Source organism: Pongo abelii, chromosome 4, assembly GCF_028885655.2.
Source record: "Pongo abelii isolate AG06213 chromosome 4, NHGRI_mPonAbe1-v2.0_pri, whole genome shotgun sequence".
Taxonomy (NCBI): domain Eukaryota; kingdom Metazoa; phylum Chordata; class Mammalia; order Primates; family Hominidae; genus Pongo; species Pongo abelii.
The window spans coordinates 139,133,357-139,387,462 of record NC_071989.2 but is presented as its reverse complement, the minus strand read 5'-3'; the positions used below and the strand labels follow the sequence as shown (position 1 = coordinate 139,387,462).

Sequence of the window (254,106 nt, the reverse complement as noted above, 5' to 3'; positions counted from 1 at the left end):
AAACAAGCAAGGAGAAAACTAATAAATAAAAACTCTACACTTTAACTTTGTCCTGCAGCTTTTTAACTTTTTGTTATTTCTATTCATATCTTATTATACTGTCCATGTATTGAAAAGTTAAAGTTGTTATAGTTATTATTTTGATCAGTTTATCTGTTAGTCTTTCTATTCAAGATATTAATAGTTTATACACTGCAATTATAGTGTTATAACATTGGTGTTTTTCTGTGTACTTCCTACTACCAGTGACTTTTCTATCTTTTGATCATTTCTTATTGCCATTAATGTCCTTTTCTTTCAGATTGAAGAACTCTCTTTAAGATTTCTTTTTTTTCTTTTTTCTTTTTTTTGAGATGGGGTCTCGCTCTGTCGCCCAGGCTGGAGTGCAGTGGCGCGATCTGGGCTCACTGCAAGCTCCACCTCCTTGGTTCATGCCATTCTCCTGCCTCAGCCTCCTGAGTAGCTGGGACTACAGGCACCTGCCACCACGCCCGGCCCCCCTTTAAGAATTCTTGTGGGACAGGTCTGATGATTAAATCCTTAAGCTTTTGTTTGTCAGGGAGAGTCTTTATTTCTCCTTCATGTTTGAAGGAAGGATATTTTCACTGGATATACTATTCTAGGATAAAAGTGTTTTCCTTCAGCACTTTAAATGTCATTCCACTCACCTTGTCTTGGCCTGTAAAGGTTCCACCGAAAAGTCGGCTGCCAGATGTATTGGGGCTCCACTGTTGTTTCTTTTCTCTTGCTGCTTTTAGCATTCTTTCTTTATCCTTGACTTTTGAGAGTTTGATTATATGATGCCTTGAGGTAGTCTTATTTAGGTTGACTCTGCTTGATGTTCTATAACCTCCTTGTACTTGAATATTAATATCTTTCTCTAGGTTTGGGAAGTCTTGTTGTTAACCCTTTGAATCAGCTTTCTACCCCTATCTCTTTCTCTACCTTCTTTTTAAGGCCGATAACTCTTATCTTTGCCGTTTTTGAGGCTATTTGCCAGATCTTATAGGTGTGCTTCATTGTTTTTTTATTCTTTTGTCTCCTCTGACTGCATTTTCAAATAGTCTGTCTTCAAGCTCACTAGTTCTGCTTGATCAATTCTGTTGTTAAGAGACTCTGATGCATTCTTCAGTATGTCAATTGTACTTTTCAATTATGAAATTTCTGCTTGATTATTTTAATTTATTCCAATCTCTTTGTTAAATTTATCTGATAGGATTGTGAATTTCTTCTTTGTGTTATCTTGAATTTCACTGAGGTTTCTCAAAACAGCTATTTTGAATTCTTTGTCTGAAAGGCACATATCTCTGTCTTTCCATGATTGATCCCTGGTACCTTATGTTGGCTGAGGTCATGTTTTCCTGGATGGCCTTCATGCTTATGAATATTCATCAGTTTCTGGGTATTGAAAATTAGGTATTTACTGTAGTCTTCACAGTCCAGTCTGGCCTTGTTTGCACCTGTCATTCTTTGGAAGGCTTTCCAGGTATTTGAAGGGACTTGGGTGTTGTGATCTAAGTTTTTGGTCACTACAGCCATATCTGCATTAGGGGCACCCCAAGCCCAGTAATGCTGTAGCTCTTGCAGACTTTTAGAGGAAGAACCTTGGTGGTCTTGGATAAGATCTGGATGAATTCTCTGATTTACCAGGCAGAGACTCTTCTCTTCCCTTACTTTCTCCTAAACAAACCGAATCTCTTTCCTGTGCTAAGCTGTCTGGAGCTGGAGTAGGGATGACACAAGCACAACTGTAGCCACCACAATGGGGACTGAACTGGGTCAGATGTGAAACCAGCAAAGCAGTGGGTCTTGCCCAGTGCCCATGGTATCCACTGCCTGGCTACTGCCTATGTTTGCTAAAAGCCCTAAAACTTTACAACCAGTAGGTGGCAAATCTGGCCAGCCTTGAGTGCTTCCATTCAGGACAGCGAGCTCCCCCTATCTCTGGGCAGGTCCAGTGATGACATCTGTGACAAGGACCTGGAGTTGGAAACCTTAAGAATCTACCTGGTGCTCTCTTCTACCGAAGCTGTGCTGGCACCCATGCTGCAAGACAAAGTTCTTCTCACTCTTCCCTCCCCTTTCCATAACCAGAGGAATCTCTCTCCATGGCCATTACCACCCCAGTCCTGTGGTGAGTACTCCCTGGCTATTGCTGATGGTTCACTCAAGGCCCAAGGGTTCTTCTGTCAGCTTGTGGTCAATGCTGCCAGGCCTGTGTCTCTCCCTTCAAGGGGAGTGTGCTCCCCTCTGTCCCAGGGCAGGTCCAGAAATCTCATCTAAGAGTCACAGCTTAGAATTGGGAGCCCCAAGAGGCTGCTTGTTGTTCTGCCTCACTGTGGCCCAGCTGGTACCTAAGCTCAAGACAAAGTTTGCTTCACTCTTACTGTTTGTTTCCTAAAGCAAAAAGAGTCTTTCCCCCTAGCTACCACAGCTGGGAATGTGCTGGGTCACAAGCCAGCACATCTTTGAGTCTCACTCCAGCCCATGATGATTACTGCCTACCATTGCTGATTATTCAGTGACCAAGGGCTCTTCTTTAGAACTTTCAAGTTTTGGGCATATAGGTGGTTTTTAGTTATATGGATAAGTTCTTTAGTGGTGATTTCTGAGATTTTGGTGTACACCAAACAGTGTACACTGTAGCCAATATGTTGTTTTTTTATGCCTCACCAATCCCAATCCTTCTCCCTGAGTCCCTAAAGTCCATTATATCATTCTTATGCCTTTGCATTCTCATAGCTTAGCTTCCACTTATAAGTTAGAACATACGATATTTGGTTTTCCATTCCTGAGTTACTTCAGTTAGAAAATGGCCTCCAGCTCCATCCAAGTTGCTGCAAAGGCTATTATTTCATTCAGTTTTATGGCTGAGTAGTATCCCAAGGTATATATGTACCACATTTTCTTTATCCACTCGTTGGTTGATGGGCATTTAGGTTGGTTGCATATTTTTATAAGTGTGAATTGTGCTGCTATAAACATATATGTGCAGTGTCTTTTTCATGTAATCACTTTTCCTCTGGGTACTCAGCAGTGGGATTGCTGGATGATTGGTAGTAGCTCTATTTTTAGTTCTTTATCGCCATAGTTTCCATAGTGGTTGTACTAATTTACATTCCCACTAGTAGTGTAAAGTGTTTCCTTTTTACCACATCCACACCAACATCTATTATTTTTTGATTTTTAAATTATGACCATTCTTGCAGGAATACGGTGATATTGCATTGTGGTTTTAATTTGCATTTCCCTTATAATTAGTGATGTTGAGCATTTTTCCCGTATGTTTTTTGGCTGTTGGTGTATTTTCTTTTGGGAATTGTCTATTTATGTCCTTTGCCCACTTTTTGATGAGATTATTTGTTTATTTCTTGCTCATTTGTTTGAGTTATGTGTAGATTCTGGATATTAGTCCTTTGTCAGATGCATAGTTTGTGAATATTTTCTCCCACTCTGTGGGTTGTCTGTTTACTCTGCTGATTATTTCTTTTGCTGTGCAGAAACTTTTTAGTTTAATTAGGTTCCATTTATTTATTTTTGGTTTTGTTGCATTTGCTTTGACTAAGGGCTCTTTAGTCAGCAGGTAATGAAACCTGCAAAGACTAGATCCTTCCCTTGAAGGCAGTGGGTTCCCTTCTGGCCCAGGATGTGTCTAGAAATGTCTGGGAGCTAGGCCTAGAATGGGGGCCTTGGGACTCTGCCTGGTGCCCTATCCTACTGAGGCTGCACAGGTACCCAAGTTGCAGGACAAAGTCCTCTTTACTCTTCCCTCTCCTGTTCTCAAGTGCAAGGAAGGATCTCTTCCTGGAGCTGTGAGGTGTGCTGGCTAGGGTTGGGGGAGAGGTGGTGCAAGCACTTCCTTGGCTACTCTGGCTGGTGGCCCACTAGGTCACGTGCCCCTAAGTTTAACTGCTGCAAGCCCAGCATAACATTAGCACTTGCCCAGGAATGGAACACAGGTTTCAACCTCTGGGATGGGTAATTCCCCTCTGGCATGGGCTGGTCTAAATGTCCCCTCTGTAAGCGCCAACTGAGTTCTGCACGGTGTTGCTTTCCACAGTGATAGGGCAGTGCTGAGTTCCAATGCAAAGTCACACAATCACTGCACTCTGTCTCCCCCAAGCACACAGATTCTCTCTTATACAAGGAGGCAACTCCTGAGGGATGCGAGAGGGGTGGCACTGGTGATTCAAGACTGTCTTTCCTACCCTCGTCAATGCCTCTTTCAGTAATGTGAAGTTAGAACCAGATACTGTGATTGCTCACCTGATTTTGCTTCTCATGAAGATGCTTTTTTTGTGTGTGGATAGTTGTTCAATTTGGTGTTCCTGTGGGGAGGACAATTGGTGGGAGCTTCTGTTCAGCCATCTTCCTCCCCTATGAAAAATTAAATTAAAAAAAGTCTTCCATATTTTCCTTGAGTCTTTTTAAATTTCATAATTTAATATTTAAATATTTAATTTGTCTAGAATTTATTGAGTCGTAGGTCTAGCTTTGCTTTTTTTTCTTAACAGCTAGCTGTTTGACACAACCATTTAAAGAACAAACCTAATTTAATTAGCTTGATTTAACCATTCTACAATGTATAAATATATCAAAACATTATGTATATCATAAATACATAAATTTTTGTCAATTAAAAACATTAAAAAGAAAAAAGAAAAAGAAAATACTGTCCATTTCCTCCATTAGCTTGAAATGCCATCTTGGTGTTACATACTAAATTTCCATATATACTTACATCTTTTATTTTGGCACAACACATTCCCAATTTTGTAAAGAAAATTTATTTCCTTTTGCATAGAAAAGACAGAGGAAAAATACATTGTCATGTTTATCTCAAATAAATGAAGTAGAGCCTTGATAGTGAGCCTAACTGGGCTGGCCTATGATGTTTTCCCAGTGTTTTAACCTATTATTTCTGTGGCAGATTCTGAAACCAATAGAAAATTAATATCAGATGATGCTTTAGTCCTTAGGGCTCTTGGTTGAAAGTAAAACAGAAATGTCTTAAATTTAATGGTAAAAATTTTGTAAATTCTCTGCATACTGTCACTTCTGACAGGTCAGTATGTAGTGAAATACTTCAGTGTGATGAAACCAGTGTAACAGTCAAGTTAGTTGGAATACACTCACTTTCCTTAGTTAAATCTCACATTATTTGAAAATGTTAGTTTATTACTAAAAAATCCATGCTAGCCTACAAGGCAAATAATAGCCTACTAAATATAACAGACCCCAAACATCCCTGTAATTCTACAAATTAAGGGTTTCATGCATAGAGAACCCCTACCATGGTCAAGGAATCCAAATTAGTTATTTTTGCATGCCTTTCTAAAACTGAGTCCTTGAGGAGGCAACAGAAATTAGTGATGTTGAGCGCTAATAGTACTAATCCCACTAACAACCCTCCAATTTTAAAAATAATTGGGTACTTCTTCAGTTTTCTGTGTGGCACTCAAAGTTCACAGCTCCTTAAATACTTATCTAACACCATTCTTGGGCGGATCTTTAAGAGTTACCCTTCCTACTCCCCAAACACCAGAACTAAGCCACAAAAGAAACAGTAACAGAAGTAAGATCCTATGGTTTTACAGAGTGGCTTCTTTAGAATTGATGTTAGGTAATATTCTAATTCATTTTTTTTTGCTGAGCAATGATAGTTGTTGAGGTAACTCAAAATTCCCATCCACTTAACGAACTCTTTTCACCAGCAAATACAACAAGACCAAAATCAGATCATCAGCCCAGTGGTTTCCCTGTAAACTCCTTGGCTAGAAGATGAGATAATTAACTGGATCTCTTTTCATATAAAAAACAGCTTCTATTTTGGAGAGGTGAATTTGTTCAGCAGATCTTGTTTGCTTTTTGTACTAGGTTTGATGGAGCCAAACTCCAATTACCTATCAATATTTCTCAGTTGGAGATCTGATGGTTCCTTATGATTTCGTTGAAGGAAGCATCTTCAATTACCTTATTATCATAAATATTAAGAGGAATGTACATGTTGACTTTTTGCCCATCTAATTCATTTGGGTGTCCTGTTGGGCCAACTGATAACTTGTCAGTAGGCTATCTTTCAAATTCTTTAAATGTTGAATGGAGAAATGTCATGCCTTATTTAAATCTTTCCAAATATGTTCCCTCGAACTATATCTTTCATGGTTGTTGGTAAAGAATAATTAGATGGGATTGAAAGTTGTATATACTCTTCCAAAGATAGGCTATATACAGTGTTTCAGTTATCTACTGCTATATAACAAACTAGCAAAAAGTGTGGTGAATCAAAACAGTTAATTACTGTTTCACAGTTCTGTACCTTGATTGTGCTTATCTCAGCAATTTTCACCTTCTTTCATGCAGTTGCAGGCAGGTAGTGGCGCTGGAGTCATCTGAAGTTCAACTGGGCTGGACATTCAAGATGGCTTCTTCCCTTGCATGCCTGGAGCCTCATTGTGGATGGCTGGAACAGTTGGCCACTGGCCAGGTGAATCTCTGACTGGTCAAATTTATGAAATAGGAGACATGGTTAAATCCATCTTTAGGAAACTTATTCTTATCTGTCTGTGATTTCAAGCCCCCCTCCAAGTTTTATGCACTTAAAAACCAACACTTTGTAAGGTCTGAGAAGCCTTTTAAGCAGATTGGAAGACAGGCACTCTGTAATAATGTGCAATGTCTTTTCTTGTTGCTTAGAAGGGTATGCACAAATTTTTACTAATACTGCAAACTCAAGCCTTTGGCACAATGTTCTTCAGTGTTTAGATATTTGTATTTGTTTCATTAAAAATTAAGAAAATTTTCCTATGAATCCCAGATGAGCTTACCCTTTAAAACATTTCTAAAAATAAGAAGCATGTCTTAATTGTTCCTTTGATATACTGTTGGAAATTAGATTGTAGCTGTATAGAATTTAATTTTTTCATATTCAGTTATTTTTCTTAATTGTCTCAATTTTTGCTTGCAAGGAACCATATGTATGCAAATTACTTATTTTCTCTAGATCTTGAAATCTAGGTTATTTGTACCGTTTTAAACCCATTAATTTTTTTTTATGTGTTACTGAAGAGTATCCTGTGGTTTTCACTGTAATTTTTCTCCAGGACACAAGTTAATTGATGCCTGGAGGAATTAAAAAAATAGATATAAATATGCTACATTATAATTCAGTATAAGTTTAGTATCCAATCTCTGCCTGACTGCTGGAGTTGAGACATAAATCTTCTGCTTCAGTGCTCCTCCAGACTCAGACTGGAATGTACAGTATTAGCTCTCGTTCTCAGGCCTTTGAACTACACCGCTGGCTTTCCTGGGTCTCCAGCTTGCAGTGGGACTTCACGGGATTTCCCAGACTCCATAATCAATTCAGTAACACTGAATCTAAACCAGATAAGGCAATTTCAGCTCTTAAGTCAGACCCCAGGATTGGCATGCCAGGTTCAAAACTGAGATGCTCTTCTGAAATTGTCTTTGTTAAGAAGTTGAGATGCCTGTGGAAGCTCAAGCCAACAGGAGATACCTAGCAAGTGTGCTGCTATTTGAACCTTAAGCCTTTATGGGAATTGTGTTGGAGGTTTACATTTGAATGAACGTAGACTTTAGGGAGCAGAGTTGAAACACTGTTGAATGAATGTAGCCTTTAGGGAGCAGAGTTGAAACACTGTTGGATGAAAACACAAGAAAGATTGAGGAGAGCAACAGGAAGCCAGCATTTCAGAGATATTTGGAAGTTGAGAAGCCTTCAATGTTCACTGAGGAGGACTTGTCAGAAATGAAAAATTGGGATAGTAGGGTGTCTCTGGAGCCAGGAGAACAGAACAATGGTTTTTACACTGTGCTCCCCAAAGTCCCACTAGGGGTTACCACATTTTGTAATAGCAGAGAGGAGTAAATAGATGTGACTCTATGCCTCTCACTAAAATCAGAGCTGTGAGTACACTAAAAAATCACTCCAGTGACTTTCATCTTTGATTACAAGTATAAAAGATGAAGAAAATTTTATTCACTCAACCTTATCTTAGGAGAAAACTGCCTGATTGCAGGAAGACAGACAAATCTCAAAAGCATGCTCCAACAAAATAAGATGCTAACTGAACTACTAAGCAGGAGAAAAAGAGAGAAATTGTTTTGTTTCTGAAAAGAAAGAAGAAAAGAAAGAATGAACAAAGAATTAAGGGAGAAAAATGGGTAGCAAAAGAGAAGGCAGATCTTATGGTGTGATTCTATGACTCAGATATCATCAATAATGTTTCTACACATACATATCTTTTTCTTTAAATAATGGATAAAGGTTCTGAATTTTATGTTGTGCTAATATAGAGCAAAATAGAGAGATTTGGGCTAATATAGAGCACAAATTTTATGTTGTGTATAGAGCAGATATTTGGAGAAAGTCCCATGATTATGTAATATTTGGGAATTCAAAGAGATCGTGAAGAGGCTTTGAATTTTCACAGGCCAAGTGTATTTGAAATAGGACTTTTTATAGTAGCTCTGACCAGCAGAACTCTAATATGAGCCACAAAACACAAGCCACATATGTAATCTTAAATGTTTTGTAGTTGTCACATACAGTTTACATGCCCCAACATTATAATCTTCACACCTGAATAATTTTTTTTCTAATATGTTTCACCTTAGTGGATGACCACCACTATTCTTAAAATTAAGTAAATTATATACCTGGGAGAATTTACTGTCTCCCTCACTCATCCCACACCATCTTCATAAATTAACGAATCCTCCCAAATACTTTTTAAATTTACCCCCTGTGGTAGACACAATAATGGCTCACCAAAGATGTCCACATCTTAATCCCTCAAGCCTGCGAATATATTTCCTTAGATGGCAAGAGAAGATTTTGCAGGTGTGATTAAGTTGAAACTCTTGAGATAAGGAGGTTATTTTGGATTATCTGGATGAGCCAAACCCAATGTAATCACAAGGGTCTTTGTAAGAGGGAAGTGGAAGTATCACAGACAGAGAAGGTGATGTAACAACAGAGAAAGAAGGCAGAGGGACTCAAGGAAGAGGCCTTGAGCCGAGGAATGCAGGAAAACTGGAAAAAACATTGAAATAGATTTACTTCCCTAAGATAAAAAGAAACACAGCTCTGCTGACATTTGGGTTTCAGCCTCATAGATCCATTTCCGACTTCTGACTTCCAGAACTAGGACACCTAGGTGTGATAAGGTGGGGAGGAGGCAGAGATTGTTCTTTTGCATGCCTAATGTTTGCTTCCATGTAAGAGCTACACTAAAGAAATACTCCTGGCCTCCTTCTAGAACAGCAGTGTCTTAATCTTATTGGCACACCTGGATGATACCAAATTATTCTTTTAAGGAAATCAATGTATCACTAAAAATGCATAGAAAAACATCTGGCAATAACATTTCAGGGCTGTGGAGCTACAGTATAAGTACATATGCGTTGGTGTGCACACACCTGACTTTTATGTTTGGAACTGAAGCCAGCCATCTTCCCTAGGACAAATCTTTAATCTGCTAAAGAAACACAAGAACAGGATTTACTTTCAGCTAGTCATTTATAATGATTCAGTTTTCTTCACTTGATCAAAGGAATATAATCTAATACTTGAAAAATGGGGTCAAAACAGCATTGTGAGGAAAATATTTACAGCAAATATTTATAATTGTATAAGAATCATTCTTTTTTAAATTCAAATTGTGTTTTAGCTTTAGAAGTCTTTACTAGAGCTTTTAAAATCACAATTAAATATTTGAGACCCTATGTAACCCCCCAAATTAAAAATAGTATATTAGTTGTTTTAAACAATATTCATCACTTTTACTTTTTGTTATAATAAATTTATGTATGTAAAAATTTAAATGTACAGCACATGTAGTTTGTGTGTGTGTGTGTGTGTAGCATTATAAAAATATGAGGAAAAATTTTACTTAGTATAAAAACATGTATATATAAATAAGTGTACAGGAGAGTTTTTGAATTAAAATCTGCTTTACATAATACCATTTTGAATGAAAATTATGGATATCGATTCCCTGATTAAAGGACCTCTGTCTTCTCAAAAAAAAAAAGTTTCATGTCATGGCTGGTTTTGAATCACCTGGAAGAAAGGACTTTTTTTGTAAGAATTAAACTGCATGTTTTACATTTGTGCTGATCATGCCACCTTTGCTGCCATCTGGTTTGATGTGATATCCAGCCTATCTAATTCCAGCACCTGGAAGTTTAAAGTGCTTTCTTTCTAAAGAAAAATAATGCTCCATCTACATCTATAGGCTTTGTCAGATAGGGGAGCACATGTTATAAGAAACATTTACCAAAGAAAGATTGAAAAATTCCAAGGATTTATTCCTAAATTAGGTTCTAATGATCACTCTCCCTTTCCAGTTCATCTCTGAGATTTTTCCCAGATTTGAGCACTTTGGTTAAAAATTAAAAAAAAAAAAAGCCCAGCTAAACAACTATGTTGTTCCAAACACTTGCTAGCTATTCTGTTCTGTGGCCAATATTTCCTTGGTCACCACATCAGTGCAAGCATGATTTAACTGACAGTTAAAATAGTGATATTTATAAAGACTCTATGTTTAGAGGATAAGACATTGATAGTACACCAATGATTTTGAACATAGGCTCTGGAGAGAGCTAGATGCTAATTTTGACTCCTTAACTTAACCATCTGACCTTGAACTAGTTACTTAGTCTCTAGACCTCGATTTCTTCATCTGCAGAATGTGAATAATGAGTGTTCTTGTGCAAATTAAATGAGATATGTATTTATACTAGACATTGTCATTTTTTCCTTCAGATCCACTGTCCACCTGCTACTCCTTGGTCTCCCTTCCAAGGAAGCTGACCTGCATGGACCACTAGAGGCTCCCTTGTCCTTTGCTTTTTTTTTGGTTTAGCCAGTAGGGTGCCCAGACAGATCAGAGGGAGGGCTGAGAGCGAGGTTGGGGATTTATCCTGAATGCTTGCCCTGCAGCATTGCCTTAGGCTGTCACTATTCCTCCCCAGAAGCTTTCTAGGAGACTCTCTCCTTCTGTGTTCTGGAAAGCTACTCCCTACCCTCTTCCCTTCAGGCTTAAGGACAGGTAACAGCCCTGCCATTACTAGCTCCAGGGCACAGCATCATCTCTACAACCTGCCACATCTTTGCAAATAATCCCTTTATTAAACTTTCCTAAGAAAACCCCAATTTAACCATGTCTCCTTGTTTTTTTTTTTTTTTTTTCTGGGATGTTGATTGGTACAATATGTGTTTATCATACTGCCTTGCACATAATAATGTCCGACACAGTGATATTTATCATTAAGAAGACTGAAAACATGTCATCATTCTTACAATATCTATACAACTGGTATGCTGAACAAGTGTGGTGCTTGGATTGTGACAACAACACAGCTTAAATAAAAATAATCTTACCACTGTGTGTTTAAACTTCATTTGGTGATGATAACTTCCTCTCCCTGGGGGAAAACTCTAGAAGTCCCATGATTTCTCTACTCATTCTTTTTTTTTTTTTTTGGATGAGCACTGGGACTTTATTACACAGCACGGCACTCGTGACAACGGGAGGGGTGGACAGAAATACAGGTCGGAACATGCCACAGTCCAGGGACGGCTGGTCATTCAGAAAGTACGTGTTTCCAGAACACTCAGTAGTAAGACCGTCTGGAGTTGTTCCGGGGGGTTGGGCCGGAAGCGGTAAGCCGGCATCATCCTCTTGAGGAAGGCCTAGTTCTCGTCGTCTTCCTTGGAGAGAGCGGCTGGCCGGTCAATACCGAAACCGGCGCCAGCCACTGCGGTGGTGCCCTTGTTGACCGGGTTCTTGATGCCCTGGCTCGCCGAGGCCCTCACCCTCATCAGCATCTAGTAGCCGATGTTCTCCTCGGTCAGCTTGAATTTCTTGTACACCGAGTAGTCAGGCTCGCGACCCTCCTTCAAGGCCTTGAAGGTCTCCATAAACTTCTCCAGCCTGTCTGGAGGCAGGAAGTCTCCGATGAAGTGCTTGTCTCGGCTCATCTTCGTCAGCTGCTCGGCCCATTCCCTCGTCTTGTTCATCTCCATGCGCTGCAGCTGGTGCTCCCAGGTGCGCAGCTCGCTGTTCACCTCCTCGTCGCTGTGGTAGCCGTGCTGGTGCTGCTGCACCGCCTTCTCCCACAGCAGCTGCATATCCTGCATGGCCCGCTTGTGCTGCATGATCATGTCGTACATCTGATGCATCTCCTGCTGGTCCTTCAGCTGCTGATTCTGGGAGCACGATAGCTCCGTGAGGCCCGCTAGACCCACGGACTTCCCGTTCTCATAGCCGAGCCCCTTGAGGTCCTGAACTGACAGAGGTGAGGGAGAGGCATCCACGTCCCTCTGCACCAGCTCAGCAGGTAAGAGCTCTATTTTGTTCTCTTCAGGCCTCCACCGGCTCTTCGGCTTCCTCTTGACGGTGGCTGCGGAGGCTGGCTCTCCGGGGGCGCCTGAAGCGGGGATGACGGGGGTGGGCACAGGCGAGGACGAGGCGGGGCAGGTGGTTGTCGGGGGCGAGGGCCCTGACAGGGCCTCAGGAGGGGACCTGCGCTTCAGGCCGGGGTCTGGTGCCATGAGGGTGCCTGTGGAGCCGGCATTGGCTTTCCGGAACTCCTCCAGTTTCTGTCAGTAGCAGTTGGACGCTTGGCTGTTGGGCTGGCTAGTACAGAAAGCTGAAGGCCTGGTTTTCGCGGTTGTTCTGGAGGGCGATGGTTTCCACCTCGGGATCCCCGCCCGCTATGAACCCGGCCAGCTTTTCTGCAAGGTTCTTGACCTCTTCGTCCTCTGGGGGTGAAACTTTCTGAGAGGCTGCCTGCGACTTCTGCCCTTCCTTTCTTATCTCAGCCACCTCCTTTCTGTAGTAGAGGAATTGCCTGCTATTCTTACCGTGCAAAAATGGAAACGCCAGGTTATCCTTGTAGTCCTCCATAGTCACTTTTTCTAACTCGGGGCCTGCTTCTGCCACAAAGGGGCCAATTTCTCTATCACTTTCCGAGTCTCGACTCCCTCTGGGGGTGAAACTTTGATCTCCAGCCACTGCTTCTAGTCCTCCTCCTCACCCTCGTCGTGGGACTGGAAGACACTCGGGCGGTGAGCCACAGGCAGCTGCTTGGCATGCGAGTAGCTCTTCACCGGCCTGGCGGGTTGGCCAGCCCTAGGCCTGTCCGCCTGCTGATGAGGAGGGATCTCTTCCCGGCGCAGGAGGTAGGCGTGCTGGGAGGGGCACTGGGCGCCCTGGCATTGGGGGTGGGGGGCATCTGTGCTGGTCTGTGCCGTCTGCAACTTCAGAAACTGCTGCAAGAAGCTACCGTCGTTGGCAAACTTGTTTGAAACGCAGGAAGAGTTGTGTGCATTTGTGATTTCGCCGGGATGTGGGGACTGTGGGCTGGCCACCTCATTCTGCTTGGCTTTCTGTTCCATTTTGGATCCAATTTCCCCTTTCTTCTGAGCGATGAGCTAGCTGTTCCTGGTGAAGGATGTTCATGTTCATTTTTCCAGATTTAGGGGGAGAAACCCCAAACCACTGGTTAGTCTTTCCTGCAACATCCCGGTTGTCCATCTTGAGACTCATCCAGTCCCACAGTCTCTCTGCTCAGTCTCATGTGACAATCCTATAGTCACTTTAGGACATGAACACACTCACAATTCAGTAATTAGAATGTCCTGACCATGGGATAACAAAGATCTGACCTTGGTCCCCTCTTCTCCTGTTTCCCAGGTTTTACCTGCTCCAGGCTGCTGCCTGCTGGAGGGACAGGGTGAGTTCCTGGCTCTCTCTCATCTCACCTCCTTCCTATCTTGCAAACTGCTGTTTTGGAACTGCCAGTGTTAAGGGTAGGAGAGAGCAGAGGTGTAGGGGAGGGCACTGCTTGGCTAGGAAGCTTCAGCTTCTCTGGACATATGGATGGTTAAAGCTGATGCTCCAGGGTGGATCTGAAGATGATGAAGCCGATGCTTCTCTCTTGGGTTCTTCTTGAGCTCTTCAGAGGTTTCTTACTGGGCCCTCTCTTACGCAGCTCCCTGGACTCAGATGGATTGCTTCCTGGGCATCCACCACACACCTCAGCCTCTTTCTGCTCTTCCTTCCTGTAAATAGTCCTGTTGACTGAGAAGGAGGATAACCTCTCCCTGACACTCTGTCCCTCCTGACACACACCTGAGGTGAAACACAAAGCATCATTTGGCTCAGTCCTGATGCCGTAGTGATCTCTTGGCTTCTCCATCCAAGCAGTTAATGAGCTTCCAGACTTCCTAGTCCCCAGACCACTTGAGCTTCATCAGGCTAAGTCAGGCACCAGTCTTTCATGTCTCCAATAGCAGGGAGCACATTTCCAAGCTGTTGCAGGGGTTCCCTGAGACTCCCCAACTAGGTTTGGGGATAGAAGGCAGCATACCTCAACCCATCCTCTAAAGTATTAGAAATGAGGAGAGGAGAGCCCTCTCCAAAGAGATCTTGTCACCATATCCTCAACCTACCAGTGTCTCCAATCTCTTTTATGTCCTTGACTGGACTGAGGGATCCAAGAGTCAGAAACAAGTTCTGGTAGGGCTCTTACTTGGTATATAGCTGCATAAGATATTTGGTGTGTGATGTCTGTCGTATCAGCCTCATTGCAGAAACACATATTTGACAATATTAGCCAAAATTGTTTAGTGTTTTTTATTTTTTAGAACAAAACCTTAATAATTGGGACATGGCTAGAAGAAGAGAGTTTTTTGATTAGTTTGACAATGGTATTTACATTATTTTTCTTCTGCCTGCATTTGTCTTTTTTCTATAAATTCGAACATAGGATAGAGAGCTAGAACAAGGGCGAAAGTGGGGAGTGATAATACTACAAGCATCTAGAATGACTGATATTGACATCTGGTGCTAGATGCTATAGGGGAGGCATAGACACAGGGAGGGGGCATCCTGCACTCTGGGATTTATTATGCAAAGGGAGAATCTCTTATAATGTAAAGGGAGATACTTACAAAGTAGAAGGGAATCGGTGACTTGATTGTGGTGATGGTTGCACAACTCTGTGAACATATTAGGAACCATTGGATTAGTCATTTTAAATGGGTACATTGTATGATATATAAATTACATCGCAATAAAGCTGTTAAAAAAGAAAAGTAAGACAAAGTGGGAACTAAGAGAAAAGAAAGGGTTCATTCAATCTGGAGAGTCTGGGGCCAGAGCACACTATTGTTATATGAGTCTCTAGGTCACAGAAGATCAAAAGAAGAGGTTGATGTAAAACCTGGCTCTTTTTGTGGGATCAGTGTGTAGCTCAGCTGATAAAAGAGACTTCCCTGAAACCCCTTTAAGCCTGCAAGCACCATCTCTGCATTTTTTTCTCTAGTGGCTAAACAATGATGGAGAAGGGCCTGCCTTTTCTTACAGCTGGATGTGGCAAGCAGCCATTTCACCTTATAGACTGGTAAAAAGTTGAACTGAGACCACAGACACAATGATTGTGGAGTCTGTTTGCCATCCCAGGCTGTCAGTAGAAGAAGCAGGGTGTTAGAGAGAATGAGGGGATAAGACACAGAGAGAGCAGTTCAGAGCTCTTAGCATTCTTTGAAGGTGATGTTAAATGTTCCAGGAAACTGAATGCTTTTAGAGAGAGATGGAAGGCTGCATCTGTTGAGAATTAAAGTGAAGAGGTCTGACTCATCTGTGTCTCACAAGAAATTTAAAAACTTTTTCCTTTATTGTGTAAATTTTTAAACACACACAAAATAGGGAGAATAGAATAATAACTTCCCATATAGCCATTGCTCTGAGAGGAGGGCTCCATAACAGTTGAAATAACTACACTTTGCCTTATCCTTTTACTCTGCAAAAATAATTTTCAAAAAAAATAATGACACTGAAACAGAAACGTACTATTTAGTATTCTGGCATAGGTGTCCATTTTAATTTCAGATTATGATAAAATAACTTGTGCAATTTTTTTTTGTTATTCAGTTCGAAGGCATAATATCTTTGATAAATCTAATTGAATGGGTAACTTTATTCTTCCGTTTATATTTTTAAAAATTTTGGCTGGGCGTGGTGGCTCATGCCTGTAATCCCAGCACTTTGGGAGGCCGAGGTGGGCAGATCACAAGGTCAGGAGTTTGAGACCACCTTGGCCAACATAGTGAAACCACGTCTCTAGGAAAAAATACAAAAATTAGCCGGCCTTGGTGGTGCGTGCCTGTAATCTCAGCTATTCAGGAGACTGAGGCAGGAGAATTGCTTGAACCCAGGAGGCAGATGTTCCAGTGAGCTGAGATTGTGCCACTGCATTCCAGCCTGGGTGGACAGAGCAAGACTCCATCTCAAAAAAAAAAAAAAAAAAAAAAAAAAAGGTTTTAAGCACATGGAATTAAATGTATCATTCTCAAATCTTACAACACTTGATTTGGCATGATACCACAAGTTTAATTGCATCAAAGGGCAAACAAGTGATATGCTCAGACTTCCCATTTTGTCAGCATGTAATATCTTTTCTAAATTATTCAGCAGTTGATTACCCAGATTACTTCATTCGTTTTTCCTTTTGCTTCCCTGTGAACTTTTAACTTCAGTCATTCATTCATCAAAGAAGAACTTTGTCAAGAAGGAGAATTAAAGCAAAACAATCTATTTAGCCACTCTGCCACTCTTTTTTTTTTTGGTTTGTTTGTTTTTTGTTTTTGAGACAGTTTCCTGCTGTACTGCCCAGGCTGTAGAGCAGTGGTGTGATCATGGCTCACTGCAGCCTTGAATTCCTGGGCTCAAGTGATCTTCCCACCTCAGCCTCCCAAAGGAGGCTGATAGTGCAGGCATGAGCCACCTTGCTCAGCTATTTTGACTCTTTATCATCTTCAGGAAAATATCTGGAAAAACTAGTAATTAAATCTCCAAAAGGCACTAATCTATAGCAATTTTGCCTCTTGCCTCAAATGGGAGTTTGGAGTTGTCCATGAGAATTAATCCCTGTTAGGGAGGATGATCAACAGGTCAGTGTTAGGGAGCAACATCAGGAGTCTGGAGGGCGAAGACAATGGGATTCCCAGGGTTTACCCCCTTGCAACAGGACCCAGTGGAAAGATGGAGAATGAGAACCTAGGGAGCACTCCCCTTTGCCCATCCTCTCATCACCCCCAGGTAAGGAACTGAAGGTTCTAGTAGGGAAGTTGAGGCTGAACTCTGGTTACATAGTCTGAGTCAATACAGCAGATGCAAGACCATGATAGTGGACTCAGGCCTCAAATCGGAAACCAGGTCTACATTGGCAGATTATTTCTAAATGTCATGAGTCAGTGGGATGAGGCTTTCTCTGATTCCTTAGAAGGTTGGCAAGGCTGAGCATGATTTTCTGTGCCCAGCAAATAAAGTCTAAGGAAGGCTGAGCTTTCTGGTTCTCTTTTTTTTTTCACCAAAAACTTTTTATTGGCCTTTTGGATAGAAACGGGTTCATTTGTCAGGAAGGATGATCCCATCATACTTATGCTGGAAGCAACGCATGATTTCCTCTTTGCTGAGTCTGTGTTTGGCCCCAGTGCAGCCTGTCCTGTGCTTCTTGTCTGTGATGCTGAAACCTGGCCTACCCAGCACCACAGAGAAGTCCAGGCCGTAGATACCAATGCTTGGGTCATATATGATACACAAATCGATGTGTTCCTGGATCCCAAAACCAAAGTTTCTAGTATCTGAGAAGTTATTTTTTCTTAACTCATACTTCTGCACCTTTAGATCCTTCTCCAGGATTTCTTCTGCCTTGGACCCTTGAACTGTGCAGTGGACAGCAATCTTTTCATTTCTCTGCATGCCAGAGGATCTGATTTTATCTAGCTCTGGAAAACACAGGACTCTGCCCTGTGAGCTGCTCCAACGCCTTGGCTGCTCAGGTTAGTCTGTCTCCATTCTCCTCAACACAGATGTTGAGGCAGAGCTTGCAGATGTGAAGTTTCTGCATGGGGTTCTCCTTTTCACCTTGATCCGCCATGATAGAGAACAAGAAGAGCTCAGGTTCTCTTAAAAGAACTTTAGGAAACATCAAATGGGATATATTTTGGGCAGCTTCAGAAGCTCTACATCAGTCTCTGATCAGGCAAGAAATATCTGTATATGAAAAACCTTTAAATAAAATTTGCAGTTCATTCAACTTATGCAGCAAATTATATCCTTGATATTTGGAAAATCCTACAGATGTCTGAAAAGCAGTCTATTGTGGGATAGCCATTAAATTCTAGAATCTTTTAGTAATAAGATTGTATTGGATGGGGCTACCTGTAGGGTAATGACATAATCCTCATTGTGAAATATAAACAACTGCAGAGGCAAGAGCTGCCATCAAGAATTATATGCTCCTAAGAGTGCCAAGTTGCTTTAAATTGTTTCTTCCTTTTACAGTGATACAGAAAGAGAGAAATCCCTTTTAATATCTCCATAAAATATTAAAATGTTGTCAGGGTCTTCTAAAAGCCCCCAAAAATCTGTGCTTTCAGAAGTATGTTAGTCATAGTACTCAGAATCACATAGCTACCACCATGGTGTTCCCATAGACTGGCCACATATCCTTTAAGTAGAGAGAGAATGTGGCCAGAAGTGTTCCTTCTTTTGGTTGCTGGAAATGAAAATGAGAACAATCTTACAATTTCAGCATTAGTCAGCAGGAGCCCCCTTTTTTCCTAAGCATTTCTTTATTTGTGGATTTTCAGAATGGTACAATTTAGAGATTCAAATATGAAGCCTTGCTTTCTCTACCAGAGAAAGGAAAAGATATGGCCCTATCCTGCGGTATATAATCTCCTTCAGAGGAGATTTCAGCTTTATAGATAAGTTAGAATCTCCTTCTCCTTTCCAGAGTTTGATTTCTACAATACACAATATTTTTAGGGCCTGAAAAAAATGACAATGTCCTCTCTTTCCCGAAAAACTTTTTGTAGTGGAAGACCTTTTCTTTACTGTAATATTTTATAAGTGTGGTCTTAGGAGAGAGAAAAATAAGGCAGAGAAAAAAATCATATAAGTAATTGTTCAGAATGTGTCATCTATCATTATTTTCAAATACAAGTCCTGTCCTTGGAGCTGTTCTCTTGTTTCACTGATTTCCTAGAAAAATATGAAAAAGAAGGCAAGCCTGCTTATATAGTTTAAAGTTTCTTATTTCACTTTTCATATCCTGCTGCAGATCACACCCAGCATTTCTGGGACTCCGGGGTGGTGTTTGAACAGATATCCTCTGTTCAATATGTGCTCTATTGTCATTGTTGAGAAGACAATAGTTCCCATGTCTTCTGCATCCAGGTGACACAGGACAGATTGAATGCATCACCAAACAATGCACATCTCCTTTTCTGTGATCATTTATTGTTGGAGAAGGAAGATACTTATTTTTATATTTGAGGGAACTCATGTCCAGAGATGAAAAGTGATACGTTTAGAGGTCAATGGCTAGTTAGCAGTACAGTCAGAATGGCTGCAATGACTGCCCAGATATCTTGACCCTTTGTTTAGTGCTAATTTCCCCATTTTGTATCCATAAGCCTCTTTGGTGGCACACTTTTGTTTGCTCTATCTACCTGAGACTCTGGGTTTCTCATATTGAGGACCTGCTTCCTGCCTTGGCAGAAAGCCTGCCCTGACCTGCTCTTCTGTCAAAGCCTCCTGGCAATCTCCTCGCCTCTGGCTACATGCAGTAGCTTCCTTAAACATCTTGGTGGCTTCCCAATCAACCTCTAGTTCTGGTGCTATTTGTTACCCCTCTTCAATCTGCCTAATTCCCAAATTACTGCTTTGCTTTGTTGCCCAGGCTGGAGTGCATTGGCCCGATCTCGGCTCACTGCAACCTCCGCCTCCCAGGTTCAAGCGATTATCCTGCCTCAGCCTCCCAAGTAGCTGAGATTAGAGGCATGTGCCACCATGCCCTGCTAATTTTTGTGTTTTTAGCAGAGATGGGGTTTTACCATGTTGACCAGGCTGGTCTCGAACTCCTGACCTCAGGTGATCTGCCCTCCTCGGCCTCCCAAAGTGCTGGGATTACAGGTGTGAGCCACTGCGCCTGGCCTTTGTTTTAGCTTTGACCTGGGGAGGGGAAGGAGGGGACACTCATCCTCTTCCTTGTGCAACTAGGAATCTTCTCCTCAAGCTTTCTTTCCCTAGGAGTGGAGAGTGTTTGAGTCTCTTCTGCTCCTCTCTACCTTAGTGCTCAATTCTCCCCAGGGAGGAGAAGGGGTGGAGCTAATTGATCAGGCAATTTTACTAGTGAGTGTGATCAATATGCCTTTTGCTGGGGAAACTGGCTCTGTCCTGCCTCTCTTTGACCTGAGGCGCTGTACCTGCCTCTCTTTGACCTGAGGTGCCGTGGGCCTGCTCACATCTCTGGCCTCTTTTTTTTTTTTTTTTTTTTTTAGATGGAATCTCCTCTGTCACTTGCCCAGGCTGGAGTGCAGTGGTGTGATCTCGGCTCACTGCAAGCTCCACCTCCTGGGTGCGTGCTATTCTCCTGCCTCAGCATCCCGAGTAGCTGGGACTACAGGCGCCCGCCACCACACCTGGCTAAGTTTTTTGTATTTTTCGGAGAGACGGGGTTTCACCGTGTTAGCCAGGATGGTCTTGATCTCCTGACCTTGTGATCTGCCCACCTCAGCCTCCCAAAGTGCTGGGATTACAGTTATGAGCCACCGTGCCTGGCCATCTCTGGCCTCTTAGTTCAGCTCTCTAGCTGCAATGTTCTCCAGGTGATCACCCATGCGGCAGGATGCTGTCTTCCTTGAAGTTGGCTGAGTAAGTGGATTTGGTGTGCTCTAAAGACTGCATTCCCCATAGTTTGGACCAAGATTTGGGAAGAGTCAGGACCATTATTTTGTCCCAAGGCTTAAGATTTATTCTTCCTCACAGTTGACAATTGGGCCCTGTGTGTTGGAAGTTATTAGGTGCTGGCCCAGCCATTAATACAGCAGACACTGTGATTCCTGTTTGGCCATCCATTCTTTGTAGGACTTCTCCATTAGTTAGAACTTTTGTGGGAAGAAAAGTAAGCTTTAGACTCCCAAGTGTCAAAGATCTGCAATGTTGGGTCTTTTCTTCTGGTTACCCGGTTGTCAGGATGAATTGCCTGTCTCCTAAACAATTTTTGGTCTGTCATTAACTCCAGTTTCACTACTCAATTCACATTAATCAAAAAACATTTTGAAAAAATTGATTTAACAAGGAAAATAAATGATGTTTGCTTAATACTTTTATACACTCTTTATCATACTAGCTATTGCATTCAGATTGTCTAGTTTATTACCTGTAACAACATAGTGATGGGATATTAATATACCCATTTTATAGATAACAAAACTTAGGCCCAGAGGGGGGAACTCTCAAAAGGTCATGCAGAGACACTCAAGATATCCCCATTTGTCCAGTACCTATTATGTGCCAGGCATAGACCTAAATGTTTTACAGAGAGTATTTTGTTTATTATTTACCACAGTCCTGCCAGGGAGATATTATAGTCTCTGAGAAATTAACAACTTGCCAAGGAACATATATCAAAGGAAGGATGGAGACAGAACTGGAATTCACATCTTTCTGGCTCTAAAACTGCAAGTTCTTCCTAACATTTCAGGGTGCTTTCCCTTTACAAGTGCTCATTTTTCAACTAGATTTTTGAACTGTTAGGGAGACAAGTTTATTGTTTCAGGCCTGCACAGAATTGATAGTAGCAGTGAGAGTTCAGTTTCTCTCTCTGCCTTCCCATCAACTTCTCTCCCATTTCTGGGAATGGAGACAGAGAATTTAGAAAATTTATAGGTACACCATGTAAGTTTGTTTGGAAAACCCTTCAGATGATTCAAATCTCTTAAAAAAACCTGTACCCTCACCTCTCAGATTTCTGCCCAACGACAAGATCTATGGCTGTCTGTGTGCTCTTAGAGTAAGTGCTGGCTCTCGTATTCCTGGCACATGGCCCTGGTTTGGTACTTCCTGGTGTCTTGTCCCAATCATGGGCTCCTTTGCCACTTACAACCCTCTGGTAAAAGACCAGGTCACTTCCCAGGAAGCAAATTATTTGATTAAGCAAGTATTTATGTAAAATTTGTAATATACACATTTAGAAAAATATCAAATTACTAGCTGCACAAGTTTTGCCTTTTGTTTTTGCATTTTGTAATGTGTTTGATTGTCAAACTTGGAGGAGATTTTTATGGACAGTAGCAACGTTTCCATTGGACGAAAGATTTCTGAAGAGCTTATAAGGAGGTCAATTTGAGTGGTAGGATGTTTCTTACATTTATTTAACAGTAGGCAACACATTTAAAGGTGCAGCAGGTTAACATGTACTAGGGAGAGCAAAGGTAAGAGATTGAAGGGTTCAGGTTGTCTCTGAAGATAAAAATGGGAAGCTTGAAGATGAATTTGAAGTCCCAAGAGAGGGGGAGGAAAAAGTGAGGTGTGAGAAACATGATTCGAACTACACTAGATTTGACTTCTAAAAGTAAAAATGAAGATAATGCCAACATAGCTAGGTTAGGGGCAGTTTATTTGCTTATTTATTATATTCTATCACAAGCTGGTTGCCAGTGGGATAAATACTAAAGAGGAGTTGTACTACATGGCAATTCATTGGATAATCATACTAATAATCTATTTTTCCTAGAATAAATAAATTTATATTTAGACTTATAAAACTGGTTTATTGAACAGTCTGAACTGAGTGTGCATGAGGGACTAGAGTAGTTTTAATTTTTCTTTCCTTATTCCTGCCTTGATGCATCTTCTTTCTAGTCTCATTATTTTGACCCTTTACAACATCTTGGGAAGATTCACAGCATTCTGATTGCTTTGAGTGTTTCAAAAATCTAGTACATGCCAGTTTAATCCACATGAAAACTTTGAACTCATCCTGTGTGACACTCTGCCATGGTCCAAGATTTCAGGACAGTATGGCGGTTCCTCAAAAAACTAAAAATAGAACTACCATATGATCCAGCAATCCTAGTTCTGGGCATTTACCCAAAGGAAAGGAAATCAGTATATCAAACAGACATCTGCACTCCATGTTTATTATAGCACTATGCAGAATAGCCAAGATATGAAATCAACCTAGGTGTCCAACAGCAGATGAACGAATGCATACACACACAATGGAACACTATTCAACCATAAAAAGAGTGAAATTTTGTCATTCATGGCAACATGGTTGGAAATAAAGGACATTATGTTAGGTGAAATAGGCTAGTAACAAAGTTAAATACTGCATGTCTTCACTCAGTATGGAAGCTAAAAAAATTTTGATCTCATAGAAGTAAAAGGTCAAACAGAAAATACTAGAGGCTGGGAAAGGCATGGAGAAGGAGGAAATAGAGACTCCTGTTAAAGGATATAAACTATAGCTAGATAGGAGGAATAAGTTCTAGTGTTGTATAGATGTAGGATGACAATAGTTAACAATAATATATTATATAGTTTCAAATAGCTAGGAGGATATTGAATGTTGCCAACACAAAGAAATGATAAATTTTGGAGATGATGGATATGCTAATTACCCTGATTTGATCACTATACATTACATGTGTCACAACATCACTATGTACTGCTGTGCATACTGGCTCACATCCGTAATCCCATTACTTTGGGAGGCCGAGGCGACAGGATTGCTTTAGGCCAGGAATTTGAGACCAGCCTGGGCAACATGGTGAGACCCACTCTGTGAAAAAATAAAAATAAAAATAAATTATCCAGGCATGGTGGCACGTGCCTGTTGTTCCAGTTACTTAGGAGGCTGAAGCGTGAGGATAGCTTGAGTCCAGGAGTTTGAGGCTACAGTGAGCTATGATTGTAACACTGCACTCTAGCCTGGGCAACAGAGCAAGACCTCATCTCAAAAAACAAAACTAAATAAAACTATATACCCCCTAAATATATACAATTATTGTGTATCAATTAAAAACATGAAAAAAAGGACAATATCCAGTTTGGTGCAAAGAACAAGCTATCTGGATAATAATGTCTAATAGAATATAAGGAATCTGGAGAATAGGAACAGGTCTTCATAAGTGGTTTTATAGTTTGTTTAAAAACAGTTGCATTGGATTGATACCAAGTGAATTCAGTTTATTGTTTAAATGTCTGAAAAATCTGATATAATTAAACTATTTCAATGACATTAATATTTTCAGTATGAAATCATAACTTTAATAAGAAAACAGTTTAAAAATGATATATATGTATAATGCTATTATTGATTGTTTTAATATTCTAAAAGAAGTATAAGAGGGTCTTATGGTCTTATTATAGAAATATGAATTAAACACAAAAATATGGAAAAGGATAAAAAGTTAATTTTTAATAAATAAGAAACAGTGGATGTAGACCATTTTTATTCCATTCATCTATGGATCCACTAATCAATCATTTAAACAACGATTTATTGGGAGGCCACCACATTTTAGATTACAACTAAGTAAAGTCTGATAATCCACAAATCCTGATAATAAAATATGCCCAAGAAGGCCAATTTGTTTTTTCCATTACATCTCTTTTCTGAACTTACTTCAGATTTCTCTTTATAGTCTGTCTATTGCTTGGCCCAAGTGTTGTACCTTGCTCCAGTCTGCTGTGGCCAGTACTTTTGCCTTCAATGCTTTTGGCAAATGTTACCCAGAAAGCCACTCCTCCTTGAGAACACTCTGAGGTGGCTAAACAAAGGCGAGCCACTTTACCAGTTCCTTAGGGGGCCACTACACAGGACAAAATAGGCAATCGTATTTCTTTAAGAACAACTTCTGAGTTGCTCCACCTGGTACTAGCAGTCTGTGCCAGGAGTGTGGGCTGCTATATGAATGGCTACTGCCAGCGTGAGATGTGAGGGATGGCAAGTGGGCAATTTAACATGCTAGGACACTCTCTTACCACAAAGCAGCAGCTTATTTTTTCACCCAGTCTTTAGCTGGTTGTTGAAAGTTTTTGGTTGATTCCAGAATTCTGTAAAGTTATTTCAGTTTTTGCCAGCTCACGAATTGCTTTTGTGGAGGGAAAAAGCCCTGGTGTTCCTACTCCACTGTTTTTGGTGATATCACTTTCATGGGTTTTCCTTAGGAATATGACACTGCAAAGGAAGTTAAAGGTCAGGCCTTCCTGTCTTTTGTCTTTTACTTAGAAGATAGCAATACATGAACTATTCACATTTGTAGAAAGAAAGTCTCATTTAATTAACATTTCTGACCCACACCTTCACCAATTCCTCTTTCTTTTTACAAGGAGAAACACTCTGTCTAATTGGCACCATGGGTAGAAGGCTCCTGTCTGCCTGCTCTAGGCGCCGTTTAAATTTCCCCTTTTATTTTTAGTTGACAAATGATATGCTTTGGCTGTGTCCCACCCAAATCTCATCTTGAATTGTAGTTCCCATAATCCCTACATGTTGTGAGAGGGACCCAGTGGAAAGTGATTGGATCATGGGGGCAGTTTCCTCCATGCTGTTCTCATGATAGTGAGTGAGTTCTCATGAGATCTGATGGTTTTATAAGGGGCTCTTCCCCCTTTGCTTGGCACTCCCTACCTCCTGCCAACTTGTGAAGAAGGTTCCTGCTTCACCTTCCACCATGATTGTAAGTTTCCTGAGGCCTCCCTAGCCATGCAGAACTGTGAATCAATTAAACCTCTTTTCTTTATAAATTACCCAGTCTTGGGCAGTTCTTTATAGCAGCATAAGAACAGACTAATACAGTAAATTGGTACCAAGGTAGTGGACTGCTGCTATCAGGATACCTGAAAATGTGGAAGTGACTTTGGAACTGGGTAACAGGCAGAGGTTGTGATGTAGGATTTTTCTCAGTCATTTTGCCAGCCAGGGACCTCTGGCTGGTGACGCCCCTCACTGGGACTCACTCAGACACGCTACCTGCTGCAGGAGGCACCCTGCCCACTTGCCCGACCTGGGCTGAGTTTGGCTTGCGCACTAGCTGAGCCTGTAGCTGGGCTGGGCATGCCCCAGCCTGCCTCTGTTATAGCTTGGACCTGTGTTCAGTGGTTCCTGAGCTCTTGTCCTGCATCCAAGAAGAATGAGAATACACTGTCAATTGAAGGGTGATGAGAGTGGAGAAGAATTTTATTGAGTGATGGAACAGCTCTCAGTGGAGAGTGGACATGGGGGTGGTCCCTCACCCCCACAGTCAGGTGGTTTTTCTTCCAGTGTGGCTGAGTCCAGGGCTTTTGTGGGCTTAGACTATGGGAGTGTGTGCTGACTGGTTTGTGAGTATGCAAGGCTAAAGCAAAAGACTAAAGCAAAGGCACAACTCAAATATGGTCATGGCAGTGTGGAAAACCAATTAGGAAAGGGTAGGTATATGTAAAATAGGTGAAGGGTGGGGATCAGTCAGAGGAGTGTGTCAAACGGGAAGACAGGTTCTCAATCCAGTCTGTGGATTTGACTTGTAGCTAGGGTTTCAGGCTTTAAACTGTCTTTGGCTTATAGGTGGATTTTCACTGGGGATCTGTCCGTATCTGCCTAGGCATTTGTCTGCCTCCTGCCACTATTGCTTTGAACAGTTTGGAGGACTCAAAAGAAGACAGAAAAATATGAGAAAGTCTGGAACTTCCTGGAGACTTTGAGGGCTCAGAAGACAGGAAGATGTGGGAAAGTTTGAAACTTCCTAGAGACTTGTTGAATGTCCTTGACCAAAATTCTGATAGTGATATGGACAATGAAGTACAGGCTGAGGTGCTCTCAGATGGAAATGAGGAACTTGTTGGGAACTGGAGTAAATGCCACTCTTGCTGTGCTTTAGCAAAGAGACTGGTGGCATTTTACCCCTGCCCTAGAGATCTGTGGAACTTTGAACTTGAGGGAGATGATTTAGGATATCTGGTAAAAGAAATTTCTAAATGGCAAAGCATTCAAGAGGAAGCAGAGCATAAAGGTTTGGAAAATTTGCAGCCTGATGATGTAGTAGAAAAGAAAAACCCATTTTCTGGGGAGGAATTCAAGCTGGCTGCAGAAATTTGCATAAGTAGTTGGGAACTGAATGTTAATCACCAAGACAATGGGGAAAATGTCTCTAAGCCATGTCAGAAACCTTTACAGCAGCCCCTTTCATCACATGCCCAGAGGAGAAAATGGTTTTATAGACCAGACCCCGGCACCTCCTGCTCTGTGTAGCCTTGAGACATGGTGCCCTGCATCCCAGCTCCTTCAGGTCCAGTTGTGGCTAAAAGGGGCCAAGGTACAGCTTGGGCCATTGCTTCAGATGGTGCAAACCCAGACATGTGGTGGCTTCCATGTAGTGTTGAGCCTGTGAATGCACAGAGGTCAAGAATTGAGTGTTGGGAACCTCCGCCTCGATTTCAGAGGATGTATAGAAATGCCTGGATGTTCAGGCAGAAGCTTGCTGCAGGGGCAGAGTCCTCATGGAAAACCTCTGCTAGGGCAGTGTGGAAGAGAAATGTGGGAGTGGAACCCCCACACAGAGTCCTCATTGGGGCACTGCCTAGTGTAGCTAGGGTAGTGAGAAAAGGGCCACCATCCTCTAGACCCCAGAATGGTAGATCCATTGACAGCTTGCACTGTGTGCCTGGAAAACTCACACTCTACACCTGTCCATGAAAGCAGCCGGGATGGAGGCTGAACCCTGCAAAACCACAGGGGCAGAGCTGTCCAAGGCTGTGGGAGCCTACCGCTTGCATCAGTGTGACATGGATATGAGACATGGAGTCAAAAGAGATCATTTTGGAACTTTAAGGTTTAATGACTGCCCTATTGGATTTTGGATTTGCATGGGACCTGTAGCCCCTTTGTTTTGGTCAACTTCTCCCATTTGGAACGGGTATATTTACCCAATGCCTGTACCCCCATTCATTGTATCTAGGAAGTAACTAACTTGTGTTTGATTTTACTGGTTCATAAGCAGAAGGTACTTGCCTTGTCTCAGATAAGAGTTTGGAATTGGATGTTTGAGTTAATGCTGGGTTGAGTTAAGACTTTGGGGGACTGTTGGGAAGGCATGATTGTGCTTTGAAATGTAAGGTCATGAGAATTGGGAGTGGCCAGGGACAGAATGATATGGTTTGGTGTATCCCCACCCAAATCTCATCTTGAATTGTAGTTCACAGAATCCCTATGTGTCATAGGAGGGACCTGGTGGAAAATGATTGGATCATGGGGGCGGTTCCCCCCATGCTGTTCTCATGAGAGTCAGTGAGTTCTCATGAGATCTGATGGTTTTATAAGGGGCTTTTCCCACTTTGCTCAGCACTTCTCTCTCCTGCCACCATGTGAAGAAGGATGTGTTTGCTTCCCCTTCTGCCATGACTGTAAGTTTCCTGAGGCCTCCCTAGCCTTGCTGAACTGTGAGTCAATTAAACCTCTTTGCTTTATAAATTACCCAATCTCAGGTAGTTTTTATAGCAGCGTGAGGACTAATTCAGCAATAATTGTACATATTCATGGGATACAGAATGATGTTTTTATATGTGTCTACTATGTACAATGATCAAATCAAGATAATTAGCATATCCATCACAGACATTTGTGTTGTGAACATTCAAAATTTGATGAGATTAATTCTTAAATCAGTTAAAGAATACTAATAACTGGTTGGTACTTAACCACTATTATGGCTGAAGGAAGTTGGGCATGAAGGAATGGCAAATTCTTAATGTTGGCTAGACAAGGTCATGTGATTATATGTGTATATACAATTGGAAGGGAATGCTTGTGGTTGGGATAGCCATGAGGACAACAGAAGTCTATTATTCTTAAGGGAGCTGCAACTAAAATGAAAGAGAGTTTGCAAAAATCAATCATACAACAAAAGATGAAAATACTGTGATATGTCTGACCTAAAATAATTCAGCTTTTAAAAAATATGTTTTAAATTAGAATTTTAAATAACTTGCATTTATCTCCTTCATGGGAATGTCTTTTAAGTGGACACAAAATTTTAATCATTGCTTAATAAAACTATATACATATTTCTTTGCTAGAATGAACTTTCTCTCTCTGGAATGCCTCTGTCACCATTAGAATTAGTCAGATATTACGCCTCTACCATCATTTCAGGCAGTGGCAGACAGGTTTGTGCACCCTGATTGCTGTGTGCTCCTCTGCATTTCAACCCCAGGCACCTGTATGTGAGTCACAGGATTTATTCTCACCAATGGGAAAGTGGGAAGAAATGATGTGCCATTTCTGATTGAAAGCAGTTAGAGTATTATAAACCTTCCCTTTGCTCCTCCAGGCAGCTGAAAAAGAAAAACTGTAAGATAGCATATTGCAAAATGGAAACATAACTTGTCCCTGGGTCACTGTTAAAGGAGAGCAGTACTTATTACAGTGTCTGTGATATGAGTGAGAAGGAAACTTTTATTACATGGAGTTGCTGAGATTTCAGGATTTATTTGTTATTGTAGCGTAATTTGTTATTTGAGTAATATACAGGGACACCATTACATTACTAGGAGTAACATGGAATTACCTATTTGAAAGTAAGTTGTCATTTGATACCTGATTCTTTATATATTCCTTCTTTTCTGAACTTGAAAATTTGCTGTATTCCAAGAAAATATATATAGTGATGAATTTACTACTTTCATGCATCAAAACTGTATTTACTGTATAATTCTAATTTTGCTGGAAAACACTCCATCACAAATCTAGGCCCATATTTACATTTGCAACTATACATTACAGAAGTTGGGAAGAAATACACAAAATTATTCATTTTGTTTTGTCACTGGCTGGGACAGAAGATGGCAATAGAAATGACAGAATTTTTTTTTGTATTGAAAAATGTTCTATATTTTAAACATCCCCTTTAAAATCATTAGTTTTATAATTAGGGGCTGTATTCAGTGGCTCATGCCTGTAATCCTAGCACTTTGGAAGGCCGCAGTGGAAGGATTGCTTGAGCCCAAGAGTTCAAGACCAGCCTGGGCAGTATGGTGAGACCTCATCTCTATAACAGCAGCAACAACAACAAGCTGGTGCAGTGGCATGTTCCTGTAGTACCAGCTACTTGGGAGGCTGAGGCAGGAGAATCCCTTGAACCAGGAGGTTGAGGCTGCAGTGAGCCATGATTGCACTACTGCATTCCAGCCTGGGTGACAGAGAGAGATCCTGTCTCAAAAAACAAACAAAATTAGTTTTATAATTAGGAAAGAAAATAATAAAAGTCATAAAAGAAAAATTTAAAAAATAAAAATATGCTCCAAGGAGGGTATCCATGTGGTGAACAAGCACATGCAAAGATGTTCAACATCACTAAACATTAGGGAAATGCAAATTAAAACCATGATACAGTACCACTACACAGCTGTTAAAATGGCTAAAATTAAATGTATACTGACAGTACTAAGTGCTGACTTAACAGAACAACTGGAAATCTCATACATTGCTGGTGGGAATGTACAGTGCTACAACCAATCTGGAAAACAGTTGGGCAGTTTCTTATAAAGTTAAACAGTAACTTACCATATGACCTGGCAGTCCCACTTCTAGGTATTTATCCAGAGACATGAAAACAATACACAACAATACATAGTATATATAACAAAATAGTATTTTACATAATAATAAATGCTAGTTCCATTCTTGCTAAAGAAAATAACATGCCTGCCCGAGGGAGGTAAACAACAATGCAAGCCAAGTGCCTAGTCCATACAAAACCTGCATACAAATGTTTGTGGATACTCTACCTATAATAGCCAAAACCTGAAAATGACCTAAAGGACTTCATTGGGTGAGTAGATAGCCAAACTGTGGTATGTCCGTAGAATTGTGGTATGTCCATAGAAGGTATAGAATGCAATACGTCTCAGCAGTAGAATGGGATGATATGCTGGTACCTGCAATAAGACAGATGAATCAAAGGCATTACACTATGAAATAGAAGCCAGTCTCAAAAGGTTACATGCTGTATGATTTCATTTATATGGTAACCTTGAAAAGCTGTAGTGATAGAAAACATATCAGTGATTTCCAGGAGTTAGAGAAGCAGGAATGTGGATGTTTTGAGGTGATGGAACTATTCAGTGTCCTGACTGTGGTGATGTTTATACAAATCTATACCTGAGTTAAAATTCATAGAACTGTACACTGAAAAAAGTTAAATTTCATGGCATGTTGATTAAAAAATAAAATAAAAATAAAACAAAATCAGAAACAAAACAAATAATGCCTACCCTTCAAGCTCTGGTCTTTCCCACAACTACTTTTCTAGTCCATTCCAGGCCACATTGAGTTTCTCTTTTCTTCCTCTGAAAGGATATTACTAAGTAGACCATTTATCATTTGGTTCTTATCAACAATAGAATGTACTTCCTAGATCAATAATTGTACTTAGAATAACATATTTGCTGACTACATCATTTATCACTGGACACTTATCAATAATTGCTTTGCACTGTTGCACACCTCTCCCAGGTGGGCATGCTTTGTTTCTCTAGAAAGCATGGAGCTAGCACTCATGTTTATGTACACTACTATTTCTGCTCTGTCTACTACATATTGATATGTGTAATACTTCTTTTGTGTATGATGTGTGCAATACTATTGCTGCTGTGTATAATTCCATTTTATTTTTTATTCAAAACAAACTAGTGAGACAGTATTAATATTTCCATGTTTTTTGAAGAGGAAACTAAGATTTGTAAAATTATAGGAAGTGCCCAGAGTCACATAAAAAGCAAGAGGCAAAGCTGTGGAGTAAGACTAGTTCTGGCTGACTCTAAAGCCCATGATCTTTTCTCTGTACTACTGTGCTGTTGCACAACCAGTTGGCATGCTACCCAAGGAAGAGACTGTCTTCGTTTCAGAATCCCAGTCAGTCCTCAAGGACTTCTTCACATTTGAAGAAAAACAAAAAACATTTAGTTCTGTTCTGTAGGATAGCTTTAAGGTGCTTGAATACTCTAGTTTGGCTGTATGCTTATCCCTCAGAGTGACTCTGACTTTACAAGGCCAGGTGTGGGGAGGTGGAGCTGGTGTGAGTAACTGGGGGAAATGATGTGTGGGCTGCAGGAGCCAAGGCTAAGCTTGTTTCTTGGTGATTGTCCTGGAAATTAGGAATCATGCAGAAGAACAAATAATAGAAAAAAGACATGAGAACCTTGAGAATGTAGCTCTAATGTCCAACAGCAGTCATTGTATGTAATGAATTAATTTCTCTCTTATGCTTTTGGAATGTTATTAGTTAGTACTCTCCTTGGGAGAACTGAGAAAAGAATCATTCAAATTATTTTTGTTTTCTGTAGGTCAGATGAGGATCTACAGTTGAGAAAGACTGGAGGTTGGGAGTGTGGGGTAGTAGGAGAGAGGTTCCTGCTTTTCTATACAGGGAAAGGGAGTTTCGGATAGATAGAAGGGGAAAACTCTGTGAGTGACAGGGTAGGCCAGTAAGTACCCCGCTTAGACCCAGGTATTGGCATGTGAAGGTGAATAGAGATTTTGTCTTGCTTTTCCCACTGGGTTGTCTGTCATTATGAGGAAAGGAAAGCCCCACTCAGGTCAGGAAGGTACTGGGGTTCACACAGCAAGGCTTGATTTTTGTTTTCCCTGTGGGCAAAGTGCCTAGTCTCAAAGGTGTTTGCTTTCTTTGTTGGATGTTCTCTAAGATAAGAATAAAACAAAACTAAACCACTCAGAAAGCTGTGCTTCTGTAAATAAACCTTCACTGAAGTGTAGGGTCAGAGCTTTCTCTGAAATTTTCCCTCTACATTATATTGCTGCTGCTGCTGCTTAAATATTATAAAGTCCAAAATAATGGTACGTTCTGATTTGGTGCTTTATCGACACTGCAATGTCATTGTTAGAGGCTTTTATTTTTGTTACTTTGGTTCTAGTTCATTCACATTGCAAATGGCTGCTTTAAGACCACTTTTCTCTTTCCCCTCCCATTATCTGCATCTTGGTTCTAAGGTTTTCTTTTATAAAGGGTCGTTATGTTTCGTATGATGTGGTAGCTTGTTTGTACTCATCCGAAAGCCCATTTTCTTTTTTCTGCCCATGTTTTTAACTTTGAACCTCTATATTCTTTCCTCATGCCACTGATGCCACATCTTAATTTTGTATCATTGGCACATGGTAATTAATTTGCTGCTTACATTTTTGGTTTCATTAACAAAGACATTAAACAAATGTACCATATGTTACAACTTATTCTGTGGCTTTCAATTTTTATTCTTGTTAACTCTTCTTGACATTTTCTGTAATTTAAATGTGCACTCTTAAAGACTCTCAACTTTCACATTAGCTATGAGTATGTGGCTGGTCTTACATGGGCGATAGATTCCTCTCTGTGTTTTTAAATGGAATATGGGGAGAAATCACTGGCTGGAAAATAGCTATTTCTTTAGTGTTACCTTTACTTTTAAAAAGTTGCCTGGAATTCTATCAACTGGGGGTGCTGTGAATATGTAGGAAATATACTTTATATATATAAAGTACTCTTGGGAGCATTAATAACCTGGATGATTAAGCAAGTTGGGCAATAACTTGAAGTTTCAAGAAGACTCAAGGAGAAGTAGAACTTTGATGACAGAAAGTGACAGTTACTCCTGGAACATCAGTAGGGTCCTGCTGTGAGGGGGAGGACCCATGTGCTTAGAGAGAAGAGAGAGCGGAAGGGAGGATGAGTAAGAAAAGAAGATGCCAGGAGATGGAAAAAATGGAAATAAGACAGTACCAAAGATGAATATTTTGATAATTTTTTTCTACAAGCATAGCCAGAGATAGAGGAGGATAAAGGTTGTACTTTCCTTGGCTCAGAGATCAAAAGGGTTCTGCCTCAGGATAAAAGATAAAAATATAGTGAGGGGAGCTTCTATTTCCAGCAATGTTGTAGACTAGATAGTTCATAAATACCCCAAAGCTTTATAAATGCACCACTCTCATACACACACATACATAGTTTTAGGTGCATAGCTGGGTTGGCAAGGATGAAAAGGAAATTCTGAGTTCAAAATGATAAGTATAAATCCTCACGTTTGGTCAGCACTGAAGCCAGCAGCTGCCCTGGGCTAATCTGCAGATTTCTAGTGGCCTGGAGGCTTTAGTTTTAATAGGTCAAGGATAGGAACACAGAGAGATCAGTGGATTTATCAGAGACTGGAGGAGAAATCAGGATTTCCGAAAAGTGACATCTTTAGTGAAATAGAGAACCAGAAAAAAAATTCCACAAAGGGTGATAGTAAGGAATCTTGCTTGTCTTGGCCATGGCCCAAATAGAAGCAAAACTTCTTTCATGAGAATTTGTAACTGTAAGCTGATCCTCACACTTATTGGGGACCAGAATTCACTTTAGCTATGTGGCCCAGGAAAACCCCAAGCCAAGTGTTTGGTTTAACCTGGTTATATAAACACAAATCCTGTTTTAGAGGATCACACCTTCAATTGAGGCTTCAACGATATCTAACAAGATAACTCTCAATAAGAATGAACTCTTTCTCCCTCTGTCTCTTAGACACACACATAGACAAACACACGTGTGCACACACACCTACACACACAAACACACACACACACTGACTACCAAACATGTGGAGGAACAAGCAAGTATAAATAAGAGTTACCCAGAAACAACCAATTTCAGAATTAGAACCTTGAAGACCTCAGATACTGGAATTACTGAAAATAGAATATAAAATAAGTATAATAAGTGTAAAGGAAAAAGATGTTAATGACAATCTCATCAGGTATAATCCCTGACCAAGCAAATGTGAAAAAGAATAAAACTAGTGGAAATGAAAAATACAATAAGTAAAACGCAAAACCCAAGGGTTTAGTTAAATGGCTTCTACTTGTTATTGAATGTGAAGAGAATGCATCATGGGTAGATAAATTAGTAATTTGTAATTTAAATATAGAAGGAAAAATAACAAACAGCAGGAGTTTTTATAGGAGAGGCTCCAGAAGCCAAATTATAACTAGAACTTTGTTTTCCAGTCTTGCTTTATCAAAAGGATCACCGTAGCCATTGTTTAAAATATAGATTCTTGGGCTTCACCACAGACTTCTTAATCAGAATTTCAGTTTTAGAAACACATGCTACAGCAGTGATTATCAAAGCATGGTTCCTTAACTAGCAGTATTACTAGTATTACCATACTTGGCTAATTTTTGTATTTCTTGTAGAGACAGGATTTTGCCATGTTGCCCAGGCTGATCTCAAACTCCTGGGCTCAAGCAACCCACCCACCTCAGCCTCCCAAAGTGTTGGAATTATAGGTGAGCCACTGTGCCCAGCCAGGGAATTGTTACAAATGCAACTTATCAGACCCTACTTAAATCTACAGGATCATAAACTCCAGGAATCTGTGGTCTAAGAAGAAATACAAGCGGCTCTGATGCACATAAAATTTGAGAACTGTGTTAGATCACTCCCTGACCCTAGCATGAAGGAAAAGCTAGTTTTGGTGGTCTACACAGGGCAAATAGAAGAACTAAAATTAAGAAAAAAATGGGAAGAAATTGACATAACTTTCTTGATCTCTGCACACACCAACTAGTCTGTTAATCCTCTGAAATCCCACGGAAGTTTTCCTATCCGTTTTACACCTTCTGTCTCGGCTCTTCACCTCCTCTTTCCCTGTTAACTCCTCTATCCCCTTCAAGTTGCAGTGTACATTGGTGGTTCTCAAATTTTAATGTAGGAATCACATTTTGAGAATCACTGGTTAAATGTGACATCTTACATGATATTTTCTCTAGTCCATAGTCTAGGCTGGGTCCTCTATTGCATCTCATGCCGGCTTCATACTATTATCTCTAATAGGATTATGGCAAATGTAGACAAAATAATTATTTATAATGTTTTTTTCATTATCTTTCATCCTTCCTGAACTATGAACTCCAGACCAAAGCAGAGAGCAGAGACTTTCCAGACAAGGGTGCAGACCATATCCCTTTTGTTCACACTGGTAGTCCTAAAGTCAAGCACAGTGTCTGTCATAAATAAGATAGTTGTTGAATAAATATTTGTTGAATGAGTGAACGGATGTCTTTATTTGCTTGTCCTTTGTTTACCACCGGAAGTTTGGGATCAGCCTTTCTCACTCCTGTATCTATTTCCACTAAAAACATCTCTCCAATCTCCTTAGTGGTAAAGAAAGAAATGGTTCGAGATAGACACTGCTTTTGTGGTCATGTCTAGTTACTTTTGGACAATAAAGCATTTTTTTCCATTTATTCTCCTGTGTGTATTTAGATTGTACCCTTGGAGATTCTTTTACCTGTTTTATCTGATTTCCTTTGGGAATATTATTTATCTCTTGATATAGTTTAGATATTTGTTCACTCCAAATCTCATGTTGAAATGTGATCCCCAATGTTGGAAGTGGGGCCTAACAGGAGATGTTTGGGTTATGGGAGTGAATCCCTCATGAATGGCTTGGTGTCCGCCCTGTGGTAATAAGTGAGTTCTTGCTGTATTAGTTCATGTGGGAGCTGGTTGTTTAAATAACATGGCACCTCTCCCACTCTCTCTTGTTCACTCTGTCACCATGTGACACAACTGCTCCTCGCTTGCCTTCTGCCATGACTGTAAGTTTTCTGAGGCCTCACCAGAATCAGATACTGTCGCCATGCTTCTTGTATAGCTTGCAGAACCATGAACAAAATAAACCTCTTTTCTTTCTTTCTTTCTCTTTCTTTTCTTTTCTTTTTCCTTCCTTCTGCCCTGCCCTGCCCTGCCCTGCCCTGCCCTGCCCTTTTGTTTCTTAGATGGAGTGAAGCCTTGCCTTGCCTTGCCTTGCCTTGCCTTGCCTCTTTTCTCTTCTCTTCTCTTCTCTTCTCTTTTTGTTTCTTAGATGGAGTTTCACTCTCATTGCCCAGGCTGGAGTGCAGTGGCGTGATCTCGGCTCACTGCAACCTCCACCTCCCAGGTTCAAGTGGTTCTCTTGCCTCAGCCTCCTGAGTAGGTGGGGTTACAGGTGCCTGCCACCACGCCTGGCTAATTTTTTGTATTTTTGATAGAGACGGGGTTTCACCGTGTTGGCCAGGCTGGTCTCGAACTCCTCACCTCAGGTGATCTACCCGCCTCGGCCTCCCAAAGTGCTGGGATTACAGGTGTGAGCCACCATGCCCAGCCTAAACCTCTTTTCTTTATAAATTACCCAGCTTCAAGTATTCTTTGACAGCAATGCAAAATAGACTAATAGATCTCTGTATTAGTTTATTGTTTCATTATTTAAATGCCACGAACAGGAGACAGTATGGTAGAAAGTATGTGTTCTAAGCAAGGGAGACTTTTAATAGTTTATCCTCCTAAAGTCTCTTTAGTGATTTTTTTTTTTTTTTTTTTTTTTGAGATTGAGTTTTGCTTTTGTTGCCCAGGCTGGAGTGCAGTGGTGTGATCTCGGCTCACTGCAACCTCTGCCTCCCAGGTTCAAGTGATTCTCCTGCCTCAGCATCCCAAGTAGTGGGGATAACAGACATGCACCACAACACATGGCTAATTTTGTATTTTTAGTAGAGACAGGGTTTCTCCACGTTGGTCAGGCTGGTCTCGAACTCCTGACCTCAGATGATCCGCCCACCTCGGCCTCCCAACAGGTATAAGCCACCGCGCCTGGCGTTTTTTGTATTCTTGATTAGATTTTCTACTCTGTAAACATTTGATTTTAAGGTCCCTAAAGCCAGCTAATCATGGGTAAATGGTAAAACCCCTTTGAAGGCCATTTGTCAATCAATAGTAAGTTCCATGAAAATATATGAAATGCCTTGTGTACATCATGAAACACATACATTTATCCCTGTTACCACCCCACAACCCACTAAAATGATAGAAAAGAGATTTAAAAAGTAAGTTTCCAAGGACGAACAGGGAGATAAGAACAAACAACAGGTAACTAACTTAGCACATCGGAAGGTTGAAACATCAGCCTGCAAGGTATTTTGGAAAAGGTAGAAGCCAAGAAACAAGTCCTGGAAAAACTGAGGAATTGGAGGTTCTAGGAAATTTCAAAGATGGGAATGTCAGTGAGGCTGAAAAATGTTAATGGACAGACATTAAAAGGAGCTGTTAGCCTCTTGAGATTTCCCTCCACCTATTGTAAACCTTGGAGGGGATGTCTGCCAAAATCATTTTAGACTCTCTGTACAGTGTGGGGAAACTTACAGTCTCTATGCCTTCAAGTTTGGGGCTGATTCCTGAAATGAGGGGAAACCAGGTGGTACTTAAGTTCCCTTGCTAGATACGTACTTGAAAGGGTCTATGCCAAAAATGTTCTTAATAGTAATCTATGGAGAGTTGGGAAGAACAAATAGTTTTAATTTCCCATTCTACCCATACTTTCTGTATTTTCTAAAGGGAAAAAAAGTGAGCTATATTTCTGCTACCTTAAAGCATCTACTTTCATTTTTCTGATCCTTACCAGTCTTCATGTACATTTGAGTATTATTAGATAATATGTGTTTGACTGCAATTGCCTGAAAACCTAACTAATGGTGGATTAACCACATTTATTATTTGCTTAAAAGTGCAGAGATTGCCCTTCTCGGTGTGGTGCAGAGGTTCAATAATATAATCAAGGACCCACACTCTTTTTTACTTCTGTTCCATCACCTTTAGCATGTTGTCTTTTGGTTCCTGTGTTTGTTGCTTCATTTTACGATGGTTCCCACAGTTCCGAACCTCACACCATAGCACTTGAATTCCAATTAGGGATCAAAAGACATGGGTAACAGAAGGAATTTTTGTTTTATCAGGGAGGAAAACACTTTCTCAGAAGGATTTCCTGTCTTTAGAAAACTTCCCTTTATATATCACTTCCCACTGACTAGAACTGGGTCACATAGATGGGGAAATAATAGTAGCAAAGGATAAATGGCTCAGTGACAGCTGCTCTGGACCAATCATGCTTCATCCTAAGCAGCTGGACACAGTGTTTCCCTTAACCAAACTCATATCCTGTTAGATAGGAAATTGGAGGGGTGGGCTCCCATAGAATGTGTTGAAAATATTTGTTAATCTAGAATCTTAGTCTGTTTGTGGTGCTGTAACAAAACACCCAAGACTGGATAATTGATAAATAATGGAAATTTATTTCTTACAATTTTAGAGGTTGGGGAGCCCAGATTAAAACATCAACAGGTTTGGTGTCTGGTGAGGGCCCTGGTCTCTGCTTTTAAGATGGTGCCTTAAATGCTGTGTCCTCACATGGCAGAAGCGATGGCAGGGTGAAAGGGAAGGGGGGTTAACTCCTTTGCACCTCTTTTATAGCAGTGTTAAACCCAGTCCTGAGGGCTCCACCATCATGACTCAATCACCTCCTAAAGGTCCCACCTCTAATATTATCACATTGACAATTAAATTTCAGCATATAAATTTTGCGGTACATATTCAGACCATAGTCTCTAGTATATAAAATGTTTTGTTTTCTACAATGTAACATTAGCATTATTTTGTATACATTTGGCACAAAACTTCATTCTTTATTATCTTTTTAATTAACTGTGTCAACTCGTTATAATCTGCTAAGCCTGTCACCTACTGTTGGTCATTTATACATTAATTTTTTTATCCTCTGAGTTCATGTCCTTTGCAGGGACATGGATGAAGCTGGAAACAATCATTCTCAACAAACTAACACAAGAACAGAAAACCAAATACTGCATGTTCTCACTCATAAGTGGGAGTTGAACAATGAGAACACATGGACACAGGGAGGGGAACATCACACACCAGGACCTGTTGAGGGATGGGGAGCTAGGGGAGGGATAGCATTAGAAGAAATACCTAATATAGATGACGGGTTGATGGGTGCAGCAAATCACCATGGCACATGTATACCTATGTAACAAACCTGCACGTTCTGCACATGTACCCCAGAACTTAAAGTATAATAAAATTTTTTTTTATCCTCTAGGTCAAAAATATTACAACATTACACATTTTGGTGTGTATATACATACATTTTTCTTTCTTTTATTATATTGGGCTAAATTCCCATATGTGAGATTAAATCCAAGGAGATGCTTTCTGAAAAGTATCAGTTTTAATGTTCCTGAAAATGTATGTGTGTCAATAAATCTTTGCTGTCACTCATTAAAAATAGTTTTTGAACCTAGCATTTATTTAGCACCCACTTGAAGGGTATGTAATACTAAACATTTGCTAATATAATTAGAATAATTTTCTGTACCATTTAAGCATTCAACTACTAAAAAAGAAAAATACTTTTTATAAAAGTAACAATGGAGAAGTCAATATACTGGATAGAGAGTTTTTTTCTCCTCTTCCAGGTGAAACCTCATTGTGGTAGGAAATAAAATAATATTGTTGCTTGACTTCTATTTAGAAAATATTATTTTGTTTGTTTTAGTAGTTGAACTCACAAATTAAGAAGCAGATTTAAAGTCATGGCTTTTAGATTAGAACCCAGTGGGCAAAACTGGCAGAATGACTACTTTCTTCCTTACTTACTCTTTTATTTGCCTCTTGGTTAAAAGAACCCCACCCCACTCTGACAGCTGTTTCCCTTTTTTTATTTAGAGAAAATTATTGCTCAATAGATTGGAGCTCAGTGAGAAACTGTTCGTACCTAGCTATTTCCTGAATAGGATATGGAAACATATTTTCTAGCATAATGCTATGTCATTGAGAATATAAATTCTTTTACTTCAAAATCCTAGCTTTTTTGGCTTCATAACTGCAGCTGAGACACCAATGAGGAAGTGCTGTTCTGTACTTCTCCATAGGCCCACATTAAATTAATGAGAACTGTAGCAAAGAGGATTATGCTGTACCTTCTCATCTTGTACTTAAAAGGACAAATACAATTTGGCTGAGACTTCAGAACTGAAAAATTGCTGACCTCTATTGTTTCTAAAGGAAAGGCCAGCTGATAATTCACCACCTTCAATAACATCACAGAATCTGTAGATGTTACACACAGACATATCAATTTGTTTGTTGGATTACATAGACATTTGGTAGAAGAGCTCAGAATTTTATACAATTTCCTATTATCGGAGTAGTCTAGCCTAGCTCAAGGAAAGGATAAAAACTGAAAACATTTGGGTGGATGAATTTGGTCTTAATTTTCCTTAAGTCATTGAGTGAGAATTACATTGTTTAATCTTTTTCAAGAAGGCCCATAAATAAGGTAGAAAAATATGTTGAAATAAAAGTGACCAACTGTGACTGTTTTTATATAATTAGAAATGTTAAATTGGGTTCCTCTCTATCGCTTCTTAAAAAATGAGATGTAGTTTGTATTTAGGTGAATTCGAACAAATGTGTCCCTACTTTGTGAAAATAATTATAAAAAGTTCCAGAGATGTATGAAACATTTTTTCTTCACTTAAGGAGTTTAAAATTTGGTAGAAATTTAGATAGATAGATAAAAGGTATTTAAGGCAGAAACAGATGCAGATTTTAATGAGTAAAACTTAGTGCTTTCTTTAAATAAGACTTTTATGAATGATCAGAAAAAAGATAGCATTCAAATTGTCCATTTCTCCAAGTTCCAGTTTTGCATGTCCACACTTGCATATCCAGCTTCCTATTTCATATCTCCACTCAAATCTCTCATGTACTTTTTAATTTTAACATGTCTACAAATGAAGTCTTTATTCCCCACCACTCCTAAACTGTCCTCTCTAAATCTTCCCAGTTTCAGTAAATGCCTCAATGAGTCTCCCAGCTGCATCTTTAATTTCTCTCATTCCCATATAACTTATGTCTCATCAAGTCTTGTAGGTTCCATCTCCAGAATTTATTCTCACTTCTCACTCCTTTCATCATACTTTAGCCCAAGCCACCACCATCTCATTCGTTGGCTAATTCATAGCCTCCACGTGGCTTTATGCTTTCATTTCCCCTCTACAGTTTGCTTTTCACTCTGCAGCCAGAGTGATCTCTTAAAAATGCAAACCATTAGCTGGGTGTGGTGGTGCCCACCAGTATTCCTGGCTACTCTGGAGGTGGAGGCAGGAGTATTGCTTGAGCTTAGGAGCTCAAGGCTGCAGTGAGGTATGATTGTGCTACTGTGCTCAAGCCTGGGTGACAGAGTAAGACCCTGTCTCTTAAAAAAAAATCATATCACATCACTCACTGCTCAAAACACACTTTAATGGTTTTTCTCATTGAACTAAGACTAAAATCTAAACTACTTACTGTAGTCTTCAAGGCCTCACCTGCACTGCCCTGCCCACCTCTCTACTTCATCTTGAGCATTCCCTCTTTTCTTTGCTCATCATGCTCCTGCCACTTCAGCTTCTGTTTGTTCCTAGAAAATTCCAAGCCATTTACATTCCGAGCCTTTCCACTTATTCTGCATTGGCCATATTCTGGTCTGTTTTCTTCCAGCCTCAGGCATAGGTGAATCTTACCATTGAGGCTTTTGTCTGTAGCTGGAGAAGATAAAAGAGGATGTATTATTTTTCTATTGCTGCCAGACAAATTGACACATACTTTACTGGCTTGAAACAACTCACATTTATTATTTCACAGTACTGAAGGTCAGAAGTCCAAGATGGGTTTTACAGGTGAAAATCAAACAGAGCTGTGTTGCTTTCTGGAAACTCTAAGGAAGAAACTGCCTCCTTTCTATTTCCAGCTTCTAGAAGACCATCTGCATTCCTTGGTTCCTGGCTCATTCCTTCATCTCCAAGTGCATCACATCCACCTCTGCTTCCATTGTCACACTTGTCTCTTCTTTTCACCTCTGCTCCCCTCTTGTAAGGACCCTTGTGATTATCTGTGCCCACCAGATAATACAGAATAATCTCCCAATCTCAAGATTTTTTAACTTAGTCATACACAAAGACCGTTTTGCCATGTAAGGTAACATTCATAGATTTTTAGGCCTTAGGATATAAATATTTTTATGGGGCCATTATTACCATACCACAGAGGGTTTGCTGAGTTGTCTTCCCTCCCACGTGGCTCTGCACACTATCAGAGAAATGGGCTTTGGTTCCAAAGAGTGAAGATGCAGTCTGAATTACTCACACTCTGACACACTAAGCCTGATTAAGTCCGATTAAAATTTAGTGAGCTGGATGAGAAATCCAGTCCCCATCACGCAACAAATATTTACTGAGTAGCTGCTATATATGTGTACTGTCCCTATGTAGAACTTCTCTTTAGATATATTGCACCCCTACTTCTTGACCCATGGTGAAATTCAGTTTCATTCAGATGGTTTTTCATCCTGTCTTATCTTCAAAGGAGTTATCAGGAATGCTGGCCCATTATTTTGTTTATCATTTGGCTTTGGCATATGCTTTTAAATATATTAGGGCCTATGCTATTCATTCTTTTCGTATGAGTGTTGCATTGTGAGTGATCACCTGAACAGGCAAAAGTGAAGAAACAAATAATCAAATCATAGGAACAAATCAAATCTACTGGGCCTGACATCTGTGGTGCACAAGATGGTGGTAGTTTCTTTTTCAGTTTATGTCCAGGACAAAAATACAGCTCAACCAGAAAAATGATGAGAAGACTGGGCATTTTTCTGGGAAGTAATTTCTGGATTTCAAAATCCAGGTGCTGCATTTCCTCCAGTCTTTAAAGCCCATTACTTATGTGATGGTTTACCAGCTTGTCATAGCCAGTGGGGATGAAACTCTGCAGAGACACGAAGTCTATTATCTTTATTAGAGGAGTCCTCCTGCCAAATATTACACCACATTTTTCCTCATCTTGCCTCCATTCTTCAGTATTTAGTGAAGAACGTAAATACTGGAAAACAGAACTCATTCAGGTTATCTACCTATTCCTTCCTGAACTTTCCTCATCTTTTTGTCAGAAATATAAAGTCACAAGAGTTGAAAATGTCATTGAAGCATACTTTCACTTCTCCCTCTCATTTAATTTTTTTAAAAAATATCTCCCCTTTACTGTTACCCTCTTTACCTTTTCTTTGGAATAATTTCTTGGTACAAAACTATTAAGCAGAAATAATGCCCACACTTCAAAAGTGATTCATATTTTAGTGCATTCCTAGAAAGAGGCACTTAATTTTTTTCTCACTCTTCTGTCCAATCCCTGCTAATTTACACTGGATTCGTCATCTTTATGGTAGCTAGGGCAAACCTGAGACTATGGTAAGACATTTTTATGCTTAGGGGAGTAAGAGAGAGAAAAAGATAATACAAGGTGCACATATAAGAATATTTATTTGCCACTTTTATTTGTTGCTATTTCTTAGTATAGCCAACGCAGCTTCATACAATATGGCCTAAGCTTGCTAGCATTAATTTCTTGTCCATGATATTTTTGTTAGATATTGAATATATTCTGGAGTATTTCTCTTTGTATTCCATCTTCTTGAAGTATCCAACCATTTCATTTAAATAAACACACTTTGCTTTTTTATGTCTTGCTGCTTATGAACTTGCTATTCCCTGTGTTTGAAATGGTCTTCTCCATAACCGTTCAGCAAATTCCTGTGCATTCTTCAAGACTTAGCATAGATATCATTAGAATCTACATCTCTCTTCTCCATGCAAGCAATTAGTAATTCTTTCATCTGCTTTTATTTTTCTGCATTTGTTCATGCTTCTTTTACTTCATTATCATCCTGCAAAGGTGATTGCCCATCTCTCTTCCCTTTGGACTGCCAGGATATTCTTGAGGGAAAGTTTCTGTCATATTCATAGCAGGTTCTTGATCAGAAAGAGTCAGGTTCAATAAATGGTGAAGAAGGGAGATTGGTAAGTAACTCCCTTTTCTGTAATACTTGGAGCCAGAACCTTTGGAAAAATATAAGCCTCATAAAAATCAAATAAAAGCAATTAGAAAACAATTAGACATTTTTAGAAAAGACTGCCAGTCATAGGAGTTAGGCAACAGAATGATTTCCTGTGTAATTACAAGTTAACTAAACTGTAAAATAAATCAGATGGGTTATAGTGCTTGCTTTGCCATTAACTAGCTATGTGATTTTGACAAAATAAACATTAGAGAGCCAAATTAAGCCCTCTCATCTGATAATCCTGTGGAGGACCTTTAGACTACTTATGTAAAATGGCAAGTTCATGAAATCAATGTATTCCTTTTTTTCTCCCAGAAGAAACTGTTGTGTAATGACAATGGAAAATAAGTTAACTTACTGTGGATAAAAACCAAAAGCCAGCAGGAATAAATTTAATAACAATTGAGACCACAGTTGCAGCCATGAAAAGACATCTTACCAAAAATTTATTGACATTTCCATGCCTTGTGGAAGCAAATGGTGCCAATGAATCTGGAAAGAGGCTTGGGATTGGAGATAAGAATTTTCTTGAAGCCTGGGGATTATAAAAGAATGAGACAAAGAAAGGATATTTCTCAAACTGATCAGTCACTTTACAGATGGAAAGTTCTGACTTTCTAATTGTGAAAAGCTTGTGTGTAAGAAATCAAGAGGGTCAGGCTATAGAAAAGGGTAGGAGATAGCAAATGCAAAAGAACTAAAATCATGCCAAACACACTGTCGACCACAGTGCAATAAAAATAGAAGTCAAGACTAAGAAAATAGCTCAAAATCAGGCAATTGCATGGAGATTAAACAACATCCTCCTGAATGACTTGTGTTCAAATAATGAAATTAAGGTACAAATCAAGAAGTTCTTTGAAACTAATGAGAACATAGATACAACATACCAGTATCTCTGGGACACAGCTAAGGCAGTGTTAAGAGGGAAATTCATAGCAGTAAATGCCCCCATCAAAAAGTTAGAAAGATTTCAAATTAATAACCTAACATCATTACTAAAAGAACTAGAGAAGCCAGAATAAATCAGCCTCAAAACTAGCAGAAGACAAGAAATAACCAAAATCATAGCTGAACTGAGAGAAATTGAGACACAAAGTCTATTCAAAAGATCAATGAATCCAGGAGTTGGTTTTTTGAAAGAAATAATAAGAGAAATGCAAATCAAAACCACAAGGAGATACCATCTCACACCAGTTAGAATGGTGATCATTAAAAAGTCAGGAAACAACAGGTGCTGGAGAGGATGTGGAGAAATAGGAATACTTTTGCATTGTTGGTGGGAGTGTAAACTAGTTCAACCATTGTGGAAGTCAGTGTGGCGATTCCTCAGGGATCTAGAACTAGAAATACCATTTGACCCAGCCATCCCATTACTGGGTATATACCTAAAGGATTATAAATCATGCTGCTATAAAGACACATGCACACATATGTTTATTGTGGCACTATTCACAATAGCAAAGACTTGGAACCAACCCAAATGTCCAACAATGATAGACTGGATTAAGAAAATGTGGCACATATGCACCATGGAATATTATACAGCCATAAAAAATGATGAGTTCATGTCCTTTGTAGGGACATGGATGAAGCTGGAAACCATCATTCTCAGCAAACTATCGCAAGGACAAAAAACCAAACACTGCGTGTTCTCACTCATAGGTGGGAATTGAACAATGAGAACACGTGGACACAGGAAGGGGAACATCACACTCTGGGGACTGTTGTGGGGTGAGGGGAGGGGAGAGGGATAGCATTAGGAGATATACCTAATGCTAAATGATGAGTTAATGGGTGCAGCACACCAGCATGGCACATGTATACATATGTAACAAACCTGCACGTTGTGCACATGTCCCTAAAACTTAAAGTATAATAATAATAAAAAAAGAAATAATAAGATAGGCCACTAACTAGACGAATAAAGGAGAAAAAAGAGAAGATCCAAATAGATACAATTAGAAATGATGAAAAGAATGTTGATGAAAAGAATGTTACCACTGACCTCACAGAAATAAAAAACAACCATCAGAAACTACTACAAGTACCTCAATGCATACAAATTAGAAAACCTGGAAGAGATGGATAAACTCCCGGACAAGTACACCCTCACAAGTCTGAATCAGGAAAAAATTGGTTTCCTGAACAGACCAATAATGAGCTCCAAAATTGAATCAGTAATAAATAGCCTACCAACCAAAAAAAAAAAAAACAAAAAACAAAAAACAAAACAACAACAACAAAAAACAAAAACAAAACCCCACAAAACCCAGGACCTGATGTATTCACAGCTGAATTCTACCAATTGGTACCATCCCTACAGAAACGATTGGAAAATATTGAGGAGGAGGTACTCCTCCCCAACTCATTCTATGAGGCCAGCATCATCCTGATACCAAAGTCTGGCAGAGAAACAACAACAAAAAGAAAACCTCGGGCCATATCTTTGATGAACATCAATGCAAAAATCTTCAACAAAACACTTGCAAACCAAATCCAGCAGCACATCAAAAAGCTAACCCACCATTATCAAGTAGGCTTCCTCTATGAGGTGCAATGTTGATTCACCATATGCAAATCAATAAGTATGATTCATCAAATAAAACTAAAGACAAAAACCACATGATTATCTCAGTTATTATCTCAATAGATGCAGAAAAGGCTTTTGATAAAATTCAACACAATTTCATGTTAAAAACTCTCAACAAACTAGGTATTGAAGGAGAATACCTCTAATAAGAGCCATCCATGAAAACCTCACAGCCAACATTATACTGAATGAGCAAAAGCTGAAAGAATTCCTTTTGAAAACCAGTACAAGACAAGGATGCCCTCTGTCACCATTCCTATTCAATATAGTATTGGAAGTCCTAGCCAGGACAATGAGGCAAGAAAAAGAAATAAGGGGTATCCAAACAGGAAGAGAGAAGGTAAAACTATCTCTGTTTGCAGACATGATTCTATAGGTAGAAAACCCAATAGTCTTGGCCCAAAAGCTCCTTAAGCTGATAAACAACTTCAGCAAAGTTTCAGGGTACAAAAATCAATAGAAAAATCACTAGTATTCCTATACACCAACAGCCAAGCTGAGAGCCAAATCAGAAAGGCAATCTCATTTACAATTGCTACAAAAGTGTAAAATACCTAGGAGGTGAAAAATCTCCCAAAGAAATGAGAGAAGGCACAAATGAATGGAAAAACATTTCATGCTCATGGATAGGAAGAATCAATATTATTAAAATGGCCATACTGCCCAAAGCAATTTACAGATTCAGTGCTATTCCTATCAAACTAACAATGACATTCTTCATAGAACTAGAAAAGGCTATTTAAAAATTCATATGGAACCAAAACAAAGCTCAAATAACCAAGGCAATCCCAAGCAAAAAGAACAAAGCTGGAGGCATCACATTACCTGACTTTAAACTATATTATGGGGTTGCAGTAACCAAAACAGTATGATACTGGTACATAAACAGACACATAGACTGTATTACTCCATTGTCACACTGCTATAAGGAAACTAATTGAGACTGGGTAATTTATAAAGAAAAGAGGTTTAATTGACTCACAGTTCTGCATGGCTGGGAAGGCCTCAGGAAACTTACAATCATGGCAGAAGGTGGAAGGTAAGCAAGGCATGTCTTACATGGCAGCAGGAGAGTAAGAGAAAGCAGGGGAAATGCCACACACTTATCAAACAACCAGAACGTGTGAGAACTCCCTCACTATCATGAGAACAGCATGGGGGAAACTGCCCCCATGATCTAGTCCCTCCCACCGGGTTCCTCCCTCGACATGTGGGAATTACAATTCAAGATGAGATTTGGGTGGGAACACAGAGCTAAACCATATCATTCTACTCCTGGCCCCTCCAAAATCTTATGTTATATTCACATTTCAAAACCAATCGTGCCTTCCCAATAGTCCCCCAAAGTCTTAACTCATTCCAACATTAACCCAAAAGTCCAAGTTCAAAGTCTCATCTGAGACAAGGCAAGTCCCTTCTGCCTATGAGCCTGTAAAATAAAGAAAACAGGTTAGTTACTTCCAAGATACAATGGGGGTACAGGTTTTGGGTAAATGTTCCCATTCCAAATAAAAGAAACTGGCCAAAAACAAAGGGACCACAGGCCCCATGCAAATTCTTAAGCTGGCTGAGCAGTCATTAAATCGTTTGTTTTTCTTTTTTTTTTTTTTTGAGATGGAGTTTTGCTCTTGTTGCCCAGGCTGGAGTGCAACAGTGCAATGTTGGCTCACTGCAACCTCTGCCTCCTGGGTTCAAGCGATTCTCCTGCCTCAGCCTCCCAAGTAGCTGAGATTACAGGCATGCACCACCACGCCTGGCTAAATTGTTATATTTTTAGTAGAGATGGGGTTTTACCATGTTGGTCAGGCTGGTCTTGAACTTTTGACCTCAGGTGATCCACCCGTCTCGGCCTCCCAAAGTGCTGGGATTATAGGTGTGAGCCACCGCAGCCAGCCCAGTCATTAAATCTTGAAGCTCCAAAATTTCCTTTGACTCTGTGTCTCACATCTAGCACACCCATGGCCTTGGGTAGCTCTGCCCCTGTGTCTCTGCAGCGTGTAGCCCCTGTGGCTGCTTTCATGGGCTGGCATTGAGTGCCTGAGGCTTTTCCACATGCCTGGTGCAAGCTGTTGGTGGATCTATCTTTCTGGGGTCTGGAGGATACTGGCCCTCTTCCCACAACTCCACTATGCAGTTCCCCAATGGGGACTCTTTTTGGGTGCTCCAACCCCATATTTCCTTTCTGCACTGCCCTAGCAGAGGTTCTCCAAGAGGGTTCCACCCCTGCAGCAGATTTCTGTCTGGACACCCAGGCTTTTCCATAAATCCTCTGAAATCCAAGCGGAAGTTCCCAAACCTCAACTCTTGTCTTCTGCACACATGCAGGCCCAACACCACGTGGAAGCTGCCAAGGCTTGGGGCTTGCGCCTTCTGCAGCAATGGCCTGAGCTGTACCTTGGCCCTTTTTAGCCACAGCTGGAGCTGGAGTGGCTGGGACTCAGGGCATCAAGTCCCAAAGCTGCACAGAGCAGCAGAGCCCTGGGCCCGGCCCATGAAGCCACTTTTTCCTCCTAGACCTATGAGTCTGTGATGTGAGGGGCTGCTGTGAAGTTCTCTGATGTGTCCTAGAGACATTTTCCCCATTGTCTTGGCTATTACCATTCAGCTCCTTGTTACTTATGTAAATTTCTGCAGCCAGCTTGAATTACTCCTGAGAAAATGGGTTTTTCTTTTCTACCACATAGTCAGGTTGCAAATTTTCCAATCCCTTATGCTCTGCTTCCCTTTTAAACGTAAGTTCCAATTTCATACCATCTCTTTGTGAATACATGTAAGTGGATGTTTTCAGAATAAGCCAGGTCACCTCCTGAATACTTTGCTGCTTAGACATTTCTTCCCCTGGATACCCTAAATCATTTATCTCAAGTTCAAAGTTACACATATCTCTAAGGCAGGGACAAAATGCTGTCAGTCTCTTTGCTAAAGTATAACAAGAGTGACACTTGCTCCAGTTCCTCATAAGTTCCTCATCTCCATCTGAGACCACCTCGGCCTGGACTTCATTGTCCATATCGCTACCAGCATTTTGGTCAAAACCATTCAAGAAGTCTCCAGGAAGTTCCAAACTTTCCCACATCTTCCTGTCTTCTTCTGAATCCTCCAAACTGTTCCAACCTTTGCCCATTACTCAGTTCCAAAGTCACTTCCACATATTCAAGTTATCTTTATAGCAGTACCCCACTATCTCAGTACCAATTCTCTGTATTAGTCCATTTTCACACTGCTATAAAGAAACTACTTGAGACTGGGTAATTTACAAAGAAAAGAGGTTTAATTGACTCACAGTTCTGCATGGCTGGGGAGGCCTCAGGAAACTTACAAACATGACAGAAGGCAAAGAGTAAGCAAGGTGTGTCTTACATGACAGCAGGAGAGAGAGAGAGCAGGGGAAATGCCAGACACTTGTCAAACAACCAGATCTTGTGAGAACCTCCTCAGTATCATGAGAACAGCATGGAGGAGACCATCCCCATGATCTAATTGCCTCCCATCTCATCCCTCCCTTGACACTTGGGGATTACAATTTGATATAAGATTTGGGTGGGGACACACAGCCAAACCATATCATAGGCCAATGGAACAGAATAGAGAGCTCAGAAATAAAGCCACACATGTATGACCATCTGATCTTTGATAAAGCTGAGAAAAACAAGCAATGGGGAAAAGACTCCCTATTTCAACCAATGGTGCTGGGATAACTGACTAGCCATATGCAGACTGGAGCTGGACCGCTTTCTTACACCCTATATAAAAAGCAACCCAACGTGGATTAAAGACTTAAATGTAAAACCCCAAATTATAAAAACCCTGGAAGACAACCTAGGCAATACCATCCTGGACATAGGAATGGGCAAATATTTCTTGACAAAGACACCAAAAGGAATAACAAGAAAAACAAAAATTGACAAATGAGATCTAATTAAACGTAAGAACTTCTGCACAGCAAAAGAAACTATCAACAGAGTAAACAGACAACTTACAGAGTGGGAGAAAATATTTGCAAATTATGCATCTAACAAAGGTCTAATATCCAGCATCTATAAGGAACTTAAATTTACAAGAGAAAAACAACCCCATAAAAAAGTGGGCAAAAGACGTAAACGGACACTTTTCAAAAGAAGACATACATAGGGCCAAGAATCATATGAAAAAAAAGCTGAATCACTGATCATTAGAGAAATGCAAATCAAAATCACAATGAGATGCTATCTCACACCAGTCAGAAATGCTATTAAAAGTCAAAAAATAACAGATGCTAGCAAGGTTGGGGAGAAAACAGTTGTATACTGTTGGTAGGAGTGTAAATTAATTCAACCATTGTGGAAAGTAGTATGGTGATTCCTCAAAGAGCTAAAAGCAGAACTACCATTTGATCCAGCAATCCCATTACTGGGTATATACCTAAAGGAATATAAATCGTTCTACCAAAAAAGACACATGCATGTGAATGTTCATTGCAGCATTATTCACAATAGCAAAGAAATGGAATCAACCTAAATGTCCATCAGTGGCAGATTGGATAAAGAAAATATGGTACATACACACCATGAAATAGTATGCAGCCATAAAAAAGAGTGAGATCATATCTTTTGCAGGAATTTGGATGGAGCTGGAGGCCATTGTCTTTAGCAAACTAATGCAGGAACAGAAAACCAAATATCACATGTTCTCACTTATAAGTGGGAGCTAAATGATGAGAACTTATGAACACAAAGAATGAAACAACAGACACTGGGGCCTACTTGAGGGTGGAGGGTGGGAGGAGGGAGAGAAGCTAAAAAGAAAACTTGGGTACTGGGCTTAATACCTGGGTGATGTAATAATCTGTACAACACACCCCCATGACATGAGTTTACCTATGTAAGAAACTTTCACGTTTCTAAAATAAAAAACCTAAAATAAAAGTTAAAACAAAAAAGAAGAAAAGAAAAGGGCAGAAGAGCATACATTGTTGGAGTTTCTTGAGGTTTCTGGTCACAAATATTACAGGGTAAGAAGCAACTTGGAGAAGAGGCTGACACCTCTAGTGGTGTTAGAGTCTAACACCACTAAAGGATGCAAATAAAGGTTTTCATGACTTTTAGTCTGTCAGCAATAAATATAGTACCATCTCTTCTGATAAATGACTGTGCTCCAGTGATAGACTTTCTTGTTTGAAAATCTTTTGCCCAAGACAGAAAAGTGGAGTTCAGGTACACACATACCACTAATAATGAACTGATAATATGAATGCTTCTAGACCACAGAAAATTACACTTCTAGAGGTCTTGGGACAAATAGAGTACTTCAAGCGGTAGTTTGATAAGATAAGAAATATGTATGTGGTTTCTGCCCTGTTTCCTGGCACACAACTGTTAAAACCCTTGGAATCTCTGAAGTGACATGTCATTTTGTATGCTAATGTGACTAATGGCTGGGGTCTCCTGGATTGCCTTAGGGATGGGGGCTGGTTGCCAAGGGAGCCAACCTTGTAGTTGGAGGATTGGAATTTTCAGCCCTTCCCTCCATCTCCTGATGAGGGAAGAGGGCCTGGAGGCTGGGCAAATCACCAGTGGCCAATAATTTAATAAATCGTGCCTATGTAATGAAGCTTCCATAAATATCTATCCAGTATGGGGTTGGAGAGCTTCTCGGTTGGTGAACACATGGAGGTGCTGGGAGGATAGTGCACTTGGAGAGGACATGGAAGCTCTGCAGCCTTTCCCCATACCTTCCCCTATGCATCTTTTTTATCACCTGTTCTTGAGTTGTATCATTTTATAATGTACCAGTGATTTAGTAAGTAAACTGTTTCCCAAGTTCTGTGAGCCATTCTAGCAAATTATCAAGCTTGAGGAGGTGGGAACCTCTGATTTATAGCTAGTTGGTCAGAAGCACAAGTGACAACCTGAACTTGCAATTAGCATCTGAAATGAGAGGCCAGACAGTCTTCTGGAACTGAGCTGTCTAGCCTTTGGGATCTGAGGCTAACTCCAGGTAAATAGTGTCACAGTTGAATTGGTATGGGAAAAGCCACCACTCATTTGGTGGTCAAAAGTATTGGTGTGAATATAGAGGAAAAGAGTTTGCTTTTCCTATACAGATAGAGAAGCAGTAGTCTAAGAATGATTGGTATGCAAGTAGTTTAAGAAAATCAGTAGAGGTAAGAAACACAGGGAAGATTACAGATAACAGTGAAGTAAGTGACAATAAGGGCCCACATTTGCTGTAGACAAACATGGTAACTATAAAGGTTAATCTAGCAGGTTAGAATTTAGATGTTCCCCAGTAGTACCCTGCACAGCCTTGTATACCTTCCATCATTCATTCAAATCAGGATGAAGTATTTGTAGTACTGAACTTCATTTTAACATTCAGTCATTTTTCAAGTTTTACTCGTTTGCTGACTAAACTTCCTTTGACAAGGCACAAAGCCTTAATTGCAGCATCATTTCAGAAAAGGCTATGTACCTCACCACTTAGGAAAAACTTCTTCAACAGAATATTTTTTCCTAAGATGGTTTGTTTATGTGTGTACAGTTAAAGTTGGCATTTTTCTTGATCATCTCCCTAATTTATCAGCCATATTGCTACTGAAATTTCTTTGTTTGGTCAACATATGTATTTCAGAGCTTAGGAATTTATAGGAATCACTCTTGTTAAGGCAATCAGAGAAGTAAATTGGCCTCTGGATCCTTATTTTGTGTGATATATGTGTGTTTATTCATTCTTTCCAATTATAATTTACTATGTTGCTATTAAATATGGTAATTCAAGGTTGCCAAGTTATGTGACATGGCGTGGAATGAAAGTCTTTAAATGTTATTATTAGCAGTTGTTAATTTAGCATGATTTGTTAAGTGGGCATTTAGATATCTCTTCACTGAGATCCCAAATCTACTGTTCCATGAGCTCCAGTTCCCAATGTGATGCAAAGAGGGCAAGGTGTCACTTACATGTAAAGTGGGTTGTGTTACAAAGAGGAACCCTGATCTTAGGAAGTCCAAGTTTTAAAAAATAATGGCCAGTGAGCCTGCCCTTTGCTTTGGAGAAAGATACTATCTCTATTAGTTTTACAGCTAGGCTGTTCATTTTACAAACATGTTTGAAAAGATAGTCTACCAGAAACCTCTGCTAGCAAGCTTTGCAGAAATATGAGAGATTCATGGAGAATCCCACTATGATTGTCTTAAATATTTCTATTAACTCTAATTATAATTCAAGGTTATAATGTGCTTATTCAGTAAGGAAACAATTATTTCATCTCAAGCAATTGAAGATATCTTCTCATCTAAGTTTGGATGACAACCTGAGATTTAAATTCAGACTCCACTGAGTTCTTGTTGGCCAACCAAGACTGCCACAATGGCAAGATCATTGACCCTTACGTGGAGTGATCTCACAGCTCACGTCTACTTGTCAGAGGCATTTGAACCAGAGCAACTTCATCTTGAGTGCGGGCTAGGAAAATGAGGCTGGGACTTGCTGGGCTGCTTTCCCAGAGAGGTAGGTATTCCTAGCTTCTAGATCTTTATGTTAAGGGGACAGATTGATAATTTTACTAAACAGACCTAGACTTGGGAATATCCTGATATCTTGAGAACAGAAGCATTCCTAATTTTGATTTAAATATAATAATATTGGTTCTTGCAAATATAGTAATTAAGAAAATTAATTATTTATCACAAACCCTTGTAGCAGAGCACATCTCTCCATGATCTTTTTTTATCCTATATAGAAACAAGTATTTTACCTTGGGTGGACACTTTCCTTCTCTTACTTTCGGGAACTCCCTGCTCTATCTATGGACTATCTGTACTTCCACCACTTTCTTTTTTTTTTTTTTTTTTGAGATTGAGTCTCTCTCTGTCACCCAGGCTGGAGTGCAGTGGCATGATCTTGGCTCACTGCAACCTCTGCCTCCTGAGTTCTAGCGATTCTCCTGCCTCAGCCTCCTGGGTAGCTGGGACTACAGGCATGCGCCACCATGCCCGGCAAATTTTGTATTTTTAGTAGAGATTGGGTTTCACCATATTGGCCAGGCTGGTCTCGAACTCCTAACCTCAGGTGATCCGCCTGCCTCGGCCTTCCAAAGTGCTGGGATTACAGGTGTGAGCCACTGCGCCCAGCCTGCTTCCTTAATAAACTTGCTTCTGCTTTGCACTGTGGACTCACCTTGAATTCTTTCTTGTGTGAGATCCAAGAACCCTCTTTTGGGGTCTGGATCTGGACCCCTTTCTTGTAACATACTGAGTTCCAATCACATGGATTTGGAATTTATAGCAATTGAATCTAATTAAGGTACTATGCATCTCCCACCCAGGTGTCTATATCATTGAATTGGACTTTGTATTCTTTTACTTATAAGAAATATAAATAGTTTCCTGTCTACATCTAAAATATCTTTGAACCTGATGGACTCTTACATTTTCTCCCTCATATATATTCTGTTTGGTTGAGTCACATAATTCTGGATAATAAATAATATCTGAAATTTGAAGTTTCATCATAATCATGTTTCACCTACTGTCATATCTTCTAAGGCTATTTGACTGGCACTAATAAGATAAAGTTGTTTCAGATGCCCTAGAATGACAAATTTCAGGAATTAATTTATTTTTTAGGCTGAAGTAGCTTAGTAAAATGTACATAAAATAATATTCATTGATTTTATTTTCTTTATACGAGTGACAGATTTTCTCTCCCATCTTTCATGAAAATATAAAACTAAAGTGTAGTTAATAACTTCATTGAATGCCGAGTTTTTATTTCTCTTTCATCTTTTACTGCTTTTTGGCAGATAGGTTGTAAGATTTGTTTAATGTGGTTTCCCAAACTCTTTGGTTTTATTGATAGGTGTCTCTAAATCACTTACTGCTACCTGTAGTTATAATAAATCTAACAGGAGCATCTTTAAAAAATTCAACTTTTTTTTTCAGTAGCAGAGCTGCCATGTTTGCTATAAAACATAGTTTCAGGTTGATAGCACTTATTATCTTACACAGAGTACAACATTTAAACAAAAGGGATATAGCGAGAAGTAACTTTCCCTCCTCCAAAGGGTCCTATGGTTTCTTTTTTATCAGCAACAATTTAGGCAAAAATTAATTCTAGAGAGTGATTTCAGAAAGTCTTTAGGAATTTACCTCAACATAATATAAGCTGTATATGATAGGCCCACAGCTAGTATCATAGTGAAGTGGGGAAAACTTGGAAACTTTTCCTCTAAGATCTGGAACAGACAAGAAAGCCCACAGTTACCACTGTTACTCAATAGGATGCTGGAAGTCCTAGCTAGAGCAATCAGGCAAGAGAAAGAAATAAAAGACATGCAATTTGCAAAGGAAGAAGTGAAATTATCCTTGTTTGCAGGTGACATGATCTTATATATGGAAAAACCTAAAGACTCTACCAAAAATGATTACAAGTGATAAACAAATTTAGTAAAGTTGCAGGACACGAAATCAACATACAAAGATTAGTAGCATTTCTATATGCTGACAGTGAACAATCTGAAGAGAAATAAGTAATTTTTTTACAATAGCCAGAAATAAAACTATGTATCTAGGGAAGAACTTAACCAAAGAAGTGAAAGATTTCTACATGAAAACTATAAAACACTGATGAAAGAAATTAAAGAGGAGACAAAAACAAGGAGAGATATTCTATGTTCATGGATTGGGAGAATCAATATTGTTAAAATGTGCATAGTGCCCAAAGCAACCTACAGATTCAATGCAATTTCTATCAAAATACAAATGACATTCCTCACAGAAATAGAAATAAACAATCCTAAAATTCATATGGAACCACAAAAGACCCACAATAGGCAATGCTATACTAAGCAAAAAGAATAAAACTGGAGAAATCACATTACCCAACTTCAAATTATACTACACAGCTATAGTAACCAAAGCAGCAAGAAACTGGCATAAAACACACATACACACATAGACAATTGAAACAGGACAGAGTACCCAGGAACAAATTCACCCACCTATGGTGAACTCATTTTCAACAAAGATACCAAGAACATACCCTGGAGGAAAGACAGTCTCTTCAATAAATGGTGCTTGGAAACCTGGATATCTAAATGCAGAAGAATGAAACCACTCTTATTTGCATTTGCTTTTGGGATCTTAGTCATGAATTCTTTGCTTATGCCAGTGTCCAGAAGAGTTTTTCCAATGTTATATTCTAGAATTTTTATGGCTTCAGGACTTAAATGTAAGTCTTTGATCCATCCTGAGTTGATTTTTATATAAGGTAACAGATGGGTATTCAGTTTTTTTTTTTTTTTTAGACAGAGCCTTGCTCTGTCACCAGGTTGGAGTGCAGCGGTGTGATCTTGGCTCACTGCAACCTTTGCATCTGGGTTCAAGTGATTCTCCTGCCTCAGCTTCCAGAGTAGCTGGGAGTACAGGCGCGTGCCCCCATGCCCAGGTAGTTTTTGTATTTTCAGTAAAGACAGGGTTTCACAATGTTGGCCAGGATGGTCTCGATCTCTTGACCTTGTGATCTACCCGCCTCAGCCTCCCAAAGTGCTGCAATTACAGGCATGAGCCACCGAACCTGGCCGGGGATTCAGTTTTATTCTTCTACGTGTGGCTTTCCAGTTTTCCTAGCACCGTTTATTGAATAGGGTGTCCTTTGCCAAATTTATGTTTTTGTATGCTTTGTTGAAGACCAGTTTGCTGTATCTGGCTTTATTTCTTGGTTCTCTATTCTGTTCTATTGGTCTATGTGCTTATTTTTATACCATGCTGCTTTGGTAACTTTAGCCTTACAGTATAATTTGAAGTTGGGTAATGTGATGCCTCCAGTTTTGTTTTTTTTGCTTAGTATTGCTTTGGCTATGCAGGTTCTTTATCAGTTCCATATGAATTTTAGGATTGTTTTATCTAGTTCTGTGAAGAATGATAATGGTTTTTTTTGATGGGAATTACAATGAATTTGTAGATTGCTTTTGGCTGTATAGTCATTTTCACAATGTTGATTCTTCCCATCCATGAGCATAGGATGTGTTTCCATTTGTTTGTGTCATCTGTGATTTCTTTCAGCATTGTTTTGTAGTGTTCCTTGTAGAGATCTTTCACCTCCTTGGTTAAGTATATTCCTAAGTATTTGATTTTTTTTTCAGTGGTTGTAAAAGGGATTGAATTATTGATTTGATTCTCAGCTTGGTCATTGTTGGTGTATAGCAATGCTAGTGATTTGTGTACATTGATTTTGTATCCTGAGACTTTACTGAATTTACTTATCTCTATATAAATTTTAGAATAGTTTTTTTCTAATTCTGTGTTAAATGGCATTGGTAGTTTGATAGGAATAGTGTTGAATCTGTAGATTACTTTAGACAATATAGCCATTTAAAAAATATTGATCCTTCCTATCCATGAGCATGGAATGTTTTTCCTTTCCATTTGTTTGTGTCATCTATGATTTCTTTAAGTAGTGTTTTGTAGTTTTCCTCATAGAGACCTGTCACCTCTTTGGTTAGATGTATTCCTAGATATTTCATTCTTTATGTGGCTATTGTAAATGGAATTACATTCTTGATTTGCCTCTCAGCTTGGACGTTATTGGTATATAGAAATGCTACTGATTTTTGTACATTGATTTTGTATCCTGAAACTTTACTGAAGTAAAGTTCCAGGATCCTTTTGATGGAGTCTTTAGGGTTCTCTAGGTATAGAATCATATCATCAGCAAAGAGCAGTAGTTTGAATTCTTTTCCTATTTGGATGCCTTTTATTTCTTTCTCTTGCCTGATTACTCTGGCTAGAACTTCCAGTACTATGTTGAATAGGAATGGTGAGAGTGGGCATCCTTGTATTGTGTTGTTCTAGTTCTTAAGGGGAATGCTTCTAGCTTTGCCCATTCAGTACGATGTTGGCTGTGGATTTGTCATAGATGGTTTATATTATTTTGAGGTATATTCCTTTGACGCCTCATTTGTTGAGGTTTTTTATCATGAAAGGATACTGGATTTTATTGAAAGCCTTTTTCATGTCTATCAAGATAATCATGTGGTTTTTGTTTTTAATTTTGTTTATATGGTGAATCACATTTATTGATTTCATGTGTTGAACCAACTTGGCATCCCAGGAATGAAACCCACTTGATCATGGTGAATTAATTTTTTGATTTGCTGCAGGATTTGGTTTGATAGTATTTTTTTGAGGATTTTTGCATCTATGTTCATTAGGGATATTGGCCTATAGTTTTCTTTTTTTGTTGTGTCTTTGCCAGGTTTTGGAATCAGGGTGATGCTCGTTGCATAGAGAGTTAGGGAGAAGTCCTTCCTCCTTGATTTTTTTGGAATAACTTCAGTAGAATTGTTACTAGCTCTTCTTTGTATGCCTGGTAGAATTCAGCTGTTAATTCAGCCTGTCCAGGGCTTTTTGGTAGGTTTTTCATTATTGATTCAATTTGTGAACTTGGTATTGGTCTGTTCAGGGATTCAATTTCTTCCTGATTCAAACTTCGGAGGTTGGATGTTTCCAGGAATTTATCCATTTCCTTTAAATTTTATAGTTTGTGTGCTTAGAGGTGTTCATTGTAGTCTCTGAAGATCTTTTGTACTTCTGTGCATCAGTTGTAATGTCACAATTGTCATTTCTGATTGTGATTTTGGATATTCTCTCTTTTTTTCTTTGTTAATCTAGCTAGCAGTCTATTGATCTTGTTTATCCTTTTAGAAAAGTAACTTTTGGTTTTGTTGATTCTATGTGTCAATTTTGGGGTCGGAATTTCATTCAGTTCTGCTTTGATTTCAGTTATTTATTTTCTTCTGCTAGATTTGGGGTTAGTTTTTTCCCGGGTTAGTTTTTTTCCTGTTTTTCTAGTTCCTCTAGGTCATCCTGCTTTTCTTTTCTTTTCATTTTTGTTTGTTTTTGAGATGAAGTCTTGCTTTGTCACACAGGCTGGAGTGCAGTGGCATGATCTCAGCTCACTGCAACCTCTGCCTCCCAAGTTCAAGTCTTGTGCCTCAGCCTCCCAAGTAGCTGGGAATACAGGTGTGTGCCACTGTGCCCGGCTAATTTTTGTATTTTAGTAGAGATTGGGTTTCACCATGTTGGCCAGGCTGGTCTTCAAATCCTGGCCTCAGGTGATCCACCTGTCTCAGCTTTCCAAAGTGCTGGGATTACAGGTGTGAGCCACCACCCCCAGCACCATACTACTTTTCTTAGTGACTATATTAGTTTACATTTCCACCAACAGTGCTTGCTAACACTTATTTTCTGTTTTTCTTCACAGTAGTTATCCTAATGGGTATGAAGTTGTATCTTATTATAGTTGTTATTTTCATTTTTCTAGTGATTTTCTAGTGATTAATGATGTTAAACATTTTTTCATATAAATGTTGACTGTTTATATACCTTCTTCAGTGAACTGTCTATTCAAGATCTTCGCCCATTTTTAAATTGGGTTTTTATTTTGTGGCTTATGTTGTTGAGTTGTAGGAGCTCTTTATGTATTCTGGATATTAATCTCTTATCAGCTACATGATTTGTAAATATGTTTTCCCATTCTGTAGGTTGTCTTTTCACTCTGTTGATTGTGTTCATTGGTGCATAGAAGCTTTTAAGTTTATTGTCATACCATTTGTCTATTTTTGCTTTTGTCATTGTCATTGTCATTTTGTCATTGTCAAATCTAATGTCATAAAGACTTTCTTTAAAAATAATTTTTAGAGGGTTTTAGGCCATCTTTTTAGGTTTTTAATTCATTTTGAGTTAATTTTTCTGTAGTATAATGTTTTTCCAACATGATTTGTTCAAGAGACTGTCCTTTCCCCATTGAGTGGTCTTGGCACTGCTATTGAAGATCATTTGACCATATATGTGAGATTTCATTTCAGGGATATCTCTTAAATTCCATTGGCATATATGTCTGTCTTTATGACAGTATCATACTGTTTTGATTACTGTTGCTTTATAATAGGTTTTGAAATCAGAAAGTATGAGACCTCCAACTTTGTTTTTCTTTTCTCTCTCTCTCTATATTTTTGGCTATTTCAAGTATTTTGTTTTTAACTGGCTTTTCTATTTGTAGGGCAGAGTAAGTAGAAGCTGCTTTTTAAGAAAAGTAGATGGGTTAAGTCAGAGGAAGAGATGTAACTCATGGGTGCCTGTGATGCAATGCAATATGAAGGTGCAGAAATACATTGGGAGGGCTGGGCATGGTGGCTCATTCCTGTAATCCCAGCACTTTGGGAGGCCAAGGCAGGCAGATTGCTTGAGCTCAGGAGCTCAAGATCAGCTTGGGTGACGTAGTGAAACCTCATCTCTTAAAAAAATCCATTGGGAGAAAAAGAGAAAAACCACCACCACCACCTCAATAAAAATCTACTTCCGGCCGGGCGCGGTGGCTCATGCCTGTAATCCCAGCACTTTGGGAGGCCGAGGTGGGTGGATCACAAGGTCGGGAGATCGAGACCATCCTGGCTAACATGGTGAAACCCTGTCTCTACTAAAAATACAAAATATTAGCCAGGCGTGGTGGGCGCTTGTAGTCCCAGCTACTCGGAGGCTGAGGCAGGAGAATGGCTTGAACTCAGGAGGCAGAGCTTGCAGTGCGCCAAGGTCACGCCACTGCACTCCAGCCTGGGTGACAGAGAGACTCTTGTCTCAAAAAAAAAAAAAAAAAAAAAAAAAATAGACTTCCAGCACAAGCCTTGGAACCTATGTGCAGGAACTTTTCCTTAAATTTGTAACCATGTCGGTCAGTGTGTTTTTCTTTCTTTTATAATTTGGGGATGTTGGAGACACCTTACTGGAATTGTAGGTTGAACCAAAACTGACTGAACTTTGAACTTTGAGGATTTTAATAAGTATTTTGCTCCTTCACTCATGAAATGCATCCCTGACACTATAATATGCTCTGGACTTGCAGTGGTGCCTACAGTGATGGGCAAAGCAGACCTGATCCTTGCCCTCAAAGAAATTGACTTAGCAGCTTCTTGTGAATGTGGACAGAGCTGAGCATGTGCATTGATGTGAGAGACAACTCCAGGTTTGCCTCTTCAGCTACAGAATGTAGTCCTCTGTTTTTTCATGGGCTTGTTCTTTGATGAGTTTTTAAGATGAAGGGACATTTTGCTAGTTTCCTATATGGGAAATTCAAGTACTCCCTGGCTATGAACTGGAGACAAAACACATGCCATTCTATAACTTTAACAAGAAATTTAATTTAATTTAAATATATTTGAGATTTAAGTACATGATTTATTTCCTCCTCAAAAGTCATGAAAGAACCTCTCATGCTGTATGGAGTAGTGAGAGCCAAGATATTTGGCAAGAGGGATTTGGAAAATAATTGATGTTATGATCTGCTGCATGGAGGGAGGGGCCAAATTGTACCAAAGCAGGTTTTAAGGAATTATTGACAGGAAAATGTGCTTTCTGGGAACTCTCTGCCTTGGGGTTGAAAACTAACGCATGAAAATATTAGATTTTATCTGGAGGATATTCATCACCTAGATACATTTTCCTTCAGAGGGGTTAAAAATATTAAGCAGCTACTTAAGGCCCTGTTGTCCTGGCACATAGCCCACATTATATAAGTATTAAACAGCAAATTTAAAATGTACCAAAGTTTATGTAGTTTCTTTGATTTTATTTGAAAATCTTTGAGGTTTATAGCAAAAACGGAGGAAATTAATGGAATTGGGAGAATGTATATGTAACACAGAAACTTATTTTGCTAGGAACTTTTATAATATGACACAGCAACATTATAAAGTTATACAGCCCCTTTTATTGTTCAAATGTAATGTTTAGCTCTTGAAATTAATTTGTGTGTTTTGAAGCCTTTTTGCTGGTTTTGGGTGGTTTGGGATAATGCTATACTGAAATGATGAATCTCCATATGTTCATGAGCTTCTGAGGAATTAGAATTAGGTTAACAATTTTGTCATGAGGTGCTCAGTGTTCTAGAAGTCATCTTTGTCTTTGGTTTGGTTCACATTCTGCAAAATCTCCAGACATTGCCATAAACATATTTAGAGAAAGAAAGAGAGCATTCAGAACTTAATCTATGATTGTTCTCTATACCAAAGGATGAAGACAGGGCCCTGACAATGCAAATTACTTTTAAAAAATGGAATGTGCCATTTGTTTGCTAAATTATTTAATTTTCTTTTCTATGTATGTGAAATTTTAGCTGTAAAATGTATAGTTTGTTAGAACTTCTTAATTAGACCTGTGAAAATATCTTTAAAATATTTGCATTCCAAAAATATGTTCAATTATCTATAAAATGCTTCAGTCGGGGTATTGTAGCTTATGGAAACACTGACATGTTATATTGTATTAGCATAACAAGAAAGGATCTATGAAATGCCCTGATAAAAGATTAGTATGCCAAGGTTTTGTTAGTGTTAATATGAAAAAGATGACATTGGCAAAAAGTAAAACTTTAGACTTTGGGAAATGCTTCCAATACTGAAGCTGCTATGTCTTTGATTTTATTTTCTAGGTCATTGTTTCCCAAACTAGATGCTGAATCCCGGTGAGACTGTGAAGATATTGTGAGCGTTCTTGGAGATCAGAGCAGAAAACATCCATCGGAGGTAGGTAGCAGTGAGGGACTACAGGCAATTATATAAATGAACCAGATGCCCTCTTTCCTCTGGTACCTCTCATGATAGCTCCAAATCCATGTGCTTTCTTTTAGCCTTTTCAGATTTTTGATTCTCTGAAACAGGCTACTGGTAACCTTCTTTGAATTTTTCTTTTCCTTAATAATAGCTACTGCTTATCGATCAATTATTTTTTACCATCAAGACTTGCACTAGGTGAATTAGATAGTTTCATTTAAACCTCAGTATACTTCTGTGAGATAGGTACTAGGTTTTTTCTCCAGTTTATAAGTGGAGCAGCTGAGGCTTAGGGAGTTTTAGTGATTTCTGTAAGGTCATCCAGCTAAAAAGAGATGCTACTGATTTTGAACACAGGCAGCCTGAATGTAGGACACACAGTCTTTCCCCGCTTCTTCTGTTGTTTTTGTCATTGGATTTTATCAGATGAAATGGTCTGAGAACCATTCCTCTATCATGATCAACTAGGCTAAGGAGGGGGAGTAAGCTATCTTAGTGGGGCATCTTGGATAGAATATTCTGAGCTTTTTCAAGTGGCAAAAATGCTTTCTACAAAGATTAAGACAGGCCATATAGCACCCTCAAGCTCTGCTTGAGAAATACTTTATCTAACAAAAGAGAAATAACTATTTAAAAAATGTAGTAGATATGAAGGTGGCATAGAAAGTGACAAAAGTTTAAGAGCCTTGTTATTAATTCTTGGACTTACACTGTTTTGACACAGTTGCATATTTTTTATGTAAAGGATGTTATTATGTAAGAATACTTCAGTCTCTCTTTTAGAGAAAGTTTCTGAAGTGTCTCCCTCTTACCTGCTCTTTGCTTCTTTCTGCTGTCCTCTACCTCTCGTGAAGATACTTGTGTAGTACTGGGGTCATTGTTGAGAATTGAGAGACACATTTAACAGCTGCATTCTCCCAAATGAATTCTAAACTCAAATAAAAATGGGACTTCCAGTAATGGTGGCTTGAGAAGCTGGGGCAACGGCTTCCACAAACAGTTTAAAAAATCTGGACAATACTATGAAAGACAGCTTAACTGAAAGCACTGGAACATGCCCGAAGACAGACAGAAATTGAGAAAAATACACCCTTGAAGGACTACTGCATTGGGTAAGAACTACAAGTTTGTGCCTTTCTGGCCTAGGGCTGCTCCCCAAACCCAACTGTGACACAGGAAAATCTCAGCCTTAATGGTGTTAAAAGGCAGATATCAAAGGTCAGAGCTGCAGAGATACTAGTAAGTTATAGGAGGATTTTGGCAGTGAGAAAGCCATACTTATCTGACAAGTTGTTTCATTTATACCATCAAATAGGATATTGATATATGTCTTCTTGCTGACAGAACATTCTCTCAGTGTTCTGAGATAGTCTCCAATCTCATATTTTGTGTTATATTATCTCTTTTTTAAAATTGGAATTTGCTTTAACAACACTGGCTATATCAGGATATTTAGGGAAGAGCAGACATATTAGGCCTTTATCTTTTAACTTTGATGATGGGATTAAACCTTCCTTTGGGAACTGAAGGCTGTAAGAGTATGGAGAGAAACAGATGCATTCTCTACAAGGAAAACTTGCCTTCAGCCATTATTACTGTGCTTTTGGTTCCCAGCAATATATACAATGGTGTCCACTGGGTACCCAAGTGTTATGTCCCATTAATTTGGATAACCCCAGGAATAAACTGAGGTGGCATATGTACTCAGAATAGATCAATGGCTTGAAAGACTAAAATGTTTGTTGGAATCACATCAGTTTGGGGCTTTCTCAAGATTTAGATAAGAGGAATAAGAAGAAAACAAAGATCTAGCCTTGTCTGGGTTCTTCAGTCACTCTCTGTACTCCACAGCCATCAAGTTGACTTGATCTACACGAATATCACTCTTCTAGAGACCAGTTCAATCTCCCTGGGTGACTATTAGGGTTCTCCAGAGAAACAGAATCATATGGAGGCTGAGAAGTCCTGAGATCTGCAGCTGGCTAGCTGGAGATCCAGGAGAGCCAATGGAATAGTTTCAGTCCAAGTCCAAAGATCTGATAGCCAGGAGAGCCAATGTTGTGAGTTGTAGTCTGAGTCTGAAGGCAGGAGAAGACCAGTGTCACAACTCAAAGACAGTCTGGCAGACAAAAGAGAATTCTATCTTATTCAGCCCTTTTATTCTATTCAGGCTTTCAATGGATTGAATGAAGCCTATCCACACTGGGGAGGGCAATCTACTTTACTTAGTCTATCAATTCAAATGTTAATCTCATGCAGAAACATCCTCACAGACACATCCAAAATAATATTTAATCAACTATCTGGGTATTCCATGGCCTAGTTAAGTTGACACATAAAATTAACCATCACGGTGTTGCAAAGTAAACTAGGTCTATTTGGTCACTCTATGACCAAAGAGCTGACCTTGGCTAGAAAAATGCATGCTAAAACTTTATATGCTTCTGATGGGGCATATGTTGGGCTGGGCCAAATTCTTGTTACCTGAAGTTTCAACAACTCTACCACAGTGAGGATATTACAAAGCCTCAGGCAAAACTAGAAAGTGATTAAGTGGTTAATATTTGGCCAAAAGAAATATGTCTTAGTGTTAATTGTCCTTGAGCTAATTAAAACTTAGTTGGAGAACTACAAAGCTAACTATAACATGGGACAACTCTGATGAGGGCCATATTAGAGAAAGTGAACACTATGAGAGTACAGGGTGAGTGACTGAGGGAGGGCATTTTAGTTGTCTTTTGTCATCATTTATTTTGGCCTTTCTTTGTTTTGGGCAGCTTTTGTTTTTATTGAGGTATAATTCACATACCATAAAATTCACTGTTTAAAAAGTACAGTTCGTTGATTTTCAGTATATTTATAAGGTTGTGCAACTACCACTACTAATTCCAGAATATTTTTATTGCCCTCAGGGCAACTTTTTGCAGCAGATAATATTTTCTCACATTCATGATTATATACAAATCTTATAAATGCTATGGCATTAATTTATTGGTGAAATATGTTGATTCACCAACTTTGACAGAGAAGCAGTTTTATTTATTTATTTAATTTATTTATTTGAGATGGAGTCTCGCTGCATTGCCCAGGCTGGAGTGCAGTGGCCCTATCTTGGCTTGCTGCAACCTCCAGCTCCCGGGTTCAAGCGATTCTTATGCCTCAGCCTCCTGAGTAGATGAGACCACAGGCGTGAGCCTCCAAGCCTGGCTAATTTTTATATTTTTGGTAGAGATGGAGTTTCACCATGTTGGCCAGGCTGGTCTCGAATTCCTGGCCTCAAGTGATCTGCTAGCCTCGGCCTCCCAATGTCCTGGGATTACCGGTGTGAGCCACTGAGCCCAACCGAGAAGCAGTTTTTTAAAAATTTATTACTCAAAACCTCTTGAGAATCATGTTGTATGTCATTAATATGTTGTTGACTTGTACTGTTTCTCATACTCATTTTGCCCTAATACTATGCTATAATTTTACATGCTAGTCTTAATATGTTCTCATCAACTGTGTAACTTTTCCTTTGCTAGGAAATAAATTCTATTACTAAATAGTTTGCTTCCTGGGCCTTTTTACTGAAAGCTTTACTCTGTTCTAGGATTCCCATTGCCATTTAAAATGATCAGATGGATACCCCATTTCCCATGGTGATTATTACTCATTGCATGCCTGTATCAAAGTATCTCATGCACTCTATAAATATATACACCTACTGTGTACCCACAAAAATTAAAAATAAAAAAGATCAGAATCTCTACTTGTTAAATAGCTGTCACTTATGGTTCAGTGTTTATTTCAATTTTGCTGGAGCTGTCACTGCCGTTTTAAGTTCTTTGCCTCAAACCACCCACGATGGAATAGCAACTTGGATTACCACCAGGCCATGTAAAACTAATTAATAAGCAGCTTTTGTTGTAAAGATTGATTTTTTTAAAAAAATCAGTGTCTCTTATTGCACTAGAACAGCAAAATACTTGGAAAATTATAATCATTTATCACTGTCTTTATCAGAATTGTCCATAGATCTAGGCCTAGAAACCTCCTTTTCCATCTCAGACCTTGTCTTCAAAATTTGTCACATTGGACTCTCAGGCATGTCTACAAAACACAAACACTAAATAAAGCAGAAGGACATAGTAGATACCCAAACAGGAAAATCTCAAAAAATACAACTTCATAGTACAATTTACTTCTAGCTGACCCAATTGACACTTTGCAGTGTTCCTAATAGCAAAGTGTCAGGGAGAGAGTTGAAATACATTATGTAAAAATTCCCTTGGATTTTCTGTTATACCAGTGGAAGCTGTTGGCATGGGGTAAAGGGAGGCTGGGGGAGGTAATAGGAGGGGAGGCCAATGTCATCAGTCTATTGTCCTCCTTTCTGTGTAATACCATTTATCATTAGCTGTCTTTTTCTTGTATCACTGCCTGAAAATAGGCCCAAGCAAGAGTTCCATCTTACCAATTTCTATTACTGATATAATGTATATATTTAATATTCAGTGCTGATGTTCTTGAGCCAGTATCAGTAGGAGATACATTTTGAGTTTTTGTTTGTTTGTTTGTTTGTTGGTGCTAATAAGTCTCATCTGAGTTGCTGAGTTGCCTTGTACCCCATGTGGTCAGTGGTATATGACCTAGATGGAGTCTTTGGGTCTCTGTGGCAAGGGTCAGATGAATAACAACCTCATTACAACCTGGCACTAACCTTCTCTTGGCACTTACCAACTCTAATTGTCTGTTTCTTGTCTGCTTTCCCCACTGGAGTGGATGTAAATAGTTTATTTATTTACTTCACTTCCCAAGTATGTTGCATAACACCTTGCAAAAAACAAATGTTCTATAAAAGTTTATGTAATGAGTAAATGCCAAGCTCCCTAAAACATCTTGTGTCCTCCAGCTTCACACTCATTGCACAGACAACTGCTACTCTGACAAAATGTTCAGCGTAGTCTTATTTTAAGAGCAGCAGCCCCAGCAGGCACTGAATAAGAGCCTAACTCTTAAAAACCCATTAAAGTTCCAGCCACTCTACTGATGGCAAAATGAATGCAATTTTTCCTGGTCCAACAGAAGCAATTCAAGTAACACTCAGCATTCCCCCCTCCCCTGCCCCCATTACTCTGGCCTGTGGGCTACAAACAAATGAAAAGTAATTTTATCTCAGCTAAACAATCACCTTTGGGGAATCCCTGAGTCTGTGATATCTTGGACTGCTGAAAATATGTTAACTCTGTTGTCTCCTTAAAACATACATCTGTAGATCATGCTCTGCCAATGGAGATTATTTAGTTCTTTGCAGTGATACTCCCTATGAAGGGCACAGAAGGTAATGTCCTTCTCTTGAGGCAGACTCTGGGGATATCTGCAGGAAATTAGATACTTTCTTCTGAAAAAATTCATTGGTTCTAGTTATTTGTTTCCCAGTTCAAAGCATTCCTTTGCCCCCGCCATGGGATATTATGGAAATTCCCAGGACATTTTTTTAAAAATCAGAGCTACCACCTGTTGTCTTTTACCCTCAAGAACAAGTCACGCTATGGGGATGACAGTGAAGAGCTAGGTGAACTCTTCCTTATCCTTACAGTACCCTCTTCAACTGAGGGTGACATGCTGCAAATTATTATAGCTTTATTTAATGTAATTTAGCTCATTTGTTTTCCTTAGTGTCTCTGATAGCTTACAGATTAGAAAATTAATAAAGTCATTATTGCTTTCTTGTAAGTCTCTGCTGTCATTTCTTTGCCTGCGTTTCTTGTTTGCCTGTCTTGTGTTGATATCTTTGAGGCTCACTATTCCTGTTCTGATATAATATTCCCTTTTCTAGGTCTCTTGTTTTTTCTTTCCTGCTTTTTGGATTTCCCCTTTTCATGATTCATATATTGCATAAACTCTCAGGTTAGGTTGACCCACTTCTCACCTGAGCTTTTGTTTAAGATACACTTGTTTGAGAAACTCTTCCTGGACCACATTGCACCTAGATTATGTGAATGTTTAAAGCTCAGAAAATATAAAAAATATTTTCTGAGCGTTAAACATTTTTTTTTCTTTTATTATTATTATTATTATTATTATTATTATTATACTTTAGGTTTTATGGTACATGTGTGCAATGTGCAGGTAAGTTACATATGTATACATGTGCCATGCTGGTGCGCTGCACCCACCAACTCGTCATCTAGCATTAGGTATATCTCCCAATGCTATCCCTCCCCCCTCCCCCCACCCCACAACAGTCCCCGAAGTGTGATGTTCCCCTTCCTGTGTCCATGTGTTCTCATTGTTCAATTCCCACCTATGAGTGAGAATATGCGGTGTTTGGTTTTTTGTTCTTGCGATAGTTTACTGAGAATGATGATTTCCAATTTCATCCATGTCCCTACAAAGGACATGAACTCATCATTTTTTATGGCTGCATAGTATTCCATGGTGTATATGTGCCACATTTTCTTAATCCAGTCTATCATTGTTGGACATTTGGGTTGGTTCCAAGTCTTTGCTATTGTGAATAATGCCGCAGTAAACATACGTGTGCATGTGTCTTTATAGCAGCATGATTTATAGTCCTTTGGGTATATACCCAGTAATGGGATGGCTGGGTCAAATGGAATTTCTAGTTCTAGATCCCTGAGGAATCGCCACACTGACTTCCACAAGGGTTGAACTAGTTTACAGTCCCACCAACAGTGTAAAAGTGTTCCTATTTCTCCACATCCTCTCCAGCACCTGTTGTTTCCTGACTTTTTAATGATTGCCATTCTAACTGGTGTGAGATGGTATCTCATTGTGGTTTTGATTTGCATTTCTCTGATGGACAGAAAACAAAAAAGTTTGCTGTATTTCTGTTCCCTGAAGCTGCTCAGCATTTGCCAAGCCATTTTCTTAACTCTGTGTGATCTTGGCCTCGCTCAGAGTGATGTGCAGGATGAGAGAGAAGGAATAACTTATCTTTCTCTTACATAAAAAATGATTTATCTGTCAATTTAAGAAAATGAAGTGAATGATCCACAAGCAACTGTATGACATAACTATTATAAATAACACCATTTTACAGCTGTGATAACCAAGTCCTAGAATGATTAAGTAACTTACCCAGCAAACATAGCTAAAAATAGGAGTCAGAATTCCAAACCAGGCAATAGGATTTCCCATGCTCTTCCCATTAAATGTGGTCTCGTCTCTAAAGTAGATTTAAAATGAATACATTTTTCAAGTATATGCTTTTAGAAATAATTGGAAAAGGAGGTAGGGGAAAGAATTAATTCACACAATTATATATGAATTGTTAAATACGGATTGAGCCCTATTAAGGACCAGCACTCTTATAGATGCGGGGGATGGGTCAGTGGACCTGCAGACCAGCTTGCTGTGTTGTAGTTTACATTCTACAGAAGCAGTCCCCAACCTTTTTGGCACAAGGGACCGGTTTTGGGGAAGAAAATTTTTCCTCAGATGAAGAGGGGATGGTTTCAGGATGAAGCTGTTCCACGTGAGATCATCAGGCATCAGTTAACTTTTCATGAGGAGCACGCAACCTAGATCCCTCAGATGCACAGTTCCCAATAGGGTTCGCACTCTCATTAAATCTAATACCTACTGCTGATCTGACAGGAGGCAGAGCTCAGGCGGTAATGCTCACCCGCTGCTCACCTCCTGTCATGTAGCCTGGTTCCTAACAGGCCACGGACTTGTACTGGTCTGTGGCCTGGGGGTTGGGGACCCCTGTATTAGAGGAAGGAGGCACATGTTGACGAGATAATAAAACAAGGAATAAACAAGAAAGTGTCAGACAATGGTCAGTGCTATGAGGCAAATAAAGCAAGGTGACTTGATTGTATCTGTTGAGTGATACTACCTTAGATATCCATCTAAGGCCAGGGAAGGCCTTTCAGAGGAGGTGACACTGGAGCTGGGAAGTGAATAGTAGATATTTTATTCATTGTTATAAAGAATTTGAATTAAATGTTTTCAACTCTGTGAAAAAGTTTGGAAACCAAATAAATTCTCTTAAAGCCAAAATAAAACAAAACAAAAATAAAACCTAAGTGAGGCATCCTCTTATTTCACCAGACGAATGTGGAAAAACAACTTTCACATCTTTTTCTCTCTGAAGTTTCACTCTCATCTCTGAATAAAGATGCAAAGGCATATATAATATTCTATTTTAATACAACAAATCCTCTTAGTAGACATGTACTTTTTCATTTTACTTTTATCAAGTTACAGATATACAAAGTTTAAAAGGTCAAATAGTTCTAAAGAGGTAAAAGGAAGGGCAACTCTCTTTTGTTGCACTTATTCCCACCTGCAGTTTCTGTTTTTTAGAGACAACCACTTTTAATCTTTTAGTTATTTTTTTAACCTCTAGTACTTAAAAAATAATAGATTTATACACTATGTCTTGATTTTTTACTTTTACACATTGTGTTTTGATTTCTTCTATTGAAAATGATATTTTAGCCCTCTTATAATCTCCTCTCTCCCACTATCTTTTTTTTTTTTCAGATAGGGTCTTGCTCTGTTGCCCAGGCTGGAGTGCAGTGGTGTGATCACTGCTTACTGCAGCCTCATCCACCCAGGTTTAAGCAATTCCCTTGCCTCAGCCTCCCCAGTAGCTGGGACTAAAGGTGCATGCCACCATACCCATCAAATTTTTGTATTTTTTTTTAAGAGACAGGGTCTCCCTATGTTGCCCAGGTTGGTCTTGAACTCCTGGGCTCTAGTGATCAACCCATCTTGGCTTTCCAAAGTGCTGGGATTGCAGGCATGAACCACCATGCCCAGTCCACTCCCACTATCTTTAAAAATAGTTACATCATTAGTTTTAATTAGTTCATGGTTCAGAGTTTGTTATGATAACTATATAAATATTATTTTCATCTGAACCATGTAGTTTGTTATGATTGCATTTCCTTTCTTGTATATCCTTTTGTCTTCTCAAGTATTAATGATTTACTTGTTTTAAAATTTCATTTGTTTTTTACCTATCATTTTTTCATACCCAAATTCTTCTTTAGAACTGTAAATCTCGTTTCAAACTCTCAAACACATTAAGCAGTCTATTAATTCCAACTTTTTCATGAAAACATTTCTCCTTGTGCTCTCCATTCTCTTACTCTAATAGGAACTGGTTGATTTTTCGTTACAGCATCATTCTGAGATCCCACCCTCCTTTTTTTTTTTCTTTTTTAAATTGGGAGCTCTGTTTCTTGGGCTAAGTGAACTTCTTTTTTTTCTTGGGTATAGTAGGCAGAATAATGGCCCTGCAAAAGATGTTCATGTCCTAATCCCCAAAATCTGTATATACGCACCTTACATAGCAAAAGGGACTTTGAAGATATGATTAAAGATGTTTTCTTAACTGAATTTATTTTTTCTTAGTTGTAAAAATCTATATAAAAGAAGAAAATTCAAAATGAAATCAAAAGATAATAGCTGTAATAAGATTAACCTACAGCAGCTGCAGCACCAATAACAACACTAAAAGAATTATTTCTTCTCCAAAATGACTAAGAAATATGTATATGAGCCTCTTAAGCAACTTAATTTTAATAATGTCTAAATTAAATGGAATTGTAATATCTTCAAATGGATCTCAATGATTGCACCCCAATTAGTGTCCATAATGGGACAGGTTATACTAATTACATATTATAATCTGGAGAGAAATGTATAAATCAAATCAAAAGACATGATTTCTAGTCTGTGCTTCACCGCTTACTTTTTTTTCAAAATTATTTTATTTTAAGTTCCAGGATACATGTGCAGAATGTGCAGGTTTGTTACATAGGTATACGTGTGCCACAGTGGTTTGCTGCACCTATTGACCCATCCTCTAAGATCCCTCCCCTCATCCCCCACCCCCAAACAGGGCCTAGTATGTGTTGTTCCCCTCCCTGTGTCCATGTGTTCTCATTGTTCAACTCCCACTTATGAGTGAGAATATGCAGTGTTTGGTTTTCTGTTCCTGTGTCAGTTTACTGAGGATGATGGCTTCCAGCTTCATCCATGTCCCTGCAAAGGACATGATCTCATTCCTGTTTATGCCTGCGTAATATTCCACGGTGTATATGTACCACATTTTCATTATCCAATCTGTCATTGATGGGCATTTGGGTTGGTTCCATGACTTTGCTATTGTAAATAGTATTGCAATAAACATATGTGTGCATGTGTCTTTATAGTAGAATAATTTCTATTCCTTTGGGTATATATCCAGTAATGAGATTGCTGAGTCTAATGGTATTTCTGGTTCTAGATCCTTGAGGAATTGCCATACTGTCTTCCATAATGGTTGAACAAATTTACATTCCCACCAACAATGTAAAAGCATTTCTATTTCTCTACAGCCTCACCAGCATCTATTGTTTTTTGGCTTTTTAATAGTCACCATTCTGACTGGTGTGACATGGGATTTCATTGTGGTTTTAATTTCTGTAACAACCAGTGATATTGGGCTGTTTTTCATATATTTGTTGGCTGTGTAAACATCTTCTTTTGAGAAGTGTCTGTTCATATTCTTTGCCCACTTTTTGATGGGGTTGTGTGTTTTTTTTTCTTGTAAATTTGTTTAAGTTCCTTGTAAATTCTGGATATTTTGTTAAATGTTTTCGAAAATTTTCTCCCATTCTGTAGGTTGCCTGTTAACTCTGATGATAGTTTATTTTTCTGTGCAGAAGCTCTTTAGTTTAATTACATCCCATTCATCAATTTTGGCTTTTGTTGCAATTGCTTTTGGCATTTTTGTCATGAAGTGTTTGCCCATGCCTATGTCATGAATGGTATTGCCTAGGCCTTCTTCTAGGATTTTTATGGTTTTGGGTTTTACATTTAAGTCTTTATTCCATCTTGAGTTAATTTTTGCATAAGGTGTAAGGAGGGGGTCCAGTTTTAGTTTTCTGCATATGGCTAGCCCATTTTCCCAGCGCCATTTTTTGAATAGGAAATCCTTTCTCCATTGCCTGTTTTTGTCAGGTTTGTTGAAGATCAGATGGTTGTAAATGTGTGGTGTTATTTCTGAGGTGTCTGTTCTGTTACATTTGTCTATATGTCTGTTTTGGTACCAGTACCATGCTCTTTTGGTTACTGTAGCTTTGTAATATAGTTTGAAGTCAGGTAGCATGATGCCTCCAGCTTTGTTCTTTTTGCTTAGGATTGTGTTGGCTATACAAGATCTTCTTTGATTCCATATGAAATTTAAATTAGTTTTTTTCTAATTCTGTGAAGAATGTCAATGGCAGTTTGATGGGAATAGCATTGAATCTGTAAATTACTTTGGGCAGTATGGCCATTTTCATGATATTGATTCTTCCTATCCACGAGGATGGAATGTTTTTCCATTTGTTTGTGTCCTCTTTTATTTCCTTGAGCAGTGGTTTGTAGTTCTCCTTGAAGAGGTCTTTCACATCCCTTGTTAGCTGTATCCCTACATATTTTATTTTCTTTGTAGTTATTGTGAATGGGAGTTCATTCATGATTTGGCTTTCTGGTTGTCTGTTGTTGGTGTATAGAAATGCTTGTGATTTTTGCACATTGATTTTGTATCCTGAGACTTTGCTGAAGTTGCTTATCAGTTTAAGGAGCTTTTGGGCTGAGATGATGGGGTTTTGTAAATAAAAAATCGTGTTATCTGCAAACAGAGACAATTTGATTTCCTCTCTTCCTATTTGAATACCCTTTATTTCTTTCTCTTGCCTGATTTTCCTGGCCAGAACTTCCAATACTATATTGAATAGGAGTGGTGAGAGAGGGCATCCTTGTCTTGTGCCAGTTTTCAAAGGGAATGCTTCCGTCTTTTCCCCATTCAATATGATATTGGCTGTCGGTTTGTCATAAATAGCTCTTATTATTTTGAGATATGTTCCATCAATACCTAGTTTATTGAGTTTTTATCATGAAGGGATGTTGAGTTATGCCAAAGGCCTTTACTGCATCTATTGAGATAAACATGTGTTTTTTTGTCTTTGGTTCTGTTTATGTGATGGATTACATTTACTGATTTGCATATGTTGAACCAGCCTTGCTTCTCAGGGATGAAACTGACTTAATCATGGTGGATAAGCTTTTTTACGTGCTGATGGATTCGGTTTGCTAGTATTTTATTGAGGATTTTCATATCTATGTTCATTAGGGATATTGGTGAAGTTTTCTTTTTTTGTTGTGTCTCTTCCCATTTTAGGTATCAGGATGATGCTGGCTTCATAAAATCAGTTAGGGTGGAGTCCTTCCTTTTTAGTTGTTTGGAATAGTTTCAGAAGGAATGGTACCAGCTCCTCTTTGTACCTCTGGCAGAATTTGGCTGTGTATCTATCTGTCCCTGGGCTTTTTTGGTTGGTAGGCTATTAATTACTGGCTCAAATTCAGAACTTGTTATTGTTCTATTCAGGGATTCGACTTCTTCCTGGTTTAGTCTTGGGAGGGTGTATGTTTCCAGGAACTTATCATTTTCTTCTAGATTTTCTAGTTTATTTGCATAGAGGTGTTTATTGTATTTTCTGATGGTAGTTTGTATGTCTTTGGGATCAGTGGTGATATAACCTTTATCATTTTTTATTGTGTCTATTTGATTCTTCTCTCTTTTCTTCTTTATTAGTTTAGTTAGCAGTTTATCTATTTTGTTAATGTTTTCAAAAAACCAGCTCCTGGATTCATTGATTTGTTGAAGGGATTTTCATGTCTCTATCTCCTTCAATTCTGCTCTGATCTTAGTTATTTCTTGTCTTCTGCTAGCTTTTGGAACAGTTTCCTCTTGCCTCTCTTGCTTTTTCAATTGTGATGTTAGGGTGTTGATTTGAGATCTTTCTAGCTTGCTGATGTGGGTATTTAGTGCTATAAATTTCCATCTTAACATTGCTTTAGCTGTGTCCCAGAGTTTCTGATACGTTGTCTCTTTGTTCTCATTGATTTCAAAGAACTTCTTGATTTCTGCCTTAATTTCTTTATTTACCCAGGAGTTATTCAGGAGCAGGTTGTTCAATTTCCACCTAGTTGTGTGGTTTTGAGTGAGTTTCTTAATCTTGAGTTCTAAATTGATTGCACTATGGTTTGATAGATTGTTATGATTTCAGTTGTTTTGCATTTACTGAGGAGTGTTTTACTTCCAATTGTGTGGTTGGTTTTAGAATAAGTGCCATGTGGCATTGAGAGGAATGTATATTCTGTTGATTTGGAGTGGAGAGTTCTGTAGTTGTCTATTAGGTCCACTTGATCTAGAGCTGAGTTCAAGTCTTGAATATCCTTGTTAATTTAGGATTAACTGTCTGATTGTCAGTTAATCCAGCCTCGTTGACCTGTCTAATATTGACAGAGGGTTGTTAAAGTCTCCCACTATTATTGTGTGGGAGTCTAAGTCTCTTGGTAGGTCTCTAAGAATTTGTTTAATGAATCTGGGTGCTCCTGTATTGGGTTCATATGCATTTAGAATAGTTAGCTCCTCTTGTTGAATTTTTCCCTTTACCATTATGTATTGCCTTTCTTTGTCTTTTTTGATCTTTGTTGGTTTAAAATCTGTTTTGTCAGAGACTAGGATTGCAACCCATGCCTTTTTTTGCTTTCCATTTCCTTGGCAAATTTTTCTCCATCCCTTTATTTTGAGCCTATGTGTGTCTTTGAACCTGAGATGGGTCTGCTGAATATAGCACACTGATGGGTCTTGACTCTTTATCCAATTTGCCAGTCTGTGTCTTTTAATTGGGGCATTAGCCCATTTACATTTAAGGTTAATATTGTTTTGTTTGAATTTGATCCTGTCCTCATGATGCCATCTGGTTATTTTGCACAGTAGTTGATGCAGTTTCTACAGAGTGTCACTGGTCTTTATATTTTGATATGTTTTTGCAGTGGCTGGTACTGATTTTTCCTTTCCATATTTAGTGCTTCTTTCAGGGGCTCTTGCAAGGCAGGCCTGGTGGTAATGAAATCCCTCAGAATTTGCTTGTCTGGAAAGGAGTTTATTTCTTCTTCACTTATGAGGTACAGTTTGGCTGAATATGAAATTCTGGGTTGAAAATTCTTTTCTTTAAGAATGTTGAATATTGGTCCCCCAATCTCTTCTGACTTGTAGAGTTTCTGCTGAGAGGTCTGCTGTTAGTGTGATGGGCTTCCCTTTGCAGGTAACCTAGCCTTTCTCTCTGGCTGCCCTTAACATTTTTTTCTTCATTTTGACCTTGGAGAATCTGATGATTATGTGTCTTGTGGTGGATTTTCTCATGGAGTATCTTAGTGGTGTTCTCTGTATTTCCTGAATTTGCATGTTGGCCTGTCTTTCTAGGTTGGGGATAATATCCTGAAGTGTATTTTCCAGCTTGTTTCCATTCTCCCCATCTCCTTCAGGTACTCCAATCAATTGTAAGTTTGGTCTTTTTGTGAAGTCCCATATTTCTTGAATGCTTTGTTCATTCCTTTTCATTCTTTTTTTCTCTAATCTTGTCTGGATGCCTTATTTTAGCAAGGTGGTCTTCAAACTCTGATATCCTTTCTTCTGCTTGGTCGATTTAGCTCTTGATACTTGTGTATGCTTCATGAGGTTCTTGTGCTGTGTTTTTCAGCTCCTCAGGTAATTTATGTTCCTCTCTAAACTAGTTATTCTAGTTAGTAGTGCCTCTAACCTTTTATCAAGGTTCTTAGCTTCTTTGCATTGGGTTAGAACATGCTCCTTTAGCTCAGTGTAGTTTTTTTATTACCCATTTTCTGAATCCTACTTCTGTCAATTCATCCATCTCATTCTCCGTTCAGTTCTGTGCCCTTGATGGAGAGACGTTGCGATCATTTTGGGGAGAAAAAGCACTCTGGCCTTTTGGGTTTTCAGTATTTGCTTCGTTGATTCTTTCTCATCTTTGTGGGTTTGTCTAGTTTCGATCTTTGAGGCTGCTGACCCTTGGATGTTTTGTGTGGGCTTTTTTTTGTTCTTGTTGTTTCTGCTTTCTGTTTTTCTTTCAAAGGTTCGGTCCCTCTTCTGTAGGGCTGCTGTGGTTTTCTGGAGGGTCACTTCAGGCCCTGTTCATCTGGTTCACTCCTGCACCTGAAGATGCCGTTCAAGGAAGCTGGAGAACAGCAAAGATGGGTCCCTGCTCCTTCTTCTGGGATTTCTGACCTCAATGAGCACAAACGTGATACCAGTAGGATCACTCCTGTATAGGGTGTCTGACAACTCCTGTTGGAGGGTCTCACCTAGTTGGGTGGCACAGGGAACAGGACTCTTTTTTTTTTTATTATTATACTTTAAGTTCTAGGGTACATGTGCACAACGTGCAGGTTTGTTACATAGGAATACATGTACCATGTTGGTTTGCTGCACCCATTAACTGTCATTTACATTAGATATTTCTCCTAATGCTATCCCTCCCCCTACCCCCCACCCCCTGACAGGCCCTGGTGTGTAATGTTCCCTGCCCTGTGTCCATGTGTTCTCACTGTTCAGTTCCCACCTATGAGTGAGAACATGTGGTGTTTGGTTTTCTGTCCTTGTGATAGTTTGCTCAGAACGATGGTTTCCAGCTTCATCCATGTCCCTGCAAAGGACATGAACTCATCCTTTTTTATGGCTGCATAGTACTCAATGGTGTATATGTACCACATTTTCTTAATCCAGTCTATCATTGATGGACATTTGAGTTGGTTCCAAGTCTTTGCTATTGTGAATAGTGCCACAATAAACATATGTGTGCAAGTGTCTTTATAGTAGCACCATTTATAATCCTTTGGGTATATACCCAGTAATGGGATCACTGGGTTAAATGTTATTTCTAGTTCTAGATCCTTGAGGAATCACCACACTGTCTTCCACGATGGTTGAACTAGTTTACAGTCACACCAACAGTATAAAAGTGTTCCTATTTCTCCACATCTTCTATAGCATCTTTTGTTTCTTGACTTTTTAATGATTGTCATTCTAACTGGTGAAAGATGGTATCTCATTGTGGTTTTGATTTGCATTTCTCTGATGACCAGTGATGATGAGCATTTTTTCATATGTCTGTTGGCTGCATAAATGTCATCTTTTGAGAAGTGTCTGTTCATATCCTTTGCCCACTTTTTGATGGGGTTGTTTTTTTCTTGTAAATTTGTCTAAGTTCTTTGTAGATTCTGGATATTAGCCCTTTGTTAGATGGGTAGATTGCAAAAATTTTCTCCCATTCTTTAGGGTCACTGTTCACTCTGATATAGTTTGTTTTGCTGTGCAGAAGCTCTTCAGTTTAATTAAATCCCATTTGTCTATTTTGGTTTTTGTTGCTATTGCTTTTGGTGTTTTATTCATGAAGTCCTTGCCCATGCCTATGTCCTGAATGGTATTGTCTAGGTTTTCTTCTAGGTTTTTTTTTATGGTTTTAGGTCTAACATTTAAGTCTTTAATCCATCTTGAATTACTTTTTGTATAAGGTGTAAGAAAGGGATCCAGTTTCAGCTTTCTACATATGGCTAGCCAGTTTTCCCAGCACCATTTATTAAATAGGTGCTTTTGTCAGGTTTGTCAAAGATTTCTTTGCTTTTGTCAGGTTTGTCAAAGATCTTATGGTTGTAGACGTGTGGTGTTATTTCTGAGGCCCCTGTGCTGTTCCATTGGTCTACCTCTCTGTTTTGGTACCAGTACCATGCTGTTTTGGTTACTGTAGCCTTGTAGTATAGTTTGAAGTCAGGTAGCGTGATGCCTCCAGCTTTGTTCTTTTTGCTTAGGATTGTCTTGGCAATGTGGGCTCTTTTTTGGTTCCATATGACCTTTAAAGTAGTTTTTTCCAATTCTGTGAAGAAAGTCATTGGTAGCTTGATGGGGACGGCATTGAATCTATAAATTGTCTGGGGCAATATGGCCATTTTCACGATATTGATTCTTCCTATCCATGAGCATGGAATGTTCTTCCATTTGTTTGTGTCCTACTTTATTTTATTGAGCAGTGGTTTGTTGTTCTCCTTGAAGAAGTCCTTCACATCTCTTGTAAGTTGGATTCCTAGGTATTTTATTCTCTTTGTAGCAAGTGTGAATGGGAGTTCACTCATGATTTGGCTCTCTGTTTGTCTGTTCTTGGTGTATAGGAATGCTTGTGATTTTTGCACATTGATTTTGTATCCTGAGACTTTGCTGAACTTGCTTATCAGCTTAAGGAGATTTTGGGCTGAGACGATGCGGTTTTCTAAATATACAATCATGTCATCTGCAAATAGGGACAATATGACTTCCTCTTTTCCGAATTGAATACCCTTTATTTCTTTCTCTTGCCTGATTGCCCTGGCCAGAACTTCCAACACTATGTTGAATAGGAGTGGTGAGAGAGGGCATCCCTGTCTTGTGCCCGTTTCAAAGGGAATGCTTCCAGTTTTTGCCCATTCAATATGATATTGGCTGTGGGTTTGTCATAGATAGCTCTTATTATTTTGAGATACGTTTCATCAATACCTAGTTTATTGAGAGTTTCTAGCGTGAAGGGCTGTTGAAATTTGTCGAAGGCCTTTTCTGCATCTATTGAGATAATCTCGTGGTTTTTGACATTGGTTCTGTTTATATGATGGATTGCTTTTATTGATTTGCATATGTTGAACCAGCCTTGCATCCCAGGGATGAAGCCCACTTGATCATGGTGGATAAGCTTTTTGATGTGCTGCTGGATTCGGTTTGCCAGTATTTTATTGAGGATTTTTGCATCAATGTTCATCAGGGATATTGGTCTAAAATTCTCTTTTTTTGTTGTGTCTCTGCCAGGCTTTGGTATCAGGATGATGCTGGCCTCAGAAAATGAGTTAGGGAGGATTCCTTCTTTTTCTATTGATTGGAATAGTTTCAGAAGGAATGGTACCAACTCCTCTTTGTACCTCTGGTAGAATTCGGCTGTGAATCCATCTGGTCCTGGACTTTTTTTGGTTGGTAGGCTACTGATTATTGCTTCAATTTCAGAGCCTGTTATTGGTCTGTTCAGAGATTCAACTTCTTCCTGGTTTAGTCTTGGGAGGGTGTATGTGTCCAGGAATTTATCCATTTCTTCTAGATTTTCTAGTTTATTTGCGTAGAGGTGTTTATAGTATTCTCTGATGGTAGTTTGTATTTCTGTGGGTTTGGTGGTGAGATCCCCTTTATCGTTTTTTATTGCGTCTATTTGATTCTTCTCTCTTTTCTTCTTTATTAGTCTTGCTAGTGGTCTATCCATTTTGTTGATCATTTCAAAAAACCAGCTCTTGGATTCATTGATTTTTTGAAGGGTTTTTTGTGTCTCCATCTCCTTCAGTTCTGCTCTGATCTTGGTTTTCTTGCCTTGTGGTAGCTTTTGAATTTGTTTGCTCTTGCTTCTCTAGTTCTTTTAATTGTGATGTTAGGGTGTCAATTTTAGATCTTTCTTGCTTTCTCTTGTGGGCATTTAGTGCTATACATTTCCCTCTACACACTGCTTTAAATGTGTCTCAGAGATTCTTGTATGTTGTGTCTTTGTTCTCATTGTTTTCAAAGAACATCTTTATTTCTGCCTTCATTTCATTATTTACCCAGTAGTCATTCAGGAGCAGGTTGTTCAGTTTCTATGTAGTTGTGTGGTTTTGAATGATTTCCTTAATCCTGAGTTCTAATTTGATTGCACTGTGGTCTGACAGTTTATTGTGATTTGTGTTCTTTTACATTTGCTGAGGAGTGCTTTAGTTCCAAGTATGTGGTCAATTTTGGAATAAGTGTGATGTGTTGCTGAGAAGAATGTATATTCTGTTGATTTGGGGTGGAGATTTCTGTGGATATCTATTAGGGCAGCTTGGTGCAGAGCTGAGTTCAAGTCCTGGATATCCTTGTTAACCTTCTGTCTTGTGGATTGGTCTAATATTGAGAATGGGGTGTTAAAGTCTCCCATTAATATTGTGTGGGAGTCTAGGTCTCTTTGTATGTCTCTAAGGACTTGTTTTATGAATCTGGGTGCTCCTGTATTGGGTGCATATATATTTAGGATAGTTAGCTCTTGTTGAATTGATCCCTTTACCATTATGTAATGGCCTTCTTTGTCTTTTTTGATCTTTGTTGGTTTAAAGTCTGTTTTATCAGAGACTAGGATTGCAACCCCTGCTTTTTTTTGCTTTCCATTTTCTTGGGAGATCTTCCTCCATCCCTTTATTTTGAGCCTATGTGTGTCTCTGCACGTGAGATGGTTCTCCTGAATATAGCACAGTGATGAGTCTTGACTCTTTATCCAATTTGCCAGTCTGTGTCTTTTGATTGGAGCATTTAGCCCATTTACGTTTAAGGTTAATATTGTTATTTGTGAATTTGATCCTGACATTATGATGTTAGCTAGTTATTTTGCCCGTTAGTTGATGCAGTTTCTTCCTAGCATCGATAGTCTTTACAATCTGGCATGGTTTTGTAGTGGCTATGCAAAACATGCAGTGGCATGTTTTTGCGGTGGTACCGGTTGTTCCTTTCCATTTTTAATGCTTCCTTCAGGAGCTCTTATAAGGCAGGCCTGGTTGTGACAAAATCTCTCGGCATTTGCTTGTCTGTAAAGGTGTTCTCGGTATTTCCTGAGTTAGAATGTTGGCCTGCCTTGCTAGGTTCAGGAAGTTCTCCTGGATAATATCCTGAAAAGTGTTTTCCAACTTGGTTCCATTCTCCTTGTCACTTTTAGGTACACCAATCAAAGGTAGGTTTGGTCTTTTCACATAGTGCCATATTTCTTGGAGTCTTTGTTCATTTCTTTTTACTCTTTTTTCTCTAAACTTCTCTTTTCGCTTTATTTTATTGATTTAGTTTTCAATCACTGATACCCTTTCTTCCACTTTATTGAATTGGCTATTGAAACTTGTGCATGCATTGCGTAGTTCATCTCATGCCATGGTTTTCAGCTCCATCAGGTCATTTAAGGTCTTCTCTACACTGTTTATTCTAGTTAGCCATTCGTCTAATCTTTTTTCAAGGTTTTTAGCTTCCTTGCGATGGGTTTGAACATCCTCCGTTAGCTTGGAGAAGTTTGTTATTACCGACCTTCTGAAACCTACTTCTGTCAACTCGTCAAAGTCATTCTCTGTCCAGCTTTGTTCCATTGCTGGCGAGGAGCTGCGATCTTTGAAGGAGAAGAGGTGCTCTGGCTTTTAGAATTTTCAGCTTTTCTGCTCTGGTTTCTCCCCATCTTTGTGGTTTTGTCTACCTTTGGTCTTTGATGTTGGTGACCTACAGTTGGGGTTTTGGTGTGGATGTCCTTTTTGTTGATGTTGATGCTATTTTTTTCTTTTTGTTAGTTTTCCTTCTAACAGTCAGGTTCCTCAGCCGCAGGTCTGTTGGAGTTTGCCGGAGGTCCACTCCAGATCCTGTTTTCCTGGGTATTACCAGTGGAGGCTCAGTTGGAAATTCAGTAATCACCTGTCTTCTGAGTCAGTCACACTGGGAACTGCAGACTCGAGCTGTTCCTATTTGGCCATCTTGGAACAGGCCCCCGTTTTTTTTTTTTAGACGGAGTCTTGCTCTCTCGCCCAGGCTGAAGTGCAGTGGCACCATCTCAGCTCACTGCAAGCTCTGCCTCTTGTGTTCGTGCCATTCTCCTGCCTCAGCCTCCTGAGTAGCTGGGACTAAGGGTGCTTGCCACCATGCCTGGCTAATTTTTTTATTTTTGTATTTTTAGTAGAGACAGGGTTTCACCATGTTAGCCAGGATGGTCTTGATCTCCTGACCTGGTGATCCGCCCACCCCGGCCTCCCAAAGTGTTGGGATTACAGGCATGAGCTACTGTGCCCGGCTGGGAACTGGACTCTTTTAACAAAGTACTTTAACTGTCCCTTGGTGGAGGAGGTGAGCGTCACTTGGGGTAACCTGCTCATCTGGGCTGCCTGGATTCCTCAGAACTACGAGGAGGAAAGGCTAAGTCTGCTGGTCCACAGAGACTGTGGCCACCCCTTCCCCAGGGACTCAGGGCCAGTGAGATCTGGGTTCTGTCCCTGAACATCTGGTTGGAGTTATTGGAGTTCCTGCAGGGAGGCCCAACCCAGTGAGGAAGGATGAGTCAGGATGAGGCCTGAAGAGGCACTCTGAGTGCAGTCTGCCACAGCTGGTATATTGGGCTGTGGAGGACATGTCTTGGGACCAAGCCATCCAGACTCCCTGGCTCCAGCAGAGGAAAAGTGTGGCCTGGACCTATAGAGATGGATGCCGCCTTTCTCCTGCCCAGGGAGGTTAGTTAGGGTGTTAGGCAGTTGTGAGTCCCAGTGCTGGCTGCTGCCCCTCCCCCAGTGAGCTGAAATGGCTTAGACAGCAGGCCGCCACAGCTGTAGTACTGGTTGCCCCTTTCCCCAGGAGCTCAGTGGGCTTAAGCAGATTCTAGCTGAGAGGCTGTTGAGAATTGTGCAGCCCTGGGGTTGGGAAACTAGGCCCTGGTGGCATAGGTTTGGGAGTGGGATCTTTCGATCTGGGTTACACAGTTCTGTGGAAAAAGCATTTTTTCCCTGGCTGGGTAGCACGCTCACTCACTGCCTCCCTTGGTTGGGAGGTGGGGGCTCCTCTGCTCTGTGTGGCTCTCAGGTGGGCTGCCACACTACACTGCTCTTCCTTCCTCTCCGTGGATTACGCCAGCCACCTAGTCAGTTCTGATGAGAGAACCTGGATACCTTGATTGCCAGTGAAGGATTCACATGTTTATTTTGTTTTTTTTTCGTTGGGAGCCTCTGATCGATGCCGTCCACTGATTAATGATCTTGAGGATATTATTCTGGATTATCTGTGTGGGGCCAATGTAATTACATGAGTCCTTATAAGTGAAAGAGTGAGGCAGGAGAGTCAGTATCAGAGTCAGAGATATTCAAAGATGTTATGCTGTTGGCTTTGAAGACAGATGAAAGGGCCATGGACCTAGGAGTGAGAGCAGCCTCTAGAAGCTGGAAATGGCAAGAAAAAAGATTTTCTGTAGATCCTCTAGCAGGAATGCAAGGTTGCTGGCTGCTAACACATTGATTTTAGGACTTCTGACTTGCAGAACTGTAAAATAATAAATGTAAGTTGTTTTATACCACTAAGTTTGTGGTAACTTGTTATAGCAGCAATAGAACACTAATATAGTGGGTTAGTCTCTAATTTTGATAAGTATCTCCTTCAGGATCTTGAAAAAGAACACATGGAAAATAGACTTTTGATGACTTATATATCTAAAAGTATCTTTATTTTTATCTTAGAGTTCTTTGAGGATGGAAGTAATTTTCCCTCAGGATATTGAAGTTATTTCTCTATTGTATACTTTATTCCATTGAGAAGTTTAATGCCATTCTGATGCCTTATCCTTTCTTTGTTGCCTGCTTTATCTCTCTGAAAGTTTCTAGTGTTTGTATTTTTATCTCTTATGTGGAGAAATTTCATGATGATATACTTTTGTTTCAGTATGAGTCTTTTTCTGTCTATTGTGTTAAGCACTCCCAATTTGGAAATTTAACTTTATCAATTCTGAAACATTTTGTGCATTATTTATTTGATAATTTCCTTTATTTCCTTTCCTCTCCTTTATTTCCTGTCTCTCTTTCTGGAACTCTTGTTACTTGGGTGGTAGACATCCTGGACTCATTGTTAAATTTTCTTTTTTTCTCCTTCCCATTTTCTATTTTTTTATTTGCTCTACTTTCTGGAGATTTCTTTAACCATGTCTTCTAATTCTTCTTGACATTTCTTCTATCTTATTTTTAATTCCCAAGAGTTTTTTCTTGATCTTTGAGTGTTTCTTTAAAATTTGCCATTCTTTTTTTTAGTATATATAGTATTTTTTTCTTCATCTTTGAAGACAATAAGTAAAATATCAGGCTCCCTTTAAGACATCTGTTTCTGACTTTCCAGTTCATTTTGGCCTTTGTTTCATGTAAGAGGCTTTCCTAAGATATCTGATGTTGCTTGTCTACCTGTTCACATTGAAGAGTGAGGCACTAGAAAGCTGTTTGGAAGTGTTGTGTGTCAATTTAAGTGTGTATATGTTTGTGGCAGAGATGTAGGTTGCTGATTGGTGGTCCTCACCGAAGGGTTATTTGGCTTGGGTCTTTCAGGAATGGAATTTCAATTGTTATTGTAGTTTTATTTTTCCCTAACTTGTGCTGGTCAGTTAATTCAGAGATGATTCTTTTAACTTCTTATCTAAGATATTTAAAGTCTGCTAGTGTTCTTGGAGACAAATAGGAGAGAAGACCCATGCATCTTATTGTTCAGTATATAGACATTCACTTAATCCTTCTGTTTTTCAACTTGCCTGGGTTTTATATAGATACAGTCTCCCTGATTTAATCTCTCTAAGTTATCTGTGGGAGTGGAGGAGGGAATCTGTGTTTTCAATAGCATCTTATACAAATTCTTTAACAGTCCTTCTGTATCAAATTCAATTGCATGCTATGATGACTCCAATTTCTGAGAATCTCTTGGATTCTAAGGTCCAAAAAAAGCTAGCTTCCAGTTTCTTTGATTTGGGACTTTTCTTGTTCTCTAATCCTCTTCCTAGCTTCCAAAATTTAGTCTGTGTTATTGCTTCTTGGACTTACTTTATTCTTACGAGCTTTAAATCTTTTCACCATCATTTTAATGAATTTCAAGAGAGACAGTAGAAACAAAGTATGTTCAATTCTTCATATTTAACTGGAAGTTCAAGGATTTATCTATATTTAAAAATCATATATTGATTTTTAATAAACATTTATGAGCTCCAGTGCTCAGCCTCTCAGTCTGGAAGTTACCTTCTTTACTAAGGCACATGACAAAGTAACTGATGAGTCTATAAAATTATATAGTCCTTCTACCAATTTTCTGGCTATGTTGGCAATTGGTGATTTAAGTGTTCATGGCAGCACTGAGGGAACATTGTGCTTTGTCATTGCCATGCCCATATGTCATATAACAATTGTTTGAAAATTAATGATGGTTCAAAAAGTTTTGAACTTTTCCTAAAGGTGTACTGTGCTCAGACACTATAAAAGAAAATTTGTTATCATGGTGTTGAAAGAGCCATTCCACTCTTCTCCCCCTATTTTAATAGAATTTTGTTTTTTATCATTATTTCTGAGAATTCTTTCTGAAACTCCAAACCAGCAGAGTATTCTTTGGTTTGTTAATTTTTTATTCCACATCCTTTTGAGTTCATATTTTGTGATTAAATGAGGAGACACTTTCATATTCTTCCCCCCATGTAAAGTATTTATTGTAAAATTATTATTGTTATTATTATTTTGAGACAGAGTCTCACTATGACTCACGCTGCTGGAGGGCAGTTGTGCAGTCACAGCTCACTACCACTTCGACCTCCTGGGCTTAAGCAATTCTCTTATCTCAGCTTCTTTAGTAGCCAGGACTACAGTGATGCCACCATGCATGGCTAATTTTTTTCTGAGATAGGGTCTCACTGTGTTGCCCAGGCTGGTCTTGAACTCCTGGGCTCAAACCATCTTCCTGCCTTGGCCTTCCAAATTGTTGGGATTACAGGCATAAGCCACCAGGCCCAGGCTACTTTTTAAGTTTTAAGAGAGTGCTTGTTCTAATACTCTGGAATACATTGAAGAGATAATACCTGATCCATGTTTTGGGGGATATTTATCTCCATTGCTCTACAGTCTTAATATTTTCATAAGAGAGAAACTTAGTTATTTTAGTTTGTGTTTAAATGGATATCTTTTATCATTTTAATTTTGTGTCTTTGGACCTTCTCCAGCCTCATTATGTTTGTTTTGAGGTTCATTAACCAGAAAGTCACATGGTATTTCTGGTGTGACTTATCTATGAGTTTTTAATAAGGATAGAATTTTGTTCTGTGTTTGGCTCAGTATATTTCCTGATGATACCCAGAGCTTTTCTTGTTGTAGACTGCATTCCAAAATCTATAGAGATTGACTTCCAGGACAAACTGTGATCTTTAGTTTTGTGGGGTATCCTGTGTCCCATACTCTTCTTTAATTCCCTAATATTACTTCCATTATTTCAGTCATCCCCAATTCCTTACCCATTGCCTGTCTACACTCTTTTCAATTTCCTCTTACTTCCACCTACTATTCTCACACCTTTCCTTAGTCCTGCCTCTTTTATCATGTGTGCCCTTAAGCCTTTCTGAGAACAAGAGAACTATGAGAGCTTTGGTCTCCCTGGTTTCCATTTTTGTCACGCTACGCCTGTACTCCCCACAGCAGCTTGAGCGTTCTTTAGAAATATATGAATTAAATCATGCTGCTCCTTAGCTTAATAGCCTCCAGAAGCTTCACATTGTGCTCAGAAGTAAATCCAAGTTTGACAGTGCCCTACATTATCTGACCTCTGCCTACCTCCTTGATCCTATCCCGTTAGATCACAGTGCTGCCAGACACAATGGCCTTCTTGCTGTTCTGATAACACTTCAAGCTCATTCCTGCCTTGTCTCTATGCACTCAAGTTCCTTTTCCTTTTCCATACTGTGCTCAGATCTTTGCATAACTGGCTCCTTCATATCATTCAGAAATAACCTTAGATGCTACCTCTGGAGAAGTGTCTTACAATTCAATCCAAAGGAGCATACCCCAAGTTTCAGTCACTTTCCATCACATATCACCATTTTATTGTCTACACATTACTTGTTATAATCTAAAATCATCATTTACACTATTTGTATATTTTAAGATTGTCTTGCTCTCTATTTTTTGATCAATTTTTGCATAGTATATCTTTTTTCCATTCTTTTACTTTTAAAAAAAATTTTACATTTTAAAAATTGAGGTAAAATACACCTACACATTTATGATCTTTGCCATTCTTTTTTTTTGTCTTTAGTTCTGTTTATGTGATGAATTACATTTATTGATTTGCATATGTTGAACCAGCCTTGCTTGCATCCTGGGGATGAAGCTGACTTGATCATGTTGGATAAGTTTTTTGATAGGCTTCTGGATTTGGTTTGCCAGTATGTTATTGAGAATTTTTTTTATTATACTTTAAGTTCTGGGGTACATGTGCAGAACATGCAGGTTTGTTACATAGGTATACACATGCATGGTGGTTTGCTGTACCCACCAACCCGTCATCTGCATTAGGTATTTCTCCTAATGCTATCCCTCCCCCAGCCCCTCACCCACCAACAGGCTTCAGTGTGTGATGCCCCCACCCCCATGTCCATGTGTTCTCATTGTTCAACTCCCACTTATGAGTGAGAACATGTGGAGTTTGGTTTTTGTTCTTGTGTTAGTTTGCTGAGAATGATGGTTTCCAGCTTCATCTGTGTCCCTGCAAAGGACATGAACTCATCCTTTTTTATGGCTGCATAGTATTCCATGATGTATATGTGCCACATTTTCTTTGTCCAGTCTATCATTGATGGGCATTTGGGTTGGTTCCAAGTCTTTGCTATTGTGAACGGTGCCACAATAAACACACATGTGCATGTGTCTTTATAGTAGAATGCTTATTCTTAAATGTATGGTTTAATGGTAATAAATACATTTATATATATTTTCCCCCTTCATCCCTCCCTTCCCTCTACCATTCCCAGCCTCTGGTAATCACCAATCTATTCTATCTTCATGAGATCCACTTTCTTAGCTCCCACATATATCAGTGAGAACATGCAACATTTGTCTCTTTTTGCTTGGCTTATTTCACATAATGACCTTCAGTTCTATCCATGTTGTTGCAAATAACAGGATTTCATCCTTTTTAATGACTGAATAATACTCCATTGTTTGTATATACTGCATTTTCTTTATTCATTCATCTGTTGATAGGCACTTAGATTGATTCCGTGTCTTGGCTATTGTGAATAGTGTTGCAATAAATAAGGGAGTGCAGATATCCCTTCAATATATTGATTTCCTTTCTTTTGGATATATACCTGGTAGTGGTTAGTTTTTTAAGGAATCTCCATACTCTTCTCCATAGTTGCTGTACTAATTTACATTCCCACCAACAGCCTATGAGGGTTTCCCTTTCTCTACATCCTTGCCAGCATCTGTTATTGTCTGTCTTTTGGATAAAAGCCATTTTAACTGGGGTGAGATTTTACCTCATTATGGTTTTGATTTGCATTTCTCTGATGATTAATAACATTGAGCATTTTTTCATACAGTTGTTAGCCATTTGTGTGTCTTCTTTGGAGAAATATCTAATCTGTTTGCCCAATATTTAATTAGATTAATCACTTTTTTCCTATTGAGTTGTTTGAGCTCTTTATATATCCTGGTTATTAATTTCTTGTTAGATGAATAGTTTACAAATATTTTCTCCCATTCTGCATGTTGTCTCTTCACTATGTTGATCGTTTCCTGTGCAATCAGAAGCTTTTTAGCTTGATGTAATCCCATTTGTCTACTTTTGCTTTGGTTTCCCATGCTTTTGAGGTCTTACTTGAAACATGTTTGCCCAGATCAATATCCTGGAGCATTTCCCCAGTGTTTTTCTTCTAGTAGGTTCATAGTTTCAGGACTTAGATTGAAGTCTTTAATCCATTTTAATTGGATTTTTGTGTATGGAGAGATAGGAGTCTAGTTTCATTCTTGTGCCTGTAGTTATTCCATTTTCCCATCACTGCTTATTGAAAAGATTGTCCTTTCCCCATTGTGTGTTCTTGGTGCCTTTGTCAAAGATGAGTTGGCTCTAAATGCATGGATTAATAAATGAGCTCTCTATTCTGTTCTATTGGCTTATATATCTATTTTTATGCCAGTATCATGCTGTTTTGGTTGCTACACTTTTGTAGTAAATTTTGAAGTCAGGTAGTATGATGCCTCCAGCATTTTTCTTTTTGAGCAGGATTGCTTTGGCTATTTGGGGTCTTTTGTGATTCCATATAAATTTTAGACTTTTTTTCTATTTTTGTGAAGAATGTCATTGGTATTTTGATAGGGATTGCATTGAATCTGTTGATTGCTTTGGGTCGTATGAACATGTTAACAATGTTAATTCTTCCACTCCATGGGCATGAAATATCTTTTCATTTTTTTGTGTCCTTTTCAATTTATTTCATCAGAGTTTTATAGTTTTTCTTGTATAGATCTTTATTTAGATTGATTTCTACATATTTTATATTTTTTGTAGCTATTGTAAATGGGATTACTTTCTTAATTTCTTTTTTCAGATAGTTACTCTTGGTGCATATATTTAATAAATGCTACTAATTTTTGTATGTTGATTTTGTATCCTGCAACTTTACTGAGTTCATTGATCAGTTCTAAGATTTGTCTGGTGGAGTCTTTAGGATTTTCTAGATATAAACTCCTATCATCTGTAGAGAGGGACAATTTGACTTCCTCTTTTCCAGTTTGGATGCCCTTTAATTCTTTCTCTTGCCTAATTGCTCTGGTTGGAACTTTTAAGACTATGATGCATTAGAGTGGTGATAGTGGGCATCCTTATCTTATTCCATTTCTTAAAGGAAAAGACTTTCAGCTTTTGTCCATTTGGCATGATGTTAGCTGTGGGTTTGTCATATATGGCACTTATTATGTAAAGTATGTTCCTTCCATGCCTAATTTGTTGAGGATTTTTATCATGAAAGAATGTTGAATTTTATGAAATTGTCCCTTTTCTGCATCAATTGAAATTATCATATAGGTTTTGTCCTTTATTCTATTGATGGGATATATCACATTTAGTGATTTGCATATGTCGAACCATCCTTGCATCTGTGGGATAAATCTCACTTGATCATGGTGTATTATCTTCTTGATGTGTTGTTGGATTAAGTTTTGTAGCATTTTGTTGAGAATTTTTGCACATATGTTTACCAAGGATATTGACCTGTAGTTTTCTTTTTTTGTTTTTTCCTTATCAGGTTTGTTATACGATAATGCTGGTCTTCTATAATGAGTTTGGAAGTATTCCTTACTCTTTATTATTTTTTTTTGGAGTTTTAAGTAGGATTGGTATTAGTTCTCTAAATATTTGGTAAAATTTGGCAGTGAAGCTGTCAGTTCCTGAGCTTTTCTTTGATGAGAGACTTTTTATTATGGCTTTGATCTTGTTATTCATTATTTGTTTGTTGAGGCTTTCTATTTCTTCATGGTTCAGTCTTGGTAGGTTGTATGTGTCCAGTAATTTATCTATTTCTTTTTGGTTTCCAATTTGTTGGCATATAGTTGTTCATAATGGTCTATAATAATTCTGTGTATTTTGTGGTATCAGTTGTTACGTCTCCTTTTTCATTTCTGATTTTATTTATTTGAGTCATCTTTTTTCCTTAGACTAGCTAAAGATTGTCATTTTAAAATTTTTTTCAAAAATCAACATTTCATGTCATTTATCTTTTGTATTTTTAAAAAAAGTTCAGCTATTGTGGAAGACAGTGTGGCAATTCCTCAAAAACCTAAAGACAGAAATATCATTTGACCCAGCGAACCCATTGCTGGGTATATACCGAAAGGAATATAAATTATTCTATCCTAAAGACACATGCACACGTATGTTCATTGCAGCACTATTCACAATAACAAAGACATGGGATGAGCCTAAATGCCCATCAGTGATAGACTGAATAAAGCAAACGTGGCACATATACACCATGGAATACTATGCAGCCATAAAACAGAATGAAATAGAGATAGGTGGAGCCAAGATGGCCGAATAGGAACAGCTTCGGTCTACAGCTCCCAACGTGAGCGACGCAGAAGACGGGTGATTTCTGCATTTCCATCTGAGGTACTGGGTTCATCTCACTAGGGAGTGCCAGACAGTGGGCGCAGGTCGGTGGGTGCGCGCACCGTGCGCAAGCTGAGGAAGGGCTAGGCATTGCCTCACTTGGGAAGCGCAAGGGGTCAGGGAGTTCCCTTTCCTAGTCAAAGAAAGGGGTGACAGACGGCACCTGGAAAATCGGGTCACTCCCACCTGGAAAATCGGGTCACTCACACCCGAATACTGTGCTTTTCCAACGGGCTTAAAAAACGGCGCACCAGGAGATTAATATCCCGCACCGGGCTCAGAGGGTCCTACGCCCACGGAGTCTCGCTGTTTGCTAGCACAGCAGTCTGAGATCAAACTGCAAGGCGGCAGCGAGGCTGGGGGAGGGGCGCCCGCCATTGCCCAGGCTTGCTTAGGTAAACAAAGCAGCTGGGAAGCTCGAACTGGGTGGAGCCCACCACAGCTCAAGAAGGCCTGCCTGCCTCTGTAGGCTCCACCTCTGGGGGCAGGGCACAGACAAACAAAAAGACAGCAGTAACCTCTGCAGACTTAAATGTCCCTGTCTGACAGCTTTGAAGAGAGCAGTGGTTCTCCCAGCACACAGCTGGAGATCTGAGAACGGGCAGACTGCCTCCTCAAGTGGGTCCCTGACCCCTGACCCCCGAGCAGCCTAACTGGGAGGCACCTCCCAGCAGGGGCAGACTGACACCTCACACGGCCGGCTGGGTATTCCAACAGACCTGCAGCTGAGGGTCCTGTCTGTTAGAAGGAAAACTAACAAACAGAAAGGACATCCACACCAAAAACCCATCTGTACATCACCATCATCAAAGACCAAAAGTAGATAAAACCACAAAGATGGGGAAAAAACAGAGCAGAAAAACTGGAAACTCTAAAAATCAGAGCACCTCTCCTCCTCCAAAGGCACGCAGTTCCTCATCAGCAACGGATCAAAGCTGGATGGAGAATGACTTTGACGAGCTGAGAGAAGAAGGCTTCAGACGATCAAATTACTCCGAGCTACGGGAGGATATTCAAACCAAAGGCAAAGAAGTTGAAAACTTTGAAAAAAATTTCGAAGAATGTATAACTAGAATAACCAATACAGAGAAGTGCTTAAAGGAGCTGATGGAGCTGAAAACCAAGGCTCGAGAACTACGTGAAGAATGCAGAAGCCTCAGGAGCCGATGCGATCAAATGGAAGAAAGGGTATCAGCGATGGAAGATGAAATGAATGAAATGAAGCGAGAAGGGAAGTTTAGAGAAAAAAGAATAAAAAGAAACAAGCAAAAAGCAAAGCCTCTAAGAAATATGGGACTCTGTGAAAAGACCGAATCTACGTCTGATTGGTGTACCTGAAAGTGACGGGGAGAATGGAACCAAGTTGGAAAACACTCTGCAGGATATTATCCAGGAGAACTTCCCCAATCTAGCCAGGCAGGCCAACATTCACATTCAGGAAATACAGAGAACACCACAAAGATACTCCTCGAGAAGAGCAACTCCAAGACACATAATTATCAGATTCACGAAAGTTGAAATGAAGGAAAAAATGTTAAGTGCAGCCAGAGAGAAAGGTCGGGTTACCCTCAAAGGGAAGCCCATCAGACTAACAGCGGATCTCTCAGCAGAAACTCTACAAGCCAGAAGAGAGTGGGGGCCAATATTCAACATTCTTAAAGAAAAGAATTTTCAACCCAGAATTTCATATCCAGCCAAACTAAGCTTCATAAGTGAAGGAGAAATAAAATCATTTACAGACAAGCAAATGCTGAGAGATTTTGTCACCACCAGGCCTGCCCTAAAAGAGCTCCTGAAGGAAGTGCTAAACATGGAAAGGAACAACCGCTACCAGCCACTGCAAAATCATGCCAAAATGTAAAGACCATTGAGACTAGGAAGAGACTGCATCAACTAACGAGCAAAATAACCAGCTAACATCATAATGACAGGATCAAATTCACACACAACAATATTAACTTTAAATGTAAATGGACTAAATGCTCCAATTAAAAGACACAGACTGGCAAATTGGATAAAGAGTCAAGACCCATCAGTGTGCTGTATTCAGGAAACCCATCTCACGTGCAGAGACACACATAGGCTCAAAATAAAAGGATGGAGGAAGATCTACCAAGCAAATGGAAAGCAAAAAAAGGCAGGGGTTGCAATCCTAGTCTCTGATAAAACAGACTTTAAACCAACAGATATCAAAAGAGACAAACAAGGCCATTACATAATGGTAAAGGGATCAATTCAACAAGAAGAGCTAACTATCCTAAATATATATGCACCCAATACAAGAGCACCCAGATTCATAAAGCAAGTCCTGAGTGACCTACAAAGAGACAGACTCCCACACATTAATAATGGGAGATTTTAACACCCCACTGTCAACATTAGACAGATCAACAAGACAGAAAGTCAACAAGGATACCCAGGAATTGAACTCAGCTCTGTACCAAGTGGACCTAATAGACATCTACAGAACTCTCCACCCCAAATCAACAGAACATACATTTTTTTCAGCACCACACCACACCTATTCCAAAATTGACCACATACTTGGAAGTAAAGCTCTCCTCAGTAAATGTAAAAGAACAGAAATTATAACAAACTATCTCTCAGATCACAGTGCAATCAAGCTAGAACTCAGGAATAAGAATCTCACTCAAAACTGCTCAACTACATGGAAACTGAACAACCTGCTCCTGAATGACTACTGGGTACATAACGAAATGAAGGCAGAAATAAAGATGTTCTTTGAAACCAACGAGAACCAAGACACAACATACCAGAATCTCTGGGATGCACTCAAAGCAATGTGTAGAGGGAAATTTATAGCACTAAATGCCCACAAGAGAAAGCAGGAAAGATCCAAAATTGACACCCTAACATCGCAATTAAAAGAACTAGAAAAGCAAGAGCAAACACATTCAAAAGCTAGCAGAAGGCAAGAAATAACTAAAATCAGAGCAGAACTGAAGGAAATAGAGACACAAAAAACCCTTCAAAAAATTAATGAATCCAGGAACTGGTTTTTTGAAAGGATCAACAAAATTGATAGACCACTAGCAAGATTAATAAAGAAGAAAAGAGAGAAGAATCAAATAGATGCAATAAAAAATGATAAAGTAGATATCATCACCAATCCCACAGAAATACAAACTACCATCAGAGAATACTACAAACACCTCTATGCAAATAAACTAGAAAATCTTCTCTTTGAAGCAATTGTGAATGGGAGTTCACTCATGATTTGGCTGTCTGTTTGTCTGTTATTGGTGTATAAGCATACTTGTGATTTTTGTACATTGATTTTGTATCCTGAGACTTTGCTGAAGTTGCTTATCAGCTTAAGGAGATTTTGGGCTGAGACAATGGGGTTTAGAATGGCAATCATTAAAAAGTCAGGAAACAACAGGTGCTGGAGAGGATCTGGAGAAATAGGAACACTTTTACACTGTTGGTGGGACTGTAAACTAGTTCAACCATTGTGGAAGTCAGTGTGGTGATTCCTCAGGGATCTAGAACTAGAAATACCATTTGACCCAGCCATCTCATTACTGGGTATATATCCAAAGGGCTATCAATCATGCTGCTATAAAGACACATGCACACATATGTTTATTGCGGCACTATTCACAATAGCAAAGACTTGGAACCAACCCATATGTCCAACAGTGATAGACTGGATTAAGAAAATGTGGCACATATACACCATGGAATACTATGCAGCCATAAAAGATGATGAGTTCATGTCCTTTGTAGGGACATGGATGAAATTGGAAATCATCATTCTCAGTAAACTATCGCAAGGACAAAAAACCAAACACTGCATGTTCTCACTCATAGGTGGGAATTGGACAATGAGAACACATGGACACAGGAAGGGGAACATCACACTCTGGGGACTGTTGTGGGGTGGGGGCAGGGGGGAGGGATAGCATTAGGAGATATATCTAATGCTAGATGACAAGTTAGTGGGTGCAGTGCACCAGCATGGCACATGTATACATATGTAACTAACCTGCACATTGTGCACATGTACCCTAAAACCTAAAGTATAATAATAATAAATTAAAAAAAAAAAGAATGAAATTACATCTTTTACAGGGACATGGATGGAGCTGGAGGCCATTATCCTTAGCAAACTAATGCAGGAACAGAAAACCAAATACTGCATGTTCTCACTTATAAATGGGAGCTAAATGATGAGAACACATGGACACCTAGAGAAGAGCAACACACTGGGGCCTTTTGTTGGGCATAAAAACATAAATAATGGGTAGTAGGTTTAATACCTGGATGATGAAATAATCTGTGTAACAAACCTCCATGATACAAGTTTACCTATGTAACAAACCTATACTTGTACCCCCGAACTTAAAATAAAAGTTTTTAAAAAATCTCGATTTAATATATTTCTGTTCTAATCTTTATCATTGCTTTCTTTCTACTAATTTTGGGTTTGGTTTGGTCTTGCTTTTCTTAGTTCCTTGATTTTCATCATTAGGTTACTTATTTGAAGTCTTTCTACTTTTTTGATACAGATGTTTATTGTTATAAACTTCTCTCTTAGTGTTGCTTTTGCATATCTCATACATTTTGATGTGTTAGATTTCTATTTTTGTTTGCTTCAAGACACTTTAAAACTTCCTTTATTACTTTATTAACTCATTGATTATTCAGAAGCATATTAATTTCTATTTGTTTGTGTAGTTTCCAAAGTTTTTCTTATTGATTTCTAGTTTTATCACATTTTTGTGAGAAGAGAGACTTGATATAATTTCTATTTTTTGAATTTGTTTAGATTTGTTTTGTGGCCTAACATATGGCCCATTCTGGAGAATGTTTCATGTGCTGAGGAAAGAATGTGTATTCTTCAGCAGTTGGGTGGAATGCTCTGTAAATGTCAGTTAGGCCTATTAGATCTAGTGTGTAGTTTAACTCCGCTGTTTATTTGTTGATTTAGTATCTAGATGATCTGTTCCTGTCAGTGGGGTGTTAAAGTCTCCAACTAGGATAGTATAATGTACTGTAATATATTGCAATTATTTTTATTGTAGTATATCTCTCCTTTTAGATTTATTAGTGTTTGCTTTATATATTTGGAAACTGGTGCATATATATTTACATTTGTTATATCCTCTTGCTGAATTGACCCCTTTATCATTATATAATGACTTTGTCTCTTTTTACAACCTTACATTGGCAATCTATTTTATCTGGTGTAAATATTGACACTGCTCTTCTTTTTAGTTTGCAGGTACATGTGGAATATCTTTTTCCACCTCTTCACTTCCAGTCTATGTGTGTCTTTATAAGTGAAGTGGGTTTCTTGAAGGCAGCATGTAGTTGCATTTTGTTTCTTTATCCATTCAGCCACTCTGCCTTTTAATTGGAGAACTGAGACAATTTATATTCATTGTCATTATTAATAAGTAACGAGTTATTACTGCCATTTATTGCTTATTTTCTGCTTGTTTTGAGACTCTTTCCTTTTTTCTTGCTTTATGGTTAAGTGATTTTCTCTGGTAGTATGTTTTAATTTGTTGCTTTTTATTTTTAGTGATTCCACTATAGATTTTTGCCCTATGGTTACCATACAGAAATGCTTACAGAAAACACTTATAACAAGTTATTTTAAAGAGATGACAACTTATCTTAGATCAAAAATATAAAGATAGACGTAAACAAAGGTAAAAGACAAAATATTCTACACTTTAACTCCATCCCCCTACATTTTGACTTTTAGTTGTCTCAATTTTTACATTCTCTACTCTTAGCCAGTTGCTTCAGCTATTGTTGTGTTTGATAGGTTTGTCTTTTGGGCCTCATACTAGAGTTATATGCGGATTGCATACCATCATTACAGTTATAGAGTATTCTGGGTTTGTCTGTGTATTTAATTTTACCAATGGGTTTTATACCTTGAAAAATTTTATTTTTGCATATTACTGGTTGTTTTCTTTTAGATTGAAAAACTGCCTTTAGCATTTCTTTTAAGATGGGTCTGGTGAATTTCTCTCATCTTTTGTTTGTCTGGGAAAGACTTTATATCTCATAGTTGAAGGAGAATTTTGCTGGACACAATATTACTGGATGGCAGCGTTTTTTCTTTAAATATTTTGAATATATCATTTTATTCCTTCCTGGCTTGTATGGTTTTTGATTAGAAGTCTGTTGCCGGATGTACTGGAGCTTCATTATATGTTATTAGGATCCTTTCTTTGTCCTTGGCCTCTGTGAGTTTGACTATTATATTTCTTAGGGTAGTCTTATTTGGGCTGAATCTGGTGTCCTCAGGCCTTTCTATACCTAGATATTTATATATTTCCCAAGGTGTGGAAGGTTTTCTCTTATTGTCTCTTTGAATAAGCTTTCTACCTCTTGGTCTTGCTGAGTTCCCTCTTGGACATCAATATTTCTTGGATTTGGTCTTTTGAGGTACTTTTCTATATCTTGTAGGCAGTCTTTGTTCCTTTTCATTTTTTTTCCTTCTCTGACTGAGTATTTTCTAATAGCTGATCTTCAAGCTCACTGATTCTTTCCTCTGCTTGTTCTATTTTGCTGTTCAGCGCCTGTAATGAGTTAAGCATCTGTCTTTTTCAGTTCCAAGATTTCTGTTTGACTTTTTCTATTATTGCAATCTCTTTTAAATTTTTCTGATACATTTCTGAATTGCTTTTCTCTGTTATCTTGGAGATCACTGAGTTTCCTTGAAATTTCTATTTTGAATTCTTTGTCAGAGAGTTCACAAGTTGCCATCTTGTTAGAGTCAGTCACTTGATTTTTGCTGTATCCTTTTGGTGAAGTCATAGTTCCCTGTTTTCTGTTGTTTCTTGTGTGTATATACCTATGTCTTTGCATTGAAGGATTATTATTGCAGTCTTCTCTGTTTTGTTTTGGTTTTATTGGATAAATTTGCTTAGGAAATGTTTACTGCTAGGTTGCTGCCTCCTTTTTGGCTCTAGGTGGCACCTTAAGTCCAGGTTCATCTTGGCTTTATTAAATAATTGGAATGCTGCCTGTCTTGAATTGGGAAGGTCCCAAAGGCATTATCCCACTAGTGTATCAAAGCTGGCTAGATGTTTGTGCCCAGGGTATCTGTGTAATGTATCTCCTACAGTATGGGGCTGCTGAATGGCTATTCTGATTTGGCATCTCCTTAGGCCAACTGATAGAGCAGTTTCCAGGGCCAGGGATGATAGCCCTGTATTCCCACTTTGTCTCATCCTGTCCTTAGGGATATTTCTCCCATCAGCCAGTCACAATGCTTCCTATGTGTTAAGGCAAAAAAGGTCTTCTGTCATGGCACCCAAGATGGTAGGGATGCTGATTGACCACCTCGGTCTCACCTTTTCCAGCATAAAAACCATGAGTTGGGGGAAGATTTTCTATGTGCTTGGTGCTGGGCAGAATGGGGGATATGCGTTGTGGATATGGAAGTCTGATTCTCTTACCATCTTCTCAGTTTTTTCACTTTTCTGTGGCCTTGAGAACTCTCTCATTTCTCATATTTGTGTTCTGGGATGTTGCTGGTGAAAATCTTGGTGCTGTATATTTGTTTTTGATTTTCTTTACGGGAGAGTGAAGCCAGTTTGTTTCTACACTGCCATTTTGCAACCGGAAGTCTTTTACTTCCAACTTACCTATGTTGTTGAATTGGAAGTATGTTTCTTGTAAATAGCATGTAGTTGGGTTGTGTTTTCTTATCCAGTCTGCCAATCTCTGCCTTTTAATTGGCGTATTTAGAATATTCATATAGTTGAGTTTTTAGAAATGACTTGGAGTGGATTTCTTTGGGTTTATCCTACTTGAGATTCACTTAGCTTTTTGAATTTGTGTTTATGTCTTTCACCGCATTTGGGTCTTTCACCGCATTTGGAGAGTTTTCAGCCATTATTTCTCTGAATACTCTTTCAATTCTATTCTCTTTCTCCTCTTTTTCTGGAATTCAAAGAATGTGAATATTGGATCTTTTGATAGTCTTGTAGGTTCTTGGGACTCATTTCTTTTTCAGTCTATTTTTTCTTTGTTCTTATTGGATAAATTCTATTGATTTGTTCTTAAGTTTATTGGCCCTATCCTCTGTTACCCCTACTCTACTATTGAGCCCATCCGGTAAGTTTTTAAAAAAACCTCTATTAGGTAGGTGGATCACGAGGTCAGGAGATTGAGACCATCCTGGCTAACATGGTGAAACCACGTCTCTACTAAAAATACAAAAAATTAGCTGGGCGTGGTTGCGGGCGCCTGTAGTCCCAGCTACTTGGGAGGCTGAGGCAGGGCGGAGCTTGCAGTGAGCCGAGATTGCGCCACTGTACTCCAGACTGGGAGAGAGAGCGAGACTCTGTCTCAAAACAAAAAACAAAAAACAAAACCTCTATTATTGTATTTTCCAGTTTCGTAATTTTTATTTGGTTCTTTAAATAATAATTTTCATTTTTTACTGTTATTTTAATTTTTCATTTATTTTAAGATAATTTGTAATTCCTTATTCAGTCATTTCTATGATGGTTGCTATAAAATCTTTTTCAGACACTGATTCATCTCAGTGTTGGTATCAGTAGTTTGTCTTTTCTCATACAAATTGGGATTTTCTTGCTTTTTATATGACGTGTGATTCTTAAATTGTTTCCTTGACATTTTGTTTGTCATTTTAGGAGACAATGAGTTTTACTTTAATTTTTTATTTTAGCAGGCAGCGAGTCTGTTTAGATTTAGTACAAAGGTCCTCGATTACTTTTTTGGGTTGTGATTCAGTGACATAGGTCTTGTGGTGATATTTTTGTCTGCTTGATTTATCTCATGCTGCTGGATCTCCCACTAGTCCTTAATGGTGCTCCTTGATGGGGTGAAAGGAGTTTCCTCCAGCCACGTTTCCAGGTGCCTCTGTATGCAGGAAGAGAGTTTCTAGCCCATGGGGACCAAGAGCTAGACCAAGAACAAATATCCTGGGTTGGATATTTGTTGTAGAATCCCCTCTGCTTATGGGGAGTGAAGTGGCTTTCCACTTTTGTAAGTTCCTTGAAAGCTAGCGTATTTCTTTTCTTTTCTAGCTGAATGTTTAGAATAGTGTTTAGTGCATACTGGCTTATCAATATGTATCTTTCAGTTAATGAATTAATACTTTATGACCTGCCCTCTCAAGTTATGAGGTGAAAAACATGATCCATGTCAGATAATTAATAATTTTCTGTAGCCAGATGTGTTGGCTCATGCCTGTCATCTCAGCACTTTGGGAGGCTGAGGCGAGCAGATCACCTGAGGTCAGGAGTTTGAGACCAGCCTGGCCAACATAGTGAAACCCCGTCTCTACTAAAAATACAAAAATTAGCTGGGCGTGCTGGCACGCACCTGTAATCCCAGGTACTTGGGAGGCTGAGGCAGGAGAATCGCTTGAACCCAGGAGGCAGAGGTTGCAGTGAACAGAGATTGCGCCACTGCACTCTAGACCGGGTGACAGAGTGAGACTCCACCTAAAAAAAAAAAATTTTTTTTTTCACTTGAAAAGTTGGAATTAAGAGCATCAGGTCTGTATATGAAAGTGGTTGCAACTTGCAAAGTATATACTAAAGAGGTGTGAAGCAGCTATAATCTGCCATGTGTAATGAGTTTCAGAAAAGCCATCTGCAGAACGAGACAAAAGAATGAAACAGGTTTACTGAGATAAGTAGGACCTGGTGTTGGAGAGAAAGCCATGGTGGCTCTCCAATTCACCACGGGACTCAGCTATATTCACATGTCTTGGGGTTGCACAAAACATCCCTATATCCTTGTAATAAATTTTCTTTCTATGCTTTCGAAAGCCTAAGTTTGTTTATATTATGCACAACTGAAGTATCTTAGCTAATGTCATGTGTTTATGTAAAATAATGAACTATTTGAATGTTTATTTTATGTTGAAAATAATTATATGAGCTTTTCCTTGCATCTGAAACACCATTTATACTATTGTTTCTATGGGAAAATCTGTGTCCAAATAATGTAGATGATTGTTTACAACAAAATCTATGGAGATTGCTGCATGTTAGTTTTTACCTATTACACTTTTAAAAGCACATATTTATATCTTTATCTCCCCTTTATGTACTTTTTGGAGGTGAGGTGAGGGTGGAAAGATACCATACTATGGTCCTAGGAAGATATTATTAGCTGTTGTTGAATATTAAAAGAATTTTTCCTTGCCCATCAGTGTATCCCAAACCTATTGACTTTTTCAGTCAGAGTTTTTGGAGGTAAAATTCAACGTCAGTTAAAAATTTGTTATGCAAATGTGAGGAAGCACAGGGCAATGCTGAAGGAGAAAAGATTTTTGCAGCATTTGTTTCTCTTAAAAGATGAAATCCATTAACCCTATGATCTTTTTACCACAAAAGCTTAAAAATGTAAAGTGAGAGAAAGAGAAGATAAAGATAAATGGCCTTTAAATCAAATTGGTTTGATAAATAATCTTTGAATGTTCAGCCATACTTTTAGGTAGCTGAGTTTTGTGTGTGTGTGTGTGTGTGCACGTGCGCCTGTGGGTGTGTGTGTGTCTATAGATGGCTTTGAAATGCAAGTAAAGCATTTTAAGTCAAATAAGCAAGAAAAAAGATATGTAAACATGGTCTGTTAATTGCTGAGGCAATATCCAGTGAACATCAATTAAAACAGAAGGCTTTGAAATCAGGGAAAAATAATTTTAAAAAAATCATTGTTTTTCTTAATTACAGAGTAAGAATGAGGCTAATTCACTGCCCTCTTCCTCAACCCTCCTCAATCATAGATAAAGAAATCTCCGTGGCATGTTATTCAGTACAAGAACTTTACCATCAGTTTTATTCATCAGCAAAACCAAAGGAACAATTGCAGGATGTTCTCTATTATTTAACACGGAATGCCTTTATTACTTTATGTTCTTGCCTGACATTCTTTCTTGTTTGTTGCCATTAAATGCTTGGATTTTAGTGACACAGTGCAGTGCCAAATAAGTCAGTGCCTGGGACTTTATGTTATACTACTTAGAAAGTTATGGCAATATCACCTCTTGCTTAAAACATTTGGTCAACACTGCCTACCAGGTTGAATATAGTGGAATACATACAATATAAGGCCGTGTTGATTACCATGAGAAGCAAAATAAATAATTAACTGTAAAAATAATATTAAGAATGAATTGCTTGGCAGACTATTTGATCCCATTAATGATTTCACTTTTATAAGATTAAATAAGATCCTATTATATTCTGTGGTGTTGATACTAAAAGTTCTATCCCCTCCCTCATTTTTAGTTCCCTGTCCAAAAGTGAAGGCAAGTGCTTTTTTGGCATACTTTTCTTTCTTGTATTAATTAGTTGACTTTTCTGTACCTAGAGAGAGCAACTAGCAGGCAACGTAATCATCCTGCTGTCATTTTCTAAATTATTCTAATGTAATTTTCAGAGCATGGCTTCCACAGATCATTTATTCATTTAGTTGCAATGCTTTTGGAAGTATAGAAGTATATTTTCTTATGTGGTGTTACAACTTATAAGGACAATTTGGAAATAATAAGTTTGGATGCTTCACTAAGACATTTTGGCTATCTTTCCCTAACCATATGAGGAGCTTCATTTCAGGCATCTTTCAAATCCCTCCTCTAAATCTTTTACTTTGGGGATGGTTTCTGGATACAGTAAGAACAGTTTGCTTTTGAAGGTGGTAATTGTGGACTGCATGCTGTTTGGCAGCTGCTAATTCTCTTTCTTTTTCTGTGGGCTCTAAGTGGAATGTCCTTGAAATAATAATGTGGCATTACTCTCTTTTCTACCATGTCCAGAATATTCCTGGTGATCTTAAATTGTATCATTTTTGATGCTCATACCAGAGACACCTATGTTAATTAGTTCTGTATATACTTCTTAAGTTCTCATCTCTAAAATTAAAAGAGCCAAATTATAGACATAGTGAACTTTGACTCTGAATGTGGTTGGGTTTAAATAAGTTCCTCCAAATAATTCTTTGACTTTAATATATTTTCATTTGCAATCCTGTGTCACATTTTATGCCTCATGATTGGTTTCCATTTTTTAGTAATAAATAATCAACTGCAGGTTTCTTTGCAGTGTTGATATTTCTGTTTATATTACTTTATGTATTTAAATATTTACATAAGGCTACATCTGGGTATTTCTTACCTTGAATGATTACTTCTGCAGTTTCTGATGTCAAAATTCCTTTTTTATTTAAGAGTTAATTACAATTAAATACAGTTTTGGTCCCACCTAATATTATTTTTTTGAGGTTCTCTTTTTAGAGCTAAAGCTGCATCTTACTGCTAGATAGGAATTAGTTTCCAGAGGCTTGTACCATTATTGAGTCACTAAATATTTCTTAAATCCATCTATACTATATTTCCCTAGTCTCTTCACTCTCCCACACTCCTAGATAATAATTTCATATAAAACCTCCTCCCCCAGCACCACTCCCAGCTTTTTATTTCCCTGAGAAAATAGAAGCAATCAGAAGAGAATTTGGACAAGCTACCCACAACATCTACTCACTTCTTTATATCTGTCCTCATATACTCTGCTTTCTTTCCTATTTGCTCTAATGAACCATTCACGTTCCCAGCAAATGCCAACATCTCCATTCTGCTGAGGTCCCTTCTTTTCTTGTGTAGCTGAAGAAATGCCTCTAGCAATTCTTTGCTCTCCTCCCTCACTAATAAGTTTTCCCTCTCAAGTGGACTTTTCTTATTGGCCTGCAAACATGTAGATACAACTTTATCTTTAAAAAAACTCTCTTTTTGACTCCACATCCTCCTCTAGCTACCATCTTGTTTCTAGCCTTTTTCAAAAACACATTTATATTCATATATTTCAAAACTAATCCTGTCAATCTGTTGTCCAGAGTTATTGTATCATTTTGCATTCCCATTAGCAGTATATGAAATTTTGAGTTGCTCTACTTTCTTGCTAATACTTGGTATTGTCAGTTTCTCTTCCTCTTATTTTTTCTTTCTTCTTTTTCTCCTCCCCTTCTCTAACCCTTCCATCTTTTAAATTTTAAACATTCTGTTAGGTTTATAGTGATATTTCATTGAGATTTTAATTCGTATTTCATTAATGACTAATAATGTTGAGCATCTTTCCATGTAGTTATTTGCTATCAATCTATCTTCCTTGGTGAGGTGTTTGTTAAAATCTTTTGCCCATTTTATGTTGTGTTTGTTTTTCTTTGGCTAAGATTTGAGAGATTTTAATATATTTTATATAGAAGTCCCTTGTTGAATGTTATTTGTGAATATTTTCTCCTAACTTTCAGCTCGTCTTTTCATTCTCTTAAATTTTTTTTTTGCAGAGAGAAAAGTTTTAAAATTTGATAAAGCCCAATTTGTCTTTAAAAAAAGTCATGCTTTGATGTCGAATCTAAGAACTGTTTTTTAACCCAAGGTCAAGAAAATTTTCTTCTGTATAAAGTTTTATATTTTACATTTGGGCCTATGATCTACTTTGGGTTAATTGTTGAACAAGGTGTGAGGTATGGGTTGAGGTTTAATTCTGCTTTTCCATACAGCTGTTCAGTTGTCCCAGGACCATTTGCTGAAAGGACTATACTGTCTCCACTGAATTCTTTTGCATATTTATCAAAAGCCTATTGTGTTCATATTTGTGTAGATCTATTTTTGAATTCTCTATTCTGTTCTTTGAATCTATGTGTCTGTTATTTATCCAATACCACATTGTGTTGTCTACTAGTCTGAATCCTCAAAGTTTTTTTTTTTTAAATTATTTGGGCTTTTCTAGTTTCCTTGTCTTTACATATAAATTTTATAATCAGCCTTCTCTCTCCCTGTTTTTTTTTTTGTTCTTAAGTCTACATGGCTACATCCAGTCACTTTCTTTCTTTTTTTTATTATACTTTAAGTTCTAGGGTACCTGTGCACAACATGCAGGTTTGTTACATAGGTATACATGTGCCATGTTGGTTTGCTGCACCCATCAACTCGTCATTTACATTAGGTATTTCTCCTGGTGCTATCCTTACCCCAGTCCCCCACCCCCTGACAGGCCCCTGGTATGTGATGTTCCCTGCCCTGTGTCCATGTGTTCTCATTGTTTAATTCCCACCTATGAGTGAAAACATGTGGTGGTTGGTTTTCGGTCCTTGTGATGGTTTGCTGGGAATGATGGTTTCCAGCTTCATCCATGTCCCTGCAAAGGACATGAACTCATCCTTTTTTATGGCTGCATATTATTACATGGTGTATATGTGCCACATTTTCTTAATCCAGTCTATCATTGATAGACATTTTAGTTGGTTCCAAGTCTTTGCTATTGTGAATAGTGCTGCAATAAACTTATGTGTGCATGTGTCTTTATAGTAGCATGATTTATAATCCTTTGGGTATATACCCAGTAACGGGATGGCTGGGTCAAATGGTATTTCTAGTTCTAGATCCTTGAGGAATCGCCACACTGTCTTCCACAATGGTTGAACTAGTGTACACTCCCCCAACAGTGTAAAAGTGTTCCTATTTCTCCACATCCTCTCCGGCATTTGTTGTTTCCTGACATTTTAATGATCACCATTCTAACTGGCGTGAGATGGTATCTCATTGTGGTTTTGATTTGCATTTCTCTGATGACCAGTGATGATGAGCATTTTTTCATGTGTCTGATGGCTGCATAAATGTCATCTTTTGAGAAGTGTCTGTTCATATCCTTTTCCCCCTTTTTGATGGGGTCGTTTTATTCTTGCAAATTTGTTTAAGTTCTTTGTAGATTCTGGATATTAGCCCTTTGTCAGATGGGTAAATTACAAAAATTTTCTCCCGTTCTGTAGATTGCCTGTTCACTCTGATGATGGTTTATTTTGCTGCGCAGAAGCTCTTTAGTTTAATTAGATCCCATTTGTCTGTTTTGGCTTTTGTTGCCATTGCTTTTGATGTTTTATTCATGAAGTCTTTGCCCATGCCTGTTTCCTGAATGGTATTGCCTAGGTTTTCTTCTAGGGTTTTTATGGTGTTAGGTCTTACATTTAAGTCTTTAATCAATCTTGAGTTAATTTTTGTATACGGTGTAGGAAGGAATCCAGTTTCAGCTTTCTGCATGTGGCTAGCCAGTTTTCCCAGCACCATTTATTAAATAGGGAATCCTCTCCCCATTCCTTGTTTTTGTCAGGTTTGTCAAATATGCTAACTTTCTTTGGTTATTATTTGCATGATATCTCTTTTCCCATCCTTTTACTTTTTTGTTTCCTCTGTTATTTCTATTCTTCGATTGGCTCATTCACTGAATTTTTCATTTTTAGTTGTTGTGTTTTATTTTTCTTTCATTTCCAGGGTATTCGCTTTTATTTCACCTTTTTGTGGATTTAATTGAAAATTTTATGTGATTCAGTTTTCTCTCCTCTATTAGCATATCAGATATATATGCTATATATATATGCTATATATATATATTTCATATATATGTATATATGTATATATATGTATATATATGTATGTATATATATGTGTATATATATGTATATTTTCTTAAATGGTTGCGCTGGAGTTTGCAATATGCATTTCCAACTAATCCAAGTCTACTTTCAAATAGCACTGTACTGCTTTAGGGGTAGTGTGAGTACTTAACAATAACAAAATAATCTTAATCCCTCTCTTGTATCATTGCTATTATTCATTTTACTTACACATAAACGTACATAATCACACACACATACATAGTCAAATACATCATCGCTATTGTTATTTTGAACAAATAGTTATCCTTTAGATCAATCAAGAATAAGAAAAATAAAAGTGTTTTACCTCTACTTATTCTTCTCCTATGCTCTTGTTTGCTTTATGTAAATCTAAGTTTCTTGTCTTTATCAGTTTTCATCTCTCTAAAGAATTTCTTTTGACATTTATTGCAAGGCAGGTCTACTGGCAACAAACTCCGTATTTTGTTATCTGAAAAAGTATTTATTTTTCCTTCTTTTTTTTCTGGAACTTAGTGGAATTTTTTTTTATTATTATAGTTTAAGTTCTAGGGTACGTGTGCACAACGTGCAGGTTTGTTACATAGGTATACATGTGCCATGTTGGTTCGCTGAACCCATTAACTTGTCATTTACATTAGGTATTTCTCCTAATGCTATCCCTCCCCCGGCCCCCACCCCATGGCAGGCCCTGGTGTGTGGTGTTCCCCGCCCTGTGTCCATGTGTTCTTATTGTTCAATTCCCACCTATGAGTGAGAACATGCGGCATTTGGTTTTCTGTCCTTGTGATAGTTTGCTGAGAATGATGGTTTCCAGCTGCATTCATGTCCCTACAAAGGACATGAACTCATCCTTTTTTATGGCTGCATAGTATTCCATGGTGTATATGTGCCACATTTTCTTAATCCAGTCTATCACTGATGGACATTTGGGTTGGTTCCAAGTCTTTGCGATTGTGAATAGTGCCACAATAAACATACGTGTGCATGTGTCTTTATAGTAGCATGATTTATAATCCTTTGGGTATATACCCAGTAATGGGATGGCTGGGTCAAATGGTATTTCTAGTTCTAGATCCTTGAGGAGTCGCCACACTGTCTTCCACAATGGTTGAACTAGTTTACACTCCCACCAACAGTGTAAAAGCATTCCCACCAACAGTGTAAAAGGATCTCCACATCCTCTCCAGCATCTGTTGTTTCTTGACTTTTTAATGATCGCCATTCTAATTTTACCATTATGTAATGGCCTTCTTTGTCTCTTTGTCTCTTTTGATCTTTGTTGGTTTAAAGTCTGTTTTATCATAGACTAGGATTGCAACCCCTGCTTTTTTTTGCTTTTCATTTGCTTGGTAGATCTTCCTCCATCCCTTTATTTTGAGCCTGTGTGTGTCTCTGCATGTGAGATGGGTCTCCTGAATACAGCACACTGATGGGTCTTGACTCTATCCAATTTGCCAATCTGTGTCTTTTAATTGGAGCATTTAGCCCATTTACATTTAAGGTTAATAGTGTCATTTGTGAATTTGATCCTGTCATTATGATATTAGCTGGTTATTTTGCCTGTTAGTTGATGCAGTTTCTTCCTAGCATTGATGATCTTGACAATTTGGCATGTTTTTGCAGTGGCTGGTACCGGTTGTTCCTTTCCGTGTTTAGTGCTTCCTTCAGGAGCTCTTGTAAGGCAGGCCTGGTGGTGACAAAATCTCTCAGCATTTGCTTGTCTGTAAAGCATTTTATTTCTCCTTCACTTATGAAGCTTAGTTTGGCTGGATATGAAATTCTGGGTTGAAAACTCTTTTCTTTAAGAATGTTGAATATTAGCCCCTACTCTCTTCTGGCTTGGAGAGTTTCTGCTGAGAGATCCACTGTTAGTCTGATGGGCTTTGTGGGTAAGGCAAGCTTTCTCTCTGGCTGCCCTTAATATTTTTTCTTTCATTTCAACCTTGGTGAATTTGATAATTATGTGTCATGCGGTTGCTCTTCTTGAGGTCTATTTTTGTGGCATTCTCTGTATTTCCTGAATTTGAATGCTGGCCTGCCTTGCTAGGTTGGGGACGTTCTCCTGGATAATATCCTGAAGAGTGTTGTCCAACTTGGTTCCATTCTCCCTGTCACTTTCAGGTACACCAATCAAACAGAGATTTGGTCTTTTCACATAGTCCCATGTTTCTTCTCATTTCTTTTTACTCTTTTTTTCTCTATAGTTCTCTTCTTGCTTCATTTCATTCATTTGATCTTCAATCACTGATACCCTTTTTTCCACTTGATCGAATTGGCTATTGAAGCTTGTGCATGTATCACGTAGTTCTCATGCCATGGTTTTCAGCTCTATCAGGTCATTTAAGGTCTTCTCTACACTGTTTATTCTAGTCAGCCATTAGTCTAATTTTTTTTCAAGGTTTTTAGCTTCCTTGTGATGGGTTCAAACATCCTCCTTTAGCTCAGAGAAGTTTGTTGTTACCAACCTTCCAAAGCCTACTTCGTCAGCTTGTAAAAGTCATTCTCCATCCAGCTTTGTTCTGTTGCTGGCGAGGAGCTGCAATCCTTTGGAGGAGAAGTGGCGCTCTGGTGTTTAGAATTTTCAGCTTTTCTGCTCTGGTTTCTCCCCATCTTTGTTGTTTTATCTACCTTTGTTCTTTGATGTTGGTGACTTACAGATGGGGTTTTGTTGTGGATGTCCTTTTTGATGATGTTGATGCTATTTTTTTCTGGTTGGTAGTTTTCCTTCTAACAGTCAGGTCCCTCAGCTGCAGGTCTGTTGGAGATGGCTGGAGGTCCACTCCAGACCCTGTTTGCCTGGGTATCACCAGCAGAGGCTGCAGAACAGCAAATATTGCAGAACAGCAAATATCACTACCTGATCCTTCCTCTAGAAGCTTCGTCCCAGAGGGGCACCCGCCTGCATGAGGTATCAGTTGGCCCCTACTGGGAGATGTCTCCCAGTTAGGCTACACGTGGGTCAGGGACCCACTTGAGGAGGCAGTCTGTCCATTCTCTGAGCTCAAACACCTTGCTGTTTCTTCAAGTTTTTATCATATGTACTTTTCTTCTCCTTTTTCCTTTCCTTTGCTACTTTCTAATATCTAAGTATTGAAGAGATTTAGGATTGAGTCCTTGTTTCTTTTATTTTTCTTTTTTTAAATTATTATACTTTAAGTTTTAAGGTACATGTGCACAATGTGCAGGTTAGTTACATATGTACACATGTGCCATGTTGGTGTGCTGCACCCATTAACTCATCATTCAGCATTAGGTATATCTCCTAATACTATCCCTCTCCCCTCCCCCCACCCCACAACAGTCCCCAGAGTGTGATGTTCCCCTTCCTGTGTCCATGTGTTCTCATTGTTCAATTCTCACCTATGAATGAGAACATGTGGTGTTTGGTTTTTTGTCCTTGCAATAGTTTACTGAGAATGATGATTTCCAGTTTCATCCATGTCCCTACAAAGGACATGAACTCATCCTTTTTTATGGCTGCATAGTATTCCATGGTGTATATGTGCCACATTTTCTTAATCCAGTCTATCATTGTTGGACATTTGGGTTGGTTCCAAGTCTTTGCTATTGTGAATAGTGCCACAATAAACATACGTGTGCATGTGTCTTTATAGCAGCATGATTTATAGTCCTTTGGGTATATACCCAGTAATGGGATGGCAGGGTCAAATGGTATTTCTAGTTCTAGGTCCCTGAGGAATCACCACACTGACTTCCACAATGGTTGAACTAGTTTACGGTCCCACCAACAGTGTAAAAGTGTTCCTGTTTCTCCACATCCTCTCCAGCACCTGTTTCCTGACTTTTTAATGATTGCCATTCTAACTGGTGTGAGATGGTATCTCATTGTGGTTTTGATTTGCATTTCTCTGATGGCCAGTGATGATGAGCATTTTTTCATGTGTCTTTTGGCTGCATAAATGTCTTCTTTTGAGATGTGTCTGTCCATATCCTTCACCCACTTTTTGATGGTGTTGTTTGTTTTTTTCTTGTAAATTTGTTTGAGTTCATTGTAGATTCTGGATATTAGCCCTTTGTCAGATGAGTAGGTTGTGAAAATTTTCTCCCATTTTGTAGGTTGCCTGTTCACTCTGATGGTAGTTTCTTTTGCTGTAGAGAAGCTCTTTAGTTTAATTAGATCCCATTTTTCAATTTTGGCTTTTGTTGCGATTGCTTTTGGTGTTTTAGACATGAAGTCCTTGCCCATGCCTATGTGCTGAATGGTGTTGTCTAGGTTTTCTTCTAGGGTTTTTATGGTTTTAGGTCTAACATTTAAGTCTTTAATCCATCTTGAATTAATTTTTGTATAAGGTATAAGGAAGGGATCCAGTTTTAGCTTTCTACATATGGCTAGCCAGTTTTCCCAGCACCATTTATTAAATAGGGAATCCTTTCCCCATTGCTTGTTTTTCTCAGGTTTGTCAAAGATCAGATAGTTGTAGATATGTGGCGTTATTTCTGAGGGCTAACATTCATTCCCAGTGTCATCTCACTTCATATCATGGATTTAAACAAGAACTATTAATACATACACTAATAGTTCCTTAAATTATATCTCTAAAATGTTGTGCTTTCCTGAAATCGAGACTCATAACAACTACCTACTTACCATTGCTACATGGTTGTCAGACTTAACTGGTTTAATATGGAACTCTTCACCTTCCTTCCCAAACTGAGTTTTCATTTCATTTTAGCAAACAGCATCTTTGTTTTGCTTGTTGTTTAGGTCAAAATTCTTAGAAGTAGTCTTAAGCTCTTCTTTTTCTCTCACCTCTTCATCTGATCCAACAACAAGTGATGTTGGCTCTACTTTCAAATTGTAACTGAACTCAAAGCATTCCTCATTTATTCCACTGTCTTGTCCCCAAGCCACCATCATTTGTCTCTTAGATTGTTGTGGCAGCTTCCCAGCTGGTCTTATTTCTCCTATCCAGTTATAGGTTTGTTAACACAGAGACCAGAAAGCTCTTGCAAAAACATGAGTCGGTCATGTCACTTCTTTCCTTACCAACATTTCCTGCCTTTTTATGTCACTCAGAGTCAAAGTTCTTTTTTTTTTTTCAGACAGTCTGTCACCCAGTCTGGAGTGCAGTGGCCTTATCTCGGCTCACTGCAACCTCTGCCTCCAGGGTTCAAGTGATCTTCCTGCCTCAGCCTCCTGAGTAGCTGAAATTACAGGATGCCACCATGTCAGGCTAATTTTTGTATTTTTAGTAGAGATGGGGTTTCACCATGTTGGCCAGGCTGGTCTCCAACTCATGACCTTGAGTGATTCATGTGCCTTGGCCTCCGAAAGTGCTGGGATTACAGGTGTGAGCCACCGTGCCTGGCCAAAAGTCAAAGTTCTTAAGATGTCCTACAAGGCCTCCATGATTTCCTTCTCTTACTTCTGAGAACTTATTGACTATTCTCCCCCCATTCACCCCATTCTAGCTGCCTTGACCTTGCTGTTTCCTTTTCCTGGAATGCACTTTCCTCAGTAAGCTGCCTGATTTGCTTTCCAGACTCCTTCATGTCTTCATGTAAATGTTTCATTCTCAGTGAAGCCTTTCCTTGCTACCCTAACTAAAATTTGCCCTCTTTCAACAGTCCCTTTCCCATTTCTCTATTTATTTGTTTTAAAATCACTTATCCCATTTAGCATACTACTTAATATGCCACTTTTTTTATTGTGTATTTTTTGACTCCTATCAGTGGAATATAAGCTTCAAGAAGATTTTTGAATGCTTGATAAATATTTGTTGAATTAAAGAATGAATCTATTTTTATTTATTTTATTCTTAGGTCAAGTTCCCTAGCAATCCATTTCTCTCATAACAGTTACAATGATATTTTAGAAACATAAACTCAAAAATTTCTCTAACTTAAAATGAAAATAAAATCTTTAACTGGGCCTGCAAAGCACTGCATGATGTGACTCCTGCTTACCTCAGAGAATTTATCTTGCTTCACTCACACCCTTGCTGCAAGCTCCAGACACCTGCTTTTCTTAATGCTCTTGAGGACACCGAGTTCCTTTCTGCCCCAGGAGCCTTTACATGCGCGGTTCTTTCTGCTTAGAATACCTCCAACCTCTACCTGGTTCTTTTGGTGACTTTAATTTCAGTCAGAGCTTAGTTTTTAAATATAAGTACTTCATTATTAAAACTGCTTTTGCTGAGGTTAAAAGGGATAAAATATACTTAAAACATCAGAAAATTCAGTGACAGCATGATAGTTCCTAGCTTCATTAAGCGAATTTTATTCAGGATATTTAGTACTCTTTATTCAAGATTTTAGTATATTATTTGACTACAATATAGATTTCCACTTGGGTGTACTCACAGATACAAGGGAGTATCTCTATTTTTGGGCGAGAGATTAAGAATAAAAGAGGAAGAAGGAGAGGGGAGACAGAGAAGATGAGAGAGGCAGATGCTGTAATAGCAGTCTTCTCTTGCATCTAACAATATAAAGAGGAAGATGAAACAATCCCTACAAACAAAAAAGAGCATAGTTTATGCTCCAATTTTAAAATCGCCAGGCAATGTTACTTTATTGATCCTTGCAAAGTCAGTGAAGTAGATGTTAGGAACTGTGTTTCTTTATTGTGCTTCTCAATTCTTTGGTGAAAAGCATGTCCTCTGGGTCTTATTGCGGGTAGGCAATAGCAAGGAGGTATGTGGATGGTAGTGTGTAATGAATCCACTCTAACATTCCTATCTGTCTGGGCATTTAGCTTTTATTTCTTTATATTCTAAGAAATTTTTGGCATCTTAATCTCACATTAAATACATAATCTTGGCCGGGAGTGGTGGCTCACGCCTGTAATCCCCACACTTTGGGAGACCGAGGTGGGAGGATTGCCTGAGCTCAGGATTTCGAGACCAGCCTGGCCAACATTGTGAAACCCCGTCTTTACTAAAAATACAAAAATTAGCCGGGTGTGATGTCACACACTTGTAATCCCAGCTACTCGGGAGGCCGAGGCAGGAGAATCGCTTGAACCCGGGAGGCGGAGGTGGCAGTGAACCAAGATCACGCCATTGCACTCCAGCCTGGGCAACAAGAGTGAAACTCCATCTCAGAAACAACAACAACAACAAGAACAAGAACAAGACCAAAAACAAATACATAATCTCTGGTAAATATATTCATATTAATAAATTAGGTCCCACTCAAAATTATATTCCATCCTCCGGTCTAACACCAGAGGATGGAATATAGAATTTATTCATAGAATTCACAGAATTCATAGAATTATGAATAAATTCATAGAATTTATTCATTCTATTGAATAAAGATTTATTTTATTTTATTCTCAACATCCATTCCCACATTTGCAGTTATCTTGGAGTAAAAGTGGTCTCTTACCTTCTCAGACATTGCACTATCCCCTGGGATCATTAGACTTTACTTATATGTGTAGATGTAATAAGGCATCCTATTAATAAGATGCCTCTAGCAAAGCATCTGCTTCAGATGGGTTATTACAACGTCTCCAAGCAAGAGATGATGAGTCTTCTCAGAAGAGACTCAGAATGACCCAGGGATCAATATTCTCACTTTCATCTAAGTCTACCCAGATGTCCTCATTTCAAGAATCTGAGTTCTACTCTTTTCACATTAGTGCCCTACCTTTCACAAAGGAGAATGTGAGTCTGTGAATCAATTTCTGTTATAATTCTTCAACCTGCATAATTAAATTTTGTGTCTGATTTTAAGCACTATCTATAATCTTTAAGAAACAAAAGATTCTCTTGGCCTGCCATAGAAGTTCTCATTTTCTTGAGCTTAGCTTTAAAAAAATCCTTCTTCATTGCTTTTTGTAAGCTTTCCAGGAGGCATAAATAAATAAATAAATTTATTTCACCCCACAGTTTTGTAGTCACCACTACTGCCAGAAAAGCCAAATACAGGAGCCGCCTTTTTTCCAAGACATTTGCTTTAAGGCCTCTCGTTTCATTCTCTTACAGATTACAACTTAATAAAATATGATACCACTGTATGACAGATGATCAGTATCCCATTTTTAATTGACAGGGAATTCAGCATAACATTCAAGGCTAATGGAATGACAAAAGTCCTAGGATTTTATTTTTGAGGATCTGTTTTCTGATCTCACTCATAGTGCCAATTGCTGTATCAGTTGGGTTTAATTAGGAAAAAGAATTGCACTAGGAATTTCTACACCATGAGTTTACCACTAAGAATTGAATGCATAAGTATTGGAGGGTTGACAAATCAAAATCAAAGCATGGAAATCAGTCATATAAAACAATTGCAGGAACCAGCTGCTACCTCTGAGTCGGAGGAACAAAAGGATACTGTAACCTAGGATTTTTGAATGAGGAGTCCTGCAGAGTTTGGTCTCAGAACTTTGCATATCTGGGCCGGGCGCAGTGGCTCACGCCTGTAATCCCAGCTCTTTGGGAGACCGAGGCGGGCGGATCATGAGGTCAGGAGATCGAGACCATCCTGGCTAATAACGGTGAAACCCCGTCTCTACTAAAAATACAAAAAATTAGCCCGGCGAGGTGGCAGGCGCCTGTAGTCCCAGCTACTCGGAGGCTGAGGCAGGAGAATGGCGTGAACCCGGGAGGCGGAGCTTGCAGTGAGCCGAGATCGCTCCACCGCACTCCAGCCTGGGCGACAGAGCGAGACTCTGTTTCAAAAGAAAAACAAAAACAAAACAAATAAACAAACAAAAAACTCTGCATATCTGGATTCTGCCGGTATTTGTGAGGGAGTGTAATGGTCTTGATTTCATCGATGTTGGAAGTCACTGGAGGTCAGAGCCAACTGTTGATGCTGAGGTGAATTGCCACTGCTCTAGCAGTACAGGCAGCAATGGCAAAAATCCCAAGAAAACAAAACAAAACAAAGACAGAATAAAGCCCTCTGCACTCCTTCTGGCTTCCAATCTCTTCTATTGCCTCCTGTTGACAGATCTAAAGAGCTGGCTGGCAAATGAGTCTGGAAAATGTAATTTGCAGGTTCTCAGAGCAAGCATTACATAAGAGAATATAGAAGAGTGGAGCTGGATGACAAAAGGTACATGACATTCAACAAAAGAGTTATAGAGGCAGTGATTTTTTAAAACTGCCACTTAAAAGATGAGTAGGAGTTAGGCCAAGAGGTGGAAAAAATATTCAAATCAGAGGGAACCACATATGCAAAGGCCAGGAGAAAGAGAGAATGGCATGTTTAGGTCACTAAAAATGAAACTCATGCCATTTTCTTTATATGACCCAGGAAACTGGTTAATGGACACTCCTAGTTAGAGACTGAGATCAAAGCAATGGTTCTTATGTTACTGCTGATGTGTTCCGATATTATTACAATAACAGAAATTTATGGATTCACAGACCGTTCACATTTTCCAAATTCAGCATCTAAAGAAACTGCAAAAAATTTGGCTAATGTTTGTAGTTTTGTCCATCTATTCTCTCTCTGTCTACACACACACACACACACACACACACACACGCAAGTCCCTTTGTATCTGTGGATTCTGCACCTGTGGATTCAATCAACCTCAGATAAATAGTATTCTGAAAAAAAACCTACTCCAAAACAATAAAAGTGATACAAATACAAAATTCAGTATAACAACTATTTACATAGCATTTTCATTGTATTAGGTATTATAAGTAATCCAGAGATGATTTAAAGTATACAGGAGAATGTGTATAAGTTAATATGTAAATACTACACCATTTTATATAAACAACTTCAGCATCCTTGGATTTTGGCATCTGCAGGAGGTCCTGGAACCAATTCCCCATGGACACTGAGGGATAGCTGTACACACACATACACATGGTTTTAAAAAATGTTTTGGAATAAGAAACACCAAAGCAAATGAAGAAAAACCAGATTCATGTAATGTTCATGTTTTTCTGTTTTAGAGGTTTATTTTTCATAGAAATTTTGTATGAAAGGTAATATGCATTATATTTCAAAAGTTTTCATCTATTTCTTTTCGGTCTTGGTGAGAAGAATTATCTTATATAGCTACATGATGTAAGGTGATTTCAGCTTGTGTGACTGCAGCCCAGTGACTTCAAAGACTTTTAATGGTATCAAAGACTACGTGTGGGGTGAGCCTCTGAGAACAGGGGTGTTTGCTTCATGTACCTGATCTGCTGCACCTGCAGGCTTAAGGAAAGGGAAGAATGCCCAAACTGGTTGTCTAACTTAGGCTACTGTGTTTTACTCTTAGATCTATGCTTACATAGACATCTGGAATGGATACCTGGGTACCAATATTCTACAGCTAATAATGCCATGCAAAGCATTTCTGAATTTCACTTTCTTTAGAACTCATTGAAGCCTCAGATTCCTCAGAACTGGCTTGTTCCATGTACTGAGTACATGATACATGGCACATTAGCTGCAGGACGACATGCTGATTTATGCATTTATGGTTTCTTTTAATCATTATCATCACTAATTGTCAGAGATAAAGGTTTAATGTGTTTCTGTGACTTCCCGATGTGTTGTTCTCTTTTGCTTTTAGGATCTAAAAAACATTGAGAATACTTTTTTTTACTCTTTCATTTAATTTTTCTTATTGTCACCTTGTGCACATTAGCTGTGGTTAATTAAGAAAGGTGGGGCATCATGTAACTAAGGCATCCAGCTTACCTAATATTCTCCTTCATTATAAACAAAAATAAGAAGCTCAACTAGAAAAAGAAAAGAACCTATTATACCTCTTCCCAGGTGTATTTATTAGAAGAAATTATTTCTAACAGAATGGGGGAGAGAGATGAAAACACATATTTTTGAATGATTGGTTGGGAAAATGTATGACCATCTCTTGTTGGAGAGTATATTAGCAATCACAGCTGTTCATTAGTGGTCAGGTTTGAGTAATTAAGAGATTAATTAGAAGAGGAGATAAAATGTGTTTACATTCTAAGAATAAAAATCACACTAATGAATAAATAAATACATTCTGATGAATAAATGAACACATTTATGCTTTAATATATCTGAATTTCACTGTCAAGTTCTGCAGATAATCTCCAAGCATTTATTAATAATAGATACATCACATAGATTGTATTCAAAGCAAAAAGCTTTGTATTGTATTTAATCAAAATGAAAAAGCTGCTCTGTAGTTCCACATTGCAAAGAGTGCCATCAGTCACATCCCCATAGCACTGGGTAAGAAAGGACAGCTTCAGTTTCATTATCACACCTGACATACCTCTTTACCTGCCTCTGATCCATCTAGATAAAGGAAATAAAAGGATCTTTGAGAAAACTGAGTTATCAGTCTGTGAGAGAGTGCTGTAGATTCTCCTTTCTTTTTTTTGGGCAAAAAGAGAGTAGATTATTTTGATTTAAGCCAAATGAAGGAGTGACACTCCAAGAGATCTACTCACAGAGACTGGGAGGGTCTGAAGAAGGTGTGAGTGGCACTGAATTGAAAGTTGGATGTCTGCTTATGCAGTGGGTTTGAAATCAGGATGTGGAAAATGTGAGACTAGGGGAAAGAGAGTTGAGCATTAGGGAAGTCACACCTCCAGTGTTTAGTAGGTAAAGGACGATTCTCTCACGGACTAGGTGGGCACTATGAAAGGGAACCGGGCTTCAGCCATGTTGCTGGAAGCAAAAGGTCATGGACTATACGGCTGCGGGGTGGGAAGTCAGGGTGGATTGGGTGAGGTCTCTCTGAGTAGATTGTCTACATCAAAGAACTGAATGTTCTCTGTGGGGCTTCCTGAAGAGTCTGCACATACTCTTACATGTGTGATAGTGGGCCCTTGAACATCTGTGACACAGAAAGCATCAACCATCAAGGAGCATGAGCAGCAGCACCAGGGAAATCAGAGGCATTCTCCCCTTTCCTCCTATTTTCACCAAGGTTCCAAACCATGGAGAAGGGGCAACCCAGAAAAGGGAGGAGAAGGAGGGAGAGAAGTGGAAGAGCTGACACTGTCACTCTCCAAGTGCTGGCCTGTCCCAGCTAGGGAAGGATTAGAGCATTAAACTGCACTTGAGGGTTAAGTTTTAAACTGTTTTTAATGTTACTAGACTGGTTTGTTTTATAACTGAAATTGACTATGAGGCTTTCCATTCTGTCTGAAATGTCTTTAAAGGGAAGGCAAAGGAGACTTGATATAATTCATTGAAGAATAAGGTTGGAAAGAAACAAAAATTCTTCTCATGGCTGTACTCCATTGAGTCAGACCATTCAATATAGCCATGAGGAACTGTATGGTCTTATTTCTGATCATGTCTCTATTTTCATCTTCTAACATAATCTTCTGAATTCCTATCACTTTAGTTCTACTGGTGCCAAGGTCTCTCCCATCTTAGATTGCTGTTTCCTCTGCCTGGAAGATTCTTTCCTGGATCTTCACAGCACTGGCTTCTGTTTCTCTCAGCTCAAATATCACTCTCTTAGAGAGGTATTTCCTGACTGCTTGTTTAATGTCGTGAGCCTCCCTTGTGCAGTTACTTCATCTCATTACCCTGTTTATTTCCCTCATGCTATTTATCACCATCTCTAATTATTTTACTTACTTGTTTACTTGTTTATTGGCATTGTGTCTGTCTATTTTACCTCTGTATGTCCCAGTGCCTGGGCTATAACCATTCAATGAACATGGATTAATGAATGAACGAAACAAGCTTCAATAATTCAAGATAACCTTAAGGTTATCTGTAAACAAGCAGAAAAAAACCCCAATTGCTATGTAACCCTCTTCCAAATATAAACTGGTGGCTAATGACATAATTAATTGGGGCTCTAGCTTAAGGCTTTTCACTGTAGGGAAACAGATGTTTCCATAAGTTCTGGTTTCCTTGTGACAAAATCATTCCCTTTAGAAAGCAAAATGAAACAATAATTTGTGTTTACTATGTATTAGATGCTTTAAATATTTACTCATTTACTTCTACAAACTCTTCAAGGTCAGCATTGCAATTTTGTAGATTCAGAATCTAACTGTTTTATAGAATTGGAATCTAAGGCTTCCAATGAGGACGTGACTAGTAATTTGTTGTGTCAGTACTGCATGCAAGTTTGTTTGGCTCCAAAGTCCATGGTCTCCCTGGAACATTGTATTACTTTCCATCATAAAAATCTCAGGCCACTAGTGACATCATACATGACATTACTGGTGACTTTATGGACTTGAGATGCCCCTAACTCACTGTTTATGACTTTGGCTACAGAATCAAGGGCTCATTATAACAAAGTCTTGGATTTGTTTATCTTGTTTTGCATGTATTGTTTGGACAGAACCTTAAAGCCCTAAAGAATATAAACTGTAGAATCATCTTTCATTGATTGTCTAAGACAAGGATTGTCTGTGCAAGTGATTTACTGGGAAATGTTTCTAGGAGAAACTGTTAAGGGTGTGAGGGAGGTAGGACAGAGCAAGGCAGAAGCCAAGCAAGGGGCTAGTTTCAGGCAAAGTCCTGGGGAGGGTGTAGTGAATTCCTGCAGTGGCATTGCTGAGTAGAAGATGCATCTCAGAATTGTCTTGACCTGAGGGGAGGAGATGGGCTTCCATATTTCCCTGCCAGTCCTGCGCTAGAGGAGGAAGGTAGGGAGGTACAGAGGTAAACTTCTAGGTGCTTCTGGCTCCCTGCTATTGCAGCCCAAGCTGTGTCGGGACTCAAGAGCACCTAGTGGAAGACAGTCCTGCATAGAGAACTTTGGAGGTAAAAGCACATCAAAGCCCGAGGAAGGGTATGTGGGGATGGCAGAAGCGGTCCTGGGGAATTGGGGAAGCACCAATCAGTGCCCACTATATTGATTATAGCTATCTCATTTTAAAGGAAAATTTAAAAAGTCCTCTTGTACAATAAAAAATGGAAAGTTTATATTTGGTCATGATTGGGCTATTTAATTTAAGCTCTAGTGATAATTCTTCTCAGCTGGATATTTTTAAATGAAGGTAGAGAGTGACATGGTGTTTGCCAAGTTGGCCTTCAGTGGAAATGGCATGTGGTTCTAGTTGAGGCCTGGAGCCATAGGGAACAAGGCATCAGAAAATGCGTTGGTCACTGATTTACACACATTGACTGCCCTCTGACTCTGCCTTTATTGTCTCTTCAGCCCTAAACCTCAGCACATTTATTGCTTCAGAGGCCAAATGTGCTTAAGGCAATCTATGGGATGCCTTTCTTTCTGGCTGCTTCTTTATACTGAGAACCTTTGTAGTTCTTTTATCACTCACAGTTAGACTTCATTTCTGTTCTGCAGTTTTCTGATCCTCCCTAGCAATTCCTTCCTTTGACATGCTGGCAGAATTTGGCTCTCTTATTCTTTAGCTCTCTCTGTCTTGTGTCTCTGTGTGTGTTTAAATTACCATTGTGCCCTTATTTTTATTGAAAGAACTTAAAATGACAACTCTGATAGTGCATCAACTTACTTTTATTTCTTTATGTTCCTTCCCAAATTCAATACTTTCATTTTTCCTTTTGTGTATAAATTACTCTTTAATAGCTTCAGTTTAATTTACTTTCAATTTTTGTTACAGCTCAAATTAATTTAATAAGAGGAAAGCTTAAAAGAAGTTTAAGTACAGTGGAATCCAATTCATGGTTATTTGTCAGGGTTGAATTCAATTTACAATTATTTTCCAGAAGTGATTCCTTATGTCAGAATAAAGGTAATAGTAACATTGTAAATATTTTCATATGTTTTACAAATTATTGACTAAGCAATACATGCTGAATTTACTCATGTTGCTTAATTTTTTGTGTCAGCTTGGTTGACCCATGGTTCCCAGATATTTGGTCAAATGTTATTCTAGATATTTCTGAAGGTGTTTTTGATTGAGACTAACATTTAAAGCAATGGCTTTTGAGCACAGTAGATTACCCTATATAATGTGGGTGGGCCTCATCCAGTCAGCTGAAGACCTTCATAAGCCAGACTGACCTCCCTTGAGCAAGAGGGTGTTCTGCCATCAGACTGCCTCTGAACTCAAACTGCAACTCTTCCCTGGGTCTCCAGCCTGCTGGCCTACCTTTGGACTTGTCAAGTGTCCACAGTCACATGAGCCAATTTCTTAAAATCTATCTATCTATCTATCCATCCATCCATCCATCCATCCATCTATCTATGTCTGTTTATCATATTGGTTCTGTTTCTCTGGAGAACCCTGATTAATACATCTAGCTACTGTTTCTTTTTTTTTTTTTTTTTTGAGACAGAGTCTCACTCCATTGCCCAGGCTGGAGTGCAGTGGTGTCATCTCAGCTCACTGCAACCTTCACCTGCTGGGTTCAAGTGATTCTCCTGCCCCAGCCTCCTGAGTAGCTGGGACTACAGGTGCATGTCACCACACCTGGCTAATTTTTGTATTTTTAGTAGAGATGGGGTTTTGCCATGTTGGCCAGGCTGGTCTCGAACTCCTGACCTCAGGTGATCCACTGGCCTTGGCCTCCCAAAGTCCTGGGCTTACAGGTGAGCCACCATGCCCAGCCACATCTAGCTATTTTAAATTACTGTTAAAACCCGGTCCTTTCAAAATGGGAAAAATCCTTTAGGTGAAACGGTTTAGTCATCAATGAAATTACTTCAGAAATCATAAATGCTGAGGGTAGTCTATTTTTGATCATTACTATGGTCTGAGTGTGTCCTCTAAAACTCATGTGTTGAAAACGTAATCCAATGCAATCGTGTTGGGAAGTGGGGCCTTTTGGGAGGTGTTTAGGAGATGAGGGATCTACCCTCAGGAATAGATTAATGTTGTTATAAAAGGGCTTGACAGAGGCAGTTTGGCTCTCTTGCCTGTCTATCCTCTGCCATTTGAGGACAAAGTAATCCTCCCCTTTAGAGGACACAGCGTTTAATGCACCGTCTTAAAGTAGAGAGCAGCCCTTGCCAGAGGCCAGACCTTGATTTTTTACTTCCCAGCCTTCAGAATCATGAGAAATAAATTTCATTTCTTTATAAATTACTTAGTCTGTGGTATTTTGTTATAGCAGCATAAATGGACTAAGACAGTGATCTACAAATAAACGTACACATTAAAGGAAAATGGTAACAAAGGCCAGACTCCACCATCCTTAGCCATTACTTTTGACTGAGTTTTATGCTTTGTCACTTTTCAGCCCTCTCTGCAGTGAACAGGCTATAGACTGCCTTCTGAAAAAGGCTTTAATATTTTTTTTTGTCAAATTTGAGTAATGTACAGTCTTTTTTTGAGAAAAATGTAAATATCCAATGTTAAACTATAGTCTGTATTAGAATAATACTTAAATATAAACAAAATAGAAATAAACTCTTCTATTTGGTTCACTGATATAACCCAGCACCTAAATTAGTGTCTGGCATATATTAACTATATCAGTTCATTCACTGGGGAATGAATGAGTAGATGAATGATTATAGTTCTTATAGAACTATGAAATTCAAATCAAATTTCGATATTAAATATATAAAAATCCAATAAACTGAGATATTTAATAATATTCATTTGGTGTATGATATTGTTTGAAGAAAATTAAATTTCTGCTTTCAGCCTGAATATGGTACTATTGTTACAGTTAAAAAATGTTTGACTTTAGCATTTCTGTTAAAATCACATGATGACTCAGTTCTTTTCCAGTTTTATTTTCTCCTGAATTAGTATAGCAAAATCTATATTCACATGTTGTCTTTCGGTCTTTGGTTTATATCAACGCATTATTTTAATGTTCATACATCCAGTGGTGTGGTGGCAAATGTTTAACTACTAGCTCTTTGACAAAAACCCAAATTTGATAATATAAAGGATGTGTAGCACACATAATCTTTATTGTAAATTTCATATAGCTAATTGATTCTCACAGAATGTTTTTTTTTATTTTGGAGGAGTTCTTTTGTCTTATATAATCAATCTATGCAATTGATGAACAAGTGTAGTTCCTATCTGAATATTGAATGGTATTTTCATTGACATTAATGTAACATCAAAGTGAAATGATAAAGATGTATGTTGGAAGTTCACTTTTAAAAAAATCAATACTGTGAGCAACTTATTTGTTGAATCAGCTAATAGTCTTTGAATACTGGAGGAATATTTTTTAATTTTTAAAAAAATTTAAGACGCACTTTGAAATTTAATCTCCATTGTTAACCTGTTTCAACCACTTTCTTAGGTCTAGTCAATCAAGAAACAATAAGTCAAATCCTGATTTGCAATGTTTGCTGATTTCAAGCTACCAATGTGATGTCACAGAATAAAGAATGGGAAAAAAGTGAGCACTAGCACACCATTCCATGTGTTTCTACCATACAGATACATTAGATGTAAGTAATCTCAAGAGTATATACAATAGTAAAACAATTAGGAAGTGATAAGCTTTGAGTGTTTATTACTTTTGCTTTTAATATAATCTGTTTAAAGTTTATGCCATTTGATTTTTAATAAAGGCTGTGCTTACAAATGAGATCTACCATAACTATGCATCTCTCTCACTATCTCATGATAATTAAAGTAATATTATTAGATGCTAAAGAGACCATAAATGCAAACAAAGGCAATACTGTGGGGCAATACTGGATAATATGGTGGTCATCCAGATGCTCTACAATATGCCTATGTAATTCTTTTTAGAATTTAAAAATTCGTATGGGAACTCTAGAACCCCAAGGAATACATGTATGAATCCCAGGGCTCTTTGGCTTCTCACTGGGCCAATGCTGAGTTTTCCTCCAGAAGGCAGAGGAGTACTGTAAGGGGACTCACATGTGAATGTGATGCAGCAGCGTTTCCCTTTAATGCTGCTGCCAGGGCATCATCTGTGGATTTTAGAAGGGCGCAATAGTGTCTTACACTTTGAAGCAGCTAGAAATCCCAGTTAACACCCTAGTCAATAAGGAAACCCTTGAAAAGTGAGAAGGCTGTGCCAAAAACCAGGTGAAATTTAAAAATTGCTTCCTTCATAAATTATTATCCCAGTATGTCATTTCTAGGACTGATTCAGATATATGAACTGAGTTTTTTCTTACAAATTCTATGAACTAGGGATCTAGATCTCAAGATTGAAAAAAAAGGGATGGGCATTCCTAAAAAGGAAGTGATGGGCATTCTTCTTGCAAAGAAAAGGAAGAAAGTGGAAGTAAGAGAAACTGTTTGTAATATGGATAGCTTTTAGGCAACGTCCTTTCTGCCTGGAAACTACCTATTTGCAACTGAATATTCGATTCAGAATAGTGTGATGTGTGACATACTCTGGTGAAGATCTTTTCTTGGAAACAAGAAGGACCATAGATGGTTGCCTATGATAGAGAAGTAATTGTGAATATGCCTATGCTTAAGTAACTTTATATTGGAGGACTTGGTCACCTAGATATTTAGATTATTTTCTTTAATGAGAATTTTATTTATTTTTATTTTTTATTTTTAATTTTTAATAGCTTTATTGAAGTATAACATATACTGTACAAAAAACCATACCTATTTAATACATGCAATTTGATGAATTTGTACATATGTGTCTGCCTGTGAAATTGTAATTATGTACAATCAGGATAACAAACATATCTAATACTTCCAAAAATTTTCTTGCATCCTTTGTGGTATTTTTTTTTTGGTGGTAAGTACACTTAACCTAAGATCTACCTCCTTTTTAAATTTTTATTTATTTATTTATTTTATTATTATTATACTTTAAGTTTTAGGGTACATGTGCACAATGTGCAGGTTAGTTACATATGTATACATGTGCCATGCTGGTGTGCTGCACCCATTAACTCGTGATTTAGCATTAGGTATATCTCCTAATGCTATCCCTCCCCTCTCCCCCAACCCCACAACAGTCCCCAGAGTGTGATGTTCCCCTTCCTGTGTCCATGTGTTCTCATTGTTCAATTCCCACCTGTAAGTGAGAACATGAGGTGTTTGATTTTTTGTCCTTGCGGTATTTTACTGAGAATGATGATTTCCAATTTCATCCATGTCCCTACAGAGGACATGAACTCATCATTTTTTATGGCTGCATAGTATTCCATGGTGTATATGTGCCACATTTTCTTAATCCAGTCTATCGTTGTTGGACATTTGGGTTGGTTCCAAGTCTTTGCTATTGTGAATAGTGCCGCAATAAACATACATGTGCATGTGTCTTTATAGCAGCATGATTTATAGTCCTTTGGGTATATACCCAGTAATGGGATGGCACGGTCAAATGGTATTTCTAGTTCTAGATCCCTGAGGAATCGCCACACTGACTTCCACAATGGTTGAACTAGTTTACAGTCCCACCAACAGTGTAAAAGTGTTCCTATTTCTCCACATCCTCTCCAGCATCTGTTGTTTCCTGACTTTTTAATGATTGCCATTCTAACTGGTGTGAGATGGTATCTCATTGTGGTTTTGATTTGCATTTCTCTGATGGCCAGTGATGGTGAGCATTTTTTCATGTGTCTTTTGGCTGCATAAATGTCTTCTTTTGAGAAGTGTCTGTTCATGTCCTTCACCCACTTTTTGATGGTGTTGTTTGTTTTTTTCTTTTAAATTTGTTGGAGTTCATTGTAGATTCTGGATATTAGCCCTTTGTCAGATGAGTAGGTTGTGAAAATTTTCTCCCATTTTGTAGGTTGCCTGTTCACTCTGATGGTAGTTTCTTTTGCTGTGCAGGAGCTCTTTAGTTCAATTAGATCCCATTTGTCAATTTTGGCTTTTGTTGCCATTGCTTTTGGTGTTTTAGGCATCACGCTACCTGACTTCAAACTATACTACAAGGCTACAGTAACCAAAACAGCATGGTACTAGTACCAAAACAGAGATATAGATCAATGGAAGAGAACAGAGCCCTCAGAAATAATGCCGCATATCTACAACTATCTGATCTTTGACAAACCTGAGAAAACAAGCAATGGGGAAAAGATTCCCTATTTAATAAATGGTGCTGGGAAAACTGGCTAGCCATATGTAGAAAGCTGAAACTGGATGCCTTCTGTACACCTTATACAAAAATTAATCCAAGATGGATTAAAGACTAAAATCACTCATAGATTTTTGAGAGTATACATTTTGTATGCAGTCTTGAGGTTGGTGATTTATATTCCTGCATCAGCACTTCAGAAGATCTCTTAGCATCTTCAGAAATATTACTCAGTTTTTAAAATGGTATTTTATATTAATTTTTATTTTTAAATACATTAATATGTCAAATTTACAGAATAAGGTTTCAAACTTACTAAATAAAATCAGTGCCCAGCTAGGGTGGAAGAATGGTGGAATTTGCTTTCTCTGCCTTGAACACTTTTTGCTCAGTTGTCTCTCATGGCTAATTTCTTTACTTCCTTCAGGCTTTTGCTCAAATGTAGCTTTCTTATTCAGACTTCTCTGCTGCATTAATCCGTTTTCATGCTGCTGATAAAGACATACCCAAGACTGGGCAATTTTACAAAAGAAAGACTTACAGTTATTGGACTTACAGTTCCACGTGGCTGGGGAGGCCTCACAATCGTCGTGGAAGGCAAGCAGGAGCTGATCACATCTTAGATGGATGGTGGCAGGCAAAAAGAGAGCTTGTGCAGGGAAACCCTGCCTTTAAAGCCATCAGATCTCATGAGACTCACCCACTATCATTAGAACAGCATGGGAAAGACTTGCCCCCATGATTCAATTCCCTCCCACTGGGTCCCTCCCACAACATATGGGAATTCAAGATGAGATTTGTATGGGGACACAGCCAAACCATATCATTCTGCCCCTGGCCCCTCCCAAATCTTATATCCTCACATTTCAAAACCAATCATGCCTTCCCAACAGTCCCCCAAAGTCTTAACTCATTTCAGCATTAACTCAAAAGGCCACAGTGGAAACTGTCATTCAAGACAAGGCAAGTCCCTTTCACCTATGAGCCTATAAAATCATAAGCAGGTTAGTTACTTCCTAGGTACAGTGAGGGTACAGGCATTGGGTAAATACAGCCATTCCAAATGGGAGAAATTGGCCAACACAAAGGGGCTACAGGGCCCATGCAAATCCAAAATCCAGTGGGGCAGTCAAATCTTAAAGCTCCAAAATGATGTCATTTGACTCCATGTCTCACATCCAGGTCACACTGATGCAAGAGGTGGGTTCTCATGGTGTTGGGCAGCTCCACTCCTGTGGCTTTGCAGGGTACAGCCTCTTTCATGGGCTGCTTTCACCAGCTGCTTTCACAGGTTGGTGTTGAGTGTCTGTGGCTTTTCCAGGTGCATGGTGCAAGCTGTTGGTGGATCTATCATTCTGGGGTCTGGAGGGCAGTGGCCCTCTTCTCACAGCTCCACTAGGCAGTGCCTCAATAGGGACTCTGTGTGGGGGCTTCCACCCCACATTTTCCTTCTGCACTTCCCTAGCAGAGATTCTTCATGAGGACCCTACCCCTACAGCAAACGTCTGCCTGGACCTCCAGGCATTTCCATACATCTGAAACCTAGGCGGAGGTTCCCAGACCTCAATTCTTGACTTCTGTGCACCTGCAGGCTCAGCACCACATGGAAGATGCCAAGGCTTGTGGCTTGCACCCTTTGAAGCCATGACCTGAGTTCTGTGTTGGCCCCTTTCAGCCACAGCTGGAGCGGCTGGAATGCAGGGCACCAAGTCCCTTGGTTGCACACAGCACGGGGACCCTGGGACTGGCCCACGAAACCACTTTTTCCTCCTAGGCCTCCAGGCATGTGATGGGAGAGGCTGCCATTAAGACCTCTGACATGTCCTAGAGACATTTTCCCCATTGTCTTGGGGATTAACATTGGGCTTCTTGTTACTTATGCAAATTTCTATAGCCGCCTTGAATTTCTCCTCAGAAAATGGGATTTTCTTTTCTATCTCATTGTCAGGCTGCAAATTTTCCAAACTTTTAGATTCTGCTTCCCTTATTAAACTGAATGCCTTTAACAGCACCCAAGTCACCTCTTGAATGCTTTGCTGCTTAGAAATTTCTTTCACCAGATACCCTAAATCATCTCTCTCAAGTTGAAAATTCCACAAATCTCTAGGGCAGGGGCAAAATGCTGCCAGTCTTTTTGCTAAAACATAAAAAGAGTCATCTTTGCTCCAGTTCCTAACAAGTTTCTCATCTCCATCTCAGACCACTTCAGCCTGGATTTCATTGTTCATATCATTATCAGCATTTTGGTCAAAGCCATTCAACAAGTCTCTAGGGAGTTCCAAACTTTCCCACATTTTCCTGTCTTCTTCTGAGCCCTCCAAACTGTTCCAACCTCTGCCTGTTACCCAGTTCCAAATTTGCTTCCATATTTTTGGGTACCTTTTCAGCAGCGTCCCATTCTACTGGTACCAATTTACTGTATTATTCCATTTTCACACTGCTGATAAAGAAATACCTGAGACTGGGCAATTTTACAAAAGAAGGAGGTTTACTGGGCTTACAGTTCCACGTGGCTGGGGAGGCCTCACAATCATGGTGGAAGGCAAGGAGGAACAAGTCACATCTTATGTGGATGTGGCAGGTAAAAAGAGAGCTTGTGCAGGAAAACTCTGCCTTATAAAGCCATCAGATCTTGTGATACTTATTCACTATAATGAGAACAGCATGGGAAAGACCTGCCCCCATGATTCAATTACCTCCCACTGGGTCTTTCCCACAACATGTGGGAATTCAAGATGAAATTTAGGTGGAGACACAGCCAAACCATATCATCTGCCTATTAAAAAAGTGTATACCCCCAGAAAATTCTGCTCCCTTCCATGATTGATTTTTCATCTTAGCATTTATTACCACACAAGGTACTATACGTTCTCTCTCACTCTTTCTTATGGTCCAGACACAGAAACATAAAAATACATTTTTAAACAAAAATATTTAAATAACAAATATAAATTTGTATTTTTTTTTTTTTTACTAATGATGTAACTTTGGATACTTGTCCATGTTTGCACCTCACTATTCCTAACTGCTGTTTATTAGTATTCCCAATAAAGATATACCATAATGCTTTATTTATTTTCTTACTGATGAACATTTCTCCCCAGTTTTTTTGCCATTGCAAAAAATGTTGCAATAAAGATCACTTTACAACCTTCCTTTTACGTAGTCACAGGTTTTCCTAAGAATATTTAAAAGGAAGTAGAATTTTGGGGTCTTGGGATATTGTTTGAATGATCTATTCTCCATAAAGAAAAATTACTTCAAAACATCCACTTATTATTACAGTTATGTTAAAATACATTTATTATTATCCTTATAGTTATCTTGGTTGCTTGGGCTCAGTTGAGTGATTCTCATCTGAGTCTTCTTGTGGTTATAGTCAGATGGCTATTGGGCCTGGAGTCAGTCATCTGAAGGCTCGAGTGGGCTGATAGGCAAGAAAGCTTCTTTATTTACATGTGTGGAGCCTCATTTGAGATGACTGGAACTGATGGGGGCTTGTCAGGCATCTTTCTTTTTCCATGTGTCCTCTTTACATAGCTAGCTTGTGCTTCCTTATAGCATGGTGATCTGAGGATAGTCAGACTTCTTACATGACAGCTAGCTTCCCCCAGAGCAAGTGTTCCAAGGAGTAAGGTGCAAAGATTCTTATATACTGGACCTGGAAGTCCCTGAACATCATTTCAGATGCATTCTGTTGGTTAAACAGGGAGAGAGGGGAGGGGCTACATAAAGATGTGTACAGTGCAAGATGGGGCTCATTTAGGGGCCATATTTGGAGATTAGCTACCAAGGACATGGGTTTCTCATTATATTTTAGCAGATTGGGATTAGAACTAATGTCAAATTAAAATGGAGATTTAGTGAAAAACAAGCCACAAATTAATAGAATAGGTGTATTTAACCTTGTAATGCTACTTATATAGTGATTTCCTATAGTCCCTGAAATGATTTTGTGTTCCCAGTTGATCCACACAACGTGTTTCAGGGAATTAAGCAATCTAGATCCAATAATCTAGACATTTCAGACCTGGAAATGACCCATATGTGTTTTTACTTTCCTTTTAACACTTATAGATGAGGGAAATAGGGTTCAGAGAAGTTAGGGTAACATGTTCTAGGTAATTAGTATAAGCAGTTTGTAGCAGGACCAAAAATAGTACTCAAGACTCTTTCAGTGTTCTTTCCCTTATGTTTTATTTTATTATAAACCAGCTTCAGTGAGTAATAGTGCATCTACTCTAGGAAGATGTTTGTATTCATGTAAGTTTAGTAATATTGGAAGTGGTGTAGGTGGTAACTTTTATTACTTAGTAAGTAGGGTGTAAGTTTTTTACACCCTACTTTTTTTGTAAACTATTTGCAATGTTTTTTAAATGACCTATCCCTTAGAAATACTATATGCATTGCTTCATTTCACTTGGTAATATGTTTCAGGGAATAAAATAAAGTTTTAACATATGTTTTGTGGTTGAAAAACCAGGGATCAACTTGTTTCACAAAACTGAGTCTAGAAGCTGGCTGGGAATGATTTTTGGGTCCCAGTTCATGGTCCACCACTGGGTGGTGAGTGTTGGAACTGCCAAAGAAACATAGGGATGCTTGGTACATGGGATGAGAAATAATTGGAACATACCTGGCATGATACTTCTAAGAAATCTATTCTGGTTTTTGGAATACAAATATATTAATTTCTTCTAAAACTTTCCTAGGAGATATGATGCAGATGTTATAGAGGGTGGTTGGGCCCTAAGTGAGTTCCATGGTTCTCATGGAGTTCAGATGCTATTCATTGGCATATCCCAGATTCAGAGCTTGAAGTGGAACTGAGCTATTGAGCTCAACTACTCATCAGGAATTCTGTTGGTCTGGCAGGAGATAAACCTGGATGATTACCAGAAGCAGCTGTGGGCCAGATGGGACTGGCAATGCTTGCTGCAGCCTAATTCCCAAGAACTTCTGTGCTCAAGAAGAAAGGCATATGCTTTGTCCCCCTGCTGCCTCCACCCCAGACCAAGCTAATTCCACCCTTCATTCCCTTCTGTGTTCTCTGTCTTCTCTTCCCACTTAAACTTCACTCAGCGTCAGTGCCAACTTAAGAGTTCCTTTGCAGCTTTCTCTGGCAACTCTGTCCTTCACTCTTAAATCTATTTCACCTGTTAGATATTTTTTCAAAACAGCATCAAAAAGTGAGTGTATTTAATCATACTCAGCTAATAATAGAGAAAATTGGTGAATAGATTAATAATTCATGCTCCAGCATTAACTGGCAACAGAGAAAGTTGGTCACAGGAAGGCAGAAGAACCTCATTTTCTAAGAGTTAGAAATGAGGGGCTCCATAATCATTTGGCATCTGCTTGATGTTGTATCTATGTTTAGAAATCTTCTAGATTCCTTGTTTAAGGTCTCGGTCAACTGTGGCCACAAACTCATTTGGGGTTACTCTCTGTACTAAGCCGTCATCTGCATAGGTTCCTTTGTGTGTGCGTGGTAATCTTGAATCCTTGGTGATCCTTACAGCCACCCAATACTTCTGCCCCCATTTCCCAATTTTAGCCTTACACAGTCAGTTATACAAGGGATACACTTGGTATAGGCTATTCATCATTAACTGTGCTAAATCTAGTTTGGCATTAATGGAAAAGTTGATAAAGTTGGTATCAATTAGGATGTGGTATGGTGGGCCCAGCTGTGTATTATATTGTAAGAATAAGCAAGAAGAGGATTGGGAATTTCTATTTTATTCAGCTTGCTAGTATCTTTCTTTCCTTTCTTTTTAGGTTTTAATCTGTCCTTTTCTTTAAGCCTCTGATCTCTGAGACTAAGCATTCACTTTATGGTTGCATAATTCCTTGCCTTTTGTTGCGTCTCCATGTTCATGCCATACTCTTATTTCTTCCCGAATCCTTACCTGTTAGATTATTTAGAAAAATGTTTGGAATAACTTTTCCCCTTGGGTTAATAGTTGCTCTACATCAATGGTTCAACTCAGTGGGTGTGTGTTGGATTCATCTGGGGAGCTTGCAAAAATCCCTATATCCAGACTTATGGCCCAAATCAATCAAATTGTAGTCTCTGAAGGTGAGACTCACCTACTTGCATATTTTAAAAGAAACAACTCCTCAGGCACTTTGGGAGGCTGAGGCAGGCGGATCACGAGGTCAGGAGATCGAGACCATCCTGGCTAACACAGTGAAACCCCGTCTGTACTAAAAATACAAAAAATTAGCCAGGCATGGTGGCAGGCGCCTGTAGTCCCAGCTACTCGGGAGGCTGAGGCAGGAGAATGGCGTGAACCTGGGAGGCGGAGCTTGCAGTGAGCCAAGATCACGCAACTGCACTCCAGCCTGGGCAATAGAGCGAGACTCTGTCTCAAAAAAAAAAAAAAACAAAAAAAACCTCCTCGAGTGATTTCAATGTTTAGCTAATTTGTATACTACTGTGTATACACTGTAAGTCCAAAGAGGGAAGGGATGGGAGTTAAACTCTTTTTTGTATGCCTCATGATCCTTAGCACAGTCTTGGTAATAGAGTGGTGATTCACAAGACTTAGTGCTTGGTTCATTGCTGGGAGAGCTCAGTGCTCACAGGTGTGATGAATCAGGTACTTGGTTGCCATACTTCTTTAGCAGTCCAGAGAGGCAATGACCAAGGTGTTAAGATGTAGGCTCTGGATTGAAATCTGGGTTAAAATCCTGGATACCACTAAGTAGCTATATGACTTTGGGCAACTGAATTGAACTCTTTCTGCTTTAGCTTAACCATCTGTAAAGTGGGGAAAATTATACTGTTTACCTCATAAAATTCTTTTGTGGATGAATTTTTTAAAATTGTGGTAAAAATAGAATCTCAACTGACAAATTTTCAATTGTATATAGTACACTACTTTTAACTGTATGGATATTGTTGTACAGCAGATCTCTAGAATGTTTTTAATTTTTGCATGCTGAAACTCATACTTATAGCACAGCAACTCCCCATTTGCTCTTCCCCTCAACCTCTGGCAATCACCACTCTTATTTTTGCTTCTGTGAGTTTGACTATTTTAAATATCTCATGTAAGTAGAATCATTTGTATTTGTCCTTCTGTGACTGGCTTATTTCACTTAGCATAACATCCTCAAGGTTTATCCATGCTGTGCCATATGACAGTATTTTGTTGTTTCTAAAAGGCTAAATACTATTCCATTATATATTTATACCATCTTTTCTTTATCCGTTCATCAATTGTCAGTGGACAATTAGATTGTTTCCATCTCTTGCTTAATGTGAATAATGCCACAATGAACATGGGAGTTCAAGTATCTCTTGCTGCCTTCAAAATTTTCTCTGTCTTTGACTTTTGACAGTTTGATTATAATGTGTCTCAGTGTGATCTTCTTTGGGTTCATCCATGACAGACTCTGTTGGGCTTTGTGAATCTATATGTCCATTTTCTTTCTTAGATTTGGGAAGTTTTGGGCCATTATTTCTTCTACTTCTTTCTTTCTTTTCCTTCTGAGACCCTATAATGTATATATTGGTGTGCTTGCTAGTGACCCATAGTCCTTGGCTTTCTTCCCTCTTCTTCATTCATTTTTCTTTGTGTTCCTCTGATAGGATAATTTTAAATGACTTGTCTTTGAGTTCACTGATTCTTTCTTCTGCTTTCTTCTGCTTCAAATCACTCTAGTGAATTTTTGAAGTCAATTATTTTGTTCTTCAGCTCCAAATTTTTTATGTTTGGTACTTTGTAGTGTTTTCTATTTCTTTGCTGTTTTCCTGAGCTCATGGGGAAATCCTTATGAAGATCATTTTGAATTCTTTGATAATTCATATACCTGGGTTTCATTAAAGTTGGTTTCTGGAGATTTATTTTATTCCTTTGGTTAGGCCGTGTTTCCCTGTCTTTAGATGCCTTGTTACTTTGTGTTTGGATGCACACATTTGAAAAAAGAGCTACCTCCCCCAGTATTTACTGGCTTCATACGGGGACCTTCACAAATCAGACTGGCTAGTGATTCTGGTGACTTCTCAAAGATTTTTTGGTAATGTGTCTTCTCCAGACTTAATGCATGTAAATTCTTAATGACCAGTTTTCTTTTTTCTGAAGCTCATTATCTCTTCCTCCCTCTGGTGTTTGTCTGGAGTACTACAGGTTCTCTGGAGCTGCCGTTGGCCACCCAGGTTTTATTCTCAGTGGCACCCTGTCAGGGTCCCAATAGCATTCTTAGTCAGGTTAGGCAGAAATTCATTACTCAGGCAGATGCTGGAGAAGCTGGAACATTGGACACATGTTCCACTCCCTCCTTTCCCCCTGAGGGAGAAGCTGCCAAGTTGCATCAGCCTCTGTCCTCTGCACCATAGGTCCTTGGAGCAGCAGTAAGCTACTCGGCTGTTTTTGGTTCTTAGTGATTCCCAGGCATCTAAAATATGCTGCATTCCACAAGTACCCAAAACGGATGAAACAGAAGCCAGACCCGCAGGCAGCCCTCTGCAAAGCTGGAAATGTCGGATAGAGACAGCAACTCTTTTCCTCCCTAGCAAGAAGTCAGGAGTTAGGAGTTTTCTCCCACTTGCGCTGTGCTGAACTGGGGGTAGGGGAGGATGGCGGGTGAGTTTGTTACAATCCTTACCATCACCTTTGTTCTTAGTGGGTCCCAACTTGGTGCCGTTTCTTGTCCATGCTCATATTCATGTAAGACAGAAACCAGTCCCTTGGGTAGCCTCACAAAATGTCTGAATATTAGGCCTATGTTCCAGTCTTCTCTTTCCCTCCCCAGGAAGAAGCTGGGACTTGAGAATTACCTCAGGATCACTCTGGGCTATGCTGGGGATATGGGCTCTGTTGAGTGAGTGCCACAAATTTTCCTGTTGGTCAATGTGACTGGTTTCATGCTTCCCCAGGGTGCAGGAGCCTCTGACCTAGTTTCTGGATTTCTCACAAAGGGATCTTAGTCCATGTGTTGTTGTTGAATCATTGTCTGTAGGGGGAAAGAATGGTTTGGAGCTTCCTATTGTGCCATATTGCTGATGTCATCCCCCAAGGAGGAATGTTAATGCATAAATGACTTAGAACAGTTCCTGGGATTTAATAAGCACTTAACACATCTTAGCTACTTTTATTCTTCTGCCTTAAGAAGGGTGAATTTTTTTCTTATATGCCCTATTACTTATGTTACCTTGAAAATTGATAAAATAGTGTAATGAGAATTATAGTGTTAATAAAAAAAATCCTGATATGTTGACTACAACTTCAAAAGAGAAAACAGAAGAACTAAAATGAAACCATATTTGTTTCTTTTGAATCACTAACACACTAGTCAACATAATTACTGGTTCTTTTAAGATTGACATGAGAAGCATTGATGGGCAGTAAGTAAACATCAGTGCTGCTTCATGACAGTTTCTGAACAGCAGAAATTTTGGTGGTCTACAACTACTGTGATCCAGAAGGAATTAGACTAACAAAACTCATAAGACAAATAAATAATACCATTAAACCAGAACCTCTTGGCAAGCTATAACAGAGTCAGTTTTTTTTTTTTTTTTTGAGATAGAGTCTCGCTCTGTCACCCAGGCTGGAGTGCAGTGGCACAGTCTCAGCTCACTGCAACCTCCACCTCACAGGTTCAAGCAATTTTTGTGCCTCAGCCTCCTGAGTAGCTGGGACTACAGGTGCATGCCACCACGCCTGACTAGTTCTTGTATTTTTAGTAGAGATGGAGTTTCACCATGTTGGCCAGGCTGGTCTCGAGCTCTTGACCTCAGGTGATCCACCTGCCTTGGCCTCCCAAAGTGCTGAGATTACAGGCGTGAGCCACTGCGCCCGGCCTAGAGTCAGTTCTTACTGAAGTTACTTAAAATACCACTGGACTTCTATGGTAAGTCAGGCACTACCTGCTTTCAAATCTTTGTTTAGAAAGGCTTTGTAGATGGCAATAGTGGGCATATACAGTCATATTCCTCTGTAGATATAATATATGTCATTATAGCAATTTCTAAAGCATTGCTATGGTTAAGACACTATATCTGAACTGGAGTACTTTTGAGAGTAATAGGGGGCCAGGATAACAGGTCTGGAGCACCCTAGAACTTATAATCACCCTATGATCACCAAGAAACATCAAATCCATTCATGGTAGAAGGAAGATGTTAAAGCCTATGAGGTTGCCCCCTCTCTTAGCTCTCATCTGAAGGCTTCTCCATTTTGGCCCTGTTTTCCTATGCGTCTGGACATTTATACACATCTGGCAATGGCTGGTTGCCTAAGGCCACAGATAAGTACAGTTCTTGATTTTGGGCGTGGGTTAAAAGACGACTGTAGCAGCTCTATGGAGTTAAAAATTAAATATACTTTTCTCTAAAGGGAAATAAATATTACATGAAGGATGTCCTTACCTTCAACTGTAATGAAGAATGTGTTAGCTATATTTATGTCTATATTTCTATTTATATCTCTATCTGATCATCTATTTTTTCTCTTGGCCTGATGTGGTTTGGCTGTGTCCCCACCCAAATCTCAACTTGAATTTGTATCTCCCAGAATTCTCACCTTTTGTGGGAGGGACCCAGGGGGAGGTAATTGAATCATGGAGGCTGGTCTTTCCTGTGCTATTCTCATGACAGTGAATAAGTATCATGAGATCTGATGGGTTTATCAGGGGTTCCACTTTGCTTCTTCCTCATTCTTCTCTTGCTGCCGCCACATAAGAGGTGCCTTTTGCCTCCCACCATGGTTCTGAGGCCTCCCCAGCCATGTGGAACTGTAAGTCCAATTAAACCTCTTTTTGTTCCCAGTTTCGGGTGTCTTTATCAGCAGTGTGAAAACGAACTAATACGTGGTCCAAACATGTTAGAATTTCTTCTTGAGCCCTGCACTCTCTCACTAATTAGAAAGAACTATTCTTTGGTGATAATCTAAAGAGAAATCAAAAGTGAGCAACATAGTAAGGGGGAAGACCATGTTAGAGGCTTTTTCCCCAAAATTTTTCTGTGATGTGACATTGATAGCACTTAATCACTTAAAAAAAAAAGTTCCAAAATCTCCCTGGAGCCTCTTAGGATGCTTTTATTTAAAACTAGTAGCTTCTGGAACATTTTCCATGGTTCAGCTCCCATGGGTTCCTATGTGTAGTGCAGAGCTTGAGAAATATGTCAATACTTCCCTTAAGTCAGAAATTAGTTTAGCTTCTTGAGGTCACAGACCAGATGTACTGTTGTAGTTATATGAGATTGTAACTTCTCTGCATGGTTTATGCTCCTGTTTTTAATTTTTGGAAAACAGATTCTCTGGTTGCTGCTATTCCACACCCGACATGCTGAGTCCTGCTTTTCCTTCTTCACTGTTTAAAACAAGGTGATGTTTTTCTGCATTACACAAGTGACCTTGAAATGGAGACACTGATCTCAGGGGTTTAGGTCCTGTGCATTTTCTCCTGTTAAAACCCAGAAATGTAGTCATGGAATGCATTGGCTTACTGAAAGTTCCCTGGGGCTTTTGACTATGCTGCTTTGGATTTCCTGCATTCTTTGTTTTTAAACTATGTGTGTGTGTGTGTGTGCGCGCACACGCGCGCATGTGTGGGTGTTTTGTGCACCTTGAATATAGCATCAAGGCAAAATTTCTGGAGAGAACAATGCAAAGAATTACTTCTTTAGGAAAAGGAAGTCTAGATAAAATGGTCTTTCTGGGTTCCGAAATGCATGTGTTTTATATCTTTTGTTTGTTGAAAATTTTTGCTTCCTAATAGATTACCTCTAAAATCTTTTTATACAAAACTAGCTGCAGCAAGGGCATTAAAAAATCTCACATCTGTATGAAATTATTTTGGGGGAAGTCAATTGAAAAGCAGAATAATAATTAAATAACCTTTGAATAACTCTTACATTCTGGGTTAATATGAATCTGCTTTCCTCTGTGTCCAGCAGTTTGAATGTTTTGAGTCAAGTAAAAGCAATGTGAAAGAATGATTAGCATGGGTGAACTTTTGGACATGCAAAGCTCTTTTAGGTCCAGATAAGCAGTATGACAAAGTGGTGAAGAGTCCTGGCCACAGCTGGACATTTCCAAGTTTGAATTCCTAGACCTGTTCTTACTGGGGCTACCTTAGACATGTTACCTAGATTTCCTGGGCCACAGTTCTCTCATCTATACAGATAATGATACCTAATTCACATGGTTGTTGTGAGGGTTAAATGAAATAAAAGCATAAAGCCAATTAACTGATACATTAAAGTATTCAATAAGCAAAGGACATGTTTTCTCATTTATGACACCAATGAGTACAGGGGTGCAGTCTGACCTTGCAGAGCTACTCAGCTCATTTTTATTCTGCTGCTTTTACTTTCCCAGTATTAGGAAAAGCAAACCTTCACACCATGATTCAAATGAAATCTCTTGAAAATGTGAGGATCATTTAAGTCACTAACCTATGTTGCTCTTTTCCAATACTTGCTCATAATGTTTATACCCTTCAAATAGTGGGGATACAGTTATAGGGCCTTTGTTAAATAAAGTATCTTCTTCCAAAAAATCCCCCACTAAAACTGCAGACAAATAGAGTTGCATAAATCAACATAATACCTATTTTTATTACCAAAGGAGCTTGCACATTTCTTCTCAGTATCTTTAAAACTCATATTAAATGTTTTGCAACATTGATTTATTAAAAGTACTATTTAATATAATTTTGTTCAACTCTGTAATGATAATGGCTAGCATAAGATGCTGTGTGTTGGGCATTGTTCTACGTACTCCATGAGGACTGGGGTCTCACAACTATATTACTTGTTATATCACCCAATTAATGAGTGAGAAAATGGAATCTAAAAGAGGTCAAGTAAAACTGCCAGCAAAAGGCAGAACGGGCATCTGGAAACTTGATCTTGAAATGTTCACGGTGCTGATAAGGCCTCTCTACCAGTCTGCCTAGATAATAAGATTTAGGATGACCACCTACCTGCTTTCAATCTGGGAGTCTAGAATTTTAGTAGTTGTGGCTATGTGACCTATGTGACCAGTCCCCTATAAAAACCTTGAGATCTGAGTCCTACAATGGCTTTACTGGCAGAAACATTATACATATGTTGCTGTATTTCACTGTTGGAGGGGCAGTGAGCTCTGTGTGGCCCTTTTTGGGAGAGCATAGGAAGCCTGCACGTGAATGCAACCAGACTCTGTCTGCTGTGTTCTATGCCTTGTCAATTTGGCTGTGTAGCCTTGCTGTGTTGTTGTAAAAAATCTTTGCCATGAGTGAAAATCTATACTAAGATCCATCAGTTCTTTTAGGGAGGTGCCAAATGTGTGGGTGGTTGTAGAATTGCTGAAACAAGTGGTAGTCAAAGTCTGACACAGGTGTGGATGTGGCTATTGAGAGGACAAATTATCCATCAGTTAGGAACTTACTTACTTCATCTTCCTAAAAATTGCAAATGGTATTAGTTAGTAGAGCTGAAGTTACAGCCCTTTTAGGAGCCTCAGCTCCAACACCCCATGTTGGGTCATTATGTGGAGTATAATATGCACTTTGTAAACTATATGCATACAGATGTACAATGGTTAAAAATAGGCCAGTATGTCCAATGTCTGTCTTCTTTTTGTGTGTATCCTGTGTTTTTATTGTTTTGCAGCTGAATGCCAAACATAGAAGATAATTACAAATATTCAGCTGTGTGAAAGTGAAGATAGGGCTTAAGTATAAATAGGATACATGAATTTTTAAAATAAATGCTTAAATATGACTTGTGTTCTACAAACATCTGGAAGCTAGGTCTGCATAGCTGAGCTGTCTCATCTGTGGGCCTATCATGATGATCATGATCCCTCCTCCCACACAGTAATCAATGCATGGGATCAGGATGCCAAAGGCTAAACATGATCAGAATGAACCCCCTTTCTAGAGCTTTTCCTATTCCTCTGCAGACAATTGTTTATCTTCTTAAATAAGATTTTAGATGTTTTAATTTTTTTCTTTGAATTTCCCCCTTGCTTTTTAAGCCATATACAATGTGTCTATATTATTCTTACAATAAAGAAACGTGACGTTTATAATCAGTATTACATCATTTTGAGTTTACCAGTGATATGGTTTGACTCTGTGTCCTCACCAAAATCTCACCTTGAATCATAATCCCCACATGTCAAGGGAGGGACCTGGGGAGAGGTGATTGGATCATGGGGGCATATTTCCCCATTGCTGTTCTCATGATAAAGAGTGAGTTCTCATGAGATGGTTTTATAAGTGTTTGAAAGTTCCTCCTTCACATGTTTTCTCTTGTCTGCTGCCATGTAAGATGTTCCTGCTTCCCCTTCTGCCATGATTGTAAGTTTTCTGAGGCCTCCCCAGCCATGTGGAACTGTGAGTCAACTAAACCTCCTTTGTTTATAAATTACACAGTCTCAGGTAGTGTCTTTATAGCATTATGGAAATGGACTAATACAGTAAATTGGTACCACAGAGATTGGGGTACTGCTATAAAGATAACCTGAAAATGTGGAAGCAACTTTGGAACTGGGTAACAGGCAGAGGTTGGAACAGTCTGGAGGGCTCAGAAGAAGACAGGAAGATGTGGCAAAGTCTGGAACTTCCCAGAGACTTGTTAATGGTTTTGACCAAGATGTTGATAGTGATATGGACAATAAAGTCCAGGTTGAGGTGGGTCTCAGATGAAGATAAGAAACTTCTTGGGAACTGGAGCAAAGGTCACTCTTGCTATGTTTTAGCAAAGAGACTGGTGGCATTTTGCCCCTGCTCGAGAAATCTATGAAACTTTGAACTTCAGAGAGAGATGATCTGGAATTGAAACTTATGTTTAAAAGGGAAGCAGAATATAAACGTTTGGAAAATTTGCAGCCTGACCATGCAGTAGAAAAGAAAACCTCATTTTCTCGGGAGAAATCCAAGCCAGCTACAGAAATTTGCATAAATAATGAGGAGCTGAATGTTAATCACCAAAACAATGAGGAAAATGTTTCCAGGGCATGTCAGAGACCTTCATGGCAGCCCCTCTCATCACAGACTTGGAGGTCTAGGAGGAAAAAATGGGGTTCAGGGCCTTGGGCACATGTGCTGTGTGCAGCCTTGGGACTTGGTACCCTGTGTCCCAGCCACTCCAGCTTTAGCTGTGGCTAAAAGTAGCCAGGGTGCAGCTCAGGCTACTGCTTCAGAAGGTGCAAACCCTAAGACTTGGTGGCTTCCATGTGGTGTTTGGCCTGTGGATGCAGAGTTCAAGAATTGAGTTTTGGGAACCTCCACCTAGATTTTGGAGGATGTATGGAAATTCCTGGATGTCCAGGCAGAAGTCTGCTGCAGGGGCAGAGTGCTCATGGAGAACCTCTGCTAGTGCAGTGCAGAAGGGAAATGTGGGGTTGAAGCCCCCACACAGAATCCTTGCTTGGGCACTGCCTAGAAGAGCTGTGAGAGGACGGCCACCATCCTCCAGACCCCAGAATAGGAGATCCACTGACAGATTGCACTGTATGCCTGGAAAAGCCACAGGTACTCAATGCCAGCTCATGAAAGCAGCTGCAGGGGCTGAACCCTGCAAAGTCACAGAGGCAGAGCTGCCCAAGGCCATGGCAGCCTACCGTTTGCATCAGTGTGCCCTAGATGTGAGACATGGTGTCAAAGGAGATTATTTTGGAGCTTTAAGATTTAATGACTGCCCTGCTGGATTTTGGACTTGGATAGCCCCTTTGTTCTGGCCAATTTCTCCCATTTGGAATGGGAGCATTTATTCAATGCCTGTACCTCCATTGTATCTTGGAAGTAACTAACTTGCTTTTGATTTTACAAGCTCCTAGGCAGAAGGGACTTGCCTTGTCTGAGATGAGACATTGGACTTGAACTTTTGGATTAATGCTGGAATAAGTAAAAACTTTGGGAGACTGTTGGGAGGGTATGATTGTGTTTTGAAATGTGAGGATATGGCATTTGGGAGGGGCCATGGGTGGAATGCTATGGTTTTGCTCTGTGTCCCCACTGAAATCTCATCTTGAATTGTAATCCCCAAGTATCAAGGGAGGAACTTGGTGGGAGGTGATTGGATCATGGGTGTGGTTTCCCCCATCCTGTTCTCATGATAGGGAGTGAGTTCTCATGAGATTTGGTGGCTTTATAAAGTGCTATTCCCCCTTCACTTTCTCTTCTCTCCCATGCTGCCTTGTGAAGAAGGTGCCTGCTTTGCCTTCTGCCATGATTGTAAGTTTCCTGAGGCCTCCCCAGTTATGCAGAACTGTGAGTCAATTAAAACTCTTTCCTTTATAAATTACCTAGTCTTTACAGCAATGTGAAAACAGACTAATATAACCAGAAATCACAACTAATTTGTACACCTCTATAAGATTGTGAGGGGGTAAACAGTAGCAAATAGGATCTCTGAGTCATAAAATTGTGAAAAAACTGTTCTCACTTGCTAGTTTTTTGTTTTTCTCAATTTCTCAGAGCAAACATTACTTTCATAATGAGGTAATGTATTATAATGTATTATTTATTTTGAAATTTTGAAATATGCTGGGATCTTGGGAAGGTCAAACCCATTCATCAAAATATTTCTTTTTGGGAAGAAGTTTACAAGACCCTATGTTCAAGAACATTTAGATGTTAGAGTCATGAAAAAGGTTGGGGTGAACCCCTGAGTCCCATTGAGGAGGTGGCAAAGAATGTCCACATTACAACATTTGAATATCGAAGTGCTCTTTTTAGTGTAAGGTACTAGGATTAATTTTATTGATGAGTTATCAAAATCAAGCTATTTGATAAACACACAAGCACTTCTAGTCATCAATGAACTACTTTTATTTTGTAGAATTTTGTAGTAGAAGCAACTTTAAGAAATACTTGTTTTAGTAAGTATTTCTTCCCAAGATGAGGAGGCTTAAGCCTAAATAAATAAAGTGATTTTTGCTGAGTAGTAATGTAGGAGTGGCAAAATCAGGGTAGAAGTCCGTTTGCCTAGGTTCTGGGTCAGTACTCCATGGGCTGTGTTTAATTTTCCTTAAAGTGACATTTTTCACTAATTAAATGTCAGGTTTTGGCTTAGCTATCTTTTTCTAGGCATTACAAACCCAGCACAGTAAAGTAATTCTGTTTGCTTCTAGTTGCTCAAAGAAATTAGGTTAAACATTCTGGATTAACTTTACTCTTTTTTTAAGAGACTACCCAAGAGACATTGTAAGAAATATTGCAAGTGTGAAAATGCTAAAGCTGGACATCTGGAGAAAGTAGGAATGGAAAGTGAGTCTGAGAAATAATTAATAGATTTTAGAGAAGTAGATCAAATAATGAGTTGGGCAACTGTTTTATGAGTTGTTGGAGTCAAGCTTAGTGAGCTTGACTTGGTTTTATAAAGTGCTATTCCCCCTTCACTTTCTCTTCTCTCCCCTGTGAACCCCCAGTTATTTCCAATAGCTCTGGGATTGGCTTTACAGGTACTCCATTTCCAAGACTACTTTTTTTCTCTTCTTTTCCTTTCTTTTTTTGCACAGTGAGAGCTGCCAATGCCAAAGCAATTGACAATGTTTCACTGAAAAAATAAAAGCTCTCTGTAGTGGGTATTAATGGTAAATTATTTTAAATGATTTTTCAAATTACAATTTAATCAGAAAAATTATTATTTGACTTGTCCTGTTGAGTAAATATTAAGTGAGTTACACTACATCTGTCTCCACCACACTTTCTGAACCTTGACAGTCAATTTCAAATGCATTTCCTATTTTGTTCTTATTCTGGGAGTAGGAAACTTACATGGCAGAGTCCCTGGAACTGGGCTCTCTCCTTCATTTCACCTCTCTCCACACCGATTTGTTAGCTATTTAAGTATTTAATAGGATATAGATTTTTTCATTTCCACCTGCCAAAGAGAAACTTGAGTGGCCAAAAAAATTCAAAAAACCAGAAATAATTAAATGTAGCTTTTGAGAGTTCATAAGTAAAGTTAAAATTTCAATATAAAAGGAAAGGCCTTGAATGAAGTGTCTATGTTTTCCTCAAATATGTAAGCTAAATCACATACACATCTTTGATACCTAGAATAAAATTATTTCTTTGTAAGTTCACAAAAAAGCAATTTATAACATAATTTTAGGTTTATGTTAGAGGACATCTGACCAAAAGTAATACTAAGGGGACACTGCCATGAGGCCTGAAAATTAACTTGGTTTTCATTGTGAATATCAAGTCTTTGTAGACACTATCTTGTGTATTGTATGCCTGACCTTCCACAGGCTGGAGAGGTCCATGTTTTGTCCTACCTAAGAATTACAATGAATTCAATTCCCGTGCATCAGTTCAACTCCTACTTTTGTGAAGATGGACTTGGAAGCTAAGCCACTACCTGTTCTTCCCATGTGCAAGATTCAGCTTAATGATGGCTGGTGGGATGTCATGAGACTATTTTTGTTCATCTGTTTTGAGTTTAAAAGAAAAAAAGAAACATATTCAAATTTATACTTTCAGCTGAATCATGGAATCATGAATGTTAGTGCTAGAAACAAATATATTGAGGTCCAGTCTTCACTGCTATCCAGTCTTCCTCATTCATACCTAAAAGAATTGACAATGGTGACATCCAGTGATGACTTTTTGTTTCTAATTTGGGATACCTCTTTTACTCATAGAAGCATTAGAAAGTAAAAAACATGTTAAATTTCTCAGGACTTAAAAATTTTGGAAAATAACCCAAACTTTTCCCCTTCCATGTGTAACTAATATAAATTACCTCTTAGAAATGGAATGGCCATATTTTGAGGCATCATTTTCTCATATTAAATCCATCCATTTCCAGATGAAGACAGTATTGTCCTGTAGAAAATAGCCAAGATTTCGCCTAGGCTGGTGAGACAAGATTTTCCAAGTATCCTTTTAAATATATTCCATAAGTGTTGGCTTTTTTTCTTTATAAATTATAGGAGTGATGCATTAATACACAGAAAGAGAGGGGAGGGAAGGAGACAGAGGGAGGTAGGGAGAGAGAGAGAGCAGGAGAGAGAGAGAGAGAGAGAGAGACACTAATTTTAAATTTTAATCTCTTTACTGAATAGTAAACTACTCAAATGTGGTTTAAAATCTCTCTTGACATTCATTGCATTTTGGCTTTCTATTCCATTTGGTTTAATAGAAATACATAGTCTGGGGTCAAGTCACCTAATCTCAACCTTGATCTGAACCTTTTAAGACACTTTCACAACTTTCATAAAAATATACTATGAGAGTTCAAATAGACAGTAAGAATTTTCTAATAGAGGATATTTTTGTATTTAAAATTCTAAGCAGGGATGGGTGCTAACATTCCTCTTTCTAAGGTTATATACAGATTTTAGATAAAATGGCCAGTACCTCTTCTGGCAGACCAGAGAAGCATCCTCTTTATGTGAAGAATGTGATTCTACTTTTACAATCCAGGGATGTCCATGAGAATCTGGATGATCTTATCCAGAGACCAGGCGCCATTCATAATTTTCTCTCTGTTTTCCTTGCTTATGATTTCCTTCCTCACGGTAAATGACAGAGCTCCAGGTTTTATACCATCAGTCAAGCAGCAGTAGGATGAGGGAGGGATGAAGCGGCATGGCTTCTCCTGTAAGAACAAGTTCAGAGGGGGTAGGCATCACTCTTTATTACAGTCTGTTGCATAAAATTTAGTCACATGGTGATGTGCAACCAAATACAGGGCTGGGAAATTTAGTTCTTATTCTGTTCTTATTCAAGACTGGTCACAGTCTTGGGTAAGAACATTAAATAATATAAACTTCAAATTCCTCATTTTAAATTGGAAATACTACTTATTGAAAGTCATTGTTTATTTCTTAGTATCCAATATGAGATGTATGTGAAAGGTCTTTGAAAAATCTGAATATGGTTATTATGTAAATTATTAAAATTTTAATTGTTAAATGTCGTGAGTAATGACTGCATCATCTTTGGGTAAAAAAGTACACAATCGTGTCCCAACTGTGTTCTCTCCTTTTTTACATTAAAATATCAGAAGAAAGGAATGTGTGGGGCTTTATTTTTAACTTTCTTCATTAATCTTTGAACAATAACTATGCCTGTTACCAAATGCATTTCCATTGATGAGTTCATCAACTGAACAATATGCCTATCACATCCCACATTTCACAGACTGTTACAACATTTTGGTTTTTATAAATATGGTTTGTAATGTTGTTCTATAGTATTATACAAGGTTTTCTGAAAAAATGAAATATTATTTATTTCACTAAACAATTAGCAAGATAAAAGTTATTTTTTAATCATCTTGTCAAGAAATAAAACTTGAGCAATAAACAAAACATAATATCTCCATTTGGTTGAATTAAACAGTTATAGATATTTTCTAATCTTTTCTGGTCTTATTGAGGTTATTAAAAATCATTATGTACATTATGTATTAAAGCTTTATCATAATGAAACATTTTTAACTAAGATTCTCCAAAATGAACAATAACTGCACTTTAGCAATGTCAATAATTCAGAATACGAGTTAAACAAAATTAGGACCCAAGACAATTAATTCTATGTATATTACAGAATATAAACCATAGGGAAGTAGCAAGCCTCTATAGTTATATTGCATATTATATCAGCAATTATATTGAAAAGTTCATTGAAAACAATTAAATAAAAGCTCTAAGAAAAAACCCTAGACATTTCTTAAATACAAATTTTGATGAGTTCCAGTTTCACAGGGCTGATACTATTTTCCCAATAGAGTCCAAGAGTCTGATTCCACTTTTATTCTGTGTCTTGCAATGAAATAGTCAGCTTTACCATAAAACTTATGGAAAGCATGATTGCACAGAATGGCTGATATCCTTGTAACTTACCTTCAAAACTTAAGGTAAGTTTTGAAAATGTATTTTGCCAGCATAATATACATTGATCTGGTGCACATGTCTAAGAAAACTATCTTGCAAATATATATTCACTAGATCATTGCCCTTTTGGGGTCCACATATCACTTGTGTTAAAGAGGATCACCATCTGTTCAGAGTGTTTTAAAATAAATGCATAATCTCATTTCATTGTGTTTTCTCTCCCATGATCTTCATCATTAGACTCACCTAATTTATTTTACATCTGTATTATCTGCATGACTATAGAAACTCCAAATAGCAATGTCTCTTTTAGGCATCATTTTGATCTGGACTCTCTAAGCATTGAAGGATAAATTTCATTAACTCTTTGAGAAGAACTAGACCAAAACTCTAGTATAAAGTACATAAAATTTGTAAATCATTAACTTAAGCAGAAATGCAAAAAAACTACATATAAATATACCTTCTATGTGCCTTTTGGTCCATTACCAACTATCTCCTAATTAGGAGTGAGCAAGACTAACGTTTGTTCCCTACTTCTATTTAGGACTTTGCGGCTGTAGTTGGGGCGTTTCATTTAGCATCATTTGCTCAGTCATTTCTGTGGCTCACACCCAATCATATCTCACGTCATTCCATGACATTTATACTGTACAGATATATTGGGCAAGGCTTGCTTTATTGCAACCAATAGAAAAATAATGACTCTGGGTAATTCAAGCCGAAAATGGAGGTAGCTACACACAAAAAAAAGGCCATGCCCCAAACCAAGGAATTATGGTTTTGGGAGGCAGAGACAAAGGCTGGGTCTGCGACCACAGTAACTGAAGTACATGGAGCCAATGTTAGGGTGCTGCTCTTTTTGTGAGTCAGCCCTTGTCCCCATGGGGCCCCATGTCTTTCTGTTTGAACTCCAGATTCTCAGGAGAAAGGCACGGACTCATCTGACTTTTTTCTAGTGTTTTTAACTTCTATTTTCACCAGTCATGGGCAGCAGAGTAGTGGAACAGGACAAATATGGTGGTGTTGGTATTGCTGTCAGCCAAGATGTACCCTAATTTTGTGTTTGTCACAGTTGGTCAGTCTCATCAAGGCTGATATGGTCGTTGGAAGAATTTTTTCTCTTTATGCTAGTAATTCCTTAAAGTTCAGCATTCAAGCACAGAATCTTTATCAGGTTTACATCTACAGCTCTGCTTATTTCTATTTCCATTAGTTCTTGCTCAGATTGTGCAATGCTACAGTTATGACTGCTGATGCCCAATTATGACAAAATGCTCCCTTCTGTACTTCTGGAGCAGGATGGACTCATCCACCTTTTTACAAAGAATAAACTTTTGAGCTGAATGAAGGGCTGTTTGAAAGATTCTCCTCCGGTACTCACAAGTAATTTACCCTGCAGTTAAGTCCAGTCTCTACTACCAAATTTTCCTCTCCATTTCTACAGATCTGTTAATAATGGCCTATGGGCCTCCTGGAGTTTTGCTATTTAATTATTTTATGTTGGTTAATGCAGAAAATGAATCTGGACAGTACTTTATTTCAATCTGTCTTCACGGTCCTGGGGAGATTTACTGAATATGGCAAGCTTTGTTTAATGTTCATTTAGTTCTTTCATGTCCACTTACTGTGGAAAAGAATGACTGAGACGAATGGTGACTCCGTGGCATATTTACTTGCCCAGGTGGAAAATTGTTGCTGCTGCTTTCAGAAAAACTTTCCAACCTAAATTAAGGCCATATTCCTTGAAGTTAAAATGGCAAAAGACAAATCTATACATACTATAAAATATATAGTCTTTTTTTGAAATCATACTCTTTGATTTTTTTTTTCAATTTTATAGCAGTAAAGTTTCAATGAACTCAAAATGATATTTTTGTTTCCTCATTTAAGGAGTAGTGCCAGCAGACATAGTATCTATTTCTAGTTTTGACTCATTGCCTGACCTTAAGTAGGTCATTTGAGCTTTTAGGTCCTTCATTAATAAAACAGGAATATTAGTATTTATATTTTTCATGGAAACCAACAGAATTCTTATATGAAGAATCATTGGCATGGTTGAGAAGGTGTTGGTTGCTCTCACCACCCAAAGCATTCACATTTTTACCATGTTTTCAAATTACTTGAAGATTTTGACTATCTTCCTATCTTTTCTTGTGTTTAAAAGACAGTTCTGATGACTACACTTCATGTTCTGATCACTGCAGTACTCAAGGATTGTACATTAAGGCTAGGCACAGTGGCTCATGCCTATAATCCTAGCATTTGGGAGGCCGAGGTGGGCAGATCACTTGAGGTCAGGAGTTCAAGACTGGCCAATATGGTGAAACCCTGTCTCTACTAAAAATACAAAAATTAGCTGGGCATGGTGACGTGTACCTGTAATTCCAGCTACTAAGGAGGCTGAAGCACAAAAATTGCTTGAACCGGGGAGGTGGAGGTTGCAGTAAGCCAAGATTGCTCCACTGCACTCCAGCCTGTGTGACAGAACGAGACTCCATCTCAAAAAAAAAAAAAAAAAAGGATTGTACATTAAGCATTGGCCACCTGACGCCTCAGATCCCTTCATTATGGAATCACGATTGCCTAAGTACACTAGAGACTTATGGGCTTATTTTGATTTGTGCAAATCTAGGAAGTTATTTGGGGTACTAAAATAGTTTCTTAGTATTATGAAAATCCTTTCCTTATTCCAGAGTCCATTGAACCTGATCATATTGATTATATTAAAAATGTTTCCATAATTCTCTCTGTTATAAATGGAGGTTAAAACAAAGATTATAGGACATAGTCTGATACCAGAACTATATTTTTCTGAAACTTTCTTCAGCTGCATTCTTTCCCCTTTAGGAATTTACAGTTGAAAGACATATCTTTTTACTATCCAATCACACAGAATCTAATTATATATTGTTTTGCTTCTGCTCTTCTTTGCTGTAGATGTTCTAGAACCTTGAGAACACTCCAAAACTAAGTATGATTCAAGAAAGGCTAATGCTTTTCACATTTAGTTTTCTTTTACAGTTTTTGTCTTTAAGAACAGCATATGCCATGCTTATTTTGCTTATCTTTTAGAGTGACTTTATTTGTAATGATCACAGCTACTATATCCCAGTTGCCAAGAATTTGATAGGAACCATGCTAATAACCAAATACATATTATCTAACATGTAGTGTCAGTATCTCAGTTGTCATAAGACAAGGTTATTATTCCATAGGTATTAGATATGTGCTAATCATTACATAAAAATATTACTTTGTAATTGTACCATCATTGTAAGTGGATAATCTCCTTAATATTGGAAGTGGAATAATTTTCTTCATTATTAATTTGTTCTATTATCTATGTCTCATAATAATTTGGGTAATATATAAAATTCTATGACATTTAAAATTGTAGTCATGCAGAAATTGCTTGGTTGTTCCTGTATAGCTAAGTAGGAAAATATAGGTAAACAGATGTGTTTTGAATAAAAACTTTAGGGACGTCTAAAATATGAATGTGGACTCACAAATGTTTAATTTCATTCCATTTGGAAGTAATGTTAGTAGTGGTTAAGTACATAAGTTCTGGACTCCAACTGCTCATGTCTAAATACATGCTTTGCCACCTTCTTACTATATGACTTTGGGCAAGTTACATAACTTCCCTGTACCTTAGCTTTCTCATCTGTAGAACAGAAACAACAGCTTCTTATTAATTGGTCTCCCTTATTCTGCTGCTCTTTTTACTGTGTGCTCCAGTGTCATTGGCTCCTTATGTCTCTCATGATAGAGTCTAATATACATTGTACAACTGGATTATCCCAGGAAGTACACCCTAATTAAAGCTATTGTGTCAGTTGGAGTTCAATGAAGTGAAACTACTATGAATGATGCAAAGTAAGAGATTATTCTAATACTAATTTAAGATTGTGTTTGAAACAAATGGGCTTTGAATTTTAGCCAATGTTTTCCTGCTTGTTTTGAGATGTTAGTTGTTTTTTTAAGAAATGTAATGGATTAGGGTGATAGGATAAAACAGCAGAAATGTCCCAGGCATATTTGTATGGCAAAGTTGGCATTTCAAATCAGCGGAGAAAATATAAAGTATTCAATAAGTAGTTTTGTGGAAATTGGTTATTCATTAGGAAAGAAGTCAGGTTATATGTCTAGTAGATGCTATTCACAAAAATTCTATGTGTGATAAGGATTTTTATATCAAAATCCTGAACTATAAAAGTAATGATAGAAAACATGTGACTATGATTATGACTTAGAATAGCATAAGCCATATTAATCAAGGCACAAAAGAGTGATTAAGATTGATAAATATAAATTTGATATCAAAATTAGAAACTTCTTCATAATAAGCAACACAATAGGAGAAAATGTTTGCAATGTATATAAACTAAAATTGGATTCATATCAAGAGTATGTAAAATTTCTATAAGTTGAGAAGTGGTATTGCCTGAATGTTTGTGTCCTCTCAAAATCCACAAGGTGAAGGTATTAGAAGGTAGAGCCTTTGGAAGGTGATTGGGTAATGAGGGCAGAGGAGTCCTTGTGAGTGGGATTAGTGGCCTTATTAAAGGAATTGCAGATAGATAGCTTGCCTTTTTCACCATGAGAGGTTACAGTGAGAAGACAGTCTAGGAAGCGGACCCTTGGCAGACATCAAATCTGCCTTGATCTTGGACTTCCCAGCTTTCAGAACTGTGAGAAATACATTTGTGTTGTTTATAAGCCACTTAGTGTATGATGTTTTGTTATAGCGGCTCAAACAGACAACCAGAAAAGAGAAAGAAAGAAAACCATTAGAAAAGTGGAAAAAAGGCTACAAATGTGGCACATAGTGGTTGCCTCTTCAGAGAGACCTGGGATTTGGAGTGGTAATAAAAGAGGGATTTAGTTTTATGTATAGGATTATGATTTTTTCAAAGATAATCTAATGAATTATTTTATCTTTATATATTCTAGGTATTAATTTTTTGTCTTCAAATATGGAACAAATAATTTATTTAACTGTTTTTCAATTAATTGGAAATTTATTCATTTCCATAGTTTTGCTATCCAAAGACTACTGTAATGAATATCCATTATGTATCTCCTTAAGGACATGAGGGAGATTTTTCTTCAAGATAGATTCCAAGAATGGAACTGCTGGCTCATGGTAGACACTCATGTTTAAATTTAGAAGTTTCTAAAGCACATGGGGCAATTTATACTTTCACAATCAGTGTGTACCTGTTCTAGTTTTTCTGTATCCTTGCCAACAATCAATACACTAATTGAAAGTAAGAAATATGACAGCTCAATAGAAATATGGGAAAAGGCTATGGATATTCATTTACTGAAAAATAAACGTAACAGCCAGGAAAAATCATGCTTGTTCTCACTCATAATCATGAAAATACAAAATATAATAACCATGGGGTACCCTTTTTCAACCATCTGTTTGGCAAAAGTTAAAAAAAGTTGTGTGAATTTTAGGAAATGCATGCCAATATTTTCACTATCCAGCAAAGTGAGATAAAAGGCTTCTAGTTTTTTGAAATTAGAAAAAAAAGTTCTACTTAAGGTAGTAGACAAATGGCCCAGGGAACTTGTACAGAGAAGTTAATAAGGATGAATCCAATGTTGAAAGTCAAATATAGCCAAGCTCTGTCAGCAAACTGATGGCAGCAGGGCCTTCCACAGTCTTCCTGTTATTACAATTAGATTGAGTAGAACCAGAAAAGGCTGAGGCTGCTAAAAATTGGCAAAAATCCAGAATTGAGTAGAAGAGTTGGGGTCCCCTGACAGAGCTCAAGGCCTAGTGGTCAATGTAGAAGATGTGTGGAGTCAAGTTGAAATATGAGTATCCCGTGAAAAAAACTGGAGAGTGAGAACTGAATTTTTTGAGGGGTTAGGAGAGAAGTGTCCCTAAGCAAGTTCAGAGTGCTTTCTTCAGCAATAAGGGCTTATTTCTGTAACCATTGTAAGAAAAATATACATTTAATGGAGTACTGCATGTGCCTGGGGAATCATAGTTTAATGTTGAAAAGGTTCCAGAAAAATTAGGGGCATTTGGAAAGTGAGCTTGGTCCTAAGGCCAGTATCTTCAGGGCACTGTCCTGTTAGATTAAGCCTTGCAAAAACTATCTGGGACCTTTTGCTTGGAATTATGATCCAGAATTATCAGGATATTTCCCAAGAGACCTGTGGAGCCATAGGCTACACTAAGTAGGGTTGTGCTAAGCAATATTGGACAGTGGATTCTAATATACTATAATTTTTTAAGTCATTTCACTCTGTATCTTGGGCATATTGTGAATTGGAATTTCCAAAGGGAATTGAGGGAGGGAGTTAATTAGGCACACATCTGAGATAGTGTGCTCAAATTTCTACAGACCAGACAGGAATAGGTGTGTTCATTGTGAACAATGTGAGCCTCTCCTAGGTAGTCAGCCAATTTTGCTACAGGCACACTGAGGAGCAGTGTGTATCTACTCCCCTGATATATTACCCAAGTACTAGCATGAAGCTACAAATAGAAGGAGGAGAAGGAAACAGCTTCTTATTTGCCCAACCCAGAAGTGGGGAATGAAGGTGGGGCTAGAACTTAGTTTAAACAAGAGGAGGAAGGCCTCCTCTCTCCATAAATGGGACATAGGTTGTACAAAAGATGTGAAGCACTGAATAGAATTGTAATGCTATAAAAATTTAAGATCATTATTTAGAGGATGAATTTTCATTAATCTATGCATCAAGAAAACATATATTGGTATTTCAAAATCTTTTTGTGTACCTGATAAATATGGGTTATTCTGAACTGAATGAAAGGAATAAGACTGGGGACACCGTGACTTGAGCTCAGGATACCCATTGCCAAGGAGCGAGAAGTGGTAGCTTTTAGTGTTGTGTTTAATTTTAGGGAGTGGGTATCATCAGTTACATTTGGCTAAGGAGGGCAGCTTTCCTCAGGTTCATCCCATTGGAATACATTGCATAAGGTTTTTCTAAAGTGAGGTTATGTTTCATTGGTTGATGAAGAGGAACAGTGGGATCCAAACAGTTTTGGAAGTGCTGGTGTAATTAGGTAAAATATTTGTACAGTACTTGGAAGACTATGAAGGAACCCTGAGAGAAACAACTCCTAAAGATGCCAAGGTGCTTCCAGGAGAGGGTCATTCCTGCTACATGTCTGGGAGGTATGCATGGAACATAGAGTTTTCTAGCAGGAAAAAAGCCAGTTCCTGAAGATCCTTTGGCTTCATCCACAGCCTCATCCAAGTAGCATTAGATAACTACAGCCGTTTATGAAACTCAGTAGACATCACGGATCAAAGAAGGCCCTAGAAAAACAAAAGCATATTGCTGAGTTAATTCAAGGATACCATCAGTGTAGGGGCATCTTGCAAGTGTGCATCCAAGACATTGAAGATAAGGTCCATTTGATGGGTACAGAATAATTACAGCATGAGTCACATGATAATGATTAACAATTTTTTTATACACTAAAAAAACTATTTGTTTTGCTCTCTTACTTTTTCCCCCACAGAAATTTGCTGTCTCATCCCTCCTTTTCCCACAAATAATCCATATTAACTACATACCATGCCTTCCTACAAATTAGTGGAATTATATAAAGATATATGTATATGTGTGCAAGTATACAAACATACATATATAAATATACATATATGTAGATACAAAACCTATCTTTTGTTATTGTTTTGTAAAACACTTTTTCACATGAAAAATGCTGTGAATTTGGTACAACTCTGCCAGGACCAGAGAGGAGAGAGAGAATCCCCTTTTGGGAAGGGTTTGTTTCACCAGACACTAGAGATGGTGGTGGTCATGTGCAAGGCTTATAGTCTAGAGCGAGGAACTTATACCAGTTGAGGGCCTGAGTTTTGAATGAATAGCAAGAATGATCCCACTCCAGAACATCCATATCCATGTACATTTTTAAGAAGTTGGAAGATGGGCTGGAATCTGAATTAGATAACTTTTATAAATTCTTCTGGATTTAGTGTGAATCATGATCAGCCAATGGTAAGGTTGTTTATTAATGGATAACCCCTTGTGTCTTCTAAACCAAGTGCAAATGAAATAGTTCATTATGCTCACCGAGGTAGACCCCTGCAACATCAAAAGGTGGCTGGAAGGGCCTTGGCATCCCAGTAGAGTGCCCAGATGCACCAGAGTCGTGGTAGAACCCCACAACAGTATTCTCTTTGTTCGGTGGCGTTGAATTTCTGAGCATAATATTAGTGTCTCAGGAAATCCTTCCCAAGAAGTTATTTCCAGCTGGCAGCCAGTAATTTATTCCAAATGTCTGAATGAGCTGAAGAGAGTTTCCCCTGGTCTGAAGTTGCTTGTCCTGGCAGACAGATGTCTGCACTGCTTCTTACTTTTTCAAAAATTTGTCTCTGCTACACAAGGCTTAAGGATCTCTCACCTCTGTGTTGTTTGACTGGAGACAGCAAAATAATGAATCTGAATAGGAAACAGATCCTATCACAACTCCTCTCCATAACTGTCTTATTTATTTTTCCTGAAACAATGATTTTATCTTCATTTGTATCCCTCATTATGGATTTTTCTTTTATTTTACGCTCAGTGTTTGGCCTTGGCAGAATCAACTCTACTGTTTGGAAAACTCTTTGAATTTGAATTTGAGGCTAAGCCACAGTTGAAGTTGGCTTTGGCAACTTCTCTTTCAGACAGACAGATTTCTTCAGTTTCCTTAAAGGATATCTAGGGCACCGAGATGAGACTATGTCCTGGACAACACAAAGACCTCTCAACAGATGTGACGTATGCTCAAAAGCAGTCTAAACACCAAATTTTTTAAATGGAAGGAAGTGAGACATCTAAAGTGATTTTCTAAAAACAATCATTGCTTTACAGCTCTAGGGATTCAGCAAGCAAAGTATTTAATGCTTGTCATTAATATACCTAGGTAATTTCTGGTGCTTTTGAGATACAACAATAGAATTATTTAATTAGGAAAGTTTCTAGGGTTTTATTGAGATGTTGTAGAATGGGAGTTTTGAACAAGTATTATTGCATAGAGATGGTCTCTGACTTATGATGGTTTGACTTGGGAATTTTCAACTTAATGATGGTGTGAAAGCAATACTCCCTCAATAGAAACTGTATTTTAAGTACCCTCACAACCATTCTGTTTTTCATTTCTTAGCACAGTATTCAACAAATTACATAGGTATTCAAAATTTTATTATAAAATATCCTTTGTTTCAGATGATGATTTTGACCAACCATAGGCTAATGCAAGTGTTCTGAGAATGTTTAAGGAAGGCTAGGCTAAGATACGATCTTTGGTAGGTTAGATGTGTTAAATGCATTTTCAACTTTTTTGGTATTTTCAGCTTACAATGGGTTTTTTTGGTGATGTAACCCAATTATAAGTCAAGGATCATCTGCATACTGATTTGTTAATTAACATTTCAAATTTCCTCTAATATTAAAAAGTGTGTATCTGATTTATTCATTTTTGTCTTTTCAGCCCCAACAGTACAGAAAAGTCTAACCAATTCATTTAAAAGATCTTGTCACCTGTAGGATCCTGTTGGGTCCCTGCAGAATGCTTCTGATGGGTGCCACTGCTCAGGTCTTCCTCAGTAATGACCATTTCTCATGCTTATTTTTTCCCTTGAAAACCTTTCCAGGGGCCCTCTGAGGCTTTTGTCTATAGTAAACAAAGCTTACCACTGTGTCTCCTACTTTCTGGAACACTTTGTCCCATTATTGCTTTAACTTAAACCTAGTTCTTGAGGACCTTTCCTCTTGCATCTTTCTGAAGTGAATGGTTGTGGGGGTACTCAAAATACAGTTTCTATTGAATGAGTATTGCTTTCACACCATCATTAAGTTGAAAATTCCCAAGTCAAACCATCATAAACCAATCTCATTTTCCTGGTGAAGTTCACACATTTTAGCTTCCAATGTCATTTTTGAATCCTCATTTTTCCACCTGCATGAAAAAAAAATCTACCTCTTTGATGTTCGTACTCTTCCACATGATTATTGCTGATTATATGGCTACTCTCTGTTGGCTAAAACACTTTGGGCATCCCACTTACAAAATTCCTCTCTGCCCCAAATTATGCCATTGTGCCGAATGACTTCAGAGTTTACAGGGCCCCATTTACTATGGTTTGAATACGCACTTCACAGTTCATGTGCTGGAACCTTAATCCCCAATGCAGCAATGTTGGGAGGTGGAAACTTTAAGAGGTGATTATGTTATGAGGGCCCTACCATCACAAATGAATCAATGCCATTACTGTGGGAGTGGGCTCATGATAGAAGGATGAATTTGACCTTATTTCCTCTCTCTGTCTCTCACACTTGCTGTATGATGCCTTCCTCTATGGGATGATCCTCACCAGATGCTAATGGCATGCTTTTGGACTTCTTAGCCCCCAGAGCTATGAGCCCAATAAACTTCTGTTCTTTATGAATTATTCAGTATGTGGTATCCTGTTACAGCAGCAGAAAACAGAGTAAGACAGAAAATTGGGGCCGGACGTGGTGGCTCATGTCTGTAATCCCAGTACTTTGGGATGCTGAGGCAGGTGGATCACTTGAGGTCAGGAGTTCAATACCAGCCTGACCAACATGTTGAAACCCCATTTCTACCAAAAATACAAAAATTAGCTGGGCATGGTGGCATGTGCCTATAGTCGCAGCTACTTGGGAGGCTGAGGTGGGAGAATTACTTGAACCTAGTTGGTGGAGATTGCAGTGAGCCGAGATTACCCCACTGCACTCCAGCCTGGGTGACACAGTGAGAGGCCTTGTCTTAAAAAAAAAAAAAAAAAAAGGGTACAGAAAAGTGAGGTTGTGGTATAACAAATACCTGAAAATGTGGAAGTGGCTTTGGAGCTGGGTAATGGGTAGAGGCTGGAAGAATTTGGAGAAGCAGGCTAGAGAAAATCTGTATTGTAGTGAATAGAGCATTAAGAGTGATTCTAGTGAGTGCTCAGAAGAAGAAGAGACATTCTTCTTTTCTGGAAGAGGAGCAGTGGAGTAAGTTGGAAACTTCTTAGAGATTCCTTAAGTAGTCACGGCCAGAATGTTGGTAGAAATATGGACAATAAAGGTCATTCTGATAAGATCTCAGATGGAAATGCAGCACAACGTATTAGAAACAGGAATAAATGGTATCTCATTGTGGTTTTGATTTGCATTTCTCTGATGGCCAGTGATGATGAGCATTTTTTCATGTGTCTTTTGGCTGCATAAATGTCTTCTTTTGAGAAGTGTCTGTTCATATCCTTTGCCCACTTTTTGATGGGGTTGTTTGTTTTTTTCTTGTAAATTTGTTGGAGTTCATTGTAGATTCCGGATATTAGCCCTTTGTCAGATGAGGAGGTTGTGAAAATTTTCTCCCATTTTGTAGGTTGCCTGTTTGCTCTGATGGTAGTTTCTTTTGCTGTGCAAAAGCTCTTTAGTTTAATTAGATCCCATTTGTCAATTTTGGCTTTTGTTGCCATTGCTTTTGGTGTTTTAGACATGAAGTCCCTGCCCATGCCTATGTCCTGAATGGTAATGCCTAGGTTTTCTTCTAGGGTTTTTATGGTTTTAGGTCTAATGTTTAAGTCTTTAATCCATCTTGAATTAATTTTTGTATAAGGTGTAAGGAAGGGTCCAGTTTCAGCTTTCTACATATGGCTAGCCAGTTTTCCCAGCACCATTTATTAAATAGGGAATCCTTTCCCCATTTCTTGTTTTTCTCAGGTTTATCAAAGATCAGATAGTTGTAGATATGTGGTGTTATTTCTGAGGGCTCTGTTCTGTTCCACTGATCTATTTCTCTGTTTTGGTACCAGTACCATGCTGTTTTGGTTACTGTAGCTTGTAGTATAGTTTGAAGTCAGGTAGCGTGATACCTCCAGCTTTGTTCTTTTGGCTTAGGATTGACTTGGTGATGCGGGCTCTTTTTTGGTTCCATATGAACTTTGAAGTAGTTTTTTCCAATTCTGTGAATAAAGTCATTGGTAGCTTGATGGGGATGGCATTGAATCTATAAATTACCTTGGGCAGTATGGCCATTTTCACGATATTGATTCTTCCTAACCGTGAGCATGGAATGTTCTTCCATTTGTTTGTATCCTCTTTTATTTCATTGAGCAGTGGTTTGTAGTTCTCCTTGAAGAGGTCCTTCACGTCCCTTGTAAGTTGGATTCCTAGGTATTTTATTCTCTTTGAAGCAATTGTGAATGGGAGTTCACTCATGATTTGGCTGTCTGTTTGTCTGTTATTGGTGTATAAGCATACTTGTGATTTTTGTACATTGATTTTGTATCCTGAGACTTTGCTGAAGTTGCTTATCAGCTTAAGGAGATTTTGGGCTGAGACAATGGGGTTTAGAATGGCAATCATTAAAAAGTCAGGAAACAACATGTGCTGGAGAGGATCTGGAGAAATAGGAACACTTTTACACTGTTGGTGGGACTGTAAACTAGTTCAACCATTGTGGAAGTCAGTGTGGTGATTCCTCAGGGATCTAGAACTAGAAATACCATTTGACCCAGCCATCTCATTACTGGGTATATATCCAAAGGGCTATCAATCATGCTGCTATAAAGACACATGCACACATATGTTTATTGCGGCACTATTCACAATAGCAAAGACTTGGAACCAACCCATATGTCCAACAATGATAGACTGGATTAAGAAAATGTGGCACATATACACCATGGAATACTATGCAGCCATAAAAGATGATGAGTTCATGTCCTTTGTAGGGACATGGATGAAATTGGAAATCATCATTCTCAGTAAACTATCGCAAGGACAAAAAACCAAACACTGCATGTTCTCACTCATAGGTGGGAATTGGACAATGAGAACACATGGACACAGGAAGGGGAACATCACACTCTGGGGACTGTTGTGGGGTAGGGGGAGTGGGGAGGGATAGCATTAGGAGATATACCTAATGCTAAATGACGAGTTAATGGGTGCAGCACACCAGTATGGCACATGTATACATATGTAAGTAACCTGCACATGGTGCACATGTACCCTAAAACTTAAAGTATAATAATAATAATTTAAAAAAAAGACAAATACAAAAAAAAAAAAAAAAGAAACAGGAATAAATGTCATCTTTCGTATACCGTTGTAAAGAACTTGGTGGAACTGTGTCCATGTCCTAGGATTTTATGGAATGTAGAACTTATGAGCAGTGAACTAGGGTATCTCGTGAAAGAAATAGCTAAGCAGCAAAGCATTCAGTCTGCTGCATGGCCACTTTTAACTGCATACAGTGAGATGTGACTTCTTTAATTTTAAAGGCTTAAACTATCTTTCCACATCAGCCACACACTTCCTTATTCACATTGTGGACCCTGTGTCACCCTGAACCCCATAGCAGTAATTGTTTTACAACCATAATACCTAACACAGATTAAGCACTTACTCTGCACTAGGGCACTGAGCTGTAATTTTTAGATTTATTGTTTTATTTAATTTTGAAATCAACTCTGTGAAGTAGGTAGTATTTTGATCCCCATTTTACTGAGAGAGAAAGTGAGGCTCTGAGTGGTTAAGTAAAGTATTCAAGATCATGCAGTAAGAAAATGGTAGAGCTTGGATTAAAATTTATGATATCTATGCAAAGTTCAAGGTTTTAATTCCCACAATATAAATGTTATGCTCTCTAACCCTACCACCCACTCTCAGTACCTGTCATTCAGTGCCATTGCTACTGATCCTTAGTCTTATGGTGAATTCTAAGAGCTCCTTGGGCTGCCTGGTTCTTCTATACATGTTAGCTTCTCTCCATTTTCATTTTCTTTGTTATTAAGTCTAGATCCTGTGGACTGTCATTGAACTATGCTCTCTTGATAGGTTCTCCCACTTTCTTTCCTGTTGTCCTTCACTCACCCCTGCCTAGAGAATCTCTAACCCACTCTACAAATGGGTGGCCAAGCATTTTGGAGAAAAATCACCCAAAAGTGTTGAAATGCAAATCTTACTTCCTTTATTTAGTATGTAGTAAAAATAACTCTTCATTGTGCCATAACAAATTAGTTTCTCATGTAAACAACGAGTCTACTGGCTGACAGAAATGATATCTTAGTCGATTTAGGTATTTTCCCTCTTTTTCTGAAATTGTATCAATTTTCAGGGAATTTACATATCTTAAAGTGAAAGTTGGGGGGTGAGGGCGGGAGGAGAAAGACTTTTCCTTGCAGTTGTCAAAAAACCTCACTGTAATCCACTGAGATGTCTGCATTTAGGTTGGTTTTTGGCACAGGAGGGAGGTGACTGCTTCATTCTACCTCATTGCTTACTTTTAAAAAATTTCAGTAGCTTTAGGGGTACAAGTGGTTTTCAGTTACAAGGATGAATTGTACAGTGGTGAAGTCTAGAATTTTAGTGTACCCATTACCTGACTAGTGTACATTGTACCCAATAGGTAGTTTTTCATCCTTCCCTCCCTTCCCACCCTCCCCTCTTCTGAGTCTCCAATGTCTCTGATAGCATTCTGTATGTCTTTGCATGCCCATAGCGTAGCTCCCACTTATAAGTGGTATTTGGTTTTTGTTTCCTGAGTTACTTCACTTAGAATAATGGCCACCACAGGGCAATCAGGCAAGAGAAAGAAAAGGGTATTCAAATAGGAAGAGAGGAAGTCAAACTGCCTCCGTTTGCAGATGACATGATTTTATATTTAGAAAACCCTATTGTCTCAGCCCCAAAACTCCTTAAGCTGATAAGCAACTTCAGCAAAGTCTCAGGATACAAAATTGATGTGCAAAAATCACAAGCATTCTTATATACCAAGGACAGACAAACAGAGAGCCAAATCATGAGTGAACTCCCATTCACAATTACGACAAAGAGAATAAAATACCTAGGAATCCAACTTACAAGGAATGTGAAGGACCTCTTCAAGGAGAACTACAAACCACTGCTCAATGAAATAAAAGAGGATACAAACAAATGGAAAAACATTCCATGCTCATGGATAGGAAGAATCAATATCTTGAGAATGGCCATATTGCCCAAAGTAATTTATAAATTCAATGCTATTCCCATCAAGCTGCCATTGAGTTTCCTCACAGAATTCGAAAAAACTACCTTAAATTTCATATGGAACTAAAAGAGTCCATATAGCCGAGACAATCCTAAGCCAAAAGAACAAAGCTGGAGGCATCATGCTACCTGACTTCAAACTATAATACAAGGCTATAGTAACCAAAACAGCATGGTACTTGTACCAAAACAGATATATAGTCCAATGGAACAGAACAGAGCCCTCAGAAATAACACCACACATCTACAACTATTGGGGAACCTGCCCCGATAGTCACGTAGGTTCTTTCCTATTTTCCCTAAGCATTGGCCGGTTTGAGAAATAAAGGGACAGAGTACAAAAGAGAAATTTTAAAGCTGGGCATCCAGCGGAGACATCACATGTCGGTAGGTTCTGTGATGCCCCACAAGCCACAAAACCAGCAAGTTTTTATTAGGGACTTTCAAAAGGGGAGGGAGTGTGCAAATAGGTGTGGGTCACAGAGATCACATACTTTACAAGGTAATAGAATATCACAAGGCAAATGGAGGCAGGGTGAGATCACAGGACCATAGGACCGGGGTGAAATTAAAATTGCTAATGAAGTTTTGGGCACCATTGTCATTGATAACATCTTATCAGGAGACAGGGTTTTGAGAGCAACCGGTGTGACCAAAATTTATTAGGTGGGAATTTCCTCTTCCTAATAAGCCTGGGAGTGCTGTGGGAGACTGGGGTTTATTTCATCCCTACAGTTTCAACCATAAAGGATGGCCACACCCAAGGGGGCCATCTATAGACCCACCCCCAGGCACGTATTCTCTTTCCCAGGGATGTTCCTTGCTGAGAAAAAGAATTCAGTGACATTTCTCCCATTTGCTTTTGAAAGAAGAGAAATATGGCTCTGTTCCACCCGGCTCACTGGCGGTCAGAGTTTAAGGTTACCTCTCTTATTCCCTGAACAATTGCTGTTATCCAGTTCTTTTTTCAAGGTGCCTAGATTTCATATTGTTCAAACACACATGCTCTACAATTTGGGCAGGTAACGCAATTATCACAGGGTCCTGAGGCGACATACATCCTCCCTGGCTTACGAGATGACAGTATTAAGAGATTAAAGTAAAGACAGGCATAGGAAATCACAAGGGTATTGATTGGGGAAATGATAAGTGTCCATGAAATCTTCACAGTTTATGTTCAGAGATTGCAGTAAAGACAGGCATAAGAAATTATAAAAGTATTAATTTGGGGAACTAATAAATGTCCATGAAATCTTCACAATCCACGTTCTTCTGCCATGGCTTCAGCTGGTCCCTCCATTTGGGGTCCCTGACTTCCCACAACATACAACCATCTGATCTTTGACAAACCTGACAAAAACAAGAAATAGGGAAAGGATTCCCTATTTAATAAATGGTGTTAGGAAAACTGGCTAGCCATATGCAGAAAACCGAAACTGGACCCCTTCCATATACATTATAAAAATTAACTCAAGATGGATCAAAGACTTAAATGTAGAACCCAAAACCATCAAAACCCTAGAAGAAAACCTAGGCAATACCATTCAGGACATAGACATGGGCAAAGACTTCATGACTAAAACAAGAAAAGCAATTGCAACAAAAGCAAAAATTGACAAATGGGATCTAATTAAACTAAAGAGCTCCTGCACAGCAAAAGAAACTATCATCAGAGTGAACAGGCAACCTACAGAGTGGGAGAAAATTTTTGCAATCTACCTGTCTGACAAAGGTTTAATACCCAGATTCTACAAGGAACTTAAACAAATTTACAACAAGAGACAAACAACCCCCTCAAAAAGTGGGCAAAGGATATGAATGGACACTTATCAAATGAAGACATTTACGCATCCAACAAATATATGAATAAAAGCTCATCATCACTGATCATTAGAAAATGCAAGTCAAAACCACAATGAGATACCATCTCAAGCCAGTTAGAATGGCAATTATTCAAAAGTCAGGAAACAATAGATGCTGGCAAGGCTGTAGAGAAATAGGAATGCTTTTACATTGTTGGTGGGAGTGTAAATTAGTTCAACCATTATGGAAGACAATGTGGTGATTCCTCAAGGATCTAGAACCAAGGAAATACCATTTGACCCAGCAATCCCATTACTGGGTATATACCCAAAGGATTATAAATCGTTCTACTATAAAGACACATGCATACGTATGTTTATTGCAACACTATTTACAATAGCAAAGACTTGGAACCAACCCAAATTCCCATCAATGATAGACTGGATAGAGAAAATGTGGCATATATACACCATGGAATACTATGCAGCCATACAAAAGAATGAGATTATGTCCTTTGCAAGGACATGGGTGAAGCTGGAAGCCATCATCCTCAGCAAACTACACAGGAACAGAAGACCAAATACCACATGTTCTCACTCATAAGTGGGAGTTGAACAATGTGAACACATGGACACAGGGAGGGGAACAACATACATTGGAGCCTTTTGGGGAGTGGGGGGCAAGGGGAGGGAGAGCATTAGAACAAATACCTAATGCATATGGGGCTTAGAACCTAGATGATGGGTTGATAGGTGCAACAAACCACCATGGCACATGTATACCTGTGTAACAAACCTGTACATTCTGCATATGTATCCCAGAACTTAAAAGAAAAAACAAACAAACAAACAAACAAAATAATGCCTCCAGTTCCATTCAGGTTGCTGCAAAACACATTATTTTTTTCTTTTTTTTTTGTTGCTGAAGAGTATTCCATAGCATATATACCACATTTTCTTTATCCACTCTTTGGTTTATGGGCACTTAGGTTGATTTCATATTTTGCAATTGTGAATTGTGCTGTGATAAACATATGTCATCACCTACTTAAAGGCACCTACAATTCTGTCACTCACTGGGCCATTTTTTATGCTAGGCTGTGGCACTGAGAGATCTAGCAACATCCAGCATGATGTGGTTGCAGAAAAAATGGATAAGTTAGGTGCCTGTGCCCACGAGCCTAAGCAACCTCACAGAGTCTCTCCCACTGTGCATGCCAACCCCCCATGCCAGTTTTCTAAAACTTTTGACCTCAGCTACACTTGAGATATATCCACATTCCATCTTATTTATTTCATTTATGTTAGTGTCTCAGGGAATTGGTGGTCATGATGGTGAGGGAGGAGGGGATGACAGGCTGCCATCTTTTTGAAATCCCTTGTGGGTCATTCTTGGCTTCTTATTCTTTTTCACTTTCCATCAAATTTGGACTCCATCATTAAATTCTGTTGATTTTATCTTGAAGTCATCCCTTAATCTTGGACCTATTCCCTAAGATCCCATTCATACTGTCACTCTACTAATAGATATCCCTAAATGACCCTATCATGTCTCTCCCACATTGTTGCAGCAGCCTCCAAATTAGCACCCCCACTTCTGGGTCTATCTGCTTCCCACAGCAATGTATTCTACATATTGCAGCCAGAAAATTCTTTGTAAATTGCAAATCTGATCACGTAACTTCTTTTCAAGAAATCTTTTTGTAGCACCCCAAATAATAAAGTTCATATTCCTTATGTGGCTTACAGAGGCCCCAGTAATCCAGCCCCTGGCAAGCTCTCTAGTCTCATCTTCAGATACTTCTTACTGTCATCCACTTTGGGCTTCAGCCATGCACTTAGACTTTTTTATAAGCTGTTCTCTTTGTCCTTAATTACCTTATCCTCACTTGTGCACCCATCTGGAGCTTACTTTTTCTTTATGTCTAAACTTAGACTCAATTTCCAGACCTCCTGAGACAGGATCAGTGCCACCTTATATGCGTCTATAAGTGCTTATCAGACTGCCTTGTTAACGCCTGTTCGTTGACTGCATCTCTTTCCTGACTGTGAGATCCTGGGGATCAGGCATCATGTGGGTATTCATTATCAAGTTCTTACAGAGAATAGTAGATAAAAATACAGTAATTTAGACTCTCCTTTTTTTCAATGACACAAAATGTAAGAGAAAATTTGTCTTTTTTTTACATAAGCATCCGTGTATTTAATAAAAAACTTTTGTCCATGAGGGCTGTTAGAAATTGAAATATGTTTTTTGGAGAATTGGTATGTTAACTTCTGTCGTATGTCTTTTATATTACATATTATTAAAACAGCAATTAGATGCCACTATACCTCGGAATAGCTAAAAATAAGAAGATAGATAATACTACATACTGGTGAAGATGTGGAACTACTGTAACTTTCATACATTGTTGATGGCATGTAAATTGGTACAGTTGCTTTAGAAAACTGTTTGAATTATCTACTAAAATTGAATATTTGCATACTTATTAGTCATTCTCATGTACTCCAGAAGATATGATGATAATGTTCACAGAAACATTATTTGTAATGGCCCCCAAATAGAAACAATCTAGTTGTCCATCCTCAATAAAACAGATGATATGTTCATTTAAAGGTAAAATGTTGTATATTTATACTATGAAATACCATATAGCACCAATAATGACTAGACTATAGCTACACACATAAACGTTGCTGAATCTTATGGCTGTTTTTATTTATATAAAGTTCACTATAGGCAAAACTAATTTATAGTATTAGAAGTCTAGAGAGTGGTAGCCTTTGAGGGAGAATAGTGAAGGGGAAGGTGCATGAAGGGGAATTTTGGGGTGTTAGAATGTTCTATTTTTTAACTTGGATGGTAGTTATATGGCATGTTTATTTTGTGATTATTTATATTTTATGATTTGTGTACATAAATGTACAATTTATGCACATTTCTGTATGTGTGTTATACTTCAACAAAAATGTAGACACCTCCCCAAACCAGGTTGATAATTGTTTATCTGCATGAAAGCAGAAATATGATCAAATATAAATTAGAAGAGGCCACCTTTACTATGTTCTTTACCCAAGTATACAAGTTTTACCAGTACAAGGCCAATACTGTCCTTCTGGAAGCTCCATAAAGGCTCCTTTAAGCATTATAATTCAACATATAATTTCAAAGTAACCAATCAGGAGAGCATTACTCTAAAGCAGAGATTCTTAACTTTGTAGTTACATTGGCAATTTGGTATGAGACCTATAAATTTCTTCTCAGAAGGAAGAAATGTTTCTAAATGTATAAAATAAAAAGAATGCATGTAAAATTACAAAGGAAATTCATGATAGTATAATTATAAAAATATAAAAAATGAATTTTCATTAACACATTATATGACAGCACATTTATGCTGTGGTTTGAATGTTTGTGTCTCCTCCAAATTCATTTAATCTTCAATGTTATAGTATTAGAAGGTGGGGCATTGGGGAGTTGATTAGGTCGTTAGGGCTCCACCTTCATGAATGGGATTCGTGCCTTTATAAAAGAGACCCCAGAGAGATAGCTAGCCCCTTCCACCATTTGAGGATGCAGTGAGATGTATCCTATGAACGAGAAAGTAAACCCTTATTAGACACTGATTCTGGTGGTGTCTTGATTTTGAACTTTCCAGCCTTCAGAACTATGAGCAACAAATTTCTGTTGTGTATAAGCCACCTAATTTATGGCATTTTTGTTACAGCAGCTGAATAGATCAAGACAATTTAAATATAGGCAAATTACAGTTAAAATTTATTTTTAAGAGGTAGGTCAGGGTGAAGGTTGTTGACACACTCCTATGTCACTTTACAAAAAGGTACATGTTACAGGTATTTAAGCAATCTCACTGGAATTGTCCAGTTTTGGGAAACTTGAAACAGTAATGAAGATGACTTACGTCTGTCCATGTCTTGATGAATAAACAATTGTAGATAGAAAATATCAGAAAGCAGAGTAGATGCCTGGACCACCAACATAAGATTGCCACCATTTTGGTGATGGAATGACGTCTAGGTGCCAAGTAGTTGGCTAGCCATGTATCCTGAGTGGCTGTAAGTAGAAAGGTCACAATTGCATATCATCTAGTGGCAGTTCTAATAGCCACTGTAATTTTTAAGTATTGGTGAAAAAAATATTTGAAGTATATGTAATAGCTCTACTGTGATAGGAAAATATCTTTGGTTTCTATTGATGATGAAGTCATAAGCACTGCTAATGCTTCCATGGTTTGTTGCCCATTTTCATGATGAAGGAAATGTTACATTTATTTAGAGGTTAGAGGTTAGTGAAGTAAAGATGAAGGTAAAGATGCAATTTTTTTCCCATCAAAGTTATGAGTTCCTTGAACGATAACCTAGGTTAAGAACTGCTGCTCAAAAGTGAAGGTAGAAGTTATAGGAAAGTGGTGAGACAAACAAACGAAAATTCTCAGTAATCACAAGCAACACTTTAGGCTTTTTTTTTTTTTAAAGACAAAGTAAAGAGCTGAGGGTAATATTAAAGGTAAACAAAAAGTTTCAAATATTCAATGCTCCCAGGAGAGCAAAACCTCTGAATAAGAAGCCAGCTGTTGACCCCATTCCTTTATTGTTGATGCTAAGTCATCTCTGTAGGATGGGACACTTGGAAGCATAAACTGACAGAAACATTAGAATTTTTTCATATATAAGATATCTTTGCATACATGTAGATTACAGAATAAGATGATTTAATAACTCCTTCTCATTATTGCAGTCTTAGATCAGCCTAAATGTCACCTTCTTTAAGAAGCCCTTCCATGGTCCCTGCTCCCTCTTCCCAAAGCACCTGAAATTACGCTATATGGTGCACTCACCACCCTGATAGTTTTGTTTTAGGATTTGTTCTTTTATTTCATTACCTTCTAAGCTCCATACAGACAAAGACACATATCTGTCTTATTCTTGCTTTATCCCTAGCAAATAGCAGTGTCTTGTATATGGTATGCATTCAACAAATATCTGTGGGACAAACAAGTGAATAAGTAAGTTACTGAATGGTTTCTCAATCCATCTCTCTCCTGTTTGTTAAAGTTAGCCATGATGGGGTAATGGGGAAGGGAAGAAACGGTAGAACGGTAGGAGTTCTGATTCATGGAGAACACTGACTTAATGCAGAATAATCACTGCGTAATAGGGCTTTCAAAAATCTAGAGGTTGGGATATCAGCATAGCAAACAGATAAAACGTCCCTGTCTAATAGAAACATTGACAAAAGTGAAAGTGAAAATGCCTCTTCTTTTGTATGGGCAAGCCTCTTAAATCCTGTGTCTGTTTTCCTCAATTTTACCTAAGAGATCATAATTTTTATTAACCTTTTAAAGTTAGGTAACTAACCTAGTAAAATACAGAAATGCAGTTTGATGAAAATAACAGTTTCCTAAGGCTTTCCGAGAATTACACTGTTGAGTAAATTAAATTCACTATAGAGGAGATCAGCTGTGACTAATCTAGATCTTTTTTTCCCATATTATTATTAATTTTTCCCAAGTCCACCAGACAAAACCAGCTTTCCTTCTGAGTGACTGCAATCTATGGTTTAATGCAAAATGATTTATTTGTATTCCAAATGAGTAGCTCGTGTAACAGTATAGGGTAATTTTTTTTCACCCAGTTTGGCACTGCTAAAAAGACAAGATTTGTGGCCTTGATATATATTCTTGATTATTGTTGCTCATTGTAAAATATGTGCTTTTATAACACCACAAGGACTAGAGCAAAGAAGAATGACAATCAGCACTACCCTTGTCCTTTAATTTTATTTTATAACTTTACTGTTTGATAGTCTTCTTAGATGAACTGAACTTATGCCCCCAATCCTTACAGAACAGGAAACATATGCTCCTATATACTGGCAATATTGTTCACTATCATGAGACAGTAATAAAATCAAAAGATAATTGGCCTTTGCCATTCAACTACTGCCATAAAGAATTCTACAACATAAAATTTTTTAAAAAAGAAAACTAAACAAATAATATTTCCTATGGCATGTGTTCTTCAATAAATGAAAAATCACTAATGGATAACTCTACCTTGCAAGGAAACTAGTTTTCTGATCAGAGAGTACATTTTGTAGCTAATTAATTCTGGCTTGCAGGTGCTAAAAGGGGGAACAACCAGAGTTTGCCCCAGTCTATGGGGTCATGAGTGGAAGCACCCTATATCAAAACATTTCTTGGTTAAATAAACTCCCATGATCCATGAGGCTGGTCTTTGGGAGTTCATTCAGAAACTTTGTTGATCAAGTGCGCAATGGAGGCCAATAATTTTTCCAAAGGAAAATCTTGTTCATGTGTGGAGTTACTCCTGAGCTGCACCTTCATATAGATGTTCTATGAGATAACATTAGCTAATTGGTTTTAATTAGCAAAATGTAAACCCTACCACCTGTTCTCTTGGTTTCTAGAATATACAGATCTCTTCTCAGGCATCAGTAAGCAACTCCACTGTACTCATCAGATTATTGAAACATACAGATGACTTTGCACCACCTACTCTTCATTTGGCTGAGATGAATTTCATTTGGGGAAGGATTTTGAAGGAGAGATATCATTTGTCTCCTCCTGGTGCTTTTGGTCCTATTCTAGGCTCTATTTAGAAATGAAATAACTATATATGAGTACCATACTCATTTAGGCCTTTATAGAATCACCACAATTTGCTAACTTGTACATTCATATATTGCTCAACTTATTATTCAAAATTGTTTTAAGAAGCAACTGAATGGTACCTATGTCTACTTCTGTTTCTATATTAGAAAATTTATGTTAACAGTTAACTTTTGCAACAGAATTACCTATATAATGCTTCTGGAAAGAAATTTATTTTAGGATTTACTAACAAAAAACCACCTCAAAACAAAATAAAACCAAAACTTTTTCTCAGAAAAAACTGTTTTGCTTTTTTCTTTTAATGTACATTGTGATACTGTATATTTTTTTCCAGCTGCATTCTAGGAGACTCAGAATTAAATCTGTGGTATAATTATAGCAATTATATTAATCCTTATGTTTAACACATTTGGGTACGTTTTTCCTTAGTTTCCAGTTTTCATTTTCTATTTTATTACCCAGGCATAAATCTTTTATAACAATTTTTATCAAACAATTTTAGAAAGAAATTACGTTAATTATATTCAAATAGCCAACCTCCACAACAGAAAGGACATGTATTTACTTAGCGCATAGAAGAGGGACTGACCATGTGGGCAATAACTGGATAAATACAGATCAAATGGACAAAGTCTATAATCAGTACACAAGTATATATGTCCATAGAAGGTTGCTTTCCAGGGTGGGAGAAATGAATTATAAGGAAAGGATGGGAAATAGAAAATCAGAACATTGAGAGAACTAAGTACAAGTTCAAAATCAGTAACACATGTCATATACTCATTTAACTTAGTAGAATTGCAAAATAGTGAAATTGTAGAAAGAAAGCTTTTACTAAGAAGGATTTTTAGACAGTTTTGAGTGGTGGAGGAAAATATGACAGATTGGATGTGCAGGCATAAGTGTGTGTATTTGTGTGTGCATGTGTTCCCATGGATGTGCATGTTTTTGGAAGACTAGAGAGAGGGCTTCTGGAGAAAAAGCAAAGAGGTAAAATACAATATTTTCACTATACCTATAGAGAATAAAAGAACCAGAAGTGGTGGCTCATTCCTGGAATCCCAGCATTTTGGGAGGCCAAGGCGGGCAGATCACCTAAGGCCAAGAGTTCAAAACCGGCCTGGCCAACATGGCGAAAACCCATCTCTACTAAAAATACAAAAATTAGCCCACTGTGGTGACGTGCACCTGTAATCCAAGCCATTCGGGAGGCTGAGGTGGGAGAATCACTTGAATCCAGAAGGCGGAGGTTGCAGTGAGCCAAGATGGTGCCGCTGTACTCCAGCCTGGGAGACAGAGAGAGACTCTGTCTTAAACAAACAAACCAACAAACAAACCAGAATGAAAGATAACTGTTCCCCTTCTCCATGAGAATTTTATTCCCAGATAAACTTATGTTTTTTTTATATGGTCCTGAAAACCCAGCAAATATAAAATATCAACTCTGTTATTAGGAAGCACTGCTTGTGGTAAAAATGAGCATTGAGGCATCCAAATAGGAGGAGAGTAAGTCAAACTATCACCGTTTGCAGACAATATAATCCTATATCTAGAAAACCCCATGGTCTCAACCCCAAAGCTTCTTAAGCTGATAAACAACTTGAGCAAAGCCTCAGGATACAAAATCAATGTGCAAATCACTAGCATTCCTATACACTAACAACAGAAAAGAAGAGACCCAAACCAGGAACTCAATCCTGTCACAGTTGCCACAAAAAGAATAAAATACCTAGGAATACAGCTAACAGGGGAGATGAATGATATCTACAAGGAGAACTATAAAACACTGCTCAAAGAGATCAGAGATAACATAAACAAATGGAAAAACATTCAATGCTCATGGATAGGAAGAATCAATATTGTTAAAATGGCCATACTGCCCAAAGTAATTTATAGATTCAGTGCTTCCTATTAAACTACTATTGAGATTCTTCACAGAACTAGAACAAATTATTTGACAATTTATATGGAACCAAAAAAAAAGCCCGAATAGCCAAGGCAATCTTAAGCAAAAAGAACAAAGCTGGAGGCATAATGCTACCCAACTTCAAACTATACTACAGGTCTACAGTAACCAAAACAGCATGGTAATGGTACAAAAACAGACAAATAGACCAATAGAACAGAATAGAGACCGAGAAATGAGGCTGCACATCTACAACTATCTGATTTTTGACAAACCTGAAAAAAACAAGCAATGGGGAAATGATTTCCTATTCAATAAATGGTGCTGGTGCTGGGATAACTGGCTAGTCATATGTAGAAGATTGAAACTGGACACCTTCCTTATACAATGTGCAAAAATTAACATAAGATGGATTAAAGACTTAAATGTAAAACCCAAAACTATAAAAACCCTAGAAGGCAACCGAGGCAATACCATTCAGGACATAGGCAATGGGCAAATATTTCATGATAAAGATGCTAAAAGCAATTGCGAGAAAAGCAAAAATTGACAAATGGGACCTAATTAAAGAGCTTCTGCACAGCAAAGGAAACTGTCAACAGAGTGAGCAGACAACCTATAGAATAGAAGATCATTTTTTCAAACTATGTATATGACAAAGGTCTAATATCCAGCATCTATAAGGAACTTAAATTTACAAGAAACAAGCAACCCCATTAAAAAGTGGGCAAATGACATGAACAGACACTTCTCAAAAGAAGACATATATGTGGCCAATAATCATATGACAAAAGCTCAACATCACTGATCATTAGAGAAATGCAAATCAAAACCACAATGAGACAGTGTCTCACACTAGTCAAAATGACTATTATTAAAAAGTCAAAAAATAACAGATGCTGGTGAGGTTGTGGAGAAAAAGGAATGCTTATACACTGTTGGTGGGGGTGTGAATTAGTTCAACCATTTTGAGAGACAGTGTGGTGATTCCTCAAAGACCAAAGCACAGAAATACCATTTGATCCAGCAATCCCATTACTGGGTGTATACCCAAAGGAATATAAATTGTTCTATTATAAAGACACATGCATGCATATGTTCACTGCAGCACTATTCACATAGCAAAAACATGGAATCAACCTAAATGCCCATCAGTGATAGACTGGATAAAGAAAATGTGGCACATATTACTATGCAGCCACAAAAAGAAATGAAGTAATGTCCTTTGCAGGGACATAGATGGAGCTGGAGGCCATTATCCTCAGCAAACTAATACGGGAACAGAAAACCACATACCACATCTTCTCACTTATAAGTAGAAATTAAATGATGGGAACACATGGACGCATGGAAGGAGGTGACACACACTGGGGCCTAATGGAAAATGAAGGGTGGGAGGAGGGAGAGAACCAGGAAAAATAACTAATGGGTGCTGGTCTTAATACCTGAGTGAGGAAATAATCTGTACAACAACCCCCCATGACACAAGTTTACCTATATAACAAACCTGCACATGTGCCTTTGAACTTAAAAGTTATAAAAAGACCTTTGATTGGTAAATTTTGTCTGGTCTGATGGGAAGTCATAATTCTGGCCTTCTATGATTGTGGTGATTCCTGTAGTTGGACATGTCTCTGTGGGACCTATGGAACTATTTCTGGAAATACAGGCTCCTGTGGGGCAGGAGGCATTTTAGCTGGTGTGTTTCATGCCTCCTTGCACCTGCGCTGTTACCTGGGGGTGACCAAGACAGCCTTAACATTCCCCTCATTGTGACTGAACTTTTCATGTTCTTCCTGATGATAGGCTCCTGATTATATAATTATTTGCATTTCTGTAATGATCACCTTCTTAGAGCATTAACTTTAGAAAGCTTGCACTCTGCCCCTTTGAAATGTAAATCTTCTACAGCCTAAAAATGAATTTCCTAAGGGTTTAGGAGCCATCCCTTTGAAAGATAGGACTCCTCTCTCCCAGTGTTTGTGGAGAGATAGGAGACTAACTCTGATAAGGGGCAATTAGTAAACAGAGATAGCTTAATCACATTGACCAACCTCCCCATTAAAGTCCTCCTATACTTTTCCATTAGCTCGTCACAGCATTTAAAAATTCTGCCTTTTATTCCAGAGGAGTTTATTTCAGTCTTTGTCCATATTGCAATAGTCTCGAACGAAGTCTTCCTCGCCATTTTTAACAGATTTCCAGTGCAATTTTTCTTTTACAGGGGTGAGGTGAGGGAGCAAAGAGAACAGCTGCTGTATGTCTGTGTAGACCATTGCGTAAACTGCTGCAAGGACTTCACTTGAAGAATCCTGATGCTACACTTCCATGCTGGCAAACTGTGGCTCCTGTCCTATGTCTTTTAGAGTCAGCTAAGGCCAAGTGGGGCCTGTGATAGTCTTGTGAGTCTGATTGTTTAGTTGAACATGAGAAGATCCTTCTTACTGGATGTCCTCTTATGATGACCTCATTCTGCTTTCTTGATACTAGTTTACATTTTCCTTTCTGGTGGAATTTGTTTTCAATCGAAAGGCCAAATAGAACCAGAAAGTGAAATGATGAGTCCTTATTAACTTGCTCTGTAGTTTTTAGGAGTCCATTCTGTTTATTTTTGCCATTAATTATGTGATTCTAAATTATTTTATTGTTTTTGAGAAAATCCTCTTAGACTTACCCTTACAATTGGGCTACTTACTTGTGTTGGGACTGTTGAAGAACAGCTTAGGCATTTTAGTTAGTTACCTGCAAGAAAAATAGCTTATTCACATTTAAAGGAGATAGCTGGTATACAGTCAGCCCCCTGTATCTGTGGGTTCTGTGTCTGTGGATTTAACTATGGATCAAAAATATTTGGAAAAAGATTGTTTAGAACATGTACAGACATTTTTCCTTGTTATTATTCCCTAAATAATATAGTATAACAACTATTTTATAGCACTTTCATCATATTAGGTATCATAAGTAATCTAGAAATAAGATTTAAAGTATACAGGAGGATGTGTGTAAGTTATCTGCAAATACTACACCATTTTATGTAAGGAACTTGAGCCTCTGTGAATTTTGGCATCCATGGGGGGTCCTAGAACAAATCTTCCATGGCAGGGATCACTGTACTGTCATCAATCACTGTACTGTCATCGAGGAACAGGATTTATAGGAATGTGGGTAAAGAAAAACAAAACAAAACAAACCACAGGAATTCTGGGATCAGTGGAGTTAGTATCTGCATTTTTTTGGAGTGAAAGTGGGGTAAACTGATTATCTGGCAGCTAATAAGAAGTCACTCTGGACAACATGCCCTTGAGCAGGCTGGCTGGGGTTATCTTATAAAAAACCCCAAACCAATTTTAGCTGTATATGGATTATTTGAAAAACCTTGAGAATTTATTGTGGAGTACATGCAATAGGCTGTCTCACTGTATTGTCTATCAGGGTCTTTCATCAGTAACTTTTCCTTAATTATTAGTCCAGGTCTGCAGCATTTCCTCATCAGAATTTCTCAGCACATTCAGGTAGCCTTAGCTTGGGCAGGATGATGGTAGATGTTCCTTCTTGAGGACTAAATGTATTTTTCAAAACAATTACATAGGTTCAATTGATCAAGCCAGAGACACTGTTCAGAGACCTATAGATAGAACAGAGAAGAACCAAATAAGGAAAGGAGGAAATTTTGGACTCATTTTAATCTTTTAAATGACGCTTTAAATGTATGTCATATATTTGAAGGAAAGTACATTTAGGAATTGGAAAAATTATTCCAAATATATTATACCTCAAATTAAAGCACATTCAGTCAGATAATGGATTGCTGCAAAATTATTATACATTATCTAAAGAGCTGTCACAAATTTACAAATGAATATCACATTTTTGAAGTACTTAGAGAACACAGACGGCTTCCTTGGACTAATGCTAGCTGTCAGCTATTAATGCATAATAATTATGTCTTCACTAATAGTTCTTCCAAGAAGATGTTTTCTGTATCTCCTTATTGTGATTCTCACCATCTTCTTCTACCTCCTCCTGTTTTTAACCTTACCTCTTTGATTGTTAATATTAGGCTATGCAAAGATGAATTCTCTAGAATACAAAAGGATTTAACAAATGATAGAATTTGTAGAGTCATGGATAGCACATTAAAAACTACATAGTAAACATGGCAGAAGCTTAAGCAAGAAAAATAAGAAAAACATCTCTGGAACTGTTCCAGACATCTTTATAAACTAATTAGGACTATCAAGGATTATATGATATTGTAGAATAAATTTGAACTTAAGTTATGGGGAAATAGAACACTGGAAGAAATTGTTAAATTCAGCAACATTGCATTAAATATAAGCTCAGTTCAGGTGCCGTAGGAGTTACAAAGGTAAGACCTCTTGTATCCTCATGAAATTTATGATCAGGCTGAGTTCCTTATTACTTAGAAATCCTGTCGTTGAGAGAAGGGTGACTTCTAGTTATTTAAAATCCCTAGAACCTAGTATAGGGCCAGTAAATGCCCAGGAAATAGCTATTGAACTGAAGCACACAAAGGCACCTTACGGGAATAAAAATGCGAGTTACCTAATGCAATGGATGATTCATAAGAAAATGGTCATATTAATCAAGAAATCTTTTTCTGAAACACCAATAGCCCTTTAAAAGTACCTCTCAACTATTTTCCTTTGAGTTATAAGAAAGCATCATCTCTATCTGACAGAGAAGCACAAACTAAAATGAAATAAGAACCTCTTACTGAGCTATTGAGCACTTGGAGTGCCCTGAGTGTTCCACAGGATGCTTTACATGTTTTAATTCACTTTATTCTCACACAATTCTATGAAGACAATAGAGTAAAACAACTGAAGCTTTGAAAGGTGAATTTTTTTTTTGCAGTTATATGGCAAGTATGTAGAGAAACCAGGACCGAGGCTCTATTTTGTTTAACTCCAAAGCCCATGTTATTTCCCTTGGTTTTCACTGTTTCTGAATCACGAGAAAATTACCTGCAGCCACTAGATACATGCCTTCAAAGAGCCAGAAACTTTGACAAGTGTTCTTAGTTGAAGGTTAATGCATTCAAGGCTGACTGGGAATTGCTCACAGATAAAAGGTAAAGTAAAGTTTAATTTTCCTAAGTGAGTGATATTTAAGACATCTTTTCCTCTCATTTCCAAATCCCATTTGCAGTACATGTTATCGCAAAAATATATGTGAGTTTTTATTGTGACTTCCAAATATATGTGAATTTTTATTGATTTTTTTTCTAGGTTTATATGTCAAAAAAGGGAGGAATGGAAAGAAAATTGGAAATTAATATTTTAGATGTTGATATGGTTTGGCTGTGTCCCCACCCAAATCTCATCTTGAATTGTAGTTCTCATAACTCCACGTGTCATGGGAGGGACCCCGTGGGAGTTAATTAAATCACGGGGGTGTTTACCCCCATGCTGCTGTTCTCAGATAGTGATTGAGTTCTCAAGAGCTCGCATGGTTTTATAAGGAACTTTTCCCCCTTTTGCTCAGTACTTTTCCTTGCTGCCACCATGTAAAGAAGAATGTGTTTGCTTCCCCTTCCACCATGACTGTAAATTCCCTGAGGCTTCCCCAACCCTGCAGAACTGTGAATCAATTAAACTTCTTTCCTTTATAAATTACCCAGTCTCAAGTATGTCCTTATGGCAGAGTGAGAATGGACTAATACAGTAAATTGGTACCAGTAGAGTGGATGCTGCTATAAGGATACCCAAAAGTGTGGAAGTGACTTTAGAACAGGGTAACAGGCAGAGGTTGAAACAGTTTGGAGGGCTCAGAAGAAGAAAAGGTGAGAAAGCTTGGAACTTCCTAGAGACTTGTTGGATGGCTTTGACCAAAATGCTGATAGTGATATGGATAATGAAATCCAGGCTGAGGTGGTCTTAGAGATGAAGAACTTGTTGAGAACTAGAGTAAAGGTGACTCTTGCTATGCAAAGATACTGGCAGCATTTTGCCCCTGCCCTAGAGATCTGTGGAACTTTGAACTTGAGAGAGATGATTTAGGGTATCTGGCAGAAGAAATTTCTAAGCAGCAAAGGATTCAAGGGAAGCAGAGTATAAAAGTTTGAAAAATTTGCAGCCTGACAATATGATAGAAAAGAAAACCCCATTTTCTGGGGAGAAATTCAAGCCAACTGCAGAAATTTGCAAAAGTAATGAGGAGCCAAATGTTAATCACCAAGACAATGGGGAAAATGTCTCCAGGGCATGTCAGAGACCTTCTTGGCAGTCCCTCCTATCACAGGCCTGGAGGCCTATGAGGAAAAAATTGTTTCATAAGCCAGGCCCAGGGACCCTCTGCTCTATGCAACCTCAGGATGTGGTGCCCTGCATCCCAGCTGCTCCAGCTCCAGCCATGGCTAAGAGGAGCCATTATACAGCTCATGCCATTGCTTCATAGGGTGCAAACTTCAAGCCTTGGCAGCTTCCACGTGGTGTTGGTTCTGTGTGTGCATAGAACTCAAAAATTGAGGTTTGGGACCTCTGCCTACATTTCAGAGGATTTATGGAAATGCCTGAATGTCCAGGCAAAAGTTTGCTGCAGGAGTGGAGTCCACATGGAGAACTTCTGCTAGGGCAGTGCAGGAGCGAACTGTGGGATCAGAGCCCTCACTCAGTCCCCACTGAGGCATTGTCTAGAGGACCTGTGAGAAGAGGGCCACTGCCTTCCAGACCTCAGAATGGTAGACCCACTGACAGCTTGAACCATGCACCTGGAAAAACTGTAGACACTCAAGGCCAGTCCATGAAAGCAGCCAGGAGGGGGGCTGTACCCTTCAAAGCTACAGGGGCAGAGGTGCCCAAGGCCATGAGGGCCCACCTCTTGCATCAATGTGACCTGGATGTAAGACATGGAGTCAAGGGAGATCATTTTGGAACTTTAAGGTTTAATGACTGCTCTATTGGATTTTGGACTTGCATAAGACTGTAGCCTCTTCGTTTCTCCCATTTGGAGTAAGTATATTTACCCAATTACTGTACCCCTATCGTATCTAGAAAATAACTAAGTTGCTTTTAATTTTACAGGTTCATAGGTGGAAGGGACTTGCCTTCTCTCAGATGATACTTGGACTTTTGGGTTAATGGCGAAATAAGCTAAGACTTTGGAGGACTGTTGGGAAGGCATGATTGTGTTTTCAAATGTGAGGACATGAGACTTGGGAGGGGCCAGGGGTGGAATGATATGATTTGGCTGTGTCCCCACTAAAATCTCATCTTGGATTGTAGTTCCCATAATCCCTACATGTCATGGGAGAGACCCGGTGGGAAGTTATAGAATCATGGGGTGGTTACTTCCATGCCTCTGTTCTCATGATAGTGAGTGAGTTCTCATGAGACCCAGTGGTTTTATAAGGGGCTTTTCCCCCTTATGCTCAGCACTTCTCCTTGCTGCCACCATGTGAAGAAGGATGTGTTTGCTTCCCCTCCATCATGCTTGTAAGTTTCCTGAGGCCTCCCAAGCCATGTGGAACTGTGAGTCAATTAAACCTCTTTCCTTTAGAAAGGAACATCTTGGGTATGTCCTTTTAGCTGTGTGCAGATGGACTAATACAGATGTTTGCTAAGTACTAGATATTTAGTAGTATCAGCAGAATTTAATATTTATAAGCCATTTTTTCTGACCCTGAACTCCACTTATTTTCTCTCTACTGTGCTAATTTCCCCAAAATTATCAATAGATCTGACAATTAATAGATTGTACTAGCTTCATTAGAATCTAGCAGCAAATTTTGGGCAAATTTCTCTAAGCATCAGTTTGCTAATCTATAAAATGGGAATAATGATAATGATTATCTCATAGAGCTTGAGGATTAAATAATTTAATTTTCTATTATATCTAACAAATATAAATTTTGTCCATCTTTTCATGACACTAACAGTGTAAGATGTTGTATTTTACATTTGTCTAAATGAAACTAAATCTTAATATACTCACATGCCAAGTTTGGCTATGTCTTTAATATCAGAAAAATTTGAGGCATCACTCCTCCATTATATAGAAAGAAGTTCCAGAGTGTACTCAGTTTAAGAAAAAAGGCTAAGGGGCATGATCTTCTGTTTCTGCTGGCCATAATGCCCTGGCTTCTTGTGTTATTCAATGCCTGGTCCATCACCATGTGCTGGCACAGCTACAGCTGCAGGGAGACCATGTTCTCAACTTCAGCTATAGAATGTCACTGGAGTGCACAAGACCATGATTTACAGTTTGCAGCCCATGCATACATTCATGCATCTGTCACCATCAGAGTTCCTGCCATGACCCAGGGGGACACAAGTTGCTACCTTCATCTCTCCACTTCCCAGTTAAGGAGGGTTGCCACAGTCTGGGCTGAAGCCTTGCCCTTCCTCAGACACTGCACAACATCTACCTCTTTCTCTCTCAGACAAAACAGCTCCTTCTCTTAAAAAGGGACTTTGTGGCCCGGCACAGTGGCTCATGCCTGTAATCCCAGCACTTTGGGAGGCCGAGGCGGGCGGATCATGAGGTCAGGAGATCGAGACCATCCTGGCTAACATGGTGAAACCCTCTCTGTACTAAAATACAAAATAATTAGCCGGGCCTGGTGGCAGGTGCCTGTAGTCCCAGCTACTCGGGAGGCTGAGGCAGGAGAATGGTGTGAACCTGGGAGGCGGAGCTTGCAGTGAGCCAAGATGGCACCACTGCACTCCAGCCTGGGCGACAGAGCGAGACTCTGTCTCAAAAGAAAAAAAAAAGGGATTTCGTGTGAATTTTTCTGCAGGGTCGCTCAATGTCAATTTTCTATTTCAGGCTTGAAATCTGTAGAGGTTGTTAACAAATACTTCCTTTCCCATTTCCCACTCAACAAAAGCAACACAGACACACAGAGATAGACACACACACACACACACAAACACACACACACACACACACACACACACACACAGTTAAAGTCTAGAAGTCAAGAACTCAAAGTTATAGTCTCAGTTCTGGGAAGCTTGGTGTGGGGGTGAATAATAGGAAGATGGAAGCAAGCACTATTTACCAGGTTCTTATAAATATTTCTAGAGATATTTTATATTTGTAAATATTAGTGTGTATCTTCTATTTTTGTAGACAATTAGGTATCAGTACTTCTCAAGCTAGCTGTAGTGAATGACCAGTTAAAAAATTCCAATAAGATGGAGGCCAATAATTTTGTAAAATACAGTAAAATGGTTGTGGCAATGCCAATAAAGGTTTCTAAGTTTTATTTTTATTTAAGCTTTCTGAGTGCTTACTCTCAATTCTCTGTACTTACCTCATGATCAACTAGTAGCACTGGTCTACAAATTGCATTTTGAGTATAGTACTGTTATACATAGTTTCTTATTATAATATACGTATTTCTTCATAGCTTTTTTTATGTCTATTTAATATTATATCTCAAAGATCTTTCAATGAAAGGACAATTTAGAGCGATCTGTAGATAACATGAAACTGAGTAAGAAAAAAACTTGTTTTTGTAAGGTACCCAGATGTTTGGGGTGGTTTGTAGCACAACATTACCTGGTAAAAGCTGACTTATACTTCTACTTATATTTTACTAATTTCATTTAGAATTACTCAGTGTCAGTTATCATTCCCGATAACTTTTTAGCTATCACTTCTTTGTCTTGGATTCAGCATTGCCAATGAGGAATCTGATGTCAGTCTTATTCTCATGAATTTCCATTTTTGGTAACGTATGTCTATTGTTGTTATACTTGAAGGGTAACTTGGTTGGGTTAAATGATTGGGTGACTTTATTTTTTTATAATCTTGCTTACATGTTTTCATGACTCCTGGCGTGGGGAGTAGTAGCTACAGAGAAATCTAAGGTAACCTGACTTTTTCCTCTCTATGTGGCTTCCTTTTTTTTGGGGTGGCCATACTTTTTTCTTCAACAAGGCTTTTTCTTCATTTAAGTTCACCCAGTTATATCTTGGTGCCTATCATTTAAAAAATATTTTTTTTTCCTGGCCGGGCAAGGTGGCTTATGCCTGTAATCCCAGCATTTTGGGAGGCCGAGGAGGGCGGATCGCCTGAAGTTAGGAGTTCAAGACCAGCCTGGCCAACATGTCAAAACCCCGTCTCTACTAAAAAATGCAAAAATTAGCCTGACATGGTAGTGGGCGCCTGTAATCCCAGCTACTTAGGAGGCTGAGGCAGGAGAATTGCTTGAATCAGGGAGACGGAGGTTGCAGTGAGTGGAGATCATGCCACTGCACTCCAGCCTGGGTGACAGAATGAGACTCTGTCAAAATAAATAAAATAAAATAACTAAAATAAAATAAAATAAAATAAAATAAAATAAAATAAAATAATTTCTGAGAGACTTGGGAAATAGAGTGTTCTTTAGATATTTATATTAAATTTTTTCTATATTTTGAAATAAAAACTTTTTGGTGTCTTTGCGTGGTATGTTCAGTTCCATTCATTATAAATTCTGCTTTCATGAGTATTAATTATATGTATGATGGATCTCTGTGTGTGGCATTTGATCTACCATCTTTCCTATAACTATTCCTATATGTTTATTTATATTTATAATTTTTCTAGGCTGTCAAAATGTACTTAAATGTGATTTAAGTCACTCTATTTTTAGTTTGTTTTGTAGTGAGGACACTTAAGATCTACTCTCTTACAAAATTTGAAGTATACAATCCAGTATTATTAACTATAGTCACATTGCTATACATATTTCTAGTTGTCTTTAATATATATTTTTTCTTTGTGTTTTTTTCTTTTATTTCTGCACTTAACTAGCTCACCTTTCCTCTTCTGCTGTCTTCTTTACTCTTTCTTGAGCTATTTGTCTCTTTTGTGAGCTCTTCTTTTAAGTGCAAATAATATTATCTGAAATTCATTTGAGACAATGAAGAATTATTTGTTTGAACTGCTAATCTGTTGGGGAATTTTCTTGCAATGTATTTTCTTCATCTGCCTGGTTTTAATTTTCTCTCCTGCTAGGGTCTGAGTGTTTGTGTTCCCCTAATATTCATATGTTGAAGACTAATGCAAGGTAGGGCCTTTAGGAGGTGATTAGATCATAAGAGTAGAGTCCTCATGAATGAGATTGGTGCCCTTGTGAAAGAGGCCAGAGGAAGCTTGTTTGCCCCTTCTGCCATGTGAGGACAGAGCAAGAAGGTGCCAGCTATGAGAAATGAACTCTCTTCAGACACTGAACCTGCTGGTACCTTGATCTTGGACTTCCCAGACTCCAGGCCTGTGAGCAATCTATTTCTGTTGTTTATAAATTACCAAAGGTATTTTGTTATAGCAGCCTAAATGAACTAAGACAACTTCCTACATTTGTGTGTGTCTATTCATATTTTAAATTTTTTTGTTCTGCTTCTAATGGGTCTAATTATTTGAAGGATCTAGTTGGATAACTGGGCAGAGGTATATGTGATGTGCGTTGGGAGACTGTAGGTTTGATTTGTGTTTCTCATCTTAAAAACCCTTTTAAAAAGCTTGTTATTTCCTCTGCCTCAGGACTCTTGGGAGCTCAGCTTTCAGTGTCTTAGCACTTTATGACGTATTAAAGTCCTTTATGTCACAGCTCTGCTGCTGAGATCTGGTGGTCTCTCCTCAATTTTACCCATCCATGAATAGTCTAGGTTGTAGACCAGAGAAATGGCATATCATCATGGATATCCATTCTCTTTCCTGTGGTTCTGTTTATAGTCTCTATTACTTTTCTGGCCCACCCATCCTCCTAGATCTTATTGCTGACTTAGGACAGAATTATTTTCTTTTAGACAAGTGTTTCTTTGTTCAAGACTTAAGCCTGTATGTGCCTTTTCTTAACATCCCACCTTGTTTTGGTCTAGATTTTACAGTATTGCAAAAATGCCCCAGTTTTATAATTAATTGATGATGAAGATTTTTCTCCTTGCATTCTTTTCATTGTTTTTGTGGGTTTCACAGGAATGAGAATACAATAAAAAGAGTCCTTTCTCCATCATTTTCAACTGAAAAGCCAAACAGCTTTAAGATTGAATTGACACAGTGAAAACTCTCTCCTAGTAATTTTCATTGATATGAAGTACAGAGATATTTAAGGGATAGAATCAACAGAACTTGCTGATTTGTGGGAAATAGGAGCCAAGGGAAGGGGAGCAATTAAGGGCAGTCATTACATTTTCTTGGCTTGAGATATTTGGATGATGATGGTGCCAATTATTTGATGGAGAGAGTAGGAAGACTGGGTTGCCATGGGAGGATATATTAAGGGTTACATTTTGGATTTATTAAAATTGAGAAATATCTGAAATATTCAACTAGGGATTTCACATATGCTCTTGGATATGAGTCTGGAGTTGCCATGGGAGGATGTATTAAGAGTTACATTTTGGATTTATTAAAATTGAGAAATATCTGAAATATTCAACTAGGGACTTCACATATACTCTTGGATATGAGTCTGGAGCTCTGAGTAGAGCTCTGGGCTTAATATGAATTTTGGATGTGTTAGCTTAATTAATGTAGGATAATTTCAGCCTTGGGGATGGGTAAAGGAACCTTGGATGTAGGTTGTACAGATAAAAAAAGAGTAGAATGTAGCTCTGAGATTCCCTTACCCTTAGAGGTAAGTTATTAGAGAACGTGCAAAGGAAGCTGAGGTAGAAGAAAAACAAAAACACAGTATCTGTGAAGGGAAGAGGTGATACTATTTCAAGACAGAGGGAATAGTCGATCATATTAAATGATTCTGAAGGGTGGAGTAAATGAGTAAAGGAAGTGCCCACTGGATTTGGCAACACGAAACTCAGCAGTGACCTTGACAACGGCAGCATCAGTGCATTAGTGGGGTGAGACATCAGATTGCACTGGCTCAAATTAGTAAAGTGGAAGTGAGGAAGCAAAAGGAAAGCAGGTGACATTTAAAAAATATTTTATTTTAAATCAATAATTTATAATTGTATATATTTATGGAATACAAAGTGATGTTATGATTTAAGAATAAAATGTGAAATATTAATACTTACATTAAGCTAATTAATATATCCATGACTTCAAATACTTATTTTTTGTGAGGAAAACATTTTAAATTTAGTCTCAGTAATTTGAAAATGTGCAATACACTATTATTAACCATAGTAACCATGTTGTGCAGAAGAATTAAAAAAATACCTTATTACTCCTGTCTGATTTTGTACCCTTTGGCCATGATCTTCCCATTTCCCCCACCCCAGCTCCTATTACCACAACTTTCTGCTTCTGAGTTCAATTGTTTTAGATGTCACCTGTAAGTAAAAACATTAGGTATTTGTCTTTCCATTCCTGGCTTATTTCATTTAGCAGCATGTTCTTCAGTTTCATCCAAGTTGTCACGAATGACAAAATTTCCCTCTTTTTTTTTTTTTTAAGGCTGAACAGTATTCTATTGGAAAGCAGGGGACATTTTTGAGAGATTTAGCTATGAATGGTGGCATAGAAATAAGGTAGTAAGTCAGCTTTAAGAACAGAACATCCCCATCACTTTTGAAGCCCTTCCTGTGTCTCCCTTCCTCTTCTCCACATGCAGCAACTACATTTAATTCTTGTTAATCATTACTTGTCTTTTTAGCTTTACCATAAACGTAAAATGCAAAAAAAAAAAAAAAAACCAGAAATAGAGTAGTAAAAAGTAGCATCAGTGTTTTCTGTTTATTTTACTTTAATATAAAAGATACCAAAGCATGTTTGTGTCCTGATTGAAATGATACATAGAAGGGAAGAGATTAATCATACAGGAGAGAAATGGATGATTGACATTGCATGGGCGTTAAAGAAAGCATGAGGGAATTTAATTCAGAGCAGAAGTGGAGTGACTGGCCTTGGACAGATGTATGGTCATATCTTTTGTTGAAACAGAATAGAATATGGGAATATGGGTATTAATGCAGGCAGGTTTTTAAATTTGGGGGTGGAAAAATGATGAAATTTATTTCTGATGGCTTCTGTTTCCTCTGTGAGATTTGAGGGAAAGTAATCCGGTTGCTTCTTTTGTGAGGCTTGAGACAATAAAGGTATTAGAAACCCTTTCATTGTTGTTAAGGATTCAAAACATCTGCCCTGTTGTACTTGATATACTTAAATTATTATATTATATTCCAGGATTCTTTTTCTAGAAAATAATTAATGAAACTATAAATCAAGGCTAAATGCCTACTGACACATTACTGTTTGAGTTAATGCCTACTAGTATATCTGTTTTACAGATTAAAAAACCTGAACCCTACAGACATTAAATAATTTGCTCAATATGACATAGGTGGGAAGTGAGGGAAATGGATTGCAATCTAACCTGACTGATCTTAGAATCTGCTTTTAATCGCTACACCATATTACCTCTGCTCGTTTTAACATTTAAATTACACACATACATACATAATGAAAAGATAATAACATGGACTTTTTTCTCTGTCCTTGTTTTTGTTTCAAAAGTTCCTGTGCCCCATCCACCATTTTTTTTTTAAAGATTCTTGGTAAAATAAACACCTCATTTCTACATTACTGAAGTCAAGAGGAGTGGAAATAAAACTATACATTCTCACCTTAGCATTTTCTATACATATCAAAAATTTTTATGTTAAATCTTTAACAATCAAACAGTGATGAGAGAGCTTGAAACTTGACAGCATTGTCTTCCTCCAAATCTAATGTTAACATTTGCTTTTATGAGCATGTTATTTTTCTACATGACATTTTCCTTTAACATTTTTAATAAGACAGAAAAAGAATTCAGAGATTTGACAGAGTACCTATATAAAGCAGAGAAGAACAAAAATACACTGTCTAGGCACTGAGTTAATGAAGAATTATATTTAAAAGAATCGTAAAAGATGTTGTAATAATGTAGGGTGTTTTTCCTCAGTGCAGTTTAGTTCTCTTATTTTTCTTTGTGTAGGAGTACTGTCTGCAATTTGGGTGCAAAAGTTTAACACTTCATTTATTAAAGAAAACTTAATTCTTCTAACTGTATATTTGTACCTGTTATTAGTGTTCAATAAATCAATAAGTGACCATAGTTAACATTAAGCTATTGAACTTTTCAAAATAGCTAGAAGAGAATAATGCAAATGTTTCCAGCATAAAGAAAAAATAAATTTTTAAGGTGATGGGTATCCCAATACCCTGATTTGATCTTTTCACATTATATGAGTGTATCAGATTATTACATGTACCCCCAAAATATGTACATTTATTATGTATCAATAAAAAGTAAATAAAAAATAATTATAAGAGTAGAAAGCAGATCCTTAGTTAGAGAGAAGAAATGTAATAAAATGGAAGAAAAGATTGATATGGAGGGATACAAAAGAAAACATTAACATGGGAGGGATACGACATTTTCTGTGGTTCCTGAATTTTCTAACATATTGATCATTTATTACAAAATTCTGTGAAAGAACTATCCTATTTCATTGAGAAGAAAGTGAAATATCAAAAATATGTATAATTTGTTTTGGGATAAACAGTATATCAATAATGTATAGTATCTAAAATTCATGTCTCTTTTTCTCTGACATTCTTCTTGCTTACCTCAATTCAGGAAGTGTTGGCTGTGTAGAGTTACTGTTGAATAAAATTAATGCTTAAAATTCATAGCTGTATTTGGAAAAAATTTAAAGATAATTAAAATGCAAATACAACTGGAAGAATTTAACTATGGAATTAAGTTCATTCTGAGACTTCAATGATACACTGACATATTATCTGACTTTAGGATCAGCTTTTGTTGAAGAGAGGAGAAAGTGAATATCCACACACAATTGGAGGAAAGGACACAAGATGGAATGTTTGGCTAGAGGCCAGAATGACAACTTTGCTTACTTGATTTTTCTTCTTTACAGAACGGCCCTGTCTGAGAGATATGTTACCCTAAACACCGAGACTCAATATATATGACTTAAGAAAAAAAAGATCCTTATGCCCTATCTGAAGGTGATGCTTCCTGATTTTTACAACAGGTAATTCTTTTTCTTTCAATGGAGGGAACCACACTTTGATCACATAATTTCACTTTATAATATGGATAGTTTTAGGACAAACTAATTAAAGCTTATATTACTTGTATTTTCAAAAATCCCTCATGTAGTGCATTATGTGATTAATTAGCTCTTGTAATTTGGTAAAATGAGAGTTGTATTGGCTCTCCAATAAGAATGAAAAAAGAGAGAGGGATGGATTATTGTAGCATATCTAGAACAATATACAAATCTTTATTTTATTGCTTTTGGCCTCCTTGAGGTGTCAAGCGTGGCAGACATGTGTATGCTTTCCTTTAAGTTCATGACCATGGAAATGACTTCTTCAAAGAAATGTTGAAAAATACTTCATTTATGCCTTCTAAAGAATGGATGTCAGAAAAATTGGTGGACTAAATTTTTAGCTACTTCACTCCTATCCTTTACCAATATTCTTGATCCTACAACTTGCTGCTTGAATTTGGATGCCTCTTTTGAGAGTTAACGTTTTATGCAAGGTCCTAGTTAACAGAAAGGAGTTCCTTCTCATTGGAAGTGAAGTAATTTTCCAGAATCAATAATATGTATTTCAACTGATGGTCATTTAGATTGTGAAAGTTGATAACCCAGAAACTAGGAAATGCTTAAAAAATGTGACATAGCCTAAGAGAATTACAAATATTATCTAGTAAATTTTGCATATTCTAGAAGTACGGTTTGACTCCTGCATCTTGCAGACAAATACTAGTATTAGAAAAAAAGGATTTTTTTTTCTTTTTGTCTCATGCTCTTCAATATTACAAAATTATTTCAATGTAAACATTTCAGCTATTTTTTCATAGCAGTCCAGTGAGATAAACATAAATTGGCATTATCACAGATCAAATTCTTTTAAATTCACTGCTTTGAGGTAAATCACCTGAAGGAGCTGGTAAGAATTAGATGGCAGCTCCAGAGCATTACATGTTTGATATACTCTGTGATGTGTATATCAAACACATCACAGTTCATATACTTTCTCATCTATGATTTATTGAGGAATGAGTTATCAGTAAGCTGAAGAGCAAACTAGCAGCACTGGAAATGAAAGGGCCAAGGAAAAAATGATACATTTTAGAAGGTGAGCCTTGGGAGGAAATGGATTGGTTAAATTTCATCTTCTACCCCAGGACCCTGCCTCTGCTTCTTTGGTAATTAACATTATATGGAGAGAGAGAGAGAGATTGAGAGACAGAGAGAGAGAGAGAGAGACCGACATGGTAAAAGTTCAGACTAGCATCTGTGATTTTAAGTATTAATTTAAAACAGCTGTAAAAAATATTCATATATTCACCTTAGGTAATATGTTGTTTTTTTCCAGAAAAGAATGCTGTGTTCCTGTGCCTGGGGAGATGATAATCAAGCTGGCACACTGACAATCAATGTAAATTCATTAAACAAAACAGGAAGTAAACAGGTATCTTTAAGTTTGTATCTCCCATTCGTAAGTACTTTCAGTCATACCTGGTTATGAAATAGTTTTGATGTTGCAAATCAATAAAGCAAAAAACAAATAAATGAAACCCAAAGGCAAAAAAAAAAAAAGAATGGAAAAATCCCGAAAGAAATAATCAGATTTTCCACCAGAGTATTTTGTTCTCTGAAATTATTCTGACTGCCTGCCTTTCCAAGATATCTACAACTTCACTTAGCCGGTGCCATGTTTTATACATATTCATTTGCTGCATTTATCCTGATTACCAAAATAAACATGTATAGTGTAGAAAAAAGGAAGAAATACACAAAAGCACAAGGAAAAATTAAAAACAATTCATGCTCTTTTCACTCAGATATGATCAACTTTTGATATTTTACGGAGTATTCTTTTATTTTTTTTCCTCTGGTTATTTTTTTCCCAAATCTCAATGTAATGCAAATACCTTTGTGTTTTCATTTGCATGACTACATACACAGAAACTCACCTAAAATAAAAAATATAGTTTGATTTTTTCATTTTACATAGAATGGTATTATGTGTATATTTCTGTGACACTGGTATATTATTTCAAATAACTTACTCTTTTTACAGTCTGTAGTGACCGTTAGAAGCCTACTTAACATCCAGTAATCTCTTCTTTCTAAGAGAATCCCAATTTTATTGAAAGCAGCAATGTGCCCAGATGAAACAAACAAAATCAACAGGTTTATGTGTCCTTTGCTTACATAGCCATTTTGTTGACAGCTGATGTGATACCTTCGTTCTTGTCTTCTTTGGTTTAAGAGAATTTAAACAAGAGACACACAGCAAAGACACAACACACAAAGCAAAGACACACAGCAAAGGAGATACAGCATAGAGTAATTTATTGCAAAATAAAAAGAATATTTGGAAGTTAGGTGCAGAATAGACACTACACCCTGAGAGAAGAGAGAGGATTCAGGGCGTGCTGTTCATAAGGATGAGACAGCAAAGACTGGCACCTGGGTGACTCCTTTTATGGGAGTCTTACATGATTATTCATAACGAAGTGGAAAGAAGTGTTACTAGTAAGCATGTTCTGGGTGGTCTTCTGGTTGCACATGTGCAGTAGCTGTACATGTTTGTTCATACGTTGCATGTCTCATTAGCATCTTAAATATCCATCCAAGGGTGTGTTTTTTACTATTAAAATGAGTAAAGGGTCAGTTTGAGGACAGGTAAAATCAAAGTGTGCATGCTCTCTGCAGGGGAAATCTACTGAAGATAGCTTTGCTTGAATACTCAATTACAATGCACATGTTGAGGCTTGTTGTGTTGACTGTATGGTCATGATGGTTTGCTGCATCCCGAGAACATGGTCACTTCCTTGACTACCTATCCTGCCTCAATTTGACGTAATTCTAGCCATTTGTTTAAGCCACTGCTTACTTAAAATTGTTACAATGGAATGCAACTGTTGTTATATATGTAATAGTTAATAAATATGGATGCACCATATTTTAATGTTATATGTAATAGATAATAAATATGGATGCACCATAAATTATTTAAGAATTCAATAAGTAAATAAAATCTAGAATATTTTCAATTTTTTACTATTAAAACAATGACACAATAAGCATATTTGTATGTGTCTATGCCAGTCAACTTTTGTACATATTTTCCATTTCTTTGCCATTTTGCACTTCTTCTTTGATAATCATTTTGTTTAATCGTCCATCTCACTAATTCATATTTTATCTGGGTCTCTTCTTATTTCCAGCTTGTTATTTTGTGTGCGTTTTAAAATTTCAGCATTTATTATGACCACATATATGTATGTGTGTGCCTCTACATACATTTAATATTTTAGATATATAAATAAACTGAATACATATTAAATATGTATTAAAATTATATGTTATATATACATATGTATTATGTTTAATCTCTAAGCCCCAAAATAATTTATTTCAGACAAGCATATTTCTTTTATAATGGATAAGAAAATCTCTCTCTGAGGATGTTAATTATATTTATTTAAAGTTTTTTTCTGTTTTTCTCTACTATGTCTATTTAAGAGATTATGGTACTAATTTTATTGTAATTTAGGTTTAGCAGTTCTCACCCCTGCAACCCCCACTAAGCTTTTGAGTTTTGTTCTGGATATCTGGAAATTCTTGGGAAATTTTAGATTGCAATTTGATAGGCAGAGAGTATTTGTTTGGTTTATGTGGGGATCTTTGCAGTGAATGTAGGTTCTGACTACTGTAGATTCATCATGGCTACAGATACATAGTACGAGTACCTGGGGAAAACATGCCTTGTGGGTTGCATGTCTTCAGGATATTGGCTCCTTGAAGCTTCTTTGCAGGGTGGACCTGAAAGAGCAACAAAGTATGTCAGGTACAGTCAGGCATTGATCTTTTCATTTATTTCTGGATTCCATTTTTATGCTTTGCCTGGTGCAGTGGCTCATGCCTCTAATCCAAGCACTTTAGGAGGCTGAGGAAGGAGGATTACTTGAGCCCAGGAGTTTGAGATCAGCTTGAGCAACATGGTGAGACTCCATCTCTACCAAAAAAAAAATAATAATTAATTCAAAAATTAACCAGGCATGGTAGTGTGTGCCTAGTCCCAGCTACTTGGGAGGTTGAAGTGGGAGGACCGCTTGAGCCTAGGAGGTCAAGGCTGCAATGAGCAATGTTCATGCCTCTGCACTCCAGCCTGGGTGACAGTGTGAGACTCTGTCTCAAAAAGAAAAAAGTTATATATATTTTGCATTTACATTTAGAAATGAACTTGGCCATAGGATTTCCTTTCTTATAATTTCCTTTATGGTGGCCCTGTAAAATAAGTTGGGAGTTGTTTTGTATTTTTCTATTATCTCAAAAATTGTTTTAAAAATTGGCATTATTTGTACCTTAAACATTTTTTAGAATTGGGTGGTAGAGACATCTGATATTGGTTATATATTAGTTCATTCTTACACTGCTATGAAGAAATACCTAAGACTGGGCAATTTTTAGAGAAAAGAGGTTTAATTGACTGACAGTTTTGCATGACTAGGGGGGCCCTAGGAAACATACAATCATGGTGGAAGGTGCCTATACACAGGGCAGCAGAAGAGAGAATGAGAGCCAACAGGGGAAATGCCAGACACTTATAAAACCATCAGATCTCATGAGACTTACTCATTATCATGAGAACAGCAGGAGGGAAACTGCCCCCAAGATCCAGTTACCTCTACCTGGTCCTGCCCTTGACACATGGGAATCATTACAATTCAAGGTGAGATTTGGGTGGGGACACAGAACCAAACCATACCATTCCATCCCTGGCCCCTCCCACATCTCATGTCCTCACATTTCAAAACACAATCATGCCCTTCCAACAATCCCCAAAGTCTTAACTCATTTCAGCATTAACCAAAAAGTCCAAGTCCAAAATCTCATCTGAGAAAAAACAGGCACCTTTCATGTATGAGCCTATAAAATCAAAAGCAAGTTAGTTACTTTCTAGATACAATGGGTGTACAGGCATTGGGTAAATACGACCATTCCAAATGGGAGAAAGTAGCCCAAACAAAGGGGCTACAAGCCCCATGCAAGTTTGAAATCCAATAGGGCAGTCAGTAAAACTTAAAGTTCCAAAATGATCTCTTTTGATTCCATGTCTCACATCCAGGTCACACTGATGCAAGAGGTAGGCTCCCACAACCTTGGGCAGCTCTGTTCCTGTGGCTTTGTAGGGTACAGCCCCACTCCTGGCTGTTTTCACAGGCTGGCATTGAGTGCCTGTGGCTTTTCCAGTTGCAAGGTGCAAGCTGTTGATGGATATACCATTCTGGGGTCTGGAGGATGGCGACCCTCTTCTCACAGCCCCTCTAGGTAGTGCCCCAGTGGGGACTCTTGTGGGGGCTCCAACCCCACATTTCCCTTCTGCACTGCTGTAGCAGACATTCTCCATGAGGGTTCCACCCCTGCAGCAAACATCTGCCTGGACATCCAGGAATTTCCATACATCCTCTGAAATCTAGGCAGAGGTTCCCAAACCTCAATTCTTGACTTCTGTGCACCCACAGAAGACCACATGAAAGCTGCCAAGGCTTGGGGCTTGCGCTTTCTGAAGCAATGGCCCAAGCTGTACCTTGGCCCCTTTTAGCCATGGCTGGAGTTGAAGCACATGGAACACAGGGCACTGTGTCCCGAGGCTGCATAGAGCAGTGGGGCCCTGGGTCTGGCCCACAAAACCATTTTCACTCCTGGGCCTCCTGGCTTGTGATGGGAGAGGCTGCTGTGAAGGTCTCTGACATGCCCTGGAGACATTTTCCTTACTGTCTTGCTGATTAACATTTCGCTCCTTGTTAGTTATACAAATTTCTGCAGCCAGCTTGAATTTCTCCCCAGAAAATGGGTTTTTCTTTCATATTGCATCATCAGGCTGCAAATTTTTCAAACGTTTATGCTTTGCTTCCTCTTGAATGCTTTGTGCTTTGTCACTTAGAAATTTCTTCTGCCAGATTACCCTATATCTTCTTTCTTGAGTTCAAAGTTCCACAGTTCTCTATGGCAGGGTCAAAATGCCACCAGTCTCTTTGCTAAAGCATAGCAAGAGAGACCTTTGCTCCAATTCCCAACAAGTTCCTCATCTCCATCTGAGACCACCTCAGCCTGAACTTCATTGTCCCTATCACTGAGAATTTAATCAATTAAATCAATACTGGGCAAAGTGTGTCTATGGTAGTAACAGAAGCAGGTATGGCTACTATGTACCTAATAGTCAGATGATATCTTTATGATAATGGTGAACTTTTGAAAGTTATTTGAAAATGTCCTTTCTAAAGAAATATCTATGAATCTAAAAATAGTAAGGCTAAGAAATGCTTTTGTTTACATATACAAGAGCAGAATTAGATGTGATCATAATAAGTTAGTGTGGTGTTAAAATGGCAGTCTTGTTCATTTAGAGGAAAAGGCATTGGAATAGCCGTTTTTAATGTGTCTTTTACTTAAATGTTGCCAAAAATTCTTCCACCCAAGTACATGTCCTTTTGCAAATGATTAGGCAATTAATTACTCTTCTGTACCATATCTGCTAAGTTAAATGTCACATTGATTGAGAGATTTTGAGTTGTTTTATGCAGCTTTCTCAATCAGATCATATGTGGTTTTTATAAAATGGTGTATTCTTTTTGACATTATACTTACCTTTTAGAAAAGTCATAAAAGCGGAAACTGATGAGGTTTGAGGCTTTTGGTTCATTGTATCTTTGTGGAGTCTTGACCCATATTCTCATGGAGCTAGAGGATAATTAATATTTCCTGTGATTTATGATATCCACTGCTAGGAAACTATAAGAAATTATTCTTCCCTGCTACCACTCTCTGTTCTCTGTCTGCAGATATGTTGTAAGAAATGTAGCTTTTGCTCATAAATTTCATCATTTGAGATTGTTATTTCAGTTGAGTATTATCAGAAAGCATTTCTAATAATTAACTCTTGTTGCATACCTGTAATCAGAAAGGGACCTTCTTTACTTCACTGCACTGCTAGGATATTAAGCTGGCAAGCATGAAAATAGCTTTGTGAACAGCTGGGCTCATCACAGTGAAGCTGGAGATCAAAGCTGCCAAAAATGGAGGGCGCTTATATTCACCAATCCAAAAGAGATGGTTTTGGCTTTGAGAGAACATTGCTGAACATAGGAACAACAGATTAATGGGAAAACTGTTGATAAAGCAGTAACTATCATCCTTGAACTATTTAATCCACTGGAACAATTTTATGACTTCTTAGTCCTTAATCATTTTAAATGATTCAGACCTGTTGAATAGAGGTGAGATTATCTGCCTCTTATCAACTCTCATAAAATATTTTACATAAAGTGAACCAAATTGCATGCAACATAGGACTATGTGATTAAAATGCTCACCCTTACAATACCATCCAGAGACATTCTAGGAGAGCAAAATGTCCTGAAAAATATTCAGGTGCCCTTGAAAGAATGAACAATGAACACATTGTCATTAGGAAAATTTAGCCTCCCATGAGATAACTTTCAAAATATTATCAATAATGGATATTGCTGTCAGAACTATCTTCCTAAAATATATTAGACTATTTTTACTATCCTATGCTCTGTGTTCAGTTGCTTAAAAAAATAAATTCAAAAGTGTTTGGCATTCAAAGCAGTTTATGCTAGCACCTCAGGTTACCTCTTCAGCCAATTCTCCCACTACTCCACTGTGTGTATTCTGACCTAGTATTCTGTCATATTTTCTATTTCCTAATAATGTTAGATAATTCCAGATTTCCTTATATGGCTATACTGATCTCTCAACCTGCAATGCTTTCTCTATATTTTTTTACAGTTAAAAAAATTGAAGGCATGCTCAAATGCAATATTCTCTTTTAAACTTTCCTGGATTCTCACAGTTAGAATATATATATATTTTTTGTTCCAGGCTCTTATAATGCTTGTATTTCCATTTTTAATGCTTGTATTTCCATTTTGACTTGCATTGTGGGTAGTTTTTACTGTTTCTCCCAAATATTTGAGTCTCTGTGGGTAGGGCCTATGAGTAATTCAACTTGTGTTACCCAGAGCTTAGCAATTATCAGAATTTATTTATTGGTCATTGATATGGTTTGGCTGTGTCCCCAACCAAATCTCATCTTGAATTGTAACTCCCACAATTCTCACATGTCATGGGAGGAACCCAGTGGGAAGTGATTGAATTATGGGGGCAGATTTTCCTGCGCTGTTCTAATGACAGTGAATGAGTCTCATGAGATCTGATAGTTTTAAAAATGGGAGTTTCTATGCACAAGCTCTTTTTGCCTGCTGCCATCCATGTAAGATGTGACTTGCTCCTCCTTGCCTTCTGCCATGATTGTGAGGCTTCTCCAGTCATGTGTAGCTGTGAGTTCTCCATTAAGCCTAATTCCTTTGTAAACTGCTTAGTCTCAGGTATGTCTTCATCAGCAGCATGAGAACAGACTAATACAGTCATTCTTTGCAAGATGCTACTTGCTTTGGATACAAATATGAAAAGACATGGTCCCTTGCATGTATTATGTGCTTATGAAATACATATTGAGTTGACTGATTAATGAGAGAAAGGTCTGAGTTCTCCACCTCTGATAATGAGTTGCCACTGTTATAGTTCTAGAAAATCTGATAAACAGAATGAAGATATTTTAAAATACTGGCAATTCTTGTGAAGAAAATCAGTGAGGTTGAGATATGTCAAGATAGAAGAACATTAACTCCCTAAGTTTGAGCTTTGCTATAGCTGCTTTGTGTCATGATTTAACAAGGAGAATCATCTTCTTATTTTGTCTGAGTCTTAAAGGACACAGCTTTGAAGCCTTTTCTATGGATGGTTGGATACTATCAGTTTCACGTGTAGTATGTAGGCACATTTATACAGCTTTGAATTTGTGGAGTCTTTTAAAAAACTGATTGTGATCAATATTCACAGTCTTCCAAAAGCTCAAGAGTCTCCATTGAAAAGCTCCCTGATATATAAAAGATATAAATTTGAGTACTAAATATAGCTGAGCAGTTAGTTTGGGAATATGGTATAGAAAGCCTTGATTCCCTAACTAAAAATTTTGAATTTTTAATTAGCAGTAACAAAACACTGAAAGTTCTAAGTAGTTGAATGACTTAATGTCCATTGTGTACGAGGCATGTTAAATGTGCTGAAGTAAGGTAGATATGTTGGCTGCACAATAAGTGATTGAGGATTAGAGACCAGATATGAATATTGCTTCATTATTGGTGATAGATGATGAGAGCCATGGTGAAAGTTACTTTGGAAATGAAAAAGACAGTGCAGTGTTGTTAGAATCATTTTGGAAGATTTATCAATAGAATCTAGTGATTGATGAGAGACATGGGGAGGAGGGAAAAATGTAATAAAGATGATAGGCCTGCGTGCCTGGGTGCACCTTTTATGAGGGAACATAGGAGGAGGAAGATAACTGGAGAATGAGAGATTGCACAATCGGCATGACCTAGGTTATGTTTCAATAATGTTAACTTTCAAATCTCAGTGGATTAAAATGTAGTAACAAATATTTACTTCATGTTGTTACTGTGTGTTTATTTTGGCCTGGCTGGCATTTCTGCTCCACATTTTCCTCACTCTGGGGCCCAGGCTGACAGATCAACCACTGTCTGGAAAGTTAGCAGTTGCTTTGGCCCAGGTAGAGGGAGAATTTGAGGGTCTAGCATCAGAAATTACTACAGCCTGGAAGTGAGAGTGGCAACTTTAAACCATTGTCAGGTGACACTATCTTCTTCTAATGCCAGTCAAGTGGAATATTTCCTGTTCACTGCTTATGGCCTCACCCCTGATTTATTTCCCCCAGCGTTACTGAGGCATAATTGACAAATAACAACTGTATATTTTTAAGGTGCAAAACATGGTGTTTTGATGTGTGTACATATTGGGAAATGATTACCACAATCAAGCTAATGAACATATTTATCATCTTACATAATTAACTTTTTTTTGTAGTGAGAACACTTAAGATCTACTCTCTTAGCTCATTTTAAGTATACAATGCAATATTATTAACTATAGTCACCATGCTATACATTAGATCTCCAGATGTATTCATTTTGTATAATAGAAATTTTAGCTCCTTTGACCAACGTCTCCCCAGTTCCCCCAAGTCACCAGCCTCTGGCAACCACCATTCTACTCTCTGCTTTTAGACTCCATATATAAGGGAGATCACTCAGTATCTATCACATGTATATATCCAGTTTTCCAACACCATTTATTGAAGACACTGTCCTTTCCCCATTGTATGTTCTTGGCACTTTTATCAAAGATCAGTTGACCATATATGTATAGATTTACTTCAGTTCTCTCTATTCTGTTTTATTGGTGTATATGTCTATTTTTATGCCAGTATTCTACTGTTTTGTTTACTATAGCTTTGTAATATATTTAAAAATCAGGAAGTGTGATACTGTAGCTTTGTTCTTTTTGCTCACAATTGCTTTTGCTGTTGGGGACTTTTGGGATCTCATATAAATGTTACGATTTTTTTCTATTGATAGGGATTACATTGAATCAGTAGAGCACATTGGGTAGTAGGGCCATTTTAACAACATTTATTCTTCCAACCTGTGAACACAGGAAATCTTTCCATTTATTTGTGTCTTCTTAAATTTGTTTCATCAACGTTTTGTAGTTTTCAGAGAACTGAAAGTGGACCCCTGGTTCAGTTTACTCCTAATATTTTATTCTTTTTGAAGTTATTATAAATGGAATAGTCATCTTAATTACTTTTTCAGATAGTTCATTGTTAGTATATATCAATGCAAATTGTTCAAGAGTGTGATTTAAAATTTTTATATTTTTGTGAATTTTAATTTTCCCTCCCATTATTGATTTCATACCATTGGGGTCCAAAAGGATACTTGATATGTTTTCAATCTTCTTAAGTTTGTTAAGACTTGTTTTGTGGCTTATGATTATGTAAATATGATCTATCTTGGAAAATTTTCCATGTACACTTGAGAAGAATGTTTATTCTGTTGCTGTTGGATGAAATGTTCTATATGTCTATTAGATCCACTTGGTTTATAGGTTATTCAAATCCAATGTTTCCATATTAATTTTCTGTCTGGATGATCTATCCATTGTTGAAAGTGGGTATTGAAGTCTCCTGCTATCAGTATATTGCTACCAATTTCTCCCTTCAGTTCTGTTAATATTTGCTTTATATAGTCCAATGTTGATTTACATATTTATATTTCCAATGCTTTATATATTTGTATGCTCCAATGTTATATATACAATATAATATTTGCTTTATATGGTTATATGTTCCAATGTATATATTTATATGTTCCAATGTTAATATTTGCTTCATATATTTGTACGTTCCAATTTATATCCAATGTATGTGGTCCAACATTAGAATATATATATAATCATTATATATATATACACATGAATATATATATAATGATTATATATACATATATATAATCATTATATATATATATAATCATTTTCCATCTCTTTACTCTCAGCCTATGTGTGTCCTTAAAGCTAAAGTGAGTCTAGTGTAGGCAGCATATATTTGGTCTTGTTTTTTTTTTTTAAATCCATTTAGCCACTATGCCTTTCAAGTAAAAAATTTAATCCATTTACATTTAAAGTAATTATTGGTAGGTAAGAACTTCCTATTGCAATTTTGTTTATTTTTTTTCTGAACAGTTTCTACTTCTTCTGTTCCTCTTCTTCCATTTTTGTTGTCTTCCTTTGTCATTTGGTGAGTTTTGTAGTGGTATGCTTTGATTTTGTTTCCTTTATCCTTTGTGTATCTACTAGAAGTTTTGTCTTTGTGGTTACCATGAAGCTTACACAATCTTATACCAGTCTATTTCATGCTGATAACAACTTAACTTTAACTGTGTACAAAAACTCTACACTTTTACTTCCCCTCTTCCCACATTTTATGTCATTGCTGTCACAATTTACATCATTTTATATTGTGCATCCATTAACAAATTATTGTAGCTATGATTATTGTTAATACTTTGTCTTTCAACTTTTACACTAGATTTTAAAAATCTTTTGTGCATCACCATTACTGTATTAGAGTACTCTGAATTTGACTATGTATTTACATTTATTATTGAGTTTTATACTTTTATATGTTTTCATGTTATTAATTAGTGTTCTTTCATTTCAACTTGAAGAGAACCCCCTTTTGCATTCCTTGCAAGGCAGGTCTTAGTGGTGATGAACTCTTTCAGCCTTTGTCTGTGAAAATCTCTATCTCTTCTTCATTTCTCAAGGACAGATTTGTCAGTTATAATATGCTCAGTTGGCACCTTTTCCTTTCAGTACTTTGAATATATCATCTTACTCTCTCTTGAAATGACAAGGTTCTGCTGAGAAATCCACTAATAACCTTATGGAGGTTCTCTTGTATTAGTCACTTTTCTCTTGTTTCAAAATGTTCTGTTTGTATTTGAGTTTTGATAATTTGATTTCAAAAGGATTCATATTTAAATTTGGGACATCTCAATTTATTGTATTATTACCAAAATATCTTTATGATGCCTTTTTATTTTACTGGCAAATAGCAATAAGCTATGTTGGACAAGACTGAAAAATAATTTGGCCTAAGAAATAGAATAGAGAATAAATTTTTAGTATTAATTCCTAAGTAGTTCTGGGATTAATTTAGTTAGTATATGGTTTTAGCATATTTTAGTGTCTTCTGGGAGAAAACTTTATACTGCTGAAATTGTGGTCCAGGGATAAAAAACAAATGGTGAGAGCAGAAAATTTTGATAGACTGCTGATCTCTCTGGAGGGCGATATCTCCATACCTGGTTATTCCTAAAATATTGGTTGAGCCTAAAAGGTAGAGTTGAAAGAAAAGCTGAGAAGTGTTGGGGTAAATACTTATTCCGTTCTTCTGATGTCTCTTGCCAGGTAGGACATCTTTCTCCTCTGTGCTCCTTGCTTTTCCTCATGAGAGAAGAATGGACTAACCTCATTGGTGAGTTTGGGACAAGAAACAGAGCATGCTTGGCGTATTATTTCCCTTTCGTCTTTGCGATTCTTCTTTGTAGAGAGATCTGATGTGCTCTTGGTTGTATGGGGAAAGGACTTCCATTGTCCAGTGCTGATAGTGACTGAAGGGTAAGTATCTAATTCTGGACAAGGGAGTTTTAGGAACATCTTTTTTTTCTCCAAAGCTGTCTATTCAAATCCAGTTTAATCTATAATAAACCTGATATTTTTATCTCCTCTGCCTAATATTTTTGCTTTCAGTTAGCTTGTATCTGACAGGGAAGAGAGTATCATATAAGCTGCCTTCAAACCTCAGCAGTCTGTATGTTATTTTGAATAGGGATACAATTTGTAAACATATAGGCTGGTCAATGCTTAGGTGAAATTGATTAGTCAATGTTTCATTTTTGGAACATTTTCAGATCCAGAAATATTTGCTATTTACAAATATTTCCGAAGGCGTTCTAAATTCTTTGGTTGAACAAATAAAAGCTGATGCATAAACAAAGTTTAAAAACCAGAATACCGTGCAGACTTTGGATAATGGATTAGTGGAAGGTTTGTGGGGTAGATAAATGAATGTGATAATTAGCCAAGTATTTTGAGATGTGTTAAAGTGAGATGTATCTCAGACATGAGGATAGTCTTGGAGAAATCAGAAAACATGTTCAATCAGGAAACATGGTCATTGAAGAGTTTGGTGTGTGATTGTGCATTTTTAGTAAGAGAAGGCATCAGTGTTTGGAGAAAGAATTTGTATATGGCTGTATAAGTGTGCATTTCTGTGTGTGTGTAGGGTGTGTGTGTGTATATGTTTATGGTTGTGTGGATAAGCATGTGTGTGTGTATGTGACTGAGTGTGGGTATGTATGGGTGTGGGTATTTGTGGTGTGTTTTTGGGTGCATGTGGTTGTTTGTATGTATGATTGTGTGTGGTTGGGTGAACGTATATAGGTGTATGGGTGAGTGTGTGTTTGCCTGGTTGTGTGTGTCTGTGTGTATAGGTATGAGTGTGGCCGGTGAGGGACATGGGTGTGTCTAGGTCTGTGTGTATGTGTGTGTGTATTGGTATGAAGGGTACGAAGTACACAGCAGAGGGCAGATGAAACAAAAATGCTTATATAGTGGTAAAAGACATCAATTTCCTCTGAATTTCAAGACACATCTTGGGGAAGTATCAAACAAGTGTCGACTTTTCAGATATTTGCACTAAAATTTAATTTGAAATATTAGAATTTTCTTTTAATTAAGACAATTTGAAGAAGCACAATCGAGCCTGTGAATAACCTTTTGCAAACTGAGACAGTAGTCCTAGAGAACCTCACATATGGTTGGGCAGTTTCTGTGCATCCTGCACAATTGCTCCTAGTAAGGATGAGGATAGGGGCTGAAATTCAGCTGTTTCTTTTTTTGCTGAGTCATGAGCACCCCATCCAGAAAGGGTGCCTTTTTCTAATTTGTATGGTAATGTCCTGAGGTCCTAGATAGCATAGTGGGATGGGGTTTTTACGGTTTATTTTTCCATGTGTGTCTTAAATGTATACCTACCTCTCTCTGGAACATTTCCTATTAATGGGTACAATTTCTCCTGGCCTAAAGGAACAAGTTTATTTTTTTTAAAAAAAGAAAGGCTGATCTGGAACCTGAGAAGTTTGGACAAATTTACCGACAAGCACTTTAGAGGCTTAGGGAGGACATTTGTTGTTAGTCAAGGAAAATGTGTAGGTAGCCTTTGCATTCCTTCTAGAACTCCTACTACGGTTTTGCTCTTTTTCTTAGCTCTTCCAAACTCCTACTACGGTTTTGCTCTTTTTCTTAGCTCTTCCCAGATACATTTTATTTAATAATAATTTTAGATATTTGTGTTTTGAGAAAGATTTCTTGAAGAATAAAATCTCTAAGACACCTAGGAATGAATTTCTAGTGCTGCAAAGAAGCTTCACAGAAGCGTGGTGTTGGAGAGTGGGGTGGGCTCATAAATCCCACTGTGACAGCATTGATTTGTTCCTCCTAAGAGATATACATTTCTCAAATATTTGAAGAAACTAGAATCCTGAGAAAGACACCTGACGAGTCCTTCTCTCAGGAGAGCAGATTTTAGATAAGAGATTAGTGGAAGGTTTGTGGACTAGATAAATGAATGCGATAGCCAAGTATTTTGAGATGGGTCAGAGTAAGACCAAGTATTTTGAAGTTGCGCATATAGAGAATTAATAACTCTAAGAAATCTAAGGGAAAGATTGCATATGAAAAACGGAGGAGTTGCAATGGATCATCCTAAGGAGGTGTTTACCTTTGCCAGCCTTTCCAATGTGCTGAGTCTAGGGCAAACAAAGTTTCTCAAGCCTCATTTATCCTTTTATAGCACATTAATAAAGTGATTCACTTGTTTGTCAGCACTTTTTACTCTATAAAGCCTCAAATTGACATCAATCACACATGCCAAGGTGTACAGAATAATAAATGCATCTTTCTCCAAATCTAACTGCAGTGGATTCATACAGCCCCTTTTAATTTACTTTACCTAGGCTTTATATTTTAACTCCTTACAGGGACCAGCTTTCTGCATGCCTAGGCAGTTATTTGAAGGACACAGGATTGTTTATTCCATCACTCACTATATTTCAGCCTTCCTTTCACTAATATGCCACTGATGTATTAATTTCTAAAATGAATCATGTGTGTCTTTGCTGAGGGACTATAGGCAGTTACATAATATAGTTTAAAAAGGTGAAGATATTGGATACAAACAGACCTTGGGTTTGAGTCCTCAGTCTGCTAATTGCCAGATGTTTGACCTTGAGAAACTAATTTAAATCCACTGAACCTCAGTTTCTGTATCTTTAAGACTATTATAATGATTCCTAATTTTCAGTCTTTGGGAGAATTAACTTATATATGAGAATTAAATATCTAGCTTAATATCTGACACTATGGTAGGAAAATTTATGTAATTATATTTGCAGAAATTTTACCTCTTTTTTTGCAAATCTGAAAATTATGAAACCATCTTATAAGAAACTTTCAATGGTGATGAGTGTAATAGTAGAGAAGACCCATTTTTGTAACCATATATTTCTTTCCTCTAAAATTTTACTTAAAGTTTAGAATGCTAGTTAAGGTCCTGTGTTCTGTGCTATGCTGGTTTAGGAATTGTCATTTTAACTGAAATACAGTAGTCTCCTTTTATCTACAGTTCAGCTTTCCATGGTTTCAGTTACCTGTGGTCCACTGTGGTCTAGATATATTAAATGGAAAGTCCAAGAAATAAAGAATTCATAAGTTTGACGTTGCATACCATTCTGAGTAGTGTGATGAAATTTCATGTTGTCCCACCCTGTTCTGTTCTGGATGTGAATCATCCCTTTGTCCAGGGTGTGCATGCTGTATATGCTACCCCACTCATTCATTAGTCACTTAGTAGTTCTGTTGATAGTGAAAAAAATAGCACTTTTCCCACATGATTATCTTATTCCCAAAGATCATAACATATCCTCAGATATCAGCATGCAAAAGTGAGGGATAAAGTTTAAATTTTTTCGTAGATTGATTTAAATGTAATTGAGAAGTAAAATTTAATTACAAAGTACAATGTGATGCAGTGATATATGTATGAGGATGAAGTTGTTTTTGCTAGGGAGGAAATAATATGGGAGAAATGTTCAAAGTTGCATTGACTTGGGGCACAAGAGGAGATATGGTGACCCTGGTCATGTTGTAGTGTAAGTTTGTTTAGTAATCCTTTGATTTAATGTTATTGATTTGATGTTCAGCTTTAGCAAATATAACATGCAATCTTGACTTAGTATAATACTGGTTGGTAATATAACCTTCTTTAAAATCAAAAGACTTAAGAATCCTTTAGAATCAATTTCCTCCTTCCCAATACTGTAGTTTTTAGTTATCTCCTTGTATTTTTATGTAGACTATTTATTGAAGGATAAAATAATGAAAATGTGCAAAATTAATAAATGTACATTTTAATAAATCTTCACAAGTTTTATTTTATACAGATGGAACTAGCTTCTAGATTAAAAATCAAAACGTTGCCCGAAACCCAGAAGTGCCCTTATGCCCCTTTAAGTTACTATCCAATCCTCTTTCCCTGCCATCAAGGATAATTTTATTCTGACTTCTAATACCATAGATTAGTTTCACCTTCTTTTGCCTTTTTGTAAATAGATTTATATGATATGTACTCTTTAGTGCCTTACTTATTTTATTCATGCTATGTTTTGAGATTCATTTATATTATGGGTAGGTGTAACTAATTCATTCTCATTGTATGATATGTCATTATATGTAATACTATAATTAATATATCTATTCTTTTGATAGTGGACATTTTGGTATTATGAACATTTCCAGATTGATGGAATTACAAATAGTGCTGTTATGCACATTCTGGTTTGTATCTTTTGTTGACCCTACATATATATGTCTAGAGTGTATATACCACAGAATGAAGTTGCAGGGTGCAGGCTGTACATACATACATTACCTTTGGTAGATGCATCTGAACAGTAGTTGTACCAGCTTATACTCCCATCAGTCCATGTATGAGAATACCAATTCCTCCTTACCAAAGCCAACATTTGGTATTTTCTATCATTTTAATTTTTACCCTTCTGATGCATTTAATTTGCATTTCTCTGATGACCATTTGGATATCCTCTTTTATGTATTGCCTACACAAGTCTTCTGGTCATTTTTTCTAGTGAATTGTCTTCCTTTTTCATGTTGATTTGAAGGTATTCTTTATATATTTTGGGATCATACAGTATATTCTCATTTGAGTATGTCTTGTTTTTGCTCAAAATATGATTGTAAGATGCTTCAATACTTTGTTTCTCAGTTGTTTTATTTAGGATAATGGCCTCCAGCTCCATCTGTGTTGCTGTGAAGGACATGGTTTTATTCTGTTTTCTGGTTGCATGGTATTCCATGGGATATATGTAGCACATTTTCTTTATCCAATCAACCATTTGTGGAGACTTAAGTTGATTCCATGACTTTGCTATTGTAAATAGTGCTGCAATAAACATATGAGCACAGGTGTCTTCCTGACAAAGCAATTTCTTTTCCTTTGGATAAATACTCAGTAGTGGGATTGGTGGGTTGAATGGCAGTTCTATTTTTAGTTCTTTGAGAAATCTCCATACTGTTTTCTGTAGGGGTTAAACTACCTTATATTCCCCTCAATGGTGTATAAGTGTTCTCTTTTCTCTGCATCCTTGCCAACATCTATTATTTTTTGTCTTTTTAATAATAGCCATTCTGACTAGTGTGAGATGGTACCTCATTGTGGTTTTGATTAGCATGTCTCTGATGATTAGTGGTGTTGAATCTTTTTTTAAAAAATATGTTGGTCGCTTGGATGTCTTCTTTTGAGAAGTGTCTGTTCGTGTCTTTTGCCCACTTTTCAATGTGGTTATTTGGTTTTTGCCTCTTGAATTGTTTAGGTTCCTTATAGATTCTGGATATTTGACCTTTGTTGGATGTATGGTTTGTTAATGTTTTCTCCCATTCTGTAGGTTATCCATTTATGCTGTTGATAGTTTCTTTTGCTGTGAAGAAGCCCCTTAGTTTAATTAAGGCTCACTTGTAAACTTTCGTTTCTGCTGCAATTACTTTTGAAGACTTAGTCATAAATTGTTTCCCAAGACTGATATTCAGAATGGTGTTTCCTAGGTTTTCTTCAAGGATTCTTTGAAATTTTTTTTAATTTTTAATTTTTGTGGGTACATCGTACATGTGTATATTTATGGGGTACATGAGATGTTTTGATAGAGGCATGCAATGTGAAATAATCATATGGAGAATGGAGTATCCATCCCCTCAAGCATTTATCCTTTATGTTACAAACAATTCAATTACAATCTTTTAGCTATTAAACATGTGCCGTTTTTATGGACTATAATCATGGTTGTGCTATTAAATAGTAGGTCTTATTTTTGAACTTTTTTTTTGTACCCCTTAACCGTACCCACTCCACCCACCCAGCCCCTTAGTATCCTTTCTGGCCTCTGGTAACCATCCTTCTACTCTATCTCCATGAATTCAATTGTTTTGATTTTTAGATCCCACAAGCAAATGAGAACATGTGATGTTTATCTTTCTGTGCCTGGCTTATTTCACTTAATGTAATGATCACTATTACCCATCCATGTTGTTGCAAATGGCTGGATCTCCTTCTTTTTTGACTAAATAGTACTCCATTGTGTATAAGCACCACCTTTTCTTTATTCACTCCCTTGTTGGTGAACACTTAGATTGCTTCTGAATCTTGACTATTGTGAACAGCGCTGCAACAAACATGGGAGTGCAGATACCACTTCGATATACTGATTTCCTTTCTTTTCAATATATACCCAGCAGTGGGATTACTGGATCATATGGTAGCTCAATTTTTGTTTTTTCTGAGGAATCTTCAAACTGTTCTCCATAGTGGTTGTACTAATTTACATTTCCAAAAACAGTGTGTGAAGATTCCCATTTATTTACATCTTCATCATCATTTCTTATTGCCTGTCTCTTGGATATAAGCCATTTTAACCAGCATGAGACGATATCTTATTGTAGTTTTGGTTTGCATTTCTCTGATGATCAATGATGTTGAGTGCCTTTTCATATGCCTGTTTCCTATTAGTATGTCTTCTTTTGAGAAATGCCTATTCAAATATTTTGCCCGTTTTTTGATTGGGTTATTAGGTTTTTTCCTGTAGAGTTGTTTGAGCTTCTTATACATTCTGTTTTTTAATCTTTTGTCAGATGAGTAGTTTGCAAATATTTTCTCCTATTTGTGGGTTGTTTGTTCACTTTGTTGATTATTTCCCTCACTGTGTGAAGCTTTTGAACTCGTTGTGCTCCCATTTGTCCATTTTTGGCTTGGTTGTCTGTGCTTGTAGGGTATTACTCAAGAAATATTTGTCCACAACAATGTCCTGGAGAGTTTCCCTAATGTTTTCTTGTAGTTATTTCATAGTTTGAGGTTGTAGCTTTAAGTCTTTGATCTATTTTTATTTGATTTTTATATGATGAGAGATAGGGGTCTAGTTTCATTCTCCTGCATATGGATATTCAGTTTCCCCATCATCATTTATTGAAGAGAATATCTTTTCCCTACTGTATATTCTTGGCCTCTTTGTTAAAAACGAGTTCACTGTAGGTGTGTGGATTTATTTCTGGGTTCTCTATTCTGTTCCATTGGTCTATGTGTCTGATTTTATGCCAGTACCGTGCTGTTTTGGTTGCTATGGTTCTGCAGAATAATTTGAAGTCAGGTAATGTGACTCCTCCAGTTTTGTTCTTTTTGCTTATGATAGCTCAGGGTATCTGGATCTTTTGCAGTTCCACACAAATTTTAGGATTATTTTTTCTATTTCTGTGAAGAATGCAATTGGTATTTTGATAGAGGTTAAATTGAATCTGTAGATTGCTTTGGGTAGTATAGACATTTAAGCAATATTTATTCCTCTAATCCATGAATATGGAATATTTTTCTTTCCCTCTTCTGTTTGTTTCAACAGTGTTTTATAGTTTTCATTATAGAGATCTTTTACTTCTTTGGTTAAATTAATTCCTAGGTATTTAATTTTATTTGTGACTATTACAAATGGTATTACTTTCTAAAATTTCTTTTTCATATTATTCACTGTTGGCACATAAAAATGCTGCTGATTTTTGTATGTTGATTTTGTATTCTGCAACTTTACTGAATTGGTTTATCATTTTTCATTGTTTTTTGGTGGAGTATTCAGGCTTTTCTATATATAATATATCATCTGCAAACAAGAATAATTTTAATTCTTCTTTTCCAATTTGGATGCCCTTTATTCCTTTCTTTTGTCTGATGGCTTTAGCTAGGACTTCTAGTACTATGTTGAATAACAGTGGTGATAGTGGGCATCCTTGTCATGTTCCAGGTCTTAGAGAAGAGGCTTTCAGTTTTTTCCACTCAGTATGATACTAGCTGTGGGTGTGTTATATATGGCTTTTGTTATGTTAAGGTATGTTCCTTCTATACCCACTTTTTTTTTTTTTTTAACATAAAGGGATGTTAAATGTTACCAAATTTCTTTTCACCATCACTTGAAATAATCATATGGTTTTTATCCTTCATTCTGTTGATATGATATGTCACATTGATTGATCTGCATATGGTGAATCATTCTTGCATCCCAGGAATAAATCCCACTTGATCATGATGAATGATCTTTCTAATGTATTGTTGAGTTCAGTTTGCTAGGATTTTGCTGAGGATTTTTGCATCAGTATTCATCAGAGATGTTGGACTATAGTTTACTTTTTTTTTTTTTTTAAATGTGTCTTTGTCTGGTTTTGGTATTGGAGTAATGCTGGCCTCATAGAATGAGCTTGTATATATTCTCTCCTCCTGAATATTTCTGAATATTTTGAGTAGGATTGGTATTAATTCTTCTTTAAAGGTTTGGTAGAGTTCAGTGGTGAAACCATGAGGTGCTGGGGTTTTCTTTACTGGGAGACCTTTGGGAGACTTTTTTTTTTTTTTTTTTTTTGAGTGAGGGTCTCGCTCTGTCACCCAGGCTGGAGTGCAGTGGTGTGATCTCAGCTCACTGCAATCTCTGCCTCCTGGGTTCAAGCGATTCTTGTGCCCCAGCCTCCCCGATAGCTGGGATTACAGGTGCCCACCTCCCAAAGTGTTGGGATTACAGACATGAGCCACTGCGCCTGGTCACTGGGAGACTTTTTTTTTTCTTTTTTTGAGACAGAGTCTTGCTCCATCACCTGGTCTGGAGTGCAGTGGTGTGATCTCAGCTCACTACAACCTCCGCCTCCTGGGTTCAAGCAATTCTCCTGCCTCAGCCTCCAGAGTAGCTGGGACAACAAGCACATGCCACCACGCATGGCTACTTTTGTATTTTTTTTTAACTTTTTTTTATTATTATATTTTAAGTTTTAGGGTATATGTGCACAACGTGCAGGTTTGTTACATATGTATACATGTGCCATGTTGGTGTGCTGCACCCATTAACTCATCATTTACATTAGGTATATCTCCTAATGCTATCCTTCCCCCCTCCCCCCACCCCACAACAGGCCCTGGTGTGTGATGTTCCCCTTCCTGTGTCCATGTGTTCTCATTGTTCAATTCCCACCTATGAGTGAGAACATGTGGTGTTTGGTTTTTTATCCTTGCGATAGTTTGCTGAGAATGATGGTTTCCAGCTTCATCCATGTCCCTACAAAGGACATGAACTCATCATTTTTTATGGATGCATAGTATTCCATAGTGTATATGTGCCACATTTTCTTAATCCAGTCTATCATTGTTGGACATTTGGGTTGGTTCCAAGTCTTTGCTATTGTGAATAGTGCTGCAACAAACTTACTTGTGCATGTGTCTTTATAGCAGCATAATTTATACTCCTTTGCATATATACCCAGTAATGGGACGGCTGGGTCAAATGGTGTTTCTAGTTCTAGATCCCTGAGGAATTGCCACACTGTCTTCCACAATGGTTGAACTAGTTTACAGTCCCACCAACAGTGTAAAAGTGTTCCTATTTCTCCACATCCTCTCCAGCACCTGTTGTTTCCTGACTTTTTGATGATTGCCATTGTAACTGGTGTGAGATGATATCTCATTGTGGTTTTGATTTGCATTTCTGTGATGGCCAGTGGAATGATTAGCATTTTTTCATGTGTCTTTTGGCTGCACAAATGTCTTCTTTTGAGAAGTGTCTGTTCATATCCTTTGCCCACTTTTTGATGGGGTTGTTTGTTTTTTTCTTGTAAATTTGTTGGAGTTCCTTTTAGATTTGGATATTAGCTCTTTATCGGATGAGTAGATTGCAAAAATTTTCTCCCATTCTGTAGGTTGCCTGTTCACTCTGATGGTAGTTTCTTTTGCTGTGCAGAAGCTCTTTAGTTTAATTAGATCCCATTTGTCAATTTTGGCTTTTGTTGCGATTGCTTTTGGTGTTTTAGACATGAAGTCCTTGCCCATGCCTATGTGCTGAATGGTGTTGTCTAGGTTTTCTTCTAGGGTTTTTATGGTTTTAGGTCTAAAATTTAAGTCTTTAATCCATCTTGAATTAATTTTTGTATAAGGTGTAAGGAAGGGATCCAGTTTCAGCTTTCTACATATGGCTAGCCAGTTTTCCCAGCACCATTTCTGAAATAGGGAATCCTTTCCCCATTTCTTGTTTTTCTCAGGTTTGTCAAAGATCAGATAGTTGTAGATATGCGGCATTGTTTCTGAGGGCTCTATTCTGTTCCATTGGTCTATAACTCTGTTTTGGTACCAGTACCATGCTGTTTTGGTTACTGTAGCCTTGTAGTATAGTTTGAAGTCAGGTAGCGTGATGCCTCCAGCTTTGTTCTTTTGACTTAGGATTGACTTGGCGACGCGGGCTCTTTTTTGGTTCCATATGAACTTTAAAGTAGTTTTTTCCAATTCTGTGAAGAAAGTCATTGGTAGCTTGATGGGGATGGCATTGAATCTGTAAATTACCTTGGGCAGTATGGCCATTTTCACAATATTGATTCTTCCTATCCATGAGCATGGAATGTTCTTCCATTTGTTTGTATCCTCTTTCATTTCATTGAGCAGTGGTTTGTAGTTCTCCTTGAAGAGGTCCTTCACATCCCTTGTAGGCTGTATTCCTAGGTATTTTATTCTCTTTGTCATAATTGTGAATGGGAGTTCACTCATGATTTGGCTCTCTGTTTGTCTGTTATTGGTGTATAAGAATGTTTGTGATTTTTGCACATCAATTTTGTATCCTGAGACTTTGCTGAAGTTGCTTATCAGCTTAAGGAGATTTTGGGCTGAGATAATGGGGCTTTCTAGATATACAATCATGTCGTCTGCAAACAGGGACAATTTGACTTCTTCTTTTCCTAATTGAATGCCCTTTATTTCCTTCTCCTGCCTGATTTCCCTGGCCAGAACTTCCAACACTATGTTGAATGGGAGTGGTGAGAGAGGGCATCCCTGTCTTGTGCCAGTTTTCAAAGGGAATGCTTCCAGTTTTTGCCCATTCAGTATGATATTGTCTGTGGGTTTGTCATAGATAGCTCTCATTATTTTGAGATACGTCCCATGAATACCTAATTTATTGAGAGTTTTTAGCATGAAGAGTTGTTGAATTTTGTCAAAGGCCTTTCTGCATCTATTGAGATAATCATGTGGTTTTTGTCTTTGGTTCTGTTTATATGCTGGATTACGTTTATTGATTTTCGTATGTTGAACCAGCCTTGCATCTCAGGGATGAAGCCCACTTAATCATGGATAAGCTTTTGGATGTGTTGCTGGATTCTGTTTGCTAGTATTTTATTGAGGATTTTTGCATCAATGTTCATCAAGGATATTGGTCTAAAATTCTTTTTTTTTGTTGTGTGTCTGCCAGGCTTTGGTATCAGGATGACGCTGGCCTCATAAAATGAGTTAGGGAGGATTCCCTCTTTTTCTATTGATTGGAATAGTTTCAGAAGGAATGGTACCAGCTCCTCCTTGTACTTCCAGTAGAATTCGGCTGTGAATTCATCTGGTCCTGGACTTTTTTAGTTGGTAAGCTATTAATTATTGCCTGAATTTCAGAGCCTGTTATTGGTCTATTCAGAGGTTGAACTTCTTCCTGGTTTAGTCTTGGGAGAGTGTATTTGTTGAGGAATTTATCCATTTCTTCTAGGTTTCCTAGTTTATTTGCATAGAAGTGTTTATAGTATTCTCTGATGGTAGTTTGTATTTCTGTGGGATCGGTGGTGATATCCCCTTTGTCATTTTTTATTGGTCTCTTTGATTCTTCTCTCTTTTTTTCTTTATTAGTCTTGCTAGCGGTCTATCAATTTTGTTGAGATTTTCAAAAAACCAGCTCCTGGATTCATTGATTTTTTGGAGGGTTTTTTTGTCTCTATTTCCTTCAGTTGTGCTCTGATCTTAGTTATTTCTTGCCTTCTGCTAGCTTTTGAATGTGTTTGCTCTTGCTTCTCTAGTTCTTTTAATGGTGATGTTAGAGTGTCAGTTTTAGATCTTTCCTGCTTTCTCTTGTGGGCATTTAGTGCTATGAATTTCCCTCTACACACTGCTTTGAATGTGTCCCAGAGATTCTGGTATGTTGTGTCTTTGTTCTCGTTGATTTCAAAGAACATCTTTATTTCTGCCTTCATTTCGTTATGTAGCCAGTAGTCATTCAGGAGCAGGTTGTTCAGTTTCCATGTAGTTGAGTGGTTTTGAGTGAGTTTCTTAATTCTGAGTTCCAGTTTGATTGCACCATGATCTGAGAGACAGTATGTTATCATTTCTGTTCTTTTCCATTTGCTGAGGAGTGCTTTACTTCCAAATATGTGGTCAGTTTTGGAATAGGTGTTGTGTGATGCTGAAAAGAATGTATATTCTGTTGATTTTGGGTGGAGACTTTTGTAGATGTCTATTAGGTCTGCTTGGTGTAGAGCTGAGTTCAATTCCTGGGTATCCTTGTTAACTTTTTGTCTCATTGATCTGTCTGATGTTGACAGTGGGGTGTTAAAGTCTCCCATTATTATTGTGTGGAAGTCTAAGTCTCTTTGTAGGTCACTCAGGACTTGCTTTATGAATCTGGGTGCTCCTGTATTGGGTGCATATATATTTAGGATAGTTAGCTCTTCTTGTTGAATTGATCCCTTTACCATTATGTAATGGCCTTGTCTCTTTTGATCTTTGTTGGATTAAAGTCTGTTTTATCAGAGACTAGGATTGCAACCCATGCCTTTTTTTGTTTTCCATTTGCTTGGTAGATCTTCCTCCATCCCTTTATTTTGAGTCTATATGTGTCTCTGCATGTGAGATGGGTTTCCTGAAGACAGCACACTGATGGGTCTTGACTCTTTATCCAATTTGCCAGTCTGTGTCTTTTAATTGGAGCATTTAGCCCATTTACATTTAAGGTTAGTATTGTTATGTGTGAATGTGATCCTGTCATTATGATGTTAGTTGGTTATTTTGCTCGTTAGTTGATGCAGTTTCTTCCTAGCCTTGATGGTCTTTACAATTTGGCATGTTTTTGCAGTGGCTGGTACCGGTTTTTCCTTTCCATGTTTAGTGCTTCCTTCAGGAGCTCTTTTAGGGCAGGCCTTGTGGTGACAAAATCTCTCAGCATTTGCTTGTCTGTAAAGGATTTCATTTCTCCTTCACTTATGAAGCTTAGTTTGGCTGGATATGAAATTCTGGGTTGAAAATTCTTTTCTTTAAGAATGTTGAATATTGGCCCCCACTCTCTTCTGGCTTGTAGAGTTTCTGCTGAGAGATCAGCTGTTAGTCTGATGGGCTTCCCTTTGTGGGTAACATGACCTTTCTCTCTGACTGCCCTTAACATTTTTTCCTTTATTTCAACTTTGGTGAATCTGACAATGATGTGTGTTGGAGTTGCTCTTCTCGAGGAGTATCTTTGTGGCATTCTCTGTATTTCCTGAATTTGAACGTTGGCCTGCCTTGCTAGATTGGGGAAGTTCTCCTGGATAATATCCTGCAGAGTGTTTTCCAACTTGGTTCCATTCTCCCCGTCACTTTCAGGTACACCATTTAGACGTAGATTTGGTCTTTTCACATAGTCCCATATTTCTTGGAGGCTTTGTTAATTTCTTTTTATTCTTTTTTCTCTAAACTTCTCTTCACACTTCATTTCATTCATTTTGTCTTCCATCGCTGATACCTTTTCTTCCAGTTGATCGCATCGGTTACTGAGGCTTATGCATTCATCACGTAGTTCTCGTGCCTTGGTTTTCAGCTCCATCAGGTCCTTTAAGGACTTCTCTGCATTGGTTATTCTAGTTAGCCATTCATCTAATTTTTCTTCAAAGTTTTTAACTTCTTTGCCATTGGTTTGAACTTCCTCCTTTAGCTCGGAGTAGTTTGATCTTCTGAAGTCTTCCTCTCTCAACTCATCAAAGTCATTCTCCGTCCAGCTTTGTTCCATTGCTGGTCAGGAGCTGCGTTCCTTTGGAGGAGGAGAGGCACTCTGATTTTTAGAGTTTCCGGTTTTTCTGCTCTCTTTTTTCCTCATCTTTGTGGTTTTATCTACCTTTGGTCTTTAATGATGGTGATGTACAGATGGGTTTTTGGTGTGGATGTCCTTTCTGTTTGTCAGTTTTCCTTCTAACTGTCAGGACCCTCAGCTGCTGGTCTGTTGGAGTTTACTGGAGGTCCACTCCAGACCCTGTTTGCCTGGGTATCAGCAGTGGTGGCTGCAGAACAATGGATATTGGTGAGCTGCAAATGCTGCTGCCTGATCATTCCTCTGGAAGTTTTGTCTCAGAGGAGTACCCGGCCGTGTGAGGGGTCAGTCCGCCCCTACTGGGGGGTGCCTCCCAGTTAGGCTACTTGTGGGTCAGGGACCCACTTGAGGAGGCAGTCTGTCTGTTCTCAGATCTCCAGCTGCATGCTGGGAGAACCACTACTCTCTTCAAAGCTGTCAGCCAGGGAGATTTAAGTCTGCAGAGGTTATTGCTGTCTTTTGTTTTTCTGTGCCCTGCGCCCAGAGGTGGAGCCTACAGAGGCAGGCAGGCCTCCTTGAGCTGTGATGGGCTCCACCCAGTTCTAGCTTCCCGGCTGCTTTGTTTACCTACTCAAACCTGAGCAATGGCGGGCGCCCTTCCCCTAGCCTGGCTGCCGCCTTGCAGTTTGATCTGTCTGCTGTGCTAGCAATGAGTGAGGCTCCGTGAGCATATGACCCTCCAAGCCAGGTGTGGGATATAATCTCCTGGTGTGCTGTTTGATATGCCCGTTGGAAAAGGGCAGTATTAGGGTGGGAGTGACCCGATTTTCCAGGTGCCATTTGTCACCCCTTTCTTTGACTGGGAAAGGGAATTCCCTGACCCCTTGCGCTTTCCAGGTAAGGTGATACCTCGCCCTGCTTTGGCTCATGCACGGTGTGCTGCACCCACTGTCCTGCACCCACTGTCCGGCACTCCCCAGTGAGATGCACCTGGTACCTCAGTTGGAAACGCAGAAATCACCCATCTTCTGCGTCACTCACGCTGGGAGCTCTAGACTGGAGCTGTTCGTATTCGACCATCTTGGCTCCACCCTCCAGGTTTACCAATTTTATAATTGATTTTAAAAAACCAGTTTCTGGTTTTGTTGGTTTTTCTCTACTGTAAGTTTGACTTTCTCTTTTGTTGATTTCAGCTGTCCTTTGTTATTCTTTCCTTTACATTTTCAATGTTTGATATACTGTTATTTTTTAAACTTATTGAATGGAAGCTTAGATAATCGATTTTTCATATTTCTTCGTTTCTAAAATTTGCATTTAAGGTTTCCCATTTCCCCCTAAACACTGCTTTAGGTGAATCACACAAGGTTGTTTTTTTTTTTTGAGACATAGTCTCACTCTGTTGCCCAGCTGGAGTGCAGTGGCACGATCTTGGCTCACTGCAGCCTCTGCCTTCCGAGTTCAAGTGATTTTCCTGTCTCAGCCTCCTGAGTAGCTGGGACAACAGGCGCATGCCACCATGCCTGGCTAATTTTTGTTTTGTCTAAATGGAGTCTTGCTCTTGTCACCGAGGCTGGAGTGCAGTGTGTGATCTCATCTGACTGCAACCTCTGCCTCCCAGGTTCAAGAAATTCTCCTGCCTCACCCTCCCGAGTAGCTGAGATTACAGGTGCCTGCCACCATGCTAGGCTAATTTTTGTATTTTTAGTAGAGACAGGGTTTCACCATGTTGGCTAGGCTGGTCTCGAACTCTTGACCTCAGGTAATCCACCCACCTCAGCCTCCCGAAGTGCTGGGATTATAGGCATGAGCCACCATGTCCGGCCATTTTTGTATTTTTAATAGAGTTGGGGTTTTATCATGTTGGCCAGGCTGGTCTTGAACTCCTGACCTCAAAGAATCATACAAGTTTTGATTTGTGGTCTCTTTTTAATAATTCAGTTTAAATATTTTAAAATTTTGGCTTCAAAGTTATTCTTTGACCAATGCATTATTTATAGTGTATTTTAAAATTTTTGATCAGTTAGGAATTTTCTAGTTGTCTTTTCTGATTTCTTGCTTAATTCTACTGTGGTCAGGGAACATACTCTGAACTATTTTGATCATAAAATTTGTTGCTTTATATTCAAGTTCAGGGCCAATTTTGGTAAATGGGTCGAGAGGACAAGGTCTGGAATCAGACTGGCTGGCTTCACAGTTAGTCTCTGCTACTTTTAAGCTTTGTAATCTTTGTAAATTATTTAATAATATAGTGTCTTGGTTTTATTATATATGTAACAAATACATTAATATTACTTACCTCATTGGCTCATAATGATAACTACATGAAATAATATATGCTACATGCTTATTTTAGTTTCCTGGCTCATGATAAGCATTAAAAATATAGGCAATTTTTATTTCTCATGTTTACAGATAATTGAGGTTCTATGAATAACCTTCTCTGAGTATGTTGAATTTTATAGTCAAATATATTTGTATGATATATATGTTGATTCTTAGCTTTATTATATTTTACATTGTAATTTCTGTTAAAAATTTTTATGTTTTACTATCTGGTTGTGTTTTGGTAGCTCTCGTGTATTTTTATTTTCATTTTTATAATTTAAAAGTGTAATAATTGTTTCCTTTTATTTTAAAAAATTTGTGACAGCAAGTATTGATAGCAGTGCTATAAAAGTACTGCTGAAAAGAACTTTCTAAGGTGATCAAAATGCTTTATACTTGTGCTATTCAATGCAATAGCCACTGACCACATGTTGCTATTGAGCACTTAGAATGTGGCTAGTGTGACTGAGGAACTGAATTTAAAACTTATTTCATTTTAATTAATTAAAATTTAAATACATGTGACTAATGGCTACTTGATTGGACAGCATAGAACTATCATATACTCAGTTCTCTGTTTTATTAAGCAATATTCACCAACTCCCCTCTATAAATATACTTCACCTTCCCTTCATCTCCCTGATTTTCTTCCTCTCTCCCCCTCTTCCCAGTTTTACCTCATTATTTTTTCTTGGTCGTTTTGGTGTTACTTCTAATTTACTTAAATATAGTTATATCTTGATATGATAACAACTAGTGGCTGTTTGCCATATATTTCAGTTCTCTCCTTCTGGACACATAATAAGATATCCTTTCTTGATAGCCTTGTGTTTCAGTGAGACCCTGTGTTGAATTCTAGCCATTGAGTTGTGAAGAGAAGTGACAATACTGGTATGAGGTCCTTTTCCTCTGCCATTAAGTCTGTTGTGTTTCAGATTGTGGTTCTCTGTCAGTCTGTGTTGGAGTAAAGATAATATAGAGAAAAGCCACAGCTCGCCCATGATGGGCATTTAACTTGAGTGTGAAACAAAACTGTTGTGTTAAGCCACTGAGATTTGGAGATTGATTTTGCAACTTAACCTAGTTAGTCTGTCTTTACTGGTATGCTCAATTACTTGATTGATCAGCATAAAATCAATTGGCATTTCTATAAAAGATATCAACTCATTTGCCATGCGTCAATCTTCTCTTTTTCAAACATTTGTTACAGTATTTGTGAATAATAATAATGGTAAAAAGTTTGTTTTGTTCTGTAACAACAATCTCCACAATTGTTTTATTCATAGTCATATAGTTAAATAAATGTATTTTGCCATGGTTTCTATATTTATATTTTAGTTAACAGAGATGTGAAAGGATCCTCAGTCAGAAAGCAGTAAGAGTGACTTCACTCTTTGCAATTGAGTGGTAATAAAATAATAATAAAAGGTGGTTAGAGCAGAACAACAAAATTGAGAAGCCATAAAGACAAAACATGGCAGTCTTCATCTAGTACTCTTCACAGGGGAGGATAGCCTGCTAATAGTTTCAGGAAAGTTTCATAGAATTATATTTCTTGAATTCTTGAATGTTGCACTTACACATAAAAGACAGTTTGGCTTGATATAAAATTCTTGGCCCCTGCTTTTTTCCTCAGGGACTTGGAGATGTTTTTCCATGTCATCTAGTTTTTTTTTGTTCGTTTGTTTAAATTTTTTTTTAATTTCCATAGGTTATTGGGGAACAGGTAGTATTTGGTTACATGAGTAAGTACTTTAGTGGTGATAGTGAGATTTTGGTGCACCCATTACCCGAGCAGTATACACTGCACCCTATTTGTAGTCTTTTGTCCCTTACTCCCTTCCCACCCTTTCCCCCTGAATCTCCAAAGCCCATTGTGCCATTCTTATGCCTTTGCATCCTCATAGCTTAGCTCCCACTTACGATGAGAACATATGATGTTTGGTTTTCCATTCCTGAGTTACTTCACTTAGAATAATAGTCTCTAATCTCATCCAGGTCACTGTGAATGCCATTTTATGGCTGAGTAGTATTACATCTCATATACATATATATATATACACACACACGCACCACAGTTTCTTTATCCACTCATTGATTGATGGGCATTTGTGTTGTTTCCATGTTTTTGCAATTGTAAATTGTGCTGCTACAAACGTGCGTGTAAGTATCTTTTTTGTATAATAACTTCTTTTCCTCTGGATAGATACCATGTCATCTAGTTTTGAATGTTACTGTAGATCAGTCTAAAACTTCTGCTTGATTTTTATTTTTGGTTCTCAATAATTTGGTTTTGTGATTTTGTTTCCTGAACATCCAAAAAGTGCTTTCTTCATTTTTGAAGTCCAATAATTTTACTCATATACATTGATTGTTTTGTGTTGATTTTTCTGGGGTAAAATAAAACTTTTAACCTGTAGATCCAATTATTATGTTATTTCTGGGAAGTTTCATTGATTTATATCTTTGATTTTTAAGTTTTTGGATTCTATTAATTCAGTTACTCTCTTGGAATATTCCAGTTATATATGTATTGACTCTTCCATATCTATCACACTCTCTCTAATAACTGAGAACTCTTAATTTGAATTTTATTTTGTTAACTTTTCTCAGTAAATTCTTCATGAATCTCACTGTATTTTCAAAGTTACTCATTCCAATGAAAGCTTCAATTCATCTTACTCCTCCACTCCTTTCTTCAGCTCTATCAGTTCCTGTTTTATTTCCTTTTGTATTTAAAGTGATTTGTCAGACTTCTTGTTTCATTAATTTCTTTAAGTTCATGGTAATAAAATTGGTCATGATTTTCATTTGCTTTTTTATCAATTTTGGATTTTTTTGCCATTTTTTTGTTCTTTCTTTCTTTATTCTTCGAGTGGTAGCTTTCTTTTTAATGTTCAAGTTTTAGCTCAGATACAACTTCGTAATATCTACCACATCATCCCTCATAATATTGTCATATCATGTATAATTGTGCTCTTGTTTTGTTTGTTTACTTGTTCATTGTATATCTTCCTAATATAATTAAAGATTACTACAGACAGGGACACTTCCTTTCACATTTAGCCCTTCATTATAAAAGCTTAATTTAGACAAATATATATCAGCAGTGAATATTCTCAGTCTCTTATGTTGAGACTGATTTTTGTGGAGAAGACTCATAGTATCTAGCAAACCATTGTTACAGATCTGAAGGATATAAAATAATCCATAAAACTGAGAAGTATTATTAACTGCTCATTTTTAAAGGTGGAAATTTTGCAAATAAATATAAATACGAAAATTTCAGTCAGAGACAAAAACATTGCACTAAGAGGAAATAATTAAACATTTGTGTGGAGCTCTAGTTAACATAAGTTTGCTATGGTAATTCCAGATACAATAGTTTTACTCAAGGCATCCCAGAGGTTAGAACCTTGAAGACTAGTGGATTTCCCTTACCTACTCAAAGTTGAAAAAAAATAACAGCAGCTGTATTCCACAAAAAATGGAATTCAATATTGCATCTATGTTTTTCCATATGTCATTCTTTATTATCATAGAAATGTGAACAAGACTTGCTTAGGTAAAAGTAACACTTCTGGATTTTTACCACTTTAAAATACTGTACTAACTACTTTCTTCCTCTCCTACTCCATTCCCTCCTCTTCTTCCTTCTCCCCTTTCTCCTTCCTCTTTTTTCTTTTTAAAAAATACATAATAGTTTAGTCTAATGGTACAGAAATTATTTACTGAAAACCTAAAAATTAGAATAAATGGGCTGTTGTCACTTGACAGTTAATTAGTAAATAGTAGCATGCAATTTAGGTGTACTTTTGAATTAAAAGTTGATAAATGGCCCTTTTACTAGCTTAGAAGTTGCTAGGAGTTTTTACTCAAATTTCTTCCAAATAAATATTGATTTTCATGTATAGTTTGGCATCATTTGATTTTAATAATTAATAATCACTAGTAAACAGGTTTCTTTTTAAGTAGGCTAAATAACTTGCTAGTTCAAGCGTTAGTTCTTTTACTGTAAAAATAATCCCTATGAATTTTAAATGTTTTTATTTTAAATAGACAACAGCTTTTGGATATGTTTGTTACTTGAGGGCAGTGGCAGGAGTCATGGTTATGCTTTCTGTACCATAAAGTTCCCTTACAGGCTTCTTTCAATGGGAAAATCTTTCTGGCCTCTTTCCAATGACTTGCATACTAATTTCCTTAGGGCTTATTCATTGTTTTATATGCTGCTAAATTCCCTGTATTGAAGAGATACAGCAATATTCAAGGCAGTTTTAGAAATGTACTTACTAGTTTATTTTATAAAATTATTTTTCTAAACAATGCAGGTTTGTAAAAAAATACTCAAACATTTAAAAAGTATCTGTATTTAAAGATGTATGTAATGTTTTCAGATATTTATTAATCGAAGTTTTTGAACTGATTATCATGAGGGAACATTAGTACCACATATGTGAGTAAGGAACTTGATGCAGACTTTTATCTAAATTTTCCTCTTCTAGTAAGTGCTACTTTTTCATAGAAGAACTCGTGCATGTAATTTTAGGAGAGTGGCTAGAACTCATCTATTTCCTAAGGGCTTAAGAATGCTTAGTCTGTCTGTATTGGTTGCCAATGTCTCCTAAGTATCTGGGTCAGTCTACTGGGAAGAGCATGAGGGCATGTTCCTTGGATATCTCTCAGATTTTGTCTCCTACTCTTAACACTGGTGTCATCAAAAATATTTCCTTTTGCAAATTCTAGAACTACTTCTGCTCTAGGTTTGAAACACATTAAGCATATCTATTTTGACCCCAGAGATAATGGAGATAATGTCATAACCAGAGGTAAGTGCTGAAACTAATTTTTCTTTTGGGTAAACAAACAAACAAAAAACAAAGAATCACACACATGCTCTTTTCCCTTTCAAGATTTTCCCAAGAACTTTTCATTGCAAATAGATTGCCCATGGAGATAAATTAAGAAGCCTTATAAAACTGATGCTTAACCAAAGTTGTATATTTAATTTAAATAATTCAAAGGCAGAGGTATGTTTTTTAAATCATTAATCACAATTTGAACTTTAGTTCTAAAGACATGCAATCCATTGTTGCCCAATTAGCACTATAAATCTCAAGCACCTGTGAGTTTTGAAATTTGCTTTCTTCTCATTTCTTAAATATAACTGGGCCACCTTGAACCTCATCTTTTTAGGCATATGCAGAGAAGAATTTTAGCTTTCGCAGTGTACTTTGGATTCCAGCAGTCAATTTTTAAAAATTGGATCTACTTAGTTGAATGGAATGTCAAGGAATAATTAGTCAAGGTGGCAGTGCAAATCTACAAGCTACACACATTTTCACTGAGGAGGTCATATAATTACAAGGTTACATTTTATATAGATTTTTCCGGAATGATAGTGACTTCAAGGGTTAATTTTCATTCAGTACCATAGGCATTTTTTCCTGCTTCTAAAAATGCTTGATTCATTCTTTTCTACTTTTAAGTTTCCCAAATGCCTAATTAACACTGTTGGCTGTCTTGTCCCTGTGCCGACTGATGGCTTTCTACTGCATGTGTTTTTTGCTGTGCTTTAATGCTTTCCTTGGTATGCTTGGTCCCTGCATGGGACACGTCAGAAGTCCTGGGGAGTTGATGCTCACAGCAGTGGCTCTCAGCTCATGAAGCGTGGTAGTTGGAGAATAAATACTGGCTTCCTCATCCTTTTGGTAATCAAGGGCTGAGGAGGGATCTGTTCACTCAGAGGTTCCCAGTGGAATTGAGACTCAGTCACCGACAATGATCTCCTGCATATTATCTTACTCTGTATTAATTTCCTTCCATTTCCTGTCTCTCTTTACCGCTCCATTGTTGGTCTATTGGGATCAACTCCCTAATAAACCACTTACACTCACTCAAATCCTTATCTTATGGTCTATTTCTAGGATAACTAAATTTAGATCACTGTTTTTGATGGGTTACTTTTGAGAATGCTCAATACATTATAGTCAAGATCTACTGAATTAAAAACAAATCTTAATTTTCAATTAATAGCATTTATTTGAAATAGCTAGATATGTTATGATTTGCCAGATTCATCTCTTCAAAGCGTTCTTTTTTTGGAGCTCTTTTATTGTACAATATAAATTAATCCTAATGTAGCTTGTTACTTTGCAGCTCCAGATGTTAGGCTGATTAGGATCTCTGCATATTCATACCTTTACTCTCTTTTGGACAAAACAAATGATGAATTTGATTCACGCCTCTGCTATTGAAGCCCTTAAACACAAGAGCTGCAACACAAACACATACTCACACACACACACACACACACACACACACACATATGCATGTACACGCACATAACGGATATAGAGCAACACTCGATAGCATTTTGTAGAGTTAATGGAAGACTATGTTCTATTTTTGAAAATGTATATATATCAACTTGTAAATGAGTGGGCAAATGGTGTTTCTAATGTCTAATTCATACAGTTTAAGCCATGATCTTGGGGCAGAACAGATTCTCTTGATTGGTCCTCCAAAGGTTAGCAAAGGGTATAACTCAGATGTACATGAATTAATTTATATGACTTATTAACAACTGCCATTTCCACTCAGTAGCAAACACCAAACAGCACTCAACACAAAATAGCCCATTTAAGATTACTCAGTCTTCTTCAGTGTAAAATAATTTGGTGGGGAGGGGGGAGGTGGCTAGTCCTTCCCTTCATTCCATTTCTTCCCCTCTCCTTGAGTGCCTTTTGATACAAGGCAAAGTTCAGGTAATATCGTGATGGCAAGAGAAGGGTCTGGACCTCATGTAGGTTCTCACTGACTTTGGATTGGAGTGTGGCAGTTTGGTGTCTGCTTGAATGGCTCACCTCTGAGACTCAGTGCACCTTCCATCTGCTCTCTAACTGCTTTCCACTCCATTTCTTTTCCCCTCAACCCTCTGAAAAAAAGTTGCTTCTTAATTCTTAGCTACCTGGTAAATGTCCCCCACTCCCAACTCTGATAACTCTTCAGGTCTAAATCTCTGCTGTGCCCCATGGAGGCAAGGGTGTGGGTGCCACATGGAGGCAGGGGTGTTGTTAACATGCCACATTACTGTGGCTGCTCTGCTTTGCTTGTCCCAATGGCTCTGAGACGTTCTTCAGCTGTAGTTCTAAATGGAAGAAGTATATTCTCCTACTGCATGCCATTTCTTATCTTCTCATTACCCTTTCTTCCGTCTTTGCTCCAGGGTGGTGAGAACACTTAACTCCATCTCAGGGACCCTAATTTGATCTTCCCCAGAGTCCTGGAAGTCCTCCCCATATAGCAGGTTTCCTTTCTATTCCTGTGTGTCTGAGCCTTCCTTGATAGCCTTCCTTCTCTGTGTGCCGACGCTGAGAGTAAAAATTTGAGCTCTGACATCCACATTTTACTTCTGCAATATAAAAAGATTTTGGAATTTAGAAAACATATTCCTCCCAGCAAAGCTTGGTTCTTAAGACCGTCATCTAGCATGAAGCAGGAATAATTTAATTTTGAAGCTTAAAGTTGAATAATGACTTATTTGTTATAGGAAATATTCAACAAACCCCTGAAGTAATGAATATTACTTAATGGGTGAAGAGTCATGAGGAAGTGGATTTATGATGAATGAAAAATACATTGGTTTAATATTTTCAGAAGTATTATCTTGTTAAAAATGTTATTACAAACAGTGTGTCTTAAAATAGACTCTTATTCACATATCCACTGATGAATAACACAAATAAAGCAGAATATGTGAGGCTGGTGATGCTTAACTTTATAGGGTTACATAGCATATAAATTTTATGAATAAGAGATGCAAATTTATTTTTGTTTCTGCTAATCTTAGCTTTATTACTGTTGAAAGTATAACACACAAATTCACTCAAGTTTGGCCTCGAAAAATTTTAAAAATATTATTTTTAAATGAGTCCTACCTGCACCCACAACTATAATCATCACTTTCTAGTTTTGGTTGAAACAAGGGAATGAATCAACAAACAAGGGGGTATAATTTCTAAAATTTCATCCTCCTTAATACGTATATCTTTACTGGTACACATTCATGTTCATCTACCTGAAGTGGGTGCTGTTTAAACCAGTTTGGCTATTGCAGTCCACAATTATCTCAGCCTGACTCACCGCTCCTGGAGTGAGGAATGAGGAAGTCAGAATCAGTCTGTTTCACAGACCGGAATCTATGGATGGAATCGGGTAATAGATGAGAGGGATTATGCCACAGTGAATGCCTGCAGTCTGGTGAGGCACATGGAGGTTTGACAAGGAACCCACGTTTATTGAGCACCTCTTATCTGTCAAATGCTTTCAGATGAATAAGAAGAACATAATCATATCCTTAAAGACCAAGTATCCTTTTTAACTGGAGGCTGAAAATGTAAATGGAATGGAAGGAGAAGAGGGAGCTATCATTACTTGAGGATTTACTACACAGGTGCCAAGCATACTTTACCTTATTTAATCCTCAAAGCACTCCTATGCCAACCTTATTTTATAGATGAGAAAACTGGGATTCATAGAGTTAGTAGACTTTCTCAGTACCACATTGGTGCTAAGTGGCAGATACTGGGAGTGGAACCCACATCCATTTGGGTCTAAATCTCAGATCTTTTATACTACACCAAAATGAGTATAAAAAATGCATTTACGTTTTTTTCACCTGGCTAGTCTGGTGTTCTTTCCTAAGAAGTGAGTTAGTTAAGATGGTTCCTTAGTTCAAAGAGACAGACACCAAGATTATTTGTTGACAGAACATGTAGAGAACACCGAGACTGGGACCTTAATATCCCAGAATAAAGCCCTGAGAAGTTGCTACTAATGACTAATACAGGGATCTAGAGGCTTTAGCATAAGTGTAAGAATTTGCTTTTTTTTTTTTTTTGGATTATTGTGCCGTATCTGACAGTTTTTTATATTTTACATGGTACATTATCTATTTTGTACTCACTAATATCCATAATCAGAGCTTATTAGGCCTAAATCATTGCCCAGAGCAAACTCTTTCTTTCTTGTTTTGTCTTTTCTTTTCTTTTCTCTTTCTTTTTCTTTCTTTCTTTCTTTCTTTCTTTCTTTCTTTCTTTCTTTCTTTCTTTCTTTCTTTCTTTCCTTCTTTCTTTCTTTCTTTTCTTTCTTTCTTTTCTTTCTTTCTTTTCTTTCTTTCTTCTTTTCTTTTCTTTCTCTTTCTTTTTTTTTTTTTTTTTCCGTGAGATGGAGTCTTGCTCTGTTGCCCAGGCTGGAGTGCAGTGGTGTGATCTCAGCTCACTACAACCTCCACCTCCCTGGTTCAAACGATTCTCCTGCCTTAGCCTCCCGAGTAGCTGGGATTACAGGTGTGTGCTACCATGCCTGGCTAATTTTTGTATTTTTAGTAGAGATGGAGTTTCACCATGTTGGCCAGGCTGGTCTCAAATGGGCTGGTCTCGAACTCCTGACCTCATGATCCGCCCGCCTCAGCCTTCCAAAGTGCTGGGATTACAGGTGTGAGCCACTGTCCCTGGCTGCAAACCTGGTTTTTTATATGCCTTGGCAGTGCAGTTACTATGGGTATATTTTAAGAGTACTAGCAGAGATGATGATTTCCACATTTCAATATTATTTTCAATTTGTAATAAATTATAAATCATATTTCAAATCCATTAATTCAATAAGCAATTAATGAATCATTAATTTATAAATGGTATATTACCTGATTAAAGCAGAGAAAAGCCGTATACCTTCAGAAATGAGTAAGATTTGAATATTTAATTCTTTTGAGGATTAATTTAGAGATGTAAACTTAAGAGAATTTTCAAAAGATTTTCCGTCACATTTTCTATTTAGTTTGAAAAGTATATATTTAGGCAGATAGGCTTTATGTTAGAAGATTATGGAGCAAGAATAGTAGGTCAAGAAAATGAGAAGAGTAATATAAGAGAAAATAAACCTCACAATTGATCCTACCTCAGACTAAGGAAAAACACTTTATATGCAGGCCACATTATCAGACTTACCTCTACCTCCCCTTCTCCCCCTAAAAACAAGAGAGAGAGAAAAATTCAGACAAAATTATAATGCACTCAACTTTTCTTTGACATTCAGAAAGACTCTTTTATTTAACTTTTCATTTTTAATTTTAATTTTGTGGGTACATAGTAGTTGTATATATTTTTGGGGTGCATGATATGTTTTGATACAGGCATATGATGTGTAATAATTACATCATGTAAAATGGGGTATCCATCCCCTCAAGCCTTTATTCTTTGGTTACAAACAATCCAGTTATACTCTTTTAGTTATTTTAAAATGTACAATTAAATTACTATTGATTATAGTCACCCTGTTGTGCTATCAAATCCCCCACCTCCCCCCACACTCTCCCACTACCTTTCCCATATCCTGGTCAGAAAGAGTATTTTAGAATAGTTGATTACTATTCTAGTTTGGTAGTTTCTCCTCAGCTGATCCCTTTGGCAGACTCTAAAAGGTATGTTTCTTTTTGTAACTTCTGTGTCTAGGGTGGCATCTGGAAAAGGAGAATTAAACTTCTGGTTTATAACCTTACTTTGCTGCTTTACTGTAAAGTAACTTAGTTTTATTTACACCTGCCTTCCAAAAAATAAACACTCAGACAGTCCCGATGGCAATAAACCAGAAGGAATCAGTAATTTACATATATCCAAAGGAGTCTGTCAAGATGGCAAAGTGGAAGAAATGATTGACTATTTTATAGTGATTTTCTTATTTTAACATGTACGAGACATCCATACTTTGAATTTAGCTGATTCTGTATTTGCTTTCAATTGTGTATTACTCAAGACTGGCACAGTGTCTCTTAAAAAAATAGGAAGAAAGAAAAACAGAAAACAGAAAGAAAGCTTTTAATAGAGTGAAAGATATTCGCTCATCCTGAGTCCTTTCTTTGCTAGGAAATTTTCCAATCCCTGTGACTTAATTTTTTTAATCTATTCACTATAAACAGGCCAGATAAAATAACACAACCTCCCAACCCGTAAGAATACAAATATGGCCATTTAACTTTTCCATGTTGTTCTCTAAATAATAGATTTCATTCATAAGCATGCCTGCAATTGAGTTATTCCAAAAAGTAGCTATAGATGTGTTATGATCAGTGTTGGAAAACTAGCCTCTGCTTTGCAGAAATACAGATCCCCCGTACTTCTCCTTCAGCAGACTCATAGTACGTGCTGCTTTTTTTCATTTCCTAAGCTTCATCAGCTTTGCTCTCACACCCTTAAGTGATATTTTCCCAACCATAAATCTACTCATCTCAGCAGAAACAAGAACCATGTCTCCAACCACCACTCTCTTTTTCATATTGAAATTCTGTGTTTCTACCATTGTACCTCCAGGTACAACTCATAGGGAATCATTCTTCAGGTTTGATTATACTGTCAATTTAATCCCAAGATTTAGGCTATATTTTTACCCCTATCAAGAATCAGGACACCATTATCTGTATCTAGTTATTTTATTTAAAATTTATTTCCATTTCCACTCTTTTTTAACTTGAAAAAAATTAACATAGTATTTGTACATATTTATGGCATACATGTGGTATTTTGATACATGGGTACAGTGTGTAATGTTCAAGTGAGGGTATCTAGGATATTCATCACCCCAAACAGTTATCGTTTCTTTACGTTGGAAATATTTCAGATCTCTTCCATTAGTTATTAATAGTTATTTTAGAGATATTCTATAAATACACAATATATTGTTTTTAACTATAGTCACCTTACTCTGCTATCAACCACTAGGCCCGGCGCAGTGGCTCACACCTGTAATCCCAGCACTTTGGGAGGCCAAGGTGGGCAGATCACCAAGTCAGGAGATTGAGACCATCCTGGCTAACACAGTGAAACCCCGTCTCTACTAAAAATACAAAAAAATCAGCCGGGCATGGCGGCGGGTGCCTGTAGTCCCAGATACTCGGGAGGCTGAGGCAGGAGAATGGCGTAAACTCGGGAGGCAAAGCTTGCAGTGAGCTGAGATCGTGCCACTGCACTCCAGCCTGAGTGACAAAGCGAGACTCCATCTCAAAAAAACAAAAAAACAAAAAAACAAAAAACCAAAAAAACCCCACTAGCACTTATTCCTTTCATGTAAGTGTATGTTTGCGCATTAACCAATGTTTCTTCACCTCCTGACCCTCACCTTCCCAGTCCCTGGTATCTGTCATTCAACTTCCTCTACCTCCACAAGATATATATTTTTTTAAGCTCCAACATAATAATGAGAATATGCAATATTTGTATTTCTGTGCCTGGTTTATTTCCTCCTGTTCCATCTACATTGCTGCAAATGACAGGATTTCATTCTTTTTATGGCTGAATTAGTATTTCATTGCTCATATGTACCATATTTCCTTTATTCATTCATCTATTGATGGACACTTAGGTTGATTCCATATCTTGGCTGTTGTGAATAGTGCTGCAATAAATATGGAGGTACAGGTGTCTCTTTGATAACACTGATTTCCTTTCCCTTGAATAAACACCCAGAAGTGGGGTTGCTGGATGGTATGATAGCTCTATTTTTAGTTTTTTGAGAAACTTCCATACTGGTTTCCATAATGGCTGTATTAATTTACATTCCCAAAAACAGTGTATGAGTTCCTTTTTGCATCTTCAATAGCATTTGTTATTTTTGTCTTTTTTGATAATAGCCATTGTAACTGCATCTCACCCACTCTTAATGAAATTTGTCATATCAATGGAGAATATACTTGAGACATAATAAATTATATTTTTTTTTTCTTGCTTAAACTTTTTTTCAATGGAAGGAACTTAGGGTTAGTTGTTAAATTTAGGAGAAAATATATAGGTTAATTAAAACTTATACAGAGAGTGAGAGAGACAGAAAGGAAGAGAGAACAAGAAATTAATGAATATAGTCAGGATGATAGAATTCTTTGTTTTCTTGTAATCATGAAATTAAGGTCTTCCAAGATCACAGTAGGAGTTTAGTCAAGTATAATTCAGGCATGTCAATAAAGATGGAATCTTAGAATGTACTACTCCTGGTGGGATATATATTATAGTAATGAGCTTAAAATGAGAAATTATTTACAAATAATATAAATAGTAGTGAAAGGCAGAATTAGTTCCATCAGTTCCCATTGAAAAGATATAGGGAGAAAATTGAGAGAGGTTTGTGCCAAAAACAACGTGGTGAGCCCATGAGTGGAAGAACTTGTGTTTCATAAAGAAGAGCTGACTGTACCCTAATGCCAATCAAGATAAATTTTTAAGAGTTCTAACCTTCTCTTGACCCACTGATTTTGCTTGAAGTCTATGTAAGTAATAGATCATGTAGTTGTTTCCTTTCTGCATTGTTTCCTCTGTGCCACACAGTGGCATCTTCTAAGAGCCTTGGACTGGAGAATGGCTGAAGCTCACTCTCCTGGGGCCCCTGGCTAGCTTCGCAGGGAACTGGAACAACTCTAGCTGTTTGCTGTTTCGTTTGCTGTTCTTTCCTTATTATCGCGGAGGACCAGTATTGCCTAGAACAGGAATAGAACAAAAATCTCTTCTTTCTTGGCTATTAGTTGTTTTTATTTGCAGAGGATTACTGTGTAAATTCACTAATCTTCAGGATATTACAAATGGTGTATTTGTAGAAGAGTTCGATCCAGTCTGTCCTACTTTAAGAAGCAGTTTTATTTTTCACATTTGAAAGCTACTCAGCTCTCATGGTGAATGAATTATTGTTTGTTTTTTGACTATGTACATTTATTTTGATTGTTGGGTCTTTGTGGTTTAACCATTGCTATGTGGCATTGGCTGGAAATAATTTAGTGAATAAAACAGGTAAGGAATAAATCAGAATTTTTTTCTCTCTAATAGGACATAAATGGCTTTGGTTAATAAACAAAAGATGAAAAGAAAATATTGCAAAACATAAGGTGACATGACAATATGCAAAATCCTGTTTATATGACACATTTCAGGCATCCTTAAATCTAAATCTCCAGAGCAATTTAACTTAAATGATTTGACTTTTATCTAATGGAATCACCTTATATTAATTCTTTTAGCTAGAGAAAGCAGGCACAGTCCTCCCCAATCATAGAGTACTTGTATTTATATTTATATATTAATGGGACAAGGTAGATATTCAGAAATATTACTTGAATAAGTGTTCTACCATACACTGTGGTTAACTGTAGCCAAAAATCAAAATAATAAAAATTAAATTTGGTGAACTAATGATTTCACTGAAAAAGAAATTAACTTATTTAAAAATAATTTTTAAATGGAAAGGCTACAATATTCCAGTATAGACACATCTAATTAACATTACCTATCTGTGTTTCTAATCATAAATCAATGACTTTATCTGATCTATGTTAAATTTGCTGAACAGAGTTGTGACTTCTCTGTAAAATAAGGACATCACATTGTTTTTCAGTGTTTGAGAGAGTATACATGAAATTTAAGCAGAGAGGTCACTGCAACTGTTGACAAAATGGCTGGTATCATTAGGTTTGTAACTATTCCCTACCTCCTCACTATACCCGTAAGACAGCACAACATGGTGGTGATTGCCACTGGGATGCTCCATAGTGAGGATATTCCAGAAAGTCTTACTCATTCACTCCCAACTTGCAGCCTCTTGAGAGTTCAGGGAAGGCAGAAACAAGAAAGTTGTCTATTACATAGGAGGAACAAGATTGCTTCCACTTGGCTGTAAGCTGAAGGCTCCAGAGTTCTGCCATATTAACTTTCCAGACGTAATCTAGCTGAATGAACTGTGGATTTCTTGGATATAGTTTCAGGCTTTCCGAATAAAGCTAGAGATCTTTTCAGTTACCTGACTAGTCAGCTTTCTAGTCCAACACGTAGCATAGTAGGCTTGGTCCTTCTATTCTCTTGCCTGAAAAGCTTAACATTGTAAGTAAGAGGGGATATCATGATACATTGAAATCTTTGACTTACAGCAGTGGCAGTCTGGTCTATGCAATAAAAATCTACAAACAGTATGTGTCTTGAGAGCTTTCTATGCCCCGCCCAGCTAATCAATGTCCTGGATCTGCCATGTATAATCTATGTGACTTCATACCAATTGCTTTTCCTTTCAAATGCTTAATTTTCTCGTTGTATTAGGTAGACAATAATACTACTATACTTCATTCTTCTCTTTCAATATACAGAGTACCTTCAATGTGCTAGGCTCATAATAGTGTACAAAACAGTACTCTTTCAAGGATCCTATAAACTAGTGAAAGAAGGCAGAAAAGAAAATAGACATGACACAGTAAAAGTAGTGATTGATGAGTGTTATCAGCATTACTCTTTTCCCTGACTGCTAAAGAGTATTCTGGCTTTGATGCTCAATTCTTAGTTGCCTCCTCTGAATCCTCCAACCCACCCTCAGAAGAAGGCTTTAATATTGCAAAAGTCATTATTTTGACTTTGAAATAAAGAATCAGGAGAATACAGCAGAATATGGCAATAGAGGAGTCCGCAGAGAAGGGCTAGAGCAGGGGATTTGGGGGAGACTGCCAGTGAGAAAGTAAGGTAAGAGGATAGGAGAAGAGTGTTTTTTTTTAACAGAATTATGGTAGAAATTGTGGAATGATGATAGGCATGCCTCTGTCATGCCTGAGGTCCCACTAAAAGAGAGTTAGAAGTGAAAGAAAGAGTAAGCTCATAGCATAGTAAGAAGAAATGGAGGGGGATATACCAGGAACTGAGAGATTTCAACAAATTTCTTGAGGGTAGAAAATGAATGAACGAGAGATTCCTGTTGCCTGATGAAATATTGTGATGGAATCACAGTCCATAGTACACTGTGAAGAGTTGGAGAAAACATGTGCCAATCTACAAGGTGGAATACTGAAGAGATTCTGGGGTCAGAAGCAGTAGAAGTGAGATGTGAGGCTAAGACCGTGGTGTGTGTATATGTTTGAGTGGGAGAAGACCTGAAGATCCATAGGGGAACAATTTTGTCCTTGCTCTGTCTGCCTCCCCAATCTCATGTGCAGAATGATTGGAGCAGTGTTAAGCCTCAGGCAAAGAAGAATGAATTCTACTCTAAAGAAATAGAATTGGCTGGGCGTGGTGGCTCACACCTGTAATCCCAGCACTTTGGGAGGCCAAGGTGGGCGGATCACGAGGTTAGGAGATCGAGATCATCCTAGCTAACACGGTGAAACCCCATCTCTACTAAAAATACAAAAAATTAGCTGGGCATGGTGGCACGTGCTTGTAATCCCAGCTACTGGGGAGGCTGAGGCAGGAGAATAGCTTGAACCTAGGAGGCGGATTTTGCAGTGAGCCGAGATTATGCCACTGCACTACAGCCTCAGTGACAGAACGAGACTCCATCTCAATAAATAAATAAATAAATAAATTAATTAATAGAATTACGTAACTATCTGTGTAGAACTCAGGCTGCTAGGACTTAGTGCTCCAGAATAAAGCTGTGTTCCTTTAGGCTTTCAAAGGGCCTGCCTGCTGACAGCTAAAATTCTGAATCTAGTGTTCTAGTGGACACTTAAATGGTTAGAGCTTGTTATAATTCTACTGTTGGGTAAAGAGTAAGGGTGAGTAAAAAATATCTTATTAAGCAACAGGAGAAACCCATACTAACTAGTCTCAGCCTTGTAGTTCCTGTTTCTTAAATAAAAATGTCTGGCTGGGCCTGATGGCCCAGTGTAATGCCAGCACTTTGAGAGGCCAAGGCAAGCAGATCCCGATGTCAAGAGATCAAGACCATCCTGGCCAACATGGTGAAATCCCATTTGTACTAAAAATACAAAAATAAGCTGGGCATGGTGGCATGTGCCTGTAGTCCCAGCTATTCAGGCAGGAGAACTGCTTGAACCTGGGAGGCAGAGGTTGCAGTGAGCCCAGATTACGCCACTGCACTCCAGCCTAGTGACAGAGTTGAGACTCTGTCTCCAAAAAAAAAAAAAAAAAAAAAAAAAAAGTATACTTGGAGTCATGAGGGTAAAGAAGAACCAATTCTTTAAGTTTAAAAAAAAATAACCACAAGAAAAGGGAACCATCGTACACTGCTAGTGGGAGTGTAAATTAGTACAACCACTACGGAGAACAATTTGAAGGTTCCTCAAAAAACTAAAAATAGAGGTACTATGCAATCCAGCAATCCCACTGCTGCAAATATACTGGAAAGAAAGGAAATCAGTCTATTGAAGAGATATATGCACTCCTGTGTTTGTTGCAGCACTGTTCACAGTAGTCAGGATTTGAAAGCAACCTAAGTGTCCATCAACAGGTGAATGGATAAAGGAAATGTGCTACTTATACACAATGGAGTACTATTCAACCATGAAAAAGAATGAGATTCTGTTATTGGCAACAACTGACATGGAGGTCATTATGGATGAAACTGGAGGTCCTTATGTTAAGTGAAATAAGCCAGGAACAGCAAGACAAACATCACGTTTTCACTTATTTGTGTGATCTAAAAATAAAAAAAATTGAACTCACAGAGACAGAGAATAGAAGAATGGTTACTAGAGGCTGCAAGGTAGTGGATGTGAGGCAGGGGAGAGGAGGAGATGGTTCATGGGTACCAAAAAACTAGAAAGACAGAATAAGACCTACTACTTGTTACTGCAAGAGGGGAAGTTACAGTCAATAATAACTTAATTGTTCATTTAAAAATAACTAAAAGAGTATAGATTGCTTGTAACACAAAGGATAAATGCTTGAGGGGACGAATACCCAATTTTCCATGATGTGATTATTATGCATTGCATGCCTGTACCAAAATATCTAATGTACCCCATGAATTTATACACCCACTATACACCCACTATGTACTCACACACACACAAAAAGAGGAACTAACTACAGGGAAACAAGAACACTTTAGGGAACAAAGAGAAGATAATTGTAAGGAAATATTCTCTAAAAGAGATTTGGGAAGAACCAAGGAAAATAAAAATGGAAAAAAGAAAGAAAAAGAAACGAAGGAAGAGCTAAAGAAAAAGAAAGATATTTTTGAGATTGTAATAAAACTGTTTAAACAAAATGTACAGCCAAAGAGCCAGAAAACAAAATTTAGATAATTTCTAAGAATATAGAGTAAAACAAACCTAACCTATATATAAAGTGATGTGGTAGTTTACCATGTTGAAAAGTTGGAAAACTCTGATTGGGCAGTGGTAAAATGAAAATTAGTTTTTAACTAGTAATTAATGAATACCTACACTCTTTTAATATAGAATCATTTTTGGATGCAAAGATAAGGCTCATACTACACTTTTTCTGATTAATGGAAAGGTGTTGCCCAGGCCATATTACCTGGGAATGTGGCTGTTGCTTTTGGACTTAAAAGGAAATTGGCTTTGAAATAGTGATACATACTTTATGCTGCCAGAGACATGTTAGACTACATATAGCTGGAAATGTAATCAATGATGTCTTGACCAAATAGAGGTATTTCCACAAACAAGAAGCTTGAACGTGGATGATTGAGGTTATCAGTTCAGTTGCTCAAAGATGTTACCAAGCTTCCCAGGCTATACTCTCCTTCCATTTTTGCACCCTAAGCTATTTCCTTTTTGTTCTTGCCCTTGTCATCTCATGGGGATATCCTCACACAAGTATCCCAACAAAAAAGACAGCTCTTGTTTTCCCAGAAGGAACCTCTTCTTAAACTCTCTGTTATATCTCCTTAGTCAGAATTGGTCTTGTGCAAATTCCAGACTACTAACTGGCAAAATCAAGTAAAATTTCTATGGCTACCATAGAGTTATTATTATTCATCCTCATGAATTATGGGTGCGGCCTCTCTCTCCTGAGACCACTAGTTAATTGTGATCTCTTTGTAGGGAAGAAGGGTCACCTATTGAGTAGGCAACAACTCAGGTCTGCCACAGGTTTATCCTATAAAATGCTTAATTCTTGGACTGGATGCGGAGGGATTTAGCAAAAAGATAAGTGATTTAAAAAAGGGGGAAGCTGGCCGGGCGTGGTGGTTCACGCCTGTAATCCCAGCACTTTGGCAGGCTGAGGCGGGTGGATCATGAGGTCAGGAGATCGAGACCATCCTGGCTAACACGGTGAAACCCCGTCTCTACTAAAAATACAAAAAATTAGCCGGGCGTGGTGGCGGGCGCCTGTAGTCCCGCTACTGGGGAGGCTGAGGCAGGAGAATGGTGTGAACCTGGGAGGCGGAGCTTGCAGTGAGCCGAGATCGTGCCACTGCACTCCAGCCTTGGTGACAGAGTGAGACTCCGTCTCAAAAAAAAAAAAAAAAAAATGGGTGGGGGAAGCCAGGAAGGACCACAAAATAAGAACTTAAAGAATTTCTAAATAGGAGAGTTGTAATAAAATATGTGTTTAAGTTTAGCTTGCTTATATATATTTGGAGTACAAAATTCTTATATAGTCTTATATAGACTAATTTAATGTGTTCATATCTCTCTGGCCAAGAGTTCCACATGGCTGATAAATTCATGTCAAGGAAGAAGACTCTAAAGAAAAGGCAATGTTTGCAATCTCAGAGTCTTCACCTCACCACAGACTTCTGAAATCCTGGGTGGAAGTAATGAGGTTCCATGGAGGCATCTCCTGTTTAGTTTATCTTTAGCATTCCCTCCACTTCTTCCTCAAAGGAATCACAGAAGAATTTGTCTTGTTAGTTTCACCAACATTACTGTGACTTGGAAATCTGCAATTGTACAGAGGTTCTATCTTGCCTCTTGCCTCTCTCCTCTAAGAGAGACAGACATTTATGCCAGACAGACACATGAGGTTGACCTAATGACAATAGGTTCATTCATTTCCTGAATCACCCTAAGACACTTCAAAGACTAAACAGAATTCTTATTAGTTTGCACAGAGGGCCAGTTTTCTTCTTTAAAGTAGTCTGAGTAACCAGAGATGCTGCTGCTGCTACTGCTACTGATTAGGAAATAGGATGACATCACAGAATAGTCCTTACTTTGGAGGAAAAAAAGTCTTAAATTTAGTCAACACTACTCTCTCTGTCTGCCTGTTCTTCACGTTGACATTTATCAAGCTGTGTTTTGCACAATGGTCATAATTTTTTAGACTAAAATTAAGTTTATAAGCAAGAATATGCATGAGATTTCAGAGGATTTTAAAGCCATTTTCTGTTCCGTTTTAAATTAATATCAAGCACTTTGGCTGGAATTACAGAAGGTGAAGAAAAGAAAACAAAGGCTGCCACTGAAACTTTACCAGGGCCATAAATTGGCAGAAATAAATATATACGTTTAAGTGAACAAAAATTGTTATATTTTGGGTTCCTGTTTAATATACATAATTATTTCATGACTTTATTAATTTACATAAAAGAATGAGCAGGGAGACATAATTTTAGTTACAGTTGTAGCGTTGGTGCCTGAACGGGAGAGGACAAGTAACGTACTGGAGTTGGCCTAGATTGTGGTGCTTGAACTTTAGGTTGCATTAGTATCATCTAGAGGACTTGTTAAAACCCAGATTGCTGGGGCCCCTGCCTCAAGTTTATGATCCAATGAGTCTGGGCCTGGACCTAAGAATCTGCATTTTGACAAGTTTTCAGGTGTTGCTGATGCTGCTGGTCCAGGATCTGTACGTTGGGAACCACTGGCTTAAAGTAAAGCGTAGTATGATTGCATGACAGCAAAGCAAACCGTGACACCAATTTTAAGTTTGTTCTTTCCCTGCTCATTCACATGTCATTCACTCTGAGCTCCTTGAGGCCAGAACCAATGTGTTACTGTCTATTTTTCACCAGTGTTTACTAGAGTACCTGGCACATAGTGGACAGTATATATTTACTGGAATATTGACACCATTTGTTGACACCCTCTGTTGGCTCCATGGATGACTGATTAGTATTCTCCAAACATTTCTGTTCAAGACACTTCATCAGTACAAAAATTCTTCAAGATCCAAATCAAAAAGATGTCTCAAGGGGACCGTGTCTTGTTGCAAGGATCATGTTATGCTTTCTCTGGTTTTGGGACAAATGATCATTGTTGTGGTTGAAGAGAAACAAAATACGACTAATAAGAAATTGTTGGAGTTTAGATAAAAATAATATTTGTAACTCCCAAAAACAATGGCACATGAATATCCCAACTATTTTCATAAGTTATAACGAGCAGTAATCATTTAAACTTCTAAATTTCAAGCAACTTCATTTTAGTGTATTTATTCATTTGTTCAATTGGCATTTATTAAACTGTTTCCAGATGGGTTATTCCTCCCTTATTCTTCCTTGGGACCAGATAACATCTCTATAGTAGCACTTCACACACATTTTTGAAAAAGAATGCTTTTCCATGGCTATTTCTCATAGTTGTCATGTAGGCACCTTAGGTCTACATTTAAGGAATATCTGTCTAGATTGGGCTTGGTATTGAAAATACAAAAAATACCTATCGCAGGGTCATTTCCATAGAAAACTTTTCAGTTGAGAAGATGAGACAAGAGTGTACATTAATGTACTACTCATTTAGAACCACAAATACTTGTAATAGTCTATAGAGTATGTTACTACTTCACTACAAATTTCAAACTATTTGGAAAAAATATGTTAATCATACTGCAGGCAAGGACTGAGTGTCTCATGCAATCTTGTAAAATGCCCCATTCATAGTAAATGCTCAGGGAGTCATTGCTGAACATAATGATACAATTTAATAAACATACAGAAGGCTTCTGAGAGCAGAGACCATATTATACTCATACGTACATACTTTGCAACTTGCACTACGCCTTGCATCTAGTTAGGCAGTCAGTATACCTGGGAGTTCTCAGGAGTGTTAACTTACTCAACTCCAAGGTGTTTTAGCGTTATAAATAATTCGTTACTTTAAGAAAAATTCCTGGATTATAATCCTAAAATCAAAAGCTCTGCTCTGAGGTCTAGAAAATGTAGTGCTGAATTTAAAACAGTAACAGAAAAACTAAATAGGGAGGTTATAATCTAAGCTGATATTAAAATAAGATGTGGTAAAATAAAATTATAGCTGAATAAGGGTACCAAGAATTCTAGCAGGTCAAATACTGTTCCCATGAATTATAGATGCTCTTGTCTGTAAAATGATCCCATGAATCTGCTGGGCTACTGTGCTAAACCTGGTCTTTCACTGAAAAAAATGGGCCTCCTTATACAGGAAAAAAACAGAAGGATTATAAGGAAATAAGCACAAAGACAGGAACTTATTTTTCCCTCCTAACAACCAGAGGATTTGTGGATGCTTAACATAAACTACTGAAATGTTCAGTGGGTAATGTCTCTTGAAGAAATATTCTCTACAGCCATGGTTCATTAGTTTTGGCAGCATTCTGTTCTCTGTTTAAGTTCAAGATAGGCTGGTGTGCAAGGAGTGGTGATATTGAGGAATGTTTAAAAAAATTCTGCCTCAAATTGCAAAATAACAGGAAAAACATATCTCATAGATACATGTAAGTAACTAAAAATGTGCTGATGTGTTAACACAAAAAACTCCTAAAATAAAATAAATGTGTTATATTCTTCATTTTACCGTGGAGCCAAGATCATATAAAATTTGGTATTTATAAATCATGACACTGAAAGAAGAATCAACTGTCCTTACTGATTTAATTTGCTTTATTTTCTGGCACTTACTGGTGGAGATACAGATGAGCTGGTAACACAGTGTTGTAGGACTTTCTCCTTTGTTCAGCTAAAAGCCGGGTTCTTGTCACACGGCCATGAGAGATTAGGCTTGCTGACACCCTTCTCACTTTGAAGGGTGAGAAAAATGGAATTTATTGGGCGAAAAGGAAGAAAAGGGAAACAGGGTCCTCTCAGCAGGGAGAGAGTCCAGCTAGTATGGCTTCCTGCCTCACAAATTGAATTCCAGATTCCATCCCAGAACAGGAGAGGCCAGGCTCCTCCCCTCTGCAAATGGTGTGAACTTCCCGAGGCTCCAACCCAGTGCTCATTCCTCTCAGTGTACAGGCAGGTTGGAGGTTCTCCGGTGATCCTTTTATACTTGGCTGTCTCAACAGCATGATTCTATAGGCTGGCATTTGCGACCTCTTTTGATTTGTGCCACTGATTTTGTGTGAGTTTATATAGTTTGCCCCATTAAATTTCTGTAAGTCTGGTCTCTCAGTATTAGTACTTTCAGGGTGTGAATACTCTGGGATAAATGGGAAGGAGCCATTTATGTTTGGTGAAAAGAAAGAAAGTAGGCACTTTGGATACTTGGACTACGCAGTCAATTATAAGTTCCTAATGATACTGATTCTGACCTCATTCTTTCCTTTCTTCTTTTTTCTTCCTTTCTTTTTGATAGTGTCTCACTCTGTCATCCAGGCTGGAGTGCAGCAACGTGATTATAGTTCACTGCAACCTCCAAGTCCTGGGCTCAGGTGATCCTCTTGCCTCAAGCCTCTTGAGTAGCTGGGACTACAGGTGTTCACCATGTAGTTTCGCTATGTTGCCCAGGCTGGTCTCAAATCCCTGTACTTGAGTGATCCTCCTGCTTTGGCCTCCCAAAGTGCTGGGATTACATGTATGAGCCACTGTACCCAACCATTTTGTTCATTTTCTATCACATGAGACTCTCTCCTTCATTCTGAAGCAAACGTAATGATGATATTGTCTAATGAATAAGCTTTGTGTACATATATCCTGTATAATAACTATTATATAGAGTAATGCCATGGACTCTTTTTTATAATCATCTCAATATACATATATATTTTATTATACTTTAAGTTCTGGGGTACATGTGCAGAACATGCAATTTTGTTACATAGGTATACACATGCCATGGTGGTTTGCTGCACCCATCAACCTGTCACCTACATTAGGTATTTCTCCTAATGTTATCCCTCCCCTATCCCTCCATCCCCTGACAGACCCCAGTGTGTGATGTTCCCCTCCCTATGTCCATGTGTTCTCATTGTTCAACTCCCACTTACAAGTGAGAACATGCGGTGTTTTGTTTTCTGTTCCTGTGTTAGTTTGCTGAGAATGATGGTTTCCAGCTTCGTCCATGTCCCTGCAAAGGACATGAACTCATCCTTTTTTATGGCTGCATAGTATTCCATGGTGTATATGTGCCACATTTTCTTTATCCAGTCTATCATTGATGGACATTTGGGTTGGTTCCAAGTCTTTGCTATTGTGAATAGTGCTGCAATAAACATACGTGCACATGTGTCTTTATAGTAGAATAATTTATAATCCTTTGGGTATATACCCAGTAGTGGGTAATCTTTTGGGTATACTACCCAGTAGTAGTGGTTCTTTGAAACCGATGAGAACGAAGATACAACATACCAGAATCTCTGGGACACATTTAAAGCAGTGTGTAGAGGGAAATTTATAGCACTAAATGCCCACAAGAGAAAGCAGGAAAGATCTAAAATTGACACCCTAACATCAAAATTAAAAGAACTAGAGAAGCAACAGCAAACAAATTCATCTCAATATTTTTATCTATTTAAAAATCCACAGCTTGTCTTAATTTAAAAATATATTGCATGGAGGAATTTTTACAACATAAGGGGTATAGAACTCATAGGGTATAACTGTTATTGCAAGTGGACTCAAATCCATATGAGCAACAAAGATTGATAGCAGTTTGAATAAATAATATACCATAAAATAGAAAATATAAAGTATTATCCAAATGCATTTGAATTTATTTTAATAAAATACAAATAATTTTAAACATAACTTCTGGTCATTATATATTTTGTTATTTATGCACATTCAAAGTAAAACTTTTCTATCATGTGGAAGCTTGAAGATCATTTTTTATGTTAAGAGGATTTATGATATTCTGAAATGTAATATACCATGGGGTAGGGTAGGTTTGTCAGAAATAAATGTGCATTCTTGCTACCATTCCCACCTCCCACACCCATAGCAGATGTTGCTTCTTTTTCTGGTAAGCTCAGACTCAGCTTCAGAATCCTTTTCTATACATGTTCCAGGTGGCCATTATCAATTGATTGATGATGGCATTAAAATCCAAACTTTTTGCATGTTGGTTCAAGGTTTCATAACCTCTTAAGGCTCAAGCCCAGCACCTGAGATCTTAAAGATGTACCTATAAACTCAGACCCCAAAGCAAAATAGATAAATTTTTAAAGCACACAGATTTCTCTTTCCTTAAAAATTTAAAAACCACATGGAAGAATTTACAATAAAAGGAAGCAAATTTGACATAGTTTTACTTTTTCTATCCAACTTGGAACTATAGTTCACTTGCCACTCAACCTGGACTCAACTAACTGATATTTACTTGATAATTTTCAGCAACTACAAAGTCAGCATATTGACCTGAAGTAGGAAGACATGGCACATGTATACATATGTAACAAACCTGCACGTTGTGCACATGTACCCTAAAACTTAAAATATAATAATAAAAAAATTTGAAATAATACAATTTTTTTTTAAAAAGTAACATTGAATGTTTTCTATTTGTCAGAGAGCTACATTTTAAAACGTTTTATCTTTTTTCCTCACAACAACTTTTCTAGGGAGGAATAATAAATCTCAATTTTACTGTTGAGGAAATTGAGACCCTTGAAGATTAACTTACTTGCTTAAGTTGTGCAGTCTTTAACTGGCAGAGCCAAAATCCAAACAAATTTATAACTGCCTGGAAGGACCGTGGTTGTTTTATGAAACTTTAGAGGTTTTATTTGTCCATTTGCTTGCACTTTGAATGTTTCCTCAACTGAGTTGGCAGATTCTGACTAAAGTAGATCTCTAGATTAGAACATCTGAATTGGTCCTACCAGTTCCTTCAGATCTTATCAGAAGGCAAGAAATTAAACTCTCCATTGTTGTAAAAAATAATAATAATAAAAAAAAATAATGTCAGGTAAAATAAAAATAATGCTCAACATAGGGCATTTTCTTTTCAAAGATTGTTTGACTATTTTTGCTTTATATAGTTCTATTTAAAGCTTAGAATTATCATGTATACAAAATTACCACCTAGGAGAATTGACACGTTTACCGTGTTGAAGTTTCTGAAACATGGTCATTCACAGTCTTCTATCTATTTAGGTTTTCACTGATTTCTCTCAGTAATATTTTATGTTTTTTTATGCAAAGGGTTTGTATAAAAGGTTTGTTAAATTTATTTCTAGATATTTAAAGCTTTTAATGCTATTAAAGTATATCTTTTACATTTTTATTTTCTAATTGTTTTTAATTGTTCAGAAACTAATGTTTTTATATCAGCTTTGTATCCAGCATGCTTGCTGAGTTCACTTATTAATTTCACTTATTAATTTCAGATTGTAAATTCTATTTAGATTTTCTACATAGAGAATCCTGTAATTTGTGAATTATGACATGGTTACTTCTTTTCAAACCCTTCTGTTTCATTTTTTTTCTGGTACATGTCATAACTTAGGACCATTAGTACTTAAAAAATTTTATTATAACTTGACAATTTATAATTATATATTTATAGGGCACAAAGTGATATGATTTATGGACACAATGTGGAATAATTAAGATAACATATCAATTTCCTCAAATGCTTATCTTTTTTTGTGATGAGAACATTTGAAATGTACTGTCTTAGCAATTTTGAAATGTACAATAAAATATTATTAACTATATTCACCATGCTGTGCAATAGATCTCAGAACAACTCATTTATTCCTCCACCAAAACTTTATAACTGTTGACTAACATCTCCCCATCAACCCCAACCCTGTAACTACCATTCTACATTGCTTCTAATATCCAGTGTTTTAAATTACACATGTAAGTGAAAACATGTAGCATTTATCTTTTTGTGCCTGGCTTATTTCATCTGGAAAAATCTTCCTTAGTTCCATCCATGTTGTCACAAATGAAAGAGAATTTTCCATCTTTTTAAGAGTTTCAGGCTTTATCCATTTATCTGATGATGGGCACTTAGGTGGCTATTGTGAATAATGCTGTAATGAGCATGAGAGTGCAGACATCTCTTTGACATACTGATTTTAAATCTTTTGGTAGATACCCAGAAGTGGGATTGCTGGATCATATGATAATTCTATTTTTAACTTTTTGCAGAACCTCCATACAGTTTTCCACAATGGCTGTCCTAGTTTACATTCCCACCAATAGTGTACAGGGTTCCCATTTCTCCACATCCTCACCAACACTTATCATTCATATTTTTGATAACAGCCATTCTGACAGGTGTGAAGTGGTATCTTATTATGGTTTTAATTTGCATTCCCTAATGATTAGTGACATTGATAATTTTTTCATGTATCTGTTGGTCATTTATATGTTTTCTTTTGAAAAATGTCTACTCAGGTCTTATACCCGTTTTTTAAATTGGGTTGTCTTTTTGCTATTGAGTTGAGTTCCTTATATATTTTGGATATTAACACATTACCAGATGTATGGATTGTAAATATTTTCTCCCAACCTATATGCTGTCTCTTCACACAGTTAATTGTTTCCTTTCCTGTGAAGAACCTTTTTAGTTTGATATAATCCTATTTGTCTATTTTTGCTATTATTGTCTGAACTTTTGGGGTCAAGTAAAAAAAAATCATTGCCAAGACTAATGTTATATAGTTTCCCCCTGTTTTCTTATGCTTCAAGGCTTATGTTTAAGTCTTTAATCCATTTTGAGTTGATTTTTTTTTTGTAAATGGTATGAGATGTGTCCAATGTCATTCTTTTGCTTGTGGATATCCCGTTTTCCCACTACCATTTCTTGGAGAGACTATCCTTTTACATTGTGTATTATTGGCAGCTTTGTTGAAAATCAATGTACTATACATGTGTGGCTTTTTTCTGGGCTCTCTGTTCTGTTCCATTGCGGGATATGTCTATTTTTATGCAAGAATCATGCTGTTTTAAATATCATAGTTTTGTGGCATGGTTTGAAATCAGGTAGTGTGAGGATGCCAAGCTTTGTTCTTTTTGCTCATGATTGCCTTGTTGTTTTTGTGGTTTCATTTAAATTTTAGAATTTTGTTTTATTTCTATGAAATATGACATTGGGATTTTGACAGATTTTGCATTAAGTCTGTAGGTCATTTTGGGTAGTAAGAACATTTTAAGGATATTAATTCTTCCAATCCATGAACACAAAGTATCTTTCCATTGATTTGTGTCTTCAGATTTTTTCATGAATATTTAATAGTTTTCAATGTACAAGTCTTTCATCTCCTTGGTTAAATTTATTCCTAAGTATCTTGTGTTTTTTGGTAGCTATTGTAAATGGGATTATTTTCTTGATATCTTTTTAGATAGTTTGTTGTTAGTATTCAGAAAAGCTACTGATTTGTGTGTGTTGATCTTGTATTCTGCAACTTTACTGTATTTGTTTATTAGTTCTAACAATTCTTTGGTAGAGTCGTTAGAGTTTTCTATATACAAGATCATGTTGTCAGCGGTGATAATTTCACTTCTTCCTTTACAATTTGGATGCCTTTTATTTATGTCTGTAGCCTAATTGCTCTGGTAAGGGCTTCCAATACCATGTTGAAAAGAAGTGATAAAAGTGAGCATCCTTGTCTTGTTCCAGATTTTAAGGAAAAGACTTTCACTATTGAGTATAATGCTAGCTGTGAGCTTTACATTTATACCCTTTATTGCTCCACATGATTTTTAATAATATCAAGCATCTTGATCTCATTTCCATGTTTAGAGAGAAAACTTTTTAATATTTCACCATTATTGTTCCCTGTAGACTTTATGTTGATACCCTTTGTTAGCTTAACAAAATTCGCATTTTACTGTTTGTGAAGAGGTTTAAAATCCTTTTAGTGTAAATAGGTGTGAAATTTTATAAATGCCTTTTTAATATCTGTTAAATTGATCATATGAGTTTTTTTGTTGTTACCTTAATGTGATAAATTGCATTGGCTGATTTTTTTTCATATCAAACCAAACCATTTGTAGAATAAACCATGCTTAGTTGTGATATACTATTATTTTTATTTTCAAGTTCGATGTCCTTTTTTCCTTTTAAACTTTCACACTTGTGTTCTCAAAATACATGATCTTTGCCTTTCCTTTATTATAATTTTCTTGCCAGGTTTTTGTACAAGATTACCCTCATCTCATACAATGAGTCAGGAAGTAGTTTTTTCTTTTTTGTTCCCTGAAGAGCTTCTGTAAGATTGGTGTTATTATTTTTAAACATTTGGAAAATTTTACTGGTGAATTTTAGCCACCATTAGTAGAGGTTTCATTGTAAAAAGGTTTTTTTTTTTTAATTGCAGATTAAACTTTCTAAATATATATAGGACAATTTGGGTTTTCTGTATCTTCTTGTGTAGGGTTTGCTAAATTGTAATAGTTAAGCAATTTGCCCATTTTTTGTGTGAATTTTTATACTTGGTAGATAAAGTTGTTCAGAATATTTTTATGGCCTTTTTAATATTTGCAGCATCTCTAGTAATGTCTTCTTTTTTATTCCTGATACTGGTAATTTGTATGTTCTCTTGCTTTCTTTTAAACAATAATAATGTACTAGTAATTTATCAATTATTAGTCTCTTCCAAAACACAACCTGTGGCTTTGCTGATTTTTTTCTGGTTACATTTGTTTTCCATTTTATTCATTTCTGCTCTTATCATTATTTCCTTTCTTTTAATTTATTTGAATAATGGTCACATTTCATTTCAAACTCCTTGAGATGGCTACTTAAATCAATGTTTTTAAGGCTTTTTCTCCTTATACATTTGGTGGTATAATTTTTTTTCTTGTAAGCAGAAGACCAACAAAGTAATATGACATGTTTTTCTCATCATTCACTTCATAATATTTTATAATTTTTATTATGGTTTCTCCTTTGACTTAATGATAATTTAGAAGTGTTTTCCAGGAGTATTTTGAAGTATGTTTGCAGACATATTTAGAAGATTTTTAGGGTTTTTTCTGTTATTAATTAAAGTTTAATTTCATGGTGGTCAGAAAAATACTTTAAATTATTTCAACTATTTAAAATTATTATGACCTTTTCCCTATGGTCCAGCACATTGTCAATAATGGTAAGCTTTTAAAATGCAGTTGAAAAGAGTGTGTATTCTGTTATTGTCAATGTAGTGTTTCATATATGTTAATTAGGTCATTTGTTAATCCCATTATTCAGACTGATTTTATCTTCACAGATTTGTTTTTTGTTCTATTGCTTTGTGAGAGAATTGTGTTAAAATTTTCTATTAAGTGTGTGTATTTGTCCATTTTTCCTTTTAGTTCTATGAAATTTTACTATGGTACAATTTGCTTCACATGTTTTGAAATTTAGAATTGTTATATCTTCCTGGTATTTTGACCCTTTTGTCATTTTGACATGTTTTTGGGCTCTAGAAATGTCTTTTGCTTTTGTATTTTTAGAAGTGCTACAAGAGCTTTTTCTTTTTAAGTTAGTGTTTGTGTTGCATATATTTCTGCCTTCTTTAGTTTTCAGCTTTTTTGTTCATGTTTTAAAGTAACACACAATTGTTTCTAGTGTGGTCTGAAAATCTGTGTCTTTTAATCAGAACATCTAGATCATTTACAATTGAGGCAATTACTGGTATTTTTGGGCATGTCTACTGTCCAACAGTTTGATTTCTATATGTTCCACTTTTATATGTTCTTCTTTTTCACTCTTTATAAACTTTGCTTTTATTACATATTATTTTTATTTCCATTCCCCCCACCCCATTATGCATTCTGTTACTACTTTCTTTTGCTTTGGTTTTATTCTTTTTCTTTTTTTACATTAGAGGTTACAAGATGAATCCTTAACTTTATTTAGAGTTTAATGTAAATGAATACTTTTACCACTTCCTAGATAATGCTAAAACCTCAAATCCTTCTATCACCATTTACCTGTACTGACTTTTAAAATTACTTTCTTGGGACTGGGCATGGTAGCTCATGCCTGTAATCCCAGCACTTTTGGAGGCTAAGGAGGGCGGATCACCTGAGGTCAGGAGTTTGAGACCAGCCTGGCCAACATGGTGAAACCCTGTCTCTACTAAAAATGCAAAATTATCTGGGCATGGTGGTACACACCTGCAATCCCAATCACTCGGGAGGCAGAGGTAGGAGAATTGTTTGAACCCAGAAGGCAGAGGTTACAGTGAGCCAAGATCATGCCACTGCACTCCAGCCTGGGTGACAGAGTGAGACTCTGTCTCAAAAACAAAAAAATTATTATCTTGAATTTTAGTTGTATATATACTTTAAATACCACCAAAATTATTACCATTTTGTATGATCAGTATTCATTAAGATTTATGCATATTTTTGCCTCTTCTGTTTGTCTTTCTTTTCTATAATTTAACATTTTATATTGGATCAGGACCATTTTCTGTTATTCTTCTGCTGAAAAAACTCCCTTCAGTATTTTTAAAGTGCATTTATACTCTTATCTTGACGAATTCTCTTTTTTTCTGTCAAGAAATGTCTTTATTTGCCTTCCCTTTTAAAGGATATTATTGTGGCAGTTTATTCTCTTTCAGTACTGTAGAGAAATCATGCCACTATCCTGTAGCTTCCATCATTTCTATTGAAGAAAATATGTCTTTTATTCAGTGGCTGATTTGAATATTGACTATTTCTGGTGTTCAGTAGTTTTATTATGATGTTCCTAAGTGCATTTTATTGTTGTTATATGATCTCATGTGTGAGATCATACTGATTCTTCAATCTGTAACTTGACATCTATTAGCAGTTTAGGAAAAATCACAGCCTGTATCTCTTCATACATGCTTTTGCAGAATTCTCTCTCTTTCTCTCATCTAGATTCCAGTTTATGAGAACTGAAAGTTTGTATTATGTTCCATATGCCTTTCATGCTTGATTTTTTATCAGTTTTAAATTTTATGCTTCAGTTTTTATATTTTCTACTGACCTATCTTCCAGATTGCAAAGTCTCTTCAGTTGAGTTCTGTCTTCTGTTAAACTTGTTAAACTGATTTTTAAAATTTTAGTTATTATACTTTTCTGCTCTGCAATTTCCATTTGAAACTCTTTATCATGTCATTTATTTTTTTGAATACATTAATAATCACAATTATCTTAAAGTCAATGACAAATAATGTCAATATATGGGTCAACTGTTTATCTAGTTCTATTATCAATTTTTTTTCTTAGTCTTGCTTCTTGAATTTTAGAGGCTCTGGATGATTTTTTTTTATCGCACTGAGAAGATTCTTCCAACTTCTGCTGGTAGCAGAGGGATAGGTTATCTTAACTCAATGAGAACTTGAGCCAACTTAATTTTTTTTTTTGCAATTTTTGTATGAAATTCCTTTTTCTTCTTTGACTCCTAGGATGAAGCCCTTCAATATTCCAACTAAGAGCCTAAGGTATTTTCCAGGCACCTTTTCTTCAATAAGCCCTGAACTGCAATTTTTTTATCTCCAATACCCTGAGAATGTCAAAACCTCCATCGTAGTTTTTAGCTGTTTATTCATTCTGGTTGATAGCCATATTAGTATGTTTTCATGCTGCTGATAAAGACATACTGAAACTGGGAAAAAAAAAAGGAGGTTTAATTGGACTTAAAGTTTCACATGGCTGGGGAGGCCTCAGGATCATGGCAGGAGGTAAAAGGCACTTCTTACCTGGCAGCAGGAAGAGAAAAATGAGGAAGCAGCAAAAGCAGAAACCCCTAATAAACCCATCAGATCTTGTGAGCCTTATTCTCACAATTCTTATTGTCATAAGAATAGCACACGAAAGACCAGCCCCCATGATTCAATTAATTCCCCTGGGTCCCTCCCACAACATGTGGGAATTCTGGGAGATACAATTCAAGTTGAGATTTGGGTGGGGACACAGCCAAACCATATCATTCTACCCCTGACCCCTCCAAATCTCATGCATTCACATTGCAAAACCAATCATGCCTTCCCGACAGTGAAAAGTCTTAACTCATTTCAGCATTAACCCAAAAGTCCACAGTCCAAATTCTCATCCAAGACAAGGAATGTCCCTTCTGCCTATAAGCCTGTAAAATCAAAAGCAAGCTAGTTACTTCCTAGATACAATAAGGGTACAGGTATTGGGTAAATACAGCCATTCTGAATGGGAGAAATTGGCCAAAAGAAAGGAGTTACAGGGCCCATGCAAGTCCGAAATCCAGCGGGGCAGTCAAATTTTAAAGCTCCAAAATAATCTCCTTGACTCCAGATCTCACATCTGGGTCATGCTGATGCGAGAGGTGGGTTCCCCATGGTCTTGGGCAGCTCCACTCCTGTGGTTTTGCAGGGTACAGCCTTCCTCATGGCTGCTTTCACAGGCTGGCCTTGAGTGTCTGTGGCTTTTCCAGGCACAAGGTGAAAGCTGTTGGTTGATCCACCATTCTGGGGTCTGGAGGATGGTGGCCTTCTTCTCACAGCTCCATTAGGTAGTGCACCAGTAGGGACTCTGTGTGGGGGCTCCAACCTCACATTTCCTTTCTGCAGTGCCCTAGCAGAAGTTCTCCATGAGGGCCCTGCCCCTGCAGCAAACTTTTGCCTGGGCATCCCGGCATTTCCATACACCGTCTGACATCTAGGCAGAGGTTCGCAAACCTCAATTCTTGACTTCTGTGCACCTGCAGGCTAAATACCATGTGGAAGCTGCCAAGGCTTGGGGCTTTCACCCTCTGAAGCCACAGCCCGAGCTCTATGTTGGCCCCTTTCAGCCATGGCTGGAGCTGCTGGGACATGGAGCACCAAGTCCCTAGGCTGCACACAGCATGGAACCCTGTGACTGGCCCATGAAACTACTTTTTCCTCCTGGGCCTCCAGGCCTGTGATGGGAGGGGCTGCTGTGAAGGTCTCTGACATGGCCTGGAGACATTTTCTCATGGTCTTGGGGATTAATATTAGGCTCCTTGCTACTTATGCAAACTTCTGCAACCGGCTTGAATTTCTCAAAAAATGAGTTTTTCTTTTCTACTGCATTGTCAGGCTGCAAATTTTCTGAACTTTTATGCTCTGTTTCCATTTTAAAATGGAATGCTTTTAACAGCACCCAAGTCACATTTTGAATGCTTTGCTACTTAGAAATTTCTTCCTCCAGATACCCTAAATTATCTCTTTCAATTT

At 37.9% G+C, this 254,106-nt stretch overlaps 1 long non-coding RNA gene and 3 pseudogenes across 1 annotated transcript; 1 reads left to right on the top strand and 3 right to left on the bottom strand.

Annotated features, from left to right (window-relative positions):
- Positions 1-11,643: 11,643 nt before the first annotated feature.
- On the bottom strand, positions 11,644-13,582 carry LOC100438244 (SURP and G-patch domain-containing protein 1-like; annotated as a pseudogene).
- Positions 13,583-17,444: 3,862 nt separating this feature from the next.
- Positions 17,445-17,976, bottom strand: LOC100444823 (large ribosomal subunit protein uL5-like; annotated as a pseudogene).
- A 44,175-nt stretch (positions 17,977-62,151) lies between these two features.
- Positions 62,152-203,903, top strand: LOC134761426 (uncharacterized). Its single transcript, XR_010140021.1, has 5 exons — positions 62,152-62,256; positions 63,721-63,814; positions 190,707-190,823; positions 192,181-192,276; positions 203,739-203,903. It is a non-coding gene; the product is annotated as an uncharacterized LOC134761426 (long non-coding RNA).
- Positions 133,973-134,526, bottom strand: LOC100444462 (rRNA-processing protein FCF1 homolog; annotated as a pseudogene).
- Positions 203,904-254,106: the final 50,203 nt, after the last annotated feature.